Genomic DNA, 288,358 nt, shown 5'->3' with positions numbered 1-288,358 from the left:
CAGATAAGCCCAGCAAGCACTCTCTGTGTCTCTCTCCACTCACTGGACCAAGATGGCAGGTAGGTGGGCTGGCTGGCTAGCTGGCCAGCTGGCCAGCAGGCCAACCGGTTCAGTCCACTCCATACCACCACCACCCGTTGCTCTTCTCTCAGTGCTGCTGCAGTCTCTCTGATCCTTCTCTTCTGAGGCACATAATGGCTCTGTCTTTCTGCCTCCAAGTAGCCGCTTAAACACATTTTGAAAATCCCTCCTTTGGCCTCCCCTCTACCTGTTTCCTTTCCCTCCACTGCCAATGGGGGCATAGTTGCCCATACCAACACTTGATTTGGACAACAAGACAACCAAGAAGCAAAGAGATCTCAAGCCATTCCGAAGCCAGTGCCAGAAAACCAACCAGCAAGGGGGAAACACAAAATCAATATGGTGATTGCAGTGTGAATCACTCAAACCAATTCACATCAAATCAGGGATTATTTGATATGACCTCAAATCTGGGCATTCATTTTAAGGGTGATTTGATTTGAGGTTGGATCATCCCCAGTTCGATACAGATTGATTATGATGCTACTGAAGGCTTTGCAGATATTAACAATTTGTCAAGGTCCAAAATTAGCAGTTACGTAGAGTTGATTTGAGTCAAGCATGTGCTTAACCAAGTAAGTTCCTAATCTGTCAGAGGAGGAGTCAATACACCTTTGCTATTTGTTTGGATGTTCTGTGTCTTACTCTTAAAGGGTATGAATGTTTGGTCAGTTACACAACAGTGTATATAGGAAATTAACACAAAGACAACCATATTTGTTCTTTGGAATGTCTTGCTAGCAAGGCACTTTTGATGTTGAAGAGACATTTGGGAAATTCAACAGGAAAATTGCATGGAGGTTAAGGGTTAAGTGTGCCTCCTACTTTCATGCTGCAGTTCTGATCTGAATCAGGGCTTCATGTACACATTAGCAAAGTCAAGTCTCTAGTTAAACTCTGGTGCATTCAAAATTGCACAGCAGCCGGACAAAATTAGCAAAGACCTGTTTAAATTAATGGGACTTAAGTTAGTCATGATTAATTTGTTTCATTTATTTCAATGGTGCTTGATCATGACTAATTTAGTCTGGATCCTGCCCACCATGTGTGGGCAAGCTATTGCTGTATTCAGTTAGAGTTATTCTTGTTCAAACATATGTAAAAAAAAATGCACATGGCATTCTCACCCATACTTTTCAATGCTGGAAGCAAGGATGTTTGTTTTTTAAAGTTTTCTCTGGAAGACTTTCAGAAGAAAAGGGTCACCTCCATTTGTCAGATGGAGATATTTGGGAGGTGACAAAGATACTTGAGATACTTGTTCAAAATAATTCTGTGCTGGTTAATTACCCAAAATGTACTTGATCTCTTACCAATCTTCTGATCTATCCTGGTCAAATATGGTTTAACCACAGTGGTTTGACCAGGATTGCCTGGGAAATCTGCATTCTCACAACCAGCTCCATGGATAAGCAATCTTGGATAACTCTTTAACCAGGACCCTGTGATTGTTAAAGCACAGCCACAATCACATTGTTTAAGTAGTGCCCCCTCCCCCATTCTCCTACTGTGTGCATTTCTTTGTATCTACTTCATTGTGATCCCACCCTTGTTCTAAGTAGCTTAGGGGGCTGTACATAATTATGTAGTCTTTTATCCTCATCATCAATCTGTGAGGTAGTTTAGGCGGGGAGAGTGAGTGGCCCAAAGTCACTCAGCGTAAGTTTCATGGCAAAGATTTGAATTCAAGTCTCCCTGGCCCAAGTCCAACATTCTAATCACTATACCAGACTGGCTCAGGTGTATTTTACATCAGGTGTATGCTACTTTGGTTACTGTGGTTATGAAACAGGAATTGTATGTATCACTATTCTAGATTCATAGACTCTGAGTAATAGAATCCTAAAACCATAGAGTTGGATGGCCATCTAGTTCAACCCCCTGCCTGATACAGGAAATCCAAAGTTACAGCATTCCCAACAGATGGCTGTCCTCTGTTTGAAGACCTTTCATAGGAACATAGGACCATTTGTCCATCTAGCTCAGTATTGTCTACCCAGACTGGCAGTGGCTTCTCCAAGGTTGCAGGCAGACTCTCTCTCTCAGCCTTATCTTGGAGACGACAGGAAGGGAACTTGGAACCTAGATGCTCTTCCCAGAGTGGTTCCATCCCCTAAGGGGAATATCTTATAGTGCTCACACATCAAGTCTCCTGTTCATATGCAACCAGGGCAGACCCTGCTTAGCTAAGGAGACAAGTCATGCTTGCTACTACAAGATCAGTTCTCTTGGTCTTGAGGGAGAGTCCATCACCTCCCTGGATAATTGGTTTGTCAAATTACTCTTATCATTAAGAGGTCTCTCCTAATGTTCAACCAAAATCTTCCCTGCTGTAACAAGCCTAACTAGTTTTGGTGATTGTCTTATATTTAGCAGGGGGAAAACAACTGGCCCTATCCAGCCACAGCACAGCATCCCTCCAATGGCTGTTGCTGGTATCTACTTAAGGGGGGGGGAGATTGTAAGCCCTTTGGGGACAGGGAACCATCTTATTTCTTTTTCTATGTAAACTACTTTGAGAACTGTTGAAAAAGTTCAATACATATTCAGAGTCGTAGTTGAAGAAGAAGTCCTTGCCCTCCTCTATAAGATAGTCCTCAGATAGTTGAAAAGTGTTGTCTTTGACTTTGATCTTGTATGTCAACTAACAAAACAGTGAGAATAAATCCACGTGATGGTATTTAATATATCAGCACCAGTTGATGGCTTCACCAGATGTGCTTGTGTTGAACCTAGATTGGAAGTCCCCCAGTCTAGAAAAATCACAAGGGGCTTGCTCTAAGATGTGGAAATCAACTCTAAGATACACAGATTAATTAATTAATTAATTAATTAATTCAGTCTTTTTAAATGCAAAGGCTTAAGTCATTAAGGAGATAATTCAGTAACATATTGAACAGAGAAAACAAACATCTATTTAAAAACTCATCTCTTTGCACTTATAATATTCTTTTGGAGAGGTCCCAAGCACTTCTTAAGTATGCTGTCATTTAGTGTGCATCATCTATCCTAAATGGGGCCAGGATTCCATTACCTGGAGCCATATCCCTGTTACAAAGAAAACTAATCCTATCATTCTTTTGACCCCAGAGTGCTAGTTCCTGACAGTTTGGCCAACATACTCATGAAACCATCACCTCTCCTTTGCAGTGATAAGAATGCCTTGAGAGTGCCCTCTTTATAGCTTACTTACATTTATATACCGCTCTATAGCTGGAAGCTCTCTAAGCAGTTTACAATGATTTAGCATATTGCCCCCCAACATTCTGGGTACTCATTTTACTGACCTCGGAAGGCTGGAAGGCTGAGTCAACCTTGAGCCCCTGGTCAGGATCGAACTTGTAACCTTCTGGTTACAGGGCGGCAGCTTTACCACTGCGCCACCAGGGGCTCTATCAATTGTGTGCTGATGCAGGGTGCTAGGAGAGATATTCTTACGTCCAAACTGCATGAGATATTGAAAGAACCATTAGTTCTTCCGATGTGGTTTTTTAAAAAAGCCAACAGCAGCCAGATTGGCCACCTTGACGATCAGGGCCATGGTGGTGTGGGGTTTAGGGGTGCGTTAGTCCTACCTGCAGTGCCGGACCAGCTGCTATATATGTTTGAAAATGCTGTACAAAACGGAAGGGGATCACTATTATTCAGTGATGGTGCCGCTACTTTGCATGCAGAAGGTCTCAGACTGAATTCTAGACATTGCCAATTAGGATCCTGATCAGGAGGGTTAGGAAAGGCCTCTGCCAGAGAACCTTAAGCACCACCCACTACCAGTCAGAGCACATGGCAACAGTGTGCATGCATGGACCAGTGGCCCATCTCACTATAAGGCAGCTTCTTCAGATAGGTTCCCATGAGCCCTTCTGGCCAGGCCTAGCAGGAGAGAGTGCGCTAAAACGAACCGTGCTGCAGCACTCAAGCCAGCCTTGCTCTCAGGCTCGGCCTTCTGCTCTGAAACTCTCGTCGTCAGTAATCTCACAGCTGGTAAGGCGGGGTGGGTGGCGAAGGAGATGAATAGCAGCAGGCTCCTCTCTCTTATTGCTGCCGACGCGCTCCAGTTCGAGTCCTGATATTAAACACCGTTTGGGAGTGCAACCAGGGTCTCGCCTCGCTCTCTTCGAATCCAGCTAGAACGAACGTGAGCTCTTAAGTTTCCCTTGGCTCTGTGCAAGCCGCCGCCAAAGTCAAGCAGCCCCCAGAAGGCCCGCCCGGCTCAGGAGCAGCTGCGGCCCGAGGGCGCGGCCTTCCTCTCCTGGAGACGGCTGGTGCCGAGCCTGTCCCGTCGCGTCCGTCCGGTCCCCCGGCCTGGCGTCCCTCTCGAGCCACGAGGGCCGCCTGCGGCGGGCGGCGCGGGGCTGCGGCCCCCCGGCCGGGCTGCAGGGGGAGCAGCGGCGGCGGCGGCGCGGGGAAGATGGCGGCCGCAGCTCAGGCGCTGAGCTGCTCGGGGCTGCTGCTGGCCGCCGCCGCCCTCGCCCTGCTGACCGTGGCCATCGGCACCGATTCCTGGTACGAGACGGACGCGCGGCGGCACCGCGAGCGCTGCCGGGGCTTCGGCCACAAGCGCAACGCCAACAACGACCCGCCGGGCTCCATGTCGGCACCCAGCCCGCACCTGCCCCTCCGCGCCCGCCCGCCGCGGGCCCTGCTGCCCGGACAGACCCAGTCGCCCGCTGCGCTCCCCGCGGCTGCGGCTGCCGCCCTCGTCCTGGAATCGCACTGCGGCCGCCACTTCAACTCCACCGTGTCCGGCCTTTGGCGGCGCTGCCACCGCGCGGGCTTCGAGCCTGACAGCGAGGAGCTCATCCGGAAAGGTGCGCGGGGAGGGACGGAGGGAGCGGCTGCTCCTCATGCAGGGCAGAGCGGGCTGGGGACGGCGGGGAGTCGGGGGCTTGGGCGCGCTGTCCCTTCTGCGAGCCCTTTAGGGGCGCGTTGGGGATGCCGCTGTCCAAGGTGCTGAACGCGCAGAGCTCCCTTCCCCACCCCATTCGTGAAGAGAGAGGCCCCCAAGAAGCCCTTCTTCTGCTCCTCTCTAGCTGTTGAGCCTGCCTGCGCGGAGAGAACGATTCCCAGCCATTTATTTTAGGGTACAGTCTCATCGTCCGTCCTCCCCGTCCTCCTAACGAGGTGCAGCAGGTAACCAAGGGCCTTGAAGGCTCAACAGGAGCTGAAGCTAGAACGGACTTTTCATGCTTCGTTTTTCGCATCCTCTCCCAGGATCTCTCATTCCATATTTCTACAGCTTAGCCTTAGAACCCACAATGCCTTCTATATCTGGATTGCCCCAACTGTCCCTTGTGCACATTTCCATGAATAATTTAAGGATACGCTGGCAGCGATTTCTGTGATGACAGCAGTTGGAAAAAGTGCTGCCGTTAGTATGGAAATTACTGGTGATCAGTTCGGTAATCAGCGGATTGACATAGTATGATCTTGCATCATGCATATGGAAGATCACAATATGATCTTCCACAACATGATCTTCCACAACATGATCTTCCAAAATATTGCGTGCACAGTTCTTGAATCTAAAGGTCCTTTGTTAATAAAGCAGAATCTGTACATAGGAACACAGGAGGACGCTGCCTTATACTGAGCCAGACCATTGGTCTATCTAGTTCAGCGTTGTCTACACCAGGCCTGCACAATATAAGGCCTGGGGGCCTGATCTGGCCCTCGGGGACTATTTTACTGGCCCCCAGGTATCCCACAGCAACACAGGAGCTGGAAATGGCCTTATAGAACCATCTAATGCATGGCTTACAAAAATGTGTTCCATGGTGTACCCAGTGAGGCTTACTCCCATGTAACCATGCCTAGGATTGGAGCCTGAAAGTGATTTAGGGAGAGGAGAGGACTTGGCATTTGTTTGGGGCTGGCATGCATTCCAGGGGGGCCCACTGATTGAGCAGGTACAGGATCTATTTTCTGGCCACTATCCTTGGTTAAAATAAAACTAAGAGTTCCTTGACAGGGGAATAGATCCACAATTTTTAATTTTTTAAAAATGTAATAATGCACTTAAAATTGACCTCGGTCCCTACACGCCAAGTTGTGGGTGGTTCTGGCCCACCAGGGCATTTGAGTTGTGCAACCTTGGTCTACACTGACTGGCAGCAGCTCTCCAAAGTTTCAGGCAGCAGTCTGTCCCAGCCCTACTTCGAGATGGGAGGACAGCTGGTCTTGCATTAGCAAGCATGAATTATCTCCTTTGCTAAGCAGGGTATGTCCTGGTTTGCTTTTGAATGGGTGGCTATATGTGAGCACAGTTTGCTGTAAGATATTCCCCTTAGGGGAATGGGACAAAAGCTCAGTGGAAGAACATCTGCATGCTTGAATGCAGAAGGTTCCAGGTTCACTCCCTGGCATCTCTCCTCCCTGGGGAGGAGAGCTGGTCTTGTGGTAACACGCATGACTTGTCCTCTTTGTTAAGCAGGGTCTGCCCTGGTTGCATTTGAATGGGAGGCTACATGTGAGCACAGTGAGATATTCCCCTTAGGGGATGGAGCTGCTCTGGGAAGAACATCTGCATGCCTCCATGCAGAAGGTTCCAAGTTCCATCCCTGGCATCTCCAAGATAGGGCTGAGTGAAATTCCTGCTGGCAACCTTGGAGAAGCCGCTGCCAGTCTGTGTAGACAATACTGAGCGAGATGGACTAGTGGGTCTGACTCGGTATATGGCAACTTCCTATGTTCCTATCTCCAGATTGAGCTGGGAGAGAATCCTGCCTGAAACCTTGGAGAACCACTGCCACTCAGTGTAGACAATACTGAGCTGGATGGACCAATGTTCTGACATAAAGCAGTTTCCTATGTTCCTAAGTAACCTGGGACCTTCTGCATGCAAAGAAAATGCTCTCCCACTGAGCAATAGTCCATCCCGTGTCTTTCATCTGTTCACATGAGTGATGGGGACAATTTGTGTGGCCAGGGTGGTCTGCACTGTCTATACCTGTTGGTATGGGATTGTGCTGAAGGAAAGCTTCTCAATTGTTCAGTGATATGAGCTGCATTTTAAGAACAGAAACCAGTTGCCATGTCATTGGTGGCACATGGCACACCTGAGTGACAAACCTGATTGACAGTCAGGGTGGGGTGCCACTATTACCATCTGACTATTCCATATCTGGCTGCAGGTCACTGTCGCAATGGTACTTCTGATACTTATGCTAAACCTTTTTGGTGGCTGGTCTCTGGTGTGCCACCTTCTGGTGTGGCTAAGAAACAAAACTGATATTCTTGACATGTGCCCAGGAGATGGATATAGAAAGCAGCTGTTGGTGCTATCATTAAGCATCCATTGTCTTCATTATGCTACATCATAGACACACAAAGCTAAGGCTGGAAACGTAAAACATCTGTTTTGTAGTACTGGAAGCACATGCCTTTCCCTAAGGATTTCTGTAACGTGTAATGGATGTGGAAATTGTGACAAGGTAGAGTGGATCATAAACATGAATTACATAGTGTTCTACTGCAGGCATCTTAAGAAGTCCCAAGCTAGTTCCTTCAGTGTCAAGCACAGTCTTCCATCCAAGAGTGGTTAAGCCATGGAAATTAGCAGCAGAGATGGTGGAGTTCCAACAGGATACTTTTTAATAAAAAATATGGATTACAGAAATAGCTGCTTGGAATATATTATTCATAATGATCAAGGATGTAGAGATGTGTAGGTGATCATTTAAAGTTGAGTTTTAGCTTCAAACGTCTTTTGATCACCAACACACATATATTGTTCTCTCAACATGCTGCTGACCTTCCATTTCTAACTCTGTGTCATGTGTAAGAGATAGTTGTGGCTCCTGTTTACAGAATCCATTACAAAACAATTAGCTGCTTTCTGCACTTAATCCACTAGGATCCTTTTTCTGCATTTTTGTGTTTCCATGTGATTTTATTCCACTAAAAGGCAGCTTATTTATTTCATTTTATTAATTGGTATTCTAGTGCATCATGCTATTTTCTGTCTCTTTCCCTCCTCCCCTCTTGCCAAAAGCTTTCAGTTACCATTGACGTTGCCAGAGGGATTTAAAACAGATTCGCTTTCTTGCTCTCTAAGCATCACTTTTAAGAGTGTGTGCTCATTTTTGAGGTTTTGCCAACATTTAATTCCTGCCAGACAATAGTGTTGCAATTCATCACAGAGTTAGGTGTGCTTAGGTCCATAAAATGCAGCAGCCTTAAATGTGCTTCTGTTGGATTGTGGCCCACATCTCTACTTAGGTTCCTCTGTGCCACAGACTGGAAGGCAGGAAGGCAGGCAGGCAGGCAGGCAGGCAGGACAGGCCAATATGTCTTCAGAATCCCTTGTCCTAATATGTAGTCATGTAACTTTTGCCATAATTAAGAAGACAACTCATTCAAAGCAGAGGAGCTCCTGTGTATACCTTCTTGTGTTGTTATTAGAGTACTGTTCCCCAAACTTCTGATGGCTCATTTGTTTTCTGAATTAAATGTGAAGGCACACACAGAATGCCTTGCCAGAGAGGAGGCTACCCCTAGTTTAGATGGTATGTGTGAACAAGTCCCATTGACACATTATAAGGAATGTGAGCATGCATGGCCCACCCTGCCTCCCAGTATGCTGTACCACATATTCCTATTCACATGATGGGGAGCATCCAAACCATTCCTCGCATGTGATTTAATACTATACATGATTAAATACTACTTTACTATTTTAATGTAATTATGATAACTTTATGTTCTGTAGACAAATTGCCTTGTGCCAGTAGTTACAAACAGTGGCAACTGTGTTCACTGAGCTTTATGATGAAGACTGCTGCCCATTGGCAGTGCTTACACACACACAGAGGAGCATGGGTGGTGACCTAGCTGCCCGTGCTCTCTTGCGTGGTATGTCAGCCAGTGATTCAAGAGACCTCAACAATGAGATTATAACTTCATTCAAAATGTTCTTTGCAATTTCATCGAGCTATATTTTTTGAGGCAAGAGGCTCTCCAAGCTTTTTTTTTTTTTTGGTAAACTTCCCATAAATGGGAACAACGGTGATATACAAATTGTACATTACCGTTGATCCTATTTATGGGATACAGTGCTGCAATAAAAAGAGCACTTAGCATTTATATACCCCTTTCATGCTTTCCATACATTATCCTGTTGCAATCCTTACAGCAACCCATAAGGCAGATCACGATTGTTATCCCCATATCTCAAATGGAGGGCTGAGGTTGAGAGGCAGTGGTTTGCACAGGTGAGATCCAGGATGGCACAGGTGAGATCCAGTGACGTCTTGGTTCATGGCTCAGTCTCTTAACCACTGCAGTACACCAAATGTGGGAGGGGCTTAATATGGTTTAGCCAACAGTAAAAGGAAAACATCACCACTGAAGTGTATCCCATCACTTAATATGGTTTAGCCAACAATAAAAGGAGAATAACATCACTGAAGTCCAGCTTCAGATATGATGTCTCCATTTGGATGTTGCTTTTTGTCTCTTTCAGGAGTCATTCAGCGTTGCACAGCTGTGAAGTATCACTACACCTCATCTTCTCTGCCACGCAACTTGCCTGTTAATATTACCAACACAATCCGCCAAGATGAGTGGCACGCCCTCCGTAAGTATCTCAAGGGCTTGCTGAACATCCACGTATCTGGACTGCTAGAACAGAACTTCAGGAGAATCACTTGTACATTCTCTTCTGAAAAATTATTGATCTGGAAAGGGTCAGAGGCAAAGAGAAAATGCTAAAATAGAGCAACGGCCAATTCTGGAAAATCTGAGTTGATTATATAGAAGGAAAGCTGTGACATGGTTAATCATGTAAACATAGTCAGAAGAGGTCAAGGTCTATGCAGATCAGGGGTTAGAATAGGCCTCAAGACCACCACTCCAATAATATCTTGATCATGTTCTAGATTGCATGTACTGATGGGGAAAAGATGACTGCAGGGTAGATATAGTTAAACTGGGCAATGTATCAGGAAAATTATATCTACCTGCAATCCCCACCAATTCATGCCATCTAGAACATGATCAAGATATTATTGGAGTGGTGGTATGGCTTGGGGGCTATTCTGACCTCTGAGCTGCACCAGCATCATGGCCTGTGATAAATTCTTAGGCCTATGTAGTTTTATTTGGGATTTTCTGCCATTTGTGCTCAGCACATCTTACTTGGCTCAGCACTATCATCCAGCAGCTGACATCCCAGAAGGCATCTCTTCCTGGTCACTTAATATTCTTATATTTTGGTTACCAATTTCCTTTCTCTTTCACTGTCACAAACCCAGTTGAGCCCTACCAACTCATTAAGCTTTTGCACTCAACCCCCTTTCACCCTCTGCCATTTTCATTTTCTGTGCTACTTTCCTGAATTCTTGAAGGACATTTGTCAGAACCTAGCTTGCACCTATAACAGTGTTAACACCATAACAAGTTAACAAACTGTGTAGCCTCAGAGTAGATCATGTCTCTGGTCACAAAACAGCCTGATGGCCTGGACATTCAAAGAGATGCCCGTTCATGTGCTTTCGGCCAGAGCGTCATGAATAATAATAATTTTAAATATGGTGCAGTGTGAACATTTGCCAGTACCATCCAACACAGTAGATTTCTACAATCTGGCCCAGTTTTCTGAAGTGATGACTGGTTCAGTCATCAAAGGAGACTCGTATAGTGTAGTGCCCTGTCAGTGCCAAGAGCGGGGCACATGCACTCGTTCCATGCCTCTTCAAACTATGTAATTGCTCCTGCTGAGTTCAGAGAGGCTCTATCACTACTAACCATTGCATCATTGCTGTAGCAGTGAGCTTCCCATTATTCTCAGTGGGAGCAGGGCTGCTGAAGTCTCTGACACAGAAGTCACAGAGGCTCTCTAAGCTCGGTAGAATGCAGTTTGCACTCTCACAGAGCCAGTGTGTGCGCACCCCGCTCCTTCCCTGGGTGGCACTCTGTGACACTGTATGTAAGCTGATATGTTTAGGAAGTGCTGACTCAGTCTCTGCCTTCTTAAATGCTTCATAAGATCTCACAAGTTCAGAGCATTCCCATTCTCATCTGTGCAAATGCAAGGCTTTCCCTCTTCCTTCCTCGAGAGTCCCCAGATAACTCTTCATGGACTTTCTCTTTCTCTTCCTTTGTCCGTCTTCTACCAACACCCCGCCTTAGATCTGCGGAGAATGACAGCTGGCTTCATTGGTATGGCGGTTTCCATCATTCTGTTTGGATGGATCATTGGCATGCTGGGCTGCTGTAAAGAGCATGAGCTCATGCAGTATGTAGCTGGACTGCTCTTCCTTATGGGAGGTGAGAGTTCTTTTTCCGTTAGTCTGAGAGCTGTTTTCTGAGCAAATGCATTTGGTATTGTGCACATTTTGGTATCTGGTCACCGTAATAGGGACATTATAGAGCTGGAAAAGGTGCAGAAGAGAGCAGCCAAGTCTGGAGCACCTTCCTTATGAGGCAAGGCTACAGCATTTGGGGCTTTTTAGTTTGGAAAAGAGGAGACTACATGGAAACCTGATCAAAGTGTATAAAATTATGTATGGAAAAGAGGACAGAGAGAAATTTTTCTCCCTCTTTCACAACACCTCACAAAACTGGCCAGGAATTTTAGGACCAATAAAAGGAAGTACTTTTTCACGCCACACATAATTAATCAATGGAATTTTTTGCCTTGGGATGTGGTGAAGGCCACTTGCTTTAAAAGGGGCTAAGACACATGGATGGAGGACAGGTTATCAATGGCTATTAGTCTGGTGGCTATAGGCCACCTCCAGCCTCAGAGGCAAGATGCCTCTAAATATCAGTTGCAGGGGAGCCACAGCAGGAGAGGGCAAGCCTTCTCTCCCTGCCTGTGGGCTTCTCGGAGGCATCTGGTAGGCCACTGTATGAAACAGGATGCTGGACTAGATTGGCCTTCGGCCTGATCCAGTAGGGCTGTTCTTATGTTCTTACTATATATAATGAATCAAAGCCTGAGTGGCAGCACTGATCTCACAGGACAAGGAGCAGAGAACAGGTAATACTGCTATTTGGACCAACTAGAATTTGAAATGTTTAAGTAACAAAAAAGCTAGAAATCAATCTTGTGCTAGTTAGATCATGGTGTTTACCAGCTCTGCCATTCACCTCTGCTGTGCTTGCAGTTACCCAGATCAAAACAGCTTCACAGGGGATGTGAAGAGGGCAATGCAGAGGGTTCTGTTGCTAGAGGCAGGCCTTTTCTTCCCCTGTGGTAGTATCTGCATTACAGTATAACGGCTGTAGACGTCTTCGTTTCAAGTAGGGTTGCAACCAGCTCCTGTAGCTGTGTCTTCTTAAGCAACAGCTCGAAATGCAGGGATTAGCAGATGAAGCTTTTTTTTTACAGCACAGAGATAAAATCTATCACAAATCAAACAGCTGTTAAGGAAAAAGTGGCTGGGCAACTTTCCAAACAGGAGTAAAACTAACACATGCAAACTGCTCACACTCTGTCCTCCATGCAGTTCCCTACATGGATAGGCTCATGTGTAGAAACCTCAGTGTCATGAAAATTGTACATGAAGAAAACCCACAATCTTTCCTGTAATTGTAGAGATTGCAAACTTGGCTGTCATGATTGTAGGTGTCTGTTCTGGCTTTCACTGGGGTTTCTCCATATGGGAAGAATCATGTGGTGGTGGTGGTGGTGGTGGTGAATCCTAGGCTATTCAAATATGTGAATTGGCTCACAGGTGACAAACAGATCACGTGCGTCTCCCTGTAGAACAAAACCATCCAGGGCCAAAGCAATAATGAAGAAAGTTATTTTGGGAAATCTAAATCCTGTACTAATGTGGATTTGAGTATCTATGACTTCTCAGACCTTCCAGACAAAACAGCTCAAACTGTAATAGTTCTTGTTAACATAACTGGAGATTAATTTGAAAGCAAACTACGCTGCGTCAACAAAACTCACATTCAACATTATCTGTTCCTTAGGAATTGTACAGCTGGAGCTATAGTGTGGTAGTTAATTGATGAGGCAGGAGTAAAACTGATTCACCAATCATCTCTGTGTGGCCCCGGAGACAGAAGGTTAGGACCACCTCAGGATACCAGCTATGCTAGTGTCTTGTTCACCAAAAGAAGCAAGCTTGAGATTTCCAAAAGATCTGTGCCTTTGTAGATCCATGATGGCAGTAGTCCTTGTCTATCAAGGGGCATTTCAGTACCACAACTCCAGTAATTTGAGGGTAGTGTTTGATTATCATGTTCAAGCAGCCACCTGTGGCTTCTCATGAAAATATACCAATGGATGTAAACAACATAGTCTTGTTGTGTAAGATGTCATCTCTTTTCCCTTTGACACTTCTAGATGAGCAGCAGGTAATATACACTGTAGGTATGAAGGAATAAATGAACAAAGCCAGAAATATTGAGGCGTTTTGTATAACTTGGAAAGTTAAAGCTTTACTTTAAATGAAATCAGTTGAAGGAGGGGAAACAATAGGAGAAAGATTCCCAAACAGATTTTTCCTGTAGAGATCAAACAGCAAGAAAAGAGAAAAAACAAAACAAAAGCCCTATGAAAGCAGTGATCAGGTTGGACAGCAGCATGCCAAGGAAAGGTGAGGAAAAAAGGCTAATGGAACAGAAAGTAAGACTGAGTAAGATTTAAAAGTAGTGGGCAAACTGTGCCATTGAATTTCATTTCTGCATTTCCCATCTTCCAGAAAATATGCCCGGGAGAGGAGATACGTCTAACATGAGCCATTAGTCTCATTTACTCTTCTATTTTTTTCTTCTCCTCCTCTTCCCCAGGTACATGCTGCATCATCTCCCTTTGCACGTGTGTGGCTGGGATAAACTTTGAGCTCTCTCGTTACCCTCGCTATGTCTATGGGTTACCAGAGGACATCAGTCATGGCTATGGCTGGTCCATGTTCTGTGCTTGGGGAGGCCTGGGACTGACGCTTCTGGCAGGATTCTTATGCACATTGGCCCCCTCTCTCAACACTCCTCGGACTGTTGTACAGAAACCCAGACAGGAAAATGGTGCTGTGTGATGAGAAGAGCGCAAGAGACTCTAGTGAGGACAGTTGAGCTCCAGCAGTAGGTTACCACCAATGCAGCATGGGCATCTGAGGTTAATGAAGCAAGGTGGTTTCCACTGTGGAACAAACGAAGGGATTCAATTGCTTTGAGAAAGGGCAGGGGGAAATACCACCCTTTGATTCTTCAGCCTGCCTGTCTCCGATGAAACCAGCCAGGATTCATTCTTGTTCCTGGTTTCTTGAAAGGAAAGCTTTCTGTTAAATAGGGTGTGTTGCTGTAGGATCTGTGAACCATTAAGCGGAATCAAAAGCCACTGTGAATTCCCTTTGGTGTCCTGTGGCTGGGGGGCAGGTGTGTGTGTGTCTCTCTCTCTATCTTTCCAGGACCTCTTGAGTGCCAGGTCAAAGGTGAAGCTAAAGGGAAATCCATCCAGCCTCAGTATTGATTCTTCTCTGTGGCAGATACACTCTGCTGTTGCAGGCTTAACATTGCCTATAACAGTTAGTCAACTTTTGAGACCAGCTAGAGGTCTAGATATTAAGACAGGGAGGCTAGAAAATTCCTCTGGACCACACAGTATCTGAAACTTGTCAATTCTGAAAGCCAACTACATATAGCAGTAGCTCACAAAGTAATTTCGGGGATAATGTGTAGGAAACTAAGGGAAACTGCATTACAAAGTGGACTTCAGATGCATCAAGAATTCTCCCACAAGGGAGCAGGACGCAGCTAGGGATAGGAAGTTATCAAAACATTCAGTGACTCAAGCTTACAGATAGTGTGTGTGAGAGAGAATGAACCTAACCAGATTATTTGCTTATGACATGCCTGCTCTTCATGTGGAGATATGTTCATTTAAAAAATACCATCACACATTTCTAGCTGAGCACAGAAAGCAAGCTGCTGTCTAGGAATAATGTAGTCATAGCAACTGCTGTGATAGGAAAATGAGACTTGTAGCCTGTCTCAACTCCTTCCAGATTAAATGCAAAAAGTACAGATTTTCTCATTACTTGGAAAACGAGTATTCAAGATGAGCACAGAAACTACAAAACCCAACAGCCCCTTGGTGGCATTTTCTTATTACTAACAGAAAAGGAAGCTCTCCTTGTTGAAGGGGCTCAGTATGCAGATGAATAAGAGCAGGGGCCAACTCAGGAACATCATCAACAATGGTGCTGAGGAGGAGTGCTGGTCTTTCCTCACTGTACTCCTTTTATGCCTCCCTAAAAAGACTGCACAGAAGCCTTTTTTGGAGGGCTGTTTACATTGTATTTTTAAGTGGCATGTAATTAATTACTCAGTGCTAAAGTCAGTGTCAATGGAATGGAAAGTCAAAAGTCAATAGAATGTCAATGTCAATGGAAAGTGTGATTTTTAAATGGAAGATGTAAGTCTCAACAGGCATTAAAATTAAAGGCTTGGTTATAGAATGAGAGAGTGGAAGTTCTCTGCTACAGAGAGACAGAAGGCCAAGAACTCAATTAATGTCCTATGCTTGTGCAAGTCACAGATGACTCAGAAACCCTGTCCCTCAACCTTTGCAGAAATGAGTGAAATCTCCTATCATCCAGTCTCTGCTCATCATTTCTAACAGTCCCCTTCTCACCTCCCAAATAGAAAGTCTACTATGAATGTAGGGAAGTTTATCGCAAAGTGAAAGCCAGACTGGTACCAAAGATCAAAACAGGCTGATTGATCCAACCTTTCTTCCAGGGAGCAAGTTAGTTTGGTATATATGTCTCCAATACACACGTCTTCTAGAAGTAGCTTTAACATATACACAGCAAGAAACTACAGCACTATGGATAGTGGCCATTGCCTTCACAGCCTTCAACCCACACAAGCAGGGCATGAGGAGTTTGGGCTTCTTTTGCCAGCTTGGGACATTTAAAAGGAATTAACAGGTAGGACTCATATATGCATAAGGACACTGTCTGCAGAAGTTCTTTTTGTTCACCCTGGAGCCATGTAACAGCTGCCTTAGGCAAGGTGAACCCTTTATTATTATTTTTTCTTCCCATTCCATTAAGTAAAAGAAAGTAAGACAGTTCCATTTCAACTGTTTTGATCCTGGTCTCTCCACCAAGGCCTTAATACCCAGCTTTGATGCAATAATCAAGCATAATATTGTAGATTAGCTTTCTTCTTGGCTTGGACTTCCAAGATTCCTTCCATGTAGTCTTCATGAGTGAGCTCCGTGGCTCCATGCCTCAAGGCAATCATCCCCTGCCCCAATGAGAAAAAGCATAGATCAGGAAGCGTCCTAGCTGTGCATCACATAACTTGGCACAGTAAACCACCACTGTCATGCTGAAGGCGCTCTCCCCAATTCAATGTCTACTGATGAGGAGAGTTCCTTCAGTCTCCTCAGTGGCTACCAACAAGGAAGCAACTTGACGAAGCTTACTTACCGCTTCCACACACACAGCCTTGCACTGTGCACCATTGAAGTCATCTGTGCAACGAGCCAACTCTTCATAATTCACATCAGGGCTGCAGAGAGAGAAAATTATCTATAAATATATCTATATCTATATCGATATAGATATAGATATAGATGATATAAATATAATATATTAACCTTCTGCTTGTTAGTCAAGCATGTCCCCACTGCGCCACTGAAGGTGACACTTTCCAGTAAAGGGGGGGGGGAGAGAGAGAGAGAGAGAGAGATCTCCCTCTCTCTCTCTCTCTCCCCCCCTACTGGAAAGAATGTCACCTTCAGTGGCGCAGTGGGGACATGCTTGACTAACAAGCAGAAGGTTGCCGGTTCGAATATCTGCTGGTACTGTATCGGGCAACAGCAATATAGGAAGATGCTGAAAGGCATCATCTCATACTGGTAAACCCCTCCTGTATCTACCAAAGAAAACTGCAGGGCTCTGTGGGCGCCAGGAGTCGAAATCAACTTGACGGCACACTATACCTTTACTGGAAAGAACAGTAAATTAAGGACTTCCTGAGCCTGTGCACTCTGCAAGAGAGGCAAATAAATAAATCTGCATTAAGAGAAGGTGAATTCTGTAATCTAGCAAATAAGGCATACTTACTTTTCCTGTCTTATTTTGCATGATTCGTTTTACTTTGTTTAAGATGTTAAATAATTTTTTGTGGGTTTGCTTGTCCCAGGAAGAAAAGTTACGTAGGATACTAAAATCCTGCCTTTAAAGACTGAACATCTTTTTCAACCACTTGCTTTAAAAAAAAAGGGGGGGGGAGGGGGAGGAAAAACCAAGATTCTCTTGTAGCTTGATTCTGTACCACTACAACTGTATCTAGAGCCCACTGCAGTTGGGGCCTGGAGAACAAAGACTGCACCATGGTGGCCTGCACACAGATCCACACTCACTGCAAATGAACTGGACTTCCTTCCTTTCCCAATACCTGACATTCATCTTGCGTGAATGGATCTGCATAATCCTGGCTCTGGCCTCTTCATTGGGCATTGGGAACTCAATCTTGCGATCCAGCCGTCCTGAGCGGAGTAGAGCAGGGTCTAGGATATCCACACGGTTGGTTGCAGCAATCACCTGAGTAAGGGGGAGCACTTTGAAACGACGAGGCAAAGGATTCTGTACTCTGAGATGCAGCTGCATCTATTCAGACTTCCCTTATCAATGGGACCTCTCAAGTCATTCTGGAATACCTGCACCATTCCTTGTCATGCACTCCTAAACCAAGGGAAAAATTACCTTGACTTGTGTGTTGGGTTGGAATCCATCAAGCTGGTTCAGCAGTTCCAACATGGTCCTCTGTACTTCTCGATCACCAGCCTTCTCGCTGTCAAATCTGGAATCAAGGGAGAAGTCAGTTTTGATTCTTAATCCATCTTCTGCAGAAACTCTTTGCTATATAAATCCAATTGAAACATTTATTATTATTATTTATTTTAAGCATCTATATAGTGCCTCAATTCACGTCTCTAGGTGGTTTATATCTCAAAACAAAATAACTGTTGTAGCACTGTAGCCAATAGGAAAAGTCACTTTTCCATGGTCTGATTCCACATCAACTACTATGACTGCAAATATAAGGCAGCTGGAGGTAACCAAGATTTTAATACAGTCTGCTGAAGTGGTTCCATGCCATATAATGAACCTTCCCATGTAATGGGAAGACCCACTTTGTCCATCATATGTCCTTGAAGAGTCAGGGAAAATCCTATGAATGCTTAAGAATGAACCTCCCTGGAGAAACCCCTAAGTAAGCCACAACTTTATTTGGTAAGCACAAATGTAGCCCCAATCTTATAGAAGAGTCCCACCTTTTTGTGCCAATGGCATCCAGTTCGTCAATAAATATGATGGATGGTGCTTTCTCCTTGGCTAATGCAAAGGCGTCACGCACCAACTTGGCTCCATCTCCAATGAACATCTGCACCAGCTGTGGGCCAGCCAGTTTCAAGAATGTAGCCTGGGGGCAGACAGGGGGAAAAACAATATATGTGCAGGGCTGTGCATGTTCCGCACATGTGTGGTACTCCAAATCAAGCATACACGAGATTTTTTATCCAGTCTCAACTGTCATAAAGTACAATGGCTTAAAAGCCTGATCTTGGAAATAAAATTATGCAAATACAATATTAAATAAATGACCAGGATTTCTAGCATGGAGGACTCAGCTATGAAACAACTATGCCAACTCTTCCTCTCTCTCTTCCATGACAGAAGACAAAGGCATCTGGATATTTGGGAAACCAAACAGAAAAAACATGCCTTACCTTTGTCTGTGCAGCACATGCTCTGGCTAAGAGGGTCTTCCCTGTTCCTGGGGGTCCATACATGAGTACCCCTTTAGGAGGCTGGATACCCAGGTTTTCAAATTTCTCTTTATGATTCATTGGCAGGACAATGGCTTCTACTAGCTGCCAAGAGAAAAAGAGAGAAAATGAAGACCTCCTTGAAATGTCAACCTCTAATAAAAAGGACAGCAAAAAAGAGCAGGCTGTCACAAAGATGCACAGAGTGTAATATTTCTTGCAGACAGCAACCTTGGGTTCTCACCTCTTGGATCTGTTTATCCAGTCCTCCAATATCACTGTACTGTTCAGTAGGCCTCTCATCCACCTCCATGGCTTTCACCCGTGAGTCGTACTCTGTAGGCAAGGTCTCCAGAATCAGGTAAGAATCTTTGTTCACTCCCTGTAGATACAAAGCCAAAATTCAGCATTCTTTATTCTAGAAACTTATTTTTAATATCCAGGTTGCACTCTTCTTTTCAGACCCAATTCCACTATTCCACAAAACCTCTAAGAATGTATGAACTACACTGTGGGACCCATGGCACAGTATTAAAAAAAGAAGCTGTAGGGAGGGAAAAAGATACCAGCAGCTTGGAGAAATAAGGTAATTCACCTTAAAAGGTATTGTTTCAGGGCATTAGAAAATTTTGGGCAGGCATTGTTGCACTGGTATCATTTTGGATGTCAGAAACAAGAAATTACTCTTTCCTTAATTTAAAAAGGCAAACAGTTACAAAATGAAGAGACGAGACTTCTGTAATAGGGATATGCATGGAACTGGTCCGGAGGCCCTTTATGGGCCTCTGAACGGTTCAAAGAACCGGTGGTTCCGCCGGTCTAACGCTGGGGAGGGGGGTACTCTTTAAGCGCAGGGGACGGAGCACTGACCCCTCCTGCCGCTCCGTTATTTTCCAAAATCCATGGGGCAGCAGCATACCTCCCTGCTGCGCCTTCCCCGTTGTTGGCTGGAAACATGGAAGCATAGTCTGCGCGTGCACCTGCTGTTGCACCCAACCGCCACACACATCGCATGTGCACATCATGCAGGCAATGTGCGTGCGTGCGTGATGTGCGCGGTGGGCGCATGCGCAGACTATACTTCCGCATTTCCGGCCAACAACGGGAGAAGGGGTGGCAGGGAGGTACGCTGCCGCCCCATGGATATATATATATATTTTTTTTTCTCCTGGGTGTGCCATGGAAAATGCGTCCCAGCAGCCCAGCTGATTGGCTGGACTGTGGAGGGACCTGATTGGCTGGCACACCTAGGAGAAGGAGAATTGGCTAGCTGCGAGCCGTGGCCGCTGGTGGGCCCGGCCTGGTGATGGGGGGTGGTGGTTGAGGGCCTGGCCCGGCCGCGGCGAAGCAGTGGTGGGCCCAGCCGAGGTGGCTGGTGGGCCCCAATACCGAGGCAGAAGGTGGGGGTGGAGGAAGAGGTGGCTGGCCTGTGGCCGGCTGCAAAGACTGACAAGCGGCGGCAGCGGGCACGACAGGCTGCGGAGGCAGCACTTGGCGTGGCGGGCCCACCGGTGGAGGCGGCTCTCGGCCAGGCGGCGCCGGGACCGGCCGCCGAGGCCAGGAGGAGCCCATGGGAGACAGGGGTGGGAGGGATCCGGGTGGCAGGACTTTCCTGTTCGGCGCCCGGGAGGAGTAGAACTTTTAAAAATGAAGGGAGGGGGGAGGGCAGGAGAGATGAGCAGGGAGAGGGGAGAGAGGGCAAGAGAGAGTAGGGTGAGAGGGAGGGGAAGAGAGGCAAGAGTGTGGGGCAGAAGGGATGGAGGGAGAGTGGGGCAGAAGGGAGAAGGGAACAGCCAGCCCCAAAGAGCACACAGATGCTCTGTGCGGGTTGGCTAGTTCTGGAAAATAACAGAATGCCGGCGGGGGAAAAGCTGCGGGAGGGGTAAGCGTACCCTCCCTCGCCCTTAAAGAGCCAACCCTCCCCGGCGTCAGACTGCAGCTCCATGGTTCTGTGCACACCACTACACTGTGAAGGAACCAAATCTTAATCTTAGTTTGAAGCATGAACCAAGAAAAACAATTCCTTTATATCGCATGCAAAATTCAGAATTGGAGTAGTAAAGACATGCATCACAACATTCTTTAATGCAACATCAGCAATTTTTTGTGAAGTGATCTCAAGGTGTATGTAAATGTCTAAGAGGAAAGGTGCCATAGCTCAGAACATCCCAGGTTCAATCCCCAGGATCTCCAGTTAAAAGGATCATGATAGCAGGTGATGGGAAATACCTCTGCTGGGTCTTTCTCTGGAGAGCTGCTGCCAGTCATAGAGAACAGTGGGCTAAACAGACCAATGGTCTGGCTCAGTAAAGGTTCAAATATGTCAATCATACGTTCATATGTTCAAATATGTCAATCCGTTACCATGAACAAACTCTGGCTATCAGCATTCACACATGCTTCTGCTGCACTGCAGGGGAGATGTAAAACTTAACAAAAAGAGTTGATTAATAATGGATTAACATTACTTTAGATGGTAAATAAATCAAGATGCCAAGTGACTGCTCAGTTACTATGCAGTACACTTTTCATGGGAAATTGCTCTCTGAAGCATCTGCTGTAATTTTGTTTATTAGAAAACATAAAGTGAGGTAAAGTGTGCCATTGAATCGATGTTGACTCCTGCCGCCCACAGAGCCCTGTGGTTTTTCTTTGGTAGAATACAGGAAGGATTTACCATTGCCATCTCCCGTGCAGTATGAGATGATGCCTTTCAGCATCTTTCTATATCACTGCTGCCCGGTATAGGTGTTTCCCATAGTCTGGGAAACATACCAGTGGGGATTCGAACTGTCAACCTCTGGCTTACTATTCAAGTCATTTCCCCTCTGCGCCACTAGGTGGCTATTAGAAAACATATCAGGTAAAAATGTGTGGCTCCTCATACTGCTGCAAAATACAAATACATACCACTAGATCCCCAGGTTTTAGCTTCTCAGCATCAACTAACCCAATCACAGGTAGAAAGTAAGTCTGTTGGGGGGAAAAGAAAGAAAGATACAAAATGTATTTGGCTCAGATCCCATCAGAATTCTTCCAGTGTCTGGTTTTATGGTTTAAGCACACAATTTTCAGTCAAGGTGTGAGACATCCTGGGTTCAAACCCCAGACAAGGCCTCCTGAGAAGGACAGAGTGGCCATACCTTTAATGGTGTGAATTTAACTGAATCAGACAGAAGGCAAAGGGGCCACTGGTCTCTGACAGAGCACATGTTTGCATGCAGAAGGTCCCAGATTAAAACCCTGGCATCTCCACTTAAAAGGATTCTTCAAAGCACAACTTTGGAATGCTGCTGCCAGTTGGGATACAAACGACTGGACCATATTTTGCTCTATAGACCAGAGATCTGATTCAGTATAAGGTAGCTTCATAAAAATGACAGCACTTTCTTAATATGCTGCTCTTACCTGACGGGTAGAGGTTTTGATCACAGCACATTTGCCCTTTCTTTGAGAATCAAGGTCAATATTTGCTCCATCTTCTTCCTGGTCATTGGGGTCAACATCCAGCAGCTAGAGGTGCAAAGAGACTATCAGGAGTGCAGCCACATTGGTTAAACATCCCACAAACATATGATATTCTTGGCTCATAGTTATACACAGCAATGGGAGAAAACCCACTAAATATTCAAAGCACTATTAATGCAGAGTCCTTTCTGCTAGCCTCCCTTCTTAAAAGATCTTGGACCACCACTCACAAATAGGCATATTACCACTTGCAGGAGGAAGCAGAGATCTCATGGCGAGAAGTGGGTAGATAGATTAAGATATCTGTGGCACAGAAGCAGCCAGGTAATATTGTGCCAGGCATTAGAACCATAGGAGACAGCCAAAAAGTAACTTTCAACACAAGCTTAAATAAAAATATAGACAAATGATAAAACTACTATTTGGAGTTTTCACAAAACTAGTTATTCTGGAATCCCCCCCCCCCAATTAAAATAAGGCGAACAAGCCACTTGATTTAAAATTCAAACAAAACATGCAGACCGCAGTCTTTGCCAAGATATGTGGATTGCTGGTTGCAGTGGGTTCCCTTATGATTACCCCTGTTTTTAAGGCAAATTAAAGCACAGGGATAGAGAGAGAAAAGTCTTATGAAGAAATTATACTGCGTCACCAACAGCCAAGAAAGTGGCTTTGCAGTCATGAAAAGGTTATTAACTACAGTCTTTATAGCAAAAGGGGAAAGAAGCAATATCTTTTACTGGACCAGCTTGTTGACTATCTCACCTGTACCTACTCTCTCTTTGTCCTTTTGCATGGCCAACTTGACATTGTCACCCTAATCCAATAGTCAAACTCCACCTCCCAAAATACTGAAGGAACATCTCCCACACACTAAGGATAGATATTCAAGGTAATGACACTGATTTTACTATCAGCACAAGAAACTCACCTCTATTACATTGGAAACAAGGTATGGCAGAGTTTTATTCACTTTGATTTTCTCGCTGTTCTCTTTGATCTTATCTTTCATGGCTTGTAGCTCATGGGTTACTCTCAGCACCTCACTTTTCATGATCTGTAAAGAAGTTCACAGCATACATCTCAGGAAGAAATTGTTTTAAAAACTAAAAGCATGATAATATAAATGAGTCTATGTGGATCCAGATATGATCAACTAGTAGGAAAGGAAACAAATCGGTTGAGAAAACAGACCAGCAACATAATCGGGTTTAGATAAAGCCACAGGAAACAGGATATATAAGCTTTTGCTAGAAAGGCCTGAAGGGGGTGGAGGCACAATTAGAGAAACTGTATGCAGAGCCTAGGAAAAGGGTAAATGGGAAACTAGAGCCATCACACTCTGCTAAGCCAGCCTCACCTTGATCTCACTGTCCAGCAGACGTGTGCGCTGCACAATCTCTTCTGTGGACATCTTCAACACCTCCTCACCAATTCCATCCTATAGAGAAACACACAGTCACGGTAAGGGGCAACGAGATATCTGCCCAGGCCCTACACCATCCATGGCCCTTCTGCGCGATTCATGGGGCGGGCTGATAAGACAATTTCTACCAGTAACAACAACGAGGACCCAGGTATCCCGTCTCCCCACTGCCCCTCACTGTAACCACCAACCCACTCCTCGGTTTCCTTACCTCCGCCTCATCCCAGACCGACGCCATCTTTCCTCTGTAGATAAGGCAGGCTGAGTGTTCGCAGCTGCCGATTCACACGCTTGTGTGAAAACAGCGCCGGCGACGATTTTCGACGTCAGGGCATCGAAGACTTCTCCTTGACCTCAGTCACCAAGTCTTCCTTCCTTAACTCAGCGAGCAAAGCGGGACTGTCGAATCTGCCGAGTTAGTGGGAGTAGGCGGATTTTTCCCGAGTCATGTGACCGCTCATATTCGCTGCGTGATGGTCTTTCTCCGCTCTAAATATTAAGTGATAGTGTGACCCTCACCCTACCGCCATCTTAGTGTGGGGCAACGCCGAAATCTTCGGAGGGCTTGGAAACATAGAGAGAAAGGCTAGAGTAGCACATTTCCCCCTACCTTCCGGTTTAGCTTGGGAACTTCAGCTTACAGCAAAAAGAAGTAAATCGCGCGCGTTCTCTTGAGGGCGATGTTGATGACAGTTTAACTAGACATTTGCTTCAACCTGATGTATGTATTTGTGGGATATCTGTTGCTATTGCCTTTCTTTAAGACGACTGTGCAAAGATTTCAGGCAGGATTTATTTTAATGTGCAGCTGTACATATTATGGGGGCAGTATGAAAACATTATGTGCAGCAGGAACTAAGTTTTCGTGCGGTTGGGAATAGGAGGGTTTAATAAGGAGCAGAGTAGTAGAAAAAAACGAGAGAAAGTCTCAGTCCTCAGCCATAGTTCGGGAAGGAAGATAATCTCATCCATTCTTTGCACGGCACCTTCTTTTTCCTTCTCTTATTTTCCTGTCTTTCCCGACTCGCTCTCTTTAAGTTCTCTATTCAGTCTCATTTTCCCTTGCCTCTGTTACGTTTTTTTTCAAATAGAAAACTTTTGAGAGGTGCTCACAGATTGGGAAAGGAGAAGGGCTACAGTGACTCCTCGGGAAGTCGGGGGGAAGCTTAATAAACCCCAATTTCAGGTGATTTAATACCAAGATATTATTAATGAAGTGAGTTTACACGACATAATTGTGTAGCTGCACAGTAATTGTCTGCATCTTTTTAATGTTGTTGTTTTCACCTTGATAAAAACTGTAGTATTGCAGTGGAGCCCTCAGCCCTGTATCTGTGACATCATATTTCACCAATAAAGATGGAGTGGGTGATGGCTTTTAAAGCCTTTTTTTAGATATTTATTTTAAGCCCATATAAATCTTCATCCCCATTGGAGTACATGGAGATTATCAGAATACAGGATGACTGTAACCTCTACCTAGTTTTCAATATGGGGATGTTATATGGTTGAGTATCTGTGCTACCAACTAGGACATGCATTCTCTATCCATTATACAAACCAGTTGTTTTTACCCACCTTGCCCTAGCTACATGACAAATTGCTTATAATATGCAATCATTCTGTCTTAAACTGTTACTGTTTAAGTGTTTGGGACAACTTAATTTGATATTTACTGAATGAGTAAATTCAGTTATAGCTAGCAGCTTTGTACTTTTCAGAATTCACACACCTGATGCTCAATTCCCATTCATGTGTTGTATTTGCATCAGCTCAAATCTACTCAAGACAATGAGTATTTTCCTTTTAGTGGATTTTTTTTGTGCTAGAGACTGAAATAAAATACCAATATGTCTGTGTTTATCAAGCAATTAGTTAAGATGACTTATCATAAACAAGTGTTGTCACATAAGGATAGTTGCTTCCAAATTTTTCATTACAATTGCTAGGGGAAAGAAGATTTGCAGTTACTTTCCCCAGGTGTAATGTATGTCTAGGCATATTTACTTAGATTAACTGCAGTAAATTTACTGCATATGTACTGCAGTCTTTATGGAACATGGCATTTAAAGAGCTGTAAAGTCCTCGCCATGATGTAACTTCTGTGTTTACATGTAGTAACATGAAAAAGGCAGCCTTTTAAAATATTTAGGCAAGGATGTTTCTCATTTTGTGGTATCACATTCTAGGCTATAGGCTGTGTAGAATAAAGATTGACCTTTTCCTAATCCCCCTCTCCCTTTATCCCAATTTACTAATTGGAAAGAGCTGGTCTGAGATGTCAGCAAAAATCAGTAGCATTGCAAGGTCTTATGATTTTGTCTCTGGAAAACAACAAAACCTCCAACACCCTATCAAACATATTCCCCACCACTGTTTAGCATTGTTCACAATATTTGTTCCAGCCTCCTCGTATCTGTTCAAGTTAACTTGTCCAAATTGTAGCACACAGTTGTCTGATAACTGTTTCCTTTTTCCATTGTGCCCCCCCCCCGCCTTACAACATAAGTTAATTTGAAGACATTGATCTGTAGGTTGATACAACTTTGATTCCAGTATAAACAGTTTACAGAAAATATAAATATACTGCTGACAACACCACAATTTCAGATAGATCATTGCGTCTACCTGTGCAACATCACAATACATGGTAAAAGAAGAAACACAGAAAAACTTTTCCAAGGACTGCTCCCTCCTGAGACCTTTCATTTGGGATATATGCAACAACTGAATGTTCTGACAGAGTGGATCTCAGGCCATGGGGATTCCTTACTCTGGGAAGTGTCTCAACTGTGTGCACCTGTATATTAGGAGCACAGATAAGCACACAGAGGAGCACAGTGCAGGAGGACAGGTGAGGACATGACAGATCTGAACATTCGAGGGTGAGGAAGGCTTGACTCAGATAAGCTTGGTGAGTTTCTCAAGGACCCTATCTTATGTCATGTCAATTTCCCAGAGCACTGGCAGGGAACTACTGCTAGGTACCAAATGTTCGTCATGAAAGATGATGAATGTTAATTCACAATGAATGTAATTCACAATATTAAGAGGAAATATCTTCCAGCAATATCTAGGAAATGCTTGTCTCTCCAAACCTACAAGAAACCACTGCTTTGTCATCCAAAAAACAGCATTATATCATAATTTTGTTTTCTGTGAGGAATGAATAAACAAGTTGTGAGTGAGTGAATGTCAGAACTGGCCTTGGTGAAAGCGACAGAAAGCGACACAACATAAGAATGAGAAAACTGGGATTGTTAAGTGTCCTTGCTAAGTTACTCCTTGAAAGAACAGAGGTGACTGGTTTTGAGGAAGGAGCTGCCAGAGATCTCCAGGTTGATGTCCATAATTTAGATATGTGAAACAACAGAGGCAGAGATCTAGGTCCACATGTTGCATTTGTTCTGCAAGAGATCTTCCACCTATGCAGTGAGTTCCCTGTTTCCATACCGTGTGCCCCAGCGGTCTGCTTTTGGCTGTTTGGTGCCTATAAAGATGAACTCTCTTAAATCATGGATTCAACAGATCACACAAATCCTGGTTTTACTGAGGAGCGTCGGCAGTTGGGGCAACCACGTGTCCCATTGGTCTGAAGGCACCTGCAATGAAAAAGATATTGGTCACAACCTAAATAGGAGTCTAAGAAATGCATAAATTTAAATAGCTGGGCCTTGCACAAGGAGAACATCTGATAACTTATTGTCAATGCTTGTACTGATAGCCTTATTTCAGTGATAGCATAAAGAACATTCTTTATAATATCATTATAAAAAAGATATAAAATGAACATCAGAATGAATACACACTTGTGTAGAACTAATCCATCTGCCTAAGCAACAGAAGAATTATTGAGGAATTTGATTCCAAAAACAGAAAAAGTACTTTACCAGGAGGCTTTACACACAGGGCTTCTGCCTCAAATCTCCTTCAGAAGAGAGTGTGTGCATTCACACACCAGCCAAACTTACCTCGAAGTCCCTTCGAGATTTTTGGACCCACTCCACACACAAACTGGGCTTTTTGATGTGAATTCTAGCTTATCTCGACATATGTTCGGGTTTTTTAAATGCTGGTTTTAAGCTACTTTTTCTGAAAATGCTGGAGCAAATGGGGGAGGCTCTGACGTAGAATCATTAACATGATAAGATGCATGCTCTCTTCAGAAATGCAGATCTGTCTCTGCAGGAGCTCTCCCTGCCCCCCCCCCCACCATTGGCTATAAAGGGGTGGGCCTTCTCCATTGCTGCCTCAAGGCTTTGGAATGCACTCCCTGATGAAATAACAACCTCCCCATCTTTTAAAAAGGCTGTTAAGACACATTTGTTCATCCAGGCTTTTAATTAGATTTACATAATGTAACATTGTTTTTAAAATGTTAAATGGTTTTGTTTTAATATGTGTTGTTTTATTGTAAAATGCCCGGAGACATGAGTTTTGGGTGTAAACATATATGTTAATTAAATGATACAAATGCCTGCAGCAAACAGCAGCTTGAGGGGGGCAATTTAGAGAGATCAATGGCCGGCGGGGTGTGTGTGGAGGTTTTAACATCCTAGCCTCCCTGCATTTAGTAAATTTAACACCAAGGCTGTATTTAGTACATAAAAATAAAGTGTTGGGAGATCAAATCATGGATCTCCCAGAATAGGACGTAGCCTGATTCTGAAATAATTTGTACTTTTAATTTTAGAGAAAGAAGTGGTTGATAAAAAGTTGATTTTTTAAAAAGAAAAAAAAACCCTGCATGCATTCAAGAGCAAGTGTTTCCTAATGTTTTAAAAGTGCTGATGTTGTTTTGGATTTTGGCTGTGTGTGTGTCTGAAAAACCATGGAGTCAACCACTTATACCATGTGGTATGGCTCATTTTTGAGGTGTCGAACCTTGAAAGTAATGTTCAGGGTTTTGTCCGGAGCTGCCTGTTGGGAACACATCACCCCCATTTTGAAAGAGCTGCACTGGTTGCCGGTTTGTTTCTGGGTCCAATTCAAAGTACTGGTTTTGACCTTTAAAGCCCTAAACGGTTTGGGCCCGGGGTATTTGAGGGACCGCCTGCTCCCAAGGGTTGCTGCCTGCTTGACGAGGACATCTGAGGGGGCCCTGCTCCAGGTGCCGACAATGAGAGAAGCCCGGCTGTCGTGCACTCGGGACAGGGCCTTCTCTGTTGCTGCTCCTAGACTCTGGAATGCTCTCCCAGTGGCCATTTGTTCCTCGGACTCCATCACGGCTTTTAGAAAGCTTGTACAGACTTGGCTTTTTACCCAGGCTTTTACATAATCGTTTTTACTGCTGCTTCTGTGTGTTTTTATCTGTTGTATTGTTTTTATGCCTGTTTTTATGCCTGTTTTTATACTTTTTAGCTTGATGTTTTTATTGTCTTTTTATTGTATGTTTTAACTTTTGTAAACCGCCTTGGGGTTGTCTTTTAACAAAAGGCGGTATATAAATGCAAAAATAAATAAATAAAATAAAATTCATGCCCTCTCACATAAAAGACATTTCCCTTATCCATGGGCGTGTAAATAAGAGTCAGTTTTTTTGGTGAGAGAAGATGATCACACTCTGCATGTGTATAAAGTTGCTGTACAACTCCCAGTGATGGGGGTTGCAGCCCTTCCCCACAACTTAAAAAGTCACCAGCCATCACTGATACTGTTGAATACATGGAACTCTAGAACCTAGTGAATAGCTCCAGAACACCTAATGCTACAGCATTACTGAAGCAAAGCAGGTGTAAATCTGGACAGACACCTGGATAGGAGATCATTGGTAAGCCATGACACATGGGATCATCATGTTAAACATAAAATAGATAATTCAATCTTAAAAAAAAAAAAAAGAACATTTGGGACTGCAGCAGTTGCCTTCACTGGATGTGCTGCACACCCAGCTAGCCATGGTTTGCTACCCAGCATGGAAAGAAATGGCAAAATTCCCATTGGTTTTTATGGAGCTGGATTGCATCCCTATATGGATACTAATTCAATGCCAATGATGCAAAGTGTGTGAAAATTAAGTATGCCTAAAACAGATTTGAAAGTTTAAATAGCAAGTTGTTTATGCCTGTTAGATTCTGCAGGGTCAGATTATTCATAGCTTCTCCAACATACCACAATGTCAACATGAGCACAAATTCACTCTCTGCTACATGAAACTGACTGAGCATCACATCCAGAAATTAGTAGAATGACAGTGGTGCCAAGTATCAACTAGACTCCCTTTCCCAATAATGTGATGACCATACATAATACTGAAAAAGATGGCATGGATCATTTCCCTAGAAAACAAATTTAAGGTCGTATCAAGTTAAGAGCCATAGTAATTTAAGAACATTAGAACATAGAACATAAGAACAGCCCTGCTGGATTAGGCCCAAGGCCTATCTAATCGAGCATCCTGTTTCACAGAGTGGCCCACCAGATGCCACTGGGAAGCCCACAGGCAAGAGGTGAGGACAACTTTCATCCCTGCTTTATTTTGCTATCCATATTTTCCAAATAACTACAGGAGGTGCTTGGTTTTTCAATGAAGACATCTGAACAACTTCTTTGCTACAATGCATGTTTTATGAATGAAAACTTTGCTAAAATGTGTCTCTGCTGGCTACATCACCAACCTGTTGACAGATTGTGTTTCATTTCTTAATATTTGCTCTGCTATTTACCGCATGCTAAAGTTAATCTTGTCAGACAGTGGCTGCCAAGATCATAAGAACAGCCCTGCTGGATCAGGCCCAAGGCCCATCTAGTCCAGCATCCTGTTTCACACAGTGACCCAGCAGATGCCGCTGGAAGCCAACAGGCAGGAGTTGAGGGCCTGCTCTCTCTCCTGCTGTTACTCCCCTGCAACTCGTATTCATCATGGATCGCTCATCCATAAGTTCAGTTGCTATTTTTCTTTTTGATGCTGCATCGAGGCCCTCCTTAATTATAATCAATGCCCAAGCTGCTCTTTAACTATCATGGTTTTATTCCATGCTTCTGTAAAGCATAGTATATGTTCCACAAACTTGTTTCTCCTTAGTTCTGTGCACTTGCACATCCAATTCCCATCTCTTCACAATGCATATGTTATTAAATAACTATCAACAATTACCATTCCAAATTATCTGTGGGGCATTTCTGTGTGCAAAGGACCCTGCTTTGGACAGGAATTTAGAAAAGATTGCCTTTCTCTACCTTCTGGTTATATGAATATGGTACATTTATTTATTTCATTTTCAAATGATATTAAGCACAATTCATGATTTCTTCCATCTCCAATACTAATTTCACTAACAACAGTATTGATTTTGCCCCCACATTTAAAAAAAAATATGTTAACATTCATTTTTATCAAAAAGGTCAATAAACCTATTGCTCTCCTCAACAGGATTTTCATATACATTTATGAAATAATGAGCCTGTCCCTTTCATATTCTAAAATGGCAGGTTTTGCTCCCTCTTCCTCATCAGGAGTTCAAGGAAGGAGAGACTCCTTTGTTCTAAGGTTCTCATGGCAAACAGAAGAGAAACAGTGGGCAACCGCCCAGATGACTACTCAGAGAGGAAAGTTTGGGGCGGTGTACAAATCTGATAAATAAATTTAAAAAATAAAAATAAAACTGCCTAGCTTAATGTTCCATAAATAACATGTGGTAGAGCATCTGCTTTGCATGCAGAAGATCCGAGGTCCAATTCCTGGCACCTCCAGGTAAGGCTGGGAAAGTTTCCTGCCTGGAGAGCTGCTACCAGCCAGTGTAGACAATACTGAGCTAGATTGTCTGACTCGGTAGAAGGCAGCTTCTTCTGTAACTGAAGTTGTGAGTCTAGAGCTGCAGGTTAGGCCTGCAGGGTGGAAGGAACATATGGAATGGACCAAAACAGTCCCCAAATTAGGAAGGAGCTTCCCCCTATTCCCTTCCCTGCTTTACTCTCTTATAGTGAAGTTACAAAAGTTATAAAAGTTCCATATCTGGAGTGGGACTGCTTATGGAATTGTCGGCATCAGTTTTAGTGTTGGTGGTATTTTCCTGCAAATCTATATACTGTGGGAAACAGAATTGCCCATTACCAGTAGGAAATATCTCAAAATGGCATCCATGAAATGGCGCTGTGTGCATGAATTATAAAGTAATATGAAGAGTTCATTTTCCACCTTAACTTCTACTTAAATTATTTTTCTTTGAGGAAAACCCACTTAGGATGTTTGTTCTGAGCTTGCTAGTACCCCAATAATGCTGAAAGCATGAAAAAGCATTAAAGAAAGAAGGCAACCCATTAATACTCATCCTCATATCACAGAAACAATGTGGCCTGCACAAAGTAGGACCGGGGAGATCCGAGTTCAAATCCCAATTCAGCCATGAAACTCACTGGGTGACTCTGGGCCAGTCATGTAGCCTAACCTACCTCATAGGGTTGTGAGGGTAAACATAAGCATATACACCAATCTGGGCTCCTTGGAGGAACAGTGGAATTTAAATGTAGAAAGAAAGAAAGAAAGAAAGAAAGCTGAACTCATTTACAAGCCACATTGTTTCCAATCATGCCCCCTAAGTAAGCAGCACAAACAGGAGGTTACCTGAACTTCTGGCAGGCCACCATAGATGGTCAGCAGGCTGTGTTGTCTTGATGGGTTACAAGTTATGCAGGCCTACCTTATGTGTGTCCCATTGATTCAAACAGATCTTACTTTCAAGCAAGTGTGCTCATGATCAGTCTTATTTATGTGAGCTGAGTGCACAAGTAACTCAAGCACCTGCCAAGTTCTTTAGCCAATGAAATATTATGTAGAAGAGCCTAAAGACTGGGCTTAGAATTAATTTGAGATAACAGATAATGGCTGCTAGATGGAAAGTCTCAGGATAGTGGGTAAAAGGTTTCTGGAAATATTTCTAGAGGAAAGATGGCAGACAAGATTGTTTAAGTGATGAACGTTGTTACAGATCCTCCATAATGCCTTAGTTTTGTCTTATCTATGCCTGATTAATTTTCCCCACTTTGGGGTTTATGTTCCCTGTTTCTCCTTTCTAGGCTTCTTGATCTGTTCCCTTATAATCTGCATTCAGACCAACTCTGTTTGTTCCTTACTTTAAATGAAAGACATGGGAGCAGGGCAGTGCCTGAAGCTGGTGGTTCTGGTCTCCGATGGATTCTCCACACATACCACAGTACAGCTCCATTTCCTCAACACATTCATGAAACTTCACCACATGGTTGCGAAGCTCCCGCTGCTGTCCCTTGGTGCGATAGATCCCTTCACACAGGCAGTGAACCTTCAGTAGGCCAAGCTGTATGGAGAGAGGGATGATGGAGAAAGACTCAGATGTAAAAAATTAAACAGATGACTAGATGGAATCTCTCTGGAGCCCTGATCACCAAGACTTACAGTTCCAAAACATCTTGGGGCTATTCTCACGATCTGCAAAAATCAGACTAGGAGAGCATAGCCCAATTTTTGCAGATCGTAAGAACCACCGGCCTCGGCTGCGAGCCCGGTGGTTCTAGAGCGGGTAACCAGCTCAAGAACCCTTGCCCTAAAACCAGGTTTGCGGAGCGAGCATTCAGCAAACCTGGTTTTAATAATTGTGAGTAGCCGTGGCGTGGCTTCGCGCTGTGCCTCCTCATGAGGAGACCCCCGGAGGGGAGGTGAAAAGCCACCTCCCGGCTCCGGGAGTCTCGCCAGCATGCCCTGCACGCTCGTGCAGGGCATGCTGGAGCTTGTGGGGGCCGGTCGACCCCTGCTTCCCCCAGCCCCCGCCAGCTCCGTAACGGAGCCAGCAATCGTGTGCGTGGCCAATCCGGCTGCCCAGGGCTCCCTCCCCGCTCACCCTGCAAAACTGGGTCTCACGGATCGTGAGACCTGGCTCCCTATCTTTTTAAGCACTTGACCTCTTTATTTCCTCCTTTGTCTCTTCTTATGCTCCTCTCTACTCCCTCTAGTTAGACTCCTGTCACCAAGCCTTTAGCCACCTCTCTGCTGAAGTTGTCCTGAATAATTTCCACATCTACTGCATATTGCTTCCACCTGCTAACTAATACTTAAACTGAAAATTCAGGAGGGAAAAAACTTCTCAGATGTCTGAATTTTTAAAATGCAGGGAACTCTTATGAAGAATCAAATGAGCAGTTAAAATCCTTAGGTTGCTAATAAAAGCGATGTTCTGTAAAAAGAATAGGAAGGATAGGGGGACTTGCCTTGTTCCCTAGCCCTTCTGCCAGCTCATAGGCCTTTTCAATACTTTCCATTGCCTATGGAAAAGGAAATGTATTTCATATGCTAGCTCCACATATTACTTCAACAGAGATTTTATAAATACAACTGTATGATGATGTCCAACTCTTTCATCTTGCATGCCAAACATATATCAAGTCAAAAGATTGTGGCTTTAGCCTGAAATTTATTATGAATTTTCTTAAATTCAATTGCACAGATTTCTGTTTGAACTCCCATCTGTACTTGTGAGGAACAGCTCATTAAAAACAGCTCAGTATGGTGGCAGTGGGGGGGGGAGGGCTAATTTCATGCTAATGATTATTGGGAAAAAGATTTTAAAACAAAACTGCCAGCATGGTAATGCCTTTATATACATCTATAGTGTGGCTGCATTTTGAATATTGTATATAGCTCTGGTCACCCCCACCTGGAAAAGAATATTGTAAAGCTGGAGAATGTGCAGGAAAAGACAACCAAAGCAATCAAGGGCTTGGGGCATCTTCCCTACATGGAAAGGCTAAAGCATCTGGGGCATTTCATTTTAAAAGTCATGACCGGGAGGTGGGCAAGGGACATGTTAACAAAATGATCCATGTTGTTGAAGTGAAGAGATTTTAAAAAATAATAATTCTAGAACTCAGATCCATGACATTGATTGGCAGTAGATTGAGGACAAACAAAAGAAAGTGCTTCACACAACAGTTAATTTATGGAATTAACTGCTATAAGCTGTGCTTTAGAAGAGGATTAGACATTTCAGTAAGGTTAGGAATATCAACTGTTTTAGCCGTAATAGCTTAATAATAGCTATTCTTATACAGAGTTGGCCAATTGGCCCATCTAGCTCAGTATTGTCTACTCCAGGGTTTCTTAACCATGGGCCGCAGATGTTGTTGGACTACAACTCCCATCATCCCCAGACATGGCCTTTGTGGCTGAGGATGATGGGAGTTGTAGTCCAACATAATCTGGGGGCCCAAGGTAAAGAAACCCTGGTCTACTCCAAATGGCAGCAGCTCTCTAGGACTTTAGACAGGGGTCTTTGAGCCCTACCTGGAGATGCTAGGGATTGAAACTGAGACCTTCTGCATTCAAAGCAGATGCTCTGCCACTGAGCTATGGCCCCATCTCCACGTTCTGAGATACGATGCCTCTAAATTCCAGTTGCTTGTGGGGGTCATGGCCTCCAAACCCTTCTCATGGGCTTCTTGAAGCATATGGCAGGCGACAGTGGGAAGCAGGATGCTGGATCTTTAGTCTGATCCTGCAGGACTCTTTTGCTATCAGGCCTGCTACCATATGAAGGCTGCTGGAAACGGCATCTATTCCACGTGGCAAGCCATTTGTGCATAGTACATGTGTCAGCTCCCATCTTGAGATTTGTCTCCACAGTATTGAAGTGGGGGTGACCAGAGTCTCCACAGTATCAGAAATGCACGTGGTGAATATTAGCTGCCTTAGGCAACTAATGGGTAGCATCCACAGTTGTCCTTACTACCTATCTACACATGGGACAAGAAACAGGCTGTGTATTTTATGGAGACAGGTCAACAATGCTTCATCTGCTTTGCCCGGTGATCTGAGCCTAAGGACCTTGGTCAGCAGTGCACATTTGTCTACCAAGATATGTGGAACTGTAGAAAGAAAGAATTACCATGACAAACTAGCATCAAGAGTATTTATCAAACGACATTCCATATTCAGAAAATAATGTCACTAGAGGAGGAAATGAGAGTATTTGCCCCTCATAGCTCCACTTTAGATGCATTGGTGTCTCAAGGTGCTTTTATTTTCATGCATAAGCGGGGATTAAAACCAGACCAGACTACATCAACACTAGACTTTAAGGTTAGGTAGTCTTAAACTTAAAAAAGACCCAATAGCTTGGCTGTGGTAGTTTCTGTAGTACTGCATTGCTTAGGGGACATAACTGAAATGGAAGAATGAAACAGTGGGGAATCCAGTGTCATCTACTCAGCCTCACAGTTCAACCTATCACTGACCTTGTCTGGTTCCTTCTGAATCACCCAACACTTGGCCACACCCAACAGCACCTGAATCTGTCCCAGACGGTTTCCAATCTCTGTCATGATGCTCATTGAGGAATCATAGCGGGGGAAAGCTGTCTGTAGTATAAGAAAGGCCATTAATTGATCTCCAGATCTTACAAACCTATTTTGATACTTCCGCGCACTTCTTAACCCATTTCACAGAATGCTCCATACCTGTATATCTGCACGGCAGCGGTGGATATCAGCAAAGCAGAGCAGGCATTGTGCCTGTAAAGGACGATCTCCATGCTGAAGAGCAATTTTCATCGATTCCTAACAAGGAAGAACTCCAGTATCAGAACTATCCTGCCACACCCTACATTAGAGGGCCCCTTTCTTGGCCATTGTGGCTGGGAATGATGGAGCAGAAGTCCAACATTATCTGGGGACCCATGACCAGGAACCTCTGATGTTGGCTGTACTTAGATTCATGTGTCCTCTTGAAAACTATGTTGCCCATCCTCCCAGCTTCTACTGAAGTGAGCATTCCTGACTCCTGAATGACCTCATGGGCCCTTCAACCCAATGACCAACTATTAGTTATTTATATGAGCTAAAGAACGTGTGCTATTCTCTTGTCCTTCTCTAGCTGCTAAGCAAAGACACAACATCTCTTCCCTCAGCATGGCACCACCACCTTGTACCTCACAGCATTCCATAGCATCTTCCAGGCGTCCCAGCTTCCGATAGGCCACAGCCATGTAGTACTGGCTCATTGCACGATACTTCAGACTCCAGCCCTTTCCATAATCGTTCACCAGCTCAGCTGCTTTGCATGGGAAGAAGAGGGCTTTCTCATAGTCCTTGAAGAGACAAGCAGCAGAACCAGGGAGTTAGGGGTAAAGCAACAGGACTGCTTGTGGAGAAGCAAAAAGCCTGTCAAGATCATAATGAGCAAGTCTGCAACTGTCTCTGCAAGAGACTGGAGCTTGGGCTTTCCATTAGAAACCCCAGAGTGGCCCAGGTCATAAGGTGCACACTGCACAGATCACATGGTTTTGCAATGGACAGTGTATCCCCATAAACTAGATAGTGAAGCTTGACAGATCTTTAGCTAGCAATTACTAGTACCAGGGAATATATTCCACACCATCTGAACCCACCCCAATTTTATATAATTGTTCTCCTTCAAAGAACTTTTATGTTGATTGTGTGTAGATTTTGTGGGCACTAATCTGGAAAATGACTTTGGACTTTTCCTAAACAGTGTATACAACTGCCAATCTTGAGTGAAAAAGCATTAATAATACGTTTCTCCAAAATTACACATGGGGTGTGAGTGTGTCCATATGTTTGTCTGACTTGTGTTCTTTAAAAAAATAAATCCAAACATTAAAAACATGTGTCTCCAAAATACAGAAGTCAGAGTAGTAGAAAATGGAGATTCAGACTATTAGATGAGGTGATAGTTGCAGGGGTGTATCTAGGGGTAGGGCAGGCAGGGCACGTGCCCCGGGCGCCACTTGAAGGGGGGGCGCGCCATTTTGTAAAATTATTTTTTAAAAAAAAAATGGCTGCCAAAAACAAAATGGCCACTGTGCATGCTCAAATGGCCTCTATGAGGCTCTAGGTCATGCCAGGCTTTGCAGAGGCCATTTGAGCATGCGCGGTGGCCATTTTGTTTTCAGTGGCCTTTTTTTTAAAAAAAAGAGAGATTATTTTTAAAAACGGCCACTGCACATGCTCAAATGGTCCCTGCGAGGCCCTAGAGGCCAGTGGGGTGAGGGGGAATCTTTGCAACCCCCCCAGCCTTTAGGAAGCCCCCCAAAGGGGCTACAGGTAAAAATAATAATATAATATAAGACACTGTACACATATTCAGATTGGCACTATGTACAGAGAATCAGGGCTTGTGAATACTGAGCTGACACTTAAGAGCTAGGATTGTATTCATTTGCTCTTACTTTGCTTCTTGTGATACGTGAGTTAAATGTGATGTCTTGCTAATATGGCTATTAATGGTGAGTTTGTCTTTGAATCAGTGTGAAACCCTTAATATTAAGGCCCACTGGGAGTTTCTTGCTCTCTTTCTCTCATTTTAACTGTCTTTCTGAAAGACTAGAATATATTCCAAGCAGTGACACAGTTTACTCTGCATATCCTTTAATTATTTACAGAGTATCTGGGAAAAGTCAAATTCTCCATTGATTTTTAAAACTTATGTAATGGTGATGCTACAATGCATAGTAGAGAATTAGACAGGCACTTCTGTTTAGTTTTCCAAGTACATCTCCACATAGTATTTGGGTATTTCATGAGCCCCCACATACTGAAATTTGTAGTTTTCCAGCATTTTTTGGTCTGGCTAAGTCCACTGCTAAATATTTTTTAAAAGATTAAAAGATTAACGAGCCTGACTTGTATTTTTCAGCTGATATTATGGTAAAGTTATCTGAAAGATGGGTGTCAGATGCTTGGACAGGGGGGGTGCAATTTCAGTGTTTGCTCTAGGCACTATTTTCCCTAGATATGCCTCTGGATAGTTGCCATTAATACTTATAGATTAATACATTGTGAACACATTCATAATATCTGAACATTAACAGAAAGTTGTAACAAACAGCCCAATCTTTTATTTTTCTAATTCCAGTTCTTCTAATTGCAAACCACTAATGGAAGTCTCAAAGCTGTTCTCCCACACGGAGATAATACCCACAAAGCAACAATGTAATGTATGAAGCCACCCCAAGGATTCAACCCAATGGCTCTCCTTTCAGGAATGTCATTTCAGCACTCTTTAAGACCTGCAATCTAGACATGCAGTGTTCAGTCTCTGCTAAGAATTGCTTGGATCTGCACAGTCTGCACAGTTGACTTTTCACACTCATTGTGGAGGCATCCTGGAGGAAAAGGTACTTGTCTTTTCTTGCAATACTTTCCTCATCTCAGTGTGTGCTCACAACAAGACCAAACCAACAGCACTGGAAGCCACTGTCTGGAACAAACATTTAGGTCTTTGGCTCAAATTTCTTCCCCCTCCTCATGCCAGGGCTGCACAACTTCGGTTCTCCAGCTGTTGTCAGACTACAGCTCCTATCATCCCTACTGGCCACTGTGGCTGGGGATGATGGGTTGTAGTCTAACAACAGCTGGAAGACCAAAGTTGTGCAGCCCTGCCTCGTGCCTTCTAACGTATGAACCACAACCGCTCCCATTTCCACTTAAGCAGTGCCCACCTTGAGGTATGTGTAGAAATTTCCTAAGCTGCAACAGACACGGCACTCGAGCATCTTGTCATCGTTGTTGTGTGCGTAGCGCAGGGCTTTCTCAAAACACTCCAGAGCCTTCTGGAAGATGCTGAGACCAAGGTAGGCATTGCCCATGCTGAGGCTCACCTGGCCATTGAGCTGCAGGCTCACTGTGGTACCTTGCATGTTCAGGCAGGTCTTACAATAGGAGATGGTCTTTTGGAATTCACAGAGTTTCTCGTTGCTCCGTGCCAGATTCAGGTAGCTCTCGGTGAGGTAGTCGGGGTCCTCCAGCTCCCGGGCTGTGTCAATCTGCACAACTGCAAACTTTCAGTAGAGAACAAAATATTTAAGGATAATCATCTCTGTTGCTAGAAAGTGTATGGTGATGCATGGAGAGGGAAGCTAACCTTGTGCATGGCACATTACAGAGCTTGGAGTTAAGCATACAGAGATATCCTGCACTAGGTGTGTCTGATAAATAAACACCAAAAGAGAGGACTTAAACAAGCAGAGCAGAGAAACTTCTTGATGGAGAAGTTCAAATGGACTTCTCAAATATCTCAAATGGAGGAGGGACCTACCAAAATGGCCACAGGATGAAGACGACAAATGATGGAGAAACCACTAATCTCAATTCCTTACATGCTTACTATCATACATCCCAATTATTCCATTCAGACTGTTATAGGTTCCCTTTTATCCAAGGATCCCTCTCAGAGTTTCTGCTTGAGGGAACTTCAGAGAATACCACTGAATGTTTGTTGTCATTCTTTAATGGTAAAAAGACCAGTGCTGCTTATTGGTCTCTCCCAACACTATAGTCTTATTCACACATTATGTTAAACACATGTACTATCTGTGTACACAGGAACATAGGAAGCTGCCATATACTGAGTCAGACCATTGGTCTATCTAGCTCAGTATTGTCTTCACAGACTGGCATATGTACAGATGTGTGTGCACGTTCAGTTTATTCACAGATTATGTTAAATGCATATACAGTAGTATACTTCCTATCTGTACCCCTGCATTTGAGGGGGCTAATAGGGATATTACTCAAGATACTTCAATATACCAAAGAAGTGTGGTGAGATAGGAAGTGTACTGCTATAAGTGCATTCAGCATAACATGTGAATAACTGTACATGTATGTTGAACATAACCTGTGAATAGGGCTTTGGAACAGTGCTTAGATGATTGCAGATTCCCTACCAATGGACTCACCCCTTTATATTTCCAGGCTTCTCTGTTCCTAAAGAAAGAATTCAGTGATCTGATTCAATAGGATGACAGCAATCTTTGCATTCACTCACATCAACCCCTAAATGATTCGTTTGGGATAATTCTTCACTAGACCAAAAAGCCTTAATTAATGTAATTAAATAATTCTATATCCCTCCTGGCCAAATACAATCATAACCTTTGGGGCTCTCTGGCCTAGCCCCATGCTTTCCCTAGCAGTTTTTGGACTTGCAGCCCACCAAAAGCAGAGCCGGTAATTTGGGTGGCCACTTTGATGGCAGGACAACAGGGAAAGCTTGTAAGTGTTTGTTTACTTTTTGCAAGGGGTTAAGAATTCCCCTGTATAAGAAGCAAGGCATTATGAAAGGGTGGGTGTTGCTGCCTTGAGCTTTTAGTGGGTTAAAGGACCCAAACATGATCAAATAAACCACTAGAATGTGCTCTCTGTTTGATTCCCTTACTGTGGGCTACTTCACTTCCATGTATGAAACCTTGTCTTGCATAACGCAGCCCTGGTGGCGACTCATTTCGTCTATGATGTTTGTTCCTTTCCTAAACATCATCAGGAAAGGGATGAATTGGTGCTGCTCCTCGAGATCTCATACTGGACAAGCCACTCTACAATTCACATTGCTTGTCATCTTGGTCTCTTGCTGTGGTCTCTCCTTTAGTTTTAAACAGGTGCAACCATGTTTTGTTTTCCTTCCAGCCAAGTAGAATCAGATTCCAAGCTGGATTCAAGGCAAAGAATTAAAATACTGCCCTGACATGCAGAAGTTGCTTGGCCAGGCTCTCTGGTTATAAATGTCTTATTTCAGAAGGTTCTCCAAATTTAGTACAAGACTCTTTATTTAGAGTCTAAAGTATTCAAGACAAGATCTGTATCATTTACAGCATCTTGACGAAGCACACATTGTAGTTGAAGGAACTTTAGGCATATGAACTGTTTTAAGAAATTATCTTCCACATGTCTATTAATGTAAGAGTTAAAGTTATGTCCTCTCAAGCAGGGTGTCATTAGTCGTTCTAAGCTTTTAATACTGTTTAATCAAATACCTTTAAATAATGCCAACAGTTTAGTAAATTTGGTAGGTAATCTATATTTGCTTTGTGTTCCCCACCCTGCTTTCTGCTTGTGTAAAATTTATATATATGATTTGTATGGTTGGGACAGACCCATTTTCTGTCCTATAAAACAGAATAGGTAATGTCCCAAAACTGGACTTTGGAATGCGCTCCCTGTTGAAATAAGAGCCTCCCCATCTCTGGCAACTTTTACAAAGGCACTGAAGACACATTTATTCACCCAGGCTTTTAATTAGATGTATAGTTTGAAATTTTAATATTGGGTTTTAAATGATTTTAATTGTTAATTGATTTAATGTTTAAAATGATTTTAATTGTAAACTGCCCAGAGATGCAAGTTTTGGACAGAATAGAAATATTTTAAACAAACAAACAAACAGAACAGGTGTGAGAGATGCCTGTCCAATCTTTTCTTGAAAACCTCCAAAGGAGAGTTCCATTACTTACCTAGATGTCCTTTTCACTGCTGGACTTTTCTTATACACTTGTGTTAATCATTAAGACAGCCTAAACCTTCTTCCTTGTGATTAAAAACCACAAGGTTTCTTGTGTTAAGTCTGTTTCATATCTGGTATTACTAGTATTTGAATCTGCTCATATAAAAACGATTTACTGGGCAAGAACCATATTGCCCCACTACATACAAGCATGGGTTCACGTATAAAGCAGGCCTTAGTTTGGCTCCATTTCATTTATGAAAATATTTATCCCCCCCGCCCCCCAGTACTCTGCAGTTTACTCAATAAAACAATATATATAACACCACCACAAACATAAAAAGCAAAACAGCAATATAAAACAGGATCCTATGGAGGTTTTGGGGGAAAGGTTAAACATTTGTTAAAAATTGCCCACTTGCCCATTTCTTTTGTGGGACGAGTGGTAGGAAGCACCCATCATGCCCTAGCACACAACCCACTTCGGTGTCCCCAAGAGCTACCCATGGGAAACAATGATGTGTTTTGGGTTCCCCATTGTTTCCTATGGCTGCAACCAACTGCACTCACAGAATACACACAAGTATTGTATTGCAATTTGCAATGCATTTTGCAATGCTGCCTTGGAAAATACTGCAGAAGCACACAGTAAAAGGGAATATGTCCCTCCCAACACAGAACACACATTTTAAACACAGTCCAAAAATGGCCGAAAAGGAATCACTGACCCAGAATCCACTGCTAGCCACAGTACCTGCACTGCAGTAACATCATTGGCACAAGTTGCTCTCTCTCACACATTATGACTTACTTCAACACTGCAAAAGCTGCCACAGCAGCACCCTTAGCAGCAAGCATAGCCATAAGCTCAACTAGAGCAACTTCAGCCACATTTTAACCAAGTACAACAACTTGCAATGCAGACTGCAGAGCAGTGAGTGAAGCATGTTAGTCTCAAGGCCAGCCATGGAGCTCAACACAGCAATCACCCTCCTCCCACACACACAGCTGCCACCATTCACTTCTTGCCACAACACTATCTCACAAACAAACCAAACCCCAAGGAAGGAAGGCACCCAAGTGCTGCCTTTGAGATCTAGCAAAACCAGATAGTTATAGCATCAATTATTATACTTAATGCTGAGAAAACAAGAAAATCAAACCCTTCTACTATAAAGACTCTCTCTGCCTCCCAGTCCCTTTCAATACATTTTGAAACTCCCTCCTCTCTTCCCCCAGCCAATGGGGGCACAGTTGCCCATGACAACATTTGATTTGTAGAACAACCCAACTGAGAAATATGGAGATTGCAAACCAATTGGAAGCCAGTGCCAGCAGAGGCGTATCTAGGGAAAATAGCGCCTAGGGCAAGCACTAAAATGGCGCCCCATATCCAAACATCTGACACCCATCTTTCAGATAACTTGACCATAATATCAGCTGAAAAATACAAGTCAAGCTCCTTAATCTTTTAAAAAATATTTAGCAGTGGACATAGCCAGACCCAAAAATGCCAGAAAATGACAAATTTCAGTATGCTGGGGCTCATGAAATACCCAAATACTATGTGGAGGTGTACTTGGAAAACTAAACAGAAGTGCCTGTCTAATGCTCTACTATGCATTGCAGCATCACTATTACATCAGTTTTAAAAATCAATGGAGAATTTGACTTTTCCCAGATACTCTGTAAATAATTAAAGGATATGCAGAGTAAACTGTGTCACTGCTTGGAATATATTCTAGTCTTTCAGACAGACAGTTAAAATGAGAGAAAGAGAGCAAGGAACTCCCAGTGGGTCTTAATACTAAGGATTTCACAGTGATTCAAAGACAAACTCACCATTAATAGTCATATTATTAAGACATCACATTTAACTCACTTATCACAAGAAGCAAAGTAGAGCAAATGAATACAATCCTAGCTCATTAGCTTCAGCTCAGTGTTCACAAGCCCTGATTCTCTGTACATCGTGCCAAACTAAATATGTGTACAGTGACTTATATTATATTAATTTAATTTTTAAAAAATCTGTAGCCCCTTCAGGGGGCTTCCTAAAGGCTGTGGGGGGGGGGGTCTGCAAAAGTTCCCCCTCCCCCTGCTGGCCTCTATAGCCTCACAGGGACCATTTGAGCATGTGCAGTGGCCATTTTTAAAAATAAATTTTTAATGGCCGCTGAAAAAATGGCCACTGTGCATGCTCAAATGGCCTCTGTGAGCCTGGCATGGCCTAGGGCCTCACAGAGGCCATTAGAGCATGCATGGTGGCCATTTTGTTTTGGTGGCCATTTATTATTATTTTTTAATTTTTAAAAATGGTGCCCCCCCTTCAAGTGGCGCCCAGGACACGTGCCCTGCCTGCCCCACCCTAGATACGCCCCTGAGTGCCAAAAAACCAACCAGCAAGGGAAAAACAGGCCTCCAAAATGGTGTGCAAAATTTCAAAGTGTTTTGACTCGGAATGGGGTTGTTTTGTTCCAAGCTCGAAACAGGACCTTTATTTAAAGGGAGTTTTGTTTCAAGCTTAACACACTCAAAATGGCCCATTTCAAGTTGAAACATTTCAACGTTGAAACCTTCTGCACATCCCTAAGCAGATACAGGGATATCAGAGGCTGGGATATCTTAATTTATTCCCCAAACTGCACCACTTCAGATTGCAGGTGGTGAAATCACATTTGAGTCTTCAAATGTAAGGTCTCTGTGCACAAAAAACTAGCAAGACAGGAAGAACGTGAAGCAAGAACCTTTCTCCCTAGCATGCTAGTTTTCCACAGACAGGATGAGTGTTTTTTTTTTTTTTTAAACATGGGAGAGATTCAGTCATGGAGTGTTGCACCTGAATTGTGAGAAGACATCCTGTATGATGCAATATTCCTGAAGTGAAATGTGATACTTCTTTTCACAGGGTGACCAACAATTTCGCTTCTTTGCACCCGCACACCACAGCCACTCTCATCTTTTTGCACTTCCTCGGGAGGCTTATTTTCTAACACCAGCTCCTCCTTCCAACACTCATGCCTAATTTGCCTTCTCTCCTATCATATCACAATTAGCATGTCAGCTGCTTCACACTCTCTTAGTACATATCATTAAGGTGATCTACACTAAGTGCTAGATGAAGCCTTCAGGTAGGTATTAAGCCATTTTTTGTGTGATGAATGCGCAACCTACTGCCTTTAGCATGGACTACAGAATGTGCCTTATATCAGCAGAGAATTGCGCACCGAAAGCTGTCAAGGAATCAATAAACTGAAACTCTGTTTCAGGCCCGGATAGATTTTTCTTTAAGCCTGTACACATTTTTGCTCTGTCTAGCCTTCTGCTTTGCTCAAAGTTTTTGAAAGCTCAGGCCTTTTCAAGGCATATTAACCTTCTCTTCATATGCTGCATCAAAACTCAATCTTTTCACCTTCAGAGTTCCAAGTCGACCACCCACTGCTTCTCTCTCCACTCAATCCATGGCATGCCTTTCACATCCTCTACATCTTAGCATTTAGCTGCCACCTAATAGCACAGCAGGGAAGTAACTTCCCTAGGGAGCAAGAGGTTGCTGGTTTGCATCCCCGCCGGTATGTTTCTCAGACTAGAAACACCTGTATTGGGCAGCAGCAATACAGGAAGAGGCTGAAAAGCACCATCTCATACTGTGTGGGAGATGGCAATGGTAACCCCCTCCTGTATTCTACCAAAGAAAACCACAGGGCTCTGTGGACACCAGGAGTTGACACCAACGTGATGGCACAATTTCACTTTTCTTTACAGCTACTGTCCCTAGGACAGGAATGACTTCTCCAGTTATAGCAACCAGGCTCCTCAGCTCTTTTTTTGTAACCACATCACATAGGAAGCTTGTAGAGCCTCTTTTCTCAACAACACTCACTCACATATGGATAGAGTTTGATCAGAGGGAAAAACTGCACATTACATTAATCATGCCATTAGAGTCAATGTTCTTAATTTCCCCTTGCAATTGAAGCTGGAGGTGTGAGGCCTGTGCCAGAGCAGAACGTGCAGGAGGGAGGGGGATTGTAACCTACCACAGTCCCAATCTGAATCAGGCCCCTCTGTAACTATTTACCCCAGAGGAGAAACTCTTATTCTCTTGCTGTGCATAGGAGTGTGTGTGAGAAAGATGAATTGTGCCAACCCACCGTGCTCATCTGCAAGCTGGAATGCTCTTGGTCACTATGTGTGGATTTGAGAGATTACGCTCCTCTTCTTCCTATAAAGCGAGGTTTGTTCTTCTCACCTAAGCAGCATGTGCCTGTGAACTCTTTGGATGAAGGACTGCATCATTCAGATGCCTCAGACTAATGCACTTGGTCTGTGGAATATGTCACACCACCATCACCAACTTGAGGACCCAACATTAAATTCCTCTTTTTGGTATCTTGCTGTTCCTCATCAGCCTCTCTGTGAGTTTGTGTACATGCCTACTTAGTTATAAACTCTTTGAGCTTGGGTCATTCTTGATTCAGTTTAGGCTCTAGTAACTCCCGACTGGATATAGCTTAGGTATACAGGAAGTCAAGTCAGATCCTTGGCCCATCTAGTTCAGTATTGTACACTGACTGGCAGCAATTCTTCCTTTATTTCTATCTATGTAAACCGCTTTGGGAACTTTTGTTGAAAAGAGGTATATCAATATTCATCGCCATCCAGAATTTCAGGCAGGAGCCTTCCCAGCCCTACCTAGAGATGCCAGGGAATGAACCTGGGGCCTTCTGCATGCAAAGTAGACGCTGTACCAGAGCTATGGCCCCACCCCAGCTTAGGTCTCTGTGCACACTCAGCACAAACTCCTGCAATTGTTATTAGTTGCAAGAAATGATGTTCCCAAATAGTTTACTGAGAGGACCCACCAATGGAAACAGGCCTTTGCACAAGGCCCACCTGTCTATATCCAGCCTTTGATACACAAGTAGAACGTCCGCAACTACTTATGTTACATTGTTTCCAATACCCAGTGTTGCCTTGTTGGTGTTGTATAATGATGGTTAGAAGTCTGAGCTGTGAGCCTGGAAGTTCCATTTTATCTTAGTCATGAAATCCCTGAATGGGCTTTATCAAGCCACTACCTGTCAGTTTCAACCCAGCCCAGCATCACAATATGTGGATAATATACTTGCCTACAGGCTGTGGGAAGCATGGGTAATACAGTCTATGTAAAGTGCTTTGAATATTTAGGCAAAGTGCTAGTATTTACTTGTCATTACTGGCAATGGCAACCCTGGTGACTGTGTGGAAATCACAGCCTTTAGTGTAAAATTGGTAAGACTAGATGGGCTTGGGCCCAATCCATCAAGGCTGTTCATCTGTTATGTTCTTAAGAGTAATAAAGAGGAGTGTCTGGCTATTCGGACTTTATTCTATGGAGAATTCACATAAGCCCAGGATAGCTAAGCAGTTATAAATCCTTCACAGACAAGTAATGCACAGAACTGAATCATTTGCACAGTAACATTCTATGACTAGCATCATAACATTCTCAAGAGTCCAGCAGTCTAAAAACTAGAGACTAGGAGCAGAAATGTAGGATGGCAATTCACAAACGTAAGTAATTGGCACTAGTTAACGTAAACTACTTGTACAGATCTGAACAGCTGTTTGGTATACTCACAATTTGGCTGTTGCAATAAATGTCCCAAACCCCCTTTTCTACCCTTGCTCCCATCCCCTCTTTGTAGCATAGTGAGAGAAAACAACATGCACCAAGTCCAAGACCATTTTACCTTCAGCATATCTTTGTACCTGCCCATCTCTGAGTGAGCAGTGATGAGACACCCCAGAACTCGGAACCTGCCAGCAGCATCTGTGGTCTTTTCCAAAACTCTCAACCAGACGCGCAGGGCCTTTTCTGTCTGGTTGGACTGGTAAAGTTGGAGTCCTTTTTCTATCTGCTGCTTCGTCTGGTCCTGACCCATCTTTTTTTTGCTCAGGAGCTTCATATACCAATGCGCTAGGACAGATGATGCACACGGGGTAGGTGGGTCCAAAAAACACAATTAAGTCGGCGCTAAAACAGGAAGATGGATTGCATGGTTAGGAAGTTCAGTGCCATGGGAGCTTCAGACGATTCAGATTGAAGGAATGTCAGTAGGAGCCACTAAGATTTTAGGGGATCTTCTAGTCTAGCATCATGTGCGCTGCTATCCCCACCAGAGCTTTCTACAACCCACATCCAAACAAAGAGAAAAGTTCAGCAAGGAAAGCAAGAAAAATCCTAAGTGGCTGGAGTGAAATTCAATCGGAATGGCCACTCCTGTGCCCCTCCCCTCCATTGGTAACAGCTGTGCCTGCCAATCCTGGTCACATGACTTCACAGGAATGCCAGTCTTGGTAACTCCCAAGGTCAGAAAGCCAGCCCTTGTCCTTCCCTGTATACTGCACTTTTATAAATATAGCAGGGAAGGCATCATTTGTTGCTGCAGCACAGCACTATCAAGCCTTTCTTCTCATTTCCTTAGATCACTGACTATTTTAAGAGCACCAAGGGTAGGTGAATAGGCTCTGCCCACGAGATGTGTGACACAAGGCAGTGGCCCTGAGCAACACAGGAAACTGCCTGAGACAGAATCAGATCATTGGTCCATCTAGCTCAGTGTTGTCTACACGGACAGGAAGTGGCTCTCCAAAGTTTCAGGCAGGAGTCTTGCCCAGCCCTACCTGGAATTGCCAGAAATTGAGACCGGGACCTTCTGTATGCAAAGCAGATGCTCTGCTGCTGAACTACAGCCCCATCCACAAGCTCTGCACATCTTACAGGGCAAACCTTAGAAACCAGAGTATTCACTGCAGAAGGTTTTAACACCGAGGACCACTTCACATATTATGCATACAACTGGCAAATTATACATTCAGCAAGCTCACATTTTTAACTTTTAGGTACAGGCTTAAATTCTCTTAGGTTTTTAATCTAAAAACATAATAAAGACATTCACACAATCAAAAACTGTATTCTACCCAGGCTTGTGAGCTGTTTGTGCTCCCAAAATTTGGTTGTGTGGAAGCAAGGTAAGAGGAAAACCTGGGTAGAAGTGATTGTGTGTGGAAGCAAAGTAGGAAGAAGAGATACCCAGGTTTTCCTCCTCCCTTGCTTCCACACAACCAAATACTGGGAGCATAAATAGCTCTCAAGCCTGGGCAAAATAGAGTTTTTAATTGTGTGAATGACGTGTGTGTGTGTGTAGCAGCAGCTCTGAAACATTTAAGAGTAATATTTGGTCTGTATCAACACATATGCAGAAGTGAAACTTTTAGTCAGAGCACTTAACACCAATTCCCAGCCATATTTTGGTATACACAAGCCCATATGCATGTACAAAAACATTGCTAGAATTAGTGTTCAGTGTGTTGTTTGTGCCACATTAATTTTTGATAAATTTTGCAGATTCATCTGCAACAAAACCCAGAGAAAATTCCAGATAACGGCAATGGGTATCTCTACCCAGATATTTCCTCTTGCTTTCTGCTCATTGGATGATGCTTATATACTATATTAGTTCCCTGTTCTGCAGTACCTTGTTGAGAATGGGCTAATAAGCTCCTTAATATTTGGGTTACTGGGATATACTGAAGTGGGTTCAGACAATAATATTTTTGAAATACATCTCACTATAGCAAGAATAATCCCTTTGAGAGATCTGGTGAACACAGGCTTATTTTTATGACATAGTGTTTAGGGTGTTGGACTAGGGCTAAGGAGACTCGAGTTCAAAACTCCACTCAGCTATGAAAGCTCACTAAGTGATCTTGGGCCAATCATGATTTCTTAGCCTAACTTACCTCACACAATTGTGAAGCTAAGGAGTGATCCACCCATTCATGCCATCCTCATTTTCTTAGAGAAAGAATGGGATAAAAATGTAATAATATCTTATAAAAAAGAGAAATGAAAATGAGCCCATATCCTTATTTTCCAACAAGAATTTTGTGTGTGTTCTGATAAGGGTGCTTTCCCTCATCCTTTTCTGCCTGTGTAAATCCACCTGTCCCAGAACGCTGCTTTGGAAAACCACACTTCTGTGTTTCATGTGATGGGGAGAGGTTACCCCATCTTAATCTGGAGCCCCTCCAAACTAAGCAGAGAAGCAGAAACTGGATGCAGTATACACTAGGAACTGAACAATGAACAAGCCTGAAACTAGTATGAAGCCTTCAGAAAAGGAGGTAGGGATGGTTCTCTTGCTGCTATTTTTGTGAGCACAACCTTGGTATTCTTGCACTTGCACTCCAATTGCCAATTAGTGCCTTGAGTCAACTGAGTTGCCATACATTCAGGGATACAAAATTTTAGTGGCCTAATTATTATGTCTGTAACCTAAGACAAAAAAATTAATATGGTAATGTTTCCCTTTCTCTGCTGCAGAGTGAAAGTACAGAATTAACTACAATGGCTGAGGGGCAAAGGTGAGCTTTATCTGCAGGTGGCACTATGCACATGCAAAGCTCCTTACCTCAGGGTGTACAAGGAAAGGAGGAGCAAACTGCAACCATTGGGATAGTCCACACCTGTTGCTTGGAAAACAGAGAAGAACAAGACAGACTGCCCTAAAGACAGGGGAAAGAATAAAATGAGAGATCAAGGAAGCAACAGAATGGGAAAAGGGGAGGGAGTTAGGGCAAGCACTGTGATTATATTATGGATGAATATTGTGGGGAGGCTAATATGAGAAGCCTCCTAATACTTTTGATATAGTGTGTTTAACTTTCAAAAATTGTTATATGTTCTTTGTTGCGATTGCCCTCCCACAAAACCTGAAATAGAACACTATTATTTTCAGATATAGATGGAAGAGTGAGCCTTGCCTTGTCTAGGCTCTGCTTTGGGATTCTGGCTCTGTCTACTGGCCATTTCACTGGCAGAAAATGCAGCTCAGCTAGCTGGGTATTATTGTCCCTCAGGACCTCATAACTATGGTGTCCTTGATCATAAATGTTCTCCTCTCCCAGATTGATAGCATCTGATTTGAAGAGCTGGGATCATCTCATTTTTAGTTTGTGGGGTAAAATAAATATAATTAAATCTAGCATTATCCCTAGATTGATATATATTTTAAAAGACTCCCATTATATGTCCCCCAAACTTATTCTAAGATAATTGGGTTATTTAGAAATTTCTTTGGGGAATAGGCAAAAGGCCTAAAATTGCACTACAAAAAATCAACTACCCACTAAACACCCACTGGGCTTTAATTTGCCCAGTTTAAGGATGTATGATAATGCCTATTTGGTTGCTCAGTCAAGACATTGGGGTAGTGAGAATGCTGCTGGAGAACAATCCACCTGGACTAAAATTATTTCATTTTTATTATTTAATACATTTATATACCACCCCAAACCAAAGTCTCCAGGCAGTTCACAATCATAAAACAATACAAATAAATATTAAAATCAATTAAAACTCCAAAAAGCTGCTTGAAATGAGAACAGTTTACAATATTTAAAATTACAAAAGCTAAAAGGCCTGGTTGAAAAGATGAGTCTTCAAAGAGCTTTTAAAAACCACTAGAGATGGGGAGTCTTATGTCAGCAGGAAGCACATTCCAAAGTCTCAGAGCAACAACTGAGAAGGCATGTCCCTGAGTGGCCACCAAACGACTTGAAGGTAGCCACAGATGGGCCTCCCCCAGAGGCGTAACTAGGGAAAACAGCGCCCGGGGCAAGCACTGAAATCGCACCCCCACCGCCGCCCCCCCCCCCAACATACTACATTATACTTAGGTTTTTCCTCACAAGCGCCCGCCGCTGCCGCCAAGCCAGGCCACTGACTGGCCGCCAGGCGCCAGCAAAGCAATGGGGGGGGGGTGCAGGCGGCGCGGAAGGGACCACTCGTGGGGAAGGGGGCACTGACGCGCTCCCTTGACTGCTGCAGCGCTGCTGCACTGAGCAGGAAACATTTGTATTAACAAGAAATTAAACATTTTTTAAAAAATTGGTCATGGCGGCGCCCCCCACGTGGCCAGAAAAGATGGCGCCCGGGGCACGTGCCCCCCCTGCCCCCCCTATAGTTACGCCTCTGGCCTCCCCTGACGAATGCAGTGGACGATGAGGATCGTGCAGAAGAAGATGCTTTCTTAAATACCGTGGGCCTAAGCTGTTTAGGACTTTATAGGTTATAACCAGCACTTTGTATTTTGCCTGGAAATCTATTGGCAGCCAGTGTAATATACGAGTAATATGGTCTCTTCAAGATGACCCGGAGACCAACCTGGCTGCCATGTTCTGTATTAATTGTAGTTTCCGGACTACATACAAAGGCAGCCCCACATAGAGCGCATTACAGTAATCAAGTCTGGAGGTTACCAGCAAATGTACTACTGTTCTGAGGTCATCAATCTCAAGAAACAGATGCAGCTGGCATATCTACCAAAGCTGATAAGAAGCTCTTCTGGCCACTGCCTCAACCTGAGAAACCAGGGAGAGGCATGAATCCAGAAGCAGTCCCAGACCGTGTACCTGTTCCTTCTGAGCAAGTGTGACCTCATCTAGAACAGGCAGGTCAATATTGTTTCCTGATTAACGAGCCCACACAAGTACTTCCGTCTTGTCTGGATTCAGTCTCCGTTTGTTATCCCTCATCCAGGACATTACGAGCTCCAGGCAGGCATTCAGGGAGGATATGCCTTCTCCTGATGTGGTTGACATGGAGAAATAGATTTGGGTGTCATCAGCATACTGATAGCACCCAGCACCAAATCCCTGGATGATCTCTCCCAGCGGTTTCATATAGATGTTAAAAAGCATCGGAGACAATATGGAGCCATGAGGGACCCTATATAAAAGCTCAAGTTTTGAAGAGCAACAGTCTCCAAGTGACACCCTCTGGAATCTGCCCGAGAGATAGGAACAGAACCACTGCGAAGCAGTGCCTCCTACACCCAACTCCCTCAGACATTCCAGGATACTATGGTTGATAGTATCGAAAGACGCCAAGAGGTCCAAAAGGACCAACAGAGTCACACTTCCCCCGTCAAGTCCTAATTGGAGATAATCCATCAGGCCGACCAAGGCAGTCTCCACCCCGTAGCCTGCCCAAAAACCAGTTTGAAATGGGTCTAGATAGTCAGTTTCTTCCAAGACCGCCAGGAGCTGGGAAGCAACCACCTTCTCAATCACCTTACCCAAATGGGAGATTGGAGACAGGCCTGTAGTTATTAAACTCGGAGGGATCCAAGATAGGCTTCTTAAGAATAGGTCTAATTGCCTCCTTTAAACAAGGGGGCACCCTGCCCTCCCTCAGAGAGGCATTAATAATTACCACCAGGCCCTCCACAACAACCTCCCTGCCAGACAGTGTAAGCCACGTCGGGCAAGGATCAAGTAGACAGGTGGTAGGACACACCGTCCCAAGCAGCTTGTCCACATCATCAGGAGTCATTCAATTCATGTTACCACTATCAAGAAATGTAGCTTGGGCTCTAAATACTTGGGCAGCAACAAGCAAACTTGATCCTCCAGATACATTGTGGCTGAGGCCAGGGATAATGGGAGTTGTAGTCCAAAAACAGATGGGAGGGCTAAGCTTGCCCATCCCTGCTCTTTGTCAAATCCACCTGAAAGGCATTAATTAATGTTTTACTTAAGAGTAAAAATGAACTCTTTCTTAACACTCATGAAAATCTTACATTGTGGGGCAACCCCAGGATCAGGATTGCAGGTGGCACTCTTGAATGAATTATGGAATTTTTAGATTGTCCCAACTCCAATCTGCACCAGGTATCTTCAAATCTTTTTCAGACCTCAAAATGAATGTAGATTGCATCCAAGCACTGCATGGCAATACCTACAATTATAACACCACATTTGTGCTTGCTTTGGATATGATGGGCTTGGTGCATCTGAGATTCCAGACATTTTGAAGTTTTATTGAACTACCTTGGAGCTTCATAACTCCCATAAAATTTTATACAATATTAAACTATCTGTGCTGAAACCCTTGGAGACAAATGGAGATGATAAAGTAGAACACAGAACTTGATGTCACCTTAACTCCACATTAGTGGAAGGAATAATTGGCTTCCGTGCCCAAGTCCACACTTGATCTTAGATTTAGGCTGAAAGCAGATTGTTTTTTCGCTGTTAAGAGTACTGGACTGTTTGGTTTCAAATTACTGGTCTCAAACAGGATGAGAATTGTTGGGAATGTGTTCATGCTGAAACAAATCTGCTGCATCTTTTTTGGACATATTCAGTACTTCATACATTCCGTTCTGTAGTTGTAGTCAGGATCAACTTTATTCTCTCTGCTTAACTTTGAACCTGTAACCACACTGTTAAGACAAGATTCCTAGTACTTTGAATTTGTCAGAGGGGCACAAAGCTTGGCTAAGGAAAGGTTTATTGGTTGCCAAAAGGCTCATACTCCACACACTGGAACTCACCCACTATCCCTGATGTGGAAGCTTCGATGTCCAATAATGTTACATCTAGCAGCTAGGGAGCAAACAGCTTTTCTAAAATTATGAGCTAACAAGAAATTCTAAAAAATCTAGATCTTTTCATTAATTAAAGTTCCTACATTTAAATTTCATCTTGCATAAGGTACAGTAGCCACCACATAATATGAAAAAGGAAGCACTCCTCCCCCACCCTCATTTATCATATGTTTGTGTTTTGTTTTGGGGTGGGGAGGAGTTGGGGGAGAGTTGTAGGAGATTATGGGCAAAAGAACTGTTCTCTGTTTCTTTTTGTATATTGTTGGCAAGTATTATTTCCATACCACCAAGTCTGGTATCAAGTTTCTGCTTAAAGCACCAACTCCTTTTGAATATCAAATACTGACAGGCATGGAAAAGCACTAATAATATCAACATGACAAAGGAGAAAGTTGCATCTAAAGTGCTTCCAACTCTTGGCTGCTAGAAACCCTGGCTCCAAAACTTTATAGAATGTGTGCACCCCTGTATATTGTATGTATTTCTCATCCTACTTTTCAGTTGCAAAGGAGTAGCAAGGAGGCTTACAAACTATTCTAGAAGTCCTCTTCCTGGACACACCACTCCTGCTTATCTACCAAGTTCTGTCCATCTCATGAATCTGATACAAGTGATTCATCTTGATCTCTTGACTCTATTAAAGAACCCCACTGCAAACTAGCAACCTGTAATTTAAATATTTGCAATTAATGAGAGCAAGAGTGCAGGAACAAACAAGTGCACTGCAGAAAATATGCATAATTTGTTTTTGATTTGTCATAAGCTAGTGCTCCAGTTTTTATGTCAGCATGCACTCCTGTCCATGGACTTCCTTGTAGAATAAGAGTATTTATTATTTAAGCAACTTTTATTTTAGTAGTTGTCCCCTTGATAAGATCACTGAATAGCATGAAGGGAAATTCTGATATTTCCATAATGAGGACAATTGCTAGCAAGGGCACATTCCTCTTCCTGGACACTAATAATTTAAAGTGAGTCATCCCAGGATGCAAGGCAACGTAGCTACCTAGTAGGTGCAACTACTGTCACATTTTTAAAATGCTGCTACATTTTCAGTAGTGTCAATTTTTTACTCTTAAGACAATGTAGTTTATGGTTACCACATCCCCCTTTGTTTTCCTTCTGATTATTATCATTGTTATTTTATGTATTTCCTTTATCTGTAGTATTCTGTAAAGTTTTTAATTGCATTTACTGATCTCTGATAGTAATAAACTAAACGGAACTAAATGGGATTACCACATCCCCTTGGCTCCAAGTTCTTATAAAAAACCTAAGATGAAATTAAGATCAGGGCTTTTTTTTTTTTTTATCTGGCTCTGATGCTGACTTGATCTAAGCACCTTGTACTTTCCACATCTTATTCATATTGTATACTAGAACAATCTATCTGGAGAAAAAAGGGGGGAAAGAAAAGCAACAGGATCTCTCCAACCAAAAGTTGCATGATTTACTTTGTGATCTACGGGGGTACATGACTTATTTGTGGCTTGGTACGTTTTTTTAAACCTGTAGCTAAGACAAGAATAGGAGGCAATAGTAACCACACAGCACAGCCCTGTTTTATTACATAGGTCATGTCTTAGCATTCATCTTCCACAAACAGCACATGCTTACTTTGGTATTACACATATGATAGGAATAATGATGCTGAGTTCTCGTTCTCTCTCTCTCTCTCTCTCTCTCTCTCTCTCTCTCTCTCTCTCTCTCTCACACACACACACACACACACACACACAAAACAGCTGTTCTTTTACCTGCTCTGTTTTGTGCATCACGCATTAGGACGGGTAGGCATCTTTACCTCTTCAGTTGTTGTTGTTGAACTGCAACTCCCATCTTCCCCAGCCATGATACATTGTGGCTGTGAATGATGGGAGTTGTAGTTCAACAACATCTGGAGAGCCAAGGTTGCCTATGCTTGCAATAGGTGCTGCAGAACTCTGCTGTGTGCTTATCAGACTGCACTGGATGGAATGCAGGACTAAATACTTTAAGGCACAATCTCGCATTCACAATTATATAAACATTATTGAAAAACATTTCTAGAGCCTTTTAAAATGGTTGACCCAACACGAGAAATTAGTAATACTGTAATCAGAAGTACCTTTTAAAAAGAGAGACACTAGGACAAGAACATCTAAACTGTACTTTCTTACAAGGTTTTAATGCCCATGCCCCAGCTGGCTTCTACATGAACTTCTGCCTAATCCTTATTTTGCACAAGTCATCTTGTTTTAACCGAGTCCACTTTGCTTCATAATACAAAATAAACCTCTCACTGTACTGAAAGTCATTATTGTAAGACAGTGATAGTTCTAATGTTCATACTCAGAAAATTGAGAACTTTGGAATTATTTAAAGTGGAAGATGCAATAAACAGCACAATAATAATGTAGGTGGTCTAAAGACCTGGCATGTTCATTCCAAAAGAGTAATTCACCTGCAGGATCCAAATGGATTCAGAATTGACAACTAACAGGAGAAAGCACTCTGAAAACATCTGATCAGTGTATTGTGCTACTGAAAGAAAAATGCAGCATTAGGAATCCGGATAGAGATGAAAACCAAAGCAGCAAATATCATGGCACTTTTATTACAAGTGCATCCATTCTGAGAATGTGGTCATTGCTAGAGAAGGGTTGCATCTTCATTTGCATGAGTGAAAGGAAATTATGCAAGGGGTCTTCCCCACCCCACTCCACTGCCCTGCCCTGAAAAATTGCTCCTAAGGCCGAAGGGCCTTCTGAATAGCGCACAGGCAGTATAGTTCAGAATGGTGCACAGGCAGCTGGGTGGGGGGGACTGGCCAGAAAAAGGTGGAGCCACTTTGTGTGCTTTTCCTTCCACTTGTGCAAGTTGGAATCCAAGCCAGTGTAGTGCTGGAATAGCAAATAAACTCTTTTGCTACATTGTGTGCCGTTCTGGCTACCATCTCAAAAAGGGATACAGAGACAAGAAGGTGGCCCAGAAAACTAGTGATTGGAGGATGGAACAAATTTTCCTTTAAAAGGAAAGGCTTAAATAACTGGGACATTTTAGCCTAAGAAAAGAAAAATGATTGAGCATTACTGATATTGATGAGATCATGCACAGAAAATATCTTGAGAATTTTAAGATACTGAGTAGAACATTAATTTAAAGTAGAGATTTGGTCTGCTGAAAGAGATAACCAGGAATTTAAGTAGTGCTTCACGTGATGCAAGATTAATTTAGAGTTCATTACCACAGATGTTATGAGGCCTTCCATTATAAACTGCTTTTAAAATTTATCTAACTTATTTATTTATTTTTACATTTCTATCCCACTTTTCCTCCGAGAAGCTCGGATTACCAAAATACATGAACAAGGATGTCTGTGGCTACCAGCAAAGTTAACCAGACACACAGTGCCTGTATCAAGAAGATCCCAAAACTAAAGTGCACAGCAGGGATATCACCATTCTGTTTCACTTGTTTATGAACTTCCTTGTGGCATCCAAGCGCCCATAATCAAAACACAGAGCACCAACCATCAGTGGGACGAAAAACATGACAAGTCTTACATTTTTGTAATGAGTGTGAGAGTGTTTGTCACCCCCCAATATTCCTGTTATTCCAGTCAGCAGGGAGTCTCTCTTTGTACATAGAAAGTATCTCTCAAATCAACTATGATACAATTGCATGTGATGTACTAGTATTCTATGATAATCCCTGAAACCTTGGCCTGGTTAATTTACCTTTCAGAATGTGGAATAAAAGGTGAACTTCAAATACAGATGGAAAGAGCTGATGAAGGTTAATTTAAAGCAAATGAAGGAAAAATTAAAGATCCCAAGGACATCAATAAAAGCTATATCACAAATAATGGGCCACCCCTTTAACTAGGAAAATTTATTGTTTCTTTTGCTCCTAGTTGACAGAGCAGTTCCTTACCCTGAGTGTGTCCACCGAGCTGTGGAGGATTAAGAAACCACAAGAATGACACAAATTCTTCTCAAACAGTTTAATAGCAAATAAACAAAGGGAGGTACCACACTTGGCATATACAAAATGACTTCTTGTCGGTGTGTCTGTGCAATTAAAACAGCTTTAAGTTCCCCAGTGGGACAAAAAGAAACCACACAAAAGGAAGAAAATTCCTTAGTACATACTCGCTCGTTCCAAACTTGTAACAAAACTTTCATTTTTAAATCCACTACACAAACTCCGTGATCAGAAAAAGCAACATGTGCTTCTGCTTTTTTAAACCATTAAAGTAAAATCCATAATTTTCTACAGAGTACAACACAATTTCACACAAAAAAGACATTTTGTTTTGCAAATCAAACGAGAAAAAAGGAACAGCTCAAACAAGGTAAAGAAAAGCATTGCTACAACAGAATCACGACTGAGTTGATTAAATCCTGTTACTGCAGAACAGACTCTACATTTGGTCATAGTGGCAATTTGTTTTCTTGTCACATTTGTGAATCACTTTACATTGTTTTCTAGTAGAAAAGGCAAAAAACTGTACAAAACCCCTAGTGTTAAATACAATGTTTGTACCAATAAAAAAGCCCACAGGTTTGTTTCCAAAATGTAAATTTTCTTTTTTTTAAATTATTCACAAAAAGCAGCCAGAAATAAAAGGCAGCTGCTGCTTTACTGTCTCAAATCCATTAAAACCACCACAGAATAATTAAAACAACCAAAGTAAGAAAGGAAAGAAGAAAAAGGAACATCCAACGTTTGGCATTTTGGTTTTCTCCAGAGATTTTCTTTTCCACAGGATTCCCCAGAGTTCCTATTGGAACTGTATGCACATTGTAAAGAAATGTATTGGCAAAATTAATCAACACACTGCAGGGTCTTGGCCTCCCCTGCTATCAGACATCCCTGTGCATTGTGACTGTGAGTGAAGAGCAACCATCTCACAGCTGTATCCCCAGATAACGCAGCCATATCCCCTCTTCAGCAACTCTCACCCTCAAGAGGTGATGATTTCAAGATTGAGGGGAAAGCTACCTAGGTATATTTATCAAACAACCATGGAGAAGCATTATTACCCACCCTACAACGGGGCAGGATTTTTTCCCCCACCCCAAATAATGGAACTCACCCTCCAAATGGCCTAAAGTCAGGTCTCCCATATCCCCTTACTTTCTGAAGTTTTGCTTCACATTCCCTCCTCCTGCCAAAGCTCCTTCATCGCTTCCCAACCCCACTTTGCCCCTTGTGATTAGGCACCTACCACAGGACTTTCTTGTAGGTGCTGCAAAACCCAGTACTAAGTCCCAGCTTCTACAGTAGGTCGTACGTGCAGCAAGGCTGAAGCATGCTTCCCAGAGAAGGATAATCTGTCCTATTTCTTCATCAGGCCAGGGGTTGGGGGGAAAGAAAGAAACTGCATGACTCCTTACCCAATTTAAGAACAACAACAAAAAAAAACCAAAAACAAACTTTGTAAAGGAGATCCCCCAGCTAAGGCCCCTGAGAAAAGGAGCCGGGGTTGGTACCCTGTTCAGGTAACAGCTAGTAGGCTGTTATATTGTGCTTGTCACTTGGGGAAAGAGTCAGCAGTTGTGTGCCTAGGCTTACAGATTCCTTCTATGGGGTATGCAAAAACATGCTACTTCAAGTGTAAAGAATGGAGAGCAATCAAGCTTCCATCCACTGAGATTTGATGGTGTTAAACCTCAAAAAGCAAGTCACATATTAAACGAGAGGTACAAATTAAGGCTACCCCAAAAGAGCTTTTGCTCCAATGGATCTTAGAAGCAATATTACTGCAAACATCCCACATCTTCCATCCTACACCTTCTATCCCTGCCGCTGCCGCCACCACCACCGGAACAGTGCAATCAAGTCCCCTGAGACCTTTCCATAGCTGTGATGATAGAGCAAGGTGCAGATACTGTATAAAGCAGTCTAAATGCACAGGAGATGTCCTTACGTGACATATGACCACAAGTCTGGTATCCAAAAAGGATAGCTTTGAAGCCTGTTAAATTGCTCAGTTTTTGCACAAACTATAGAAAACAGAGGTGAAGGGTGTCTATATACGAGATTGTGAAGAACACAGCAGGAAACATGCAAAACGTTTACAAGGGCATTATTTGAGTTTTTAAAGAAAAAAGAAATCTCACATTTTGCTGAGGAGATTGTAGTTACAAAAAACTAAGCATGCTAGGGTTTAACAAAATACAACATCAACTTTGATTAAACTTTCACTGCAGACAAAGGCTGATAATCACACAGGAAGGAAAAAACAGTAAGTGCCAGGGCAAAAATGCAGCTACAATCAGGAGAAAGTGTAGTTCAAGTGTTTTCTGCTGAGGCTACTCAAGTCAAAGAATACATGCTGTCTCCTCAAGCACAGAAAGTAGATTCAGCAAAATGTGACCAGAAGCCTCCTGAAAGTTTTAAGTTGCATCATTTTACTTTTTCCTTCAGATTTGTTTCAAAACTAAGCACACAGAAAAAACTAAGCCTAGAAAGTGATTGGCTGTATGTTCACAGAAATACAAATACTCCACGAGGTATGCTAGCAAGGCTGCTCTGAAGACAGTTACAAAGAATCAGAATCACAAAATCAAGTGGTTATCTTACGAAGTTCTAGAAAAATAGAATTCTTTTATATTCAAATGCAAGTTTAAATATTCCCCTTCAGCAGTCTTTCTAGCAAAACCAATTTGGCAGCACAAAAAAAGAAAGAAAAAAGAAACAAACATAATAAAAATACACATCAGCATCAAAAGTCAACACAAGGTCAAAGGTGAGAGTTCAAGCATCAGAGAAGCTGAAGAGACAAGGATTTGGACGATGTACTTGAACGCCACATCGACATGCTTTAGGCACAACGATGAACAAACGGCAGGAATCTAGAAAAAAACAAACCAGAAAGAAGGAGACCCACTGAGTTACACAGAGCAGTACATCCAAACAGAGAGAGAGAGAGAGAGAGAAAGAAAGAACACAGGAATGGGCACTGTACAATGAGACCTCTTGGGGAGGGGAGTTGACAGGGAAGGGCAGCACATGCCAACAATGAACAAGTAGAAGTTGAAGTGCATAAAGAACACCAAATAAATGTCAAAACTGTCAGAAACCAAATGGAAGCAGAGGCTGGGGATTCCCTTTAGACACTGGGGACAGAACGGACTATGGCTTAGTGGCATACACAAACAGCTATGCATTCACCACAGTCCTGAGTCAGTATTCCTGCTAGCTCTGCTTGACGAGGACAACACAGTAAACCCTTCCTCTTCTCCTAGAACCTGACTCTAAAAAATGTGGTTCCAGGCAGATTAAGATCCTAAGAGGCAGAAGACATAGAAGGATTCACTGGGAGATTGACGGTTGAGATGCTTTCTTCTTTCCTATCACATGACATGCTTAGGCAGTAGTAGCCCAAAACATCCATCTGCTTTGTTTCAGCTATTCTTTAGAAAACAAGGATGCTGGTTGTTAGTTTTGGAACCAAGAAAAAGATCACATAGGTTACACAAGTGGAACTGAAACCTCTATAAAATAGGAAGGAATTAAGACTTGACTGCAAGTTACGACTTGCCCCAGCTAAGCCCTTTTTACTACGAGACCTGCAAAGAAACTCTCTTTTGCTACTTTTTCAATAAATAAATCTTGTTTCCTGACTTTGAGGAGGAGGAATTCTGGACTCTCAGAAGCTCTAGAGTCACTGTTACCAGTTTGAGTGGAGGGCATTTTGAGTGGACAGCATCGTGAGAGAGGTTTTTGGATCTGGCAGAATCTCTAATATGGGGTAGAACACAAGGGATGTAATTTTGTGAAGACAAATGCATTAAAATATTCAGAAAACATTTCTTTTCAAAGAGGATATACATGGAAAACGGACTGAGGCAGCATATGTTTATATGGGGAAAAAGAGCTCGTTAAGTCTGTCCTAATTTCCATGCCAATTATAGTCAAAGGACATATTACAATATCCTGAATTAAACATAGTTGCATTTTAGCTCACTGAACCAAAGCATCCTTCTATTTATATGTGTGAGCTCCCAATGGATACTAATCTACAATTTCTGTTTAAAAGTACTAAGCTATAATAGGGTAGTTAATTTTAGAATTATCTTGGTTGGAAAACACACACATTGCATTTAAGGAAGGAACATGGGGTTAACCAAAGTTAACTGTGCCAGGCTTCAAAAAGAAAAGCCTTCTTGAGATTTTTGTTCTTATGTAGTACAGTAAGTAGTGCCTAAAAAGTAGATATTCCGCCACATGCACACATTCAGAATAATTTGACACACACACTCGCTCACTCAAAAAGGTTACAGGGGAAATACAAATAATCATATGGCTAATTCAAGAGCAGTTATCCAGAGTTGATTATTTTTTTACTACAAAAATAAGGCTTTTTTGGGAAAACAAAACCTCATTATTTGCTTGATGAATGTAAAATCTGCCCCAAATACTATTTAGTTTAATATGCCTACATTTATTCATTCCAATTTCATGTCTACATTTACCAAACATGCTAATTATATTCCAAGAACATTCAGTCTAAAGTATATCTAAAATTATGTTCAAGGTTAAATACTGATCTATCAATTGATTGTATTTTTAACAAAATCAATGTGCTTTTCCAATTTGAGCTCTTTCACTGGCCAGACACACACCTGATCAGAATATGAGCAAACTAATATTCAGGGCTTTCTGCCAGAATTTGGAAAGGGAAAGTGGGGGAGGGTGGAAGATAAATGCAGGAAAAAACCCCAGCGCAGCAGATTGGACTCCAATCCAAGAGGCAATTTTTTCTGTGTAAGATTAACCTCTTTGCTGAGAGACACCCTAGTAGCCACACTTAATTTTATTATTCTTTTCTTCAAAGCACCCATGGACAGATCAGTAGAGCGAGTGAAACTAAGAAGACAGGCATATTTTGGTTCAAGTCTTCAAGCTTGAGTAATTTATGGCAGTACCATTGAAGGCACAAGAACTTTGCCAATATATTCCAAAAACCTAATTTTTGGACTTTTAACCTGGATAGATTTGCTTTGGTAACAGTGTTGTGTTGGATGCGGGCACCTGCATGAAACATGCTCCTTAGAAAATATTATAGAACAATCTATGCCCAAGTGGTATCTTAATTCAGCAAGAGGTTAATTTGCCTCACAGTGTTCATGAGGAGAGTGCACAGACAGGTTATGAAGATTATGAATGACCACTAAATAAAGTGACTGAAGACTGAATGGATTATTCATGGAAACATGGCTGAAAGTGAAACAGGGACTCAGAAGGCAGGGGACAGAGGTGGTACTGGGAGGAGTGACTATAGCGAAACTTTAGCACAGCTTTCCTCTTCCACTGGTTCACAGCATTAATTCTTTTCCTATTTAGCTGTTTATCCAGCTGCAAACAGGCCACTGAAAGTCAGTAGTTTTAATCATGCACTTTGTCGCATGTATGTGTAAAACAATCACATTCAGGATTATGCAAAACCCCGGTCTTTTCCAGTGAAATAATTTAGGTAATAAATATTCTCCACCCTGGAGCAGTATAAAACTTCTATAAAAATAGAAACAACATTCTTGGTTATATCAGGTTGCAACTGGAGCAGCTGCTCCCAACCATGACCTTTTTTTACTTCTTCTGAAAAGTATATTATTTATAAAAAAAATCCCATGACAACTCTGGAAGCCTCAACACTCCAACACTTTTTTTCTCAGAATATCAGGACACAATTATCCTAGTGCACAAAATTCAAAGATATACAAGTTCACCTAAGTGTATGCATATGCTTCTGAATAGACCCAAATAATCAACAGAAGGGTACCGTATGCCAGCATAAATGGGAATTTTGCCAGTCTGACCATTCAGCCTTTTTGTGTGCTTTATAATACTGAGGGTACTAATCCACCCACTGAGTATTGCATCAACAATACTTCCAAAATTCACCAGAAAAGATCGCTAGAACCTGAGATGAATGGCCTTAAAACAACTTCAACTGCTAAAGTTTAGGACACCAGGGGACCCAGTCCCTGATTATGCCCAATTCTCCTAGCGGGTTTTACAGTGCCTGGCACATTTTACAATAGCATTTCAGGCTTGATGAGCCTTGTGCCTCATTCCTGATGGAGTAAACAGGAAACCAAATGTCTGTATCTGCTTCCGCTTAACACCTGACTCCCAAGTACAATGTTTGTGGGTTGGTTGGTGTACAGTGAAAAAGCACGATCACCAAATGGGAACACAAGAAGAGTAAGTTGGGGAAGGAAAAGTAAACTGAATCTGTACATAACACTGTAAACTTCCCCACTGATAATGTGGCTTTTTGTGGCTCTAGGGATAGGTTCTACTGTGATTTCTTGCCATGGCTCAGGCCAGAATGTCAAAGTTCCCTTTAGTCCCATTTCATCAGTGTGAACAAAAATAATACTTTGGCAAATTAAAAAATGTGTGGGGAAAAGTAGGTGCGTATCAGAAAGGGGAGAATTTCAACTCTGAGTTAACAGGCACTGGACTGCAGACAATATATGGAAGTAAGGATTAAGATTCTGTAAAGATTCAGCACTTCCTGTGTAACCCTCTGTCATGCACTCAAAGGAAAACTGCAGTGTAGCAAGATGGTAATATATATGGGAAAATAAATTTATATAAGCAAACTAACTAATGATCTTTGGGACAGTAGGATTCTGGAGACTGCAGTTTTCACTTCTAGAAAGTGCTCAAGAAAGCATAATACCAAAAATCGGAGCAACTTCAGCTTATTCAAGAACTGTCAGTTTAGTACTTACAGTTTAAACTGTGTTTTGAGAGAACTAATTCTAGTAACATCTTGTATGTACAAGCTATAAAACTGGGGCAGAAGAAAGAAGTTTGCAGCAGATCATGAATTAAAACCAAGAGTTCTTGTCTTACAGTGTGTGCTTTTGCATTAATGTTTCAAGCCAAGTTTCCATTAATCAGGAAACCCTGAGAAATTGGCTGTATTTGATTTTTAGAAGACTGCTCTACTTGGATTTAAATGTTTGATCAAGAGACATCACTGGATGATTTTGTAAGCTGCCACCACACTCACTGCACTATACAAAAGTGCCACTGCATTATAATTACAGTACTGTAGTTTTCCTTTAAGACATGAATATTTTTGCCCAATTATTTTTCTCCTGCTCTAGAGACTCACTCAGTATATACTCATTCCTCATATAAGGCATTTACTAAATAAAGCTGGGAAAATGAGTTTGGCAAAGGCTTCTTGGGGTTCGTTCACTGCCCAGCTGCCAAATACTTTGGATACAGATTATCCCACTGCTTTTGATGATCATTTGGGGTCTGGCAATGGATCTGCTCCCCTTCTCCTCCTCCTGTATCAATTCCAAAAGTCATGCAGTATCAGTTTCAATTGTAGCTGCTATCTTCCCTTCCCCACAAGGCGGCTGGCATTGGTCCTTCTTAACACACAATGGTTACAAACACAGCAAACTTTTAAAAAATAATCAGCAATATGGCACCTAAACTCCAAAGTAAAACACTGGAAACAAAAGCACAAACTTGTCCTCCATCCGTAGAAGAATTCCCAGTAGAGGCTGCAGCCGAGTCTTCAGGGGAAGATGTGCCAGATAGAATGACATGAATCGGCTTCCACGACTGTAAAAATACAGCCTTAAAGTGTTTTTGAATCACCAAGCGCGCTCCTCCCCAACTTACCAGAAGATCCTTCTCACTCCAGTTCCAGAGGGGAGGGGCGCTCAGTATGGCTTGCTGTCATTCTTAGAGCGCTTGAGCTGTACTTTCAGTCGCTTCATGCCAATTTGAAATCCATTCATTGACTGGATGGCAGCCTGTGCCGAGACTGGATTGTCATAACTTACAAAACCTAGAAAAGGAAAACAGAGTAGGATCACATTAAAACCACTGAATGGGGGAGGGAGGAATAACTGATGCAGTATATTCAATTTTAGAACTTCAGCAAAGCTTGCTGAAGTCTGCAAACTGTTACTTTGCTCCAGGTAAAGCATGCAGGATGGTGAAGGATTTAAACACACATAAGCAAAGGTTCCCTATGAAATGACTCCCAAAAATACATCCTGATTTCGGCTGTGGTATATCCTATAACATAACTGGATACGAGTGCTCACTATGGTAAGATAATGAAGTGTAATCATCATCATCATCAGTTTTATTATGGCCATTGGCCAGCAAAAATAACAGCAATAAACATACTCAACACATCAATAAAACAATGCTAAAACACAATATGACAGATTACAATCAATAATAATAAATTATTTAAAAACAACAGACAGCTCTCGCAGTTAGGCACTTAATAGGGACCTCAACCTAATGGCAATATAGAAGAATTTAGCCACAACTGCTGTAGTCCCAGGGCTCAAATCCACGAGGCAGTAATAAGTATAAAAGAGATCACACCTTCCATAATGAAGTGTAAAATAAAATAGAGTCTCATTCTTTCTGCACCTGCAGTTATGCAAGCCTCTATCAGAAAGCATGAATATGCACATGTTCATTAGCTTTCGATTTATATTCAGTAGTAACAGTAATTGTAAAAAAAGTTAAAAAGCATTATAGCAGCCCTGCACAACATAAGGCCCAGGGGTCAGAACTGGCCCACAGGGACCTCCTCGTTGGCTCACAGGTAGCCAGCAACAGCAGGGGCCATGAAGACAGGTTGCTTACCTGTAACAGGTGATCTTGGGGTGATTATCCAACATGGGTAATGCACTGGCAGAGTAGCCCTGCAGAAAGATTTCACAGCTCCTCTAGGAGCTCTGAAGGTCCGCCCTTTGCATGCACTTGGTATCTTGGGCAGCAGAGCGCCTGTAGCTCAGTTCCTGGTCAAAGAAAGAGAGGTCTTTTCTTTGCTGAAAATATTGAAGGTAACTGACTAGACATAACATCCAAGCAGTGGGGAGGCTGGGTGCGTGTTGTGAATGATCCAGGATCACCCAAAGACCACCTGTTACAGGTAAGCAACCTGTTTATCTTTACAGTGATCTGGAATCATTACCAACATGGATGATTAACAAGCTCACCAAGGAGGTGGCTGAGTGCGACGATGTTATTAAATAACTTTCTTTAAAGTTGTCTATCTTAAATTAGCCTCAGATGCTGTCTGGATATCAGTGGCATAGTGCTTTATGAACAGTAGGTTAGAAGACCATATGGCTGCTTTACAAACGTCCATAATGCTAATTCCAGACATAAGTGCCGCAGAGGTAGCTATAGCCCTGGTTGAATGGGCTTTAATAGTTGGAGGTTTTGCTCCCGGAAGTTTTTAAACACAGGAAAGTGAGTTCTCTGAGCCAATGAGAAATCTTTGAATGGCTATAGTGTTGCCCCTGTTATGACTTTTGAAGGTGATGAATCTTTGTCATCCTTTGGTTCTGTCCATATAGAAAAGAAGGGCCCTATGGATATGCAGAGAGTGGAGGGATCATTCCAGAGCGGAGGTAGGATTCAAGAAAAACACAGGGGAGAATAATATCCTGGTTGATATGGAAGTCAAAAATTATTTTAGGGACAAAGGAGGGATCAATCCACATTACTACTTTGTCAGGAAAGTACTTAGTATAGGGGTAGGGTGGGGTGTCTAACCTTAATGCAGTAAATTCACTGACTCTCCTTGCAGATGTTTTAGGTTATAGCTACCTAAAAGGCCATTTTTAGTGTTAGCGATTTCAGCGAGGAAAAGGGCAAGGGGTTCAAATGGCACCTCTGTCAAAGAAGAAAGTATTAAGAAAGGTTCCAAGGTTCTATAGGTTTCTTCATTGGTGGAAACAAGTTGTTAATACCTCTTAGGAACCTCTTGGAGTCAGGGTGGGAGAAGAGTGTTTTAGCGCCCTAGCCTGAGTGAGTAGTTGAAAGAGCCACCATGTGGACTTTAATAGAAGAGTTAGAAAGTCCTAACTGCTTCAGGGAAGTAAGACTTCCCTGAGCTTGTCTTATAGAGTCCTGGGAAGGGTCAAAATTTTTGTTTTTAGCATACTGGGCTACTCGAGACACAGTCTACTACAAGTGAATTTGGAGAAGAATGCTTAAAGACAAAGGGACAAACCTCCTCTTGTGTCTCATAAAAATTCTCAAGATGCTTAGACGCTGAGCTTGAAGATGATGGTGCATCCCAGGTGGATGTGGAGGAATTGGCAAGAACTGGTAACATTGGTTATGCTGCCGGTTGCGCAGCAGAGCTAGATGACATCAAGTCATAAACCGGATCCTTGACTTCTGGGGCTGGGTATTTTAATTCTAAGCCCACGACTCTTGCCATTTCAGACACGTGAATATGGTATGACTTAGTTTGCTATGTTGGGGTGTTAGAAATTTAGTTTGGGACATTTTCCTCTGGTAAAGAGTCAGAAGGATTCTCAGTTTGGACAGAACCATCTTCTGAATCAGAACTTGGGGTGTACTCGTAATCTGATTTATCTTCCTCAGGTACCAAGGGCGGATTCTGATCCCTTAAAGAAAGAACAATCTGGACATTGGTTGAGTTTCCAACATCGGTCCCTGTTGGACCTTGTGTAGGCTCTAAGGGGGGTTGAGGTATGGGAGGGTGATTTGGTGGTAAGCCCCTTCTCAGTTAGCTTTGAGTTTTCAACTTCCAGTCTGAATTCATCATAGTCATATGGTAACAATGGAGATGACCCAAGGATCTCCAAATTAACCAAATCTGCGAAAATAGCCAGGATCCAGGACTCCTGGGGAGCTCCATATGTTTCCTAAAGGAGGAACTGCCAAGTATAGAATAGTGATCTCTCTCCTTCCAAGGGTAAGAAGGTATGTAGGATGAAGAAGAGGATGGTGTTACTCTATAGCAGGATATGCTGATGGGGTTTTTGGAATTAGCACTAGATCTGAGCCCAGGTGCTCATCAACATCCAAACCATGGAGAGGAAACCCTTTGAAGGTGAAACTAGACGGTATATTATTCATAGAACCCAGAATTGATTCTATATCATTTAATAGAGGAAGATCTCTGGACATCTAAAGTGTAGAAGGAAAGTTGATGCAGAAACTGGGAGTAAACGTAGCACTCTTTGCAGCCACAGTATGTGCTTCAGGTTGCATTGTGGAGGTGCTGACGATGTTAGGTATTGAAGTTGCCACTGTTGAAGGCTGTGTAGCAAGAGAATAGTCATCAATACCTGTGTCTATGTCGGCTAAGGTGTCTGTATCAGTGTCGATGTCAGTGTCAATGTGGGGTTGGGGTTGGAATCAAGCTTGAGAAGAGGCAGCACTAGATGAGACATAATGAATAATGGAAACAGAAGGGGTCCCAAACCTCCAAAGAGTTTTCCATGGATAAGGCGTCTGATGTCGGTGCTGAATTACGATCAAAGGGGGGAAGAGTTTGATGTCTGTCCCTTGCAACTTTTGATAATGAATGGCGGGTCGATGTTGATGTTGGATGATTTGCAGTCTCCAGTGTTGGGGTTGTCAATTTTGGGATCAAAGTTGAGGAGGAAGTCCTTTTGTATTCAGAAGCTGAGTGTAATGAGAGGTCTTCCTCATGATGTTTCTGCTTCTTATGATGCTTGTGATGTCCTTCCTTGGAGACATCACAGGGCATTTAAAAGACTTCCTTAGAGTGCTCCTAGGGGTGTGCACAAAACTGGTTGGTCCGGTTTTGCACCTGCTCAACCCCCACACCTCGTTCAGTGGTGGGGTTCAAATTATTATTATTATTATTTTAAAAAATCAATTTAACCCCTCAGGGGGCACTGCCATGGCCACAGATGGGTCTCCAGAGGTTCCCCCTCCCCTGCTGGCCTCCATTATCATCACCAGAAAATGCCCATTTCGGGTGGTTTTTGGCTTGTTTAGTGCCTGCCTTCCATCGCAGCAGCCATTTTGAAGGTCGCAACGCATATACAATGGGCCTCTGCGTGGCTGGACCACTGGGTCATCCGGCCACGCAGACAATATGATCTTCTCCCAAACAGAGCAAATACTGATCATGTTTGTCTGATAACGGTAGGGTTCCCTTGCAAGATGAACACTTTAAAAAGTTTTCCAAGTGTCCAAAACGATAGGAAAGAGAGTAGTCGAGGCCTTAGAATCTAAACCAATACTTTGAATTTCCACAGGAGCAGAGATGAAAACGAAGAGCAAAACTTAAAAGAGGAACACGCTGAGGCAGTTGAAAAGGAACTGAATTTCTGGTGCTCTGCTGCCCAAGATACCGAGTGCATTCTGCGCGTGAAGGGCATGGCTTCACTGCACCTAGAAGAGCTATGAAATCCTTCCGCAGGGCTACTGAGCAGATGCATTACCCATGTTGGGAATGATCCTGGATCACCATAAAGATCTTGACATTTGTATGGGGCTGGCAGAATCAGATGCCCCACTGAGCAGGCACAGGGCTTATTTTCTGGGCACTCTGTTGGTAAAAACTGTGGGCCCTGGGGTGGGGGAGAGAAAGACCCACAAATAACTAGTAATTGTTTTAATTAATACTTATTTTTATTTTACAATTAGTTTTACTGCAACAATTAGTGTACCAACAATTGATCTTGCGCCCCTCCCCCCGCAACACCAAGTCATGGTTGGTTCCAGTCCACTGAGCATTTGAGTTGTGCATCTCTGCATTACAGCAATACAATACAGAGTATTATAAGCAACCAAAATAGGTTTCAAGTTTGAACAAGTGTTTTACTCACTAAATTGCAGGAAAGGGAAGGGCTCTGCCAAGTTACTTCTTGCTAAATTTAAATTTCTATTCCCAGAATGGCAAAAAACATCACCACTAAATATGTGTGGCTGCAATCCTATACTCAGTTAAACACATAAGCTTCACAGATATAAATGGTAATCGTGTACATACAAATTGTGTTAGGACTGAAGCCACAGGAAGATTACAGAAACAAGAGCGCTAAGTAAACTGAATCAGCATATTATTTAAACTTTTTATGTTCCAAAGAAATCTGTACATGCACATATACAACATATACAACAGTGGTCAACTTTCACTTCTGGAAGCAGCCCCTCATGTCATATGGAGTACCATCCGGAAAGTGCTCTAAGCTTTGGGGTGGTGTAGGAGGGCAGCCACTCAACAGGGGAGCTGAAAAGCCCCTGGGAAAATACCATGTATAGCGCTTTGGATGGTAGCCATGGTTTTTATGGTTTAGCACTGTAGCTTTGTGTATTCCTCAAACCAATAGGTGGTATAGCGGTTTTATTAATATCATGAGTGTGGTTAAAAGACACAATATTACATATTTTATATTCAAAACAAATTCATATTCCAGTAACATGAACATATAGATAATTGAATGGAATGAGAGTATACACAAAGAGATTAAGTACTAAAGCTAAGGGATGGGAAAGGAAATTTAGAATCAACACATTTGCAAAAAAAAGCTCTTTTCAAAAAGACTGCTTTATCTTGCAGTCTTCCCATCATGGCAGGGAAAGATAGGCATTTTCTCCTTCAACCCTAGAAGAGACCTGCATAACTTGTGGTAACAAGTTATCCACTTAAATACATGTTAGTTGATTGTGTATGTTTTAGTTTATGAAATATGCATGAATTTGTACATGTGTAAAAACAACAGTTCTGAAGTAAGAAGCATACTTTTTAAGATGATGTCTGTATGTGTCCTAGCAGACATTACCTTAGAAGAGACACTCCTGCTGCATGAGAGAAAAGTGGGAATGCCTCTTAAGATGCAGCCTGTCATCTTCAGTTTTTAGAAACTGGTAGTATTAGGAATGTTTTACATCTACAATTCTGTTTCATGTGCTTAATTTGTTGAACAGACACACACAAAGAATTACAGTTATTCTTAAAACCCTGTGGAAGTTTCTCAGTCATTGTCATTTATGATCACTGTTACTGAAAGATGCATGTCTTTATATTTGATACTGAAAAACTTCCAACCCTGCAGACTGTGAAGAATGTGGGAGGCCACATTACACAACTTAGTGGACATTATGGTGGGACATAGATGTTCATAATAAATAAATGCACTAGGCTAGTCACAAATTGTGAAGGCCTGTCCTACAGTCAAGTAAATCTTTACAAATGACAGCAAACTAGTGTTTGTCAGTGGACTAGAAAAAAATGATGCACATTTTATTTTTTATGGTTCAAGGTTCCTAGCATGTTATAAAGAACTCTCAGTTTTAAAGGACTCTTGCTGTTTAGAGCTGAAAGATATTTTCATCATCTCATCCCCCACTCCCCCTGCCAAGACAGGGCTCTTCAGAACTAATCTACCCTAACCAACTTTCTGGGGTAAAGGAATTAAGAATATTTCCAGATATGGGATGAAAACAGCTACCCTCCCTCCACTATTTCAAGGGCCTCAATGTATTTTCTGAGATAAACCTCCCCCTCTCAAATGGTTTGATAAACAGATTGCTCACCTGTAACTTTTGATCTGGTAGTGATCTGTTGCAATCATAAGAGTGGGTTCTGCGCCTGTGCGGGTCCATTCGGGCAGAATTAACTAGCTCCTCGAAGTGCTTAACCCCGCCCCTTGGACGTGGTGCATTTCCTCAGTTTTGGCAGGCTAGTGTTTTCTCCTCAGTTCCTGGAAAACCGAGTGTCTTATGGAAGCAGTGTACATTTCTACAAGCTAAGTAGTGTCTTTTTATTCGGCAAATATACATATTGTCACTTCGCATACTGCAGTGGGGCCAGTGGAAGGGTCTTATGACTGCAACGGATCACTACCAGATCAAAAGTTACAGGTGAGCAGCCTGTTTATCTGGATCATGATCCATTGCACTTATGAGAGTGTGGACTAACGAGCTGTCAGTCTGGAGGCGGGTGCAGTATGCTAAGGTAAGACCCTTTTCAGCACCTCGCCCCCCGAAGTTGGCCTGAGCTGCAAAGTGAAGGTCCAAAGCGTAATGCTTGACAAAGGTATGCTCAGAAGACCAGGTTGCTGCAGCGCAGATCTCTCTGAGCATGATTCGTGACATGTGGGCAGCAGAAGTTGCATAAGCCCTAGTAGAATGGGCACTTATGGTTTTAGGAGGCTCCACTTTTTGGTGCTTGTAAGCAATAAATAACTCCATGATCCAGTGGGAGAGTCTCTATCTTGATATCTGGTAGTCTTTCGCGTTATCTTTTTGTCTTTCTCTAGCCTTTTTGTCTTTCTCTAGGGCTTGGTCAGTTTCAAGTAGAAGAGAGCACATATCACATCCAGGGAATGCAACAAGCGCTCAAGAGGTGTTGAGAGATTCCAGAAGAAGGTAGGTAAAATGATATCACTATTAATATGGAAATCAGTGATTACTTTAGGCCTGAATTTGGTGTCTAAGCGAAGCACCACTTTGTCTTCATGAAACTTAGCATAGGGGACATCTATTTGGAGAGCATTTAGCTTGCTGACACGGCGAGCTGACGTTATGGCTAATAAAAAGACAGTTTTCAACGTTACCAACTTAGGAGATGCTGTAGCAGGGCTTGAACAGAGGCTCCGTCAGGGCCGATAGGACGAGGGACAGGCTCCACTGATCAGTGGGCCACTGAATAGGCAGGTAAAGGTTATTTAACCCCTTAAGGAATCTTTTGAGTCTGGATGAAGGAGATGGTCTTCCCATCCCATCTGGGATGGTGAGCAGAAATAGCTGCCAGGTGAACCTTGAAGGAAACACTGGCCAGGTTACGGTGCTTCAGAGATCTGAGGTAAAGCAATACATCCTGTAAAGCAATACGCATCCCCTCTCGGCCGCAGCAGATGCCAGCACTCAAGCAGTACTGGGGGAACTTCTTGTTTGTCAGCATAGCAAATAGGTCGATTTGTGGTGTACTCCAGACCCGGAACAATGGATGGAAGTATTGGAGATTGACCTCCCATTCATGTTGCCACAGATAAAGTGAGGACCTGCTGAGATGGTCTGCCAAGATGTTGTCCACTCCTTTGATGTGAATCAGGCCTATTTGTCGTGCTATTGCCCAGTTCCAAATTTGCAGACTGAGCATGCAAAGGAAGCAGGAGACCATCCCTCCTTGAAGATTCATGTAAATGATCACAGTAGTATTGTCTAGGCTGACTTGGACGAGCTTGCCTGTTAGGGTCAGCTGGAAGGATTTGACAGCCTGAAACACTGCCAGGAGTTCCAAGAAGTTTATGTGCATCTGGCATTGCTTTGGTGACCACAGGCCTTGAGTTTGAAGATCCCTGCAATGGGCTCCCAGCCCCATAATGACGCATCCATCCTCAACCAAGCCAAAGGTTGGGGTACCCGGAAGGGAACTCTGGACAGCAGGTTGATCTGTTTTGTCCACCACTGTAGGGACACAAGGACTGGCAGTGGAATTTTTAAGTGCAGCTGCACATTGTCCACATTCGGACAAAGTACAAACATAACCAAAGTTGAAGACAACAGAGATGTAGTTTGGCAAAGTGCACAGTGGAGTTGCACAATGCCATCAGGCTCAGCAGTTTCTGAACTTCATGGGCTTTTTGTCTGGGTTGCATCACAAAGGAAGTCACTAGTGCCTAGATGCGTAGGAAATGTATCTCAGGTAGAAATGCACGTTGCAACTGTTCATCGAGGACCGCTCCTAGGTAGTCTATGAGTTTGACAGGTTCCAGTCTGGACTTTGTCCAGTTGACCTGAATGCCCAGATCCTCAGGTAAACAAAGGACTGTCAAGACTTGCAAAGTTAACTCTTCTTTTTGTCTTCCTGCCAGGAGCCAATTGTTGAGGTACGGAAAAATGGTTAGGCCCTGTGCCTGAAGGTGAGCCACAATGATGGTCATGCATTTCGTAAATACACGTTGTGCTATCGCCAGTCCAAATGGCAGGACATTATACCGGTAGGCATGGTGTCTCATTGTAAACCTTAGAAATTGTCTGTGGTTGGGTTGGATTCCGATGTGGAAGTAAGTGTCCGGGAGATCCAATGTTGCGAACCATTCCTCCCTGTGGAGAAGAGGAAGGATGCTCTGCAATGTTACCATGCGAAACTTACACATGTTCACATGACAGTTCAGCCAACGCAGGTCCATGATTGGTCTTAGTCTCCTGTCTCTTCATTTGGGGATCTGGAAGTAGCGGGAGTAAAACCCTCACAGCTGATTTGGCCACCGAACTGGCGATATCACCGCCTTGTCCAAGAGAGTCTGAACTTCCCCATCAGTAATGGGGATGCAGGCGTGTACTTGATCCCATTTAATGCCGGTAAGGTCTTGAATTCGATGGCATAGACCATTTGACTACGTGAAGGACCCAACGGTCTGATGTTATGTTGCTCCATGCGGCTAGGATGGTAGTTTGGAGAGAAGTCAATGGGGGTGATTCTTTCATGAGGTGAATCAGTGGACTGACCCTCTGATCAAAGATGCTGTTTGTTGGAGTCAGCAGGTTTAGGGTGCTGGCCCTGCAAGGCCCTAGACTTCTGGTTGAAAGGCTTCCTTCCAAAGCGTTGGTAAGGCTTGCGTAAGTCTCTCTTGTCCATCTGTTTATAAGAGTACTGCTGACGACCATATTGGTGGTACTTAGGAGTGTATGATTGGGCAGGTGACAAAAATTTTTTTGCCGTGGATTTTGGTTTCTTGATGGACTCTATCTTGAAATGCAAGAATGCAAGACAGGACGCTTAGGTACTGTGTCAGTCTCAAAAATTGGAAGAGTAAACTGCATCGATATTGAAGTCACAGAGGGAGCCGGAGGCGGCAATGGTATGACCTGTGTCGATATTGAGACTAACATCGCAGTCAGAGCAAGTAAATCTGGAGGAGTGACTTGCGTAGCTATTGGAACCACTGACGATGACAGTTGACGTCGAGCCTTCCAAAGCTTATAGTCCTGATGGAAGTCCAGGGGAATGTATATGCCTTTGTGCTGCATCTCCACAACCCTCTTCAGGAATCAAGCCTTGTGTGGAGACATAGTCTCTAGCTGTCCTCCAGATGTGTGGACTAGAAGGCTGCAGTGTCGAAAGCCGACTAGCCACAGAATGGATGGGCTGAAAAGTAGAATAAGTCGAAGTGCCCAGAGTTTTTGGTATTGAGAAAGTCATGCCCTCATCTTTGGCCTCGAGACCATGGCTCAAAAAGCTGTAGAAGATCGAGCTTGATGGTGTATTATAGCCAGAATCTAGCATGTTCAATAGTCACTGGGCATTGCTCAGTCCCAAACTGGCTTCCATGTCGTCATCTTCAATATCGATGCTAGAGGAAACTGGTGAGGGATGCAAAGCTTGTGGAGTCAGGTGAGCTACTGGTCAAGGCAACTGTATCGGTGTCATGGCTAGCAAGAGCACCAAGTAGAGGATGCAGTGGTCAGTACCACTCTTGATGCAGAGGTCGATGTTGATGTTCGGTGTTGAGCTGTTGGTGATGGACAATCCAGGACCTTGACTTCTGGGGTTGCAGGTCGAGGCATTGTCTGTGCCTATCGGAGTGTTGGAGATGGAGTGGCTCAGGATGTGGTGGAGGCCTCCTCAGTGGTAGACTGTGTGCTCTTATCCCGATGTTTATTGTGCGTTGGTGCCTCTCCGGGATCGGAGCCCCGATGCCGAGACTTATGCCTTTTACAATAGGATGAATCTTAGGTGGCTTTGGTGCTTTAAGAAGCTGCTGCGGAAGCTCGGGTTGAGGATTTAGACTGCGTGGCAGCAATAGTTGACTTTGGCTTCGGTATCACGCTCGATGTCGACTTCGACACCGTACTAGACGTTGAGGGCATGAGAACGGCGATCAGAAATCTTGTTATTGGGGTGCCAGGGTGGAGTGCTTTATCATAAAGGGATGCTCTTAGCCATAGCGCTCTATTTTTTCTTGTTTGCTGAGAGAAAGTTAAACAAATCTTACAGGTGAAGGTGTTGTGTTCTTCCCCCAAACACAGCAAACACAAATCATGATTGTCTGCTGATGCAAGTTTAGCATTGTAGCAAACATAGCATTTAAGTCTTTTTCTTATCCATAATGGGATTCAGAAATAAGCGGGGGGGAACTCAAGTACGAATGAAAGTCTGAGTCCAATCCAAGGTCGTAACCAAATTAGCCTCCCTTCCATTTCGACTAAGTTAAAGTATTTAAAGTAAGAATTGTCTGGTCCAGTCTGTCGTTACACGTAATCTAAACAATTTTTATTTCCCCCCTCGAAATTGTTCTGGTGCGAGGAGCTCACTGTCTGAGGTGCTGATACAATGGCGGTCAGAAAGGAACTGAGGAGAAAATGCCCAAACTGAAGAAATGCACCTTGTGCAAGGGGTGGGGCTAAGTGCTTCGAGGAGCTAGTCAATTCTACCCAAATGGTCCTGCACAGGTGCAGAGTCCACTCTTATGAGTGCAACGGATCACGATCCAGATATTTCTGTTCTCACCTACTTCTGCTAAATAAATAAATAAATAAATAAATAAATAAATAAATAAATAAATAAATAAATGGCTTGACCCAACGTACCAAAACACTTGCTCAGATTGGTCTGCTTGTCAATGAAAACCTTGGCAGAGACAACATTTCCAAATGGCATAAACATTTGCAGCAGGTCTTGGTCCCCAAACTCCTGGGGGAGGTGGTAGATGAACAGATTGGCTCCCTCTGGACCTTAAAAACATTAATTTAAAAATGAATTCAACAAAAGGACTACTTCCTGGGCCTTGACACTGAAGAAGCGATCCAAACCCATTCAGTTCCACCTAACTAGACTTTGTTATACAGGGTTAGGGTTATTAAGTCATTAAAACTCAGATGCTGCTTTGGTAGCAAAAACAAAAAGTCAGTCAGATTCATGGTAGAAAGTTGCCCCTAAGGGATATCAGAATGGGTTTTCTCAATCTATAATCAAATGTGGCTTTTCTTGGTTTCTCCCCCAGTGATTTTCCTTGACAATGTGTTTTATATTTCACAGTGAAATCAATACTGGTTCCCCTTGCCTGTTGCTGATGGGAGGCTACAGGATACAGAAATAAAAAGCTTAATCTCTTAAGAGGTAAGAAAAAGTCATACCCAAACACAATGATCAAGGGAATCCTGAAAGATGAAAGTGGATACAAAGACAGCTTCTGAGTTTCTTCACCTTTCCCACCCAAACCAATATTTCATTCATTTATTCATTCACCACCAAGCCTCAGCATTTTATACCAGTATGTGCACTCTCTACATTCTCAATAAATTCAGTACGTTTGATCTGGTGTAACAATGGCTAAGGGTGTTATCTATGAGTCAGGAAGTCCCCAGTTCAAATCCTATCTCAGCTTCAAACTTATTAGGTAGCCTTAGACAAGCCATTATTTGGAGTCACAGCTTCCCTCAACTCCAATGTGTAATGTGGAGATAATAATGCTGGCCTACCAGTTTTAAAAGACTGCTGTACAGATTAAGGTTAGTTTATGTCAAGTAGTCTGAACACTACACAGAAGTTAACTAATCTCCAAAATAAGGAGTCAGGAATTGTTATGGATGGAACAGAAGATAGAATACAAGTGATAAAATGAAATCTGTCCACTGAAAACACAAATGTAACTGGATGTTTGGGAATAGCTCAAGCCCAAGAGAAACTGTCTATGTGCAGTAGACATTTGATGGATAAGGCCAGAGAGGAAAAACATTTCACAGAATTTTTATCCATGGCTTCTATGATGCTAGCCCATTACAAAATGCTGCTCAAGAAAATGCATACAGCACAATGCCCCACTTGTTCGAGACCAGACTCTCCCACCTACCTTCTTTTTGACTTCCTGCTGCACCAATACTTTGCTGTGTTAACAGACTCTGGTTGTAGAGTGTGGGCAATGCAGCAGCGGCATATTGCTGGATCCCAGAGTAGGCCTGAGTTAGGGCCTCCATTGTGCTACCTGTGCCATTTGAGAGGCCACCACTGCCCAGTCCACCATTTAAGGCTGCCATTCCTTTGTAGAAAAACGGAATGCATATTAATAAATCATTGACTTGGCAACCATCTTTCAAAAGAATACTTTATGACTGAGTTACGAGACAACTCTGGAAAAACCTAAGGACAGCTTGTGCCAGCAGCCAGTCTTCTCTCTTCCCTTCATGCTGAACTCACCTGCTAGAGAGCCAACATTGAGGCCTGCAGTAGCCCCTGCCAGTGTTTGCAGTGCTCCAAGAGAAGCCATTGGGTTAACTGAGGAGCTGCTACTGGAACTGGGTGATGAACCTGCTATTAAAATGAGACAGTTAAACAACAGCAGCAGCTTCCAACACCATGGCGTATCTTACCATCTTCACTGAAATGCCCAGAAAACAGATGTCAAATTAGTGGTTTGATGATGTTGATGATAGTTTTAAGTATCAGAACAAAGTCAAAGCAACTGCCTTATTTTTTAGATTATGAACTTCTAAGAGCACTATGGACTTGCCTGTAAGATCCCACAATGTTCTGACTGCTAATTTAGTGACAATTCATTTTATCTGACTACATCAGTGCATCTTTGGGATGCCAATCTAAAAACAGTTCCACTTTTGTTGAGAAATAACACGATTCATACATTTTAGGAGATATACCATTCTCAGAATGAATAAAAGTTTTCCCCTCAGAAACTAAAGAGAACCATATGGACAAAATATATTCTGGAAATTGCAGCAATTCCCACACTATACCACGAAACTCTCACTGCAACAGCTAAAGCCACAGCCACAAATAAGGCGGGAAAGAAGGTCTTCATCTGACAGAACTCACAGTATCATTAGTGCCTCACACCTAGATATAGGAAACTGACTTGACAGTTTGTATCAAGTCACATTATTATTTGACACTGAGGTTCTTATGATCAGCAACTGAGCAATCAAAAAAGGATGAGATAAGACCAGTTCCTGGCTTTCATTCCCCTTGTCAAACATGAACAGGACCAAAACGCACCCCCACCCCACACAAATTGATCCCAAGGAGAGGATATGCAGCTTCTTGATTACTCCTATTTACACTCTATAAAATAAACACGTGATAAGCAGTAAGACTCTTGGTGGAGAGGTAAAATCTGCCTTGTCCCTGCATCGCCAAAAAACTGAGGTGACCGGGGCAAATTAAACTCCTAATATTTACCATTACTGTTAAGGATGCAAGTTTAGCATCCTAATAATCTCCTTGAACCCATTCCTTAATTTTCTTATCAATACATGGCTGCCGTTCACTTCTATGGAAGTAAAGCGTAGCACTGTACTTGGGGGACACTGATATAGTGGCAGGCAAACTCCACTGTACTTCTTATCCATCATATTTATTATTTATTTATTTATTTATTTACACAGTCAGACAGGTGTTATTGACTGGTTTGTTTTATCCAGACATTGAGTCCTTCCCCAGGACCTGGGATGGCTGAATTTTATTGTAGTATCATCATCATCATCATCATCCAGGTTAATGGATCTGGTCTTCATTGAAAGGAACCCACCAGGGAGGATGTGTATCTGTTCACAGAAAGCATAGATCTTCCTCAGGATCATAACAATATCTTTCCATGTCCCCAGCCACACAAATAAAACAGCTCATATTAAATGAGTCTGCTGGTTTCTGTTGTTCTGAAAAATCATAATGTTCACTAAACATGGTGTGGTGTAATGGTTAGAGTGCTGGACTAGGACCAGGGAGACCTGAGTTCAAATCCCCATTCAGCCATGATACTTGCTGGGTGACTCTGGGCCAGTCACTCCTCTCTCAGCCTGACCTACTTCACAGGGTTGTTTTGAAGAGAAACCTAAGTATGTAGTACACTGCTCTGGGCTCCTTGGAGGAAGAGCGGGATATAAAATGTAAAAATAAATAAACAAACAGATGGTTAATTATACTTTGAAACAAAGAACACCCTCTTGTGGAAGCTAAGTAACTTTCCTTTCTAGAAGCTGCTTCATATGTTATATGAGAAGCGCATGCACACACACACACACACACACACACACACACACACACATATATAAATAAAAATATTAAAGACTTGGTGTGTACACACCTGTACTCTACGTTGTGAGGTACATTACAGCTACATTACTTTATCCACACACTACAGAAAGATGCTTTGGGGACATAAGGCTAATCATAGTTTCTCACAGCATGTTTCTATGGTTTAATAAGTAGCAAATTCTACTGCCATGTGTAAAATGACCCAAGACATAAAACTCAGTACAGTATCCTATCAAGAAATGGCTCTCTTACCTGAACTTGTGAGCACACTTAGAGGGCTGTTGGAAGAATTGAGTGCAGAGGTACCACTTGGCGTACTCTGAGCTGCGCTGGCTGCAGCTGCTAATGTAGCTAGATTCTGTAATTGCATCGCATTCAACCCTGCAACACATTAATCAAAGCATAGTGTTTCTGTTCCTATACTATTATCTACTAAGCCGTTATTGGACCAAGCAGCCTCTGCCTTCAGCAGAATCACTCAGGAATTGCTTTGGGATATGGAATGAAACATGAGAGTTTTTGTTTCTTACCACCACAAACTTTTGATGCAAAAGGAAACACTTCCTGAAGTGTGCCACACTGCCTCCCTCTGGCAATGCTTCTGAAATGATTCCCAGTCTAGGCAACATCATATTAAATACCCAGCCCAAAATGGTGTTTGTGATTTCATAGTGACCAGCTCCCTGAAGTATTTAACTTAGCCCACATACTACAGAAAGATTATCTCTCTCACTCACTCCTCAAAGCTACAGCCAACAAAAATTGCAAATTATGAAAATCAGATTTCAAACCCTGGAGACTCCAAGAAGGAAAGCCCTACAGAATGCTCAGTCTGGAAAAAGCAGCAGTTGTGATACTCTCTGGACAACAATTCAATGCTGCCCATACAGTTGTATTTTCTTCCCTAATATGCTGAATTGAAATTGGCTGCTGGCCAGTCCCATTCCATTTCCTATCCAAATCAATGATGCATCATATTATGTGAATGGTACGACTACTTCTTCCTATGCTGTATCCCTGCTGCATCTGAGTGGGGGGAAGCAACAAAGCTAGTCTCTCTTCATCACTGTTTAGGCAACATGATGATCTCCACTAGCTGCAGCCCAAGAACAGGAACACATAATGAAAACTGGATACTTTGCAAAGATAGTGAGGTACAGCATCTAAAATAAGTACAAAACAGGTAAGCCTAAGAATGAGGAAAACCAGTTGGGAAACTACCTGGTTGCAACTACAGTATATTTCCTATCATTAGGAATTTAACCACTTACTGAAGAGGAAGGAATAGTACAAATTGGATTATCAAAATCCTAGTAAAAGTGCAGAAACACTGAAGAGCAGCAACATTTTTACCTCTAGACCTTTGTCTCTTGTAGGGAACCAGATAAATTTCCCTTGACATTAGTATGTCACAGCACACTCTTAATAGCTGCCTTTATCAATTTTCATGATCAATTCTGTTTTACATCAACACTGAGCCTATTTCCAGACTTCAAGGAGTGAGGGGGTGGGGGGGAAACTCACCTCCCATGGGGTGGAGGCTGCCCAGTGTGTTCAGATTTCCAGAGGAGGCGGCTGCTGTCTGCTGAAGGAGCTGTAAATAAAGCTAGACATTACACCAAAAACAGAACAAGAGTGAGAATGAGGGCTGGCTCCATTTCTGGGAGACGCTGCACCACACCACAGCCAGAGCGCCGTCACAAGTGGAATTCCCACTGTTCATGCATCACCAAGTCATGCTACACACAAAGCACTGGAATCCCCTAATACCTTGGTTAAAAAAAATGCTATTAAAGAGAAACGTCTGATTGCAACAAGAAGAGAAACGTTCTTCCACAAATCATGGCTAGCACTCTACTGCTTCTCTAACTGCAGACAAAATGCTCCACACCACAAGACAACACTAAATACACACCAGGAGGGGAGAGAAACAACCACAATCAGCACTTCCTTTCCTTATTTGTCACAAAAACCTCTACAAGGCTACTCCTTCAGTTTTCACTATACACTGTTAATTTCCTCCTCACCAGCCAAAGCATATGAATGCTGTTAAGTTTTAACAATTCAGACACACCTTTAGTCGTCTACACTCACCAACATGCCCAAGCAAGACTACAAGAGATCCAGAGTTCTACAAAAAAGCCTCAGCATGAGGATACTTGTATGCCAAACTGCCTTGGAAACAACTGTGCACAGAAACTACCAAAGAAACTCACTGCTAAGTACTGGGGTCCAAGTGTGTTCAGTCCAGCCAGGTTTCCCCAAACGGAGGCAGCACTGATTTGTTGCATCTGTTGCTGAAGCTGCTGTGCAATTCGTTTTTGTTCTTTGTCCTTCTGGGTATCTGCAAATTTCACTACGATGGGAGAAGAACATCCCTGCAATATCAATTCACACAGTTTACATTCTTATACATCACTCAATCACAGAAACTCTCATCCTTTACAGAAATACAGTTCTCTCAAAGCAACCTCCCAACCTCCAGAATTCTGCCTCAGTTGTTTTAATTATGTTTTGTACTTTATGCATAATTATCCACTTTTCCACAAAACTGGAGATGTGTCTGTGGTGCAGAGTGTTCATATCAAGGGATGACAACAAAACATCCAGAAAACTGCAGAGGTTGTAGACATCCGAAGTTGGGCTGCACAAAGAACCCTCTACTCTTTCCAACTGTACGGTCTGTGAATGCTCAGCATTCCACCAATTCCTCAAAATGATTGTTTCTTACCTCCATGGTCTGTGCTTGGTGCATTGCTTTGATTGCTGTTTGTGCCATAGCTCTTGTTGTAAAAGTTACAAAAGCACAACCTGGGGGGAAAACAGGATCAAAATTTATTTATCCAAGCAACAGAAGTTGAAAAAAGGTGAAAACAGACACTGTGATGATTCCAGAGATTTCCAACACCTCCCAGTGAGATGTCAGGTAAAGTGTGTGAGAGAGATGAAACTATCAGTTTGCAGTCCAACTCTTTGCTTACCTCGGCTTAAACCATCTGGACCCCGTAGAATTCTGCATTCTTCAATCTGCCCAAATGATGAAAACATCACTCTGATATCATTTTCATTGCACTTCTTGGAGATCATCCCAATGAATAGTTTCCTATCTTCCACTGCTAAGGGGGAAAACACACCAAAAAGCTTATATTTTAGTAAAGAAAAATAAAAACACATGTTGTGTTAATTTTATATGCTGTGTATCAGAACTTTTTCTGAAAGTCAAAAGTATTTGAACTTAAATATTTAACTGGAGAAAAAAAATCAATAATGCAAACTTAGTATGGTTTAAATGACACATTTTAAAAAATTCAAAGCTTTACTTAGAAATCACTTTTGTTGGAATGCCCCTAAATATTTTAAGATATGACTATTCAATAGCATTCTCTAACCATACTAATGCTGGTGTGACAAAACGTAGATCTCCATCTTAGCCCAACCACTTCTTATTTTTGTTATTGAGGGGGCAGGTCCATCAAGCTACAAGCCTAAGCCTTTTTCACAGTAGATAACAGTTCAAACTAGATTCAGCTTAGACATATTAGTTCAGCCCCATTAAGGAGGAGGGACCTCCATTTTGGAGGAAAAACCTCTATCCTGGATTGGCCAGTGTTATATCAGAGATTCACTGACTCTTTCTCATGGATCCCAGAGCTGTCAATCTCTGGAAGAGTGGGAAAGCCCACCCCCTTTTGTATCACTATAAAATCACTATAAGATAGGGGACAAGAAACACCACCCCCCATTTTGTCACCAGTACAGTCTTGAGTTGCCAGCAACTAGGCACCTTGTCACCAGCTGTCACTTGTGTCCAGAAGGAGAGAAGCTGTAGGGATTAATGCTTCCTCAGCCAAGGACCGATCTACTGCTAGTTTAAGCTAAAGCTCAGTGCTAGCTAGTCAGTTAATGTTTTTTGTATTTTCTTTTGAATTCCTGTGTGCCTATCTTTACTTCCAGATCCCCTATTTCCCATCAATTCCTTATTCTATGTGCAACCCTCGTTTCTAAATAAAGTTCATATTCTTAGAAGTGGCTTCAGTCTGATTTAACAGGTTCTGGAGGATTACTTGCAGAACTCTTCCCCATGTGCCTCGTAAAGTCATTCACTACTGTTGTGTGTTTCTGAATAATATACTGTTGTCTAGAACTGGGTTGTGGGGACTCTGGCTGTAGAGTGCCTGTAGGTCCCAAGCCAGACAGTTCCAGGTTGTTGAAGCCTTGTCTAAGTCTGGTCAGTGGCTTTAGATCAGTCTTCAACTGGTGGCAGTGTACCTCAAAGGAGCAGTGTTGCTCCTAGATTTTGAGGTCAGAGCAATCTCTCTACTGAGAATAGATCCCTGGAGAGTAACTAAGAAATCGAAATAATAATAATAATAATAATAATAATAATAATAATAATAATAATACTGCCCAATGGAAGCAACATCAAGAACCTGGAAGAGAAAGAACATTACAAATACTTGGGCATTCTCTAGGGTGATAACATCGCACACACTGAAGTTAAAAGAAAAATTGGAAGTGAATACATCAGGAGAGTCAGAAAAATCCTCAAGTCCAAACTCAATGGCAGGAACATCATACAAGCCATAAACACCTGGGCTATACCTGTTATTAGATACACTGCAGGAATAATAGACTGGACCCAGGCAGAGCTAGAGATGCTAGATCGTAAGACCAGGAAAATCATGACCATCAATCATGCTCTGCACCCCCGCAGTGATGTAGATAGGCTCTACCTCTCTCGCAGCTCAGGTGGAAGAGGAATGCTGCAAGTCCATCAAACAGTAGAGGAGGAGAAAAGAGGCCTTGAAGAATATATAAGGGACAGTGAAGAAGATGCGCTTCAAATGGTCAAGAACGCGAAACTATTCAACACCAATGAAACAAAACAGGCCTACAAGAAAGAACAACTCAAGAACCGAGCAGAAAAATGGAAAAATAAGCCACTGAATGGTCAGTATTTGCACAATATAAGTGGAAAATTAGACATCACCAAGACCTGGCAATGGCTTAAGAATGGCAACTTGAAGAAAGAAACAGAAGGTTTAATACTGGCTGCACAAGAACAGGCACTAAGAACAAATGCAGTAAGAGCAAAAGTAGAAAAATCCACAACAAACAGCAAGTGCCGCCTTTGTAAAGAAGCAGATGAAACAGTGGACCACCTGATCAGCTGTGGTAAGAAGATCGCACAGACTGACTACAAACAAAGGCATGACAAGGTAGCAGGGATGATACACTGGAACATCTGCAAAAAATACAAGCTACCTGTAGCCAAGAATTGGTGGGACCATCAAATTGAAAAAGTTGAAGAAAATGAAGATGTAAAAATATTATGGGACTTCCGACTACAAACAGACAAACATCTGCCACACAATACACCAGATATAACTGTAGTCGAGAAGAAAGAAAAACAAGTCAAAATAATCAACATAGCAATACCAGGGGATAGCAGAATAGAAGAAAAAGAAATAGAAAAAAATCACCAAATACAAAGATCTACAAATAGAAATTGAAAGGCTGTGGCAGAAGAAGACCAAAATAATCCCAGTGGTAATTGGAGGTAATTGGCGCCCTGAGTGCAGTTCCAAAAGACCTTGAAGAGCACCTCAACACCACAGGGGCCACAGAAATCACCATCAGCCAATTACAAAAAGCAGCTTTACTGGGAACAGCCTATATTCTGCGACGATATCTATAACCATTGACAATAAAATTCTGGCATCCCAGGTCCTTGGGAAGGACTCGATGTCTGGATAAAACAAACCAGTCAATAACACCTGTCTGACTGTGTAAACAAGAAATAATAATAATAATTCTGCGACGATATCTATAACAATTGACAATAAAATTCAGCCATCCCAGGTCCTTGGGAAGGACTCGATGTCTGGATAAAACAAACCAGTCAATAACACCTGTCTGACTGTGTAAACAAGAAATAATAATAATAATAATAATAACAACAACAACAACAACAACAACAACAACAACAACAACAACAACAACAACAACAACAACCACCACCACCACCACCACCACCACCACCATTTCATCACAGGTGGCATATCCAGAGAGTTTCAAATTAGATATCTATATATTTCCTAAGAATAAACCTCTTTTTCATGTTCCATCCATGCATTCTATATGTACACAGAGAGGAAGCAAGGTTGCACCTGCTGGCTCTCCCCACACACTCCATGCATTCAGCAGAGAGCAAGACCAGGCCCTATGCACCTACATGCATAGCGCTCATTCTCAACTTCTGTTAATGGACAGAAGTAAAGCAGGTGGAGACAGGTACAGCAACAATAGCAGCTACAATCACCCTCCCCCTTCATGTGCTAATTCAATTTAATTTCACACTGGTTGTCTGAAAAATGTTAAATTACAGCTTTGGAACGTCCCAAGTTGACTGATGTTGTAACCATTCATTAAGCCAGGGTTTCTTAACCTTGGGCCCCCAGATGTTGTTGGACTACAACTCCCATCACCCTCAGCCACAAAGGCCATGTCTGGGGATGATGGGAGTTGTAGTCCAACATCATCTGAGGGCCCAAGGTTAAGAAACGCTGCATTAAGCTATTAAGTTTGTGAAATAATGCATTTTTAGAAATGGAAAAATCTTCCACAGAGAAATATACTAGTGGAAAATTCTCCATCCCACATCATTGCCTGGGAAATGCACTTTGTTTACCGTTGTAGAATTTATACAGCTCTAGATTTACTCTCTCACTCTGCTCAATAGATCCTCTGAGATCCCTCTCTCAGAGGAGAGGGAGCAGTGCTTGAGGGAAAGTCTCTTCTACCTATGAAGTTTAAGATGGCAAACACTGTCCAACAGGAAACAGCAACGTGCTCAGTAGTTTGCTTATACTTTCGCAAACTGGCTACTTTTTCCTAAAACAAAATGAGGGGGCTTTGGACAGACTAATCTTCAAAACACACTTACCATTATTCTTTTCACTATCTGCTGGCTTCATTTGGATGGGATGGTGCATCTATAACCAAAACAGAGTGATTAAGACATCAGATGCAGATTGTATTTTAAGCAAATGATCTCCACTTACTCTTCCACAGAACCACCCTACATTTCAGAGTTGTTGCAGTCAGGCAACCAAAATAATCCCCCATCCCTCCTGCCACCCCAAGACGCCAATTCCAAGGAAAAAGAGAAAGCTGAGTTTGTGTCAGTAGATCAAAAGGATTCCACCCAGAGATGTGTGTTTTCCGGAAATTTTTGAATAGAAATTTTTTTATATGCATTTCCTCATTTGCATAAAAATTGCATATTTCTCTCATAAAATTTACTATGCAAATTTTCCTGATGCCCTAAATAGATTGATTCTATTTGGCATGTTATTTGACCTATATATTTAATAACTTCCCCACCACAATATCATCTTCCGGTTTACAAATCAATATAAAACATATATATTCTTTCACATGCTTCCTAGGAATAATCCCCTGAAAAACATTAATTACAACTTTGAAACGGCTAAGCTTGCCTAATGTTGTACATCGATTATCCATTCATTTCCAATTTTTAGAAATAAGACTTTCCACAGACAAAGTATGGGGAAAAATTTTAACCCCACATCTGATTCCACACACCCCCTCCCAATAATATGGTACCCAGGGTGTGAACATGCAAGACAAACTGAAAGACAGAAAAAATTCTCATTATTCATTCTTACCCCTGGGAGGATCTTCATGTTATGAAGAGCATTCTGTGCTTCTAGTGCAGCTTTACGGGTATAAAACGTAACAAAACAGCACCCTGTAATACAGTATACATAATATACATAATAGTTTCAAACTGAGGGCTTACAGGTTCTGTGATTCATAACCTATATGTTACGTGCTCCTGCTTTAATACAAAATACTTGATAGTAGGAATGTAAGTATAGTTTTAAAAAGAACCAATTTAAGCTATTAAAATAATACTCAACCATTTTATCATTAAGTTCACAACTTTGATTACAAAAGAAAAACATTGAAGGAAAAGGTAGGCTTCCATCTACTTTCCACCCGACTCCAGGAAGCGATGTCTCCTCCTCAGAGTGGGTCTCTGCCTGATTCTTCCCCTTCCCTGGCCAGTGCTACTGACAACAGGGATTTATGTTATGTTATGTTATGTTAGGCAGGGTTTGCCTGGGCACAAGCCAGGCCATGGTGAGGTAGTGGGGGCAGATAAACAAGCCTTCCAATGGGTGAGGCCTAATTTGACTTGCCCATGGCCATGGCAATGGGGAAGGACCACAACATTTTTGGATAACTCCTCTTACCCCCACTACCCACTAGTAAATGACAACATTAGTAAACACTTCTTATAATATTGATAGTAAGATGAATACTTACTGATTAACCATTTAATCAATATTAAATTGATCCCTACTTCACAACCCAAAGAGTATTAGGCTGAAAGTTGCCACTGACTGAACACTGAACCTTAAAGATAAAACTCCTACCAGAACAAAAGCCTTAGTGCCATATTATGACTGGATTACTTATATTGTACTCAATAATATGAATATAGCTTCACATCTGAAATATGAATATCTAAACAGTTAAGCCTACCTACATATGCAATAGAAAGAGGTGACAGTCTTCTCAGATGGGAGAATGAACACCAGCATAAAATACTCGCTACTTCCCCAATATGCTGCTCCCCACAACCCCATTAAAAAAAAACAACTTGCAAGGAGGTTTTTCATGTGGGAAGTATTCAACAGTGGCACTCCTCTATCCATACTATGAAGTGACACAGTACACTATAGTATCTCAAGTTTTATTATCTTGTTTGTATAGATTGGACTATAGTTGAATACTCATTTTAACCAACAAACAACTATTCTGCCATTGCAAATAATCTGCTCATCCAGATCATTCTTGGCTCAACAAATATTTTTAGTAACACTAGCAACATTAAGGGTAAGCTTTTTTCTACAGAGTTACCTCCTGTATAAATTAGCAATCAAAAACTGGATTGAATGAGAGGTCAGTAACATGCACATTCCATGGCAATTTCCAGCAACTCCCTGGAAGCCTTGTCTCACACAGAGTCGAATTCACACCAAAATAATGTAACATTACCAAAGTTATTTCAAAAATAAGGACCATTTCACATATGTTTTTTAAGCTGTACAGCTACACCTTTTTGTTAATTCAAAAACACCCATATACCTAGAAGTGTAATGTGTAAATGTGACGAATGTACGCTTTGATAAAACTCAAGGGGCCAGGTTGGCTTCAGCTCCTTGTTGAATGTTCATTCAATTGCAAACCCAGATTTGGTTCTGCATAATATGTGGATTGTCCCTAAAGGTCACCCAATGCTTTACCTTCATGCTTTGAACAACCTGTTGATTATATTCCAATTAAAGCAATAGGAAAGTCAACAAAACATTTCTCATGTCACACAGATGAAAACAGATAGAAGTTTATATTTGTGCAGAGACACACTTTTGCATACTACATGATGAATGCAGAATGTATCTTCATTCATCTTCATACTACGCGATGAAGATACATCCTGGAAACAAACTTTATAATTGAAAGCGAGGGCTCTCACCTTTGCTCTGAGGAGGGCTTTGGCTCCTGTCCCGCAAGACATTAATTTCATAGACAGCACCATACTGTTCAAATAGTTCTCGCAGGTCTTTCTCAGACCAACTCCGTGGGACCTGACCCACAAACATTTTGATGGCATCTATATCTGGTTGGTCAGGGTGATCCAGTGTGCCATTCATTTTCTTTGAGCTGCACAAGGCAATAAGAAACAATGGATACATTTTCCCCTTGGCCATGTTTCCAGTCAATCCATTCAATATATTAAAAGGATGCGAACACTCCAAACATTTTTGCAAAACCAATTATCTCAAGAAACCAAAGAGAACAAATTAGAACAGATTCTGCCCACTGAGCGCCAGAGGTATGGAAAAACGTTGTATCTAAATGCCCTCAAACTGGTGAGCTTCAGAGTTTTCTCTTCCAGAAAAGTTCCTGGATATGGAACATTCTAGTCTTGTGTAAGAGGAAAGAGAAACTGGTTTTGGCTATAGCTAAAGTTTGATACACACACAACATGTTGCTCTCCCAGTGAATGTCTGTTCTTTGACATTTGTAGCTGCTTTTTAAAAACAACTAGACCTTTTTATTTGTTCAGGCTTTTACCCCTTAAGGGCTGCCAGGTGTCTCAGCTCTCCTGCTTCTCTTTGTCTTTTTTATGGTGTTGGTTTTTTTGTTTTTTTAAAAATAATGTTTTATGGTTTTTACCGTTTAACTGATTTTAAGATTTCAAATGTGATTTTTATTGAGTTGTATTGTATTTTAAACTTCTGTATACCACCTTGGGATGACTTATGAAAAGTGGTATAAAAATTAAACAATAAAATCAATATGCTGAACTTAAGAGTAAGAAAAAGTGATCATATTTTTCATCTTCACTGCTTGAATTATGTATACTAATAGTGAACTCAGCTTGTTGAGAATATAGCCTACCAGACTGGAAGCAAAACATGGCCACCCAGAAGTCAGTTAGTGGTATTGACATACAAGGACACTTCTCTAGATAAGCAGAAGTACACACATTTGTAAATTAACAGAAGGGGAAAAACCAATAGCATAGCCTGAACATATTCTTTAGTCCCCAGGAACCATGGACAGTTGAGGGAAAGTTGGGAAAACAGCAGCAGAATACTTTTGTGGCGGGGGCGGGGGGGAGAGGGGCACCAACCTGCTTGAGCCTTCAATATTACTATTATTTATGTATTAAAAAAAATAAGAAGAGGTTCCTCATCCCCAAATGGCTCTCAGTCTAAAAAGGACACACTAAGTAGACAAAACCAACAACAGCCTCTGGAAGGATGCTGTGCTGGGTAGGAACAGGGCCAGTTCCTCTTCCCCAGTAAATATTAGGGAATAATTTGTGCCTGTTTGTCCAGTTAACAAAAGCAATAAGGGACAATAGTTTACAGCATCCTGGAAAAAGGTATTAAGGTTGGGAAAATGCAGCATTTTGTTCTAGTTCCCATTTCTGGTTCCCATTTGTAGTTATATATACTAGTAGTGAACTCAGGTGCATGAATGCATATCAGACTTCCTAGGAATGCAGAAGTAAATAACCTCTCCCCCAAACACCTGAGAACTGAGCATGCTTAGTAGGGATGTGCACGAATCAGTTTTTTCAATTTGATTTGTACCTGAATCAATCCAAATCCGAATTGATTCAGGGCAAAAAGGGGGTTCCAGGGCAAGAGTGTGGGGTGGGTGGTAGTGCCCAATGGGCCAAAAAAAATTGGTCAAAGGGGTGATTTTTTAACAAGTTTTGAAGTTTACACATCTTTAAGCTTTTCACCATAGGGAGTAATGGGGATTTCATTGGCCCCATAACTCCACATGGGGGGCACCAGGGTGGGCCAGAGCAGGTTGTGGTGTAGTGCTCATGGGGTGCCAACCACCCCCAAACAACAAACCCATAGGGTACTGGGTTTTGTTGTTTTCAATTTTTGATGCCTCAAAAGTCCGATGAGAATAAACACGCTCACTGTCTCCCAGTTGCCACAAAACATGGAAATCACTTTGGTTGCAGTTGAGGGCGAGGGAAGAGAACTGGCATGATCAAGACTTTCACAGTTTAGGAATTAGGGTTGGGGGATACCTTCCTAATTTCCACCCACTCCCACACCAAATCCAGAATACTATAAAAAAGCTTTAGCAAGCCCGCCTATCTACCAAGGAAGCATCACTACTGTTCTACCCACTCCCACACCAAATCCAGAATACCATAAAAAAGCTTAAGCAAGCCCGCCGATCTACCAAGGAAGCACCACTACTGTGCCTGCCTGCAGCTTTGTGAACAGCTGAGGAGCCAGGTGATTCTTGGCTCCTGCCCCTCTGAGCACCTCCCTGTTCCTCAGAGATGTTAAAGCAGCTCTTCAGGATTGCTTTAAGTTCTTGACAATGTCTCTTCCTGGATTCTGGATTAATGTGCCAGCTGAGTACAAAACATTAAGTGAGAAAGCTATGAAAATACTGACTCCCTTTGCAACATCCTACTTGTGTGAATCAGAGTTTTCAGCAATTGCTGCTATAATGACCAGATACTGCTCAAAAATAAACTTGGAGCTCAAAATTAGATTGGCAGTCTCAAATATAAAGCTCAAGTTTGAAAAACCAAACAGGAGCAAGCAAGCTCATCCTTCTTATTGAAAAGGCTTATTTCTACCCAATCAAGCAGCTTTTAATTGGGGTGTGTATGTGATGAGACTTTATATATTATTTTAGGGGGTAACCATATCAAAAGGTTTGAGAATCCCCTGAATTGGGGATTATACAATAAGGCACACATCCTCTGACCCCAGTCCCCACCACAAGCTTTTCCATACTTCACAGGAAGGTGAAAGTACAGATATGCCCCCACTTCCTGCACTGTACCATGCAAGTTTGGGGCTAGATCAACTTCTTGCTCACCCAGCTCCAAAACTCAGCAGTCAGCACTGTAAGGGCAATTATGCTATGGTGCTGGATAACTTATGTTCAGGGGTATGTGAGCAAAAATATATTTATCTAGCTAGCCCCACTATGGAGGAAAGTGAATTTCCCAATTATTCACCCCAAGCCCACTTCTCTCATGACTCCCTGAAAGTCTCCTAACCTGTTCCTATATAAATCATATCCATTTTAAACATCTACTTTACCTGTGACATTCTCATGTATTCTTTAAGAGTGAACACCACACAAAAAGATCAGAAAAACAGCACTTTATTTATTTAGCATATTTGTATACCGCCCAAAACGCAAGTCTCTGGACGGTTAACAACAAAAACTTGTTGAATCCCAGAAAGCAACTGGGTTTAAATACTGTAATTCTGCAGTAATATAATGGATATTCATTGGGAATTTAAACAGAGGCAATGCATTGTTCAGAATACAGGAATAAAATATTCATGCAGGCTTCCAGGGTCTCCCATGTTACTGAATTTGTACCAATGCACTGATTGCACCCAACCAGATATTGCTTCCAGCATAAATGTATTATGTTTTTGTAATTCAACTGGAAGTCTTGATTTGTATCAAAAGCTTTAAGCATTTGGATCACAGACCACAAATTGCCTGTCAATGCTTTCCCCTCAGCTCATAAAACAATGTCATAAGTCTCCCCAAAGCCTTCATTTTTCAGCCTACAGGAGGAGCATGGTAACAAGCTTTAGCCACCACCAACTGGAACACAAACACACACACACACACACACACACACGCCTTTTACTGATTCAGATAATCAGTCCATCAAGGTTAGTAAATCAGTCCACCCAGACTACCTGACTGGAGGTTGCTTTCTAGGATTTCAGACAAGAGCCTGAAGATGAAATATTTCCCAGCCCTACCCGAAGATGGCAGGAATTGAACCTGGGACCTTCTGCATACAAATTGTATGCTCTAGGACTGAGCTATGGCCCCTCTCCACATTTAATTATAATCTAGAAATAAAAGCTGAAGTAAGAAGTTACTGGAGACCAACAGCTGTCACACTCTCTCACAGGAAATGACAGCTTCAATGGTAAGGTTAGTTTTCATCTGTTTTCTTTGCTGTGTAGTTGTTTTCAAGGGACTGGTTGCACAGTGATTTTCAAACTCTAAAAATCCAGGAGAAGACATGAGTGAAAATGAATTTTTAAAGCAAGAATTGCCTCCAAGTAATAAGGCTGTGAGGCTTTCTAATGTGGAAAGTATTTAGTTTTCCTTTGAGAGTGCTGCTAACAAAAGTTATTGTAGCTCCAAGAAGTGCCATGGTTCTCAAATGAACCTATGCGACCACCATGTTGTCAAATATCAATTACTCACAAGGTCTTGTGTAAAAGGAACAAGTGACTCAGAATTAAGAGGTATGGAAGATCAAAGGGGACTGAATAAAATTTGATTGGTTCACCTTTTAGTGTACTCATTCATTAAGTTGTCATCTCAAAGTGATCAAATATGCTAAACCTGAATAATTAAACACAAAATAATTTTGGAAATGAACCTTAATTGAATTTGTTTCCCTCTCATTAACGCTTAAATGAAAGGAAGGCTCAGGCAGGAGTGGGTCTTATGTGAGGTGAAGCTGCCATCCACAGCAGCAGATTTTGGGAGCACTAGTGAGGCAAGATATCACCCACCACCTCATCTCCCTCCTCATGCCACCATGGGAATAGCGCCACGCTACTCAGCAACAAGCCACAATAAGATGGCCCTCTGTCTCTGCTCTCACTTTGCTAAACCAGCAAAGGAAGCAGTCCGGGCAAGTGCTGACATACAGCACCTCCATGGAGATGCTCTAGGCGAGTATTGTGCTTATATGGATCAAAATACTTCCTCCTCCTACTCCCTTTTCCTGGCTTTTCAAAAACCAGGGCAGGAGTGGAGGGGGGTGGGGTGGAGGAGAGCAAAGGCAGTTCTAGCTTGCACTGCTGCTGAATGAGGTAAGAGGAGAAGGGGGGACCCTATGGGCTACAAATGTGTGTAATACATGCCTGGCTAGAAGCCCAGCAGAGGAAAGGAAGAGACCATCTACCTCTCATTCAGTATATTCCAGGGTGAGAGCCTCAGTGTGTGTGTGCGTGTGCACATTGTTTGCTCCTTCTGCTGCTATCTGCCTGCTCTTTACTTCCCTGTGGGACTGTGGCCTGCTGAACATTTGTGGAGAGTGAGCGCAGGACTGGGTCAGTGACTCAGCAGTTTCTGGTACCACTTGCCCAGCTCTGGGCCTTTTATAGGAACATTGTCTGTGGCAGCAGGCCCACCACCGGCAGGGTCGCCCCTTGCGGGAGCCACTTTGGGGGATAATGAGGCTAAGGGCCAGGCTGCCTGGCCCTGGATTCTTCGTGGGTATAACAGTGGTAGGTATTTTAATCTGGCTTCTGTTTTAAATCCTGGGTGAGTTTAGCTTTAATGTGTCTGGGTTTGTCTGGAGATGGGGAGACAGGGGGCGTATTTGCAGATTATGGGGTGGCTATTCTGGTGGTGGTAGAGAACAGAAGACATAACCTTAGCAGGTCAGCAGGCCATTTCAGGGGAAGGGAATTCAGAAACCTAATCCCTGTTTCTCCTTCTGGCTGTCCTGTGAGCTCTTTGACCTTGCGGAGCAGTGCCAACCAACCACAGAATCTCACCTTGCTCCTTTGCAATGCCAGGTCATTCTAGAATAAACCTGAAGTCATCCATGATTTGATTCTGGATGAAGGGCCCGACCTGGTATCTATCACAGAGACTTAGTTGGGGGAGGCTGGTGGCCCAGTCTGGTCCTAGATTCTCCCTCCAGGGCACTCTGTTGAGGAGCAGGTGAGGAGACGAGGGTGGGGAGGTGGAGTGGCTGTAGTCTATAAGAACAACATCTCCCTTGCCAGGATCCCTGTCAAAGTATCTGATCATATTGAATGTGTGTACTTAAGTTTGGGGACCGAGGATAGACTGGGACTTGTGTTGGTGTACCAATCGCCCCGCTGCTCAACAGAGTCCCTAACTGAGCTGACGGACTTGGTCTCAGGCCTGGCATTGCAGTCTCCCAGGCTTGTGGTGGTAAGGGACTTCAATGTTCACTTTGGGACCAATTTGTCTAGGGTGGCTCAGGAGATCATAGCGGCCATGACTATGGGCTTATCCCAAATGGTCTTGGGGCCAATGCACGTTGCTGGTCACACGCTTGATCTGGTCTTTCACTCTGATCAGTGTGGTGTTCCTTGGGTGGGGACTCCTGTGATTTCCCCATTGTCATGGACGGACCACCATCTGGTTAAGATTGGAGTCACAATCATGTCTCACCTCTGCAGGGATGAGGGGCCCATTAGGATGATCCACCCAAGAGGGTTATTGGATCCAACAGGATTCCGAGAAGCCTGGGGGAATTTAGTGTTGGCTCTGCTGGTAACCCTTTTGACACCCTGGTGGAGAATTGGAACAGCCAACTCACCAGGGCAGTGGACACAATCGCTCCTAAGCATCCTCTCCGACCCGCTTTGAAACTGACCCCTTGGTATACGGAAGAACTATGGGGGCTGAAGCAGCAAGGTAGACTAGAACACAAGTGGAGAAAGACTTGACTAGAATCCTACAGATTATTACATAGAGCGCATTTGAAGATCTATGCTCAGGAGATATATGCGGCAAATAAGCTATTCATTTCTGCCCGTATCATGTCCGCAAGTTCTCGTCTGGTGGAGTAGTTCAGGGTTGTGAGGGGGCTAGTACATGCCCTTCCCCTTGAATCAATACTTGGAACCAACAATTACTTGCTGCAACATCTTTAATGAGTTTTTTGTGGACAAAATCACTCGTATTCGGGCCAACTTAAATTCAAACCACACAATTGTTAACAGTGTCTGATGCCGAGGTGTCCAACAGCTCCTCTTATGTGGTGACCTTGGATCAGTTTCAGTTTGTGCCTCCTGAGAATGTGGACAAGTTGCTTGGAATGGTGCAGCCTACTTCCTGCCCTTTTGCTCCTTGACCAACATGGTCTATACTATCAGGTTAGGAGGCTGTTGTAGAGGCCCTGGTAGAGATTATAAATGCTTCTCTGAAGGAGGGCACAATACCTCCTTGTCTCAAGGAGGCAATTGTTAGACCTCTTCTGAAGAAGCCTGCCTTGGATCCCACAGAGTTAAACAACTACAGGCCTGTTTCCAACCTTCTCTGGCTGGGCAAGGTGATTGAGGGGGTGGTGGCCTCCCAGCTCCAGACAGTCTTGGAGGAAACTGATTATCTAGACCCATTTCAAACTAACTTTCAGGTGGGCTATGGGGTGGAGACTGCTTTGGTCAACCTGATGGATGATCTCTAACTGGGAATTGACAGTAGGAGTGTGACTCTGTTGGTCCTTTTGGGCTTCTCGGCAGCCTTAGATACTATTGACCATAGTATCCTTCTGGAACGTCTGAGGAGATTAGAGGTCGGAGGCACTGCTTTGCAGTGGTTCTACTCCTAGCTCATGGGAAGGTTCCAGATGGTGTCTCTTGGAGACTGTTGTTTTTTAAAATTTGAAATTTCATATGGTATTCCTCAGGGCTCCATGTTGTCTCAGATGTGGTTTAACATCTACATGAAGACGCTGGGAGAGATCATCAGAAGATTTGGTGCAGGGTGTTATCAATATGCTGATGACACCCAGATCTATTTCTCCATGTCAACCTCATTGGAAGAAGGCATAACCTCCCTAAATGCCTGCCTGGATTTGGTGATGGGCTGAATGAGGGATAACAAACTGAGGCCGAATCTAGATAAGACAGAGGTACTTATCGTGTGGGGAGGCAATTTTGATCTGCCAGTTCTAGATGGGGTCACACTTCCCCAGAAGGAACAAGTACACTGTCTGGGGTTGCTTCTGGATTCGAACCTCTCTCTGGTGTCCCAGGTTGAAGCAGTGACCAGAGGTGCTTTCCATCACCTTTGGCAACTTTTGAAAAGGCAATGAAGACATATTTGTTCACCCAGGCTTTTAATTAGATTTACAATTTTAATATTTTTAATGTTGGGTTTTAAATTATTTTAACGTTAATGATTTTAATGTTTATATGATTTTGATTGTAAATCGCCCGGAAATGCAAGTTTTGGGCAGTACAGAAATATGTTAAATAGATAAAAATAAATAAGATGGGATGGGTGGGGGTGGAGTCAAGAGAGTGAAAGAGCAAGAGATAGTGGTGGGAGGATACTTTGGCCATGCTTCACACGTTGTGGAAGGAGGCAACATATTGCTCTCCTGCCTCTGAGGATAGGGCCACTACTGACTGCAAGCCTAAAATACTAGCTGATACATTTCAGCAAAGTCGTTTATGTTACATACCTCCCCCTGGTCACCCTTTTAAGATGCATTTCAAATTCCCACCTTTGAAGGAGGTCAGAACAACTACAGGGATGTAACAGATCTATTTCTGAAGTTGCCCTAAGGCTGTGAAACTAATTCCTCAGGGAAATGCACACTTTCCCTGAAAATCAACAGATTTTCAAGAAAAGGAATAGGCCCCTGGAATAGGGGTATTCCAGCAGACATTGAAGGCTAGGAGATTATTTTATTTCTGTTTCTGTCACTAGTTCATCTTACTGCTCTGGCCTTTGAGTGTCTGGTTTATTAAGAGTATGTGTTAATTTCAGTTTTTAATGTTGATATGTTTTTATGCTCCAAGCTGCACTGTATTTTTCAATAGGAAGATATTTTATCCCTTTGAATTACTCTGAAACAGAAAAGGTCAGGTGGGAGTAAATAACTTGCCTTCTTTCATAAAAATAATGGAGTGAGCTCTATAAGCATTAAAAGCAATATGAAGAACCTAAGTAACATATACCTGATACCTTACATGGCTATTCCTCTAAAATCAACAGGCCTTACTTTCGTAAAGTGGCTGCCATGCAGCGAGCACATACTGAAAATGTAAATAAGGCTGAATTCTAGAAAAGGTCATGAACAAGCATTTCTGCCTTCTAAAACTGGCAGTGGTAGTCAGTGGTCCTTACAGTTTGCTGGGTTACAGATTCATGCTCAGTGGCTTACATCCTAATTTACTCAATAGCAGAGTAGTTACTCTAAAATACTACTAAATTTCATTAGGACTTCTGCTAGTAAATTTAGTCAGGACGTCAGTCACCATGTTAGAGAGACTAGTGAACATGGTAATAAAGTGTGCTCTAGTCATTTTTTATTATTCATGTTTAATCCATTTCTCACACTTACATAAAATCAATTTATTTTAATGTGGTATTTTTAATACCTCAAAAATGAACTGTGTGTATGCAAATATCCAAACATATCTAATTTTGATCAGTAAATTTTGAGATACAGCGAGGGCAAAATATGTTTTTTAATTGTATAAATAGATCAAACATCATGTCAAATTAGATTTTTCTGATGCCCTAAATAATTTGTGTAGTGATTTTTTGAGATAAATTAATGCACATTTTATGCAAATGAGGGGGAATTTTGCAAACTATTTAGGGTTAATTCACATTTTTCTAGAAAACCTTCATCTCTTTTGTGATTGAACTACATTATGGTTTCTACACACACACACACACACACACACACACACACACACACACACCAGAAGTTTGCAAAACTGAATTTTTAACATATAGAAATGTGTCAGATGTCAGGCTATAAAACTGCACAAGGAATTTTTATAGCACTGCAGAGATGCGCCAGATATATTTAACCTACCTCAATGGGTTGTTGTGAGGATAAAAATAAACCATGATAACTGCTCTGGGCTTTTCTCAGAGGAAGAGCAGGACATAAGTGTAACGTAAATGTAAGTATATGGTAGCATTCAGTGACACTTGTGAAAGGACTTTTTGTGTTGCTCTGCAAAGTTGCACTACCATGAGCAGAAAAGAAACCACCTGATGCTCCCCATTTGCACATAGAAGCACTTAAGTAAGAAGTTGTACAAGGAGTTATCCATTTGCATATATACAGATGTATGCAAGCAGTTGTGTTAGCATAAGAATCAGTCTGGATCAGAGTTGAATTTCTTTGCACAATTTCCTTACATTAGTGCAAGACTAGCCTGGATGCAAACTACAGAGCAAAATTTCTATTTAGTTATAATCTTAAAGGCTATTTGAACTAAGAGTGTGTTTTTCACTTTAGAAAACTTAACATTTGCTTTGTAGCAAACTAAAATTAATCAAAATCATTTAAATAAAAATGTTCTGTTTAAATCAGCCCAATATGGAACATAATTCAACACTTGATTAAAAAACTTTGCCTATTGTGTCCAATTGAGCTATTGCCAATAACATATAAACTAAGCATTTTTCAAGCTGTCTTTCAGAATTCCTGTGGGGTCTTGTTTTCTATTCCTATTTTGCTTTTTCTCTTAATTGCAGCATATTAAGCAACTCCCCCTCATGCCACAAGCCACCTTCAAAAGAACAGATTCAAAGCAATCTACATCAATGCAGATGAAATATGAAAACAAAATACTTACATAGAGTTGGCATTCAAGGAGCAATGATCCACCATCATTTCTGGGAGGAAATCCAACTTAAAAGCAGCCATCACTTCTCTGCTTACCACAAACCACTAACGCTAGATCACTGTCCTGTCGAACCAATTGAACACCACCACTTAAGTTCTGCAGATCTTAACGCACTGATCCACACAATAAACACTCAAGCCACAAGAACACAACCTTGGGGAGACCAGGAGACACCACAAAAACAGGCTGGACTGGAAAAGGAACATGGGGACCAGGATTAAAGGGGGATGTGACCATGTGAAGAGAGACTCAGCTCAGTACACAATGAAAATGCTGATGCACTGGGCTTGTTTTGTGCAATTTTCCCTGGCGAAGCAGTACTGAGTGCACTGTCAGATAAACAGAGTGTCAGATCCATGAAGATAGTTGTGTGTGACAGAGCAGAAGGAACACAAACTAGCTTCATAGAGCATAACCAAGCTCGCTACTCTAACATTGTCAGCATCAGGCCTTAAATATTCCTTCACATAGAAGATCTGCAAATCAAGACATCATTATTCCAAGTCTGAGGCAAGCTAATTTAGTTTATGAGAAGGGGCAAGTTGCTTGAACTCTGGGTCAAAGTACACAGCTAGGCTTAACATGCTTGTTCTTTGGTTCTTGACAATACTTCACTTCAGCTTTGAGCACTGTATCAAAAAATTCATATCTATAAAGATACACATTCCAAATTAAAACCCATGTGAGCAAATTCACTTGCAAAAGGTCCCCTGTATATATTCAGAAATTCTTGTTCCAACAAGTTATTTCTCAGTATGCTACAAAATATGAGGAGCTCATCAACAGTAGCATTTTTCACAGATGCTCCTCTCCAACCCGAAACTCTCACCAAGTTAAATGCTCGCATCCTGATATTATGGTGAAACCCTTTCTTTCAAAAATTAAAAGCATTAAAACAAATTAATCATTTTATTGTTTTTATTCAATTGTTTCAGTTGCTTTTAGCGGTTTAATTTGATTTGGTTGTTTATTGTTTTAATCTTTATCTGTAAACTGCTATGAGAATCTATGAGTGGTGGTATAGAAATCTAGCAAACTGGAATCTTTCCACTTTCTTTAGCCCTGCTTCAGAATCACAATTACTCTGAAGAGCCCTCTTCTTCAGACTTCACAAATCTAACAAACAGAACTATTCTTAACAAATTGTTAGATAAATATATGTAAGTTAATCTTCCTCCATTCACTGGGTACCCAGATACTTAGCATCCTTTTCCATTACACAGCATCTGAACTGCCCGTTCCTCTGTATTCTGAAAACAGAGATCCACCACATGCTGCCAGGAAGCAGAAATATGGTGCAGAAGGTATCATAGGAAAAAATTGTTGGCAGGTGCTTTACATCTATCCACAACAGGCCTGCTCAACATTGGTCCTCTAACTGTTTTTGGACTATAACTCTCACAATTCCCACAGCCACAGTAGCCAGGGATTATGGGAGTTATAGGCCAACATCTGTAGGAGGGCCAAAGTTGAGCAGCCCTGATCTACAACCTTGCTATAACCCTCAATCAGTGACTTTATTCTATTATAACACAACCCAAAATGACTAAAAGGAATTAAAAACCCCTTCACTGGATCATTCATTTTTTTCATATCAAGTTTAAGCTCAACAGTATCTTCATAGCTACAGAAAATTGTTGCATATTCTCAAAGTCAGTTCCCATGCTTACTGAATGTACCAGTCCCCATTTAGTTCCAATTTATTTGTCTCCCTGTTAGCCTCTTCAGTTGGTTTGGCTTTCTGATCAAGCTATAGTATTTTGTTCCTTCTCCTACACTGGCACATAAGACAGTATCTTTAACTATTCAAATATCTTGAAAGAAACTTCCTCACACATTTCAAACTGACAAATACATAAAATTCAGTTTAATGTTATGTATTTGGCAGTGTGAAGTGTCATGACACCCAGTTAATAGCTACATAAGAACAGCCCTGCAAGATCAGACCAAGCATCCATCTAGTTTCCAGCATCGGTCAGATACTTTCTGGGATCTCAGCAACAGGACAGGAAGACAGCCTTTCCCTTATATCCCCCCAACCCCCAACAGGTATTCAGAGGAATACCATTTCTAAATGGAGATTCCATATAGCGATCATGGCCAATATCCACTCAATGAATTTGTATAATTCCCTTTTAAAGGCATTTAAGCTTGTGGCCATCACCACTTCTTGTGGCAGCAAATTTACTAGCGAAGTGCCTGCCAGAACAATGAATTGAATTTACTGTCCCAACAACAACAAATTCTGGAGATGAAGTATGCTTGCTTTATATTTTCCTTTCTAGGTCAAACAATACTTACCTGACTATAAGATGACAAATACAAACATACACAAACGTTTTTAGCTCCATGTGGAAGATGGGAACACTGAGAACCAAAGTTGAGTTTTCAAACAAGGTAACCACTTCTCAAGTAATAATGCATTTTTGTGGATTGTGTAAAAATGTTTTAAGCTTTCCAACAGGAGAAGAGATTTAATTTTTAGTATAAGTTGCAATACTTTTAATTTATCTCAAAAAGACAACCTTAAAAATCAACCACATGATAACCAAATTAAGAGCCACACCAGAAAGGAAGGCTACCATACTTGAGAAGTCGTACCATTTGTTTCAGCCACCATAAGTGGTACAGCAGGGAAATGCTTGACTAACAAGCAGAAGGTTGCCGGTCCGAATCCCCGCTGGTATGTTTCCCAACAGTTATATTAGGCAGCAGCGATACAGGAAGATGCTGAAATGCATCATCTCATACAGCACGGGGGATGGCAATGGTAAACTCCTCCTGTATTCTACCAAAAAAACCCACAGGGCTCTGTGGGCGCCAGGAGTCAAAATCGACTTGACGGCACACTTTACCTTACTATTTGTTTACAACCCATCATAGGAACATAGGAAGCTGCCATATACCGAAACGGACCATTGGTCTATCTAGTTCAGAATTGTCGACACAGACTGGCAGCGGCTTCTCCAAGGTTGCAGGCAGGAATCTCAGCCCTATCTTGGAGAAGCCAGAGAGGGAACCTGGAACCTTCTGCTCTCCCCAGAGCAGCTCCATCCCCTGAGGGGAATAACTTAGAGTGCTCACATGTGCTCTCCCATTCAAATGCAACCAGGGTGGACCCTACTAAGCTAGGGAGACAAGTCATGCTTGCTACCACAAGACCAGCTGCCCTCTCTATCATCTTTATGGGTTTTTTAAAAAAACACACCATAACACTCAATCTTTTGAGGTGTATAAGTTATTTGCTGGAGGATTACAAACTTAAGAGTTGATTAATATGTTATCCTCAAATGGAGAAAAGGGTAAAGTGTGCTGTCGAGTCGGTGTCGACACCTGGCAACCACAGAGCCCTGTGGTTGTCTTTGGTAGAATACAGGAGGAGTTTAACATTGCCATATGTTTACCATATGAGGTGATGACTTTCAGCATCTTCCTATATCGCTGCTGCCTGATAGAGGTGTTTCCCATAGTCTGGGAAACATACAAGCGGGGATTCGAACCAGCAACTTCTGGCTTGCTAATCAAGTCATTTCCTCGCTGAGCCATTAGGTGGCTCCAAATGGAGAAAGGGGAGTGTGAATTACAGGTTGTCAGTGGCAATCGCCTTCCCAGCACACATGGTTCCATATATCTGTGGTTGGGACATATAGACCCGACTCCGGTATCACATATCCACAGTTTTCATCACGTGGATCCATTCATATATGGTCATACTCTTCCTGCATGTGCTCATGGGTAGTGAGTAGAGTTTGTAGGAGAATGGAGGAGGGATTTGCTGTGCGTTTGTGTCTTTTGCTTTAAAAAAAAAAATTTCAAGAGCATTTGGCAGCCTTTGGTATCCTCAGGGAGCCACTGAGAACCTTTAAAAGCAATTGCTCTAGAGCTTTTGGAGCCTTTTTGTATGTTTCCGTCGAGCCTCTGTAAGCCTATGAGAGCCTTTTCTTTGCCATTCCTGTGGAGCTTCTTAGAGAAGCCTCTTGCAGCACTGTGCAGCCCTGGTAAAATCATCTATCTATCTCTCTATCTCTCTATCTATCTAATTTAATTCATTTCTATATTGCCCAAAATGCAAGTTCTCTGGGAGGTTTACAAAACAATAAAAACAGATGTCACTGGACACCTCCGATTCAGACACTGTAGTAATTATGGGGTCTAAATCCAAGCCGGCCCGAATATGAGAGATTTTATCCACAAAGAAATCATTAAACACATCACAGCAGGTAATAGATGGTTCCAAATTCTGATTCAATGGAGGATGGGCACTCACTAGCGCTCTCACAACCCTGGACAACTCCGCTGGAAGTGAACTTACAGATGCAATACGGGCTGAAAAGAACCGCTTCTTTGCCACCCATATTGCCAGAGCATAGATCTTCAAATGTGCTCTATGTTGTAATCTGTCAGATTCGAGTCGAGTCTTCCTCCACTTGTGCTCCAGTCATCTACCTTGCCGCTTTAGCCCCCATAGTTCTTCTGTATACCAAGGGGCCAATTTTAAAGCAGGTCGGATATATAAAATATAAAATTATATTTTTAAATTTAAAAATCAAAATAAAAGAATTAATTTTAATCTTGGTAATTAGTTGTAGTGCTTAGTTATACTGTATGACTGTTTAATTGCAATTAAAATTTTAATTATCCACTGAAATATTTTTATGTACAGTACCCATTAAAATAGATTTTAGCATCAATTGAAAATTGATTTTAATACTATACCCATCAAAAACTGATCTCAAGTACGTACTGTAGCCATCAAAAATTGATTTTAAGTATCCACTGAAAACTGATTTACCTGTATTGTATCCATTGAAAATTGATCTAAAGTACTGAACTCATCAAAAATTGATTTAAGCATGTATCTATTTAAAATTAATTTTAATTGCTGTATCACAATTCTTTCAATTAGTTTGCACAATAAATGTACTGCACCGTACATCACTGTACAAGTGTTTCCTTCCTCCACAGTCAAAATGAGCAAGTACACAGTGGAGAGCTCTGCTGAGGGGAGTAGGAAAAGGTTTTGCAAAATGTTGCCCTTGAGCGAGAAGGTCAAGCTGCTGGATATGTTGGCTTGGGGCACCCGTTGCACACCATTATGGCATCAATGAGTCAACTGTCCGTGCCATAAAGCAAAGTGAAGCCAGAATACATGCTTGCATGGTGTCCTGCATGTTACGGAGCTTGTAGGTGGCGTTCCATCCCCACATGGAACAGAAGGAAAATGCACTCAGTTTGTGGATTGAGGACCAAGCCCAGAGGAACATGCCACTGAGTGGATCTGTTATCTGTGAGAAAGCACTGTGGCTCTACAGGCAGTTTGCGCTGGGAGGCGGTCAAGTGGCGAGAACATCTGAAGGTGCTGAACGTGGCTTCCACGTGAGCAAGGGCTGGTTCAAAAGATTCAACCACTGTTACAGCCTCCATGTCAAGCTGGCAGGGCAAGCAGCAACAGTGGACCACAAGGTGGCACAAAGATTTACGCCTGAGTTCCAGCGACTGATTGAGTCCAGAGGCTACAGACCAGAGCAGGTCTTCCATGCTCATGATACAGGCCTGTTCTGGAAGCAAATGCCATCCCACTTCTTCATAAGCAAAGAAGAATGAACTGCTCTGGGTTTCAAGGCAGCCAAGGACTGTCTCACTTTGCTCATGTGCGGCAATGCTGCAGGGGACTGTGTGATTAAGCCCATGCTTCTGTACTGAGCACAGAACCCTTGTGCCCTGAAAGAATAAAAGCCAGCTTCCCATCTTCTGGAGAGCCAACAGGAAAGCAGCAGTTTTCTCTGACTGGGTGAGCAACCGCTTTCTGCATGAGATGCAGATATCTGGCCTTCAGAGTCCTCCTGGCATTCAGAGGTACTTGACAATGCCCCTGGCCATACTGAGACGCTGCAGTTTGCAGACCCAAACCTGAAGATCACCTTCTGCCACCCAACACCACCTCCTTGATCCAACTGATGGACCAAGTTCTGATCGTGACTTTCAAGTCCTATTACACTCACCACACTTTCAGGAGGATGCTGGATCTCGGAAACTGATCCCTCTCTGTCAATCAATGATTGCTGGAGGAGCTACAGCATCACAGACTGCAATGAGAACATTACGGTATCCCTTGCTGAGATAAAATCCCAGACATGGAAAGCAGTTTGGAAGTAGTTGTGGTCTGGGGCAGCCACCTCTTCATCTGATGCAGCCGTTCCCTCAGTAGCTGATGAGGTGGAGTGGATCACCAACCTTGCGCACACCATTGGTGGAGAAGGCCTGCAAGACATTCAGCCACATGAAGTGGAGGAACTCCTCCAATTCAATCAGGAGGAGTTCACAGAAGAAGACTTGGAAGACATCACCTAGGCAGTTCCTGAGAGTGAGGGGGAAGAGAAAAAAGAAGAAGAGAAACTCCCCAAGCCCCTCACCACAAAGGGGCTGTCTAAGGTTCTGCAGCTGGCAACTGCCTTGGCAGACAAAGCCTTTGAGATTGATTCCCGGATGGAGCACAACAAGAAGTTCAAAAGGCAGCTTGAGGCTGCTTTGCAACCCCACTACAAGGACATCAACCGGGCTCTACACAGCAAGGGGAAGCAGACGGCCATCACCATTCTGGAAAAGAATCATTGGTAGACTTACCGTGAAGGGTTCTTTTTCTGGTATGGGGAGGGCATCCACAATGTGACAGGTATTATGTTACATTCTGCATGCTTCAAGACAGGACCAATAGAATTCAAGCACGTCACCCATCTACTTGGCAACTCCCTCTCCAGCGCCAGTTCTGTTCTGTTGAGTGAAGCTGGACCATTGCCAAGAAAATTTTTTGCTCTAGATATTAATGCACAGTTCTGAATAATTAAAGTTATACTTGTCAGGAAAAGAGTAGAATCAGTGGAATACACAAAGTAGGAAAAAAGGCATAGGAAAAGTAAAACTATATTCCCTGGGAGTCGCCCCTCCACCCATGAATCGTCACAGACATCCGCGGGAGGGTCGGATGCCCTCCCCATACCAGAAAAAGAACCCTTCACGGTAAGTCTACCAGTGTTTCTTTTTCCAAGGTATGGGGAGGGCATCCACAACATGACAGGACGTACCCAAGCTATTCAGAAGGGAGGGTAGCGGATGTTTACACCACCTTTTGCAATACTGTCCTTCCGACTGTGGCCTGTGCGTCATAGAAGGATGGTATCTTGTAATGTTAAAAAAAGGGCGAAGCCGATGACCAAGTTGCCACCTTACATATTTCTTCTAAAGGAGCCCTGGCTGAGAAAGCTGCTGAAGCCGAAGCACTCCTGATGGAATGGGCTGTGATACCCTTAGGTGCCGGCATATCCAGAGCTTCATATGCCAATACAACTGTCGCTCTAATCCAGCGGCCCAATGCAACACTTGATGCCTTAGAGCCTAAAGAAGAAGGTTGAAAAGAAACAAAAAGAGAATCCGACTTCCTGAAGTCCTGTGTTCGTTTCAGACAGATTCTCAGAGCCCTCCTAACATCCAAGGAGTGCCAAGTCTGCTCTTTCGGATGTTTGGGTGATGGACAAAAGGATGGAAGAACAATGACCTAACTCCTATGGAACACTGAATTAATTTTTGGAACAAATGTGGGGTCTAATTTTAAGACTACCGCATCGTTTTGAAAAATACATAGTTCATCCCTTACTGACAAAGCTGCCAACTCCGAAGTTCATCTAGCAGACGTGATCGCTACTAAAAATAACACTTTGGAAGATAACAATTTTATCGAAACTGAGCGTAGGGGCTCAAAAGGCCCCTTGGTAAGTGCGTTCAAAACTTTATTAAGATCCCAAGTGGGAAACCTGTGAAGTGGTGGAGGGCCCAAGTTGGTCACTCCTCTAAGGAAACGCTGAATGTGAGGGTGAAGATTAGCAGACCCTTGACTCGCTAAGTCCAACACTGACGCCAAAGCAGATGTTTGTCGGCGCAACGTAGAGGGGCGTAACCCGTTCTCCACACCTGCCTGAAGAAAAGCTAGGACCTCGGAAATACTAGCTGAAAGAGGAGTTACACTGTTTTGCCTCCCCCAGGTACAAAAGGCCATCCAAGTTACCTGATAAATTCTTTTGGTAGATTCCCGTCTAGCCGCCAAGATTGTGTTTTGGACTGGACGGGAATAGCCCCTGGCCTCTAGCGCTTTCCGCTCAACCTCCACGCGTGAAGATGAAGCCACACTGGGTCCGGATGGCACATGGGACCCTGAACAAGGAGATCATCCCTCAGAAGGAGAGGCCACGGTGGTCGAACCGTCAGAGCTATCAGGTCCGAAAACCATGGCCTGCAAGGCCAAAAAGGAGCCACAAGAATTACCTCTGCTGCCTCGTACACCAACCTGCAAAGCACCGCCCCCAGAATAACCATCGGGGGAAACACAAACAGGAGACCTGATGGCCAGGGGGACACCAGGGCGTCTACCTGTTCCGCATTGTGACACTGATGTCTTGAGAGAAACCGGGGAACCTGATTGTTCCGTTGAGATGCAAAAAGATCCACCAGGGGAAGGCCCCATTAGTTGGAAGACGTCGGGATGTAACGACCATTCCGCTGGGTCCAGCCACTGGCGACTCAACCAGTCAGCTTGGACACTGGCTGTTCCGGACAGATGCTCCGCCGAAATAGACTTTAGATGTGATTCTGTCCACTGGAACAGAAGGTTTGATTCCTTCATCAGAGCCCGAGATCTCGTGCCTCCCTGATGGTTCACATGAGCCTTTGCAGTGAGATTGTCTGTCCTGACAACTACATGCTCCCCTGCCACAAGTCTTTGAAAACAAATGAGAGACAAGCAGACCACCTTGAGCTCTAGCTAGCTGATATTGAATCGTAGGTCTCTCTGATTCCATCTCCCTTGGGCGTGTTGAGACAGGCAATGCGCTCCCCACCCCGATAGGCTGGCGTCTGTGGTTACAACAATCTTTCGAGGTATCTCCAAAGGACGCCCTGCTCCCACTGCTGGGGACAGCCACCAACGTAAAGATGACTTGACCTTTGGGGGCAGTCTGACCAGCCTGTGGTTCCTTTCCATGATGTCCTGTTGGTAAGGGAGCAAAAACCACTGTACCGGTCTGGAGTACCACCTGGCCCAGGGTGTGCACTCCAAGCAGGCTATCATTAGGCCTAAAATTTGAGCCAGGGACATCACCGTCCCCTTCCTTCTGGATAGCCATGGTCTGATGGACTTTGCGATTTTCATCTGCCGCTCTGGTGGCAGGGATACAGTAGCCCTCTGTGTGTCGAATAACACCCCGAAATGTTGCAGGAGTTGAGATGGCGGTGGCTCTTGGCCTGACTGATGATGAACCCATGGCTTTCCATGATGTGAACTGTGCGACTCAGGTCCCTGGTCGCTTGCCTGTAATTGAGAGATCGAAGAAGCACGTCGTCTAAATATGGATAGGCATGAATGCCCCCTGACAAATGTGGGCAATCACCGCCACCATGAGTTTGGTGAAAACTCGAGGAGCTGATCTCAAGCCGAAAGGCAGGGCTCTGTACTGGTAACATTGTTGGTTGTAAGAGAAGTGTAGGTACCGACGAGAAGCTGGGTGAATCGGAACGTGAAGATAAGCCTCTGATAAGTCGATGGAGGCTAACCAATTTCCCAGGTGGATAGCAGCCTTGATGGTTCTTAGAGATTCCATCTGAAAGCTGCGTTTTTTCATGAACCGATTCAGCCGCTTCAGGTTCAGTACTGCCCGCCAGGAGCCATCCCTCTTTGGGACCAAAAAGAGCAAGGAAAAGACTCCGGTACCCATCTCTGTCAGTTGAATCGACTGTATAGCCTTGATATCCAGTAAATGTTGGACGGCTTGGTCCATAAGGATCCGCTTTGTTTGGACTTTGGATACTGGTATTTCGAAAAAGAAATCCGGAGGATGAGAAATCAGATCTATCTTGTACCCCTGTGACACTGTTTGCAATATCCACAGGTCTGAGGAACTTTCCCCCCATACCGAGGCAAACTCCTGTAGTCTGCCCCCCACAGGAATAGAGTCACTGCTTTCGGTTCCATCTGGAAGGCCTGTGAAGGATCCTGGTCTATTCTTGGAGCTGCCTCTGTTTTTGTTTCTCCAGGATTGACACCAAGGTTGTCTGAAGGAAGATCCGCACTGGTCTCTGTAGCCAACATTTGGGAATCGATTAAACACTCTGAAGGAACGAAAGGAACCCTGGTTAAAGCTGTTCCCTCGAAAAGGTCGTCTTATGTCCCCTCGACCCCCTGGCATGGCTTTTTTCTTACCACGGGTATCCACCATAATTTGTTCTAGTGATTTCCCAAAAAGCTTTCCTCCCCTGAACGGGGTGGCTGCCAAAGCCGACTTGGACTTAGAGTCCATCCTCCAATGTTTAAGCCATAGTCCCCTGCATACTGCCACCCCGGCTGCCATGGACCTTGACGCGTGCTGCATACAGTCAACGCTAGAATCTGCCATTAGAGCACATGCCCTCGCAATCTTGTTCAAACCTTGACGCAGCTTGACATTTTCTGGTGGAACCAACTTGGCCAGTTCCTTGGTCCACAATATGGATGCTCTGGCGAAGACTGAATTGGTTGTTGCTGCTCTAATCACAGTAGCGGAGGCCTCACGTGCCTTTCTCAGAAGGTGGTCAGCCTTTTTCTCCTCCGGTGCCTTCAGGAATTCATCACCTTCCTTGTTCAGCAGGGCACCGCTTACCAATTGCGCAACAGGCGCATCCACAACAGGCACAGCTAGGAGGAACATAATATCAGGTGGGAGTGAATAAAGTTTTTTAGGAAAAGATATGGCAGGCTTGTGTGCTACAGGCACACCCATCATCATCAGTTTTATTACGGCCATTGGCCAGCAAAAATAACAGCAATAAACATACTCAACACGTCAATAAAACAATGCTAAAACACAATATGACAGATTACAATCAGTAATAATAAATTATTTAAAAACAACAGACAACTCTCGCAGTTAGGCACTTAATAGGGACCTCAACCTAATGGTAATATAGAAAAATTTAGCCACAACTGCTGTAGTCCCAGGGCTTGAATCCGCGAGGCAGTAATAAGTATAAAAGAGATCACACCTTCCGGGAAACTTGAGTAACAGGGGGGAAATGAGTTCTTCTCTAGCATCCCGATACAAAGCGCAGTACAACAGCACATGGGAGACAGTTTCCAGAAGGCCAACGCGACAAGGGCAGAAAACCGCAACAGGATTATCTTTTGCAAACCTCTGTTCCAACAGATAAGAGGGCAACACATTAAACCGGGCCCGGGCAAATGCAACCCGAAATTTGGAAAAATGCAGCGGCGTTAAGTAACTAGCACCTCTATCTCCCCAGCATGGCTTCCGCAAAGGTAAATCTTGCCTCACCAACCTTTTGGACTTCTTTGAGAGTGTCAACAAGTATGTGGATCAAGGTGATCCAGTTGACATAGTCTACCTGGACTTCCAAAAAGCTTTTGACAAAGTTCCTCATCAAAGACTCCTGAGGAAACTTAGCTGTCATGGAATAAAGGGACAAGTACATGTGTGGATTGCTAACTGGTTGAAAGACAGAAAACAGAGGGTAAGAATAAATGGAGAGTTTTCACAATGGAGGGAAGTAAGAAGTAGGGTCCCCCAGGGATCTGTACTGGGACCGGTGCTTTTTAATTTATTCATAAATGATCTAGAAGCAGGGGTAAGCAGCGATGTGGCCAAATTTGCAGATGATACCAAACTCTTCCGGGTAGTGAAATCCAAAACGGATTGTGAGCAGCTCCAAAAGGATCTCTCCAAACTGGGGGAGTGGGCGACAAAATGGCAAATGCTGTTCAGTGTTAGCAAGTGTAAAGTGATGCACATTGGGACGAAAACCCCCAACATCAAGTATATGCTGATGGGATCTGAGCTGTCGGTGACGGACCAGGAAAGGGATCTTGGGGTTGTGGTTGACAGCTCGTTGAAAGTGTCTATTCAATGTGCAGCAGCTGTGAAAAAGGCAAATTCCATGCTAGGGATCATTAGGAAGGGGATTGAAAATAAAACGGCTAACATTATAATGCCCTTATAAAAAACTATGGTGCGACCACACTTGGAGTACTGCGTACAATTCTGGTCACCACATCTTAAAAAGGACATTGTTGAACTGGAGAAGGTACAGAAGAGGGCAACCAAGATGATCAGGGGCCTAGAGCACCTTTCTTACGAGGCAAGACTACAACACCTGGGGCTTTTTAGTTTAGAAAAAAGACGACTGCGAGGAGACATGATAGAGGTCTATAAAATCATGCATGGCGTGGAGAAAGTGGAGAGAGAGAGATTCTTTTCCCTCTCACACAACACTAGAACCAGGGGTCAATCCATGAAATTGATTGCCAGGAGGTCTAGGACCAACAAACGGAAGTACTTTTTCACATAACGCGTGATCCACTTGTGGAACTCTCTGCCACAGGATGTGGTGATGGCAAACAACCTGGATGGCTTTAAGAGGGGTTTGGATGACTTCATGGAGGAGAGGTCTATCAATGGCTACTAGTCAGAGGGCTGTGGGCCACCTCCAGCCTCAAGGGTGTGCCTCTGAGTACCAGTTGCAGGGGAGTAATGGCAGGAGAGAGGGCACGCCCTCAACTCCTGCCTGTGGCTTCCAGGGGTATCTGGTGGGCCACTGTGCGAAACAGGATGCTGGACTAGATGGGCCTTGAGCCTGATCCAGCAGGGCTGTTCTTATGTTCTTAAGGTGGCAAAATCCCAAAATGTAAAGGGGAGCAAGTCCTATTGGCCGAAGACGTAAGTTCCTGCCGTTCGATATCGTGCAACCGGAGAAATAATATTTCCTTCACCTTATATAATCCCAAGTGAGGAGTTCTGAAGGAGAAAGGCCCAGTTGGATAATTTTATTATTTACAAATGTTAGCCAAGGGTTAGGATAAGGATCCACCCATAAATGTTGGAAAAAAGAAAATTCCTGAATCTCAGAACAGAGTTTACTCCATCGAGAGAAAGTAAGCTCCCAGGCTTTACAGACAATAGAGAAAGACCCAGATCCCAAACACAGAGCAGAATAAGGCACACACCTTAGGCACTGCAAAAATTGCTCTTAGAAAAATAGACTGTACTCTCTCCAGTTCAGCTGTTACACCCTGGATCCATAACGGGACTCCAAAAAGCAGTTGGGCCACAATCTTAGCACGAAATACCTGGAGTGCCATAGGAACAAACTGGCCCCCTTTAGAGTAGTAAAATTGCAAAAAGGCACTGAGGGTATTGCGGGCTTTATGAACTGAAGACAGCGTATGGGTTTTCCAATTTAGATTATATTGAAATGATATGCCTAAATATTTATAGTTGTAAACCTGCTCAATGTGGTTCTGATTGGTTCTGAATGGGCACACCCCATTCAGCTAACATAACCTCCTTAAATAAAGATGGAAAGGGAACTGTGGCTGCTGACAGGGGTAGATGGGAATACTTCCTGAGATAACCCAGACACCTGAGGATTATCCACAGTAGTCGTCACATCCTTTAAGGCTCTCTTTACTTTGGTTAACAGGAGTTCAAATTCCGCAGATGGGAACAACCTGACCGTATTGGGTTTCTCAGGTAAATTTTGCTCATCTGAGAGTTCGCCCTCCTCTTTTTCTTCATCTGAGGAGGTAGAGTCAGAATGGTGGGGTCTATGCCCAGTGCCGGCAGGTAGAGGACCTGGCGCAGCCACTGGGGGCATGGACAGGGATTGCGTATCCCCCAATGGATTGTTACTAGGAACAGCCACAGGTACTGTTGTGTCTCCTTGTATAAGTACCCTTGGGCGCGGTAGTGTCTGCGCTGCATTATCTGAAGAGTAAGGTTCCATAGCCTCCCTCCTATGCTTATATCTTTTGCATGGTCTTTGGAACACAGCCCTCTCTCCCATAGGGACAGCCCTTCTTGCTGGGCTAGAATCAGGGGATGATGAGAAAGAAGGACGCCTGCGTCTGCATGTGGGAGGTCTTGGTAATACAGGAATGACTGGATTAACAGTCCTGTCAGCATTAGTGGGGGCAGACTGTACCCCAGACGATGTATAGGGCACCAAATTCACCTCAGCTGATGCAGGGGGTCCAAACAGGCTGAGACATTGTTTCTTAACAAAGTCCCCCAGCCAGCGTAATTCAGTAGGAGAGATATGTTCATTATTACGTCCTATAATAACATCCCCACTGTGAACATTACCCCCATTAGGAGCACACGTAAGAGATTCCAGGTTACCACCAACTCTTACTGTTTCTTGCGTCGTAGCCTGCTGCCTCACTGACAACACAGAGGCTTGATCTGTCGCTAGGGACTTCTCTGAAGCTGCAGGCGGGATCGCAATAGGGCTTAAAATGGCGGCCGCCATTTTGGCGGGAACGACCGTTGCTTCTAGAGCCGGTTGCTGTGCTTTGCCTGCCTGCATTTGCAGACGTTCACTGAGAGGAGCAGCCTTGGAAGCACGTTTCCTCTTTTTTCTTTTTGCCCCCTCCGTGTTTAAGTGCTTTGTCTTAGTAGCTTTGAAAACAGCAGGGGCTAGGAACATAGGAAACTGCCATATAATGAGTCAGACCACTGGTCTATCTAGCTCAGTATTGTCTTCACAGACTGGCAGCGGCTTCTCCAAGGTTGCAGGCAGGAATTTCTCTCAGCCCTATCTTGGAGAAGCCGGGGGGGGGAACTTGAAACCTTCTGCTCTTCCCAGAGCGGCTTCATCCCCTGAGGGGAATATCTTGCAGTGCTCACACATCAAGTCTCCCATTCATATGCAACCAGGGCAGATCCTGCTTAGCTATGGGGACAAGTCATGCTTGCTACCACAAGACCAGCTCTCCTCTCCTGTAGAAGGCTGTAGAAGCTGCTTGCAAAATAGCCTGAGGGACAAGGAAGCCGATGGCAGCACTTGGTCAGCCGAAGCTGCTCTATTCAGTGTGCCCAGTAGTAACGCAGAGCCACTTCCCGCCTGCGTGGAAATATGCGGTGATTCTTCTGAGAGAGGTCCCTCCGAAAGGGAGCCTCTAAGCATGTCGGCAGTGTGTGCCAATTCCATTGCCGAAAGGGGGGGGGGGCAACCGGCGAAAGAACTTAGAGCTCGACGATAGGGGGGGGGGAGGAGTGAAATCAGAGACAGATAGGAGAAAAGTGGTTAGCAGCGGGGTGCAAGACAAACCGGAACGATCAGCGACTCCCTTCCCCCCCTCGCACACAGTAGAAAGCAGAATCCGACAAGTATTGAGCTGAGAGGGCAAAAAACTGCACTGTCTACGAAGCAAGACAGGATAGAACTGGGGCTGGAGAGGGAGTTGCTAAGTAGATGGGCGACGTGCTTGAATTCTATTGGTCCTGTCTCGAAGCATGCAGAACGTAACATAAGACCCGTCATGTTGTGGATGCCCTCCCCATACCTTGGAAAAGGTAGCTACACCCACCACAGCAGCTGCTGAGTGGCCATCACCGGAGAGCAACACCTGCACTTTCCACAGCTTTGAGAAGGAAGAAGATGACGATGATGCCAGCAGCACGTCTGCCTCTGCAGGGCCTTTTGCTATGTGATCTCTGCTCCAAGCAGAAGACTTGAGATGGAGTGCTGCAAACTTTACCAGTGGCATGAAGGAACTCCACTGCTTTTTCAATTTCATTTTTGCCTCTTCAGGCTAGAGACTGGAGAGAGATATGGAGTCCTGCTAACTCCAGCTGTGTGTTGGGAGAAAGAAATTCCTGCGGGGTTTTTTTTTACTTGAACTGAAACCAATTCTGTGCTGCCTCTTTGGACAACCTACCAATCAGTCAAGCCAGGGGTTTGTGCTGCTAAGTGCTGGAATTCAACTGTGGGGTGGGGAAACTTCACTATTACACATTATTGGAGGAGCTGGGGACCTCTGCTGGAGCACCTGAGAATGGGAGAGCAGGAAAGCTGAAGTGGCCAAGGTACAGTGCTCTGTTCCATCCATATTTCTGTCTCCCCACCCCCGGTGTGTGTGTGAGAGAGCGAGGGGTGTGTGTGCTCTAGAACCTAACCCCCCTTCCCCCAATTCCAATAGATTCACGGTCTCGTTATTCTTAGTTTCGTTATCAGTGGGTGTAGGTTGTAACAGAACCACAGTGAATACCAAGGGCTACCTGTATTTGCACTTCTGCTGTAATATGTTAAATGAGAAGATTGCGGTTCTCACCAGTACATCCATAAATAAGGGGAGCAAATCTGACTTTTCATGCTGACCGCTCCCCTAACAGAGCAGCGGGAGACAATTTCCTGACATTTGCTCTTTACAGTGTACAGCTTTAACTTATTTATTTATTTGATTTCTATACCGCCCTTCCAAAAATGGCTCAGGGTGGCTTATACAGAAAAATAATAAATAAGCAAGATAAGATGGACCCCTGTCCCCAAAAGGCTCACAATCTAAAAAGAAACTGGAGGTACTGTGCTGCGGGTGGATAAGGCCAGTTACTTTCCCCCTGCTAAATAAAGAGAATCACCACGTTAAAATGTGCCTCTTTGCCAAGTTAGCATTGTAGCAATTTCCCCTCACGATATCTTCAAGCAGCCAAGTAGAAATTTTAGAAATTGATTTTTTTCCTGCAGAAATAACTATAGGAAATGTTTCAGTTTTGGGATATTTACCAAAACTGTGAAATTAACTAAAATTAATTTCAAGTGAAATTAACTGTCAGTAGGTTAAGGATGGGCAAAAAAAGTACTACTTGTTTCCACAATACATAACAAACCTATAGAATTCACTCAGATGTATTGTGGTAAATATCTCAAAACTGTAACATTTCCAATACTTATTATTTCTGCAGAAAAAAATCCATTTCTAAAATTTCAACTTGGCTACTTGAAGATAAAACGTGAGGGGAAACTGCTATAATGCAAGGCTGCTTTTGAAAAGTATCTGGAAGCTTCAGCTGGTTCGGAACAGAAAGATAAGATCTTAATAAAGAGTCATCATACAAAACATATTCTTCCAGTCTTAAGTTTGTCAAAGCTTTGTGTAAATACACAAAGCTGACCATACCGAGAAAGACCACTGGTCAAGCCAGCTCAGTATGGCTTACTCTGACTTGGCAGTGACTTTCCAGAATATCAGGCACAAAGTTCTTTCCTACAGTCTGCTCTACTCAGAGATGGTTTTTTCCTGGAAATTTTGAATGGGAAAAAAATATCTGGAAAACTCATGCAAGTTTCCCATTTGCGTTAATACTCCCCTCATTAATTTGCATTCCCCCCACTCAAAAAACAAACCCCAAACCCTAATACAAATTCCTCAATGTCCTAAATAGATTGTGATCTGATTTGGTATTATATTTGATCTATTTATACAGTTAAAAAAAACCACCACCACCCCCATAGTAATTTCCTCTTACCGTATCTCAAAAGGTTTTTAAGTAGCCAAGTAGAAATTTTAGAAATGGAAAATTTTCCACCCCAAAAATAAAGTATGGGAAATTTCCCATTATGGAAAATTTTCCACACCACATCTCTGGTTCTACCTGAACCAGCCTTTCACTGGATACTATGATTATCATTTATAAAGTGCCTAAGTTTGTTAGGCACTTAACAAAAATGAGAAATAATTGCTGCCCAGTTTGCAATCTAAAGAGAAAATAGGGCATATTAGGAAATGAGAAAATTGAAAATCAGAGTAAGTCAGGATCAGGACACAAAAATAAATGATTTCATTTAATTTGGATTTTAAAATGTTCTTAAAACAATCTGTAAAAAAATGAACCTAGGTCAAGTATATTATCATGAATACTAACACCATCTAATATATTCTATGAACATATTGTTAGCTGTATATGGAGATGAGAAATAACTGGCCCAATCAGTCCTATTCTGCAGGTAATATACATGCATGCACACAAAGTTATGCCCTTACCTCTCCCTCTTCTAAGTGCAGAGACTAAGGTGGTAAACCAGGCCTGCTCAACTTTGGTCCCTCAGCTGTTTTTGGACTATAGCCAGTATTCTCTATAATTTTTTTCACCTGTGTGCAGAATGAGTTTTGTTCTGGGCGGCAGTATCAAGGCAGTGTGTGCACACATGCATTCAGAGTGGGGCCTTCCTGACAAACTGAGCGGGACCTAAAATGAACTGAGCAGACATCAAAACCTGTGTGAGTGCACACACATGCGCACACCTTAGAGGGAATACTGACTACAACTCCCATAACGACAGGTTGCTTATCTGTAACTTGGGTTCTTTCCAGTGGTCATCTGTGCTCTTACACGAATGGGCTTTGCATCTGCGCAGAGACCACATCGGAGCTTCCAAGCTAGAGGTCTGCTTTTTGGCGGTAACCCCGCCCCCTCAGTATATAGGCGGCAGCGCAGGCTTCCCTCTCCAGTCTTCTGAGTCCGCAATCTGAAAGAGACTAGCAGAAAAGACATGAGAAGAGGGGAGGATGGGTGGGCGTGTAAGAGCACAGATGACCACTAGAAGGACCCAAGTTACAGGTAAGCAACCTGTCATTCTTCGACGTGGTCTCTGTGCTTTACACGAATGGGCACATAGCAAGCTGCACCTGTGCCATGCTCACCTGGAGGCAGGATCAGGCGAAGATAGATTGTAGCACCGCCCTGCCAAATGCCGTGTCTTTTCTGGCTTGGACGTCCAGGGCGTAATGGTGTATGAAGGAGTGCTTTGACGACCACGTAACCGCCTGGCAGATGACATCTAGGGAAATAGATCTGTCAAGGCAGCAGATGCCGCTACCGCTCTTGTTGAATGTGCTTTAAGAGAGAGCGGAAGAGGTTTCTTGGCGATCTGGTATGCCACGGAGATGGTGCGGACCACCCATTTGGATATGGTCTGTGTAGAGGCCTGTTTGCCCCTGTTAGGGCCAGAGTGGAGCACAAAGAGAGAATTGAAGGTTCACGGGGTAGAGGTGCGGTCGACGTAGAAGGCAAGCGCCCTTCGGACGTCTAGAGTGTGGCGGCGTTGTATGGCCGCAGTCATCCACTCGGCAAAGAATGCAGGTAAGAAGATAGGTTGGGAACGGTGAAACGATGTGACTACTTTTGGAAGAAAGGCAATGTCCGGCCGGAGGATGGCCTTTTCCTTGTGGAAGGTGAGATAAGGAGGGTCAACTCTAAGAGCCCTGAGTTCACTGACCCGTCTGGCTGAAGTGATAGCCGTGAGGAAGGACACCTTACAGGAAAGGAGATTGAGAGAAATCATGGCCATGGGTTCGAAGGGAGTGTTCATGAGCAAAGAGAAGACCAAAGTCAGGTACCAAGCCGGGGCCATGACTGGCGGGTCCAGATAAAGGTGAGTGAGCCCTTTAATGAAGCGCTTGGCAGTAGGGTGTTGGAACCACGAGGGTATGGAGGCAGGGGAGTTAGCCACTACGGCTGCCAGGTGGACCCGCAAGGACAGGATTTTAAGTCCAGCCTGCTTGAGGGATAGTAAGTAGGCACAAATATGTTCCACAGAAACAGAGTGCAGAGGAATTTCTCTGTCTTTTAGATAGGTTTGAAAACGGGTATACTTGTGGGAGTAAGAGGAGACCGTGGAGGGTTTGCGCGAGGCCTGGACTGTTCGTAGCAGGTCCGCCAGGAGGGCGGAACTATGTGCCAGGCTGTGAGGTGGAGACGCTGTAAGTCTAGATGGAGAAGGCGGCCGTTCTGCAGGGAGAGAAGCGGTGGTACTGGTGTTTGAATAGACGAAGGAGTTGAGGAAACCAGGGCCGCCTGTGCCACCACAGGGCGATGAGGATGCAATGCGGGCAGTCCTGAGAGATCTTCTGAAGGACTCGAGGAAGTAGAGGGATTGGAAAGAAGGCGTAGACGAAGCAGTTCATCCAAGGTAGGGCAAATGCGTCCCCCAGGGAATTGGGTCCGATCCCGGACCTGGAACAATACTGGTGGCATTGCGCATTCACCTCTGACGTGAAGAGGTCTATTCCTGGGAGGAACCAACAGCGGAAGAGGGAGCGGAGCGTGGGGGGATGTAGTTGCCATTCGTGAGATAAACGAATCCTGCTTAGCCTGTCCACTGTGACATTGTCTTGTCCTTGTATGTGGACCGCCAAGGGCATGATATCGTGGTGAATGCACCAAAGCCATAGGTCCATGGACAGGAACAGGAGGGGGGTGGAAGAGGTGCCGCCCTGTCTGTTTAGGTAAGCTTTGGCAGTAGTATTGTCCCTCTGAACAAGGACGTGGCAGCCTCGTATCAGGGGAAGGAAGGTTTTCAAGGCTTTGAATATGGCTAAGAGTTCGAGATAATTGATATGATGGGAGGCTTCAGCTGGGCTCCAGATGCCATGGATGTTGTGATTGTTGGCATGAGCACCCCAACCGTCCAAGGATGCATCCATGGTGAGTAGAAGGGCTGGACGGGGAGGGTGGAAGGGGGAGTCGACAGTGAGGTTGGTCATGTCCGTCCACCACAGAAGGGAGTGCAGAACTCGAGGCAGAAGTGTTAGTTTGGTGGTGAGGGAGTCCCTGTGAGGAGAGAACACAGAGAGAAACCAGTGCTGGAGAGCCGTGGCCCGTAGTCTGGCGTGAGGGAGGACATGGGTGGTGGTGGCCATATGTCCTAGCAGGCATTGCACTGTTTGTGCTGATTGGGTAGGGTGGCAGAGTAGATGGGTCGACAAGTCCAGGATGGCCTGGGTTCTGCGTTGAGGCAGGAAGATTTTGGATTGCACGGAGTCGAAGAGGATTCCCAGAAATTCTATGGTTTTGGAGAGTGTGAGCTTCGATTTGTCATAGTTCACCTGCAGGCCCAGATTGGAGAGGAGGGTGATGACCTTGTGGAGGTCTCTGAGAAGGGATTGTGGGTTGTGAGCCACCACGAACCAATCGTTGAAGTATGGAAAAATCTAAAAAATTTTTGTTGTAGGGCTGCCACCACCGGGGCTATGCATTTGGAACACCCGGGGCGCAGATGCCAGTACGAAAGGGAGGGCGTGGAATTGATAAGTGTTGTGTGCTATTTGAACGCGGAGGAAACGACGATGCTGAGGTCTGATAGTGATGTGGTAATATGCATTCTTGAGATTGATGGATACAAACCATTGGTTCTTTTGCAGAAGGGAGATGATGGTAGGAATCGTGACCATACGGAACCTGCGGTAGGTGATATAGGAGTTGAGTTCGCGGAGATCCAGAATGGGGCGAAGGGAGCCATCCGGCTTGGGAACAGTGAAGTATCAGGAGTGGAATCTCGGGGTTTGTGGATTGTGGACCAGTTCTATTGCAGAATTGGAGAGTAGAGAGTCGATCTCCTGCAGGAGAGCCGGGGTGGGTAGAGTGGATAACGGAGGGTTGCATGGAGGGATGGATGCAAACTCTATAGCATAACCCATCCTTACTATGGTCAAGGCCCAGGAGTCCATGGTGATATTCTCCCAAGCGGAGATGAAAGGGTAGACCCTGGTGCACCAGCGGGGCAGAGGGTGTAAGTCATTGTCCTTTAGCTGGGGGCTGAGACCCCTTGAATAGGTGCTGCATCTTGGATCCGGTGAAGTTGGATTGCTTTATGAAAGGTTGATATCTGTTGGAGCGAAAGGACTTGTCCTGGGGTTGATAGTATTGTTGTTTAGAGGAGTATGGCTGGCGTTGCCATTTTTGTGGTTTATAGTGGCGGGTTGTGGAGTGTTGAAGGCCCATGGAACGGGCTGTATTACGCAGTTTCTGTGCTTTCTGAAGAGTATCATCTGTTTTCTCTCCGAATAGGGAGGAGACATCGAAGGGTAGATCCTCAACTCTGGATCTGGCATCAGGCGTGAGACCAGAAGATCTGAGCCAGGCATGGCGGCAGAAGTTGCCATTACTTTGGCGGCCCCTTCCATGGAATGGCGAATTGCATGTAGTTCTTGTTTAGAGACCTGTGTGGCCTCCTGGAGGAAGACCTTGGCCAGGGCCTGTTGTTCTTCAGGAAGGTGATCCAAGAATGGAGCAACATGGTCCCAGAGAAAGGATTGATACTTGGCATAGTATGCCTGGTAATTTGTGATTCTAGTCAATAAAGAAGCAATTGAGTATAAACGTCTTCCAAACCCGTCCAGTTTCTTTCCCTCCTTGTCGGGTGGGTGGGGGGAGAGGAATAGCCCCTAAATTTAGAAAGGGAAGATTCGACTACAATCGAATCCATAGAAGGATGTTGCTTCAAGAAGGAATCATCCTGTTCCGTGGGGGCATGAACCTTGTAAAAGGAGTCAAGCCGTTTAGATGTCTGTGGGAGGGAAGAAGGCTTGATCCAACAGGTCTTGGCTACTTTAAGAATGGACAGGTTCAACAGTAACGATATCAATAAGTGGGTGTCCTCCTCGATTAATTGAAAGAGAGGATCAGGTTCAGATTTGTCGCCCTAGGCATGTTGGACTTCAAGGGAAGCTGCCATACGTGAGACAAAGTCTGTATAAACACGGAAGTCCTCCGATGGAAAGCTGGGCCTCGGGTTCAGCAATAAAGAGGAGGGGCGAAGAGCCTAGAGATATCCAATCGGACAGGGAGGATTCCGGGCCCTCTTTGTCCGACGAAGTTGAAGGGGTTAACCGAGGCGTTGGCCTGGAGTCGGGGGCAATAGTAACTGTGGCTGCCTGCACCAGCGAGTTTCTGGGTGGAACCCGTGGAGGTAGAAGATATGTGGTCTGGGGAGGAGGAGGCAAAGTTGCCGGTCCCGAAGGCAGGTTCGGGAGCGAAGCCGAGGCCGGGTAGGCTGGTATAGAAGAGCAAGGGGAGGCAGAACATCGAAGGGGAGGCTCTGCAGCCTTGGAGGCCTGATGGCGTTGGTGAACTTCCTGATGAGTGAAGAAGTAGTCAGCCTCTTCCTCAACTTGTCTGGCATAGCACTCGTCCAGAGCAGCTTCCAGATCCCGGTTGGCCCAGCGGCATGGTTGTTCGGGAGGGAGCTTCTCAGGCTGAGAGTCGTGGTCGGACTCGTACACGGGATCGTGTAGGCTGGATCCGTAAGCGACCTCGGTATCTAGGACAGTTTCAGTGTGTAGAGTTCGGGATCGACGTTCGGTATCGTGCGTCAACTTCTGCTTTTTTGTTGGAGGTTCAGAAGGAGCGCGACGGTCCTTCTTTTCTTTTTGGACAGTTGGATAGAACGCGGTTCAATTAACGGCGCCATCGAAATCGACACTGCCACCAAACTCCTCAGTATGGACGTCGAAGCCCGAGCTACGGGATCGACGGGCACATTCACCTCAGGGCTAGTTGCCGAGACTCCCGGAGGGGATGAAATGGGCTGTAAGCACCGGGCTGTAGGAGAGGTATTGGACGAAACCTGCATGGTGGACAGTTTGTCCGAGCCCGTAGGTTGGAACGACTGTTCCCAAAGCCAAGAACAAAGTTGAGAGGCCTGATTCTTGCGCACCTGTTTGGTAAAGGCCGCGCAGTGTAGGCAAGAGCCAACTTTATGGGACTTACCAAGGCAAAAAAGGCAGAGCTTATGGCGGTTGGTCAAAGGGATCTTGGATTTGCAGCGACCACACTGCTTAAATTTTGTAGTCTTTGCCATTGGCCGAGAGGGTAAACGGAGAGATGTGGAGGCAAAGGATCCGCAGGACGCCAGGCCCGAAGGCCACGACGAGGTGGAAAACGAAACTAAGAGTTATCCGAGGGGGGGGGAGGACCGGGGGTGAAATAAAAATGCTAAAGAAGTGAGGTACTGAACTAAAATGAGGAGAAAAAGAGGGAAGGAGAATGCAGTACTTGTGAAGCATCTAGCAAGGAAGAGCTCAACGATGTGTCTTCGATCGCGGACGAAGACTGGAGAGGGAAGCCTGCGCCGCCACCTATATACTGAGGGGGCGGGGATACCGCCAAAAAGCAGATCTATAGCTTGGAAGCTCCGATGTGGTCTCTGCGCAGGCACAAAGCCCATTCGTGTAAAGCACAGAGACCACGTCAAAGAAACCCCAGGAATAGTGGCCAATAGCTAGGGATTATGGGAGTTGTAGGCCAACATCAGCAGGAGGGCTGAAGTTGAGCAGGCATGTAACAGAGGATTTGGGGGGGAGTGTAGATCTTAGCAAGGGGGAGAATCCGGATATAAATGCAAGGGACAGGGGAAAGGAATCAAAAGTGAAAAAAGGGAGCAGAACATATTTATGCAGTTCTGACAAAAATTATTCTGGATGTAAAAGGGCTAAGGGCGGCTAGTTCAAGAAGTCCATGTTTGCTGATGGAATTTTAAAAGGAAGTCAACACCAGTGAGCTGGAGCCTGGAAGAAGTCACTTAAATGTTTGCATTTGGAGACCACTGAAGTGGAAATCCAGCTTTTAACAGCAGCAGCCTCTTCTGCAGGTGCAGATAATTTTTTATTCCTTTGGACTAATTCATGCTAAACTGAGAAATAATTTGCAAACTGAAAAAGGAAAGCAGAAAAAGCAGGAGAGTAGATTCACAGTTAGTACTGAAAATCTCATTTGCTACCAGAGAATCTATACTCAGAACACCTCAGAAACAACAGAACCCTGTACCCCATGGGTTAGAAACTCATGGGGGTGGCTGGCACCCTCTGTGCACTACACCGCCACTCGCTCTGGGCCACGCCAGCGCCCCCCAAGTGCAGTAATGGGGCTGCTGAAACCACCATTGTTCCTTATGGAGAAAAACCTTAAAGACGTGAAAACTTCTGAAATCACTTAAAAACCAGCCTTTTGCCCAATCTCTCTGCAATTTGGGTGGTAGCCTCTACCCATAAGGCACTACTGCCCCACCCTTCCACCCCAGATTCCACTTTATACCCCAAATCTGCCCCAAAGACACTATAACTTCAACAGTTACCACAAACCAGCCCTTTGCCCAATTCCTCTGCAATTTGGGTGGTAGTCTCCACCCATTAGGCACTACCACCCCACCCCACCCTTTTGACCCTGGGACCCTTTTTAAAAAAAATCCAAATCGATTCAGATTCGGATTAATTCAGATCTGAATCAAATTTTGGGTGATATGGATGGGTCAGATTCGGACCCAAAAACAAAATGGGGATGTTTTGATTCAGATTCGAATTGAAACACCAAAAATCCGAATTGCACACCCCATTAATTGTAATTTGCAATATTTTAAGTTTCTCATGCCCATTTCATTTTAATTTCAAAAATACTTTACATTTATAGTTAAAATAGTTAACAGCTTGTTTTGTAGCAGCTTTGTAAATAGCTTGTTTTGTTTTTAAAAAATGTTGTGAAAGAACACTAATCAGAATAAGCAAACTTCTTAATAAAATATTGCTTGGTGATAGTGATTCTCCTATCACATCATGACAAAAATGTCCTCCAAACATCCATGACTAATTGAACTGAAGCTGGTTCACCTCCTAATGCCTTCACAAGCAGTGTTCTCTCTAATTTTTAAACGTTGTGAGCAGAGAGAGGTTTGTCCTGGGCGGCAGCATTGAGGCAGTGTGTGCATATAATACTCACATGGCTATTTTTTCCTTTTTTGTGCCGAGCAAAGGGCACCGTGCAAATTTTTCACACACACCCCGGGGAGAGCCACCACTGCCTCCCATGCTCCTCCCCGCTGCCTCCAGCTCTAGTCTGAGAGGGCCTGGTCTGCCTCCAGCGCCGCTGGGGAGGGGAAGCCGCCACCACCTACCATCCTCCTACTCCTGCCCCAGCTCCAGTCTCTGTCTGGGCTACCGAGGGGCGGGGGGAGTGGCCGCCTCCCCCTCCCATCCTCATCTGGCTGCAGATCTCACGAGATCTGCAGCTGGAACTGGAGGAGGAAGAGGTGGCGGTGGTGGCAACCTGGCCAGGGAGGGGGGAAATGGGGTGACGGGTGCAGCAGAGACTGCACGCCCACCAGAATCTTCTGCGTGGGGGCCTGGGATTTGGTGCACATGCAAATGAAGTCCGATGTGAGCCACTGATGAAGTCTGGTGAGAGAAGACTTCATCTTCTCATCTTCTCATTTGGTGCACATGCAAATGAAGTCCGATGTGAGCCACTCATAAAGTCTGGTGAGAGAAGACTTCATCTTCTCACTATGGCCACTGGGCCTAGCAAGCTGGAGATGCTAGAACCTTCTGCATGTGCTCTCCTATTGAACTACAGACACTTCCCCCTACATTTAAAAATGTTTTCCTGGAATGAGCCCTAGAAGGATAAAGAAATCCTCCCTTCCATCCACAATCCAGACAAAGCCAAGAATCCCATTCCCAAATCCCATTAATTTAAATAGGAGAGTCAAGCACATACTAGGGCATAGTCTGAATGTAACAGCCACCTGGCTGAAATGAAACAAGTCTACATCTGGTCAGTGCCTGGATGAGAGATTGTCTAGGAACTCCACACATGCCATCTTGAGTTCCATCATAGAAGGAAGGTGGGATAAATAATTTAACCAAATGGGACCCAAAGGTGTTCCACTTTGGCCTAATTGCACATATATAGTTTTGAAATTAATCTGAGGTTATATTGCTTTACCTTATGCATCTTTTATATTTCTTAGCTGCTCTCTCTGCCAAAAGGCATTTGAGGCAGTATACACCACAACTTGATGTGCCTTACAGCAACTTAAATTTCATATAAAACTTTGAATATCAAATGCTAAACACACCAATACTATATTTCATTAGCAGCTGCCAACAATTCTGCATTTTTGGTAAAAAGCTTTCCACATTTGCAGAGATCTGAACATCTCTTTTTCAAGCCACCAGAAGCTGTTCAAACAAACATAGGGTCTCTATCCCTTATTAATGCCATGAAAAGTGCAGCATCTACACCGGGCCTGCTCAACTTTGGCCTCCCAGCTGTTTTTGGACAATTCCCATAATCCTCAGCCACAGTGGCCAATAGACAGTGATTATGCAAGTTGTAGGCCAACATTGGCACTACGCTCATGCAAAGGGTCCTTTCTCCCAAGGAACAGGACTCAGTGGCAGGAGGCCTTCTGATGAACATATCAAACTGCCTTATATGGTGTCAGATCATTAATCCACCTAGCTCAGATTTGTTTATTCTGAGAGACAGTGACTCTTCAGAAGTCTTTCCAAGTCATTTGGAGATGCCATGGATTGCACATGGAACCTTTCACAGACACAGTATGTGCTCTAGCATTGAGCTTTTGGCCATACAGTAATAATGACTACTCATTTGAGTAGGCTCAAGCAGTACTCACTTGTAAAATCAGAGAGGTAAGCAGGTGGGGGGCAGGGATGGCACAGCAGCAACTAGGACATAAGAAGCCAGCCAAACAATGGCATACATTTAGCAATCAAGACATTATAGTAAGTTGTGACTACAAAGGATTCAAGCAGAGTACCAGCAAGAAAGGTAGAGAAGGAATCCAGTCCCTTCTTTTAGCCAATATCTCCAAGCATGAGCCAGACATAAAGTAATGCTATAATGTCTAGTGTACTAATTTAACCAACATGAATCACCTCCAGATATCTGGGAGTCAGGACTATATACCTTAGAGACCGCCTTCTTCTGCATGATCTCCATTGCACATTAAGGTTATCTGAGGAGGTCCGTCTCCAGTTACTACCAGTACGTCTGGTGGCAACTCAGAGGCGAGCCTTCTCTGTAGCTGCTCCTGGACTGTAGAATGCACTCCTGGCGGAAATCTGTAATTTTGAACTCATTACTGGCTTTCAGGAGAGCCGTCAAAACCTATCTGTTTGGCCTGGCCTTCCAGGGTTTTAAAATTGTTGTAATGTTTTTAAGTTGTAACTTGGTTTTCCAGGGTTTTTAAACTGTTTTGAATGTTTTAACTGTTAATTTATTTTAATTGTTTTGTTATTAATTGTAAACCGCCATGTGCCATTTTTGGAAGGGGAGTATAGAAATCAGACAAACAAATACTGTATATCAAAACACAAAACATGATATTATCACAACACAGTGACAAAAACCAAACATATAAGTGCATAATGCAAAAATTTAGAGCTCAATGAACTAGGTGTACAAGGTTCTTTTTCTATGTGTTCTTTGGGTCAATATAAGCCAAGTGAGCACATTAATTGTAAAGAATCAACTGCCCAGTTACAAGGAGGTGAAGAGAATGATGGATGCAAAATTATAGCTGGTGGGCACTTTATACAGTATCTTTCAATATGGTTACATTCAGAATGAGAAAACTTAGTAAGTCCTTTGAAACTATTTCACAAAAGGGCTTAAATCATGGGAATGGAAAGAACACCAATATGGGCCTTTTAATGCTAACCTTCCTGTTTCTGATATTGTAGCCATTATATTTTCCCCACATCCAAAAGGTCTAAATTCACGCTGATGATTGCAAGCTGCACAGAAGCACTTAATAGGTTCCACTTTGCAGTGTGTTTAGAAGGTGGTTTCTTCTTCTCCAAAACCCAGCGCAAAAAGAAAAACTGAATGCTCCACCAAGTTCTCCACGCATGCCAGATAACTGAGAGGAGAGATGACAATGCTGGCTATAGACCGACTGACTATAAAGACTGACTACAAATCCAAATAATATGATAGCACGTAATGCCCTGACAAGTATCCCTCTTCCAATCAACATCAGAATCACAGAAGTCCCCAATAAAAAATATCTATCATCTTTTCAAAATTTAAATCTCTGATCTTCTGAGCAAATCCATCTACAAACCAATTACTTTATCAGCAAATTATAAGCTCATTGTCACTGCAATAGACTACAATTTACTCCTACTTTTCATTTGGATTGTGAGTCTCACCAAATATAGATAGATAGATAGATAGATAGATAGATAGATAGATAGATAGATAGATATAGACAGATAGGTGCAAACTCAGAGATTGAACATTCTGGTTGAAATGCAAGCAAATACAAGGCCAGACACTCTAAAAGCTAGCTAGTATACTGCCCCTGTACTATCACAGAAAGTATTAAGTATAACAGCTTCATCTGAATACACTCTGCTCCACTCTCTGAGGGAGAAGCAAAGAATTGTATAACTTTACCCATACAAGGTTGCTGAAAAGAACCAGGCTTAACTAGGGTCCTTATCTAGCATGAAGTCAGAGAGCACTACAGTGAATTTTAACAGTTATGAAAACTGTCTCAGGCAAAAAGACAAAATATATTGGCAAGTTCACATAACCAACAAAACTCAGATGTCAAACAGGTGCGAGCAATGCTTAACAGGGGAAGTAAGGATGTGCTGAAACATGATTCAGCATCTGAATCACGGACACATCCATTTAAAACGGAGGGTCCTTACTTCCTATGATAGCAAGCAAGGGGCAGAAAGACAGGAGTGGTGGAAAAGATTTAGAAAAGACTATTGGTGGGACTGAGAGAAGATAGATCCTTGATAATATAGCCTGGTCTCCAAGGATCCTGGACTTCTCAATTACACAAAATTATGTTATAGAAGTACTACCCAATATAGAAGCATGAGCAGTGGTAGAATGGAAAAGGTCTGAAAAACATTGTGTCCACCCCTAACAACATAAGTTCACCCAGATGTCTAGAGGAATGTAATAAAGGTATCTTCAAAATACATGTAATTTTCAATTAAATGAAATTACAGAGTTTCAATTCCAAAGCTACTGTAACAGCTCCAAGAAATATGAGGGACAAGCAACAGATTCCACAGGCTTTAGAGAGCCCCTGGTGGCGGCGTGGTAAAACTGCCGCCCTGTAACCAGAAGGTTACAAGTTCGATCCTGACCAGGGGCTCAAGGTTGACCCAGCCTTCCGAGGTCGGTAAAATGAGTACCCAGAATGTTGGGGGCAATATGCTAAAATCATTGTAAACCGCTTAGAGAGCTCCGGCTATAAAGCGTTATATAAATGTAAGTGCTATTGCTATTGCTATTTAAAGTTTGTCAGGGATGTTATGCACCCCAGAGTATCATATTTTACACAGGACAAAGATCCCTTCATGAAACACCAATCATCCTTCATCCAGAGGCATACAGATTGGATTACCTCTATCTCTGCATAAACATGATGCAGGACAGCAGACAAGAAACGAACAAACTCAACTACAGCACATGATTCAGTCTAGGCTACAAGGGGAAAGACTGACTCAAAATGAATAAAAATAATATGAAGGCCTACTTTCCAATATACTGTTGTAGAAGACAAAAATAAAACCTTGAAGGAAAAAAAATCTAATTTCTTAAAAGCATCAGACTGCTCCTTTACTAAAATACTAAAACAGTTCTAAGAAGAGTCTCAATATCATTCCTGTTCCATATTCTATGAATTTTGTAAAGCAGTAGCAGAGGGAGTATCTTCCCCATTGACTACACAACTGGCTATAAAATTGATAACTGAACCACTATTATTCCTACTTAGGTACTACCCATCAGTATTTCTGGCACTATCTGAAGGGAAAATATACAGCTGCAGTCTTTCAAACTCCTGGAAATGTAGAGCTGTTGAGATCATAAACATATCAACTGCTTCCTGTGAAATGCACAACAGGGGACACAGTGGTGAGCTTTCCATTTGTGAGCAAAGTGTATCCCTTCCCTTCTTTCAATATGGTCCCTTATACCAGAAAGTATATAGAACAATCAGTTCCTTTTTGGAGCTTTTAATGTTTCCATTGTTCATACATATGTTCAGTACTGTTTGAGACAGTTAACTGTATAGCCTTTGGAAGATATATTGTATGCTTTTTGCAGCAGAAATTCTATATAGATTAAAGGCTGAAAGCCTGAACACTTATTTGTACGTTCTAGCAATTTCAGCTAAATTTGATCACAACAATTCAGGAATTCATGCTATTTACAATAAAAAACATTTTAAAATGCACAAAGTAAACACACATCTCCCTATACAGTACATGCTGCTAAATACTGCTATTTCAAATGTGTCTTAATTTGCAGTTATTTATCATGTTTTGAGTATGTGCTCAAAACCTGCAGCTTCTTAGCAGTAAGTAAAGCATTGTTCTCCATTTGGTTGCACTTTATACAGGGACAAAAACAATTCAAAATTTAAACATGGTGCATTGGCTAGGATATTCAGGGATAGAGTTATTTAATAAAATGTGTATTTGCCTCAGGCAGCCCTGTTTCTGTTCTAAGCATGTTACTGCTTGTAAAAGGGATAAAGAGAAGCCCAGTAATCCTCCTCCTCCACAACTTCCATCACTAAGTCTGGTAGTTTTGCCAAGTGCCCACTGTCTGGCTCCTAAATTTTTGTCTGACTTCTAGATCCAAAGAAAATTTGTCAAGGCCTGTACTATATCACTTAGTCATGTCTCCTAAAAAGAACATTGTCAGCCAAGTGCTTTAGTGGAAAAGGGGAGGCGATGACACAATATAAAAAATGCACTATACTTCCTAGATGTAGAAGTTTGGCAGTGACTTGTGGACCACAGACTTGAAACTTATCGCATACAGCTTTAGTCATAGGTGCACAATTTTGGTTTGTCCTTGCCTTGTTACCAAGCCAAGATCACAGCTGTTTACCAAGCAAGGCCCCTCCATGTAGCAATAGCACTTAGCAATAGCAATAGCACTTACATTTATATACCGCTCTATAGCCAGAGCTCTCTAAGCGGTTTACAATGATTTAGCATATTGCCCCCAACATTCTGGGTACTCATTTTACCGACCTCGGAAGGATGGAAGGCTGAGTCAACCTTGAGCCCCTGGTCAGGATTGAACTTGTAACCTTCTGGTTACAGGGCGGCAGTTTTACCACTGCGCCACCAGGGGCTCTTGGATACACTTCCCATTCCTGCTAAGGAGGGCGGGGATGGTTTGTTAGTCCACCATTCAGTCCTGACACCCAGAGCAGCAGCTAAGCAACAGGGATGGGAGACACACAGAGGAATACTGGATTCACTACTGCTTGACCATGGCACTCCTTAGCACTATGGCTAAGTAACAGCCAAGCAAGTTTCCCTGCCTGTTATTGCTTTTATAGCAGCAACAGCAGACGGCGGGGGTGGGGCACTACTTTGCTCAGGTGCTCGGAAGCACTGTAACCAAGCAATGGTGAGCAGCCTCCAATGCTTCCTTTTTCTACTTTTGAGCAGGAAAGAAAGGTGTGGAGGGCTTGCTTATTTGGCCTTGCTTTGGCACTTTTGAGTGTCTCAGCAATGCAAAGCCAAAGAATCCCCAGCTATTCTCCCGAGTTGTCCAGACTATCCCAGCTTACTTTACCTGCTTAAATGCTGGAAGGAAGTCTGGGGCTCATCATACTTGCCATATGTTTTGCCATACCATGGCTTTAGTACAATATATATCTATTTTGTCAAACAAACCTAATCATCATATGCTTCACCTTCATGTAGTTAGGAAAGCACAGTGGAAGTAGTTATATTCCAAATGTGTGTCGTTATACTCTATAATAACTTCTATATGCAAATTTTATTTTAATAAATGTTTAATACTAAAGAGTATACAGTGATTCTGCTGGAGAATAATCTCTTTTTGTTATCTGTAAAGACCAATACAGTCACCCCTCACCAACCATGAGGGTTCTGTTCGAGGAAAACCTTGTAGTTGGCGAATTTGCAGTAGATGAGCCATTAGAATCAATGGCAAACAGGGGGTTAAGGGAATCGCAGCCACAAAAGGACCACAAAATAGAGTAAAATTAGAAAAAATATCCCCCCAAATTACCAGGAGTGAAGGAGACCCCCCAAAATGACCCCCAACCCCCCAAAATCACAACCCCCCAACTGAAAAAATCTTGCCAAACCACAGACACTCCGGTTGTGGTTGGTGAGAACATTCATAATTTCCTGCTTGCAGATACTCAAACCCGCGATTGGGACAACCACGGTTGGTGAGGAATGACTGTATCCTACTTCAGAAACTTGCTTTGGAAGCAGTTACAGACAACTCAGCGTAATCCTATATACAGTTACTAAATAGTATATTTAAAACTGGAATGCCATCTTTACTGTGATGCAGTGCCTGGGTTTAGATATTGCAGATCCAGGTTCAAACATCTGCTTCACCATTAAGATAACTAGATGGTCTTGGCCAGTAATTCTCTTTCAGACTAACGTACTCCAGAGGACAAAAATATTGCACTCTTCCCTATGCTTATGGGATAGAACAAAAATAAATCTGAATGTGTAATAAATTCCTTCTGAAGCCCTGTACACTTCACACATATACACCAGGAATGGCAAATGAGATGTGACACAAAAAAGCATTCTTTGCACTAACAAGGGAAAGGTTTATTCAGGCCAAATACACAGGATGCATTTTTAAATATGCAACCAAGTTTAGCCATTGTTCTCTCACATTACTGGAGACTTTTCCACTAAACGAGAAGAGATCTATGATCAAATACACATAAATATGTAAGACCAGAAATAAGACTGAAAAGGTTTGCAACAATTTTGTAGCAATTAAAAACATCTGAATATTAAATTACTAACAAAAATGTATATTTGGTGAAGACTGGGGCAATTATAGATTTATAAATTAAAATGCTATTTCTGAGAACTACAGGAAAAGTCATATCTACTTTATTTGTTTAACATATACATGAAACCTCTTGGAGAGGTCATCCATGGGTGTGGGCTGCAGCACTATCAATATGCTGATGACACCTAGCTCTACCTATCTTTTGTAAGCAGACACCAGGGAGGCAGTGGATGCTCTGAACTGGGGCTTGGAGGCTGTTCTGGACTGGATGGAGGCAAACAAGCTGAAGCTTAATCCAGGTAAGACAGAAATGCTCTGGGTTGTAAAACTGATCATGCAAGTAGTGAAATAAATCTGGTCTTGTACAGGGTCACACTCCCTCTGAAAAACAAAGTCTGCAGCTTAAGGGTGTTTCTGGACCCAACACTGTCCTTGGAGATGCAGGTGGCGGTGTGTGCAGAAGTGCTTTTCACCAGCTACAGCTGGTATGCCAGCTGCGACCCTATTTGGAGAAGTCAGTCACTCATGCTTTGGTAACATCCAGATTTTACTACTGTGATGCGCTCTACGTGGGGCTGTCCTTGAAGATGGTTTGGAAACTTCATCTGGTTCAGAATGCTGCTGCAAAGTTGTGCATGGGTGCAAGTTGCTTCATGAGTGTCACACCCTTCCTGAGGCAGCTTCATTGGTTACTGGTTCACTTCTGGGCTAGATTCAAGGTGCTGATCTTGACCTTTAAAGCTCTACATGGCTTGGGGCTGGGGTACCTGTCAGACTGCATTCATCCATAAGAACCTGCCAGGGTCCTCCACTTAGCATTTCAGGCCTTGCTCATGGCCCCACCAGTGAGATGGTCTCTAGTCCCCACCATCCAATGGTTGGCAGGGACTAGAGACAGTGCTTTCTGGTTGTGGCCCCTCAGCTTTTGAACTCCTTCCCTGAAGAGCTTCACCATGCTCCCATCCTCAGTGTTTTTAAAGAACAATTGAAAATATGTCTTTTTAAAGAGGCTTTTTAATGTTTCATCTCTGTCTATATCTGGTAGGTTCTTTATTTTTTATAGTTCTCAGTTTTTAGCTTTTAAAATAACTTAATTTGAAACTTTTTAAAAAATTATAATTTCAAAGATGGTTTTAGCTTGGTCTTTTAATTTTTTTATCTTAAAAGTGGTCTAGTAATTAACTAGCAAAATTTCTATAATTTTAGGGTGAAGGGAGGATCTATATATTTCAGAAGCCACTAAGAGACTGCATTCCCTTACCCACAGTATCACCATTAAGGGAAGCCAATCTGCACCACCTTGCAACGTGATTTCTGTGTACAAAAATTTCACTGTTTTCTACAAGAGTGAATGGCACTCTTATATATATGAAAGTAAAGGTGTGCTCAGAGACCCTGTTCAGGTGGGAATTAAACCTGCACCCAGAAATGCAAGCTTCTTCATAGAGCAAGATTTTTTTATGTTTTTAAAGATCTTGCAATGGTGCCAAGCCAATTTATTTCTCCTCTATCCCACTCACCACCTCTCCTCTCTAATTTGTGTTGTTTTCACCCCTCTGACTTTCACCCCACCACCCTATCTTCACGACATCATGGCAAGATGGGATTTGGGGTGGAAAAAAGAGGTTTGGTCCTTGTCTCATTCCCTCTAGTAGAAAGAATATGAGTAACTAAATGTGACAGAATTTTATATATAATAGAGTGAATGATTTTGTGATCTGCCAGCAATGTCTTCCTGTCTATACCATGAGAGCCAGCGTGGTGTAGTGGCTAGAGTGCTGGACTAGGACTGGGGAGACTCAAGTTCAAATCCCCATTCAGCCATGATACTTGCTGGGTGACTCTGGGCCAGTCACTTCTCTTTCAGCCTAACCTACTTCACAGGGTTGTTGTGAGGAGAAACTTAAGTATGTAGTACACCACTCTGGGCTCCTTGGAGGAAGAGCGGGATATAAAATGAAATAAATAAAGATAAACGGTTTTAGCAAGTTCCTATGACTAGCATGTAATACAGAAAAACAGCAATGATGGGGTGGGTGGGTGTGGGTTTAGAGATCAATATCTTAGAGTAAACTTGTTTACATAAGACAGCTATGCAGCAATTCCCCTATCAGAAACAATTGAGTTGTGTTCACTTCAAGCATTTCAACACTGTGCTATATCCAGATAATCTGAAGAATATACTCATTATGCAGTCTACACTTTGACACGACCTTATTTTCGTTGCCATTGCTTTTTATTATTTATTTATCATATTTCTATACCGCCCAAACTCACATCTCTGGGTGGTTTACAATAGAAAGGTTAAAACATTAGTTAAAACAGAATAAATGATAGAAAAGTAAAACATTAATTAAAACAAAACAAATGATAACAGAAAAGATTGACACAACAATTTAAAATTATAAAATATTTTAAAACCATGTTAAAACTATTAAAACACTATTTAATTAAAAGCCTGGGTGAACAGATGCATCTTTAAAGATTTTTTAAAAGTTGTCAGAGATGGGGAGGCTCTTATTTCAGCACGGAGCACATTCCAAAACTTCGGGGCAGCAGCAGAGAAGGACCGCCTCCGAGTGGCCATCAGACAAGCCAGTGGCAAATGCAGTCGGATCTCTCCTGATGATCACAATGGGCGGTGGGGTTCATAACGAAGATGTTCTCTCAAATATCCAGGGCCCAAGCCGTTTAGGGCTTTATAGGTTATAACCAGTACCTTGTATTTTGCCCAGAAACTTATCGGCAGCCAGTGTCGCTCTTTCAGTACAGGAGTAACATGATCTCTCCGACATGACCCAGAGACCAACCTGGCTGCCGCATTCTGGACCAACTGTAGTTTCCGGACTACATACAAAGGCAGCCCCATGTAGAGCGCATTGCAGTAATCCGGTCTGGAAGTTATCAGCATGTGTACCACTATCCTGAGATCGTTTATCTCAAGAAATGGACGTACCTGGCATATCAGCCGAAGCTGACAGAAGGCACTTCTGACCACTGCCTCAACCTGAGACTCCAGGGAACAGCTTGGATCCAGAAGTAGCCCCAGACTGCGTACATGTTCCTTCCGGGGAACTGTAACCCCATCCAGAACAGGCAGATCCAGCCTACCACCACCTCCAGGCAGGCATTTAGGGAGGTTATGCCCTCTTCCAATTATGCTGACATGGAGAAATAGATTTGGGTGTCATCAGCATACTGATAGCATCCTGCACCAAATCTCCTGATGGTCTCTCTCAGCGGTTTCATGTAGATGTTAAAAACCATTGAAGACAATAAAGAGCCCCGAGGGACACCATACAAAAGTTTTTGTAGAACAACAGTCTCCAAAGGACACCATCTTGAACCTACCTGAGAGGTAGGAGAGGAACCATGGTAAAGCAGTGCCTCCCACTTCCAACCTCCTCAGACACTCCAGAAGGATACTATGGTCGATCGTATTGAAAGCCACCGAAAGGTCCAAAAGGACCAACAGAGTCACACTTCCTCTGTCAAGTCCCAATTGGAGATCATCCATCAGGCCAACCAAGGCAGTCTCCACCCCATAGCCCGCCCGAAAGCCAGTTTGAAATGGGTCTAGATCACCAGTTTCCTCTAAGACTGTCTGGAGCTGGGAAGCCATGACCGTCTCAATTACCTTGCCCAGCCATGGAAGGTTGGAGACAGGCCTGTAGTTGCTCAACTCTGAGGGAACCAAGGTAGGCTTCTTCAGAAGTGGTCTAATAATTGCCTCCTTAAGACAATGAGGCATTTTGCCTTCCCTCAGAGATGCATTTATGATCTCTTCCAGGCTTTCTACAACAACCCCACTTCCAGATAGTGTAAGTCATGTTGGGCAAGGGTCAAGAGAACAGATGGTAGGCCGCACCATTCCAAGCAGCTCACCCACATTCTCAAGAGTGGCTTTTTACTTTAACCTTTTAATGTCTTTTTTCTCCTTCGGTTATACTTTGGTTCACTACCTTTTTCCTCATGCGTTTCGTTTCTAAGTTTACTATGCAATTTGTCTCTTCTCTGAAGTTGAAGTGGTGCTCAAACCACAACCTCCCATTAGTTGCAGCACTAGCTTGACAGAGCCAAACGGCCAGAAGAGAGCGAAGGGCTTCCATTAGAAACCAATGAGGTGCTTCACAGGAATCAGGGGATCGTAAATTAAACAGCACCACGTGGCCAGTCTTCTTAGGCAGGGATCCTCAACGTTGGGCCCCCAGATGTTCTTGGACTTCAACTCCCATAATCCCCAGCCAAAGGCCACTGGGCCTGGGGATTATGGGAGTTGAAGTCCAAGAACATCTGGGGGCCCAACGTTGAGGATCCCTGTTCTAAGGTATGCCGACCTTCTTTCTCCCACTTCAGGTCCATTAAACGGTCAGAAATATGCCCTCCACATTCTCCCCCCCCCCCCGCCTCCGCTCCACTTGGCATCACAAGGCACGGCACAAGGTCCACGTTGGGTTTCCTGGGGAGTGCAGTAAAGCGAAGCTCTCTAACAGAGCAGTCTCAAATGCTCAGCATCAAACGAACCATAAAGCGGCCTTCATCAGGAGACGAGCCCCGCCCCCTTGCCCTGGGGGAAAGACAACGTTAATTTACGCTGCCCCAAAACCCAGCGCCCAACACAGCGCTCCTGGAGAGGCGCTTTGCTTCTCCTGCCCCGCTCCCCACAGAGGCCCAAAGGGAGCTTCGAGACTAACAATTCTCGAGGAAGATGGGCAGGCGAGTCGCCAGGCAAACGATGCCTGCGGGCTCCTTACTCGCCTTCCTCTCCCCCGCTCCTCCTTGCGAAGAATCTACGAGGCAGCCACCACACCACCACTGCCGCCTGGGCGAACACGCACCCCTCGCCCTCAAACAGACTATGTATTGGCGCAGGCGCGAAGCCTTTCAGTGCCAGACAACGGGCGACTCGACTGAAGTGGAGAGAAAGCAATGGACAGCAGAGCTTCCTTAAGCCGCCGCCCACCCACCCCCCATTTGCAGCCACCAGGGAAGAGAAAAGGACGGAGTTTGGCTCCTAGCGAGGCCCAGTTAAAGCGAGAAGAGAGTCATCATCACGAGAAAGCCGCTCAGAGACATAAGCCACCAGCGGGTGGACGGAGCACACTCACCGTCAGCTGCGCGCTGTTCCCTCCCTGCCCTTCCCGGGCTCCTCCTGGCAGCCGCCGCCCTCGCCTGCCCCGGGGTATCCGCCCGCACCCTGCTCAGCTCCCTCCGCCTCAGGCCGGTTTCGCAAGATGGCGGCGCTTCCGGGAGAGACCATCACAAGCCAGGAGACAGGCGCACAAACAGAGGAAGGAAAGCGCGCGCACGCGCGAGATCGGAAGAACCCCCCCCCCCCGTGCTCGAATCCGAACGAACGCGCTCGTCGCCGTCGTCCCCTTCTCCGGCAGCAGTCGGACCAGCACGGCTCGCTTGCCAAAGACGAGCCCATTAGCCCAGCCCAGAGGAGTCCGGCCACCCCCCGCTCTCTTGCGCGGAATGAACTGCTCCAACGGCCCGCACCTGGCCTGAGCCATGAGACCCCGGGCGCCCTGAGCGCGGCAATGGTGGTGCTCCTCCCCACGCTGGGTCCCGTGGCGGCGCGACTGGTCTTCTACCCGACGCTCCTGTACACGCTGGTGCGGGAGCGGCTGCCCGGCTTGCAGCGGCCGTGGTTCAGTCGCATTGACCATGCTGTGATCCTGGGGGCCTTGCCGCTGCGGGGACGGTGTCGCCAGGTAATGCCAGAGCCGGCCGGCTCAGCGGGAATCGTGCTCCATGATGGGGCCAATGTACTGATGAGTGAGGGACGGCAGCTTTCTTTCGGATAGCTTGCTTGTCTGCTTCTCATATGCATCCCAGAAATTAAGTCGGTGAAGCGTTTATAGAGGTCGAGAGAAAAGCGATGGACAGTTTCCCCGGTTTAATTTCTGCCTGTCAGACTCCTGTTGAAGGGGGCAGTGAAAAAGCTAATAATCCTGGGGCGATCTTATAGTTATGGTGTTTTCCCTATTCAACCGATCCCTGGAAAAGGAGCGCTGCTGATGTGTATTATTTCAGTTAAGTATTTGCCCCTGTAGAAGTAAACTATTGCTGTGTCACTAATGGTACAATTTACAAGGAAACATGGCCAATACATGGTCTGAGCAGGAGCTCTAATGACTTTGGAAATGCTATGAAACTAATGCCGATGTTGAATAGATGTTTAATGCATATTTTAATAAAGATTTGAATGCTTAGAGCAACCTTGGAAATAAAAGATCAGGGAATGGTTGCCTGTCCCCACATTCCCTCTACTTCCCTTCTGCAAGCCTAATTTAAAAGAGATGGTTATGGTTGGTAGTTAAAGAGTGAGAGAACCTTGCTGTAAGCCATTGGGATGAGATATTAAAACATATATATTGACTGAGTTCTCTTCTTCCTTCAGCTGGTAGAGGACGAGAACGTGCGAGGGGTGCTCACCATGAATGAAGAGTATGAGACTCGTTTCCTGTGCTGGTCCCCTGAGGCGAGTCCCCCATCAATCTATGTTGCAGAGATGGAACTGAGAGTTATCTTTGAAGCTGAAGGGGATATATAAGCATAAATGCAGAACAGAGTCTGTTTGAGGAGGAAGGATATAATAGTCTAGCATCTCGGGCACTAGTTAGCACATTCTGTGCATGTCTACTAAGAAGTAGGGATGTGCCCAAACGGATTCAGTGCCTCCTTATGGAAGTACTGGCATTCAAACCAGTTCAGTAGGTAGGGATCGGTTCCTTTAAAAAGCAGGTAAGCAGGACCTTAGCTGCTCCTCCACCGCTTTTCCGGACGTGGCGCTTGCTGTTGAAAAGACTGAGCAGCACTGAAGCCACACACCTGAACAGCAAGCACCACACTTGGAAAGGCAGTGGCACGGCAGAGGAGCAGGTAAGGTCCTGCTTACCCGCAGTTTTTTCTTTTTTCTTTTTTAAAGGAACCAACCCCCATCCTGCACGAGCTGTTTGTGCACATCCCTACAAGAAGCAAGTCCCACTGCCTAGGTTATGTAAGATTGCAGTCTTAATTGCCAATTGTCCTTTCCCTTCCTGATAGTTACTCTCCTTGTACTACCACTTAATGCTGATCTTTGTCTCCAGCCTTACTTCCTTTGTGCTGTTTTCCTTAGACATCTCTTCAGCTTATATATAAAATTTAGATCTTTCCCACTGCATCTTCCCTGATCACTTCATCTTCATAAACAGATTCATTTTTCTTCCTCCAAAGCCTGATTACTGATTCTGTGCATTTTGGGGGTTAACTGCAGGAGTGGGAGGCGATGGGTGTAGAACAGCTGCGCCTTAGCACTGTGGACCTGACCGGAGTCCCTTCACTGGAAAACCTGCACAAAGGTGTCAAGTTTGTTCTGAAGCATCGTGACTGTGGAAACAGCGTTTATGTACATTGCAAAGCTGGCCGCTTCCGCAGTGCCACCATGGTTGCTGCATACTTAATTCAGGTAAACAAAGGCACAAATAGACAGAAAAAGTGGTGTTGGCAGGAGAGCTCACTGCTAGTAGCATGCTTACTTTTATAGATAAATATAATTGTAATGTTCATATTATCGTATGTTTAGAGCAATTCTGCAAATAAAGAAGTTCAGGGGATGGTTGGCTGCCTCCACATTCTCTCTGCCTCCCTTCTGCAAGTCCAGTTTACAGAAATGGTTATAGCTGAAGTTTAATTAGTGACAACTCTGCTATCAGTAGCTGCTTCTGATCAAGGACAATATGTGAAAATCTTCCTGAGAAAGCTATACTTCTCCCAACACTGGACATAAAGGAACAAAATCCTATTTTATAGGCTATGTTGAGGAGGCTATGAGCATTATTTTAGTAGTCATTGAGAGAGGAAATGATTAACTTTACCAGATGCTTTGTGATTGGGACAGACTTGAGTGGCACTTCTTCTTTGGTATTAAAGGTGACAGGCAAATGTGAATGAATTGAAAATCCCTGCACTTTTAAGCTTCTTGTAGGTTAGGAAGTGTGTAGAAAAGTCTCCCCTAATGCACTGGATGGGCTAACAGTGCATTTTTCTTTAGCAGCTTCTAATCTAACTCAAAGTTTTGAAACTTGGCCAGGGCCTGTATCCATTTGCCATCTTGTGATATTTGGATTGTGTCAGAACACATGGTCCAAACAGAATCCATTTTGCTTTGAGAAGTGAACGACAAGCAGTACAGAAGCCATCCTTCCCCTTGCAGGAGCAAAAGAAGAGCTATTCAATTAAACAGCTGTTGAGTACTCTGCTGGAATCAGATCTCAGATTTCAGTTGAAAGACTGTCACAGATGGCAAGGATCAATTGGGATTCACTTAAGTGAAAGGGTGTTATTGATGAATTTCCTTTTCCTGTTGTATTATTAAGCTCGTTAGTTCCTACCCCAGTAACTTGATCTTTCATGTATAGGGTTTTGTTTTTTTTAAAACTTTTGTAGCTGCACCAGTGGACCCCTCAAGAGGCAATCGAAGCTATTGTTAAGATCCGTCCTCATATCATCATCCGCCAAAAACAGGTACAGTTGCTTGAGGACTTTCACAGAAGTTTAAGTGTTGCAGTTCCTGTGGAGGCACAGCACAATCTGCCAGCTAGACAGCAAAAGCCACAAGAGACTCAGCAAGAACAAAAGCCGCTGGAGGCCAAGCAGGATGCCACACTGAAAACACCTGGCTCCTAATGTGTGGTTGTGTTGGAACAGACACCTTGGTCATCTTGGCCACCAATAAATAAGTTTTCCGCAACATTTGAACAAAGAAGTTATAATCACTGTAAGTGATAAGTGAGCATATTTTGCCTCTCCTGCTACCTGTATCTATTGTTGCTGTATCTTGCTCACTTTGCAGCAGATCTATGAACTACTCTTCAGTGCTCACTTCTCAGACAAGCAGTGATGAAGCCACAGTGTTGTCCTAGGAGAGGCCTTTATTTAAACTTGATCCAAAGGGCTCACAGCATCAACAAGTAGTTTTGATACTATTTCCCCTTTTTTGTACGTCACAGTAAGAGAATGAGTCCTCCAGTATCAGCACAGAAGACCCTACTGTGGGGCCAAGTCAACTGCAAGTAGATTTAAGTTCAGTACCTCTACCTAAGGAGTTGTCTCCTGCAGCTCTAATGAGGGAGGGAACCTTCACACTCATCTGATAGTTGCAACTCTGAGGAATATGTATATCAGGGCTGCACAACTTCAGTCCTCCAGCCGTTGCAGGACTACAACATGTATCATTCCCAGCCACAGAGGCCAGTTGTCAGGCATGATGAGAGTTGTAGTTTAATATCGGCAGAAAGGCTGAAGTTGTGCAGCCCTGGTTTATATCTTGATGGATAGCTGCATTTACTCTCAACCTGCAACATGAAAGCTCTAGGAGACTGTAGAAAGAATTCAGCTACTTTGTATAGGGTCTGCTGGTGGTATCTGATCTAGACCTAAAAAGCCTCTTAGCTGGAGAGCTTTGGGACACAAGAAGCTGACCAGCAGATGACCACAGTGATAGCAGTACTTCAGATAAGGATGGGGCCTGGGTGCCATTAATTGTTTATTAAGCAGGTGTGCAGTTAGGAGGCTACTGCTGCTTGTAAGCAGGAGCTAGAAGGGGGAACTTCCAAGTGCTGTGATCTGTCTTGAGGAAGCTGGAGCTTTGGGGTCTAGGTGAGTTGGAGTAAGGTAATGGAATGTCTCCATTGTCTGGCGCTGAGCTTTTCTTCTATCAGGCCAACACAAACTGCAGATTTGTAAGCAGCACTTTAAGGCCACTGGTGACAGTTACTACAGAAGTGGCTGGATTGAGTTTGAAGGTATTGGCATCTCCCTTTTTGTAGTGATCCCGGAAGATGTAGATGTTACCATTACAGCTGGCAATTTTCCAGAAGGATGGTACTGAACTCCAGGCATCTGGCAGACAGAGCCGGGTGAAGCTATCCAGCAGAGGGTTGTAGCACAGTAGCGAATTGCCCTCAGCTACTATGAACACCAGGTCCTTGTGCAAAGCTGCATGCATGCACCCTGCAAAGGGTAACACATAGGGCTTCACATGGCACTTCTCTGTGTTAGTGTCATAGCACTGGATCAGCCGAGAGGGCTTGGTAAAGAAGTCAGCGTCGTTCTCCTCTCCACCTAACAAATAAAGGACTCCATTGAAATTTACCCCTGTAGCCCCGCACACTGCTACTTCTAGCTGACCAGTTTCTGTCCATATGTTGTCTCTTACTCTGTAGTACAGGACTGCATTAGAGAGAATGTCCTGCAGGGTCTTTCCTCCCAGTGAGTAGATTGCATCCTTGCTGGGCACGGAAACAAGAGTATGCTGGAGCCTGTCACGAGGCAAGGCAGCACACCATTCCCAGTCTATCGTAGTGTTATTGCATTTCCACATGCGCCGTGGAATGGATCCTCCAACAACATACAGATCACTGCCATACTTGCAGGCTGCGGTGATTTGGTGGCACAAGCTGTTCTGACCACTGACAGTGATGGAGTCATCCTCGGCACAGTGCAGAGAGACAGCAAGAGAATGGGTACGTGATGACTCCTTTCCAATCAAGTAGATATGAACATTCTCGCCAATTTCCTAAGAGGGGGAAACAACACTCATCAGCCTTGCACAGGTCCTTGTGCAGAAATTCAGCAAAAAGGAGGTGTGCTGATCACAAGCGCAAAAGATGCTTAAAGTACTTTAGGTCTGAGACTTTACAGCTAGGTAAGCACATGCTTCTAACCGTCCTTCACGCTGTAGCTTACCATAAGATATTGGGACATTTGCCCTTTACCTGCTGGGACTAAAACCTTCAGTGCCACCTTTATTGCAGACCAAGCACTAATAAGATGAAAAACTTACCTAAACAGTTGGGGAACATAGTGGAAATAACAAGCTAGCAAGTTTAAATTGGCTTTCTAAATGAAGGTTTTTCACATCATGCTAATTCTTTTGATAAGGTGACTCCAACATCAAAGGCAGCCACACTTTCAACTTTTTTTTGTATGGGGCAATATAGAAATGTACTAAATAAAATCAACAAACTGTGGTAACAAGTCTACAATGATCACAGTTGGGGAGAGGTGGGAAAGACAGTGATGGAGTGGACTGTGCTTAATTATGTACCTTTAAACTTGATTGCAGGATCTCTGAAAAACCTGCACGTTCTTCTTTATTGAAGTTGATCCAGGTTTCAATGGCAGCTTTTGGATTCTGAGAACATGGCACCCCATCTGTATAGTTGCAGATAAAAATGGTAAAATATCTCATTTTCATGGCAGAAGCAGAGCAAGCACTCTCTCCAAATCTCCCCTCCCCCACCAATGCATACCAGGTTTACCTGGAGAAGCATCAGGATTGCAAGTTATAATTCCTATTTTATGGATTAACCCAGAAGCTGCAAGGATGTGACCTGCTGCAGACCACCCAATGAGTTCATGGCTTCTCTGGGAAATATGACCCAGAATTATTCACTAGACTAGCCCATACTCTCTCCTTGGAGTTAGAATTAAAGCAAATATCAGGTAGTATTTAATGTTACTTCAGTTATTCTTCAGAGAGGGGCTTCTAGTTCATTTTCTTGTCACATGGGAAATTGACATGGACAAATTTATAGTACTGCTGCTGTAAAAGATTTTAGTGTTTCTTGCAATCCATGAAATTCACCTATCATTGGTCACCAAAAACACCCTCAGATTTTTGGTTTTCCTTTTGGACAATAAGAATTCAAATAATAGATTTTTAAAAGAGTTCAATCATGACATGTTCCAAGCTGATGCAGGGTTCAAGGGTATTTGAAACATTTTTAAATGTTGGGTTTTTTCCTACAATCAGGTGAGTCCTATCAGTGCACATTCATTGCATGATATAATCAAACTGCTCATCTTCTGGGCCCACAGGACTTCAATACTTTGTTTCTGTGGAAGATCCCATTACTAGCAATAAGATCAGCGCTGCAGAAACCAGCAGAATTTAATAGGGATTTCAGATCAGAAAATAGGTCAGTAGGTTGAACCACTGACACTATCTTCAATAGTGTTTAAGACTCAGTATTTTAATTCTTGCCATAAAGCTTGCTTGTTTTGCATTGGGTTTGCCCTAATTTGGGGTGCTGATACCAACTGTAGCTTAAGAGAAATTCTGCATGTATTATATTACTATCACCCCCCTCCCCAATGTATTGGTACAATCCTTAGTACACTATGTAGGAAAAAACAAAGAACATAAAAATAAAATCACAAACTGATCATCACTCTGCTTGTTGTTGATTATTAAAATACATATTCTAGAAGTGTATTAAGACCAGCTGACCTAAAATTCAACTTACATCGCTAAATCTAAATTAATTTTGCAAGCAAGCTATTCAGGGGTGGCCATCCAGTTAAAAACATAAAAACAGCCCTGTTGGATCAGGCCCAAGGCCTGTCTAGTCCAGCATCCTGTTTCACACAGTGGCCCCCACCACATACCTCAGGGAAGTCCACAGGCAAGAGCTGAAGGCATGCCCTCTCTCCTGCTATTGCTCCCCTGCAACTGGTATTTAGAGGCAGCTTGCCTCTGAGGCTGGAGGTGGCTTACAGCCCTCAGATTGGTAGCCATTGACAGACCTGTCCCCCTAAACCCTTCTTAAAGCCATCCAGGCTGTTTGGTGTTACCACATCTTGTGGAAGAGAATTCCATAGGTTAATTATGCGTTGTGTGAAAAAGTTATTCCTTTTGGTCCTGAATGTTGTTGCAATCAGTTTCATGGGATGACCGCTGGTTCTAGCATTGTTATGTTTTTTTATACCATCTGATATGTACATCTCGATGGTGTACAATTTTAACACAATATAAAACAAAGTAAAACCAGTTAAAATGTAATAAAATACAATAAAAACAATTTCATAAAATAAAAACAAATTAAATAGTTTTCATTTCAGTTAAAAGCCCGAGAAAACACATGTGTCTTGAGGGTCTTCCGAAAAGCAAACAGAGATGGGGAAGTTCTTGTTTTGACAGGGAGCATATTCGAAAGCCCTGAGGCAGCCATAGAGAAGGCCCAGTCCCAAGTTGCCATCAAATGAGTCGGTGGCAACCGTAAACAGACCTCTCCAGAAGACTGTAATAAGCAACAGGGTTCATAACGAAGAAGGCACTCTCTTAAATACCCTGAGCCCAAGCCATAGGGCTTTATAGATAATAGCCAGCACTGTATTTCTCCTGGAAACATATTGGCAGCTAGTGCAGTTCTTTTAAAAGTGGTGTGTTATGGTCCCTTTATCCCCTTTATAGCTTCCTTGACTTTTCTTGTAAGCCATGCTGGCCTCCTCCCACACTTGGTGGCACATTTCCTCCTTTTTTGGTATACATTCTAACTGGGCTTCGCTTATTGTGGTATTAAATAAACTCCATGCATTCTGGAGCAAAGTGATTTTCCTTTTTTTTCCTTTTCAACAAACTCCTTATTTTAGAGAAAACAAGTTCTTCTGAAGTTCAAAGTGTCTGTACTAGGCTGCCTTGGCGCTTCTTTCGCATGTGTGCTGAATTTGATCACACTATGGTCACTGTTCCCTAAAGGTTCCATGACACTGACAGCTCTCACCAGGTCCTGTGCACCATTCAGGACTAAGTCCAAAGTCACCTTCTCCCTGGTTGGTTCCATGACCAGCTGTTCTAGGGCATAGTCATTCAGTGTGTGTAAAAATTTGGCCACTTTGCCATTACCTGAATGTGAATTTACCTAGACTGTGTGGGTAATTAAAGTCACCCATTATTACAGCTCTCTCCTTGACGCCTGCCTGATTTTATTTATTCATTCAATTTATATACTGCTCTTCCTAAGGTGGCCCAAGGTAGTTTACATTAAAATTAAAAAACATAACAAAATAAAACTTTTAAACTAGAGTAAAACTAGATATTAAAAGTCAGGCTAAAAAGATGGATCTTTAAGGCTCTCCTGAAGACCTCCAAGGAAGATAATCCTTTTATATCCATGGAGACTGTGTTCCACAATCCAGGGGCAATGACTGAGAAGGCCCAATCCCAGGATGCCACCAGATGAACTGGTGGCACCCAAAGATGGACCCCTCTTGATGATCTCTATGAGCGGTGGGGATCTTGTAGAGAAAGGTACTATCTCAGGTAATCTGGACCTAAGCTATTAACGATTTAAAGGTATTATAATCAGCGCTTTGTGCTTTGCCCAGAAACATATTGGCAACCAGTGCAACTGTTTAAGAACAGGCATAATGTGGTCTCTCTAGGTTACCTCAGAGACCAATCTGGCTGCTGCATTTTGAACTAACTGGTTTCCAAATTACGTACAAAGGCAGTCCTACTCGGAGTGCACTGCAGGAGTCCAACCTGGAAGTTACCAGCTGATGTACCACTCTTTTCAGATTGTCGTCCTCAAGGAAACAGAGGCACCAGGGTGAGACCCAGGTCCAAGAGCATTCCCAAGCTACAGACCTGTTCTTTCTGGGTGGGTGTAACCTCATCCAGAACAGGAAGTTCTATACTGTCTTGCAGATTACGACCCCCAACAATAAACACCTCCATCTTGCTTGGGTTTAGCTTCAGTTTATTCTCCCTCATCCAGCCCATTACTGCCAGTAGACAGACATTTAAGGAGGTAATGTCATTTCCTGATATTGATGACAAGGAGAAATAGATTTGGGTGTCATCAGCATATTGCTAACACCCAGCACCAAATGCCCTGGTGATCTCACCCAGCGGTTTCATGTAGATATTAAAAAGCATTGGTGACTCATATAGTAGCTCCAGTTTTAAAGAGCAACTGTCACCAAGCACCACCATCTGAAATCTACCCAAGACATAGGAGCAGAACCACTGTAAAACAGTGCCTCCTATCATCTCCCTCAGGTGATCCAGAAGAATAATGGTCGATGGCATCAAAAGACACTGAGAGATCCAAAAGAATCAGCAGAGTTATACTCCCTCTGTCAATTCCCTGGCAAAAGTCATGTCAGGCCAACCAAGGCCATCTCAACCCCATAGCCCGCCCTAAAGCCAGTCTGAAATGGGTCTAGATAATCAGTTTCCTTGGAGCTGGTCAGCCACCACACTCTCAATTACCTTACCCAACCATGGGAGGTTGGCAATTGGTCTATAATTATTCATCACCAAATCTAAACTACTCCCCCTGGCACCACCATCTCATCCACACATTGAGACCCCTCAGCTCTGCCTGTCTCGCTGGCCCTACGCATGGAACAGGTAGTATTTTTATATGTGTTTTAAATGTTTTCTGTTAACTGCCCAGAGATGAAAGTTTGGGCAGTATATACATTTGATAAATAAATAAATTTCTGAGAATGTTGCTTTGGGGGTCCTGGACTTCAATATGCTACCTAGCAGCATAGATTTGGTTTCCAGGACCTCCCAACTGTATTTCCCAACATCGTAGGTGCCGATGTGCACCATGACAGCTGGCTCCTTCCCAGCACTGCCTAACAACCTATCTAGACACTGTGGGATGTCCGCAACCTTTACACCAGGCAGGCAAGTCACTGTGTAGTCTACATGCAGGTCACAGGCCCATCTCTCTATATTCCAATGATTGAATCACCCACTACTAGGAGCCCCCTCCCCCCATCTGCGAGAGGACATGGGCTTATCATTCACAGAAGGGATCCCTTCTAAGGGAGTCTTTCTCTTTTCCTCAGAATGTCCTCCTCAAGACACCTTCATTCTCCCTGACAGCAGAGGAGCCATCAGCCTGGAAGTGGGATGCCTCCAACATGACCCTGAAGGTCTCTTCCACATACCTCTCTGAGTTTATCCAGATCAGCCACCTTGGCTTTGAGGGAAAAGAACATATTCCCTGCCCTGCATTCCTTGACTGGGGGGGGGGGTGTAATAAAGAAAAACTGCCACCTTGCCTAGTTTGCTACTTAAAAAGGCATACACCCATAGAAAAAGAGACATCCCTCCTACACTAAGAGCGATGGGTTCCAAGTCTGGCAAAGAGGAAGCAAAAGGCCCCCACATACTGTTGGTTTTTCAATGGAGGCTGCATGCAAAGCTCTTTTGTATCTTTTAAACTATGGTAGCTGAGTATAGGTGCCTCTAGTTTCTTTTCTGGAAGGCAATTTTAACTTATACAGGGATCAGGGGATTCATCTCCGTTAAATAAATATCTTCCTTTTCAACATTAATTCTACCAAAGTAGCTGTCAACATATTTAATATTTTTCCCATATTGCATTTCCTGACATAGAATTACAAGATGGCATAACAATATTCTAACATACAATTTCATTTTCCTCTTCACCACTAAAACTGCATAAAAGTTTAGTTTCCTACAGATTCTGTTGCAATACTGAAAGCAGAGAACAGAAAGTTATATATCCTTACTTTTAGAGTTGACTCTGACTGGTCAGTTAATTTGCCAAATACTGATTTAAAGGGAATTTCATAACATTTATTAGTAACAAAATGATTATGCTGGTTAACAGGTGTTAATTTCCAAAGCTGAGTTCAATTTCAAGTCTGAAACTTAAAGATAAGTTTTAATAGTAGATATTTTTGACAGCCTATAGCTACTGTCATATTTATAACTGCCATTCAGACTACCACTGTGCATGCGATAGGCAAGAGAGGGAATTTTCATCTATCTCCCTTTATCTCTGAAGCTCACTCTGCCTCCCAAAAATATGTCCCTCTGGGTTGTTGTGCAACCCTTCAGAGAGAAGAGGAGACTGGCAAAAATTGCCCCTTCCCCAGCATGTGTGTATTAGTCTGCATGTCAGCTTATAGCTCCAGATTTGAAAAATGAAATACTTTTAGAACTACAGTTCACAATTTCTCAGAGCAGGCTAAGAAAAAGGGAAAAGAGGTAAGTGTTAATTCCTTTTAAAAGCAAGCAGAAGAGATTCCTGGGAATATTCTTGCATGTTTCATCTAGTAATTTGTTGTTGCTGAATAGAACTCCTTGAAACTGCAACATGAAAAAAAATGGCAAGAGGGATGACACAGTAGTTATTGCTGTTTAAGGAAGAGATGGGAAATTTCAATACAAAGCCTCGAGAGAGAGAGGGCAATAAAGAGTGTGAGAATCTTGTTCCCCATAGTATAAAGGATTAGTGCCTTTACAAATGATTCCTTGGTCTTACATTTTGGATTTCTAGGGGAAATCAACTGAAGCTGCAGAGCAGAAGTTACCCTATAATAGCCCCTTGCTATCCTGGAGCTTACCTGATCTCCAGGTATGACTTAACAGCTTTACCTCCCAGGCATAAGTTACTGTTCTTCATAGCAAACCTTTTATTTGCTTAATGGCCACAAGTCAAGTTGTGGCTTTGACTTATTGGACCTGGGTCTGAACCAGCAGAAACCTCTGTGTATAGAGATCAGCTGAACCTGCTAGGTATATTAGCATCGGTTGCCCACAAATAATCTTTTATTCAGTTCGCCGCATCTGCCTTCAGATTACATGCTGCTAAGAAGGGGATTGCCAGCAGATCACCACTTGAGGAACAATACAAAAAAAGCTGGATGTCAGAGCAGAAAAATAACCTTCAGAATTAAGTTTCACTTTAATTCATGGATCTAACAATCCATTTTGAATTAACTGATTTCAACAGACATATACTATATTGGAACACTTGATTTTTTTTTTAGTAACGTATAGCAGTTTTCATTGTAAACAAAGTACAGATCTTAGAAATGCATGATCCAAAGGACCACTGCTATCTCTTATTTTGTGTGTGAAAATATATCACTTGGCTGAATGGAGCACACAAGTCTTTGTTCACCAGCTGAACTTTGTATCCAACTAGAAAAAGTACAAGTTCTGATAAGTACAGGTGAAACTCGAAAAATTAGAATATCGTGCAAAAGTTCATTAATTTCAGTAATGCAAATTAAAAGGTGAAACTGATATATGAGATAGATGCATTACATGCAAAGCGAGATAAGTCAAGCCTTAATTTGTTATAATTGTGATGATCATGGCGTACAGCTCATGAGAATCCCAAATCCACAATCCCAGAAAATTAGAATATTGTGAAAAGGTTCAACAGTCTAGGCTCCAGGTGTCCCACTCCAATCAGCTAATCAATCCATAACACCTGCAAAGGGTTCCTGAGCCTTTAAATGGTCTCTCAGTCTGGTTCATTAGGAATCACAATCATGGGAAAGACTGCTGACTTGACAGTTGTGCAGAAAACCATCATTGACACCCTCCATAAGGAGGGAAAGCCTCAAAAGGTAATTGCAAAAGAAGTTGGATGTTCCCAAAGTGCTGTATCAAAGCACATTAATAGAAAGTTATGTGGAAGGGAAAGTGTGGAAGAAAAAGGTGCACAAGCAGCAGGGATGACCGCAGCCTGGAGAGGATTGTCAGGAAAAGGCCATTCAAAAGTGTTGGGGACTTTCACAAGGAGTGGACTGAGGCTAGAGTTAGTGCATCAAGAGCCACCACACACAGACGGATCCTGGACATGGGCTTCAAATGTCGTATTCCTCTTGTCAAGCCGCTCCTGAACAACAAACAACGTCAGAAGCGTCTTACCTGGGCTCAAGAAAAAAAGAACTGGTCTGTTGCTCAGTGGTCCAAAGTCCTCTTTTCTGATGAGAGCAACTTTTGCATCTCATTTGGAAACCAAGGACCCAGAGTCTGGAGGAAGAATGGAGAGGCACACAACGCAAGATGCTTGAAGTCCAGTGTGAAGTTTCCACAGTCTGTGTTGATTTGGGGAGCCATGTCATCTGCTGGTGTTGGTCCACTGTGCTTCATTAAGTCCAGGGTCAACGCAGCCGTCTATCAGAAGATTTTGGAGCACTTCATGCTTCCTTCCGCAGACGAGCTGTATGAGGATGCTGATTTCATTTTCCAGCAGGACTTGGCACCTGCCCACACTGCCAAAAGTACCAAAACCTGGTTCAATGACCATGGGATTACTGTGCTTGATTGGCCAGCAAACTCGCCTGACCTGAACCCCATAGAGAATCTATGGGGCATTGCCAAGAGAAGGATGAGAGACATGAGACAAAACAATGCAGAAGAGCTGAAGGCCGCTATTGAAGCATCCTGGTCTTCCATAACACCTCAGCAGTGCCACAGGCTGATAGCATCCATGCCACACCGCATTGAGGCAGTAATTGCTGCAGAAGGGGCCCAAACCAAGTACTGAATACATATGCATGCTTATACTTTTCAGAGGGCCGATATTGTTCTATTTACAATCCTTGTCTTCTTGGTTCCATGTAATATTCTAATTTTCTGGGATTGTGGATTTGGGGTTCTCATGAGCTGTACGCCATGATAATCACAATTATAACAAATTAAGGCTTGACTTATCTCGCTTTGCATGTAATGCGTCTATCTCATATATCAGTTTCACCTTTTAATTTGCATTACTGAAATTAATGAACTTTTGCACGATATTCTAATTTTTCGAGTTTCACCTGTAGTTGCCCAGAGTGTCCAAAGTCGTCATCCTGTGCTTTGAAAACCTAAGGTGGTATAGTTTTCCACTGAAGCATGAAGGCTTTTGAGGGAAACAGCCATTTTATTCATGGCATTAGTTTCTAAACTTTGCTAGTTATCACTTCAAAAATCTTGCTCTATCTATACCTCATACCTGGCTCGTCTTTACTGTTTCTGAAGTACACAGATTATGAAAATAATTTCCACTATTTACTAATGTCTAGTTGTGGCATTTTTAAAAAATATATTGAAAATTTTGAATAAAGTATTTTAAAGGACCTCCACTTGGCCTCTCAGATGCCCACCCTGTCTAATGTTTCACAACTATAATATACGGCTGTTCTCGGTAACCATTCTACCTACCTGAGATAATATCTGTCAGGAGACGGAGAGGAAGGTGCAGAAACTCCTCTGTTTCCTGAAGTTGTGACAAATATGATTTGGCGCAATGCTTGGCAGCTGTGTAGAGCTCCACATCACTGTGCTGATCAGCCAACCACATAATTTGCAAACAGTTCCCCACTTGCACTGTTCGAGTCAAGAAACGAGAGCACTCCTCAAAGAGGGCAGTTAGTTGGTACATATCTGCCACCTCATAAGTCTCCTGCAAATCTTCTGCCCTCAGCTTCACAGTTCCATAATAAATATAATCCACCAGAAGCTGAAAGACACTCTCACTAACATCTTGTAGCTCAATCACCCGGTTATGTGCCTCCTTCAGATTAGAAGTGAACATAGAACGAAAGAAGCAACTCTGAGCCGAGAGGACTAGCCGATGCAGTTGGAATTCTTTGCCTTTTACAGAGATTGTAACATCTGCAAAGAGTTCATCTTCCAGGCACAGCTTCATAATTCCTTGGGCCACGCGGCCTGAGTGAGAACGGTCAGTGAAAGTGTAATTCACAAAGTAGTTCTCCTCGGTTGAGGAGTTTGCAGCTTCCTCTGCTGAGGAACCCCCAGTCTCCTCCAGTGAGTCCATATTGTTGCCTTGATCTGACCTCCAACAATCTGAAATGCAATGGACATGGAAGATTTACACAGATTTTTGCTATACTATGCTAAAACTATTTCAACAAACTTGGCAAAGAGCCACCTTTTAATGTGGTGATTCTCTTTATTAAGCGGGTGGAGAGTAACTGGCCCTATCCACCCCCAGCACAATACCTCCAGTGACTGTTGCTGGTGACTATTTTATGTTTCTTTTAGGTTGTGAGCCCTTTGGGGTCAGGGATCCATCTTTCTTTCTTTCATTCATTCATTTCTCTGTGTAAACCGCCCTGAGCCATTTTTGGAAGGGTGGTATAGAAATCAAATGAATAAAAATAATAAAAATAATATACAGTTAAACATGAAAAAGGCATACTCCAAGTCAGACATACACCTGTATCCTACTATTTAGAAACAGTAGTAATAACAATTACTTCAGGGTACTACTACTGTGCACCCAACAACATACCACTACCGTACATGGTACTTCATGGATAATGTAATATACTGCAACATCCTTATGTGACATCAGATCAGCTTTCAAATGCTGGTTGGCCACTGATTGCTAGACTCTGCACAGTTTGAAAAAAGTATTAGACATACATCCCAGTATAAGTCAATAGTTTGAAGAGACATTCTTAACAAAATGGTTTTGTATGTCTTATGGGTGGCTTTTAGTGTATTTTAAAAACCAGAATACCCAGTAAATATTTATAATATATTCATTTGTTGAATTCCCAATTAAAACACAATTCCAAAAGTTTGATGTCATTCACACAAGAGCATCCCCAAGAGTTGATTCACACACTGCAACCACAATCTAGTGCAAAGTTAAGGACACACAGAGCACAGTGCTTATGCATGTTTACTCAGAAGCAAGTCCCGTTGAGTATAATGAGGCTTATTCCCAAGCAAGTAGTACTGGACTGAAGCCTTGCGACTTTAATGGCTCTCGGAGCGCTCCGGTTCTGAAACTTTGCCTCTCTTTTTACCGCGAATATGAGGTGTACGCGCTACATACGAGCGAATGCCATGCGAGGAAGACAGCCACGCATTTTGGAAGACGTAAAAATGTATCTCCGCGTGTCTGGGAGCTTGCGATTGCTTGGGGCTGCCTGCCATGTAAACATACATCCTTAAAGACACTTATTTGCCTCTTGCAGGGCGTGAAATGGACCTCAAAGAGGAGGAATGACTGAGAGAAGGGTTACGGACATGGCCGAATCACGGGCAAACAGGCAAAACGACTGCATGGTTTACTAATAGTGACAACAACAACTGTCATATGAGTTGCCTGGGCGCAAGAATAATAAGAGGCCAGAGGCAGTATCCGCAAACACTCGGCAGCGGTCACCTGGCGCCGGTCTTCCCCATTTGAACGGCGGAACCAAAATCTACACGCCTTGACCCGTCTCTCAGCCTTCAAGCAAAGACAGCTCAGACCAGACAGTTTCAGCCAGACGCTGTTGAAACCGCCGGGCTTAAGCTAGCGCAGCACTGCCGAGCGAAGGCCCCGAGGACGGCTCTGAAGCAGCGCAGCCTGCCACCGGCGTCAGTCAGCGCTGCCCCTCCCACCGTTGGTGAAGGGCAACGAACCTTCCCGCCCCCGCAACGGGCAAGAGCCAGCCCGGGGAAAGGAAGCTCCCAGGCTTGGCGGGCGGCGGCGGCGGCAGCTCTTACTTGCGGCTCCTCCCTTCATCCCGCTAGCTCGGAATTTCACACCGGGAATGGCTTAGGGGAATGCGAGAAAGGGCTGCACTTCCCGACTCCGTTCGGTAAGCTCCCGGAAGCTGCCCCAGCTGACGATCACCCCATATGCGCGCGCTCCTCATTTCCGGATCATGTTAACACGCGCGCGGATTGGCTTCCGTGGTGGATGAGTGCGCGGCTGGCTCCGAAGATTCCGCTACGTCGGGCCAATGGGAGAAGGCTCAATGGCGCGCATGCGTCTTAGAGCCAGGTCGGTGTCCTTGAATTCAGGGGCTCTGGCACTGCGATCCTGAGTGAGGAGGAAGGATGTTGGTGGCTGCGTTGGGGCTGGCTCGGGCCGGCCTGAGAGGTGAGTGTGCAGACGGATTGTCTTTGTGGGAAGCGGTGGGCGAGGTTTGTCCGATCTCGTGGAGCTGTGTCTGTTGGCACCTCTGGTGGAGGTTGCTGGAGGTGGTTTCCAGAGGGCATACCATTTTGTTCCTCTAAGGGATCCCGGGAATTGTAGTATAGGTGAGGGACATCTGGTAAATTCCGTCACAAAACTACGTTTCCCAGGATTCTTTGAGGGAAGGTATGATAGTAAAAGTCGTTCAATCAACTCTTAGGTTTGTAGTAGGATGTACGCTCTTGGGAATTTCTATTTCCGTCTTTAGGATACTTTTCTTTTTCTTCATTTGATGAGTCTTCATTTGGTGAGCTTTTGCCAACCCCTGCTTTAGCAGCCACTTGCCTACCAAACGAACTGTGGATCGGTCTAAGTAAAGTGGTGCCGTCGATTCGGTGTCGACTCTTGGCGACCACAGAGCTCCGTATGAGATGATGCCTTTCAGCATCTTCCTACATCGCTGCTGCCCGATATAGGTGTCTTCCCATAGTCTGGGAAACATACTAGCAGGGATTCGAACAGGCAACCTCTGGCATGGTAGTCAAGCCATTTTCCCACTGCACTGTTAGGTGGCCCTGTGGACCAGTCTACTCACCTTAACTTTCTTTCACATCTAGTCCTCTTCCATTTCTTCCCCCGCCCCCAAACACAAACACACACCTGTTCTGTGTAATGGTTGAATATGCATGTCTTCTCTTTTCTTTTTTGAAAAGGGACTTTTAAAAAATAATGTAGGCTCCCAATCCTAAATAAAAGTATAGTCCAACCAGATACTGGTTCCTATATCAACACTTGCTTGACAGTCAAGTAAGTGACATCTTACGCAGAAGACGATATGACTGTAAAATGCAAACAATTAATATGCTTTTCCCTTTCTTTGTAGTTGCTGGGCATCCTGCAGCGCTGTTGCAAGCTCGGTTTGAAGGAACCTCTACTGCTGAGGCTCGACGTAAGTTGGACTTGATCAGTGTCTGACTACTTCCTTGTTAACAATACAGTTGTATTAGGACTGGACTGTGTTCCACTTAATCTAAGCTTTTGACGCTGTTAGTGGCCTGACTTTGATAGCAGAGAAGATGTGTAGATGTTTCATGCTGTTTAGTCATAGCTTACCAGAAGTGTTGAGGCACCTGTCTTTGAGATTGTTTTTAATATTTGCTTCGTTGACATTTACTCTTTACTAGACTTTATGTCTCTTGTGAGCTACGTAATATTCTACTGTAGATTCTGGATATTTATTTTTCCAGTAGTGATATTAGTGTGAGTTTAACTTACTCAAAAACTAATGAGCAGAAAATTAATGATAGGCAGGTATGTTCTGTTCAGTCGCATCTTCAGCTATATCTGATTTAACTTTTTAAAAGTTTTTAAATGTTTTGTACTGCATTTTATATATTATTTATTTAGCATATTTTTATACCACCCAAAATGTAAGTCTCTGGGTGGTTTACAACAAATTATACTGTAATTTGTTTTGTGTTGTATGTTTTAACTGGTTGTGTTTGGTAGTGTGAACTGCCCAGAGAATAATTGGTTACTGCGTGGCTAACAAAGTTATATTATTATTATTATTATTATTATTAATTGCTTTCTATATAGTTTAATCCAACTCTAAATACACTTGCTTAGAAGTTAATCCTGTTGAGGATGAAGATAGGTAAGCTCTTACTAGGTGGTACATTGCCATTATTGTGGTGGGTATTCAGTTTGCGCACAGATACTGTACTTGATAAAACTGTACTCATGCATGGGTAGGCAGATGTTACGAACAGTTGGCTCCCCAATGATGGGGATGGCTAGCCATGCTACATTCCCACTTGGTAAATGATCATCTGTCATTATTTTGTGTTCAGCTCTGTGTTGATTAGACTTGAGTATGTTTGGCAATCTCTGGATGCAGTTGGGTCTCCCTGCCCACCCCACCCACAGCTTCGGCTCTATTCCCATTTCCCTTGAAAGTGTGCTTCATGAAGGTATTGTCTTTGTAGCCATGTTGATTTGTGCTGAACTGTTTCCATGCCTGTAATGGCACGAGTCCCATGTTTGAAGAAAAAAAAATCACTGAGCTTCCTTTAGCGGTGATGTGATGCTGTTTTTTCCACGCACTGCTTATATCCCAGCACTGGGAACTTTCTTTTCAGCTACTGTTAGACCAAGGGATGAAGTGACACAGAAGCAGCTGAGTGCTTTTGGAGAGTATGTTGCTGAGATTTTACCCAAATACATTCAACAAGTCCAGGTAGGTTCTACCAACTGAATTGTTCTGTCTTAGAGATGTAAAGGGGAGTACCAATGTTCTTTTGGCTGTGCTGGATATGTAACTTCTAAGCTACCAGACAGTTCTCACTATACAGCCTAAGATTCAAGACCTTTTACTGTCTTGAACATGCTTATTTGGAAGAGTAGTTCTAATTATTTCAGTGGTGGCTTACTTCTTTGTAATTGCTTAGGACTGCAGCTTTTGATGCCGTTGATCTGTTCAGCATACATTATTACTCTTTCTCTTCCCTACCAGATAACATGTTTTAATGAGCTGGAAATCTTAATTCATCCAGATGGGATCATTCCAGTTTTGACCTTTCTAAAAGATCACACTAATGCCCAGTTCAAATCATTAGCTGATCTGACCGCAGTGGATGTTCCAACTCGACAGAATCGCTTTGAGGTAGGAGCTGCTCTTCAATCTTCCACAAAGAGGATTTTAAGATAGTTTTGGTGCAATCTTCAAGCCCCCTTATACAGCCAAGGAGTCTAACCAAACCCCAAAAGAGGCTTTTAAAGAACACGAACTGAACCTGAAAGTGGCAGCTGGTGTGGGCACCGCCCTCAGGGGGAGGGCACCTTTTAAGTGTAAATTAGTAGGTGCTTATCTCCCTTACCGCCCCAATGTTGTCTTCGTAACAGCGGCATGCTGCCCAGCACCTGCTGTGACAAAGGATTCACTCTGCGACTCTGCTGGCCTTGGCATATGCCTGAGGCCATTCTGCTGGCCATGCAAATGTCCTCCACCAGCTGAGTGGTGGAGCCAATCCTCTGCTGCAACGGGTGCTGGGTGGTGCATTGCTGCTAGGTTTTCGGGTGCAGCAGTATGGAAGGTAAGCACCTACTAATTTACACTTAAAGATGCCATCCGCCACCGCCCCCTGCCCTGCCTGCCAGCGGCGCCCGCACCAGCCATCACTGCCTGCTTAAGCCTAAAATCTAGCTGACTTGAATTATTGTTATTACATTTATATCCCACTCTTCCTCCAAGGAGCCCAGAGCGGTGTACTGCATACTTGAGTTTCTCTTTCACAACAACCCTGTGAAGTAGGTTAGGCTGAGAGAGAAGTGACTGGTCAGAGTCACCCAGCTAGAATTATGGCTGAATGGGGATTTGAACTCAGGTCTCCCTGGTCCTAGTCCAGCACTCTAACCTCTACACCACGCTGACTCCTTGGAATTGGAATTGAACCCTTGAACACATTGCCTCAGTAACTGGGCAATCGGCTTTTAGTTGTATGATTTAGCAATAGCAATAGCACTTACATTTATATACCGCTCTATAGCCAGAGCTCTCTAAGCGGTTTACAATGATTTAGCATATTGCCCCCAACATTCTGGGTACTCATTTTACCGACTTCGGAAGGATGGAAGGCTGAGTCAACCTTGAGCCCCTGGTCAGGATCGAACTTGTAACCTTCTGGTTACTGGGCGGCAGTTTTACCACTGCGCCACCAGGGGCTCAGGATTTAATGTTTTGTTTTCCTTTTTTCAGTCCTGTTGCATGTATTTATTTTTGCATTTTTAAAACTTCCACAAACAAGAGTTTAAAAACATAGGCTACCATTCATAGCAGCATTTGCAGAAGCAGTTTTCCTTGCTCCCTCCATCAGACAGCAGCCACCAGACCCCACCCAAAGCCTTTGCCAAGGGACCCTCAGCAACAATGTCAGTGGTAGCATGAGTGGCTGGGGGTGTGAGAGGAGGAATGTTTCACTTCCGGCTTTCTGGGAATTGCTCCCTGTTCCCATGCTTCATCGGATGCTCTTGCACAGGGTCCCTTAGCTACAGTTTCTTTGCGGGGCTTGGCAGTATCTGATTGTGGCATTTCAAATTCTTATCTAGCTCTTTTTCCCTCTTGCGTGCTTTCCCCCTGTATATGATACTTGGACACTTTGGCATCATCAGGATGCATTGCGTTCTTCAAGGCCTTATGGGTCTTTTTTCACTTTATAAAGTTACCCTTAGCTAAGGCAAAACAGTTGGTTTAGTGGATAGCACAACAAAGCATCTCCTTATAAAGAATGGTATAAGCCCTGGTACCCTTTCTCTTTTTTGGTGCATCATATGATTGCTTTCAAATATTCAGGCACTTTAAAGATGGAGTATGTCTGCATTTTACTGCCTTCCATTCTCTGTTATTCTCCATATACTTTTTTTTTTTTGCTAAGTTGATGATTGAGTTAGATTTCATAAATATTGGAACATCAGATGGGCTGGTTCAGATGTCATGTGGGCCCTCTGTTAAAGCTTGGCTCCATGTGACATCCCACATCGGGGGAGTGTGCACTTCCCACTCCAATACTGCTTTTGAGGGTCCATTTCTGATTTAGATTTAAATAAACCAAAATCAATTTTGAGGTTTGAATTAACAACTTGGTTTATGCTAACCTGCTTACTTGAAATAAACTGCTATCTGAAACTATGGATCCCCCTGCAATCTGGGCAGGAGAGCTGGTACTGAGCATGAATTGTCACCTTTGCTAAGCAAGGTCTACCTTGGTTTGCATCTGAATGGGTGACTAAGTGGCTATTCTCACGATCAACAAAAATCGGTCTAGGAGAGCCTAGTCTGATTTTTGTTGATCATGTAAACCACCGGGCTCGCAGGCGAGCTCAGTAGCTTACAAGCGGGTAACCCGCTCAAGTAGCCCTCCCTAAAGCCCGGGTTTGCGGAGTGAGCGCTCCGCAAACCCAGGCTTTCTGATCATGAGTAGCCGCGGCTACTCACAAGGAGACCCCCAGAGGGGAGGCGAAAACCCGGCTCTGGGGGTCTCACCAGCATCCCCTGCGTGCTCACGCAGGGCATGCTGGAGCTTGCGGGGGCCAATTGGCCCCTGCTCCCCCCAGCCCCTGCTGGCTCCATCACGGAGCCGGCAATCGTGTGGGTGGCCGATCCGGCCGCCTAGGGCTCCTGCCACGATTGTTTGCCCGCTCTCTCCGCAGTATCAGCAAAAGCGGGTCTCACTGATCGTGAGACCCGCCTCCTAATGTGAGAGCTGTAAGGTGAGAGTGGGGCTTAGAGAGTGGGGCTAAGGCTCAGTGGAAGAGCATCTGCTTGCATTCAGTAGGTCCTAGGTTCAGGCTGTGGTATCTGCAGGTCGGGCAGGGAGAGACTCTTGCCTGAACCCTTGGAGAGCCTCTGCCAGTCAGTGCTGACAATATTGTGCTAGATGGGCCAATGGTCTGGCTCGGTATAAGTTGGTTTCCAAAGTATGAAGTGAGTTACAGATAATTGTTTCTTTCAAGTAAGCAGGTTAGAAAAGGAAAAACAGGTCTGCTCAGACATCATGGTTTATTTTAACCTAAATCAAACGTAGATGCTTACATGAGCATTGGAGGTGGGAGCACATGCTCCCATGGCTTAGGAACATCCCAAGGAGCCAGGCTTTAACCAAGGTTCCATGTTATGTTTTTGAACTATTATTTAATAATAATTGTATTGATTGTTTAATATGTTCTAGATATTCCTAAGCCAAGGTGTGCAAGTTAAATGAGGCAGGAAGCAATATGTAGTTGTGTGATAGATAACAAATCCTGAATTTAAAAAAAATCTTACTTAAGAACAATATATTAGTGATTATTCAGAAAGTTATGTATCAAGAATATGTTTGGTTCTTGAACTGGTTTACCCCTGAAGAAGGGGTTCATATCTAGAATGTATCAGACATAACATAATCCACTGTCTTCTTGCACCTTTTGAGGAATCTCTACCCCCACCCTTTTGGGGGGGGCGGGGGGGTGTCTCTGCTTTTTAGTGCTGTTTCTCCACTTTTCTCCTTGGTTAAGCCAATAAGAAAAATTGAAGTTAGCAGGTTTTAAAGGTTATGTGTTTTAATGGGGCATGTCATTGGTAAGAAAGCAAGCCTCAGAATTAAAGTAATGACAGTGTTTTGAAATATTTGTTTCACTCTTAAATGTGTTTCCTACTGTACTTTTAAAAAGTGTCTGTACCATGATTGTATTGGATATCTTCTTAAAAAGTTCTTTCCCCACCCCCTTCCTCTCTCCAGTGTGAAAATCTGTCCCAGTACACATAATCGCTGCTGCTTATCTTTCTCAGATTATTTACAATCTCCTGTCCCTACGCTTCAACTCCCGGATTCGTGTGAAAACATACACTGATGAATTGACACCTCTTGATTCAGCAGTCCCAGTGCATCAAGCAGCAAATTGGTATGAAAGAGAGGTGAGCACAGGGATGTTGACATCTGGAAGGAGAGGACAGAGTTTGTTTCTCTTCTGATGAGAGAGTGAGTGAGAGAGAATATCATTGCATTTGAAATGAGTAAATCTCATGCTGCATTGATTATGATGAGCCAGGCAAAGTGTCTTGTGTGGGTCTGATTTACAGGGCTTGCCTCCTGCTCTGGGCTACAAGGACCAGACTTGTGGATGTTAAAACTGGTCAATGCTAATTATTCCACAATTCGTTTTAAACTGTGCAAATGTCCTTGGGCAGGATCCAGGCTAAGACGTGTTGGAGTGTAATGCTTCCATGTTGGCATGGGAAGTGGGGATAATTTTTCTGATCCTGCCCCCCGCTTTGCCTACCGAAAATATGTCTGCGGATTGAGGAACTGTCAGGGACATACTTTCAGTGGGCACAGAGGACTGCAGAGAGAAGGGGGATATTGGTGAAAATTGCCCCTCCCCCTGTGTGAGTGGAAGTGTTCTGCTCCTACTTATGTGCTCCTCATTGCCAAGAATACATCTGAGGAGTAATGGGGGAATTGCTTTCCCAGAACACTGCTTGTGTGATGTGGAAGGCAGTGCCTCTTCTCTTCCCTACCAAGCAGCCTTTCAAAACCACACTTGGGTGCCATTCATCTTCAAGTTTCTTTTTTTCTTTTTTTAAATTTAAACCTCTTTTTAACTGGGCCTTTTGATCTGTCTTGGTAGAAAATAAACTTTCAGGTGCTATAGAACACTCCATACATTACAATGGAAATGTTTCCAATTCTCTCCTTTTTAAGTATTATATATAATGTTTGACTTATATATAACATTTGAGTTTGGCCTGTTGCTGAGCAACCCCCTTTCAAGTGGAAAGTCTGCCGCCTTTTTTCTCTAATTTAATTTTAAAAAGAAAAAGGAGTGTAGAGAAGATAACTTCAGGCTGGGCATTTAGGTAAAATGGTCAGAGTACTCTCCTAACTCTCTAGCATTTGTGACTGTCCCATTTGTTGATTTGCTTCTGCTCATTCCTACTAACAACTTGTTAGGGAAGTCCTAGACCAGATCATCATAGAAATCAGCTCAAGTATTCAGGAAAGTATTTAAATTAACAATATACCTGTTTGATTCCATATACCTAGGTCTGGGACATGTTTGGAGTATTCTTTGCTAACCACCCTGATCTGAGGCGAATCCTCACAGACTATGGGTTTGAGGGCCATCCTTTCCGGAAGGACTTCCCCCTCTCTGGATACGTGGAGGTATGAACACGTAAAAGTTGGGAGTACTACAGAGTCCCCTTTATAGCTTTGTATATACAAACTTGACCGCCATAATATGATGGCTGGCTGTTCTGAAGAATCCATACATTAAACATACTTTTAATGCTTCATAGTAAAAACAATTTTTGACTTGTTTAGCTTAATTTGGTTAATTTTTAGTAGTCTGATCTTTACATTGTAGCTATTTTATAAATGTTGTGAGCTGCCCCGAGCAGTAAGTGTAATGGAGAGGAGGGGTATAAATATTTTAAATAAATAAAATAGTACAAAGTCTTGAGTGTTCTATACTTCTTGACTTCTGTATTGCACTTGTGGAAAGCTCTAGCTTAGCTTTTGTTTAATTTGTGAGTGATTTTATTTTGTGTTCACCAACACTGCATGTGTCTTTATTTCTTGCTGTTTTTATTATAGCTGCCTTAGATTTCTTTTGAAAGAGAAGTGGGGTATATCTTTGCTAACTGAACAAAGAGGCACCTTTCAATGTCTTCTGCTTGGCAGGGGGAGAGCAACCTATCCAACCCCAGCACAGTATCCCCAGTGCCTGTTTCTAATGTCTACCTTATGTTTCTTTTTAGATTGTGAGCCTTTTTGGGACAGTGAACCCTTCTATTTATTTATAATTTATTTTTCTATCTAAACTGCTTCAAGAACTTTTGTTTGTAATAGTAGAAATAGTTATTTAGGAACTTGAACAATGCACCCATCCCAAAATACAGAAGTAAAATATATACATATACCAACATAATCGTAGGCAGTCATTTGTGTTTAGCTATACTTGCCATCGAGACTAACTTTCCTTTTTTCCCCCCCAAATTGAATTTTTATTGATTTTAACAGTAATAATATTCATTCATAACAAACATAATAAACAGAAGTGGACTTCCCACGCATCTCTCTTCGTGAAACATCAGCTATAAAATCTACCCTTGCTATAATAATAATTCAAAACATAAATTTAAACCCTTACAAACACAAAGACTAACCTTCCATTAGCAGAAATTCCTTTCATGGACTGAAAGGGTTCTCTTGCACGAGTGTTCTGCACTGTGTTCTGTTCATTGATGTTTCCACTAGTGGACGGTTAGTGTGGATGTTACCCAGAGCTTATCCCTATATAATATTGTGAACCTTTCTTTTGATATTGTATAACTGTTTGTGCAAAAACCTGTCTGTTATATCCTTTGAGGGCTTTTTGTAATATTTGAGTTTTACAATGACTATAATTCTCCATATTAGCTTTAGTCAATCACACCTAGTTGGTGGACTAGGTTTTTTCTTTGAAGATAATAGAATTTCAGAGCTGGAAGGTACCTTGGAAGGCCTTCTAGTTCAACCCCCTGCTCAGTGCAAGAAGCTGTTGTCACATCCTTGAAAGTGGCTGCCCACCCCCCATGTGAAAACCTCTAGAAAAGGAGAGTCCACCAGTGCACGAGGCAGACTTTTCCGCTGTCGAACGGCTCTTACAGTTAGGAAGGCTTTTTTAAAATGTCGAGCATAAATCTGTTTCCTGTAATTTCACCCTACTGGTCCTAGTCCTGCTCTCAGGACCAACAGAGAACAAGTCTGCTCCTATGTGACAGCCCTTCAGATATTTGAAGACTGCTGTTGTATCTCCCCTTAGCCTTTTCTCCAGATGTGCTGTACACATCTTAGCAGCAAGCAAGATAGAGGTGCTTAATTCTGAGTCATCCCTTGCAACATGTGGTTGCCATCTCTGAAGGAGGACACTGTAGAACTAGAAAAGGTGCAGAAGTGGGCGACCAAGATGATCAGGGGCCTGGAGCACCTTCCTTATGAGGCAAGGCTACAACGCCTGGGGCTCTTTACTACTACTACTTCTACTACTTATATACTGCTTTTCAACAAATGTTTTTCCAAAGCGGTTTACATAGAAAAATAAATAAGATAACTCCCTGTCCCCAAAGGCTCATGATCTAAAAAGAAACATTTAGTTTGGAGAAGAGGTGACTATGGGGAGACATGATTGAGGCGTATAAAATTATGCATGGAGTAGAAAGAGTGGGCAGGGAGAAATTTCTCACCCTCTCTCACAACACTAGAACGAGAGGTCATCCCATAAAACAGAAGGTCAGGAAATTCAGGATTGACAAAAGGAAGTACTTTTTTCACACAGCACGTAATGAATCTATGGAATACTCTTCCAGGCCACTAGCTTGAATGGCTTTAAAAGGGAGTTAGACAAAGTCATGGAGGATGGGTCTATTGATGGCTACTATTGATGGCTGTAGGCCAACAATACTACTGGTGGCTATAGGCTGCCTCAGAGGCAAGATGCTGCTAAATACCAGTTGCAGGGGAGCAAGAGAGAAGGTAGGCAGGTGAGAGGGCATGCCCTCAACTCCTGACTGTAGGCTCCCAATGGCATCTGGTGGGCCACTGTGCGAAACAGGATGCTGGACTAGATGGGCCTTGGGCCTGATCCAGCAGGGCTGTTCTTATGTTCTTACCTCTTGCCTGTGGGCTTCTCTGAGGCATCTGGTGGGCCACTGTGTGAAACAGGATGCTGGGCTTGGGCCTGATCCAGCAGGCTATTCTTACATTCTTCAGTAGTAGAATGGATAAAGAGGTGGAGAAATATTCTTTTAAGTGGCAATAGGATTTCTTCTTTGGTGGTATTTTGCCAAAGGGGAAAAACTAGCATTGAGCAATACTAACCAACTTGCAGCACGGGTGAAATGGAAATTAATTTTAAAATTCCAGCTAGAGGGGCATGAGTAATTCCTTCTCCTCTTGTGATTCAACGTGTTATGTGTTTTTGTTTGATGTTTTAACGCTGTGTTGTGAGTTGCCCAGAGAACAATTTGTTATAGAGTGGCTAACAAAGTTTATTATTCTCATTAATTCCTTCTGCCTTCCTTCAGGTGAGGTATGATGACGAGGTGAAACGGGTAGTGGCAGAGCCTGTGGAGTTGTCTCAGGAATTCCGCAAATTTGATCTGAACAGTCCTTGGGAGACTTTCCCTGCCTATCGTCCAGCTCCAGAAACCTTGAAGATAGATGCAGGAGAGAAGAAAGGAGATGTGAAATAACAGCAGGAAGGAGAGGAGGCTGGGAACATTCTTGTGTCACTGACTTCCTGTTCAATCCCAGTATTTATAATAAATATAAATAAAACTTAAAGTGTGTTTGTCTGTGTGTGGGAGATTGGATTTGAAGCATGCATAAAGTGAATTTAGTCTCTAAGTGATGCTTTTTCAGCAGGAGATTCAAGCTGGTGATGTGTGTCAGGAAGGAACAGTAAAAAGATAACCAAGAAATGAGTTAAAATCATGTGAGAATGATGGACTCGGCTCCTGCTCAAGAGACAAAAGGTAGAGCGGGTATGAGAAGGAGATAGTCCCTGCTTTGTGACTATTAATGGCTCACAAGCACAGAGCTGTGGCTAGCTCCTCCCCTTCTGCAAGGCCCAGAGTTCATGCTGGCTTTTTAACTCCCTGGGTGATCGGTTCCACCCTAGAATTACAGAGTGCTCTGTACAATGTAGTGCAGTAATGGTAATAAGTTTATTGTGACCACTGGTCATAACATAGCATAACGTAAAAGAGAAACAAGAACTCAGCATACCATAAAGTTACTTCAACAGTCAAACTAAAACCAATGCTACAATTTAGGACAGAGCATGAGAGCTATAAATTTCTTTCCGAGTTTAAAAGAAAGTAAAGCAGAGGTGGCAACTTGACAACTGACGTATGGAAACAGCAGCAAGTGAGAAAGTTGTGGTTGGCTTTTAAAAGGGATTCCTAACTTCACTTTGAATCTGAATTGTTGAGTTGCATATCCATCTTCAAATATACTTGTCATGCCGCCACTGTTGGCGGGGAGAGAGAACGTTAGCCATCCCTTTTCTATATCTGTGTGCCAGTGAGAAATGCTGTAGGCCTCAAAGTAGATTTATTTTATGAGAATCTCCCCACCCTCAGCTCATTTGTGACTTTCACCATATGCTTATTTATGATCACACCAATGTGATCATAAGCACATGGCTTTATTACTCAATGATGAGTGGCCAAAACAAAGACCATGGCTGCTGTGAGTGGTGGAATAGGTCTTTCTAGTTACTCATCTCTTTATTAATAACATATAGTGAGCTACGCACGATACAGCAGTGAGACAGTCCTTGGCCAGTGGGTTCAGAAAGTAACACAGAAGCCAAGGTGTGATGAAAGGGAAAGTGAACTGGAGCTGAAGAGTGCTGCAAGCCATGGATTTAACTTGACCTTGGCTATTTTCTGGAAAGTGTTTCCTTTCTCCAGGATTTTAGCCTGGAGCAATGTCTGCAAACCAGATGTTTAAGTCTTGCTATTTTTATGAGCTTTGTTCAGTACCCTTAAGAGGCTTCTAAAGCTTCTTTTGGGATTACTATGAGGCAACAGGAGTTACTCCAAACTTCAGTACAGAGCTTTGAGTGACTTGAGTGGGACAGATGTGGAGTTAACCAGATGTGTGACTTGAGTGTAAAAGATATGAATGCTTTGAGTTTCTTGTCGGAGGGAGCGGGTGGGGGAATCCTCACAAACCTCTTTCCTTCTGGTAGATGATAGGGAGCATTTGCTGTCTCCTTTGGATGCTCCTTACAGTGAGCTTGCACCTGTGTTTGATTATATATATATATATATATATATATATATATATATATATATATATATATATATATATATATATATATCTTTTTTAACTCTTAATATAGTTGCTGGAAGCATATGATACGAGAGGGTCCATTGTGTCTTTTTCTGAAGAGGCGGCATTTGTATTAAAAGGATGGTGCACCCTTTTTACAAATCATCAAGATCATTAGAATGAAAATAGATGAGAAACTTCAGCCCCTGACCATCATGGAGCCAGGGCTATTTTGGCATCCCAGCAAATCTGTGTGGCCAAGCTCCAGTTTAGAGGCATCTCCAGAGTACCTCTGACTAGATAAATATATGCAGTGCATTAAGTCATGAGACTGTATGTATTCTCTTGCCTATTTCAAATGTTGGCACTGTATTTTTATCCAAAGAAAAAGCAAAGTAAGACACTGCTTCATTTTCATTGCCTCTGCAACTTTTGACATATATAATATAAAGTATAAATAAGTCTGAGAATGTGAAGAGCCCTGCAGAATATTCTGCAGAATATATTGTAGTTCTTAAAAATCACAGGAACATACTGTAAAACAGCCCTGTGGGATCAGGCCCAAGGCCTATCTAGTATCCTGAACCCCACAGTGACCCACCAGATGCCTCAGGAAAGCCCACAGGCAAGAGATGAAGGCATGCCTTCTCTCTGCTATTGCTCCCTGCAACTGGTATTTTGAGATATCCTGCCTCTGAGTCTGGAGGTAGCCTATAGCCATTGAGACCAGTAGCCATTGATAGACCTGTCCTTCATTAATTTATCTAGTTCAAAGTAAGGCAGCTATTGCTTGTGGAATTAGTGTGCAGAGAAGGACAGGAGTTTCCCAACAACAATTTGAGGTAGGGTTCTTCTTTTAATGTTGACGTAGCAACTCTAGTATTCCCCCCTCCCCCAACCCTAAATGCTTCATTGGCAGAGACATGCTTCCATCTAGTCTGAAATTGGCAGTTCTCTACCCTCTGCTACAGAAACCCTCCCTTTATTCTCTCTTAAGAGACATCTGTTGGTCTGTGTCCAACTTGCCATTCTTGGGCAACTTATTCAAGCATATAGTGATGACTCAGTTCCAGGGGTGCATAGGTGAAACTGATTATCTCAGTTTTTCAGTCTGGCTTCCAAACCTGGGTTTGGGACTGATGCTGCTTTGGTTGTTCTAGTGGGTGACCCATGCTGGGAACTGGACAGAGAACCAATTCTGTTGGTTCTGCAATACCATTAACCAGGACTCTCTATTCTTCTGGAGTGCCTGGTATGGATAGCTTTGTGGGAGACTGTTTTGCACTGGCTCTGATTGTTTCTGCGGGGCAGACTCCAGAAAGTGATGCTGGGGGAATTCCTTCCTCAATACCAAGGGCTTAAGCTTATGGAGAGTCCCACAAGACGCTATCTTGTTCCCTATGCTCTTTAACACTTACAAACTTCTGGGGAAGGATATCTTGGGTTTTGGTGTTGGGTGCTATCAGCACCCTGACAACACCCATAAGAACAGCCCTGCTGGATCAGGCCCAAGGCCCATCTAGTCCAGCATCCTGTTTTGCTCAGTGGCCCACCAGATGCCGCTGGAAGCCACAGGCAGGGCATGCCCTCTCTCCTGCTGTTACTCCCCCAAAAGTGTGCTGTTGAGCTGGTGTCAACTCCTCGCGCCCACAGAGCCCTGTGGTTTTCTTTGGTAGAATACAGGAGGGGATTACTATTGTCTCCTCCTGTGCAGTATGAGATGATGCCTTTCAGCATCTTCCTATATTGCTGCTGCCTGATAGAGGTGTTTCCCATAATCTGGAAAACATACCAGTGGGGATTCGAACCAGCAACCTCTTGCTTGCTTGGCAAGTCATTTCCCTGCTGTGCCATTAGGTGGCTTCAGGAGTTGAGGGCATGCCCTGTCTCCTGCTGTTACTCCCCTACAACTGGTACTCAGAGGCATCCTGCCTCTGAGGCTGGAGGTGGCCTCTAGCCCTCTAACTAGTAGCCAATGAGAGACCTCTCCTCCATGAAGTCATCCAAACGCCTCTTAAAGCCATCCAGATTGTTGGCTGTCTACATATTGTGGCAGAGAATTCCACAAGTTGATTATGCGTTGTGTGAAAAGGTACTTCTGTTTGTTGGTCCTAGATTTCCCAGCAATCAATTTCATGGGATGACCCCTGGTTCTAGTGTTATGTGAGAGGGAGAAGAATTTCTCTCTATCCACTTTCTCCACACCATGCATGATTTTATAGACCTCTATCATGTCTCCCGGCACTTGTCTTTTTTTTCTAAACTAAAAAGCCCCAGGTATTGTAGCCTTGCCTCATAAGAAAGGTGCTCCAGCTGTACTTATCGGTGGCATCCCCAGCTGGAGAAGTGTGAATCTTCTGAACCAGGGTTGAGTCAGTGAAGCGGTGGATGTGGACAAACAAATGGAAATTAAATCCAGATAAGACAACAGTTCTCTGCTGCTGCAGACTTAGAGACCTTTTGCTGACTTGAGCAGTATATCAGTTTGTTTTGATGGGGTTAAACTCCCCTCAGTACCAAGTTTGCAGTCTAGGGGACCTCCTTGATGTCCAGATGACTGCTGTAGCTCTGGTGCATCAGCTACACCCATTTCTAGTTTGCTCTGACCTGGTTATAGTCATCTCTGCTATTTATCTTGCAACTGGATTACTGTAACATGTTCTCTGTGGCACTGCCCTTGAAGACCTTTTGGCAGCTCCAGCTGCTACAGAATGCAGTTGCTTGGGTCTGGATGCAAGACACCATCAGCATAGGCACTGTTTCTGTTGCATTTACTGGTATGCTTCTGGGCAGATTCAGAGAGCTAGTCATTATCTTTGACACTTTAAATGGCAAAGACCAAGGTACTTGTGCCTTCCCTCTACACAAATCTGCCTACTCAATAAGACCTTTTAGAAAGGCCCTCCTGTGTCCAGCTGCCTTCAGAGACATGTTTGGTGAGGTGGGACAGAGTCTTCCCAGTGGTGACCTCCACCTTGTGGAACTCCCCGCCTTAAGAGGAGGTTCTGCTGCCCCCCCCCCACCAGTTTTTAGACCCAGGCCTAAAGTTGTCTTTCATGAACCCTCCTTAGATTACTGCAAATGTTGTTTTTCATCTGGCCTTTCATTTGCTTAAATTTTTTTCCCCATTGTTTATCTTATTCTTATAATGTGTTGATCCTGGTTACAGCCTTACTCCAGGAGAAAGCTGGGGTGTCAGTCTTTTAAAAGTAAATTAACAGTAAGTACTAGGGAGAAGCAAAAAAGGGAGACATTCTCCAACAAGGGTGTGGACAGGCTGCTATTGCCAGCTAACTCAGCTTGTTAGTCAAAGAGACTAACCACTGGGTCATAATGCACACCCTATTCTTCTGGATCTGCAGAGCATGGATTTTTCACAATCTTCTCTGGATGCATATGAAGGGGAGACTAGAAGTGTGAGCACTGTAAGATATTCCCCACAGGGGATGGAGCCACGCTGGGAAGGTTCCAAGTTCCCTCCCTGGCTTCTCCAAGATAGGGCTGAGAGAGATTCCTGCCTGCAACCTTGGAGAAGCTGCTGCCAGTCTGTGAAGACAATACTGAACTAGATAGACCAATGGTCTGACTCAGTATGTAGCAGCTTCCTATGTTCCTATCTGATTATACTAGGTTTTCAAATTGTGTCCAACTTTTAAATTTTCTTCTTCTTCCATGTGGAGGTTGCCAGCTGATGGAAAATGTTTTTTTAATTGATTTGCCAAATCACTGTATGCAGCAACCCTCTTAGATGGGGAAACTTAGGAACTGAAGTGACCTTTCTCTTCTGATCTTGTGTTCTGCTTGCTGTGGAGCCTGCATAGTCATGCCAGCTCCACCCTCCTGTGGCATTTTAAGAAATGCTCATGTATTTCTATGCTCAAAAACAAATGTTAGAGGGGAGAGAGAGTTATTCCAAATGAAGCAGGCTAAATCCTGTCCTCATTGTCTTTAGGTGGCCTCAACTGGCCTTTTTAAGGAGGACCAGTATATGCCTGTGCAAATTTGCAGTACAAATCCATGGCTATTGAGAGCACATTCCTCCTTTTAAAAAGAATAGAGCTAGTGACCTTTTGGACACATCTGTCTTGAAATGATGTGCCAAAAGCAAAATAAGGAACAGCTGGATACTCCCGAATCGGAAATAAAATGGGGCTTGTGTTGGCAGAGCACTTTAAGAATCTGAGCCGAAGCCTTTGACTTTTTCACAATTTGATGGATGGAAACTACCCTTTCGAAAAGGGATGTCAGTAGCAGCAGGGCTGGAATTGGAAAGAAGAATCCATTCCAGCTGTGGGCGGCTTTGGGGATTGAAAGGAGAGGGGGAAAGAAGCTAGAGCAAACAACATTCACTTGACCCAAGGTGCTTGTCTGCTGCTGAAGGGGTGAGGACTCTCTTCCTGGCATGGCCGGGATGCTCCAGCTGCAGTTTGGAACCTCTCTGTGGGCAGCTCTGGTTCTCTGTGTGCTTGCTGGGCCCTGGACACCGGCAGGTAGGAAGAACCTACACGGTTGCTTTACAGTGCATGGCACAGGCTTCCTGCTGTCAAGAATAGGCTAGGGTGGCTTGCTGAAGTTAGATATTTTGGGTCTGAATGCCAGTAAAGGGTGTCTTGTGCTGGGCTGCAATCAGAATGAAGGCTATTGGATGAAACACAAGAAAGGTTTCTGTGTCTTCAAAAACTGCCTCAATGGGGAAAGTTTGGCAAGGATAAAATAAGTCTATACAATTATCCTTATGTGCATTGCTTAAAGACAAGGTAGGCATGTGCCAAACAGACATCAGCAGCAACCCTAATGGAAAGCAAGGAATAATATTTCTCTTTGGGGCTGCCACCATATTTTTGAGAAAGAGGCTCTTTTAACAGCTGTGTGACAAAGTCAACAGGTGCAGCTTTCCCCTGCAGGGAGACCGAATGAAAGTTGCATCTGTGGCATTTCTACCTATTGTGCAGATGTTCACAACACAGAACTTCTAACAAGGAAGAGATGTTATGTTATCAGCCCTTGGAGAAGGATGGTTGCCATGGACAATTTCTCTCTCAAACACAGACAATCCCTAATGGCTTTTCACACATTCTTTTTCTATTTCCTCAGAAAAGTCATCGGTGATGTTGCTTTTTCCTCTGCTATAATATCGAGAATAAATACCCACATGTGTGGAACACTCCTGCACAGTTCTTTCTTCTCTGCTGGAATTGTCAGTGTGTTGGCAATATCTGGGGAGTTTCTAGCAGCCTTAGAACATCACTGGTGCAGTATATGTGAGAAACTTGGCAGAGAAAAGTGTTTTGTTATAGAAGCTTTTATTTCGGCAACAGTTCTCTTTATCTATACTACTTCTGGGTTTTTTTTGTCCCTCACCCCACTCTCTGTTCTGTTAACAGTGGATTAGTATTTTTGATCTTAAGTCATTTCAGAAACCCGTTCTCACATCTTTTACCAAATTTTAATTCAGTAGAGTTGTTTGCTGCCCCTGTAAGCAGTAGGGCATAGTTGGAATAAATTTGAGTTGACAGGATAAGAAATGTGAAGTACTGTAGGTATAATGCTGGCAAATCCTTGTTCAGAGTGGGGCCTCTCTGCCTTTTAAAGGTGGTATAGTCACTTTAAGTGGCATAGCAGGGAAATGCTTGATGAACAAGCTGAAGGTTGCCAGTTCGAATCCCCACTGATATGTTTCCCAGATTATGTCTTTTTCCAGATTATGGGAAACACCTATATCAGGCAGCATCTCATACTATGCAGGAGGTGGCAATGGTAAATCCCTCCTGTATTCTACCGAAAGAAAACCACAGAGCTCTGTGGGCTCCAGGAGTTGAAATCAACTTGACGGCACACTTTACCTTTGCTTTTATAATAGAGAGAAACTGTGAAATTGGGCTTTTGATGATAAATGTCTATCTACTGAAAGCTATCAGAGGGCACAGGGGCACTTTTCAATGTTCTATAGACAACCCTAATAACAGTTTTTAAAAGTGATGGAAGATGATGTGAACATGAAGCCTAATGAAAAAAATTTCAGAGCTCTGCTGCCTTCACCATCTATTGTAGGCCTGCCTGGACTACAAAACAAAGGAAAACAAATGCAGATCCAAGTACACAGACATCTGGCTTGGATTAAAAGAGCCTTCAATCTGGGTGGAAGCCTACTCTTTATTTTATTTTATTCCTAAGCAAAAGTGCATGATTTCATTCTTCATGTAACTGCCATGAGATTTTCTTTGATTCCCTGTGAGGAAATATGTTAGAATGGAAAACTGGAAGCTCTTTACAATAACAGCTACAAAAATAACAAGTTCTGTTTAACCTAGCAGGTGCCTGTAATATATTGGTTCCAAAGATGAAGCTCAGAAAATTCTTCTCTCCAGCAGCAGGCATGACCTCAGTGTTAGCTCTCAATTTTCTTCTTTGGGTTAAGCAGCGTAAATGTTCCTCTTAATCTCCCACCCCTCACAATGAAAACAATGTGGAGCAAGAGCTCTGCTTTGCTCTTTAACTTCCACAACACATAGAAGTATTTTGTGTTTATTTCAAGCAAGTCCTGGCTTGGGACTTTCTATTGAGCAGCCTTCTGTTCTGTTGAGAAAAGAAGGTAGGAGAAAGATTGTAATGGTACACAATATATTAGCATGAAGAGGAAACTCCTCTTGCAGAATTTGACCTGTGACTATGTCACACAGGGTCCCAGTAAGTGGGGAAGTTGGGAACAACTATATGGGAGCTAGGCAAAAAGAAAATGGCAACAAACCAATAAGCAGAGGAGTGGTGAAAAACACAAGCCCAAATGTTATTACTTATGCTTGTTCAAATAACATTGTTGATACAATCTAAGTAAATATGTTTGTACCAATGGTTGGCCAACTATTTTGCTACACAGTGTGCATTATGAATAATCGCTTTCTGTGAGAATTCCCACTGATGGATCAATTGGCAGGTAAATTTTCTTTGTTTTCAGAAAATTCCTACAATGCATTGAAGATGCAGGCAGATCATATGGTATCATTCTCATGATTCTGTATTTCATGGAACATGGCACATAGAATGAGTAGGGTTTCAAATCCCATGTTTTTAAGGTCAAGGAAACACATAGAAATGTTTGTAGTGTAAGATAAATTAGGTAGCACCCATGCTAGCCTTGTGTTAGTGTAAATGCTGTTGTGCTAGTATAAGGATGTAGCACATAGTTGTTGCAGGAAGAAATCCACCTCTTGACTAGCTTTTCTTTGCACATCTTTGCACACATCCATTTCTATGCATATTTGAGAATTGCTTTTAAAACACACATTTGGGTGGTTCCTCTTTTGCTAGCAGTAGCACAACTTCGTGAAGCATAAAACGTTCTTCTGTAAGTACTGCTATGGATGCCACCCATTGTAATTGGCAAATATGGGGAGTTGTGCTTTATGGTATCCTGGATTGCCTGAAGGAGTTGGGGATAGGAGAGACTGTTTTACAATGGTTCTGTTCCCATGTCTCAGGTAGATTTCAGGAGGTGGTGCTTGGTGACAGTTGCTCTTCAAAGTGGGAGCTACTATATTCTTTCGCTTTTTATACTTTTCCGTTTTTAGCTTTTAAAATAACCTTTAATTTGAACCTAATAATGATTGTGGTTTTTAATCTGACAACTTTTTTTCTTTAATCTAGGTATTTTTATTGTATCTTGTGTCTGTCTTACTGTTGTGAGCCGCCCCGAGCAGTAGTGCACTGGAGGGGTGGGGTATAAATATTTTAGTAGTAGTAGTAATAATAATAATAATAATAATAAATATACAGAAATAACAGAACAAAGGCTAGCAGACCAGAGAAGATACATAATATAAGAAATAAAGTATTCACAGGAGTTGAGCTGGAAGAACTGCAAAAAGCAACACAGGCTCAAGATATGGAAGAAGAATTACCACCAATTGAAGAAGTTGCTCAGGTGCAGGTGGAGGAGGTGTTGGAAATCGAGGATGCCACTGTTGCTGAACTGTTTCAAAATCAAAACCAGGCAACCGCCTCTTTGCCTTCACCTCAAAAACCCGAATGCTGTTTAACAGAAAAGCAACAAGAACTAAAGCAAATAATAACTGAGCACATGAACCAAACAACCACCAGGGTTCGACTTCCAGCTCTAAAAACAGTTGCCAAAAAACAACTCGCTCAGGCATTAAAAGATGTCAGTGCTGCACTTGCAGAAATAACAACCAATAATTTGCAAGAAACAAACCAACTAATGTACAGTGCAGCAACAATAATAACACAAGAGCTCGGATATAAGATCAGTGGACCTGTCAAAAAAGAAAGTAGTACATCACTTAAATGGAAGAGTAGATTAGAAAATAAAATCTCCAGGCTTAGATCAGATGCTAGTAAATTGAAAGATATGAAAGACAAGAAGCTGAAGAATGAAAACACCGAACAGTATCTGATCCAAAAATACCACCTAGATTCAAGGAAAATTAGAGAAGTCCTGGAAATAATAAAGCAGCAAATAAAAGCAGTGAAAGAAGATTAGCAGATATGAAGCCAGAATTACACAACACAGGCAGAATCTCCAATTCCAGTCGAATCAGAGACGTTTCTACCAAAGCATAGAAGGAGAAACTGCAAGAAACATAGAAACACCAAATAAAGAAGAAACAGTGCAATTCTGGGGGAAATTATGGGACAATCCAATAGATTATAATAAAAAAGCAGGCTGGATGAAAGAGGTCAAAAAATGAAACCAACAAATGCAAGATCTAATAATAACACCAGAATTAATAAGTGAAAGAGCAAAGAAAATTAAAAATTGGACTGCGCCAGGCGACGATGAACTGCATGGCTTTTGGCTTAAACACCTAACAAGCCTTCATAAACAACTATCAAAACAGTTCAATCACATTTTGTAAGGAGGTGATATTGAACAATGGCTAACAACTGGGAAAACTCATCTCATAATGAAAGACCCAGCAAAAGGTGCAGTTCCAAGTAATTATAGACCGATAACCTGCCTGCCAACCATATTCAAATTATTAATTGGAATAATAGCAGATGAAGTAATGCAGCACTTATTAACTAATAAGCAGCTTCCAGTTGAACAGAAAGGAAATTGCCCGAACACCAGAGGCACAAAAGACCAGCTGCTGATTGACAAAATGATTTTAGAAAACTGCAAGAGAAGAAAAACCAATCTAAGTGTTGCATGGATTGACTACAAGAAAGCCTTCGATTCATTGCCTCACACATGGATACTAAAATGTTTAGAAACAACTGGTGTCAGCAAAAACATTCAGATATTTATTTAAAAAGCAATGAGCATGTGGAGTACACAGTTAACAATCAATGGCGAGACACTTGGACAGGTTAGCATTAGAAGAGGCATTTTCCAAGGGGACTCACTATCCCCTCTGTTGTTTGTAATTGCCATGACCCCACTTTCACAAATACTAAACAAAACAGGCCTCGGATACCAAACATCTAAAACATCAAGTCAAATCAACCATCTGCTGTCTGAAGTTGTATGGAAAGTCCCAGTCAGAAATCAAATCACTGCTAAGCACTGTCCGTATATTCAGTAGCGATATAGCAATGGAGTTTGGACTAGACAAGTGTGCTGCATTAATAATGAAAAGAGGGAAAATAAGAAAAACAGAAGGAATAGAACTGCCCAATGGAAGCAAGATCAAGAACCTGGAAGAGAAAGAACATTTCAAATACTTGGGCATTCTCCAGGCTGATAACATCGCACACACTGAAGTTAAAAGAAAAATAGGAAGTGAATACATCAGGAGAGTTAGAAAAATCCTCAAGTCCAAACTCAATGGCGGGAACACCATACAAGCCATAAACACCTGGGCTATACCTGTTATCAGATACACTGCAGGAATAATAGACTGGACCCAGGCAGAGCTAGAGACGCTGGATCGTAAGACCAGGAAAATCATGACCATCAATTGTGCTCTGCACCCCCGCAGTGATGTAGATAGGCTATACTGTACCTCCCTCGCAGCTCAGGTGGAAGAGGAATGCTGCAAGTCCATCAAACAGTCAAGGAGGAGAAAAGAGGCCTTGAAGAATATATCAAGGACAGTGAAGAAGATGCACTTAAAATGGTCAATAATGCGAAACTATTCAACACCAATGAAAGAAAGCAGGCCTACAAGAACAAGTCAAGAACCGAGCAGAAAAATGGAAAAAGAAGCCCCTGCATGGTCAATATTTGCACAATATAAGTGGAAAATCAGACATCACCAAGACCTGGCAATGGCTTAAGAATGGTTACTTGAAGAAAGAAACAGAGGGTTTAATACTGGCTGCGCAAGAAGAGGCACTAAGAACAAATGCAATAAGAGCCAAAGTCGAAAAATCCACAACAAACAGCAAGTGCCGACTACAAACAGACAAACATCTGCCACACAATACACCAGATATAACTGTAGTTGAGTAGAAAGAAAAACAAGTTAAAATAATCGACATAGCAATACCAGGGGATAGCAGAATAGAAGAAAAAGAAATAGAAAAAATCACCAAATACAAAGATCTACAAATTGAAATTGAAAGGCTGTGGCAGAAAAAGACCAAAATAATCCCAGTGGTAATTGGCGCCCTGGGTGCAGTTCCAAAAGACCTTGAAGAGCATCTCAACACCATAGGGGCCACAGAAATCACCCTCAGCCAATTACAAAAAGCAGCTTTACTGGGAACAGCCTATATTCTGCGACGATATCTATAACAGCAACAACATTGACAATAAAATTCAGCCATCCTAGGTCCTTGGGAAGGACTCGATGTCTGGATAAAACAAACCAGTCAATAACACCTGTCTGACTGTGTAAATAAATAATAATAATAATAATATATATTCTTATCTGTTCAGTCGTGTCCGACTCTCAGTCACTCTATGGATCAATGCACTCCATGCCATCCATGGCATGTGTTTTTGGCATCCATGCCAATGCACTCCATGCCATGTGTATGTGTATGTACGTCTATAGTCCCTCAGGACTCCATTATGTCAAAAAGCATTGCTAACATCTACATGAAACCGCTGGGTGATGTCATCAGGGTATTTGGTGCTGGGTGTTGTCAATATGCTGATGACACCCAAATCTATTTCTTCTTGTCATCAATATCAGAAAATGGCATTAGCCCCTTAAATGCCTGCCTACAGGCAGTAATTAGCTGGATGAAGGATAATAAACTGAAGCTGAATCCAAGCAAGACAGCTCCTCATTGTTGGAGCTTGTAATCTGCAAGACTTTCTGTTCTGGATGAAGTTACATTCCCACAGAAAGAACAGGTTTGTAGCTTGGCAGTGCTCTTGGATCTGGGTCTCACCCTGGTGACTCAGGCTAAGACTGTTGTCAGGAGTGCTATTTGCCAGCTGTGACTGATTTGAGAACTCTGCTCGTTCCTTGAGGGGAATGACCTGAAAAGAGTGGTACGCCAGCAGGTAACCTCAAGGTTGGACTACTGTAATGTGCTTTATGTAGGGCTGCCTTTGAACATAGTTTGGAAACTTCTGTTAGTTCAAAATGCAGCAGCCAGATTGGTCTCTGGAGAGACCACATTATGCCTGTTCTTAATCAGTTGCCCTGGTTGCCGATATGTTTCTGGACAAAATTCAAAGTGCTGGTTATTACCTTTTAAAGCCCCGAATGGCTTAGGTCCAGATTACCTGAGAGAGTGCCTATCTTTTCAAGATCCCCACCGCTCGTTAATATCATCAGGAGGCGTCGATCTTTTGGTGCCACCAGTTCATCTGGTGGTGACTGGGATTGGGCCTTCTCAGTTGTCACTCCTGGGTTGTGGAATATGCTCCCCTTGTATATAAGAGGATTATTTTCCTTGGAGGCTTTCAGGAGAGCCTTTAGCCCAGCTTTTAATGATATATAGTTTTAATTTTAATCTGGTTTAAATGGTGTGGGTTTTAAAAAATGTTTTATTATGTGTCTGATTTTAATGTAGACTGTCTGAGCCACTTTAGGAATGGTAGCATACTGAATGAATTTTTACCTTTCATACATAACTGTAAAATACAGGTAAAAGTAAAGTGTGCCATCGAGTTGGTGTTGACTCCTGGCGACCACAGAACCCTGTGGTTGTCTTTGGTAGAATACAGGAGGGGTTTACCATTGCCATCTCTCGTGCAGTATGAGATAATGCCTTTCAGCATCTTTCTGTATCATTGCTGCAGTCTGGAAAACATACCAGTGGGGATTCAAACTGGCAACCTCTGGCTTGCTAGTCAAGTCATTTCCCGGCTGTGCTGTTAAGTGGCTTAAAATACAGATACGTGTGCATTAAAAAGACACTGAATTTTAGCAGAATTTTATATCCATCATTGGGAATCAGTTATTCTAGGGCCAAAACCCCTCTTGGTTTAAGGAAATAGCTGAGGCCATGTGCCCCAAAACATAGCAATTGTAAGTTAAAGTGTCTTTCTGTATCAAGGGCACAGCGAGGTGGCCCAGGGACAAGGTTTGAGGATGGGCCACCTGCCTTTGTGGCCCCCTCCCCTCCCCTGCTTCCTTGGCTCTCCTCCCAGTGCCTGCCTTCCAGCCTGCCTCTGTTGGAACTGCCTACCTGTTGGGATCAGGTTCTGTGCTTGGCACCAACCCTGTCCTGGCTCTGCCTATGTGGTCTGATGACATTGGCGTGACTGTGTGGTCTGATGACATTGGCGTGACTGTGTCACAAATTAGGCAGGGCATGGCATGGCATGGCATGGCAAAACCAGGTATCTGTTGTCTCAGGAGTGCTGCACAAAGATAGGCAATGGTGGGGGAGACATGGGTGGCCCTCAGCATTCAGCTGCTGGGGAACAGGTGCCCCCTTATTATATTTGGATGTCTGTTCTGATTTTCTGCATTATTAAATCAGTAAACATGTTCTATAGTCTCACACATTGTGCTTGATTGCAACTCGGCCTTTGTGTATCCACACTTTCTCTTGCTCTTTCAGCTCCAATCCTCTTCCTTTGCAAGTTGGGGGAACCTTGGGCAGATGTAGGCAGGAGCATGCCCTGTGCCAATACACACAGCAGCATATCTCACACAGCATGAAAGATAACTTTATGGAAAGAAGACTGTGACAATGAGAATGTTATAAATGATCTTCAGCTCTTCGATGCGACACTATAGTCCTCCTCTATATGGTGTTTGGGATTTCTTTACATTAATGGGAATCTTTAAAATTAACAAATTTAAAATCTGGCCTTACATAATTATGGGTGCTGAAGCTTAAGATATTTACCCAGAACAAATGATGGTGACAAACATTGACAAACTTCTTTCCTTTACATCTGGTCCTTTCTTTCCATGTATGCAGAGTGTTTAACCAAACATGGCTATTAAATGGAGACAAGCCTATGCTATGTCACCAGCTGTTCCACATCAACTGAATTTGGTTACATGGCCATTTCTGCATACGCGATGGCTGTGAAAGTGAGTCTGAAAGAAGACAAAAGAAGGTGAATTCTCTGAAGACTTTTGTATTATTATACACACTCCCCACGTACCTGAGCAGTAAGAAGTTTTAGGAGTGCAACAGTCAGAGGCGTATCTAGGGAAAATAGTGCCTAGGGCAAGCACTGAAATTGCGCCCCCTGTCCAAACATCTGACACCCATCTTTCAGATAACTTTACCATAATATCAGCTGAAAAATACAAGTCAAGCTCGTTAATCTTTTAATATTTCAAAAACTATTTAGCAGTAGATGTAGCCAGACCAAAAAATGTTGGAAAACTACAAATTTCAATATTCTGGGACTCATGAAATACCCAAATACTATATGGAGGTGTACTTGGAAAACTAAACAGAAGTGCCTGTCTAATTCTCTACTATGCATGTAGCATCACTATTACATAACCTGGATGGCTTTAAGAGGGGCTTGGATAACTTCATGGAACAGAAGTCCATCAATGGCTACTAGTCGGAGGGCTGTGGGCCACCTCCAGTCTCAAAGGCAGGATGGCTCTGAGAACCAGTTGCAGGGGAGTAATGGCAGGAGAGAGGGCATGTCCTCAACTCCTTCCTGTGGCTTCCAGCAGCATCTGGTGGGCCACTGTGAGAAACAGGATGCTGGACTAGATGGGCCTTGGGCATGATCCAGCAGGGCTGTTCTTATGTTCTTATAAGTTTTAAAAATAAATGGAGAGTTTAATTTTTCCCAGATACTCTGAAAATAATTAAAGGATATGCAGAGTAAACTGTGTCACTGCTTTTAATATATTCTAGTATTTCAGAAAGACAGTTAAAATGAGAGCAAGAAACTCCCACTGGGCCTTAATATTAAGGATTTCACACTGATTCAAAGACAAACTCACCATTAATGTTATTAAGACATTACATTTAACTTATTGCAAGAAGCAAAGTAAGAGCAAATGAATACAATCCTAGCTCATAAGCTTCAGCTCAATCTGAATATGTGTACAGTGACTTATATTATATTAAATTAACCTTTAGCCCCTTCGGGGGTCTTCCTAAAGGCCATGGGGTGGGGTTTTTTTTGCTAGGTTCCCCCTCCCCCCGCTGGCCTCTCAGGCCTTGCAGGGATCATTTGAGCATGTGTGGTGGCCATTTTTTTAAATATATATAGCCACTGCGCATGCCCAAATAGCCTCTGTGTGGCCTGGCATGGCCTAGGGCCTTACAGAGGCCATTTGAGCATGCATGGTGGCCATTTTGTCTTCAAGTGGCACCTGGGGCATGTGCCCTGCCTGCCCCACTCTAGATACGCCCCTGGAAAACAGTACTTGGATCCTGGCTCCTTTTGAGGAGAGATCACTGCAGGCTTACAGTAGCTTCATATTGTAGTTGGTTTGTTAATATTGGCAAACATAAAAGTTAAGCTTTAGCTGGAGTTGAAATAGCAAAGCACTCCTACAGAGGAGGAACATCCAGTGAGGCAAGGAAGGCCAGCAACATGCAAGGAGCAGAGTGTGCAAGTAGCAGCTTATTGGAGTCTATGTCAGACATGGAAGGGCAGGGGGAGGCATGTACCCCAGCAGGTACTAGTATTGCTGTAGGAACAGTGGGATGAAGGCCATTCTGAGGCTTAAGACACACCATCAGGCAAAAGGGGAAGGGTGGGGCCACCAGGGTTCATAAATATCGTGTGAACATGAGTGAGCCAGCATAGCATAGTGGTTAGAGTGTTGGACTAGGGTCAGGAAGACTTGAGTTCGAATCCCCATTCAACCAATGAAACTCACTGGGTGACTCTGGGCCAGTCATGTATCTCTCAGCCTAACCTACCTCACAGGGTTGTTATAGGATAAAAATAAGCTCCTCAGAGGAAGAGCAGGATATAAATGTAGCAAATAAATAAAGGTTTACCATGTCCTAGCACAGTGTGCCTTTCACATGTAGAGCTCAGAGGCAACCAGAATGCATGCAGCCATGGCATCTAATAGCAAATAAAAATGGTGTCTGGGTTTATGCGCATAATATGATCTTGAGGGACTGTATTACTCTAAATATTACAGAATAAGAAGTGTTATGCTTGTATTTATCTTTATCTCATGTTGACTTCTAGATAAAATCAGAACAATATTGAGAAATCAGCTAAAGTTAATATATGAAGAAGATGGTGTAGAGGATGTTGTTTCCTTACTAAAATTTCATAGCTGATTCTTTTTCTTTTAATTACTATTCTTTGCTATCACTATTGTTTTCCAGATGAACAAATTAACCTCAAGGATCCCACAGCCACAAAAGGGCTTGAGAATGCTGATATCATATTAGAGGTAATTTAAATGATACCTTGAGTGAAGGATAAGGGAATCCAGTACTGCCTTTTGGCATGCAGGTGCCTGCCCATTACTGAGTCCCTGTTCTTCCCTCACCCCAGCCCAGGAGTAGGCAACCTTTGGCACTCCAGCTGTTGTTGAACTACAACTGCCATCATCCCAGCCACAATAAATTGTAGCTGCTGGAATGCCAAAGGTTGCCTATCCCTGCCCTGGCCTGTTGTTTGCCACCTCCCCTGCCAACTTGTGTAGCACCAACTTGTGGGCATGAAGCTTCCGCAGCAAGGGTGTAGTGGATGGGGGAGGGCGTGCAGGCAGGGATGGAGTCATGGAGCACTGGTACTTTTCAGCTTCTCTGGATGATGGGGTGAGCATGGCCATGGGGGCTGTCATGGAGAATGCCTGGGCGCTTTCCAGACTAACCCTTAGCACAGTGTCACTACAGATCTGCAAAATGTGCTTCTGTATTTCCTGACACCACAGTCCCTGCACTGACAGCAAGGTGCCATTCACATTTCCGATGCCTTACTTCAGATTTTATCTTTGTTATTTAGTGCTACAAAGTTGCAAGTCTGTTGCAGAAAAATAGCTGTATTTTCCCATTGTAGGAGTTTGAGATTCTGGGGGTCGTTTTCAATACGATCGTGCCAAGCTGAAGCATTTTACCCCTGTTGTAGCGTGTAATCTGGAAAGCGCCCTGCACTTGTGAATTTGCAACTACGTCACTGTTCCCCAGCAAGTCATCTTGTTGGGACCATGAAAAGTGTAGCTGTCACTGCCTAGCAACAGTGGCATCACTTCTCCAGCCCTTGAGAATGTCAAAAATATCAGTGGGTTATGGATAAAGACAAGAGTCACGAGCCTCAGGGACTGGAATTTATTCCAACTTCAGTGCAAATTTCAAAGGGAGATGTGATATGGCCGTATGATACTGCAGTACATTATGTAAGTTCTTTGCGCCATCTGCTGACAATCCATGGAAAAACTGTGTCTTTTCAATGTTATTTTTAATTGTTAACTTGAAAAGGTAAGACTTTCTCAGCAAATGGTGCACTGCTAGGAACTTATGCAACGTACTTCAGTGTCATGTGAGCATCTTGTCATATCTCCCATCAGAATTTGTGCTAAAGTTGGAATAAATTGCCGTTTGGAAGACCCCTTGGAGAGGGAACAGTAAAGCCTCCTACAGCAGCTGCCCGCTTCTGCCAATGTCTGAGGCCAATATGCCAAGTGACCTTATAGGGTGGGGTGGCATGGCCTTTGGGATTGTTTGGTCTTGGATTTGTGAGGTCCTATACAAGTATTTTGTGTTTCTGGTCCTTTGTTTTTGACATGTCATTATGCCTTATTTTAGAAAAGCAGGAAGCAGTGGTTTTCAGGAGTTCAAATTATCTCACCTAAAGTTTCAGTTTCTGAGCTGAAGTGAAAGTGAACCTGAGATCCTTAGTACAATGGAGCTTCTTTAGACACTGTGCTTCTATTTGAAGAAGCTTTGCTTTACTAAAGAGCTCAGGTTTGCTCTCACCTCAGCTCAGGAACCGAAGCATTCGATGGGATAATTGGAATTACTGAAAAAGGCTGCTTTTCTAAAATGCATTCCACAAGATGGCACCCTTGGGCTATTTCTGCTCATCAGAATTAAATTCACCAGCTCTGCTGTACGGAGGAAGAGAAAGAATCTGAATCTTGAATTTGTACCGTGAGGCCTGAGAAGCTAACCGTGTGTGCTTGGGAGGGAATGCATTTGTTACTGGACTATCAATGTCTGTTACTGAACATTTGACTGCAGTAGGCTTCACCATTCAGATCTGAGACCCACCTTTAACCCTAACTGTCAGTGGGGACCTACTTTTAATTTGTGGATGGATGGATGGGAAGGAATGGTGTTGGTATCAGTGGTGCAACTCACTTCATATTGGGACATAATCTACCTTTGGGTCCCAGCCCACCAACTGAAGATGAGTGCTTAAAAGCAATGGTCTTCACTTAATACTAATGAGTTTAACGGCTCCTGATGCTAACGAAATAGAACATCTCTATTAAGAAGTTCTCCTTCTTTGACTTGTGGTGCTAACAATGGAAATGCAGGAAGCCACAAAAGTATTGTTCCTGCTTGCCTGTCAACAGCATTCTCTCTAAGATCCCCAGCTCCATCTGCAGTGCAGAGGTCAATCACAGGTTGGAAAGCTGCATCATCTGAGGTGCACCTAGTCCACGCAACATGCCTGCAGACTGCAGATTATGGGATTCCTGCACAGAAAAAGTTGGATGAGGGGTGTGGTGGTGGTATAGAATCACAGGGCTATAATGGATCCAAAGTTCACCAGCCCTTAGCCCAGGGTGTCAAACTGAAGCCCTCCAGCTAATGCTGGCCTCCAACTCCCATCATCCCTGGCTACTGGCCTCTGTGACTCGGGATGATGGGAGTTGTAGGCCAACAACAGCTGGAGGTCTGCAGCTGGACACTCCTGACTTAGCCCAAAGGCACTTCATGCATTAAGCATCTTTCACATTGCTTGCTAATGCTCTCAAACCAGTCTCAGCTGTGGATTGTAGCATGCTATGAACAGAAAGCAGGAGTGAATAAGGTGCCTTATGTAGGAGATGTCTGAATGGTTTTCGAAAGAGTTTAGTAACACAATCCAACTGATTCAAGCAATTGAGCCAAGCTGCGTGGTACAGCAAACAAACAAACAAACAAATCTGCTCCCTCCGCTGGCCATTAGCCTATCTGTCTTGAGTAAAAATGTCATCTCATCCCACCCCAAACATGCTGGTTACTTGGATCCTGAACTTGGAGCAAAGCTGTCTACTGACCCTCACATTTTCTGCTCATTTCTTCCAGTTACTTTGGGGAGGGATTGAACTTATGGCCAATGAGACCATCAGGATTGAGGATGAAGAGTTGGCCTCCCTGCGTCCTGCCAAACGGTTACTTCACATCTTGCAACATAAAATTCCAAAAAATCCAGCTGCCATTGAGGAGTACCTGGACCATCTCTCACAGTCTGACACACCTATAACTTCGGAGGAATTTGAGCAGCTTCTATTCATTACTGTCTATTCTGCTAACAAGATTCGCCTTATCCAAGGCCTGGAGAAAAACCTCTGGATCAACCTTTTCACCCAGCTGGTCTCTGAAATCATCCGTGAGCTTTGCAAACGATTTTGTCCATCAGAATCTATGGATTCTGTTCAGCTTCTGGCCTCCAGGCCCTGGCAGGAAATGCCTTTCTATATTACTGTACTGAAACAGATCTACCAATCCAGCACAGCCATGGCCCAAAGAGGCAGACAGTAAGGAGACTTTCATGCAAAGAGGGCATATTTTGGTCCTGCAGCACTAACATGTACACTTATTTACAATATGTACCTTTTAGGGTCACAAATCTCGGTAACATTATTCAGGACTGTGCACCCAAATGCTACTACCTTTGTGTTTTATTTTCCCTTGTGTATTGGGAACTCCTTAGTTTTTCTTTGGATTTAGATGACTAGCTCATTGTTCAAGGTTGAGCACCTCTGCCTCTACTTTCTCTGTAGGACATGCAGTTCAAAAGGTTCTTGACTTTTCTTATTCTAGAATTGGGAAGCATCATTTCAGTTAAGCCAGGCCTGGTGATGGGGCCATAGTTTAGTGGTAGGGCATAAGAATGTAAGAAAAGCCCTGCTGGATCAGGTCGAGGTCCATCCAGTCCAGCATCCTGCCTCTTGCAGCAGCCCACCAACAGCACACGGGAAGCCTGCTCATGGGGGAAAGAGGGCCTCTGCTTTGCATGCAGCAGGTCTTGGGTTCAGTTCCAGCCTCTCTAGTAGGGCTGGGGGGAACTCCTGCCTGAAGCCCTGGAGAGCCACTGCCAGCCAGAGCAGCCAATACTGAGCTACATGGGCCCTGATGTAGGGTCTTTCCAGATGGTGATGCATTCTTTTTTGCTCTCTCCTATGGGCTATGTCACTGTGGGTTCAGATTATGTGCAGCTCCTCCTGGATTTTCTTGGGCATAATTAGCCATCCAATTTGGGGAACAGGGGTATTTCTCCAATATACATTTTATCTATCATGAACACGCAGTGCAAAATATTGTGCAAGGAGGAAAAGGTGTGAATGGCTCTAGAGAAAACGGTGGAGGGATGGCTACCTGTGTGGGTGATGACATCTGAGAGGGTTGGCTCCCAAAGGTTCTCCCCCCATGCTCTCTCACTTCTGCACCTGAGCACAATTTTCTTCTGGTTCTTCTTCCCTTATGCAGTCCACACACATCCAGGCCTGTTGGTTGATGTTATAGTATTTTACCTCCTTTATTTTAAAAACATTTTCCTTGCTTTTCTTGCACAATAGTGCTCTTTTTAGCCTTTAGAAAAGGGCTGCTCAACTTTGGCTCTCCAGCAGTTTTTGGACTACAACTCCCAAAATCCCCAGCCTCAGTGGCCTATAGTCAAGGATTATGGGAGTTGTAGGTCAACATTTGCAGGAGGGCCAAAGTTGAGGAGCTCTGCTTTAGAGCAAACAGCTTCCTCCCCTTCCCCTACTTAGTTGCTTTCCTTTTCTTTTTGTTACATCCCTCCAAATTATTGTTGCTGCTGCTGTTGATACAATGGTGCAAAGAACTATGAGTTAAGCCCCAACATTTTAAAGTGTGGCTGAATCAAAGCTCTTTGAGATATCTGTCTGAAAATACTATGCTATAATGGCCTCACAAGGATCTACCATGCGTTCAGTTTTTGTCCCATTCTCACAATAAATAACCCAGCTACAAACATTTTTAGTGCTTTCTCATTCAAGCCTATGGCCAAAGCATCAGGGAAAGATGTAAGCACTACCAAATGTAGCAACCTCTGTGCCCTCTTCTTCAGGTAACAATATCTAACAATACACCCCCTGCTCCCCTAGTGGGTTCCCCCTACAAGCATTTAATTTAAAAATAATAATATGAACAGTATTTACACTATAGCACCTACTCTCCCCTCCCAGTAACCAAATGAGTGAAGATCAACAATTTAAGATTTTTAAAAAAGAACTGAAACTGTGGTCCGAGCAGTACAATTGATGTATGTTTAGTCAGAGGTAAATCCCATTAACTTCAGTGGGGCTTATTCCTAGGTAAGTGTGTATAAGATTGCAACCAAGTCATTACAGGGAGATTATTCTGCTGGATTTTCTGGAAACCATGTCCACAAAACAAAAAGACACTTGATTTCTTTCAATCCAAGCTGGGAGTTTTGAGAGAAGATTGTGGAAGAGGTGGGGAGTGTTGCAGACGTTCTATGAGCTGGAAGTGCAGCAAACCAGGAAAGCACTATTGCAAAGCATAATTTAAATAAAGAAGTAAAAATTTGTTGCTTTCTGTGCAGGCACACATTAAGCACCATAGTGGGTGGGGAAAGTGGGAGAGACAGTAGAAGAGACAGGAAGGACCCTAACCTGCAATGCCTGCCTTGGTGCAGGCTGAAAATAGTAAGGTGGACTAGTGTAAGAACTGCTCAGTGTAGATGCCCAAGAAGAATAATTTCCACAAGCAATTCTTGTGTGAGCCCACTGAACGTCCTGTAAATAATAATAATAATAATAATAATAATAATAATAATAATAATAATAAATAATTAATAAACAACCCTGTCTGGAAATACCCCTCAGTATAAGGCAACTTCCTATGGACCTATGACTTTATATGTGGCAGTCAATGACCATCAGATCCAGCACATTTGAAGGAAAAGGTGGGGAATTAGAAATTTTTTTATTCCACTACCTATCACTTTAACCACTGATTATCTCCTGGTCCTGAGCATACTAGCTTGCTTAGCTGCATATATTAGCAGGCAATGCTTTGCATGATAAAAAAATGTGGTAATCATGGTTGAATGCGATATCAAACCCCTTGCTGAGCTAAATTTCGAGTGTATCATAAGTATGTGCCTTTAGATGGGTGTTTGCATGGAAACAGTTAATGTAGTTTGTAAACAAACAAAGGGTATTGCATATATATATTAGCCAGAAACCTGCTGCAACAATAAAGGCAATGTTACATTTTAAAATGTGAATATATAAACTCTTAAAGAAATCTTTGTTTCTGCCCTTGTCATTTGTTTGTAACACAGAATGGGATTGCAGCAGGTGCTTCTGCCAGAATATCCAAATTTTATGACCAAAGAAATACAAAGTTGTGTCGGTTGGAATAAAATATGACAATTCATATAAATTTGCAGGAGACAGATGCCCCACTACCTAAACAGCAGAAGAATGCACACCACAGTGGAACTTGGCAAGATTACACCATGCAACAGGGTTATGATGAATCTCTGAAGTGTGCGTCTACACTTCTGGTGTTATGACACCGCAGTCCTTACACTGACAGCAGGGTGCCATTCATATTTCCAATGCCTTGTTTCGAATTTAATCACTGCAATACAGTGCTATGACGTTGTATATCCACCATAAAAATGTTGCTGGTTTTTTGGGTTGTTAGTTTTTGTGAGACTGCACCCCCTGCTGGGCGTTTTGCTATTTACGTTTTGAATGCGATTTACCTCAACGGAAGCATTTTGCCGCTGTTGAGTGGCTAACTGGAAAGCGCCCGAGTGTGGCTCTTTCATGTGCTGCTACTCTTTAAGTATGGCTCCAGGCAGCCACCAATGCACTGTCCAGGAACAGAAAATATCCACACCCAGCACCAAAGCCTATTAAAATGTTTCCAGATTATTTGCTCTGAAAGCACATAATAACCTAATGGTTGAAGATTACTTTCCCTTTCATCAATACATGTGATAGCCAAAAAAAGTGCTCATACTTTGCTCATGTGCATAGCACACCCATTCTGGCCAGAAGCTTTACTTGGTAGTTTAATTTACCAAAAATCAGTGGGTGCCAGTTTTAATTGCTGGGGTGAGTTAAGGCTATACTTGTTTGCCTTTGAAACTATTTTGGTTCCGGTGAATTACTGAAGTTGATAATGTGAAAACATTTAAAGGTGACCTATGAATGATAAGTTTACAAGCAAAAGCTGTCTTATAGTTTCTTTAATAGCTATACTGAAGTCTTGGCAATATACAATTTTTTTGAAACTGACCAGTGTTAATTTGTCGGAAGGCAGATGATTAACCAGTTAAGCATTCTTGGTGCACTGGCTGCCCTGAAACATACAGACTCCTTGAACTGGTATGTGAGGGAGTCTCACATCAAACATACAAGCGAATCTAGTACCTTTTGTCTCAGGGTTTTTATTGAGTTCATTGTTCAATTACATTTGTTCGTCTTTCAGGACATTGCTCTGCACATGCAGAGGATGTTATCAGCTCCCAAGTGCCTTGTTGAGAGGGCAGTCTTTTGCAAACTCTTCCAGCATTTCTGTAGCAATTCCTTTATTCACATCTCATTCCACTGCCCCTACTTCTACTCCCCAAACTACCTCATGCTTTATGCTTAAAATGAACATCAATAATGAACAAACACACATATCCTGCAAAGGTCATTCTACAGATGAATGGGAGAAACAACAATGGCTCTGCAGTCAGGACACAAGCGTGCAGCATAAGGAATGCACTGGACAAACAATAGCATGCTCTTAACACTGTCATGTAAAGGATGGTGTCCGTCCAGGACCTGCATCAGAGTCTGCTGCATCGTGGCTTCTCTTATGCTCTTTTCCACATTTATGTTTAGACCCTTGACCCTGGAGACATGTTGACATCTGGAGGTGGTTTTGGCTTAGTCTCAGGATAGACAAGGAAACCAGTGAAGGTGATGTACTTGCCATGGTTGCTGTAGGCACCATAGCCATCATGCTGGTGGCTGTAGAGCCAGATGGTGTCACCATACTGCAGTGGAAGCATGATGCTCTGGCTCTGCATCTCACGCCTTTTGGAATGGTTGTCATCATAGATCATAGCCTGAACCTCATTGTGGTTCTTCATCAGTTTCACTGACATGGTCTTGAAGGGCATCTTGCCAATGGTGAAGGAGAAGTAATAAGCGCCTGGAACACGACATGTGAAAATGCCACTTGAGAAATTGAAATCTTTTCCAATGTTCACAAACTCTGTGTCAAATGTGATTGGTTCGTGCTGGGTTTGCTTCTCATCTGATCCTAGGAGGCTTTCAGAACGTGCAGCAGAAAATGCTGAGCGAGGATCCTGTGATCTGCTTGACTGGTCAGAAAATAGATGTCTCTCTGACACTTCATTCTGGTGCACAGAAAGTTGCTGAATTACATGAGGGTGAGGCCCTGAAGCATCTCCTAGTTCCTGGGAGCTCACACTGTTTTGAAAATAGCCAGATGTATCTGGATAGATGAGATACCCATTGAAAGTTGTATAAGGGCCCACATTGCTGTAGAGGGCATACTTGGGATCTCCATGTAAACGTAGCCAGACTGTGTCACCATAGTCCAACTGCAACATGGCACTCTGGCTGGCCACCTTCCGCTCTTTACGGTGGTGTTCATCATATACAATCGCCTGTACTTCATTTTTGTTTCTCATCAGCATGACAGACAAGTTTTTCTTGGGGTACTTCCCAACGGTGAAGGAGAAGTAATAGGCTCCAGGGATACGGCATCGGAACAGCCCAGCTTTGGGGTCAAAGTCACCGCCAATGTTCACGTAGACCTTGTCAAAGGTGATCACCATTTCAGTACTTCCTTCCATACTGCTGGTTCTAGCAACAGAGAAAGCAGACCGGAACTCTGTTCCAGAATCAGCAGGGAACCCATATACAAGGGGGCAGGCTACTTGGCATAGGAAGCTAAACAAAAGCTGAGCTTTCAATTGAGTCACCATATCTGAAAAGAAAAGGAACAACATTTTAGCTGAAGTGTTTTCAGTGACCTCCAACTTGAGAGTAAGCCCAGAACTATAGCTTCTTATGCATAGTCTGTAAGATGTCCAGATCATAAGCAGAGAAGGAAGCATTTGTAATCCAAACATCAGAAATTTTCTGAAAACCTATGAAAGACCTTCTATTGCTGGAATAGTTGGTCCCATTTAAAATATTAGTACTGCAATTCTGTATACACTTACTTGTGAGTAGGCACCCTTGAACACAGAGGAATTCACTGCAGAGTAAATATGCACAAGATTGGGCTATAAGGATATGAATGTATGCAGGCTTCTTAGTCATGATATCTATTGATGTGAGAACAGCATGGCATGGAAAAACTTGGGTTCATTACAATTGGGCATGACCAATGTATATGTAGGCAAGGGGACAGCAGGGATAGGACAGGGGAGACTGTTGAGGTCAGATATGAATCCAAGCCCTAAATATGTATATGCAGATAAGCCTACATGGGCACAGCTTTTGTTACAACATTCTATAACTGTAGCAGCCGAAACTAGTATTTGTTTTCTCCACGTAACTTACCACTAAAATATCTTCTGCCTTCCCATTTCTTAATTTTTCAGTAAATCTAATCCTTGTGTGTTGTAGATTTCTAACAAGGACATGTTGCTGTTTGAAAATGTTTTGCCCATTGAGGTCTGGGAACTCTATGGGTGTCAGTGAAAGGCACCACAAGGTCACCAGCCAAAGGGCTTGAGACATGCCTTCTTTGTCATCCTGTCAGCAAGGCTGAAGTAGTCTGTACAGAGCTGCTGAGATGTAGTGTTGCTTCCTTGTAGGCATAAGAGAGATGACTTCATCACCAGCAGTGGCAGTAGGGTTGTCACAGAGGTGAAATTAGAAAAAAGCAAAGATGTAAAATGTCTGTAACCGAAGTCTGTAAGTCTGTAACCGAAGACTTACAGGCAGTAAAAATGAACCCTTGCATCAAAGGAGAGGACCCAAACTATGTGATAAAAATAGACTGTAGACTGTATGTAGACTACAGGGAACAACCATGGCCTGGCCCATGAGAAACGTGGACCAGACAGGATTGAAGACATTTTTTACCCTGGCCCAGCATTTATTATTCTAATGGCAAAAGGCCAAAACATGATCTATTGGTGCTTTCAGTCTGAAAACAAGTCTGGCAGTCACTGCATAGATGTGAAGCTCCTTTCACTGTCCTTTCTTTCTTGTGCTCATTAAAACATCACTCAGTCTGAGAGCTTGATGGTCAGGGTCTCCCGCTTGCCCTGTCTGTCACTCCAGAGTTGGCCTGCTGCCAGACAGCAGTCTGGATTTATAAGGCTGTTTTGTGGGAGCCAAATAGTTTCTAAAGCAGAATGCTGGTATTATTAAAAGAATGGGCTTAGGACTTGGGGGAAAATGAGAAACTTTGAAGGACAAGTGGAAGTGAAAAGTATGGCATACAGATGTTTATTTTAATTTAATTTTATTTTTACATTTATATCCCGCTCTTCCTCCAAGCAGCCCAGAACGGTGTACTACATATTTAAGTTTCTCCTCACAACAACCCTGTGAAGTAGGTTAGGCTGAGAGAGAAGAGACCCAGAGTCGCCCAGCAAGTATCATGGCTGAATGGGGATTTGAACTCGGGTCTCCCTGGCCCTAGTCCAGCATGTTGGGATCCTATTCTAGGAAAAGATGTTGAGAGGAAGAAAAGTAAGAATTTCAGCTCTGGCTCTCTTTACTTACAGGCCTGTGTCTCCGATGTCAACTCCTGCTTTGACAAATCTGGACTTCCGGATGGTTCAATCTTTTGCCTCAGTCAACAGTAACATGATCAGAAACAAAGGGAAATATTTGATCCCTTTTATCTGCCTGTGTATTTCCAGGCAGACATTTCAGGCAGACAACTTTCATGGAGGTTGTTTGTACGCTCAGTTCCCCAAAGCTAGTATGACTATGAGAAGATTCTCATGATCGGCGAAAAGCGGGCTAAGGGAGCCTAGCCCGCTTTTGGCCGATGGTGTGCTGCAACCCTGGCAGCAAACCTCTTAAAGTACCCCTCCCCTTAGCTGAGGTTAACAGAGCGAGCACTCTATTAACCTTGTCTTTTTGATCGTGTGTTGCTGCGGCGCAGCTCCGCACCTGGCAACACATGAGGAGACCCCCGCCGGGAGGCTGAAACAAGCCTCCTGACCCTGGGGGTCTCTCCAGGATGAGAGGAACTTCTGGATGATTCTGGATGATGGAACTTCTGCCCATGGATTCTGGATGATGGAACTTCTGGATGATTCTGGAACTTCCGGGGGCCGCATGGCCCCTGATCCCCGCAGCCCCCTGTGGCTCCATGATGGAGCTGGCAATAATGTGCCAGGGCTGCAGGGGATTGTCTGCGGAGAGAATGGGCTAAGCCCGCTCTCCCCGCAAACCTTCTTAAGGCGGGTCTCACTGATTGTGAGACTCACCTCTATATTATGTTGGGTCCAGAAAAATGGGAATGGAACTCCATTAAGGCAATGGGGCTTTTCTGCCCCACCTCTCGCTGGAGCCTTTTGAGCTCCCTGAAAAACCATTCTGAAGGCTGGGAGTCCCTCCTGAAAGGTGTGGGATATGGTGCAGGGGGGCTGCAGAGGGAGGAAGCATAGTTGGAAATCAAGGGAGGTACTTTGCACAAGTGGAAGTGCTTTCTGCTTGTGCAAGGAACCACTTGGATTCCACTGAAAATCTGCAAATGTGTCAGGACAAAGTCTATCTTCTTCATAATATATAAGGTGCTACTGAAATAAAAATTCCCCTTGCCTTGGGAATAACTGAAAAGTGGCTTATAATTCTTCTAAATAAATACATCACATGTCTACTTTAGAAAAACAAACCAACCATGTACTGTACCATGTCATAAGGGAACTATACAAACACAATTTCTTACATCTCTAGCCAGCAGTACTGTTCAGAAACTGGTATAAGTCTCAGGCTAAAGTCAGACAATAATGTCAAGAATGTTAACAGAGGTTTGAAAAAAGTTTTGCTTCCTATTCTGTGCATGCATATTTGACCAGCAATGACAGCAGAACAAAATAAATATGCATTTGGATTTTTTAAAAATTGCTAAAGCTGTCTACCAGAGGTAAAAATGAGATGAGTGTTCACATCATGAGCAGGAACCCTGCTTTCAAACCACCTTCAACTCTTTGAAAAGCAAAGCAAAGCAATTTGTCTCCAGCCTCAACGCACGGATCCTTAGTGCATTGGAATATTATGACCACAAGATTGCCTTGAAGCCCAGGAGGGATGCTGCATCTTTGTTTATATGCTGGAGGTGACAGGAAAGGACTGAGCTTGACAGCATTTGGTTAGCATTGTTCCAAAGCATGTCTTATTTTCCAGGCCAGATTCAGCATTTCTCAGAGAGGCAGCTGGTAGCTGCTGTGCAAAGGGGCCTGCAGGCTTAAAAACCTCTCCAGTGAATTCTGACCCTGTAGTCCTTCAAACAACAACTGCCTTGTTCCAGTTTGAAAGTTAATTGGAAGAAAGTCACTTTGGAAAAGGCTATATTAGCCATCTTGCAGCAGCTCTTGGCGGAAATGGCCATTTAGATTAATTTTAAACCTTAGTTCTTTCTGATACCCAGGAAGGATGTTATTTACATTTTCTCAGATTCCACACTGACTAATGTAGACTTCAAAAGGATTTGATCTTCTGTCTCAATCAATAGTAATATCACTGAAAATAAAAGGAAATATTCAGACTCTTACTTGCATCTTCCTCAATTACTTGTGTATTTTTAGTCAAACAACTGTCAAATTGTTTTGCACTCCTGCAGTTCATTAACTAGAGCTCCAGGACTGGTACTTCTAGCAGACTTATGCAGACCAATGTCCCATGGACTGTATAATTTGGCTGTTATGATAATGCCAGCTGGTCTTGGTAATTTAATTTATTACCAAAATTTATTATTTTGCATTGATATGCTGCCTTTTGTCTGCAGATCCCAAGGTAGTTTAAAGCATCAATAAAAACATTGTAAGAACATCTCTCTTCTTCTGCAAAGCTTGACTCCTCTTAAAATGTAAATCTATTTTCTCATCTTATTCTTTATTTTTTGTTCTTTGCTTGCCCTCTCACAGGTGGTCTCCTCCTAACAGGTATCCTTAGTGACAGCTCTGAGGGTAGATGGCAAATCCAGTTTAGGTCTATGAGCCACTGTTTCCATCATGATTTACCCTGCTTGCAGAAGTGAAATGTTAGTGATTTTTAAAAGAACATGATAAACTGTTTTTAACATTTTTATTTGAACTTTGGTTAGGGAAACACATTTACTTATTAGCAACTAGTAGATATAATCTGTTAGATGGCACTTCATCCATAAACAATACTGCCAATTTTGCTTGGGAAGCTGCAGTCAGATAGTGTCCTTTTCTTATTTATGGTGGGATTGCCTTAAAACACATATTTTCTGGACTGTTTTTGCAAAAATGTGGTCTTATTTTACACTGTCTGCTTGAAAAAGACAGTGTAAATGTGCATTTGGACATAGCCTGAAACCTCAGGTAGACGAGCCTGTGGTTAACCCACGAAGCTTGGAATCATCCCGCAGATGATGGTTCAACCATGGTTTTGCAGCCCCTGGCTTCTGGGCAGAGGGACGCCACCCTCTTCCTAGGCAGCCGAGGCTGCATCCCAGCAAGCAATGTCTTGCTTGTGTTGCCACGCTGTGTCCAAGGCATCAGCATGCTAGTGAAGCTGCAACCATTGGCCATACTGTTAGAGGGGGTGTGCCTAGTGTGATCATGCCTTTCGAACATAGCTTCTCCGCCTCCTGTGATGATTGATGCTATGTGGTGTCTGCACAGCTGCTCCACAAGTCAGGGGCGGTTCTGATGCAAATTAATAGGTGCTGGTACATCTAGGAACTGCTACCTGCCCGGAAAGGCGGGGCATGGTGAAGCCATGTGACCACCACCTTTGGCCAGGGAGAGTTACCTACATTTTATGCATCCTTATTGAAAGACAAGGGGGCAATTCTGCATGTGGTTTGCAATCACTGTATTTAAAGGGCTGCCATGTGGAATCCATCAGGTTAGCACCAATTCCAATGCTAACCCATAGCCACCATTGGTTGGTAGCCTGCAACTGGTGTGGACACTCCCTAGGGGGAATCCACTTGCTGCATTGTCATTAAACAGTCAGGAGAAAGTCTTGCCACTTCTGGCTGTGAGAACCCCTATGTTCCCCTTATGAAGGTCCTCTTTTAATCTCCCTGGGGGAAAACAGTCTTCCCCAGTTTGGGAGGAAGGGACTTGGGATCCCCCCCTCCCCTGGGAAGAGAGGATTGGGCCCCTCTCTTCCCACTTAACTGTGTAATGATAGGGAAGGCTTTTCTCCCACTTGTTGCTAGGTGTGCTCCTGATGAGTTTTGCTACAGGCTACAAGGGCATAGGGTGCTTGTGGTCACTGATAAAGGGGCATTTTTCCTCTGGGGGATCTAAAGCTACACCTTCCAAGCCCCCATACCTTCTTTCCCAAAGCTACACCTTCCAAGCCCCTATACCTTCTTTCCCAAAGAACTGTATACCATGCACTTCGGTGCTGGCATGGCAATACATGGCATGGCATGGCATGTGTAGAGGGCCCTTCTCCCACCTGGGGACCCATGAAGAGTGATTGTGGGTACAGAGGGCCACTGTCCTGACTTCAGGCCCATAAAGGCTGATGGGGGCTGTAGTCAGTCACCCACACACAACACACATGTGTTGGAAAAAAGGGAAGAAATCTTTCAGTGTGTACAAATGCTCCCAGTCTAGGACACGGGGTTTTGAAGGCAACATTGTGTTCTTCCCCATGCAGCGGCCTGCCTCTCTCTCTCTCCCCCACCCCCATTGGATAGAAGGAAAACACAGAGGTGTGCAATGTGAACCTGTACAAAAAGGAAACCCAAGAGCAGAGGGGAGGGGCTGCTTCACTCATGTTGCAAGTGTAATTCAAAGTGGCTCCACTCATCATATACCCCAAGAGCTGGAAGTTCTGTGTGGGAAAGCTCCAGGTGCTTTCCATGACAACCTCCATGGCTATGCATAGCCAGCGTGGTGTAGTGGTTAGAGTGCTGGACTAGGACTGGGGAGACCTGAGTTCAAATCCCCATTCAGCCATGATACTAGCTGGGTGACTCTGGGCCAGTCACTTCTCTCTCAGCCTAACCTACTTCACAGGGTTGTTGTGAGGAGAAACTTAAGTATGTAGTACATCGCTCTGGGCTCCTTGGAGGAAGAGTGGGATATAAATGTAAATATAATATAATATAATATAATATAATATAATATAATATAATATAATATAATATAATATAATATAATATAATATAATATATGATAATTAATATGCCCACCTCAACAGCCAGAGAAGCCGAGAAGTACCGGTGCTCTGCCCCTGCATGTCCTCTGCCCCTTCCACTACACTCCTGGCCTTGGCCACTTCCTGCACTGTGTGCTTGGAGCTCTGACCACCTCCTGGTACCACATACTCAGAGACAGCTTGGAAGACCCTCCTGTCTTCCGCCCACCTCTGATCTTGATTGTGGTCCAGTTCTCAGAGGAGGGAGCAGGTGACCTTGCAGCTCTCCACATTCTGGGAGACAAGGTCTCTTGCAAGCTGCAAGTAACCCACCCTTCTCCTCTTCCTCAGCGGTGTCACACACTCCACATTGGAGAGTGGCCTTCTGGGTGCAACCTCTTCTTCTGGTGGTGCAGGACAAGCAGTCCTCTTGACAAGAGGCACTACCCCAGCTACCATTGTTTTCAAAGTGGATTGTGATCAGCACATCAGGTGTTTGTGGAGGGATCCTGCTGTGGGGCAGATGGCTACTGAAAGTGGATCTTAAGGGGGCCATGAAAGTGCTCCCATCAACCACCTCTGTCTGCCTAATAGTCCAAAGGTGTCATCTGCTGTTGTGACAGGTGGATTTCTGTAGATGGTTTGTTTTGAATGGAATTGCCCCCTTGAGGGTCAATAACCCTGCAATAAAAGCTGTTCGTTCTCTCTCTCTCTCTCTCTCTCTCTCTGGTGGGGGCTATCCATTAGGTTTCCCTGACTACAGCCCCCATCAGCCAAAGTTTTAAAAACTTTGGCCAAGTATCATGGGATATGAACTTGAACAGGTTTATCCTGGAGAAATGTGTTTGGCCCCTACCCCAATTTTGCAGGTTTAGGGGACATGCACACTGTCTGGAACCCCTCAAAAGTTCTTCCGCTGCCCGTCCTGGAGCACACATCTGCAAGGGTGTGTGAGAGCAGTTTCTCCGCCTGTTGCATGTCCTGAGCCACCTCAGGGGACTGGCTCGTTGGGACTGTGGCACGCTTGTGAAGTCTAATTAACCTAATGATGGGAGGATGCGGGGGCAAGGGTGATAAAAACATGAGTGCTGTGGAATGCGCTCCATGATAGGTGTTGCCACGGCTCTTTACGTTTTTCCACAAAATGATGCAGTGATGGATTGCTGGGCACCTCTCCCACAGTCACCATATTGTTCTGACATTCCCCTCCTCCCAAGGAACAGAGGCTAAAGAATTGAGTTAGACAGAGGTGACAAGAGATGATGTTTTAAGCTGTCTAGGAAACTTAAAAATCACAAAATCACCAGGGCCAGATGGCATACACTCTAGAGTCCTTAAAGAACTCAAATGTGAAATTGCCAACCTCCTTGCAAACATATATAACTTATCCCTACCCTCAGGCTCTGTACCAAAGGATTAAAAGGTAGCCAATATAACACAAATTTTCAAAAAGGGATCCAGGGGGAATCTGGGAATTTACAGGCCAGTTAGCATAACGTCTGGTCTCTGCAAGTTGATTGAAAGCATTCTCAATCATAAAATTGTTCTTCTGCTGAGGGAGAACCAGCATGGTTCTGCAAAGGTAATACTTGCCTCAACAACCTTTTGGAGTTCTTTGAGAGTGTCAACAGGCGTGTGGATAAAGGTGATCCAGTTGACATAGTATACTTGGACTTCCAAAAAGCTTTCGACAAAGTTCCTCATCAAAGACTCTTGAGAACAATAATGGGATAAGGGGACAGGTTCATGGGTGGAGTGGTAACTGGTTGAACTTTGGCCAGGAAACAGAGCGTAGCTATGGATGGACTGTTCTCTAAATGGAGGGAAGTAAGAAGCAGAGTCCCCCAGGGATCTGTACTGGGACTAGTGCTTTTAAATGTATTCATAAATATTCTAGAAGTTAGGGTAAGCAGCGAGGTGGCCAAATTTACAGATGACACCAAACTATTTAGGGCAGTGAAATCCAAGAATGATTGTGAAGAGCTCCAAAAGGATCGCTCCAAAAGGATCTCTCCAAACTGGGGGAATGGGCAACAAAATGGCAAATGCGGTTCATTGTTAGCAAGTGTAGAGTCATGCACATTGGGGCCAAAAAACCCAACTTCACACATACACTGATGGGGTCTGAGCTGTCGTTGACTGACCAGGGAGTTATTCGCACATGGGTTCATGTTGTGGGGTAAATGTTGAGCGAAGCCACTTCGAAGTACACTTGCGACATTGAGGCAAGCAGCCCCTCCCCTCTGCTCTGGGGTTTGCTTTTGATGCAAGTTCACATGTTTTCCTTCATGTTTTCCTTCTAGCCAATGGTGGGCAGGGGGAGAGGGAGAGAGTACTGAAGAGCTACATCTGCATTTGAAAAGAGAGTATCCTTATCATGCTAATGATTCTATGTCAGTGCCTTTCCCTATTTACTCCAGCATTTTCAGAAAAAGCTAAAACCAGCATCTTAAAAAACCGGAAATACCTTGAGATAAGCTAGAATTTGCATGACAAAGCCTGACTTGTGTGTGGAGTGGGTCCAAGGATCTCAAAGGGACCTCAGGGTATGTTTGACTGGTGAGTGAATGCACACACTCTCTCCCGAAGGAGACCAGGAGAAGGATCTTGCAGTTGGGGTGGAAAACACATTGAAAGTGTTGACTCAATGTGCAGAAGCTATGAAAAAGGCCAATTCCATGCTTGCAATCATTAGGAAGTTTAAAATAAAAGTGCTCAGGCACGGAGCCAGCTGAACTGCGCCCTGGGTCTGGCCCTACCAGGCGGCCCCTCAAGTGATGCCCCGTGTGCATGATGTCAGCGCATGGGGTGTGGCTTAGGCTCTGGAAGAGCCCATAGAGAACTCACCACACCCACCCACTGCCTGGGCTCCGGCGAGCCCTGAGCCAGCTCTGCCCTTTCATTTCAGGCAGAGCTTGCACAGGCTCTCCAGAGCTCGAGGCCATGCCCCCTTTGCATGTGACATCACACACAAAGGTGGGGCGTGGCCTCAGCTCCAGAGAGCCTGAGCCAGCTCTGCGCTGTCATTTCAGGCAGTGCTTGCTGCCTGGAAGCAGCTCTTTCCCTTTCTCTCCGATGGAGGGAGAGAAAGGGAAATAGAGGCTTTCAGGCAGCAAACACTGCCTGAAATGACAGGGCAGAACTGGCTCGGGGTGGTGGGTGTGGGGGAGTTCCCTTGGGGCTCTTCTGGAGCCTGAGCCACACACCCCTGCGGGCTTTGACGGCCCTTCCCATTGGCAGCCTGGGTTCTTTGAACCTGTTCGCACAATGGTAGCTCCGCCCCGAAACTGCTAATAGCAGGGGGAGAGTAACTGGCCCTATCCACCCCAAGCACAGTACTTCCCGTGATTGTTGCTGGTGTCTATCTTTTTTTTTTAATGTGAGCCCTTTGGGGACATGGTTCCATCTTGTTTGTTTGTTTGTTTGTTATTTCTCTATGTAAACTGCCCTGAGCCATTTTTGGAAGGGCGGTATAGAAATCGAATAAATAAATAAATAAATAAATAAATAAAATTATAATGCCCTTATATAAAACTATGGTGCAGCCACATTTGGAGTACTGTGTACAGTTCTGGTTACTGTATCTTAAGAAGGACATTGTAGAACTGGAAAAAGTGCAGAAAAGGGCAGCCATGAGGGTTGGGGGCCTAGACCACCTTCCTTTGTGAGGCAAGGTTCCAATATCTGGGGCTTTTTAGTTTGGGGAAGGAACATTGCCTCTCATAATACTAGAACCAGGGGTCAACCCAGGAAACTGATTTCCAAGAAATGTAGGATCGACAAAAGGAAGTACATTTTCACACAACGCATAATCAACCTATGGAATTCTCTGCCACAAGATGTGGTGACAGCCAACAGCCTGGATGACTTTAAGAAGGGTTTAGATAAATTCATGGGGGACAGGTTTATCAATGGCTACTAGTCTGAGGGCTACAGGCCACTTCCAGCCACAAGATGCCTCTAAATACCAGTTGTAGGGGAGCAACAGCAGGAGAGAGGGCATGCCATCAGCTCTTGCCTGTGGGCTTTTCAGGGGCATCTGGTGGACCACTGTGTAAAACAGGATGCTGCACTAGATATGCCTTGGGCCCGATCCAGCAGGGCTTTTCTTATGTTCTTATGTTCTTAAGTGACAGTGGGAGAAGAAAGGAGATGGCAAAGGGTGGGTTGTCTGCTCTTAAAAGCAGCCATCGAGAAAGGCAGCTGCCCTAGAACTGATGCATTTCTGGGCTGCTCTGAACCGGCCTCTCTCTGGTAGCGGGATGAGCTTGCACATGAAACCCAACTTATGGCGGTGGCAGAATTTGGACAACATGATGCTGTCTTCTAACCTCAGGTTTCAGCAGCGAAACTCACTACAAACCTACAAATTCAGGTTTGTGAGTGAAAACGGACCCATGTGGGTGACAAAACTGCAGCCTCAAACATTTGAACGACGACAAACTCAAACCACTGCCACGTTTACCTTTGGTTTTGTGTTATGTCTGAAGGGGGCCTAAGCTTCTTTGAAATATAATTAGTACAGAAAAATGTTTGTCTATGCATAGTGAACTTCCTTTGGCCTGTTATTAGTGACCAGAGTTTTTCTGGTAAGTAAACTGAAGACTACTCTTCACAACTGGAGCAACGGATGGATAAATTGTGGGATAGAATAATTCTATTCCAAAATTAACCTGCTAGATCAGAGCAGCAAGAGGTCATGGTAATCCCAACTCCTCCTATGAATCCTAGTTTCCATTTTTTTGTCCTTTCTGAATGCACTACTAGTCCCCCTGCTCTGCGATTAATATAGCTTTCCAAATAACCAGTTTTGCTTTTATAATGATTTTTTTAAAGTTGTGATTTATTTGCACTGGTCAGAAATATTGATCAGAAATATTATAACAAATTGAGAGTATAGTGCATGTATTTAATGGCTATGATCCTGACCTTCTTGCTGAAATATATAAAACAAATGAACAAAAATCAATAAAAATATATGCAAGAAAAGCAAGCAACCATGGCTTTGTAAGAATGAGCCCTATTAGGAAGGCAGCACCTTCCCCAGGCAGTTTTCTAAACTGCCTAGAGAAAGAGCTTATTGGGCAGTATAAAAATGCAATAGAAAAGTAAGTAAAATCTCTAAAGAAGGTAAAGGGGAAAAAGGAACATGCCCCACATAAGCAACACAAGTTGTTTTAGATGGACATGTTGCACAGCAGCAACAGAAGCTGAAGGATGGTACGAATTGAGATACAATTCTGTGTATTTAACATGAATTAGATGCTTCACTATGAAGAGATCAAAGTGGTGGGGAAGAGACTGTTGACTGAGTAGGTCCTCCCCGCCGTGTCCCCAAGAGTGGATAGGTCAAGCGTTTGTAGGAACCCAAACACTGGCAAAAGAATCAGTGTCCCAACAGAACCAACATTATCATTTTGAAGAGTATCTATGATGGTCTCCCTGCTAACCAAGCAAAGAGGTACCTTTTGAAAGTGATGATTATCTTTTCTGAGCAGGGGGAGAACAACTGGCCCTATCTAAACCCAGAACGGCACCCCTCTACTAGCTACTGCTGGTGTCTATTTTATGTTTCTTTTTAGATTGTGAGCCCTTTGGGGACAGGGAGCCAACTTTACTTATTTATTTTTATTTCTCTTCGTAAACTGCTTTAGGAACTTTTGTTAAAAAGCAGTATATAAATATTGTTTATTGTAGTAATAGTCATAGGTCAGATACAGTTTGTTTGTCCCCGTTTAGGAGCTGTCTACTGGGTGTCGACTTCTGGCAGGTGCCACAAATCCTGGAACTGGTACTATTTTTTAATGAATAAGCACTTTCTAATGTACTTAGGTGGAGAACTTGAGGAAAGATATAAATTAGCTCATTAAATAAATTAGATGGCTATTTCTATATAACCGCTATTTATTAATGAATCCAACTTATCTGCTATCAATAGTTATCAGATGGCAATTTTTAAGTGGCTGAAGCAACTAGCAACTATCTAGTTCCCACACTGATTCATCTTATTGCCATTAAATTAATGACCTGGAAGTCAAGCCAAAATACTGTATTCACATATCGAGACAGTAGTTTCAGTCCCTCTCTCATATTAAACATTTCACCAGTTTCCTAGCTTGGGGAAAAGAAAATATCAATAGCCTCGTGCTGGCTAGAGAGGATTTTTCTGGCATCTAGCAAAATCAGTGCAGTAGATGAAGGAGTTTATTCTTGCACTGATATTCGTAGTGTTAAAACTGCAAGTGGTGTCCAATGAATCCAGCAGCAATGGAAAGGTGATCCCCCCCCCAATTATGTAGGCCAAGTCTTATCAGAACACACACATGCACACACACACTCTTCCAAATTTGGACACTGCAGGTGTTCCACAAGCAAAAGGCTTTCAATCTTCAGGCATATGGCTAATGGATTAGACCTATGAATGCAATGAGCATGACACACTTATTAACATGAAAATGCATGGCTGAAAAGAATGTCATAAATATTTCCCAGCGCCTTATGAGCTGCATTAGAAAATCCTGGTAATGTCTAGTTGGCTGCACTGTAACACATCACTTTCACTCTAATGTCCAAGGACTGTTGCAAGTGTCTCAATTATATGAATCATCAAAAGCCTTTGCAATGTGCAGTCTTCCTGCCCTGTGGTTAGCAGGGATGTGAAAAAGCTTTCGCTTTGATTTGCTCAGATATGGCATATGGCCTGTTCCATTCACTGGATGCAGATAAGTAGTATTAGATGATGACAAAATTATTTATTTGTTACATCACTGCATTTATTTAATACACCATTTATTTGTGATATCATTGCAGATTTTTAGTTTATTTGACTTTTTAAAAGAGCTGAATCTGTGTGAAACTAAGGAGTTGCTCATGGCAGATTTTCTCTGCCTATTTCCAAACTGCTAAATGTTTGACTACATCTTCCTCTGCTCTTCATGAAACTCCATGGGAGTAAAAAGTCTGAATAATGTTTCTTCTGTATGTGGACCCTGTTGCAGATGAAAGTGGTGGGATATTCACTTTGGGGTTAGAAGAATTTTTCCCTAGCTCAAAGTCAACAATACAGCGATAAGAGCTATAGGGCTACTTGCGGGGCACATGAATAGTAATATGCAGTATTTCTTAACAAGGGTATCTGTGGAAATAGCTTGTACAGTCATAACAGTACTGTATGTCATAATACTATTCTATCTATATCTATCTATTATCTATCTATATTCTGCTCATGATTTTGAGTTAGAGTGTGCTGTAACAATTTGTGTGCTGTACCAATGCACAGCTCACACGGGCTTTCAGTGTTAATATGACACAGCTGGATGAGCAAAGCCTCAATGAGAAGTCTTAAGTACTGGAGCCTAATTATTTATCTTCAGCTTGTGGTATTCATTCAATACAGATTCTTTCCAGCAGTTGCTCTGCAGCCTTCTGGTCCCAGAGAGATTCTCTCTTCACATTAGCAATTTTCTCCAGTGGTTTGCCTGGTGTAAAAACATGCTTCTATTCCTTCTGGTACCTGATGATCTTTATCTTCTCCCAGAGCTATTCTTTTATCTGACTGGAAAGGGCCAAGACCTAGGGAAGAAAAACCACCATCTCCCTTATGAGAATAGAAGGCAGGGGGGACATATTTGGTTTGCACTCAGCTTATTTTTATCTAACTGAAGACACTCAAATCTCCTTTGTTTTTAGACTGAATGTCTTCACATATGAATCCAAGCGCTTTCCAGAATAATTCCTTCCTTCCTTCCTATTTGTCTGTCTATCCAAATTTAACATATTAGGCAATTAAAAGCTCGATTCTTTGGCCTATCAGCAGCAGCAATATCCACAAGAACTGGGGTTAAAAACTGATGCCTAGAGAATATACTGAATTGAGGGCACCACCTGTTGTAATTCTACTGCTGAAGCTAAGATTTGGCTAGCATGGGAGACCACCTGAGAGCTATGCAGCTCTTTTTGAGCCCTTTGAAGGAAGAGTGCAATATGTGCAATGAGGGTGAGGATGATAATGATTAGAAAATTCATGGCCTGGCACTTGTTTCCTGAGCAGACCCTACAGAAGCATCAGCATAACTATTGGCACTTGCCAGTTACTGTAGGGCAGCTGTACTATGCAAGGGCACTTGTGTAATGATGGGAGGGTGTGGGGCTGTCACTGGCCTTCCCACATAGCATCTAGTGGGTGTAATCTTGCACATAGCTTTTCCAAAACTAAGTGTTTAGGGAGGGGAGCTGAAATATTGATAGATCACAGAACCAGTCTCTATGCACCACTTGGCCAGCACAGGGTATACATGTAATTTTAATGCCATTTGGCTGCAGCAGCTAAAGTCAGTGGCCAACATGACGCTCAGATTCCATCAATGGAGTGCTCCACTCTGGGGCTGCTATGGTCTCATATGCAGCCATAACCATGTTGAGAACCAGTGGATGCACAAGCAGTGCTATCTCATTGTGACGAATGGAATGCTGCACATAATATCTGCCAATATCTATAGCTTGGCTGCCTAGCCATATTATTCTCCTTAGTATTATAGAATGCAGATCCCCCCTGCCCCCCCGAATGCCCAAATCAGTGTGAGGATCACCTTCATTTTTACAGAAATATAGTGAATGTATAAGACAACACCTCTATTTAGACCAGCCAACGTTCAAAGTATTCAAAGCAAGCCTTTTGGGTTATTCAGAAGGCTCCATGCTGCCTAATTTCCCACTACTTTCCAAGTGTCTTGGAAGTATCTTAGGAGGAACCCCAATTAGCTCATACTAATAACTTAGGAATACTATACTACCAATATTTGCTCCTGGTTGTATTATACCCAAGGGCAACATAGAGCAGATTCAGATGTAACATTAAACCATGATTAAACAACAATTATGCATTATTAGCACAAACTTCAGGCTTGGGTGCTCCCTTAATGAATGACTTCTGTTTGAAGTTTAGAACAAACCTCAATGTGTTGTTGCTTTTGAACCCAGTAAATCCTGGTTTGCTCTAACCACAGTTTGTGGACAACCCAGGATATCAAACCAGATAACCTTTCAAGATCAGGCTTACTCTGGCTTCTCTGAGTCATCCAAGACACTGCATCTCTCAGAGGTAAATTTTAAAATGCTGAAAAACTGTTATCTGGGATATTTTATTTTTATTTTTAAAAGCATTACACCTTGCATTATGAAAATGACCTCCAAAGTTTCATGTTACCATGATGATATTTTCAATCACTGGCATCTATAATATGCTATAGACTGCCTAAAACAACAATTCCAAATAGAAAGTCCTCAGTTTATAGAGAGAATGATAATTCTGACACCTTCTGGTGATTTGCAGCTATTCCACTATTGATAACTGCAGCACATGTCAGTTGACCTGACAGTTCACTGATCTTCTTAGACCTAGCATGCAGCATAGGTTAGGCACATTATGCAGCTAATTGCCTTCATACTTTCCCAGATAGGAAATAAGGAATTCAGAGCACTCCACATTCCATACGCAGAAGACTTTAGAAGACTTTTACAAGTTTTGCTGACACTGACAAATATGCAGACACCCTTCTTTGGACACATTCCTTGCTCTTCAGGAAGTCAAAAACTAATCACATGCTCTCTAGAGAGAATTATTACCCCTTGGCAACTTATATGCATCACACAATCTCTCCCCCCCCCCACCCCACCACCACAGAAACTCCTGCTTCAGTTCATGTTACCAGTTTTTGTCAGTATTAATCCTCCATAGCTCCTCTTCTAGCTAGGGCAAATCCAATATGCCTTCCTATAGTTATTGTTCATAGCGCTCTAGCAATTAACACACTTTATCAGGGGCGTAACGAGGCTGGAGTGGGCCCAGAGACAAAATTTTAAAATGGGCCCCTCGCTGATACACACACACTCACATCACATTTGACTTGCCTTTGGGGGCCTCCTCGAGGCGTGGGGGCCCCCAGGCAGCCGCCTCCCCTTGCCTAATGGTAGTTACGCCCCTGCACTTTATAATACTTACCTGATTCATTCTGATAAAAAGCTTGTGAGTAGGTTACCATTATTCTTATGTTAATTATTCTTAATTATTAATTAATTATTCTTATGCCGTGCTAACTGGGCAAAGAGGCACCTTTTACCGTGGTGATTCTCTTTATTTAGCAGGGGGAGAGTAACTGGCCCTATCCACCCCAAGCACAGTACTTCCCGTGACTGTTGCTGGTGTCTATCTTATGTTTCTTTTTAGAATGTGAGCCCTTTGGGGACAGGGAGCCATCTTATTTGTTTTATTTCTCTTTGTAAACCGCCCTGAGCCATTTTTGGAAGGGTGGTATAGAAATCGAATTAATAATAATAATAATAATAATAATAATAATAATAATAATAATATGATAAATGAAAATGGAGAAAGTGACTTATCCAAGGTGATTTAATGGTTGAGGAGGGGTTTGAACCCAGGTCCTACAGATACAATTCCAATATGCTATTGCGGGACTCACTCACCACCCTACCAGAACTATTAAGATATATGGAGAGATCTTAAACCAGTTCACATTATTGTTAATGAGATAGGACAAGTGTCCTACCCAGCTCCAGGAGCTGAGCATGCTCCTGAATGGTCATGTGCTGGTGAAAACCTAGGTAGATGGAGGGGAAAGTGATTATCTGAGAGGTAGGAGCTGGGTAGGATTGCGTCATGACTCGAAGCCATGACCCTCCACCCATCCCGGAGTACTCCTCAGACAAGGAGGAAGTCAGGATGCAGGAACCCAGAATTCACAGCCAGGAACTAGGACTCCTCAGAAGAGGAGGAAGACGGGGCAGAGGGACCTGAGCCCTAGCCCTTTGGGCCAAGGCCTGAGACTCATACTGCATTACCTCTGATGAATCTGCCAGTGAGTGACACTAAAGACCTTCAAGTCTTGGCAGGATTAGAGACATAACTGAGATCCCTTTATGCCTTATCAGACCTGTCCCTCGGGGAGGAGTTACTTCCATCTAGACCAGGGGCTGTAGTATAAAGCCTTCAGTCAGCTTCAGGCCTTTAGTGTAGCAACATATAGAGATCCTTTGGATTGGTGACTTTCAGAGGTGTACCTAGGTAATGTTGGAGCTTGAACCTAAAGGCATTTTGGTCCCCACCCCCTGCTGCCACAAGATAAGCTGCAATTTTTAGAAGAAGTTCTGCATAAGACACTTCCCACTGTCCTGCACATACCACATTTTGCATGGACAGTCCTGCTTATCTCCCCTCCTCCTCCCTTGTCTGTCTGGTGTGCCAGTAGCAGGTCCTTGTTTCTCTGAGTAGTCACACTTCCTCACAACATCTACAATTAGGCAGAAGGGATTCCTGGTCATAGGGTCCATTGCTGCTCATTTTGGAAATGAAATACTGGAAGTTCTCTTCCCCTTTGCTCATCTCCTAAGATCCAACAAGAGCGGAGGTAGGCTGCAGCCTAATTAAAGTGCAGACTTGAGCCATGTACTGTCTTCTCACACATCCCACTGTCAAAATTCCACCCATCAAGAACAGTTTAGTTTAAAAGCACTAGTTCATACCTGAGAAACATAGAGACACCACTGGCCAGGATCCTTCTAACTGCTGTACAGTGGCAAATGAGGAGAAACTTAGATAACCAGAACAGGCTGTTTTTATTTTTGATAACTGCCAGTGCCAGTTATCACTGGCACTGATAAGGGGGGAGAAATGTTGCTGCTGCAGCAGCAGGAAGCAGCAATTTTTCTCCCATCCCTGTTCCCAGCCAGCCCTGCCTGGCCCCAGGAGGTTGTTCAGCCGACCTTCGTGCTGTGGCTGCTACGGCCGCCACATTTACTCCCCTCCCCACATCTCTTATGCTCCAGTCCAGTCCAGTCCAGTCCAGTCCAGACCAGTCCAGTCCGTGTTTCTTCATCCCCCTTCCCCGTACTGCTTAATGGCTGGCTGGAGCAGAAGCTGCTGTCTGCTTGGCAGCTTCTCTCGCCTGGCCCAGCCCCATTGCCGCCACATGCACCAACTCTGAGGACAGAGCCTGGCTGGCTGGTTGGAGAGAGGGAGGGATTGAGTGGCCCGGCTCTGCCTGTCACACAAGTCTCGCCGCTTGGCTCAGTCACCCGGCATGGTACAGCGGGCCAGTGGTAGCAATTTTTCCAAGCATTTAGCCCCGGGCCTGTGGGGGACTGGACTCTGGACCGAAAGTCTGATCCAAAGGGCACCACTGGTGACTTTAGCCTGTTGTATTCCCAGCTTCAACTGGTTTGACTTCTGCTTGTTTGACCATGCCTAGCCCTCTGTATCTGTTGATTACTGGTTTGACCTTGCTTCTGCCTTGACTACTGTGCCTGCTTGACTACTGGTTTAACCTTGTCTGCTTGACCATGTCTTTGCCTTGCCCTTTGCATACCTTGACTGCTGGTGAGAGAGCGCGGCCTGCTCGATGCTGCTCCTGCCCTGCCCTTGTACCAGCTGAGCTACACAGCTGTGTTCTTCTGAGTACTGTGTCTGTCCAGAGCAGATGACAGTATCCTATCCAGCACCTGAATGATGTAGGAGGAAAAGCCACCCTATCCAGCTCCCATCTCACAGGCTATCATTCTGCTGCCCCACTTCTCCTACCTAGGTTTTCACTAGCACAGGACCAAATTGGGAGCATGCACAGCTCCTGAAGCTGGGTAGGTAGGATGCTTGTTCTTCCCCATTCATGATCTTGTGAACTGGCTTCTTACCGAACTTGCATTGTATTTCTGATTTCTTTGCAATGGCAACAACAATCCTTTGTAACTGGGCTGTGGATTTGGCAATACTGAAGTAAATGGGGATAAGTGGGAAGTTACACATCTTTTGTATCTTGAAGGACTGATATCAATTTGCATGGGTTTTTACATGGCTGTAACTATCAGAATGAGCTCTGAAATTATGGAAACTTCAGTTTACCTTTTTCCTACACTATCAGTGCAGTTCCATTCCTATCACCTCACCTGTTTCTTCATCCACTCCTGACATGTCATCTTATGATGACAAAAGTACTTCTAGCATTTGCCAAATGTCTGATGGGGTGCAGGAGTGTGTGTCAGCATGGAGGTAATATAAACTTGGTTCTCTCCCCTCTCCTCCTTTAGCCTTTGCATTCAATTACCAGTGTCTAAATGAATATCTGCTGCTTAGCTCTATGATCAGTTCCTGCTCCTGGCTAGCTTATTCCTACTGGAAGCCTCAAGCCTTTGATCAGACGCAGCAAGAATTCCTCTCTTCTTCCATACTCTGATTAGAGCACGCAAGTCATTTACAAAGGATGGGTGGAAGACAGTAACTTTTGTGCATTTTTGAGTTACCAGAACTGGCACCAGAAAGAAGATGATGCAGTGCACAAATGGGTATGGGCAGCTATCAGCAGACAGCATGTGGCTGAATGTAAACACACAGTGTAAACATTTGTAACTGGCAATGCAAAGAGCAAACTACGGTAGCATTGCATATGTCCGGACAAATTACAGTGCTGGAACTGCAAGACAACAAGCTGTGGGCTTGTGCTGGTGCAAGGATTGACCCATAGTGTCAGTGAAACCACTGGTCCTGATGTGGCGGCTTCCCCACTGCCCCTAATATGGCTCAGTTGTGCTGCATAAGGGGCATTTGCACTATGAAGCCAAGGTGGGAATGGAGCAGGACAGGAATAAGAATAAGTTGGATCCCCTCTAGATCCCTATCACAGCATCTTTCAGATGGTAGCACAGTTGAGATAATTATGTTCTGGCTCCAGGTGAAAAGGTCATGCTGGAGGGAGGATTTTCCTGCTTCTTCCTTTTAATTGACAGGCTGCTGTAGCTATCATGGAATCATAGCATCAGACATTTAGGCAGTAATAAATAATATAAGAAAAAAGTAGACCTTCACCAGATTTCTAGGCAGCAGTCAGTTAGATGTGATCTCTGACAGCTGGACACTATCATGCTCCCATGGCTACTGTCCTATGTTTCTGCTGAGTCTCCTAATCTTCATCTCCCTTCATGGTTTTTCTACTTTGCATACATACTAACCTTGATGCTCTTCTGGCCACACACCTTTCCTCTCACAATTTGTTCACCATAACTCACCCCTTCTTTGGAAGCAAAATTTAAATGGGTCAGACACCAGAATTTAGGAAGCAGAGTAGATTTGCATCTATTTAATTCTAATTATTCAGATATCAAACCTGGATGCCAGGATTTTGTTTATGTGTATCTGTTTTGTGAACAAAGGGCATTGTATGCTGGACCAAGAGGCTGGATGAAGAAATGAAGAATGATTCTTGATTTAATGCCATTAAGTGCCAAGTTTAAAATTTCAGACAAACAAATGAATCAACATATATGAATTCTGATAATTTCTCAACTTGCCACTTGTGTATTTATTTTTAAATGGTTCAAAACCACGAAGCCAGAAAATACGACATTCTCGAAAAGCTGTGGATCTTTGTGTTTGGTATTTTATTTTACTCATTGCTTTTTGTTCACAACAAGCTATTAACGTTTACAAATGAGTCCTGAGACCCCCAAAGGTTGACAAATATGGATGTAGCTTTCCAATAGATCTGTATTGAAATGCTGAGATTTTTTCCAGAATTGAGATTGAAGCAGATTGGCTCAGAATAATTTCTGCTATTACTGGTTAATCTTTATTTCTCTGATAGCAAGTGCAGTATAGAAATAAAGACAGCTGAGTCTTAGTCGTGTGACTAGATGGGATCATATCCTCAAAAGCAGAGTCTTTCAAAACCTTGTTACACACCAGCTCCCCCGAGAAGGGAAGCTGCAGGAAATTACAGTGGTACCAAAATGAATAATTGAAGCAAAGCACATTCAATATGTGCATAAACACAGAGGCCAGAGTGCAGCCTCCTAACCAGCTGGCAGTGCAGAAACTCACAAAGAAAGTGCCAGATAGATATATTTCTCAGGAAAAGCTGACCCACTTTCCTAAGCACTTTGAGGAGGGCTGTGGAAGAGGTTACAGCAAGGACTGTGGCAACATAATATTGGAGATTTGGCCAGCATCTTAAATAAAAGACACCCCCTTTACAAAAAACATAAGGTGTGGGGGTGGTATATTCATCAATAATATTGCAAACAAAAAACAAAAAACAAAAACAGGTTCCAGAAACATCCCTTGTGTTTAACACTCCTATTCACCTGTTAGAAAATTGGCCCAGTGGAAGGCCATCAGATCTCAATTCTCAGAATGGAGATAATAGGAGATAATATAAATCTATGTATTTCCTTCAATCTTGTACTGCAAAACTGAGATTTCTCCCCGCTTCCAGGCATTTGTAGTATATAGTGGTGAACCACCACCAACATGGCTGGTTCCTGTCACAAATCCTAGTCCCACAACCAAAAGGGCACAGAATCTTAAGGTTCTGAGAAGCAGGTTTAGAGAACAAATCACATTCCATCCTAGTATTGTGGAGGACAGGTCGCACCTGGGATCTTGCCTTATCAGAAATCCCATAGTGCTAGGGGTGTTCTTAATGTTCAAAAGGCTGCTCTTTAGTTCCACGGAAAAGAATGGCTTTCTCTGATTTTCGCATCTCTACAGAAAGTGGGGGACACCTCCCACCCCTCTGTTCCCAGCCCTTTCAGCAACCACACTAAGACATCCCCTTTTATTTATTTTTTACATTTGGGTTTCGCAGTTGCCCAGGGCAAAGACGGTGGTGGGAGGGGGAGATTTCACACCTGGACAAGGGGCTACCTGAAGGGCCCCTGCAGTGGGCAGGAGATGCTGACCAAAATACCACAGCGCTGTGGTATGTTGATAATATCTACAGCCAGCGCTGCAATCTGCACCCCCGTTTCGGTTGCCAGGGTTCTGCAAGGGGGCCAAGCAGCCCGCAAGCGCCACCAATACCCCGTTCCAGAACAAAGCCTCATAAAGAGAAATCATGCATCAAAGGGGTGAACCCAGCCGGCCCCTGACTGACAGGACTTCCCAGGGATACCCCCCCCCCCTTTACCTCCACAGTGAGACACTCCCTCCTTCTGCAGGCATAACAACGCTCCTGACAACCCCTCACGCTTTACAACCCCCACATTCACCATTCAGCCCAGGAAGAGTCTACTGTATCCAAAGGGGGGGGGGAGGAAGAGGAGAGGAAGAATGAATAGGCGACCCAGGCTGCTCTCTCCCCCCGGTCTGGGGATGGGCATGGATGGAGGCTGCCCTGGGCCGGCGCTGCTGTGACGGACGGCGGGGGCTCTACCTGCTGCTGAAGCCGCCGTAGTCGGGCGCTGGAGGCGGCGGGAGGGAGCCGGCTGGCTGGACAGCTGCTGCCTCTGCCTGGAGTTCCTGCTGCCGCCGCGGCTTCTGCACTGACGACTTTGGAGGCGCCGCTGCCGCCTGTGAGGAGTGGGGGGCGGCGGGCGGGGGGAGAGCGGGCCAGGGGAGCGCAGACGCGCGCGGCTCCGGCGCAAAATCCGGGGCCGGAGGAGGAGCCAGAAGAGGAACCTACGAGGGGGCGGCTGGCTTTCAGCCTCGAGCGGCTGTTCTACTCGTCGGAGGTGATTCTGCCGGGCTGCTTTTTGCGACAGGACTGTGAACCCCCTCCTCCCTCCCCCGACAACTGCAGGAATTCAACAGGTGCGAGTTCCTCCAACCTGGGGAACGCAGCTCAGCTGCATTTGCTGGATTTCTTCCTGTCATCCAAAAAGCACAGGGTCTGTGCCCACCAGGAGAAGGGAGTGGCCCTTTCCCTCTCGCCCTTCTACGGTAGCCACAAAGTGGCTAGTCCTCATGAAAGGGAGAAGGGTGAAGCCCCTCCCATAATCCAAGGGATAGGAGTAGTAGGGGTGTGTATGGAACCATTCTGGGTTGTTCGGTTCAAATTCGAACTGAATTTGAACCAAACCACAGGTCCGCGAACCAGTTTGTTAGAAGGGACGGTGGTTCAGTTTGTTCATTCGAACTGTGTCAAACCAGTTTGGTCTGGTCCGACCCGGATCAAGATGCTTGTAAAGGTGATTACCCTTTATAAGCAAAGGAGATCCACCCCTAACACTAAAAAGTGATTGAAAGGGTGGGCAGGGTGGGCGGGCAAGAGGTCGCCTTACTCGTGGCGGTGGCAGCAGTAGCTACTCTAGGCTCTGCCAGTGATTCCGCCCCCCCCAGCAGCGCGGGCCAGTGTGGGGGCCGTAACCTGGTCTCCCGCTAGTGAGGCGGGGGAGTGCCGGTGGGGCCTAGAAGAGCTGCCGCCGCCATGCTGCCACAGCAGGTAAGATGACATCTTGTCCACCCCTCCGCCTGCCCTTCTAACCACTTTTTTGTGTTAGGGAGGGATCCCCTTTGCTTGTAAAGGGGAATCCTTACTGGATTCCCCTTTACAAGCATCTGGAACCGGTCTAACCGGACATGACTGGTTCTTTCTGCAACGGGCCCGGTTCGGTTTGAACTCAGACCGACCCCTTTCGGGGCGGGGGGGGGGGCAGTTTGGTTTGAGCTTGAACTGGTCAAACTGGGTGGGTTCGAATCAAACCGGGTTCAATTTGAACCAGTTCTGCACACCCTTAGATGGGAGGCTGAGCCTGGAGGGAGCAGCGGCTGCACTATTCAGGAAGGAGATGGTCTCTGTTTGAATTGCTGCTGGTTCATTGTCCCCTTGAGTGGCTACCTTTTCCTTTCTTTTCCTTTTTAATGCTTTATGGTGCCATTTTCAACTTATGTAAACAACTCATTTGTTTCTTTGGTCGAATATAAATTATTCAAAAATGACATATTGGTATCTGTGATATTGAACAGAATAGATTAATAAATTTACATACATACACACACCACCACCACTGAATAATATAAATACATCTTTATAAAAACCCTAAATGCATATACATAATATAAACAATTATTATAAATATTTACAAACATATACTTAAATACTAAATATAAATATAACATGATATAACCTCCTTCATAAAAACTATTTCCCCCTGATAGGTGCTTTGTGATTTAAGACTGGTAGCCATACATCTTCCAGTGCTGTGTCACCACCAGTATGGGGGCAACTGAATTTCTACCTGCTGTCAATTAAAGGTAGAGAGAGGGATGTGGGAAGTGGGCTGATGGTGGTGGGTGGTGGTGGCGGCAAAACTGCAGTGAAAGATGTGTGGAAAAAAGTCAGGGAGTCATTCAAGGGCGAAAGCAGCAAGCTTAATATGAAGCAGCCTTCAAGTGTGTTGAGGGTTCACTTCCTGACTGCTAATATTCGTCACAATCTTCACATTGTTCATCTCTGAAACAATCTTTGAGAGCTTGTGGGTCAACATGTGGGGTACAAAGGGAAACCAACCAACCAACCCTGCAAAATGTATTTCACTCAAACCTTAGTAACTCTTTACCTAGTTTTAGAGATACAAAATTGAGGCCAAGTCCATCCTAAGGGGCGCAGCGGGGAAATGCTTGACTAACAAGCAGAAAGTTGCCGGTTTGAATCCCCGCTGGTACTACATCAGGCAGCAGCGATATAGGAAGGTGCTGCATGGGAGAAGGCAATGGTAAACCCCTCCTGTATTCTAAAGAAAACCACAGGGTTCTGTGGGCGCCTGGAGTTAAAATCGAATTGACAGCACACTTTACCTTACCATGTCTGTGCAAAGGTTTTCCATGGGTCTTCATTGTAATGCAAAAGCAGCCGGAACTGGTTTGCAATAACCGGACAAAGAAGGGTAGATGAGGCCTCAGGCTTTGTGCATATATATACCATTTTGTGGCTTTGCTGCCTATGCACAAACCACTGTTTCCTACATTTGTCATGTGGATATAGGAGAAATCAGTGGGGCTGTGTACTAGTGTGGCATGGCTTGCAGGAGTACACCCAAGCCTTCTCTCTTTGGGAAAAGTGTCATGTGGAGTAGGCATCCAGAGATTCACTTGAAACTGGAATTCAAGCTCAGATTTCATTCAGATTATAGTGGATGTGTTTCCTAGAGTGAAATTGATCTCAGGATAGGGGCAAGAGATAGGCTCTGAGTATGAGGACAAATGCACAGATAGATTGCTGGATGCTGAACCAAAGGACAATGCTCTACTGATGTTGAGATTCTCTTTCATTTCTCTTTCTCTTTCAAAATATTCATATATATATATAGTGGAAGGGCTTCTTTACACCATATCACAAACAGGTTTGTCAATATGTGATTTTGATAGGTCTTAGGGTATTGTAATGTATAATTAAATTTGTTATATGGAGCTCCAGAGCCTCACATTTCAGAGTGCATTGACCATCCAGGAAAGATTTCTACTTCCTGATACTCTATGAAAATTAATTATTTCTCCAAGGCCTCTAGCATTGATCTCTGTGCTAAATCAAACTGTGGTTCCTAAAGGCTTTTCATCTTGATTCATGTACAGCAGTTTCCATTCATCTGTTCATATGTAATTCCTATTACAGGAGCTATGCTGAACATAGCATATAATGAATTAACATAAAGGTTTAGACAATAAAATAATCCATTCCAGCAGGTATCTGGTATCCCTGATTAACCAGATCTCTCAATTTTTGTATGTTTCATTTTCCAACTCAACAGATTTTTGTTCTATCTAGAAGGTAGAGCATGCTTTTACTATTACATTTTAAAATCAGTGTTCTCACTGATTACAGTGCTGTTCATGATCTGTGAAAGTACAGATTCACTGAAAGATCAAGGTGGAGCCACTCGGATAAACAAATTGACCAATTTTGGAAACCAAGGGTATGTCTGTACTTAGAACACTGAATTTATCCCAAGACTCATCCAACCCTTATTGTCTGCATCACACCCCATGTCCCACATCTGAGCACCCCATGTCCCACATTCTGTCTGCTTTGTACATTACCCTGTTAAATTGTTCATGGTGAAAAAAGAATGCTCTTGATACATTCCAAGCAAGAGTGTAAGATCTTCAGATCTCTGCACCAAGTTAGGTGTGATATAAGAAATCCATGATCAGTTTTCCTGACATCTTTTTATTTTCCAAACAGTCATAGAGATTATTTGGACTGGGGCCATGGTACAAGTGTGTGTGTGGTGGGGAGTGTTAACTTCTCCCCTTCTGCTGATGCAAATCCACCCCCACCCCACCAGCTGCTATTAGCAGCTCTGTGGAAAATGTGTCTGCACACTTGGTTAATAGTAGTATCTGGAGGATGATAATTTGCATTGGGAAACTGATGCAGTGTTTCCCATGTAGTGACATGCAAGGGTTTCAAACATGTTGAAATCCTTGCATGCCACTACAGATTTAAGCAATGAGGAAGTGGGGGCGGGGGGAGATCTTGTTCTTACCCTGGACAAATGGCACACCAGAGGCAGTACCTTTTTGCCATTCAAGCTTTCTGTCCTTTTCCTCATGAATGTGTCACAACTGCTCCTGCTGTCCATCCAGAATGCAGCTGAATTTTGCTTGCCCTTTGCCATGACATGACCTGTCCTGTGGGGACTACTTGAGCACCATTGTTTGAGCTTGCCTTTTTATTTTCTGGCTAAGAGTAGCTCTTCTGGTCAATTGAGCTGAGTGTGTTTGACAGGTTTACCTTCCATACAATATTGCTGGTGTTTCAGTGGTGCTGAAATCCAGTCTTCTCAGCTGTACTGAGCACTGCTTTAGCAGATAACCAAGAGGCATTAATGAAAGAAGTGCACACATTGGCTGACACCCAGACTCATTTTTTTCAACAATACTACCCAGGAGTTACTCTAAATAACTACCACATTTCAATAGTGCTTCCTCTACTAAATGTAGTCAAGACGTCAGGCATTGACAATAGTTCAGTTTAGGCATATATTAATTTTAAGATACATAACCAAAGTGTGTATTAATTACTAACTATACTATAATGCAATGTAAAAATGCAGTTAGGAATAACTGGGTTCTCAATTAGCCACATACATGACTACTATCAGTTAGTGCCTTGAATAGCACCAATTCTGATATAATGATGAAATGTAATAAAATATTTCCCCAACTGATTAATTTGTTTTTAGCCCACTCCATCCCAGAAACTCTGGGTGGAGAACAATATTTAAACACACTTTGATCGAGAGATTTAAAAATGCATGCAGGGGTGTAACGAGGCTGGAGTGGGCCCAGAGACAAAATTTTAAAATGGGCCCCTCGCTGATACACACACACTCACTTCACATGTGACTTGCCTCTGGGGGGCCCCTCGAGGCGTGGGGGCCCCCAGGCAGCCGCCTCCCCTAGCCGAATGGTAGTTACACCCCTGAATGCATGTAGTTAGGGGTGTGCACAAATGGTACGTGCAGAACCGGTTCACCTTGACCCAGGGCCAGTTTGAAGCTTTGGTCACAGACTGAACCGGCCCAGTTCAGGCAAACCGGTTCTGCATGGTAAGTGGTGGTCAGGCAGGGATGGTGAGAGATGTACAAATATATCCCCTGAACTGGCCCACAAATTGGGTTGGCCCAGTTTAATGGCCGAACCGGACCGGGTGCCGTTTGGCCACACCCAGAATCAGATTGGGCTGGGTCAGTTTGAATCTGGTTCAAATTTGAACCGAACCAGCCAAACTGGTTCCATGCACACCCCTACATGTAGTAGCTCTAGTGTGTTCAGCAAACTTCATTCTCCCCCAAACAACTGCTTCCTCTCCACCCCACCCCCATGGAAGGAGCTGATTTGTGTGCACATTCCTTGTTTCCTCCATTGATCTGTTTCCTCCGTTAAAATGAATGTAGCAACTTGTATCCTCCATTAAAATGACAATCTGTTTCCTCCATTAAAATGAATGTTGCAACTTGCATGTGCAAGAGCTCTAGATGTACTTGGAAGCATATGCAATGCATATGGGGCTCTGAATTGGAATGGTGGTATGAAGTAACCATTGTAATGAGACTAAAGCAGCATAGCAAGGAATAAATCCAATGTCCTCATTGGGGTCACCCTAGCCATCAAAAGTCAGTCACAATAAATTTCTGTAACATTTTAAAAAAGTGTACAGGTTCTCACAAGTGTTCTGTGGGAGGTTCATATTTCAAATATCCTTGATGTCCAGCTTTGACGTACAAATGGCATACAGGAATTTGCTCTTGCATAGATCAAACATAGGCATACAGCATGGGTGAAAAGATGGGCTTTTATGTCTGTTACGTGATGATAAGGGAAAGAATTGCAGGGTTTCAGCAAAGTATAGGATATTTGAGCCAGATGTTGCTAATTTATATTATTTGTAGTGTTTGGGGACACCTTATCTGTATTTTTAAACTATTTTCAGAAGCCTGGCTTAAGAGGTTTTCCCCACCTATGAATCAAACTTCATTTATGTTCTGCAGATATTTGCAGTTGTTAACTGGAAATGCTTATTATGATCACCTGTCACTTAACCAATCTACTTCCAATTATAACTGCACATTTAAATATTTACTATGTGCCCTATCAACATCAGTGAATGATGAAAAATAATACCATTCAGATGATGATTTGATAATATTGTTGGGGGCAAAATACAAACGAGTCAATCAATTGCTGCTCAAAACCAGAAAAACTCAAATGAAAGTGAAATCTCTTTGTTATTGTTTCCGTTTACAAATGTTTTGAAAATCACAACTGATATTAGGGCTGAATCCCTGAAGCAGTGCATAGTACTTATTGTGTAATTAATATTCAGCCTGGTCCTAGTACCTTAGCCTAGCCTCAATCATTTACCTTCTAAATATTTGCTGCAACTCTGGGTGGGCATTAGGTCTCTCTGCAATATTTTTGTAGTAGGTGAATGATGTCTTCTCTTGCTGAGGCACCATATGGGACTCCTTCACTCTCCCGAGATACTGTGCAGTGCATGTACAGAAATGTGTGTGATGTCACTAACACAGTATGTATTTATGAAGAGCCCATCCTCATTTTCTGTTTCTCCATCATCACCAGAAAGCCTGTGATGGGGTATATCTCTCCCATGTAAATTTGGGAGGGGTATTGTTTCTGTGTTACACTGAAGCAGCAGTTCATTTTTTCCTACCTATATGCACTCTCACTTTTATAGACATTATAGCAGAAAAGAGGAGTTAGTTTTGAGAAGAGAATAGAGTTCTATTTCGTTTCCTTTTCCTGGGAGATCCTCTGTTTGGATTAAAGACAAAATAAAGGTGTATCTGAGGAGAAGGAATGAGTTCGATGTAGATATGTCCTAAGGGATGCTGCACATGCTGTATACATGAAAATAATATTATGTAGCTCAAAATGAGGGAAGTCCTCACTAGTGTTCCCTGTAAGAGGGATTCCCAGATGTTGTTGACTACAACTCCCATAATCCCCAACCAAAGGCCTTTGCAGCTGGGGATTCTGGGAGTTGTAGTCAACAACATTCTGGGAATCCCTCTTACAGGGAACACTGGTCCTCACCATTGAATTCATAATTTTACAAGTTTTTCACTCTTTAATGCATATCTTTTCTAGGAATCTGCTCTCAGTTTTATTCATTTGGGAGTGTCAGAATGCCAAATATTTGCACATTTCTCATAACAAAGCTGATAATCACATCAACTGCAATTCTCTTCTTGCACATTATGATCATGCAGATTTATCTCTTTGCATTGAAAACCAGCACTACAGCTACATATCATTTCCCCCCTGAAGCAGAACCTTGCAATTTTGCAAAGTCACCCAACCATAACCTCAATCTTCTACAAAAGGCATTTTCAGTCAAGACATTGTACATTAAATATCTTCTTAACATTTTCAGAATGTCATTCTTTTGGTCATGCCATCTGTTCCTTCAAGCAGAATCATGTGGACTTCTAGTGGGACAAAGCAGATGTCATCCTTATAGACTTGGATGTCACGTTTTGCTCTATGTCACAAAATTTGGTTCTCTGTATCCAGCTGAGAAAAATGTCAATGGAAACAAAATCCAATTACATTTCAGCAGCTTTTAACTAGGGTTTGCTATTGCTAACAACTGATTTGTGAGCAATTTGGGCCTTCCAATTGGTACCTAAAAAGCAAAGGAAATTATTTATTATTTATTTATCATATTTTATACTGCCTGATATGTGTATCTCTAGGAGGTGTACACAATTTAAAACAAATATAAAACAGAGTAAAAACAATTAAAACAATTTCACAGAATAAAAATGTTAAACAGTTTCATAAGATAAAAACAGTTTTAAATTAATTCCCATTTAAAGCCTGAGAAAACAGGTGTGTCTTGAGGGACTTTTAAAAGCAATCACAGGGAGCATATTCCAAAGCCCCGGGGGAGCCACAGAGAAGGCCCGGTCCCAAGTCACCACCAAACGAGCCGGTGGCAACCATAACCAGACCTCTCCAGATGATCTTAATAGGCAACGGGGTCCATGACAAAGGAGGCACTCTCTTAAATACCCTGGGCTCAAGCTGTTTTGTTTTTTTTAAATTATCATACTTTTATACTGCCTGATATGTACATCTCTAGGCAGTGTACAAAATTTAAAATATTTAAAAGTCACAGATTAAAATACATGACACAATAAAAATAGAATAAAATAGTTATTAAAACAAGTTTTTAAAATTATTAAAGTTAATTCTAATTAAAAGACTTCAAAAACAGGAGAATATTGAGGTTCTTTCTGAAAACAAATGGAGAAGGAGATGCTTTTATTCCAGCAGGGATCATATTCCAAAGCCCTGGGGCAGCCACAGAGAAAGCCTGGTCCTGTCGCCAGCAGACAAGCTGGTGGCAACTGTAACCGGACCTCTCCAGAAGATCGTAACAGGCAGCAGGGTTCATGACAAAGGAAGGAGGTGCTCTCTTAAATAGTCTGGACCCAAGGCATTAAGGGCTTTATAGGTAGCAACCAGCACTTTGTATTTCATCCGGAAACATATTGGCAGCCAGTGTAGTTCTTTTATAAGTAAGTAAGTAAGTAAGTAAGTAAGTAAATAAATAAATAAATCCGGTGTTAAAAATGTTGTCTCAGAGACCAGTCTGGCTGTCGCATTCTGTACCAATTGTAGTTTCTGGACTACATAAAAGGCAGCCCCACATAGAGCGCATTACAGTAGTCAAGCCTGGAGGTTCCCAGCATATGTACCACTGTTTTAAGGCCATTCACTTCTAGAAATGGATGTAGCTGATGTATCAGCCAAAGCCAATAAAATCGCTCCTGGCCATCACCTCAACCTGAGAAACTGGGGAGAGATTTGGGTCCAGGAGTACTCCCAAGCTACATATCTGATCTTTCAGGAGTAGTGTAATCCCATCTAGAACAGGCAGATCTAAACCATCTCTTGGGTCTCAACCCCCACAGTCAGTACCTCCACCTTATTTGGATTCCACTTCAGTTTGTTATCTCTCATCCAGTCCATTACTGCCTCCAGGCAGGCATTTAGGGAAGATATGCCATTTCCTGGTGAGGTCAGTATGGAGAAGTAGATCTGAGTGTCATCGGCATATTGATAACACCCAGCACCAAACCTCCTGATGATCTCTCCCAGAAGTTTCATTTAGAAGTTAAAAAGCATTGGAGACAGTATGGAGCCTTGTGGGACTCCACACTTCATTTCTCGCTTAGCAGAACAACAGTCTCCCAGCGACACCATCTGGAATCTGCCAGAGAGGTAGGAGCGGGACCACTGTAAAACAGTGCCACCCAATCCCGCCTCCCTCAGGCGATCTAGAAGGATACCATGGTTGATGGTATTGAAAGCCCCAGAGAGATCCAAAAGGATCAGCAAGTCACACTCCCTCTGTCAATAGCCAGTTGGAGATTATCCATCAGGCCGACCAAAGCAGTCTCAGCCCTATAGCCCACATGAAAACCAGTTTGAAATGGGTCTGTTATGGCCTTCCTCCTACTCCTTTGACTCCTCCAGGGCCAATAGAAGGAATAATGGAGATACTTCTTCCCTGTCCATCCTTTAGTCAGTCAAGCTTATTTAGAGTTGTCCAGCACTACTCATGTATGTATATATGTACGTACGTACGTATGAAATGCCCAATGTTGTACTTTCTTTTTCTTGGAAAGACTGCACAGCCTTCACTAATTTGGCCAGATACCATACTCCAGCAAATGCTCTCCCACCTCACCCAGAAGTTCATGTCCTTCTGTTGTACTTGTACCATTGACATCTATTGATTGGTATCCAGGATAGCATTACTAGATATGTCACAAAATCCACCCATGCATACCTGTACCATATTTCATGGCCCACCAATTCTGAATTATTTTATTTTATTTTATTTTATTGTTATTTTACATTTTATATCCCGCTCTTCCTACAAGGAGCCCAGAACAGTGTACTACATACTCAGGTTTCTCCTCACATCAACCCTGTGAAGTAGGTTAGGCTGAGAGAGAAGTGACTGGCCCAGAGTCACCCAGAAAGTATCATGGCTGAATGGGGATTTGAACTCGGGTCTCCCTGGTCCTAGTCCAGCACTCTAACCACTACACCACACTGGCTACTTTTACTCACTGTTTTATTCCCTGCACCCAAACCTTTGGAGCTCTTATTCTTTTGTATGCTTCATTCAGAGGCACTCTAACCCCTGGACTTCCAGGCCAAAGTCCAGGGCCTCCACACCCTCTGAGGGCCCCCCAAATCCTCTTTAGTCTGTCCTGGGTGGTGTGGTCACTGCGCTGCCAGCTTGCACAGCACGGGGTGACCAAACGTGACTGTGACCTGTGCCGGGCATCGAGCATGACCTCTGCTTTAGAGACAGAGGGGGGAGTGGAGGAAAAAATATGTGGGGTGGGAATTTTTAGATTGTGTGTTGAAATGTTTCTACTAATATATATTTGAATAAATATACCTGTTTTACATTCTTACATTCTTGTGAGTGCAGTTGCTGTTTGTGCCCTCAAAAACCCATGTGTTAAAAATACTGCGTGTGTCACGGTGTGTGTGTGTGTGTGTGTGAGAGAGAGAGGGCGGGGGGAATGATGTTTAACTTGCAGCAGAGTGGGGCAGGGGAGAGCCTCCAAAGGCCCTTAGATCCAGGCTCCAAAATTACCTAGGTGCATCTCTGTGGTGCAGCGGGGAAATGGCTTGGCTACCAAGCCAGAGGTTGACAGTTTAAATCCCTGCTGGTGTGTTTCCCAGACTATGGGAAACACCTATATTGGGCAGCAGTGATATAGGAAGATGCTGAAAGGCATCATACTGCACGGGAGGAAGCAATGGTAAACCCCTTCTGTATTCTACCAAAGGCAACCACAGGGCTCTGTGGTCGCCAGGAATTGACACCAACTCAACGGCACACTTTACCTTTACCTCTGGCTTCAGTAGACACCTTCTACAAGAGTTTTTTTTTTTTTAAACCCATCCTTCTCCCCTGTCCCCTGCCAGTAAAGTTGGTCCTCTCTCTTTATATTTCTTAGGAGATGGATAGTGATTCTTGTGCACAGAGTTAGTACATCACTAGAAGAGAGAAGAATTACCCTCCACACGAAAAGGTATCTGGAAAGTCTTTTGGAAGGGGATTAATGTTGGTCAGAATGGTGCTGCTATTCTGTTTTTAGCTGACTGAAAAATAACTAGGATCTGTGTCCTAAATAAAGTTTTTAGCTGTTATACTTCACACAATCTGGAGTATGAAACATAAAGGAGTCTTCTGTCTCAATCATTGCTGTAGCTGAAGAACCACATCTTTATTTCTTGATGTTATCTGTATTACTTAAGGATATACACCATTCATATTGGTGTAATTCCAGTGTGGGAATATAACTATAGATGTATTCATTGACACATAATTTTTTAAGATTAACTTCCATTGCATTAATTCTATTGTAACTTCCACTGTGTTCATTCTCCATTAACCTATCACACTGATAATTCCCTTAATTCCTACATCTTTTCTTTATTAAGCTATATGCAAAATACTACTGTCCGGAGGACCACATTCATGAAGACATCACTTACCTCAAATCTAGGCATACCTCTGGCCTTCCTAGGGATTAATGAGTTGAACATTGAGCTTTGAATGCTGGCTGTTATCCCCTTGAGCTTATTCATGCCTCTATACTACTAATTTTCAGTTTCCAAGGACCACAATATTAGGCAGTCAAGGACAGGCACATGCAGTGGTGCACCTAGGCAATTTGGGCACCCAGACCACCCCTGCCGTGATGCCCCACCACGAGCCCCCCCCCCGCCACCACCGCCGTGAGCTCTCTCCTCCCCTCTGCTGCGATCTGCTGCGAAGCTGAACCACAACATTTCAAAGTATTCTAGCTGCCATGTGCTCAGCTGGGGGCTGAGTGTTGAGCCGAGCAGGCCTCCCCCCATGGCAGCGGTGGTGGTGGGAGGAGTGGGAGTGGTTGCTGAGCCTGCCTGCCTGGCCCAGTGGCCCTTGAGAACTGCGAGGCATTCCCGTGCGCCTGCGCAGTTTGAATCTATTCAAACTGTGCAGGTGCTCTGGAGCGCCTCACAGTTCTCATGGTGATCTGTATGGAGAGTTGGGCTCAGCAGCTACTCCCGCTCCACCCGCCACTGCTGCCATGTTGAGGGGAGGCCTGCTCGGCTCACCCCTCACCCCCACCCCCACCCCCCAGCTGCACACATGACATACTTTGAAAAATCGGAGGTTCCGCCTTGTGGCGGCAGGGGAAAGAGGGCTCGTGGTGGTGGTGGTGGTGGTGGGGCTCACAGAGGTGGCAGGAATCCCCCGGGCCTTTGGAGGCCATGGGCCAGGGTTCCAAGGTTTGGGGGTAAGAACGCCTCTGGGCACATGCCAGGACCTTCTGGCCTCTAATCATGAGGAGTCTTTCTCAGAGGAGGAAAGGAGAAGAGACCCTTTAAAAGGACCCTTTTAAAGGAGCTCCAACAACCTCCCCCACACCCATATCCAACAGACCCGGAGTATTAGAAGAAAAACATAGGCTGCATTCTCACAGTCACAAAGATCCTATTAAAAAATTAACCAGGATCCGTGAGCCCGCCTGTGTCACTGATTGTGAGAACACAGAATTTCAGAGCAATCTTGATTAAACCTCTCAGGTTAACCAGCTTTTCTTGAAGTTAGATAACTAGCATTCAGTCCTGGTTATCCATCCTGGTTAAATGCTGTTTAATTGGAGCAGTTTGACTAGGATTGTCCTGAAATTCTGCAGTCTCACGATCAGCTCTGTGGGGCTCACTGATCCTGATAACATTTTAATCAGGATAACTGTGATTATGAGGATGTTTTCATGATAATGGTAGACTTCGTTAAAAGAAACTAATGCATATATAACTTCTTACTCTATTTTAGACTGACATTATCATACAATTAGTTGCATGTAACTTTTAAAAACTATATTGCAAAATACTAGAAATCCATTACCCATTGCTAGTGCAGAGTTCATGGGAGAAAGCAAGAGGTCTTCTTCCTTAGGATAAGTAGCTTCATTGAAAATCTTAAAAGTGTTCTGTTTCCAAGGGCATTCCTTCCTCTCTGCTCTGGAATCAGCCCTTTCATGTTTAATCTTCTAGTAATCTGGGAATGTCAATATCATAAACCATTTCATGTTAGCCAATGTCAGTTATTTTCCAAGATTCAGTTAAAGCAGAGATTTTTAGTTCTAGCAATCCTGAGTCCTTCCTGGGAATTACTTGTGTTTATTATTATTTTTTAATACATTAAAGACTTGGGAAACAACACCTAGATATTGAACACTAGACTCTCCTTCCTTCCATTCTTGGAAGATCCCTATAGGACTTTTTAAAACAATAGGCTAGTGATTACCCTTACTGATTTATTTGGTGGTTCAGGAATAAGAAATTCAGACATATACAAACCCTTCTCTGAAAGCATTCTGTTTAACTGAATCACTTGTATTTCACTCCTGCTTATATCAAATGGTAAGTTGCAAGTGTTTTCCTAACAAAGGAAGATACACGAGTTTGCTTTTTCGATGGATCCTTTATATATCAGTTCTTTCACAAGCAAGCAACCCCTTTCAGTCTGCACTAGACTGAGGTTCTTTTGTCGCTGCTTGATTCAGCTCCGACCATAGATATTCAATTTATTACACTTATCTGGAGAATCATGGCTTTTTTTCCTTGCTCATGCAGGTATTGTATGGCATGCACTTTGAATTTCATTCAGTCAACTAAGAATCTGTCACCAGCTTTCACTTGTTTCACATGAAGTAGCTTCCTTACAATAAACAGAAGTTGGGCCAACTGTACCATTATTTGCAGCCCTTAAGGTACAACCAGATTTCAAGAGAGACAGATTTCCCTTGTAGACTGTAACTAGGTCACAAAAAAGAGCAGTAGGACAATGGGAGGGGGTAGAAACTGCTTGACAAAGAAGCAGTTGTGCTTGGCTTTAGATTAGGGGTGAGTCCGAACTGGTCCGGCGGCCATTCTAAGGAATGGCCGAACTGCCGGACCGGTTCGGCCCTTGCTGGTTCGGGTCCGGGTGGGGGGTATAACTTTAAGGGCGGGAGGGCTTTCTTACCCCTCCCGCCTCTTCACCCCCTCCAGCACCCGTATTTAACCAAATAACGGGGTGCTGGAAACCAGCCGCCGCCGCCGCCGCCGCCCCCCTCCAGCAGATTCACATAGAAAGGTGCCCATACCCCTGCCGCCGCCGCCGCCCGCCCGCCCTCCCAGCTGCCCGCCCGCCCGCCCAAGTCCTTACCCAAAGCTGCAGGGAGTAAACGAGAGGAGCTCCCGGACAGAGCTCCTCTCGTTAGAAAGGCCTGATGCAGAATGAAGGCGCTTTGCGCGCGCGCACATGCACGCGCCGCAAAGGACGCCGGAGGCCCGGTCTACCCGCCAGGAAAGGGCCGGGTAGACCGGGCCGCCGATCGCCGGAGGCCCGGTCTACCCAGCCCTTTCCTGGCGGGTAGACCGGGCCTCCGGCGTCCTTTGCGGCGCGCGCATGTGCGCGCGCGCAAAGCGCCTTCATTCTGCATCAGGCCTTTCTAACGAGAGGAGCTCTGTCCGGGAGCTCCTCTCGTTTACTCCCTGCAGCTTTGGGTAAGGACTTGGGCGGGCGGGCGGGCAGCTGGGAGGGAGGGCGGGCGGGCGACGGCGGCAGCAGGGGTGTGGGCACCTTTCTATGTGAATCTGCTGGGGGGGCGGCGGGGGCGGGGGCGGCTGGTTTCCAGCGCCCCGTTATTTGGTTAAATACGGGCGCTGGAGGGGGTGAAGAGGCGGGAGGGGTAAGAAAGCCCTCCTGCCCTAAAAGAAAGGGCCCCCCTTCGGTGCCGGTCCGGACTGGTCCGGACCGTGCACATCTCTACTTTAGATGTTCCAAAAACTTGGTTTCATTATCCAAATGAGTCCACATGTGGCATCCAAATGAGGAAAACTGAAGGTTTCTGACCGATAGCCTAGTGACATTGTTAAATACCTAAGAGATTCTGAGTTGTAGCAGCAAAGAAGAAGAGCAGGGCGCGATCCAATCAAAGTTAAGTCCTTCTGAGCCCCATTAATTTGAAGTTAAGTGTGGTAAAACCAATGGGACTTAAAGTGTGGATAGTGCACTTTATGTTTTCATTTGTAACAAATACCTTGATAAGAGATGTTATTGTCAGGCTTCAGCAAAGACCAAACTCCAGAACACTGGGTTCTGGGATGCAGCAGGGGAGCTGGTTATTAGTCCACAAGCAGGCAACTGGTTCAAAACAGGCAGGGGGAGAGTTCCAGAACAGCAAACAAGGACGGGAGGGGCTGGAGGCAGGTGCAAAACTGGAGCCAATCAGGGGTCAAGCTCCAGAGCATCAATAAAGAGCTTGAATGGCATCCTCACACCAGAGGCATTGCTCAATCTGAAGAGCAAGCTCCAAGGGTAGACCTTGATCAGGCTTGGTGGTCAGGGACTGTTCCTTAGGATCAGCTGACAAATCTCAGGCAGGCTGGGACTGCAGACTTGATGATGCCCTTGAACTACAGAGCTCAGTCTGTCAGAGCACTGGTAGCAGAGGAACCCTGACTGACTGCTGGGAGTCTTAGTTTTGAGGCACATATGCTTCCCATACCTTACCATGATATAATTAGGGGTGTGCATGGAACTGTCTGGCCTGGTTTGGTTCGAGGCTGGAGCAGCCTTGAACGGAACTGGGCCAGTTCGGTCTGGCCCCCAGCGAACCCCTCCAGTCCGGTCCCGGACCGGTCTGCAAACTTTTTAATTTTTTTTTTTAATTATAAGTAGGTACCTGTAGCCCCTTTGGGGGGCTTGTTGTAGCCGTGGGGTGGGGGGTGGGGTGGGCCCACGAGGGTTCCCTCTCCCCCCGCCGGCCTCCCTCATCACTGTCATGGCCAGGTCAATGTAGCCTTTTTGGCCCTTTCGGGCCTCCGTAAAGGTGAGAGGCTGCCAGTTTGGCTGCTGCTGTGCATGCGCAAATACCCTCTGTGAGGCTGTAGGCCATGCCCGGCCTTGCAGAGGGCATTTGCGCATGTGCGGTGGCAGCCAAAATGGCGGCCACTCACCTTTACGGAGGCGCGAAAGGGCCAAAAAGGCTACATTGACCCGGCTGTGGCGGTGATGAGGTAGGCTGGTGGGGGGAGAGGGAACCCTCGTGGACCCCCCCCCGTGGCTACAATAAGCCCCCCAAAGGGGCTGCAGGTACTTCTAATTTAATTTTTTTTAAAGAAAAAAAAGTTCGTGGACCTGCCGGACCGGACCGGCAGTTCGGTTCCTGTCCAGATGGAATGGGCGTGTGTGTGTTTCGGTTTGATCATGAACCCATGAACCCCCGGACCGAACCGTCGGACCGCGGACCACTAGACCGGTTCTGCTCATCCCTAGATATAATAATGTTGATGTGCCCTGGTGGCAGCCTTTTGGGATCAGGAAGGACTTGTCCCCCTTTATGAGTCTGGAGGGCTTCCGCTTTAGAGACATCAAAGATAACAATATTTGGAGATGGGGTGTTGGATAAATGCTAATGGTACAAGTTACAGTCTGGGTCCCAGGACACAGCCTGAGGGTGCATAATACAACCACCTTGATGAAGCTAAGCAGCTCTAAGTCTAGTCAGTGCTTGGATGGGAGGTTGTCTAAGACCCCCATGATGTATACCACCCAAACGGTGGTATAGAAATGTGAAAAATAAATGCACCTCCACCAGCACACTGTTTCTGGGTCAGTAATTCTATGAGGTAGAACAGTCTAGTGAGTAATGAGAGAATGACCAGTGGGCCACTAAAAAGCATGCAATAATTTTTATTCATTATTTTCATGAAATAATGAGAAAATTATGAGCTCAAAGCACCCGCCCACAGAAGATGTGGCTTAATGAGTCACTGTTGAGCTTTACTATTGTTTAGTATTGCTTAGTTCCCATCAGCCTTACTGGGGGAAGGTAATTTTACTGCATCTCCACATTGATTATGATTGTGATTCCATCACTCCTGATGCAGCAGAAAGGCTTGCCCTCACAGGACATTATGTATTTTTGGCTTCCAGATGAGTAGGCTCCTATCAGTTTGCTTGCAGGAACTGAAGGATCCTCCCCCCAATCTTAAAACGGGAGTTGTTGTTTCTTCTTCTTCTTCTTCTTCTTCTTCTTCTTCTTCTTCTTCTTCTTCTTCTTCTTCTTCTTTCGATTTCTATATCACCCTTCAAAAAATGGCTCAGGGTGGTTTAAACAGATAAATAATAAATAGATAAGATGGATCCCTGACCCCAAAGGACTCACAATCTAAAAAGAAATATAAGATAGACACCAGCAACAGTCACTGGAGGTACTGTGCTGGGGGTGGATAGGGCCAGTTACTCTCCACCTGCTTAATAAAGAGAATCACCATGTTAAAAGGTGCCTCTTTACCAAGTTAGCTGGGGCATATCAATTCATTGAGAGATTTCAAATATTAAAATCATGACAGTGAACAGCACCCAGATTAATGCTGCGCTTGCATAAAAGATGTCATATGCACAGTGATTTCCCCCAATCTCCCTTGCTGCCCCTAAATTCCCCTGCCCTAGAGGAGCATGGGGGACACCAGGGGGAAGTGGGGATTGGGGAAAAATTATTGGGCGTGTGAAATGTTCTTTGAAGTTTCAATGTTCTTTGAACTTAGGGGAAGAATATGGGATAAACATCCAACATCAGTACAGTTGTCCCTCGCCAACCGAAAGGGTTCTGTTCCTGGAAACCTTCATGGTTGGCGAATTTGCGGTAGACACTGGTTTCAATGGCAAACAGGGGGTTAGGGGAATCATGGTCATGAAGCGAATGAAAACAAGGTAAAAATTTGAAAGAATCACCCCCTGACCTCCCAAAATGTCCCCTGACCCCAGAAATGACCCTGACCACCCAGCACCCTCAGACCCCCCAATTGTTTCCTGACCCCCAGAAATGACCCTCTGACCCCCAAAATAACCCCCCAAATTGCCACAGACCTCAGAAATGACCCTCTAACCCTGGAAATGACCCCCTGATCCCCCAAATCACCCCAAAAACCCATTTTAAAAAATTGCCAAAACGTGGACATGCAGGTTGTGATTGGCCAGGGTGGTCACAATTTCCCAGTTGTGGATACTCAAATCCACAACTGGGAAACCATGATAGGCGAGGGATGACTGTAATCTATTCCATTACACTATTACAATTAGGTTTTCTTAGGGCTTTGCGAATTAACCTCATATTCAAGATCCCACAGTAATATATTTCATGTCTCAGATTTCTTCAGATGAATATGGCTTTGGGAAAACTTGTGTAATATGGGCAGATGTCCTCTGGTAAGTTATTTACATTAAATAATACTTCTCGAGATGCTATGGGTCTTAAACCTGCTCAAAGACACGATAATCTTCTCATTGTGGAGCTACGTGTAACAACCTGAACTCAAGATCTTTCACCGGGTTTTCAACTTGCACTTGTCACTCTGCATCCATTTCTACATTTGCACAGAGTGGATTTGGTTATACTTTGAGTGCACACACACACACATCAGTTTTTGAGTTGCCTTTCATGGCTCATTGGTTTCAATGCCTACTTGTCTTGTGCTTCAGTGATGGATATATGGGATTTTCCCAGCTCTCATAGCTCTGTGTTGTGTTTCTGTGAAAAGTCTGTTCAACTGCTTTCCTGAGCACTTTATGTTAGAAAGTTCATGAGGGGAGATTTCTTTATCTACCCCAGCAACACTGGATAGGGGTGTGTGGAACTGGTTTGAGTCAAACCCAGTTCGATTCAAACTGGGCTGGATTGACTTCAAACTGGACCGGTCCACCAAAAATGGGTGTCAGTCTGTTCGGACCAAACCGACCCCGGGTTCGAATGAAACCAGTTTGGAACTGGTTCGATTCGGTTCGAGTGGTATGCTTGTAAAGGAGAATCCAGTGAGGATTCCCCTTTACAAGCAAAAGGATGAACCCTACCTTTAAAAAACTTCTAATGGTGGTTGAGGGTGATGGTAAGAGGGCACCTTATCACTGGTGGCTCCACTCGCAGAAGCGTGGCCTGGTTCTGGCCTCCTCACAGGCACTCGCCTCCATTTTAAAGGTGCCAGGGATGTGCTATGGATCGTGCTTTGAATCGCGATTTGTGCACATCCCTTACATTGCAGCTTATGTGCACATACCTGTAACTTGCACATTTTTAAAAAAGATTTTGCACTACTACTTTCCCCCTCCCCACCAAGACAACAACGTGATTCTAAAAATAACAGCTGAGGATTGCTTGCATGCTTTTAGATAGTGCTAGGGATGTGCTAGGGATGTGTGAACCAGTTCCGCTTCAAATCCAATTTGACTCAAACTGGAGAAGTTCAAGTGGTTGGGTTTGAACAAGATTGGCCTCCCAAAGGGGGTGTCAAACTACTTTCAAAGTTTGAAACAGACTGGCCCCAGTTTGAGCCGGACCGGTTTGAATCAGTTCGGGGTTCTACTTGTAAAAGGGAATCTGGTAAGGATTCCCCTTTACGAGCAAAGAGGCAAGGGGCTTCCCTGAGGTTAAAAGAAAGAGATAGGAGAGCCAGCAGTGGTGGCGGCATACATGGGGATGGGGCTGGCAGTGGCTCCCCTCAGTGACCCCTGGTTTCCTCCTGGACAGCCTGGGCTGGCTGTGGCCTGGTTGGCACCTCTGAGCATGTGCAGAAGCACAAACTGGGTCTCAGAAGGCCCAGACTGGGATGCAGCCAGCCTGGGCTGTTCTGGGGGAGGCCGGCGGGGGTTGAAGGGAGCTGTTGCCCCTGCTGCTGTCTATTCTGCTTCCACTTGCTTGGGATAAGGTCCCCTGACCTCCCTATCTCTTTCTTGTAACCTTACGGAAGCCCCCTGCCCCTTTGCTCATAAAGGGAAATCCTTACTGGATTCCCCTTTATGAGCAGAACCCCGAATCACCCTGAATTGTTCTGTGAACCGGTTCAAACCAGTCAGGTGGTTGAACCAGACTGGGCCCAGTTCGACTGTGACAGGACCAGATCGGGCCGGTTTTAATTCAGTTCAAATTTGAACCGAACTGGCCTGACCGATTCTGTGCACATCCCTAGACTGTGTTGTTCCAGTGAGATGTTAAGAGATGTTTGTTTCTTTGAACTATTGTTTGTACTGCTGCTATTTATATTTAAGACATTGTTGATATTCCATATTGTGTATTATTGTGCTTTCATTATATTTACACAGCAGTTTTGAATGCATAGTATGCAGAAAAGCAGGCTATAAAATTAACTATTTGTATGCATTTGTGAATGCTGCTCATATGGGATGGGAAGCAAAAGAGCGTCATTTTAAAATTAAGTGTATATTTTAGCGGATGTTTATGTGTTTACAGTAGTGCTGATCTGAATGTTTAATTATTTGCCCTTTCAGTTAATTAAGCCTTTTGGGCTTCATATCCTGCTTGGGAGCACCCAAAGGCATTTGGATGGCTGCTAATGGAAACAGAAGACTGGAGTAGATGATCTGATTCATGAAGACAGTTCCTATGTTTTTAGTGTTTTATGTAGAAACATCCTTTAATTATTTCACTGCAAAGAAAGGTAACAAGGCTGTTTTTATTTATTTAGGAGATATTTATGTTACCTTCAATATATATTTTCAAGCCAAGGTATGCCCAAAAATTAAATCAACCAATCATAACATATAATGCAACAGTTCAGAACAAGACAATATCCCAGTAAAAACGTAATGAATAAATGGAGAAAACACATTTTAAAAATCGAGTTTATGAAACACATCAGAATAAAGAAAAGTTCTAACCTGCCTCTGAAAGAAGTAGTAGTGAACAACATGGGTGTCATATGGAAGGGCAATCCAGAGTTCTGAGGCTACAACAGAAAAGGTCCTGCACCTTGTGGTGGACCAATACTATCTTATTAATCTACCATTAATAAGACAGTATTTTCAGCAGGGCCCCATTGACAGATCTCAACAACTGAGTTGTGAGGGTTCCCATAGGTTGCCACATATAGCTGGTGTGAAAACAAACAACCCATGGACATATTATTTTTACCAGTTAGGTATTATACATGATAACACTAACCTCGCTAACTATAGATACGATGTCAATGCAGCTCTTTGCTATGCAGTGGCTGAAATGGTATGTGTGGCAGTGACACAAGGCACTTATCCATGAGTGTACCCTCACTTGTGCAGTGCAGTGCCCTCAGGCAATCTCAAATTCTGGACCATTAAAAAAACCTTCTTTTAAAAATAGGGATTGGAATTTGCCTGCATCTGGATGGGGCTGTGAATCTCCAGCATGGGATTCTGCAAGTGGGGATCAGGTGCCTTACTTCTTGCACCACCAAAGTAGCTCCCAGGTTGTACCTGTCCCAAACCACGCCCAGACAGGGATCTGGGAGGAAAACGGACCATGGACAGCTCCAAGGGGAAAGGGAAAAGGATCACAGATCTCTCAGCAGGAACGAGGAAGCTGAATGTATAGTAAAATAAGATGGATGTTGATCCAGCAACTTGGAGTAGACTGCTGGTTTTGATGACTGCTGCCCAGGTTAGAGTGGAGTGGCCCTGCACTTCCCTAAGGAAGGCTCCATTATTAAAGAGTCCTTGCCCAATTTACTTAGTGCTGGCCCTAGTAGTGCTGTGAGACCTCTGCTTGGGCTGACGGGTCCTTGGAGGACTCAGAGGATGAAGGCATGTCTTCAGGTTGTGTTGGGGTGCTGCCTCTGGTTTTCTGGTATGGGGGTGGGTGGGTGAGTCCTAACAGTGTGGGTCCTAGCAGTTGGGGGTCTGGATTGTAGGGTCTTCCCACCATGTCCTGTCTCCAGAATTGCCCTCCTTATCTCTGACACAGGGGGCGGGGGGTGAATTCAAAGTCATGACAAGTTGAGGGAATTGTCAGCCTGATCTCTGCTGCACTGCAGCACTGCTCTTATAAATATTGGAGCTGCTACTGCAACCTTTTAGCACAGCTGATCCAAGGAACTTTGCAGCATTACCATGAGACACCCTCCCCTAATGCTCAGCAGTTCTGCAAAGAAAGCTGTTTTGGTAAATGTTTATCTCTAAATCAGTGCCAGTCCATGGCGTTTTGCTGCCTTATGAAGTGTGAATCAAATGACATGCCTTCCTCCCTTTTCTCCCCCCCCATTATAATCACGTACCCTTCTTTTTTCTTCTCCTCCAAATATCTTTCCCTTCCTTCCTTTTCTGTTAGGAAGGGAAGGGAATCCTCTATAGGCCTTGCGGGGTGGGGGTGCGATGTTGAGTGGGCTGCCAGGCTGTCCCTGGGAACTGGCCTATACTCTGTGGTCTGCTTCATTTGGCTCATGATAGGGCTGCCCCTGATTGATCGTATAGGAAGTTCCAGTTTTAACATGAAGAGCTGAACAAATCACATGCAGTGGGATCAGATTGCAACTAGGACACCAGTTGAGCATTGCATATACTGAAATGTTAAAGAACTCAGAATAATTTAAACTATGGGGACATTGATGGAAATTTAATGTTTGTATGATTATTAGTGGGTTTTTAAATAGAAAACAAAGGGACTGCAACCAGTAAAACTGCACACGCGCACACACATATATCTGAGGGTTATGGGAGAAAGATGCTTATAAAACTCAGTGTGCAACCTATTTACTAAATGGCAGAGGGGTTCACTTCAAATGAGGGATGTTGTTGAAAGTTTTTGGTTTGAGAGATCTTATAAGCCAATCCATGTGCATTTAGAAAATATTTTAAAGGCTCTTCTAGATCCAAGCAGAGAAACATTTGTGATACACTTCCACCACCTACTGGCTATTTGGAGGAATGTTTTCGGAAAAGGTGAGTAATAAATTGATAGTGAAATACAAAACTGTCAGTCCAGTCAGTTGGAGATATGACTCTCCCCGCCCCCATTGTAGCTTACCTTCATTGGAGTTGGATCACATATTCAAAACTGCTTCCCACACAGATGGATTTAGATATCAATAAATATTGATCCTGGCTAAAAATCAAGTTCATTTCTTCCATTAGGGCTTCCGAGCTCAAATCTGGGAGCACAAGATCCCTGCGGAAAAAGCCCTGCCAGTTACATCACCAGGAAGTTCTGTATACCACAGTACTCTAGTTACAGTCCTAATATACCCTAGTTCTCACTTTCATTCTCTTGATTAGCTAACACTTCTTGCTTTCCCATTGGTACGTTTACAACAAGCTCCACCATAGCAGAATGTGTTTAAGTAAAGTAATGGATATCTGACTATTGCATTGTAATATGCAACATGCAAGCTGATTCTGGCCATACTGCTTCCATATTTTCTGCTGTTTTCCCTCCACCAGAACAGACTTTAGGCCTTTTTGTATATTCTGGGAAATAAAACTCTTACCCAGTTTCATCACCACCTGCAGGTCCTGCTTGGTCCTGGTTAGGGTGCCCAGCTTGCCTAGACTTCTGGCTTGTTGAGCCCTATCCTGCTCATTCACACACCTCCTTCTGTAATCCCTGGATAATGATCACAGAGTCCATCCACTCACTCACTCCACACAAACACCTGACATTGTGTCCCATGGGTATTTTAACTAACCCTCTAGGCTCCTTCCTTTTGCTTGTTTGGTCCTTCCTTGAGGCCTAGTATATTGGACCGCTTGTTCTTCTTTCCTTCCTACTGTTCCCAAAGATCAAAAGCGCCATGTGTCATGGCCCTGAAAAAGAAAATCCATTTGCTGCTGTCCCCCACAAAGCACCGATCATCACTGCCCACACTGGCAAATATCACTCCTCAGACATACGACAAATTTCAGCCAGTTTGGCTTGCACGGCTTCCCTCAAGTAATGGTAAGGCACTTGTTCCAGAAATTCAACTCCAGTCAGCAGAGATCATGGTGTGCTTTAAGGGTTTGTGAATATTGTACCTTTTGGGCAGAGTCAGTGGACTGGTTCAAATGTAACACCAAGCCATGGCTTATTTCAACTATTGTTTGTTTTAACAAGCCAGGGCTGGTGCCACATACATTCACCAGATCCTGGCTTGTTGTGTGTTCAGGTTTTGCCCCCTCTCCCTAATGCCTCTGAAGCCCAGATTTTACCATTGATGGTGACAACAAAAGGAAGCCAGTCATGAGCTTATTCAGAGATCTCCAGCTGCTCTTGGCACAGCCAAAATGCACAGTTTTGTATTTTGGCTGTGCCAAATAGTCTTGCTCCCATCTGTCCTCTCCCCATTCCACAGATGATCACCACCTACAGTTAAGCATTTCCTAAGCACTTCCCCAAGGAATAGATTTGCCAAAATTGAAGTTGCAATCAGGGGCAGAGCCACCATTGCGCAAACAGGTTCAAAGATCCTGGGCTGCCATGCTCAGGGGCTACAACTCGTGCCTCAGCCACACCCCCTGCGTCTGACATCAGACATAGGGGATGAGGTTTTGCTCACAAATGGGGCTGCGTGTCCCATTTCTGAGCAAATTCTGGCCAGCGCCACATTCACAGTGTGGCCGGGATTGCATCTTCCTAACCTTTAAAGCAGGGAAAGCCGCTCCCAGCCATGCTGTGAACATGGCGGTAGCCAGAAGTTTCTCACAAATGGGCGTGCTGCCCTGTTTGTGAATGAAACCACACCCCCTGCATCTGCTGTCACACTGCACCTGATGTCAGACATAGGGGGCATGGCTAGGGGTGGGCTGATTGTGGGCTGAACCGGGGCTGCCGCTGGCCTCCCTATGCCAATGGCTGCAACTCACTGGTTGCATTGTCACGATCACAAGGATCCTGATTACAAAGTGATTCAGGGTCAGTGAGCTCCATGAAACTGATTAAGCTTGTGCACATGACCATGAGAGAGTCAGGGAGGGAGGGCAGGGGGAGGGGAGACAGATATGCACCTATCTTCCCCCAGATGATGATGTCTTCTTCAGCACGCCATTGCACACCCACATTATTATTATTATTATTATTATTATTATTATTATTATTATTATTACATTTATATCCCGCTCTTCCTCCAAGGAGCCCAGAGCGGTGTACTACATACTTGAGTTTCTCTTTCACAACAACCCTGTGAAGTAGGTTAGGCTGAGAGAGAAGTGACTGGCCCAGGGTCACCCAGCTAGTTTTCATGGCTGAATGGGGATTTGAACTTGGGTCTCCCCGGTCCTAGTCCAGCACTCTAACCACTATACCACGCTGCTCGTTTCTCCAGCCTCCAGGAATCCCACAATGTACTGCATGGCGAGTGTACTGCATTGGGGGATCCCCCTGGGAGTCAGGTGCTCTAGGCGTCCGACTCTGTTTATACTCATGACCCCAAACCTGGGGCCCAGGGTGTGCTCATGCTCTTTAACTCAGGTTAAAGCCTGGGGTAAATTCCCAGGCTGGTGGGGAGTTAGTGCCAGGATCGCGTGTAAGCCCAGCACTTCACACGAGCAGTCAAACCCAGGCAGGGCTGCCCAAGTCTGGGTTTGGTTGCTTGTGTGCACAGCCTCATTGTGTGAATGCAGAATTTCAGGGCAATCCTGGTCAAACCATTCTGATTAGCCAGCATTTAACCAGGATTCAATCTTTTGATCTATTTGCATTTGTGTATTTTGCAAGACAAACAGAGGAATGAGTTTGTTGTTAGACAGACAAAGAGGAGGGCATGTTCAGTCCCAGCACAGAAAGAGATGCTAGAAGTCTAGCAGGGCTTCTTTCTTGTTTATCATGGAAACATTGGGTTGGATGGTACCTTTTGCCCTCAGAAGCAGAAGGCCTTGAGACTGTCTTGAGCAAGAGTTCTTTAAGCCAATCAATCTCCCACCCTTTTTGTTCAAGGCCTCCACCCCACCCATTCAGCACATTGTTCCATTACCTCCACCTATCTTCTAATCTGTTAACTCTTCAAGCTCATGCATTGTCTAACATGGGGGCAGCTTGGGTCCCGTCCCCCCCCCGCTTAGGATTTTTAAATTCAGATCCTTAGAACACTAACGTATCTGCGGGTCACCCCCTGAGTCCGCTGGTACCTCCCACTTTCCTGCAGGTGCTCCAGTTCTTTGTGCATAAGAGCCTCAAATTTCAGCACTTAAGGAAATATACAGATTATTTATTAAGAGTCTATGATAGTAGTCACTGTACAGAACTGCTAAAAAAAGACTAAGAACGTTGTCTTGCCTGAAGGCTTATGACTCTAGGCTTGATGTCTTTGTTTCTTTCTTATACAGGTGTTGAAGTGCAGAAAGGATTTACAGTGCATTTATAACTATCAGCTCACAGATAATGGTTATGAATTTTTATCTTTAGTTAGTTACGTTCTGCATCATTAATTAAAAAAACACAACCTGTTTGAGTGACCATAGACCCAGAGAGTTTTGTTTCTTTTCTTTTAGATCTTTCTGTGTGCTTTAACCTGGTCAATGGTTGTAACAGCCGAGAATGGAAGGGTGGGGGTGGTGAAAGGCTAAAAATATACAGTGAATTATGGAAAATTGCATCTCTTAAAAATTATCAACATCATTCAATTGCCATAGCAACTCCAATCAGTAAAGAGAGCTATTTTATTTTCTGGCTTTACTTGTGCTTAATTTTATCTAGAAGCACCACAATATGCATAAGTGAGTGTTAAATCTCTTCTTATACTGTGTTTTTATTCAGGGACCTAACAACCTAGGTCTTCTTCCACAAATAGGGTTAAACTCTCCAGGAAGACAATGACAGTGGATGAAATATTCAATGTAGTAACCTGACAGTAAATTAGAAAGAGACTGAATTCACACTCAAAACACAAAGCCAGTTATGGGTAGGCTGAGGCTAGGGTTAGGGTGAGCTGTTAGGGTGAGACTTCCCCTAAGGAAGTCTGGCGGTCAATAAATTTGCGAAAGAAAGAAAGGAAGCAAGCAAGCCAGACAACACCTGGGTGAGCATATGCACAGTCCACCTTGTGGGCCTGCAGTATAGAAAGGTGGGATATCAATCGATCAATCAATCAATCAACTAACCAACCAACCAACCAACCAACCAAAACACCCACTCGTCTTTCATGTGGGGGTTGTGTCCTTTGGCGAGGGATGGGCCTGAGCCTGTCAGCGGCCTGAGGGGAACGAGTAGCCATGGTGGCACCTATTGGCAAAAAGGAAGGGCTCAGTTAACCACTGCTGTTGTTTGGGGCTACCAAGGCCACTGGCAGAGGGAGACAGGTAGGCAAGGGAAGGGCCCAGGACTGTCTGTGGCCTGAGGGGAATGAGCGGCCATAGCAATGGCGTCAGCAAGGAAGGGTCCGGTCAACTGCTGCTGCTCCTGTGAGGAGGAGCAGGAGCGGAGCTTAGGTGGGGGTGGAGAGGTCTCTGGTGATAGGGGGCTGCAGCTTGGCCAATAGGCTCCAGCAATGCTGCAGCCATGACCAAGAGGGGTGAGGGATATGGAGTAAATGGATGGAAGAGTGACCAAGAGGGTGAGGGGGATAGAAGTAACCAGATGGAGGAGGGGGAGAAGGAGTGCAGCTCAGGTGAGGGTGGAAAGATCTCTGAGATGAGGGGGGCTGTGGCAGGGGCTGAGGGGAGCAATCAAGTACTAGTGTGCAGATGCTCTGCACAGGTTAAGCTAGTATATAATATTGTTTGTTTGTTCCAGAAATATTTGGAATTTTCTGCCATGAAACAAGCCACTTATAGGACTTTTAAAAATGGGTTTTTTAAAATTAAAAACATATATTTAAAACCAACAATTTGTCCAATCAACTTCAATTTAAATATACTTATTCCTCCCACCCTGTCCTATATCCCTGCTCAATACCAAAGCCCTATGCCAAGTCATTCCAGGTGATCAAAGGCTGGGACAGAAAGGGGGCTGTTTTACCCTTTTTTATGAAGACCAAGGATAGATTCTTCCATATGGGGGTGGAATGATGGTCTAAGTGGGGGCTTGAGTTCCAGACATTTTTGTAATATTCTGCCATGAAACAAGCCACTTACAGGACTTTCTTTGATAGTTTTTAATTTTTTTTAAAAAAACCAGCAAATTACCCAATCTGTTTCAAATTAAATATTCAGAGTATTTTCAATCTGCCCTACCTTCCCCACCCCATATCAAAGCCCTATGGCAAGCTGATCCCTAAATATCACATTCTACCTTCATTACTAAGCAGGCAAAGGCTGGGCTAGACAGAGGGTCTGCAGAGAGCTGTGGTGGGCAAGGACAGCCAGCTCTGACCACACTGCCTATCTCCTTCCTTCCTTCCTTCCTTCCTTCCTTCCTTCCTTCCTGGAAAGCTTCAGACTTCCTCTCTAGAAGCCCCCTGCCCACCCACCGAAGAGCTGAGAAGCGGAGAAGGAAGAGCTGTAGCAGCATGCAGGCTGCTTGGCTTGCCCGGCCGAGGAGCAGGAAGGTGAGCAGGAGAGAGGGCGAGCAGGTTAAGGGGGACTGATAGAGGGCCTTGGGTGCCCCCCGGACCCTTTGGGTCTGGGGGCAATTGTCCCCCCCATGTCCAATGTACCCTATGCCCCTGCCTTGGCCTGCCCTGGCTTTAGGAACATAGGAAGCTGGCATATATTGAGTCACACCATAGGTCCAGTATTGTCTTCACAGACTGGCAGTGGCTTTTCCAGGGTTGCAGGCAGGAGTCTCTCTCAGCCCTATCTTGGAGATGCCACAGAGGGAACTTGGAACCTAGATCCTCTTCCCAGAGCAGCTCCATCCCCTATGGGGAATATCTTACAGTGCTTACACATCAAGTGTCCCATTCATTTTCAACCAGGGCAGACCCTGCTTAGCTAAGAGGACAAGTCATACTTGCTGCCACATGACCAGCTCTCCTAACTTGGGCTGTGTGGGCTGGTCATTAACCAGGTTGAGAGGCACAGGCTGGTCATTTACTGAAGATCCCAACTCCACGAATGAGCAGTCTACAAGGTTCAATTTAAAGCCAGGGCAGCCCAAGAAGAAAGAGAGAGAAAGAAAGAGAGGCTGTTCTCACGTGCTGCCTAACTCAGGCTAGGGAAGCCCAGGCCAGGTTAGGCTGCACATGAGAACTGCTGCTATCGGGCTTGATCCCGGTGGGGCAGCAGCACTACCTAGCCCGGCTATTTAGCCCGGCTATTAGCTGAGGTTAAGGGAGTGAGTACTCCTTTAATTAATTATTATTATTATTATTAATTATTTTTTACATTTCATATCCTGCTCTTCCTCCAAGGAGCCCAGAGCAGTGTACTACATACTTGTGTTTCTCCTCACAACAACCCTGTGAAGTAGGTTAGTCTGAGAGAGAAGTGACTGGCCCAGAGTCACGCAGATAGTATCATGGCTGAATGGGGATTTGAACTTGGGTCTCCCCAGTCCTAGTCCAGCACTCTAACCACTACACCACACTGGCTCTCTTAATCCGGGCTACCTGCTTGTGTGTGAGTATGGGCTCCTTCTAGCCCAGCCACACACAGAGATGGGCATCTAGAGCGCCCACATCTTGGGGGAATCCCCCACTACATCACGCATGTTATGTATTGCATGGTGAGATTCCTGGAGGCCAGGATGCATTGTCCCAACTTCTGGAGCTGTGCACTATGCCATGCAGTGCTACTCAGCTGGGAGCGTGGTCTGCACTCCCAGAACGAGAAATCACTCATCTGGGGAGGAAGGTGAGTTTACCCAGCATTTGGTGCCCCATCTCAGGCAGCACAATACTTTGGGCCATCCCTGCCTATTTATAATTAATCTTTTACACAACTAGTATTTTACTAATTATTTGTTATGCTATATTGGTGCATACTATTCTTCAAAAGGAAATCTTATGTGATACTGAGCTACAGTGTAGAGAAATGTATGCTCACTATCTGCAGATTGCCAGAATCATTTTGAGAGTTTTTGAGCAGCTCTTGGCAGCTGCCCTTGACAACTTCCAAAACTGCATATTCAATTCTTGGAAATATAAAAATACACAACAGTTTTCAGGGATTGGTCCAGGAGCTGCTGAAAGGGAATGTGAAGGAATGTGCACACAATTTTCTCCTTAATTTCACCACTAATTTCCCCCTTAACTTTCAGCATGAGAGCAGCTTTTAGACTCAACCCATTGAGACTCATTAACTGGGCTTGAAGGAGATACTTTAGGCATGCACAAAGGCCTCATGCCCAGTCAGTGCAACTGTTAACTGTTTTGAACAGCAGGTTTGTCATGCTGCATTAGGAGGCAACTGTTTGAGAAACTCAAAAGCAAAGACTTCTTAGACTTGTGAAACTCCTCCTCCTCCTCTTTTAAAAAAAATTCCTACTAGACTACTACTACTACTGCTACTGGGAGATGTCCTGACTAAGGCTGCATGCACACAGAAGGAAGGAGTGTCCCTGCTTCCCAACTATCATAGCACTGGCGCTTGTGCACTGGAGGGGGGATTGTTAATTCCACAATCTCCCCTTCCCCAGAAGTGTCTTGCTCAGCCTGAGAAGTTGGCCCTGAGGGTTGTACAGCCTTCAGGACCTTCTTCCTGGCAATGCAGGACACTTCTGAGGGAAGGGGAGATCAGTGAAATTCGCCTCCTCAGTGATGATCGCCATAGCTGGGTTGATAGAAGCCTTCCACTGTATGGGCGTAAAATAAATGAGAATGCAGTTTCTTGCCTCAAAGGGTCTCACTGTTGTAGAAGAAATACAAGGGAGACAGGACACCAGCAGCAGTGATGGGGAGGCTTACTTGCTGGGCTGAAAAAGGACAGTGCTCTGTTCTGCTAAATACAGGAGAGCCACCACATTTAAAGATGACTCTTTGCCCAGTTAGAAGGCGCAAATGTGCAGTTCGTTGGATCCTGACCATGATCTACCAATTTTTGGACAAGTGCCCTGACTTCCTCAGTTATCTTTTGCATTCTTGCTTTTGTGTGAGTCCTGTTGAGAACTCTTACATTTTGGTTTAAAATGTGATAAAAAAAATTGAGGATCAAATTTTTCAAAAAATTGAGGATCAAATGAGGCAACATTTTCAACAACTCTCTTCCACACAGTATTCCACTGCAAAGTAACTGGGAGAAAACCACCTCATACAAGGGAGAAAATGGTTGTGTGAGCAGTATGTTTCATGCCAATAGCCTACATGATTAGATTTCTGAACTGCATTCCCTGGCATTTCCAAAAGATGGAGACAATGTACAACAAATTTGTCCCTGTTTACTTAGTGATAATACATGTATTGTCAAAATGTTCATAATGGTAATGTTGAAACTCTAAATTTGGTGATGACTGTGGAGTAAATGTCAGTTTCTAGGTCATGTTGATCCTTTCTTGCCCAGTTTCACCACAGGCAACTAGTAAACCTTTTGCTGAATTCCTGTGATTAGTTGTGATAAATTCATGATGATCTAGTAAGCCACTGAACATTCCCCAGAAATAGAATTGTACCTTTTATAAAATGGTTTAAGACCTTTCCTAAAGCACAGTTTCACTTTCTGGACAGCAACATAGGGGGCAGAAATAAAGATGAACCCCATAGACAGCACTTCGTGTTTTGCGATGTTAGTGTTCAAAATTGAGAGATACTTCAATAAGGTGAATGTTGAGAGGTTGTGGGAAGTAATGTCAAACCATTGTTACTTCAATATTTTCATAAGAACAGCCCTGTTGGATCAGGCCCAAGGCCTATCTAACTCAGCATCCTGTTTCACACAGTGGTCCACCAGATGCTTCTGAGAAGCCCACAGGCGAGGGCATGTCCTCTCTCCTGCTGTTGCTCACCTGCAACTGGTATTTAGAGGCATCTTGCCTCTGAGGCTGGAGGTGGCCATTAGACTAGTAGCCATTGATAGTCCTGTCCTTTATGAATTTTTCAAAGCCCCTTTCAAAACCATCCAAGCTAGTGGCAGGGAATTCCATTGGTTAATTATGTGTTGTGTGCAAAAGAGCTTCCTTTTGTCAGTCCTACATTTCCTGGCAATCAGTTTCATGAAATGGCCCCTGGTTCTAGTGATGTGAGAGTGGGAGAAAAATTCCAGTTAAGCATCTTTTAGTACAAGTAGTAAGAAAATAAAATGAATAGAAACTTAACTTTATTGCAAAAACTTCTGTTGAATGAATAATCTAGTAAGGGTCTTTTATCAAATGTATGGGTGTGTTTTTTTTAGAAGACAACAAAATATATTAGAAAAAATTTCACAAAAGAACAAAATTTTGGGCAATACATCTTTTCATTGGACATTGTCTCATGGTGGCTATGGGCTACCATAGCCTGGTAGCTATAGGCCACCTCCAGCCTCAAAGGCAAGATGCCTCTGAATACCAGCTGCAAGGGAGCAACAGCAGGAAAGAGGTGATGCCCTCACTAGGGTTGTGCACAAAACCACCTGGCCTGGTTTGGTTTTGGCCCCCTTCGAACCCCCTCCCCCCAGTTCAGTCTGGTCCGGGGGGCAGGATTCACAGAGCAATTAAAAAAAATTTTCTGGGCTGCCTTGCGCAAAGCCATCAGGAAAGCTCTGTTTCAAAACAAAAATTTAACTGCAGCACTGCAAGCTTGTGCAAGTGCTCCAGCAAAAAACAAAACAAAACAAAAAAACCCCAACCCCGAACAACAACAACAAAACAATGGTGGAGAGTCTGACGGTGGGAGAGTCGAGGCAGCTGTCCCCCTTGCTTTGTCCCTGAAAAGCGGTGAGCAAGGCAAGCCCAGGAAGAGCTTCTTGGAGCCCCCTTGCAACAAGCCACCACCACCACCTTCGCCTGCAATGAGCTCAGCAGAGCCACTGCCTGACCCTTTCCTGGAGCCCTGGGGAGGCAGAAGGGGGGGTAGTGCTCCAGAGGGCAGTGAGGAGGGGTGACCATCCGCCCACCTGCTGCTCCCACTTTGCACAATGAAAAATAAGAAAAAATTAAGAAATAAAAGAAATAAAAGAAATAAAAGATAAAATTAAAAGATAAAAATAAAATCGAAGCAGGAAGTGGCAATATGGACAGATCACCCCCCCACAACACACACACACACACTGAATGAGCTGTCCACACCATGGCACTCACACCGCGGAAACATCATTGCAACCCTCCTACAATGAAAAATCCTCCTACAATGAAAATATACTGCTACTTTCCCGCAACACATGCAATGTTGTACAACTGCAGCGCAGCAATAAAACCCAAACTAGGCATCAGAAATATGGACAGCACCTTACTGACAGTGATGTTGGAATACGGGCAGTATGGAAGTACACTTAGCGGACATGTTGCGAAACTGTTGCAGCGTGTAATCTGGAGACCACCAGGCAGTCAGTCAGAGAAATCTGTATACAAATTGGCAAACCTGAATTATAAATACTGCACACAAACAGGTGGCTGCTGCCACTTTCAATGTGGTTTGGATTTAAAGCAAGCAATTATTTACAGTATCATTTATTTATGTTAAAAGATGTTTACGTCTTCATCTTTCCTGCAGATTCAGGGTGGCTTACATAAAGCATTACAATCATTATACTTAATTCTCTTAGCCAGCCGCCAGCCATGCATGGGGATGTGGCAAGGCTATGCGTGCCGGCAAGGGGGGCACCTGATTGGCTGGGCACCGGTTGGCATCTTTGAAGCTAATGGCAGCGAGGAGAGGCAGGCAAGGCAGTAGTGGCCATGTTGGGGAGGAGGTGGCAGGAAGGCAGGCAACGCGGCGGGTGCGGCAGGGAGGTGGAGGCGGCGGTGGGAAGGCGGTGGGCCCAGCCACAGTGAGGAGAGGCAGGCGAGGTGGCTGCAGCGGGCCTGGCCACAGTGGGGAAGCGGCAGCAGTGAGGAGGTGGTGGTGGCCAGGAACTGTGGTGGGCAGGGAGAAGCGGGCCGGGTAGGGGGGGAGGCGGGAGGTAGCAGGATGGACTGGCCCTGGCCTGGGCGGTGCTGGAGGGGGTGAGTGAGGAACAGGCGATGGGGCGAAGCCCCCACGCCTGTTGCAGCCTGGGATGGGAGGGAAGCGGGTGGCGGGGCACAGCCCCGGTGCCTGTTGGAGGCCGGGGTGGGAGAGAAACGGGCAGCAGAGCTTCCATGTTCTCTACCCAGGAGCAGGAATGGCGGCAGAGGGGTCCTTTTTGGCTGGCCGCCACGGCTCTGTGCAGGTGGTGGTGGGGAGGGGGAGAAATGGAAGGGGGAGGGCAAGAGAGCATGGGGCTGGAAGAAGGGGGGGAGATAGGAGAGACTGGGCAGGAGAGAGAGGGAGGGCGAAACTGCCAGCCCAAAGGAGCGCACAGATGCTCTGTGCGGGGTCGGCTAGTAACAATTAAAACAACAATCAAAACCCAAACATCATCAAAACAAGCAAAAAAAATTACAACAGAGCAGAGTAAAAACCATACTAAAAATAGAAAACACAACACACAAAGTAGTGAGACAAGTGATTTCAAGTGGTGATTTTCACAATCTATTCCATTTGGCCAAGGCTGAGAATGTCATCAGTAAGTAGCCTTCATGGGATATGGACAAATGTGCCCATTAATGAACTCAAATGCCTGAAAGATAAACTAACCACCATTTTTAAAAACAAAATCATAATGCCTCTTCTGCAGCAAAATGTATCTCTAGACCCCAGAAGTGAAATAATAGTAGGCTTCACCAGATGGTTCTGAGCCTGTGATCGAACGGCTTATTCATGTCTAAGGGTAATGAAAGGAAGATTGTCTCCGGCACAGACATCCCGTTATTTTGAAACCATCATTAAAATGTCACAATTCCATGGCCCTCCTGTTCACCTCTGGGTTTTATCTTTCATCACAGCAGTGGGACTCTTTGCTTTTTAAAATCACATTAGAAGAGTTAAACAACACTTTTGCAGACAGATAACTGTTGCAGGAAGCCCTGTTCAGGTGTTACAAATGGGGTGTTATAAATGGATGCAGTAGGATGCTGTTACTCAGGACCAGTGCCCACAGTAGCATGCCAGCAAGCTTTTGCAAATCATCCCCTGATCTCCACTGATACAGCATTTGTCTGTAGAGACAGCTGCTGTACTTGGAAAGAGATCTTCCCCATGACTGAGAATGCGGGACATCCAGGATTCTCAATTACAGGAAGCACAACGTTTGTCTTTGCAGACAAGTGCTCTATCTGTGGAGAATAGGGGGCATAATTTAGGCGAGGAATAGGATGTGATTTAGGCAGCTTTTAAAATGATGCCTGGGGGACTGCCGACAGGAACTGGGTGGTATCTGGTTTGGCAAGCAAAATCCCCTAATGTGCGAGGGAGCAAACTTTTCAGATAAACCAGGAGACAGAGTAGAACCAGGAGTAGAGCAGATGGAAACACATGACAGCTGGTCAAAAAAGTCAAATGACAGAAAGGGAGATAGCACATGCCAGTGCCAGGTAAGAGATTCGGCGCATAGGTGTTTGTTTATATACCAATGCCAGAAGCCTCCAAGTCAAGATGGGCAAGCTGGAGTGCTTGGTTACTAATGAAAACATATATATAGTGGGCATAATAGAAACCTGATTGAAAGGTGAGAACCAGTGGGACACAGTTATTCCTGGATAAAGAAAGGACAGGGAGGGGTGGATTGTGGGGTAGAGTAGCACAGTATGTTAAAGAAGGGCTAGAATTCAACAAGCTAGAAAACCTAGGAGGACCGGAGTCCTCCACAGAATCAATATGGGTGGGAAACGTGTTACTAGGGATGTGCTATCGCCCTCTGGAACAAAATGCTGAGAGGGACCCGGAGTTGGATAAGCAAAGCAGAGAGGTGTCAAAGAGAGACAGAGCTGTAATAACGGGTGATTTCAATTACTCTCACATAGACTGGGCAAATTCATGTGCAGGTATTGACAGAGAGGCCAGATTTCTAGACATGCCTTAGAACAGATGGTCACAGAATCTATAAGAGAGAAGGCAACCTCGGACTTAATCCTGAGTGGTGCCCAGGACCTGGTGTGAGATGTCAGAGTTGTAGAACCATTGGGGAACAGTGACCATAGAGTGATCCAGTTCAGCTTATATACGAATGGAGCATTGCCAAGAAAGTGCAACAAAGATGTGCTGGACTTCAAAAAAGGAAACTTCTCAAAAATGAAGGGACTGGTAAAAAGGAAGCTGGAAGGAAAAGTCAGGAGGGTTAAATCATTCCAGAAAGCATGAGACGTATTTAAAACCACAATAATAGAAGATCAGTTGGAATGTATATTAAGCAGGAGGAAAGGTACCACCAAGTTCAGGAGGACACCAGCATGGCTAAAAGCAGATTAAGGGAAGCTATAAAAGGGAAGAAGACTTCCTTCAGAAAATAGAAGTCCTACCGAAATGAAGAGAACAGAAAGGAACAAACTCTGGCAAAAGAAAAGCAAAGAGTCAATAAGGGATGCAAAAAGAGAGTTTGAGGAGCATATAGCTAGAAGTATCAAGGGGAATAACAAAAACTTCTTTAAATAAATCAGAAGCAGAAAACCTGCAATCAGAAGTAGAAAACCTGCCAGGGAGGCGGTTGGACCCTTAGATTATGAGGGTGTGGAAGAGACTGTTAAGGAGGATCAGGAGATTGCAGAGAAGCTGAATGAGTTCTTTGCATTTGTCTTCACAGTGAAGGATACTGACCATATACGTGCACCAGAGCTAAGCTTCTTAGGTATGGAGGCTGAAGAACAGGGCCAATTTAAGGTAATGAGAGAGGATGTTCTAAACTATGTCTTAAAAAACTAAAAATTAACAAATTGCCAGGGCCAGATGGCATCCACCCAAGAGTTCTGAAGGAACTGAAATGTGAAATTGCTGATCTCCTAACAAAATATGTTACTTGTCCCTACAATCAGGCTCTGTACCAGAGGACTGGAAAATAATGAATGTAACTCTGATTTTCAAAAATGGATCCAGGGAGTATCTGGGAAACTACAGACTGGATAGCTTAACTTTGGTGCCAGGTAAATTGATGGAAACCATACTTAAGGTCAAAATTGTTAAACGTATCGAAGAATAGACTTTCCTGAAGGAGAACTAGTATGGCTTCTGCAAGGGCAAATCTTGCCTCTTTAAACTGTTGGAATTCTTTGAGAATGTCAATCGGCATGTGGATGAAGGTGATCTATTTGACATAGTATACTTGGACTTCCAAAGAGCTTTTGACAAAGTTCCTTACCAAAGGCCTTGAGAAAACTTAGCAGTCATGGGATAAGGGGACTGGTTCATTTGTGGATTGGTACTGATTGAAGGGCAGGAAACAGAGGATAGGAATAAATCGACAGTTTTCACAATGGGAAAGTAAGAAGTGGGTTCCCCCAGGGATCTGTACTGGGACCAGTGCTCTTTAACTTGTTCATAAATGTTTTAGAAGTTGGGATAAGCAGCGAAGTGGCCAAATCTGCAGATGACACCAAACTATTTAGGGTAGTGAAATTGTCATAAATTTGTCAGGCTAGCTAGATGGAGCGTAAAGCAGGCAGAGGCAGAAGTAGAATAGCAAAGTTTTATAGGAAGAAATTCTCCAAACCAGGTTCAGTCTGAGTCAAACCCAATCAATCCAACAGAGTCTAAAATTGAAGTCCATGGGCAAGATCAACACAGTCCAGGGTCCAAACACGGTCAAGTTAATACACGAACACAGCTGATTAGCTCACAGGAAATTGACGTTACTATCAGCAGGGTAGCTGTGGTGCAGTCATCTTAAATGTTGTTAATCAAGAGTTCCTGAGTCAGCAGCTTTGCCTGTTGTTCTACACATGCAGCTCCTTAACTCTTGCTGTCTCTTGGACCAGCGCCTCTCCACAGCTGAAACTGGTACTGCCTCCTCCACAAGAGCTGCCTCACCTGGCTCTAACTCATTTTCAACTCCCTGTGCGTCAGACCCACTCTCCTTTGCAACTTCTGGTCCTTGCCCTCCCTCCTCTGTTGTAACCTCCACCCCCTCCTTCAGTTCCTCCTCGGAGTCTTCCAGCATACCCATGACAGAAATCCAAAACAAATTGTGATCCTCCAAAAGGATGTCTCCAAATTGGGTAAGTGGGTGACAAAATGGCAGATGTGGTTTAATGTTCGCAAGTGTAAAGTGATGCATATTAGGGCAAAAAAACCCCAACTTCACATATACATTGATGGGGGCTGATCTGTCAGTGACTGACCAGGAGAGAGATCTTGGGGTCATGGTGGACAGTTAGTTGAAAGTGTCGACTTAGTGCGCAGCAGCTCTGAAAAAGACCAATTCCATGCTAGGGATCATTAGGAAGGAGATTGAAAATAAAAATGCTGATATTATAATGCCCTTATACAAATCGATGGTGCGGCCGCATTTGGAGTACTGTGTACAGTTCTGGTCACCATATATTAAGAACATTGTAGAACTACAAAAGGTGCATAAGAGGACAACCAACATGATCAGCAGCATAGAACATCTTCCTTATGAGGCAAGGCCACAGCATCTAGGGCTTTTTAGTTTGGCAAAGAGGCGACTACAGGGAGACCTGATATAGGTGCAGACAATTATGCATGGAGAAGAGAGAGTAGGCAGATATAAATTCCCCCCCCCCTCTCACAAGACTAGAACCAGGGGTCATCCCATTGTAATTAAGGCCTGAAATTTAGGGCCATCAAAAGAAAGTACTTTTTCATACAGTGCATAATTAATATATGGAATTCTCTGCCACAGGCTGTGGTGATGGCCACTAGCTTGGATGACTTTAAAAGGGGCTTGGACAAATTCATGGAGGACAATTCTATCAATGATTACTAGTCTGATGGCTGTAGGCCATTTCCAGCCTCAGAGGCACGATGACTCTCAATCAGAGGCATAACTAGGGAAAACGGCGCCTGGGGCAAGCACTGAAATTGCGCCCCCCGCTGCGCCCCCCCGTCGCCCCCCCAGCATACATCTGACTGACACACATTACAAGGCCATTTGTTTCTATTTTACGCCACTTTAAGTGTTATGAGAATCCTAGGAGTTGTAGTCTGGGGAGGGTGCTAAGCATTCTCTCTTTGAGATCCCTAGCCTCCTGACACAACTACTCAGATCATTTTCACAGATGGTCCTTCCCCCCCCCCCCCGCTTTCATTTCCCAGTTGGTGAAGAAATACTTTGGCTTGATTATAGATTCCATAGTGCATATATATTCTTCCTTCAGTCCCCCATCCTTTTTTTACCTTGCATAAACAACATTCACAAATCACACTTGTCCCAGTCTACATGAAGTGCTCAGATTACAACCTTCTTCCCCTTCCTCTAAACATTTTTACAGGTGACAGAAACAAGCATTTCTGGTGCTATTTTTGTGCACATATGGACGTTCTTTATGCAAAATCTTTATGCAATCTTAAAAAGAATCAGAAGATAGACACCAGCAACAGGCGCGGGAGGGGTGCTGTGCTGGGGATGGAGAGGTCCAGGTGCTCTCCTCCTGCTACAGAGAAGAGGAGCACCACTTTTAAAAAGGTGCCTCTTTGCTCAGTTTGCAGGGGGTGCCCAAACTGCCAGTTCTGAACTCCTGGAAGTTCCAGGTTGTTGACTGGAGCATGGCTGGCAAGTGAAGAGCAGCAGGGGGTCCACACGCTGGGGAGGAAGGGGGGGAAGCTTTTCGCTTCCCAAGCACTTTCTTAATTGCGTACAGCTGGTGCCCGAGTGTCCGTGCGCTGCGCCCCCCCTATTGTCAGGGAGACTTCCTAATGCACACATCTCAACACATGATGCAACCCAGAGAGAGATGCGGTCACACGCACGGACATCCAGGCACACTCACACATGCGCCACTTGCCCGCTAACCCCTGTGACACACGTGCACGCAGAGTTGGTGTCCTCTTGCACCGCCATTTCTGTGCACCCGCTCAGTTTGCAAGTTTGTAAGCGAGATCGGCCATCCTCAAAGAGGAAAGTGCGTCGTGGTGCTGTCACGTCCCAACCCAGAGAGACAGGCACCACATCACATCATCACAACTCGTTCTGCTGTTGACGGGAATCTCGACAAAGCTCTTCATGACACTGCTTGCCATCCTAACAAGCAGGAAACATCCGTGCAGGATGATGGGATCAGATCCCCACCCCCACCCCATCCCTCCATCCCCGCACATCCATACACTCGCGGCTGTTTCTCTGGCATCTTTCTTTCCCAGGCACCCCAAACCATGATGTGCACCCTAAGCCAGGAGGAGCCGGCATGCGAGGGGGAGGCTCAGTGTGGGGTTTTCCTGCCGTCCACGGCCACCCCAGCGTGCTGTCCGGTACAGCGAGAGCAGGACACGCTGCTGCTGCTGCTGCCGCTGCTGCCCATCCACACACCGTTTCGCGGCCACTCCTGTTTCCCTCGGGGAAAGTCGTGGCTGAAGGCTGTGGCGGGTGGCAGCAGCAGCAGCGTCGTCCCTCCGGAGCGAGCGACCCCCGAGCTGGGCTCCGGCACTCCACAAGCCTGCTCCAGTGCCCGGCCAGACCTCCCCCCGTGTGCGCACCCAGAGAGGGGCCCTCGTTGCTCCACTAGGGCTGGCCCAGGTAGCAGCAGGAGCGGTGGCTGGCTCCGGGGGTGCCCGGCCGCAGAGAGGCGCGCCGCTTCTGCCCCGCGCCTGGTATGCCCACTGCGGCTCTTCCTGGACCCTGCGCTTGGGCTGCAGCAGCCGCCCCGCCACCGCAAAAGTTCCCGGTCGTCGTGGCTCGCTCGCTCGCTCCGGCCCGGGCAGCTCCCGGCAGCGCTCCAAATGCGGCGTCCTGCTCCCGCTGAGGAGCCCCTGGCTGGCTCGCTCACTCACTCACCGCCACCGCCGCACGCCCCTCTCGCCACCTGCCCTTCCTTTCTCTTGTTGTCCGTCCGTGTGTGCCGCTGCCTGCGCCTGCAGCCCCAGCAACGCTCGGCTCTCCTCTCCACGCCACGTGCAGAAGGCGAGCTGAGCTGGGAGGAGGAGGATGGACACACGCATGCGCAGCGCGACGTGCGTGACTAGACCCTCCCTCTGGCCTGATAAGTTCCGTCATCATGGCAACAAGCAGCACTGTGAACTAGGCGCCCGCCGCAAGCCGAAGCCAGCCAGGCCAGCAGCAAAGCAATGGGGGGGGGGCCGCTGGCGCGGAAGGGACCGCTCATGGGGGAGGGGGCGCCGATGCGCTCCCTTGAGTGCTGTAATTTTTATTTTAAATTTTTTTTAAAAAAATTGGGGGGATCGGCGGGGCTCATGGCGGCGCCCCCCACGTGACCCTCAAAGATGGCACCCGGGCACGTGCCCCCCCTGCCCCCCCTATCGTTACGCCTCTGCTCTCAATACCAGTTGCAGGGGAGCAACAGCAGGAGAGAGGGCATGCACATTCCTCTTGCCTGTGGGCTCCCTAGAGGCATCTGGTGGGCCACTGCGTGAAAAAGAATGCTGGACTAGATAGGCCTTGGGCCTGCTCCAGCAGGGCTGTTTTTATGTTACGTGGTTGTTTTGAGTGAACACTTATTGGGATTTTCAGATACCCAGGTCAGCTTAGACAACTCAGCAGCTCTTCCTTCTACTCATATAGTAGGAAGAAATTGTTAAATTTGCCTGAAAGACAGTGTGATACTTTTAGAGCTGGCTGATGAATGTTTGCCTAATTATATGTTTGCTTTAAACTTATATTTGTAAATAAACACTTAAAAAAACACAAAAGGCACAATAAGGCTGCAATTCTGTTTTAGTGATAAGCCTCACTAAACTCAGCAAGACTTAATTCTGCATAAATATGCTTATAATTGAGCTATAAGGCTTGAGCACTCTCTCTGACCCTAAAATTAAGAGCTGTTCTGGAACCGATTTCCCAGCATAATTTGTAGTCTTACCTTTACTGCCAAACAAACATGCAGAGAATTTTATCTTTAGTGGTAAGTGCACCAAGTTGGTTTGCACCCCTTTGGGTGACTGAAAACAAGAACATCTAGTTTCTCTGGCAGAACTGGCCTGCTAATGAGGCCAGGGAGGGTGGCTGCTTTTTGTTGTCTTGCCTGGTTCACGGTTCCGCCAGACAACTGCACCTGGAGCTTCTTCACAGAGGGCTTTTAGCTCGTTTCTCCTTCAGAATGGAGGATGTGTGTTCACATATCGGCCAGATTTACCCCAAAGTCCCCGCGAGCTAAAAGGGAGCACTTCACACACGATTCGGGTTTTTCATCGTGTGTTAGAGTGTAGTATATCCGGGGTAGAAAAAGGCCATTGTTTTTTAGGCAATTCTGAACTCGCAGTATACTTGCAGTAAAGCCTGCTGTCTGAAAAGGCAGCAGGTGATCAGCACTACTACCTTTGTGCACCTGGTGATGAGCACTACCACCTGTGTCATCATCCTACTGTCCACCTGTCCTCCACCCTGACCCTGCCTTCTCCAAAGGCAGAAGCAAGGCAGGCAAACAAAGCAGCAAGAAGTGTCTTCAGACCACTTCCTGCCACTCTGTGTCACCTTTTGAAAAGGCAAGAAGAGATGAGGAGGAGCAGAATCAGTGGTGGCTGCCCTCAGTGCCACCACCATGTAAAGAAAGGGGAGCTGGGGGTGGGTCAAATCAGTCCTGGTGGGATGGAATTGGGTCGGTAGGGGGCAGAATCAGCACACGGAAGTGCACAGCATCCACAGGAAGAAATGGATGCATCTGCCATGGGGATGGGAGCTCACCATGCCACCTCAGGTGCCAAGGTGTTTGGTCCAGCCCTGTTCACTGAACTTTAATTCAATCCCACCTCTGCCTCCCTTTCATTATTCTACTCTCTGTGCTTCCAGTCTGTCCTGCAAGATGCTGATGCTTTGTAGAAGAGCATAGCGCAGTGGTTGTTAGCGTGGCTGGGAATGCTGGGAGTTGTAGTTCAGTAACATCTGGTGGACCCCATGTTAAGAACCACTGGCATAGTGGTTTGACAGGAGGCTTTGCCATCCCAACATACCCATGTGTTCCAGGCTATTATAAAATTCTTCCCCGAACTCTCTGTTGTTTGTATGAAAGTTGCCTTGATGTTACGGAAACAGTTGGATATAGGTCTGTGACGCTGAGTCGAGTTTGATCTAAAATTAATTATGTCAGGTGGTGCCTGGAGCTCTGTCTCTCTCAGGTCTGTTCATTGCTCACTGTATGTTGCTACAGGAAAAGCAACAGAGAGAGCTGTAGGTAGGAGGCGAAGATTACATTGGATTTCTCTCTCTTCTTTATTAGCTTAGTGCAGTTTTGCTCTCTCTGCCCTGCAGCTCTCCTTGACCTTTCTGAAACTCAACTGGCTCCAGCCTTGCAGATGGCAAATCTCCAGTCAAACTACATCTTCTGCATTCAGTTCTGATCATTTTCCTGGAAATGTGAAAACAACAAAGGGAAGCTTCATCATAAGAATGCAATGCATTCATCTGCAGAGTGAAAGGCAGCTGTGAATTCTACTACCTTTGAACATATTTCATTGTAAGAAATAAAGCTAAATTCATAAAGAGGAGGCCATGCAGGATTGTCTCAGCAGGCATAGTCAGGGGGCTTGTTGGTTTTTCTTAAGTACTTACAAACCCATCATGTGGTCTACTGTACAAGGCAAAAATATACAAGCTTGGATGGGGGCAAGGGCCATATACCGGTGCAGAATCACAAGCTGCGGAGTGGCACTGTTAAAGCACAACTTCCAAAAGAACCACCTCTTTTAAGAGATGCCTCTTTGTTCAGCTATCAGGGGAGGAGATACACGTTCACTTGGTTTTTACTGTGCAGTAGGGAGGGCCCGCCGGTTGGCCTTAATGCCTGAACTGGCTTCGCTTAGATTGCAAGTTTTGTGTGACTGAATGCTCATTCCTAATATATTCAAATTGCTGGTGCTCCAGAGCCATCTGTGGCTTGGGACTTAGGGGACCACCTGCTTCCACGTGGACTTGGCAGCTTCTTCCAAGGCCCTTCTCGGAATGCTCCCACTTCCAGAGCTTAGGTGATAGAAAGGGCCTATCTGGTTGTGGAACTCTGTGGCCTGCTCTTCCCAAGGGATTGACCGGGCATCTGCTTTGTTGCTTCTTCAGCACCACTTGAAGAACTGTTTGGATGTCCAGGCTTTACAGTTGCTTTGAACTATTCTGTTCTGTTTGTTCATTTTATCTCCATTGAATAGTGGATCGCCTACTGTCTTTCAGTTTTGCGTTTCCTTTTATTTTAAATTATTTTTAACTTTTGTTATTTGTGTAAGTGGAGGAATGGAAGTTTTGAACGGTAAATGTTCTAAACAAACAAACAAACAAACAAACAAACAAACAAACAAACAATGGTACCTCTGCACAAGGAAACTAGATGTCAAGAAGAATATCCCTAGCCTATCTTTCCCCTTCACTTGCTAGCTTTGGATGCGCACACATTTTTTTCCAATAGGAAAGCATCCCAATATGCAACCCCCCACACTGTGAAGCGGTACAGTACACAAACAGTTTTATCACCTCATCTGCTGTTTATGTGAATTACACTGAGATTTCTGAATTTAGGACAGAAGTGGCATTTCCTTTGAGATCATAGCCTTATTCAGACATTACGTTGCACCTGCATTCAGATATCTGTACACACACAGAGGTGCAGCTAGGTAATTTTGGACCCTGGACCTAATGAGCTTACAGGGACCCCCCCCCCGACTTGCAAAAAAAGCATCTTCTCCGTACATATGCGAATTTCACTACAAACCCACAAGCCTGGGCCAGAATCATTTGGCTGGGGGGTGGGGGAAGGACTACAGTCTGCACAACCTCAAAAGGATCCATACATCTTCTTGATCATTCACCACAAGCCAATAGATCTGGGCCAGAGTGCATGCCCCCCCACAGACTATGCAAGCCCCAATGGATTCACATACCTTCTTGACCATTCACAAACTAACTGGGATGCAACACATGTCCCTTGCTCCACAGTGCAAACACAAAACCAACTTGGACATATAGTGCATTTGTAAGGGAAACAAATTAAAATCATAATACATGCCCCTTGCTTCATGGTTCTCATACAGATCCTTTGGATCACAAACCAACCTGAGCATAATGCAGTTTTTAAAAAATGTTTATTTAAATGTAACAATTTATTTATTTATTCATCATATTTATATACCATCTGATGAATATCTCTAAGAGGTGTACAAAGCTTGAAAACACTGCAAACATAAAACAGAATAAAAACAATTAAAACTATTTCACAGAATAAAAATTGGATAGTTTAAAAAACAGTTTTAAATTAATTTAAGTTTAAAAGCCTGAGAAAACTGATGCGTCTTGAGGGTCTTAAAGCAATCAGAGATGGAGATGCTCTTATTGTGACAGGGAGCATATTCCCAAGCTCCCGGGCAGCCACATGGAAGGCCTGGTCCCAAGTAGCCACTAAATAAGCTGGTGGCAACCCTAACCAGACCTCCCCAGATGATCTTAATAGGTGGCAGGGTTCATGACAAAGAAGGTGCTCTCTTAAGTACCTTGGTCCCAAGCTGTTGAGGGCTTTATAGGTAATAACCAGCACTTAGTATTTCATGCTGAAACATATCAGCAGCTGGTGCAGTTCTTTTAAAACTGGGGTTATATGGTCCCTTCAGGTTGCCCCGGAGACCAGTATGCAGAGGCGTATCTAGCGAAAATAGTGCCTAGGGCAAGCACTGAAATTGCACCCCCTGTCCAAACATCTGACACCCATCTTTCAGATAACTTTACCATAATATCAGCTGAAAAATACAAGTCAAGCTCGTTAATTTTTTAATATCATCTTTTAAAATTTCAAAAACTATTTAGCAGTGGACGTACCCAGACCAAAAAATGCTGGAAACCGACAAATTTCAGTATGCTGGGGCTCATGAAATACCCAAATACTATGTGGAGGTGTACTTGGAAAACTAAACAGACGTGCCTGTCTAATTCTCTACTATGCATTGTAGCATCACGATTACATAAGTTTTAAAAATAAATGGAGAATTTGACTTTTCCCATATACTCTGAAAATAATCATAAAATAAGGATATGCAGAGTAAACTGTGTCACTGCTTGGAATATATTCTAGTATTCCAGAAAGACAGTTAAAATGAGAGAAAAAGAGCAAGAAACTCCCAGTGGGCCTTAATATTAAGGGCTTCACACTGATTCAAAGACAAACTCACCATTAATAGCCATATTCTTAAGACATCATATTTAACTCACTTATCACAAGAAGTAAAGTAAGAGCAAATGAATACAATCCTAGCTCATAAGCTTCAGCTCAGTATTCACAAGCCCTGATTCTCTGTACATAGTGCCAAACTGAATATGTGTACAGTGACATATTATATTAATTTTTTTTTACCTGCAGCCCCTTCAGGGGGGCTTCCTAAAGGCTGTGGGGGAGTCTTCAAAGGTCCCCCCTTCCCCTCACTGGCCTCTAGGGCTTCGCAGGGACCATTTGAACATGTGCAGTGGCCATTTTTCAAAATATTTTTTTTTTAAAAAAGGCTGCTGAAAACAAAATGGCCACCGGGAATGCTCAAATGGCCTCTATGAGGCCTGGAATGGCCTAGGGCCTCACAGAGGCCATTTGAGCATGTGTTGTGGCCATTTTGTTTTTGGTGGCCATTAAAAAAAATTAATTTTTTAAAATGGTGCCCCCCTTAAGGCAGCCAGGTCATGCAGAAGCCCATTGGACATGCATGGTGGCCTCCAAAATGGCCACCATGATGAGGGTGAGCCCGGAAAAGGCCAAAGGCTGGCCAAACAGGGTGATTTCACACATAATGGAGGCCAGTGGGGGGAGGGGGAACCTCCGGAGACCCCCCATGGCCTTGGAGAAGCCCCCTCCCTGAGGGGGTAAGTACAAAAATATTTTTGTTTGTGAACCCCCCCCCCCTGGACTGGACCGGACTGGGGGAAAGGTTTGAGGGGGTGCTGGACTGAACTGGCCTGGTCCAGTTCAGACCTGAACTGAACTAGGTCAGCTGGTTTTGTGCACACTCCTACTACATGCCTGATCTTTGGGGAGGTGGGTTACCCCATCCAGAACAGGCAGATCTAAAACATCTCTCAGGTCCCAACCCCCCACAGTCAGTACCTCTGTTTTATTTGTATTCAACATCAGTTTGTTATCCCTCATCCAGCCCATTACTGCCTCCAGGCAGGCATTTAGAGAAGTTATGCCATTTCCTGATCAGGTTGATATGAAGAAGGTGATTTGGGTGTCATCAGCATATTGAGAGCACCCTGTCCCAACCTCCTGATGATCTCTCCCAGTGGTTTCATGTAGATGTTAAAGCATTAGAGACAGCATGGAGTTGTGTGGAACTCCAAACTTTAGTCCTTGCTTTGGAATCTGGAAATCATCAGGAATCTACTAGACAGGTAGGAATGGAACCATTGTAAAACAATCCCACCTTCCTCAGGTGTCCCAGAAGGATACCATAGTCAATGGTATTGAAAGCCACCAAGAGATCCAAAAGGTTCAGCAGAGTCACACTCCCTCTGCCAGTAGCCAATTGGAGGTCATCCATCAAGCTGACCAAGGCAGTCTCAACCCCATAGTCTGCTTGAAAGCCAGTTTGAAATGGGTCTGGATACTCTGCATCATCCAAAAATGTCTGGAGCTGAGAGGCCACCATCCTTGCTCAACCATGGAAGATTGGAAACAATCTGTAATTAGTTCACTCTAAGGGATCCAATGCATATTTCTTCAAATAATAGCCTCCTTAAGTCAAGAAGACATCTTTCCCTCTCTCTGAAAAGCATTTATAATATTTAGCAGACCCTCTCTAATAATATGATTACTAGATGCAATAAGCCAGGTTGGGCACAGATCAAGAGAACAGGTTGTAGGGTGTACAGTCTGAAGCAGTTTGTCCACATCTTCAGGAGTCACAAACTGAAAGTGATCTAGACTCTAGTAATTGTGGAATCCAGTTCAACCCAAATATGAGAGATTTTAGCCACAAAAAAGCCATTGAAAATGTCACAGTGAGTGACTGATGGTTCCAAGTTCAAATTCAAGTGTCGAAGGGGGCACATTCTAGGCCTCTCACAACCCTAAACACCTCTGCTGCATATGAATTTGCAGAAGCAATGTGGGCAGAAACTAACCTCTTCTTTGCCGCCTGCACTGCCAGAGCATAGATCTTCAAGTGTGTGCTGTGATCTGTCAGATTTGTGCCAAGTCTTCTTCCACTTGCGCTCTAATCATCTACCTCGCTGCTTCTGCTCCTGTAATTCTTCTGAATATCATGGGGCTAATTTTGAAGCAGGTTGGAGAGGACGCTTTAGGAGTGATTGTGTCTACGACTATAGTGAGTTCCGTATTTTCACCAGAGCCAACTCTAAACCCTTCCAAGTCTTCTTGGAAGCCTATTGGATTCAATAACCTTCTTGCCATACCAACTGAATGGGCCCTTCAGCCCTGCAGAGGTGGGTTGTGGTTTCAAGTCCTATTGTAACCAGATGCTGGTCCATCAATGACAATGGTTGGATGATAGGAGTCGACACATATGGAACACTACCTTGATTGAGCATGTGACCAACATCAAGCATTGGTCCAGAGACCACTTGGGATAGGCCCATAGTTGTCATGGCTGCTATAAACTCCTGAGTCACTCCTGACAACCGGGTCCCAAAATGAATATTGAAGTCCCCCATCAAAAATAACCTGGGAAACTTCAATGCCAACTCCCACAACCAGATCCGTCAGCGCAGTTAGAGACTCTGTTGGGCAGTGGGGTGATTGGTACACTAACAGAGGTCCCAGTCTATCCTTGGTCCCTAGGCTTAGGTACACATATTCAATATAGGAAGGCCAATTCCCCGATAGAGATCCTGGTAAGGGAAATTGTATTATTATAGACCTGAGCCACATGACCTCCCCACCCATATCTTCTCACCTGCTCCACCACAGAGTATCCCAACATGAGAAGTGTTTTATGAAACGCTGTCTGTGCTCTGGGAAAAAGCCCAGCCAACCAGCATTTCAGTTAAACACTGACTGGGGAGGAATGGGAGAGGGTCCAAATGGACCCTTTCCCGAATATTGGTCCTACTCTTGCATCTGATGTAAGATACAAGGGAGTGGGACCAGTGCCGAGAATGCAGTACTCTGTGGATAGAGATAGGTCTTTCTGGCAGCTTTACTGCAGTAGGGGGGAAATAATTAAAAATCACAAGATTGACCAGTTTCCTTGAAATAAAAATACAGTCAGTCCTGCCATCTTGGATTGCATGTGTGCCCAATTTCAGAACTACAAGCCCAGCCATTCTGTATGTTGCGCCCCCCCCCCGCCTTTTTATGAAGGCAAAATCCAGATTCCTTTCTTCACATGGGGGTGGAATGATGGTCCAGGGCTGGGGCTGGGGGTTCCAGAAATTTTTGTAATTTCATGCCATGAAACAAGCCACATATAGAACTTTGGCTTTTTTTGGTACTTGGCGTGGCGGGCCTGGCTGCAAAGGCGGCACTCAGCCCAGCGGCGGGCCTGGCTGCAAAGGCGGCTCTCGGCCAGGTGGCGCCGGGACCGGCCACCGAGGCCAGGAGCCCGTGGGAGGCTGGGGTGGGAGGGAACCAGGTGGCGGGACTTTCTTGTTCGCCACCCGGGAGGAGGATCGGCGATGGTGGCGGCCTGGTAAGTAGAGCTTAAAAAAATGCAAGGGGCGGGGAGGGGGAGGGGGAGGGAGTGGGGCAGGGGGGAGGGGGAGGGCAAGAGAGTGTGGGGGAGGGGAGAGAGGGGGAGGGTAGGAGAGAGAAGCAGGGGGAGGGGAGGGAGGGCAGGAGAGACTGGGGCAGGAGGGTGAGAGGGAGGGGAGAGTGAGAGAGGGGGGTGGGAGGGGAAGAGAGGGCAAAAGAGATTGGGGCAGGAGGGAGGGGGCAAGAGTGTGGGGCAGAAGGGAGGGAGGGAGAGTGGGGCAGGAGGGAGAAGGGAACAGCCAGCCCCAAAGAGCGCACAGATGCTCTGTGCGGGTTGGCTAGTTTATTCATAAATGATCTAGAAGTAGAGGTAAGCAGCAAGGTGGCCAAATTTGCAGATGATACCAAGCTCTTTCTGGTAGTAAAATCCAAAATGGACTGTGAGGAGCTCCAAAAGGATCTCTTCAAACTGGGTGAGTGGACGACAAAATGGCAAATGTGTTTCAATGTTGGCAAGTGTAAAGTGATGCACATTGAGATGAAAAACCCCAACTTCAAGTATACGCTGATGGGATCTGAGCTGTCGGTGACTGACCAGGAGACGGATCTTGGGGTTGTGCAGCAGCTCAATGTGCAGCAGCTGTGAAAAAGGCCAATTCCATGCTAGGGATCATTAGGAAGGAGATTGAAAATAAAACTGCTAATATTATAATGCTCGTATAGCTATGGTGTGGCCACACTTGGAGTGCTGTGTACAATTCTGGTCACCACATCTAAAAAAGGACATTGTAGAACTGAAAAAGGTGCAGAAGAGGGCAACCAAGATGATCAGGGGCCTAGAGCACCTTTCTTATGAGGCAAGGCTACAACATTTGGGGCTATTTAGTTTAGACAAAAGACTACTGCGGGGAGACATGATAGAGGTCTATAAAATCATGCATGGAGTGGAGAAAGTGGATAGAGAGAAATTCTTCTCCCTCTCACATAACACTAGAACCAGGGGTCATCCCATGAAATGGATTGCCAGGAAATTTAGGACCAACAAACATAAGTATTTTTTCACACAACGCATAACCAGCTTGTGGAATTCTCTGCCTCGAGATGTTGTGACAGCCAACAACCTGGATGGCTTTAAGAAGAGTTTGGATAACTTCATGGAGGAGAGGTCTATCAATGGCTACTAGTTGGAGGGCTATAGGCTACCTCCAGCCTCAAGGGCAGGATGCCTTGGAGTACCAGTTGCGGGGGAGTAACAGCAGGAGAGAGGGCATGCCCTCAACTTCTGCCTGTGGTTTCCAGCGGCATCTGGTGGGTCACTGTGTGAAACAGGATGCTGGACTAGATGGGCCTTGGGCCTGACCCAGCAGGGCTGTTCTTATGTTCCTATTCAATTTCCCTCCCTGGCTTCTCCAAGATAGGGCTGAGAGAGACTCCTGCCCAGGGGCGTATCTAGGGGTAGGACAGGCAGGGCACGTGCCCTGGGCGCCACTTGAAGGGGGGCGCCATTTTGTAAAATTATTATTTTTTAATGGCTGCCAAAAACAAAATGGCCACCATGCATTCTCAAATGGCCTCTGTGAGGCCCTAGGTCATGCCAGGCCTTGCAGAGGCCATTTGAGCATGCACGGTGGCCATTTTGTTTTCAGTAGCCATTTAAAAAAAAGATTTTTAAAAATGGCCACTGCACATGCTCAAATGGGGAGGTGGAACCTTTGCAAAAAAAAAAACCCCAGCCTTTAGGAAGCCCCCCGAAGGGGCTACAGGTAATAATAATAATAATATATAATATAAGTCACTGTACACATATTCAGATTGGCACTATGTACAGAGAATCAGGGCTTGTGAATACTGAGCTGATGCTTATGAGCTAGGATTGTATTCATTTGCTCTTACTTTACTTCTTGTGATAAGTGAGTTAAATGTGATGTCTTGCTAATATGGCTATTAATGGTGAGTTTGTCTTTGAATCAGTGTGAAACCCTTAATATTAAGGCCCACTGGGAGTTTCTTGCTCTCTTTCTCTCATTTTAACTGTCTTTCTGAAAGACTAGAATATATTCCAAGCAGTGACACAGTTTACTCTGCATATCCTTTAATTATTTACAGAGTATCTGGGAAAAGTCAAATTCTCCATTTATTTTTAAAACTTATGTAATGGTGATGCTACAATGCATAGTAGAGAATTAGACAGGCACTTCTGTTTAGTTTTCCAAGTACACCTCCACATAGTATTTGGGTATTTCATGAGCCCCAGCATACTGAAATTTGTAGTTTTCCAACATTTTTGAAATATTAAAAGATTAACGAGCCTGACTTGTATTTTTCAGCTGATATTATGGTAAAGTTATCTGAAAGATGGGTGTCAGATGCTTGGACAGGGGGCGCAATTTCAGTGTTTGCCCTAGGCGCTATTTTCCCTAGATACGCCTCTGCTCCTGCCTGCAACCTTGGAGAAGTGCTGCCAGTCTGTGTAGACAATGCTAAGCTAGATGGACCAATGGTCTGACTCTGTATATGGCAGCTTCCTATGTTCCTAGTTACAGCTGTGTAGAATGTACACTCATGATTTTTGAACATAGTGTGGGAATAGAGTTCATGCATCTACTACAAAGTAGGTCACAATTTTTATTCCTGGCAGATACTCATGGTTAAGTGTGCTTACTAACATGATGAGGAAAGTTACTCAGAGTAGTCCCATGGAAAATAAAGGGAAAACTTAGACATTGCCTAACTTGCCCTTTTATTTTCAAGGGGCTGTTTTGAGTTTTCCTCATCATGTCAACCACTGTTCCCGACCACTGGATTTCCACACTGGGGAAGCTTCATCTGTTAAATTTCTACCTGGCATGCCACTGCTAAAGACACAGAAACTCTGCCAGGCAAAGAGAGGAAGCAAAGATACCCAGAGTGTATACAGCTACTTAAAAAGCTAGCCTGATCAAAAACTGAAATCCCCATAATGAAATTTCTCACAACAGGCAAACTTTTCCAATATTATAAGCAAAACAGCTCTGGTCTGAATCCTGTATCAAAGGAATAACCATGGGAGGAAAGCAAGTTAGTTAATGCTCATGGACAGTGAGGATTTTGCATGTTGCTTCAAACATTATCCCATACTCTGCAGAGCTCAGTTTGAGCTGTTTCCAACATGAATAACTTCTTTTTCTGATACAAACACTTTACATTTGCACTTTTACCAGCTTTATTAGTATGTCTCTAAGGCATCCTTCCTTTTAAATTCGCAGGCTGCTGCCTGGATACCCTGACCCTGGCGTCAGTCTGGAAGAGATGGAAATTGGAGGCCAGCTGGGCTCCATAATTAGGAATATGCTGATGCATAATTGGGTAGATGAGGATCTGAATGAGCTCAGCGTGACCAGAACTGAGGAGATGAGCCATAAGAAGATTAAGGACATAAATGTTTCCAATGAATACAGCATCAGGTTCAAGATCTCGGTGCATTTTCTTCATGCATCAGTTTGCCAGGGAAAAAGTGTGGTTTAACATGCGTTAGCTAATATCTAGTGAAATGCTTTTGCAGACTGGCTGATGTTTTAAACATTATCAGAAGAATGAGTTTATACTGTTATCAGATTCCAAGCTTATTAAAGCTTATCCAAGCTTAGTTTCTTTTCCTGTGAATTCTTGCAGATAGAAATGCCTTAAGATTTGCCACCTTTTTAAATGGGCAGAGCTTCTGCATCTTTAACGGATGAAGTGGCAGGCAAAATTGTGAGCTTCCCCCCATCACAGCATTTCCAAGTTGTGAAAAGTTTCACCTGTTGAATGCTGCTTGTCATGCACCACCTAAAGGCACAGCACCTCTGTTTGTAAAAAAGTAGCAACTCTGGCCTAGATCTCAGACAAAATATTCCATTGTGACTGAACTCAAGCACCCTTCTCAGATCATTCGTTATATTGCCTAGGTTTCTGTTTAGTGTTGCCAACTGCCTAGGAAAAAATGTTCGGGCCTGCTGCTGTGCCTTTAGCAGAGGCTTGATATGCATAATGCAGAAACCAGCAAGTTAAGCTTTTCACAACATGGAGCACTGGTTCTTTCATTGCTAGGGCACTTTTCCACTACTGAAGCATTGCTCTTCTGCAATCAAGCAGAAGTGGGATTATAATTTAATAGAGTTCACCCAGTGCTTACTATAGCACTACGTCTAACACACACACTTTGAACTTCAGAAGAGGAAACTTCTCTAAAATGAGAAATTTAGTGGGGGGGAAACTGAAAGGGAAAATCAGGAGAGTCACTTCACTCAATCCATGGAGTTTATTTAAAACCACATTAACAGAAGCCCAATTAGAATGTATTCCAAAAAGGAGGGAAGGTACCAGCAAGTTGGGGAGGATGCCAGCATGGCAAACAAGTCAAGTCAAGGAAGCTATGAAGGGAAAGAAGACTTGCTTCAGAAATTGGACAGCCTGCCAAAATGAAGAGAACAGAAAGGAAAGAAATGCAAGGAGACAATAAGGGATGCAAAAAGAGAGTTTGAGGAACATTTAGCTAAAAGCATCAAGGAGAATGACAAAATTTTCTTTAAATACATCAGAAGCAGGACCTGTCAGGGAGGTGGTTGGACTGTTAGATGATGAGGGAATGAAAGGAATTATTAAGGAGGAAATGGAGACTGCAGAGAAGCTAAATGAATTCTTTCCATCTGTCTACATGACAGAGGATACCGAGCATATACCTGTGCCTGAAACGAGCTTCTCAGGGACAGAGGTTAAAGAACTGAGTTAGAGGTGATGAGAGATTATGTTCTAAACTGCCTGGAAAACATAAAAATTAACAGATCACTAGGACCAGAAGGCATCCACCCGAGAGTCCTTAAAGAGCCCAAATGTGAAATTGCTGACCTCCTAGCAAAGATATGTAACTTATCCCTACAATTAGGATCTGTACCAGAGGACTGGAAAATAGCCAATATAACACTAATTTTTAAAAAGGGATCCAAGGGGGATCTGGGAAATTACAGGGGAGTTAGTTTAACATCTGTTCAGGGCAAATTGATGAAAAACATTCTCAAGCATAAAATTGTTAAGCATATAGAAGAACAGGCCCTGCTGAAGGAAAACCAGCATGGTTCTAGGGGCGTAACTACTATTAGGCAAGGGGAGGTGGCTGCCTGGTGGCCCCCATGCCTCAAGGGACCCCCCCAGAGGCAAGTCACATGAGGCAAGTCTCATGACCATATATTGTGAAACGTGTGTGTATCAGCGAGGGGCCCATTTTAAAATCGTGTCTCTGGGCCCACTCCAGCCTTGTTATGCCCCTGCATAGTTCTGCAAAGGTAAATCTTGCCTCACCAACCTTCTGGAGTTCTTTGAGAGTGTCAACAGATGTGTGGATAAAGATTATCTAGTTGGCATAGTATACTTGGATTTTCAAAAAGTTTTTGACAAAGTTCCTTATCAAAGTCTCTTGAGAAAACTTTGCAGTCATGGGATAAGGGGACAGGTTCATGTACGGATTGGTAACTGGTTGAAGGCCAGGAAACAGAGGATAGGTATAAAGGGACAGTTCTTTAAATGGAGGGAAGTAAGAAGTGGGGCTCCCAGGGATCTGTATTGGAATAAGTTCTCTTTAATTTATTCATAAATGATCTAGAAGTTGGGGTAAGCCACAAGGTGGCCAGATTTGCAGATGATACCAATTTGCAGATGATTCACTACCCTAAACTGTTTAGGGTAGTGAAATCCAAAACAGATTGTGAGTAGCTCCAAAAGGATCTCTCCAAATGGGGGAGTGGGCAAAAAAATGGCAGACACGGTTATATGTTAGCACGTGTAAAGTGATGCATATTGGGGCAAAAATACCCAGCTTCACATATACACAGATGGGATGTTGGTGACTGGTGAGGGATCTTGGGGTTGTGGTGGACAGCTCCTTGAAAGTGTTGACTCAGGTTGCAGCAGCTGTGAAAAAGGCCAATTCCATGCTTGCAATCATTAGGAAGGGGGTTGAAAATAAACTGCTAATATCATAATGCCTTATAAAAATCTATGGTGTGGCCACATTTGGAGTACTGTGTGCAGCTCTGATCACTGTATCTTAAGGAGGACATTGTAGAACTGGAAAAGGTGCAGAAGAGTGCAACCAAGATGATCAGGGGCATATGGTACCTTCCTTATGAGGCAAGGCTACAGCATCTGGTTTTTATTTTTATTTATTTATTTAACACATTTATATACCTCCCTAAACACAAGTCTTTGGGCGGTTTACAATAAAACAATAAAAACAGATAAAAAGATTAAAACATCACAACAATTATAACATTTAACACATTAAAACTATTAAAAACACAATTAAAACAATATCTAATTAAAACCTGGGTGAACAAATGCATCTTGACTGCCTTTTAAAAAGTTGTAAGCTATGGGGAGGCTCAATTGTTTGATTGTTTTAAATAGTTAATGTTGTTTTAAATTTTAAATAGTTGTAATGTTTTAACCTTTTTATTTGTTGTTTTTACTGCATTGTTGTAAACCACCCAGAGACTTGTGTTTTGGGTGGTATATAAATATGTTAAATAGAGAAATAAATCTGGGACTTTTCAGTTTTGAAAGAAGGCGACTACAGGGAGACATGATACAGGTGTATAAAAATATGCATGGAATAAAGAGAGTGGACAGAGAGAAATGTTTCTCCCTCTCTCACAAGACTAGAACCAGGGGTCATCCCATTAAAGTAAAGGGCTGAAATTTAGGGCCATCAAAAGGAAGTACTTTTTCACACAGTGCATAATTAATCTATGAAATTCTCTGCCACAGGATATGGTGATGGCCACTAGCTTGGATCGCTTTAAAAGGGGCTTAGGCAAATTCATGGAGGACAGGTCTATCAGTGGCTACCAGTCTGGTGGCTATAGGCCACTTCCAGCCTCAGAAGCAAGAAGCCTCTCAATACCAGTTGCAGGGGAGCAACAGCAGAGAGGTCTTGCCTTCATCTGCCTGTGGGCTTCTCAGAGGCATCTGGTGGGCCACTGTGTGAAACAGGATGCTGGATTAGATAGGCCTTGGGCCTGATCCAGCAGGGCTATTTTTAATGTACATTTGCAGTTACAGGCCTCACGCACACAGCAAAGTTAACTTCTAGCCCAAAAGTTAAAATATTTGCTGTTTGTTCGTTGCTTTTTATTACCACACTTGCACCTGTCTGCTTCTTTCCCTTCAAAATCTGGCCTACGGCTTGCATGTTTCACTGTGGTGAGGTGTGCAGGAGTAACTGTTGGGGCAGCAGCAAAAAGAGAAGCATTTGCTGCATCTGGAAGGAAGCAGAAGAGAGAGACTCCTCCCCTCTTTGCCATCTCTGCTATGTAGGTGCTGTGATCCCTTCTGCCTTGGGCAGTCACTATTAGCTGGTGCCACTGCTACTGTTATCACTGCCTTCTCCTTCATTCATCATGGTTCCCCAGTTGCATTATGTTTACCTTCCTCTCAAAGACACTTTGGAGCAGTGGTGGGTGGCAAGTGTGTGTATGTGCAGGGGGGCGGGCAGCAATATTTCTCCCCTCCCCATTAACCAAGTTTGCACAGCTAAAGTAATATCTGCCTGAATCCCAGAATCTCCACTTCTTCTGCCGTAGCCTGTTTCTTCTTTTGTGTAAGATGAAGCAGGATTCAGGTAGCCCCCAACTCTCCGCAAGGCACTGTGGGTTGCCATTACTCCCTGGAGTGTTGAAAGTACTTTCCGGGATAGAAAGAAACAAGATTTGTGCCAACCTTGCTAGTTTCCCTGCTAGGGTATTAGATGAATGGCGTAACATTATTTTTTAAAGTGCACTAGCACAACAGTGAAATAAACATAAATCAAGAATTACCAAGTAGAATGCTTGGCTTTTGGAAAGTAATGGGGGAAGGGGTGTTGCAGGATGTAATCCTGGTGAAGCAAGCAGGATAAGCAATGTCGAAAGGCAGCCAGCCACTCCTCTGCTAGGCACCTTAGTTGTTTTAAAAGAAAGGTGGGGTATAATTAGAAAACAAAGAAAAGCATGTAAAAAAACCAATGTAATTGTTTACATTGTGACTATCCAAGATTCTCTAGATCTGTGACTGTCATTATATGAAATGAAAGACCATTTCAAAGAAAAAAATCTACTGTAAGCAACCATAATCACTGGCTAATGTTTGCAGATCCAACTGTTGTTAAAGGGAGGGACAACCACAGGAGCTGGTTCAATATTTAGTCACCAAATTCCTTCTACATTAGGGGCTATAGCTTTAGCTTACTCTATTGTTCAAGCCATCAGATACCATGCTAATGAACTGCTGCTGACACATTTGTCCTTCAGTACTTGTGAAGCCTCTGGCAGGCTGGCAACTGATTCACTTTTTCAATATGAATGAATAGCAAGCTGACTCCAAGTCTTTAGTGCTGTTTCCCAGGATTCCAGAAATCTGAGAACGGTTCGGAATGTTCCAGGAGGTGAACAATCAGTGAGAAATAAGCCTCATTTGCACTTAATGTGGAACTGCGGATCCAATGGACTTGTGGTTCCACTCCTCCCCACCCCTACTCAACTCTCCTGTCCACATTCCAACAAAACGGAGAGCGGGCTCTCTGCAAACTGCAGAGAAGAAGGGGAACTGGCTGTACAGGGTTCCTTCTTGCTTGCAGGACAGCCCGCACAGCCAATCACGGCTATAGAGAGAGAGAGGAGCTTCTCCCTCAGTTCCTGTTAGAACGAATGCAGCCTCCAATGCTGCATTCACACGTCACGCTCTGGAACTCCAACCCCAGTTATGAGCAGTGAAACTCACTACAAACCAAGGGTTCAGATTGGAGTTTGCGGAGCACAACCTTGGATCGCTTTACAAATGAGACCGGAGTTGCATGCATTTGGATACAGCAGGCTGGCCCTGCAATTCTGGTTCTGTGTTACGTGTGAATGTGGCCATAGAGTTAATGAAGGACTAGGGGTGTGCAATTTGGATTTTCAGTGTTTCAATTTGGATCTGAATCAAAACACTCCCAATTCATTTTTGGGTCCGAATCTGACCCATCCAAATCAACTCTGATTCTATTCAGATCCGAATTAATCTGAATCTGAATCAATTTGGATCAATAAAATGGGTCCCGGGGTGAAAAGAGTGGGGTGGGGTGGTAGTGCCTAATGGGTGGAGGCTACCACCCAAATTGCAGAGGGATTGGGCAAAGGGCTGATTTTTGGTGAATTGTTGAAGTTTACGCATCTTTAAGGTTTCCCCCCATAAGGTATAATGGAGGTGTATTACTTCACGTCGGGGGGAAGCGGTGGCCTAGAGTGGTATGGGATTGGTGGTAGTGCCCAAGGGGGACAAGGAAGCTACCAGAATTTTTTCAAAGGATTTGGGCAGAGGGCTGGTTTTTGGTGATTTGTTGAAGTTTATGCGTCTTTAAGGTTTTCCCTCATAAGGTATAATGGAGGTTTCAGCAGCCCCATAACTGCACTTGGGGTGAGTGATGGGGTGGCCCAAAGTGAGTGGTAGTGTAGTGCACACAGGGTGCCAACCACCCCCATGGGTTTCTAACCCATGGGGTACAGGGTTCTGTTGTTTCTGAGGTGTTCTGAGTGTGGATTCTATGATAGCAAATGAGAGTGGATTCATGGTGTCTCATTGAAAATGAAAGATTCGTTTTGGCTCCAAAGCATTTCGAGAGGGCAAAAGGGTGATTCATTTTGGCAACAAATCACCTGAAATGCGCAGTTTGGGGTACAAATCGTTCTGTACCCAAAACGTTTTGCACATCCCTATGAAGGACCTGTTTCAACTTCTGTGATATTGAATCTATGTGTCAGATTGTGAAATCCTTGGAAGCTGGTGGCAAGGTTAGGGATTTTAAAAGCTAACCCTCAGTACATTTTGCAGGAGTGGCTTATGTGGACACAGTTGTCTTGTTTCTCAGGTATTTTTCAAAAGCTAGACTCTGCACATGTACAGGTGTTGGTAAATCACCCTTTCAACTCTGGAGAAAATGCAAGATGCTTGCTACCATGAGACAGAGTAAAATCCAGGCTTCCCTTTTACTGGGAGTGGAAGGATGGCTTGTAAATTGAGGAAACGGGGAAAAGCTGGGTTCCAAATATGTTTTACACTGGGGTGGGGTGGGAGTGGAGGAACTATAACAGATTGTTTGTAGTATTCCAGTTTAAAAATGTGAATTCTCAAAGAATTCCCATCGTAAGCTAGGTATATATGGTTTCTGTAGAAATGAAATAAAGTAACACTTCCTTTCATCTTTTTGATAGGTATCCACCGTGTCCAATATTTCACTGATGCCTGTGAGGTATAACAATACCTATGGGAAAGAGAACAAGGTCACGACAGAGAGAAAATGAGTTACAAGTCTATTTTGTTTTCTCTAATTTTTGCTGATGGTAATTTTTCCTGATGGTAGAATCCTGTGAACACTTTCTGCAGTTTTCCTCTATCTGTAGTAAGAAACAAGATATAGTAGTTGGTTTTTGTGATTGACACCAGTTTATTGCCAAAAAGGAACAAGGGAGGCTGGCATCACATGAATTAAAAATAAATACAGTAACAAGGTGATGACCCGCCCCCCCAGGAAATGAAAATGAACATTGAACAAGATTTCAACCTTTTATCACAATATTTTTCTTTTCAGAATCTGGATCATCTATGAATGAAATGGAGCATTGTACAGGAAAAACCCTGAGACAACAGCGTGTTTGTGTATTCCAAGAAATATATTTCTGCTTTTGTTTTTGTCTTGTTTACAGTTGTGGAATTTAAATCATTATTGCCTCATCTCATCAACACTCTGACCATTAGGTTTAGCATATTGTCTGCATCTGACAGCAGGATGTGATGTCGAAATTTAAGCCTGGCACACAGGCTCAGCGCTGACAGTTGTCACCAGCATAGAGTTTCATGGCAGGTATAGAAACAGTACAAATTTGAACTGTCCAAATCAGATTCTGATGTCTGATGAATCTAGGCCTGATGCCAAAGCAAATGTTGGCAACATCTGTTCAGGAAATACTCTTGGGATGGGAATTGGACCACATCTCTTTATCCTGCCAGAAAGGCATCATGTGGCTTTGGTGTAACTGACAATTAAACTGATACTGGCTTAGAACACCATATTTCCACCAAGTTCTTTACTTTGTTGTAAGCATCTTGAAATAGTGATAGGAAACCTATTTAGGTTAGTTGGTGTTTTGTGTTACCGATCTAAACACACATCATAAAACCTGTCTTAATTCCATTGCTCTCTGCCAGCCTGTCTTTGCAATGCAGTACTTCTTGTTGTAGTGCAGGCCTTTATGTTCTGTTATTTACTACTCTCCTGCTAGCTGGGCAAAGAGGCACCACTTATATCTACCAGGGTCAGCCTAGCATAGCCCATCCTCCCCCAGTGGCTGTTGCTGGGCACAGAAGGGGCAAAGTGCATTTATGGGTGGACAAGCTGTGTCCCACACATTAGATTTTTGAAACAGAAATGGGGCCCATGGTGGGGTGTTTGTCCCCCTGACCCCCTTCTGGAGCTGCCCTTGTGTGAGTGTGAAAAATTGGGATTTTTGAAAGAAAAGGAGGGTATCTGGGGGAAGATGTGGGCCAGCCAGAATGTCTTTGGAAGTTCTTAAGCAAGACATGAAGGTGATGCTGTCCCCTGTTGTTTGCTTGTCACATGATCTGATATTCAGAATATTCTGCCTTTCTGAGCGTAGAGGTTCCATTCAGCTATCCTGGGTGGAATTGTGGTGGAGCCTGCAGGAACTTCCAGCACATCCACTATTGGAAAGCAGCAGCTGCAGAAAATAAAGAAGTGGGGGAAAAGGACAGCATTGATACAGACCAGAGAGAGGGGGTCCCCAAACTGCTGAAAGGATTTTTAATATGAAATGCTCCAATAAAATTGTACACGCTTGACACATTTTGAATTAACATAAGAACAGCCTAAGGCATGTCTAGTCCAACATCCTGTTTCACACAGTGGCCCATCAGATACCTCTGAGAAGCCCATGGGCAAGTGGTGAGGGCATGCCCTCTCTCCTGCTGTTGCTCCCTTGCAACTGGTATTTAGAGGCATCTTGCCTCTGAGGCTGGAGGTAGCCCTCAGGCACGAGACTAGTTGCCATTGATAGACCTGTCCGTGAATTTGTCTAAGCCCCTTTTAAAGCCATCCAAGCTGGTGGCAGTCACCACATCCCATGGAGGAGAATTCCATAGAAATATAGTAGTAATTTAGTAGGCTCATCCTTGGAGCAAAGGTAGTAGTTTTAATGTAATAATTTCAAAGGTTGAGGGGGGAATGGTATTTCAGAGCTTTGACATATTCATTCATTCATTCATTCACTTATTGAATTTCTATACCGCTTAAGTAGATTTATGATAGAAGTAGTACTGATTTCAGAATTAGAAGTAATTTTTTTTCTCAGCTTTTGAGAATATTATTTTGAAACAGCTTACCTTTTGCCTCTGAGGAAGAGCATACTAGCCTGAAATGTGTCAGATGTGTATGATTTTATTGGAGCACTTTATATTACAAACCCTTTCAGCATTTTGGGGTCTCCCCTTTTTTCATCTGGAAAAGGGGGGAAAAACTGATCCTGAGTTCATGCACACTGCCATACATTGCAGCTTCCTGGAAGATCCTCATAAGTTAAGGCCAGGGAGCTTTCCAGATTACCCGCTCAACAGTGGTAAAATGCTTTGGCATTGTGCAGAGCACACTGAAACAGTAAATAAAGGCTGTTGCGCAAAGCCACCAGCAGGGGAAGCAGTCTTGTGGGTGGGGGGAACTCCACAATGGGGAAATACAGATATTTATTTGCGCTGCACATGCAACGTTGTAGTGTGGCAATACAATCTGAAGTAAGGCATCAGAAATGTGAATGGCACTTTCCTGTCAATGCAGGGACTGCAGTGTCACAACACAGGAAGTATGGAAGCACACTTTGCAGATCTGTAGTGACAATGTGGTAAGGGTTAATCTGGAAAGTGCCTAGATCACCTGGTAGTGGAGTGGAAGGCAAACTTTGTCCTTCCAGTGTATAGTGTTTTATCTCCCACCACCACCCACTGCCCCTGCCAAGAGTGAATGGATACCATTTGAGAGACAATAAAAATATCCATTTGGAGACACCATTGGAGTGGAGACTGAATCTGATTAGCTTCATCCTGGGTTCTGTTTCTTGACGAGAGCATGATGGACTGTTGGAAACTGACTGCTATATACATTTATAGAGATGATAAAATTAGCACGAAATACCCTTTACAAAACCAAGATTGTAATGTCCCACCACCAAAGGCCTGAGCTTTAATTGTTGTCCTTCACAATGGACTACTTGATTTGCAAGCAGTGTTACGATGCTCTGCTCTCCAGTTAAGCAGTTCACATGCAAAGGGCCAATTCCAGGCTTAATTGGTCATTTGCACTTGGAATTTCAAGACTTTGTGTGCAGTCACAATAATTACAAATACACATTAAGAACAAACATGCATGTTCCTGCTTGAATAGCTGGCCATTGAATTTTAAAAATGTACTCTGCAACAGTTTCAGTATCTAATTATGTTAGATGGCAACAAGATGAAATCATGGGCTCATATGGCTGTTTCATTTGGGGGGTAGGTTGAGGAGTTGGACAGTAGTGATGGTGCATTCTGATTTGTGAACAAGTAACCAGATTGTACCATAGGCTTGACCATCCTGAACAGTCTAATGATTCAGTTGTAAGCACTTCTGCTTGATTGTAAGTTTCATAGACATTAATGTGATTAAGGGTTGGGAGAGACAATCCCTGGAGAGCTATTACCAGCCAGTGTAGAGACAATGAACTAGATAGACCAAGGGTATGACTCAGTAGAAGGCAGCTTCATGTGTTCAGTTCACCATGCCTCTAGAACAGAGTTGGGCAAACTTGGTCCTCCAACTGTTGTTGAATTACAACAGCACAGAAGCACACCATCCCCAAATATTTTCTAGGAAGCTAAAATAAAAGGTCAGAACATGGCATAAGCCACTAGAGCAGGGTGGGGCAAACTTGGCCCTCCAGCTGTTGTTGACCTACAACTCCCGTCAATAAATTGTGGCTGGGAATGATAGGAATTGTCTGTGTCTGTTCCTATCAGATCCCTGCTTTGAAGACAAATCAAATCAAAATCTACCCGGGAGCACCCGTCACCCAGCAGTGCCATCCCTCCCACCACTCAGCACAGCAATCCTCTTATCTGTTGCAGCTTGAAGAGAAACAATGTTTATCAGAAATGATTTCAAGTTTCAGCTGGGAGGGGGAATTGAAAGGCCCATTGGATGTATTGAAAACTAATATGTGTGTGCGTGTGTGCACACCCACCTACTCTCACCCAGATTGACATGTGTTGTGTTGTTGTTTTCTTTTTTTCAACCCTCAGCATAACTTTGGCAATGTTATCAACACAGGTCAAAGTGTCAGCCTCCTCCTTTAAAAAAGAAAAAGAGAGAGAAAGGATTTGTGCCTTCGAAAAGAATGCTTAGTACAACGTATAGGCAATTTGTTTATAATGACAGTCATTGGGTAAAGGGTTATCCAGAGATAATGGTGATTCTTAGGAATAATCACATGTGGCCTGAAAGAGGGGAGTGAGTGAGTGAGTGTGTGGGCACATGCATGCATGCATTACTGCCCTTCCTAAACGGAGCCGCTGCTGAGTGCTACAGAACAGGGATTCTCACACTTGGGACCCCAGGTGTTGTTGGATTACAACTCCCATCATCCCCATCCACAATAGCGTTTGGCTATTAAGGCTGGGGATGATTTATTTATTTAATTAATTAATTCCTATACCACCCCATTTGACAGCTCTGGGTGGTTTACAAAACCAAACAAAATATAATCATTTAAAAATCAAACTTAAAACCATAATTAAAAAAAAAAAAAATCAAACACAGTTTAAAAAAACTGATTAAAAAACCCTGGAAGGCCAGACCAAAAAAAAAAAAAATGTTTTAAGGGCTCTCTTAAAGTCCAGTAATGTTTCTAAACCATTAATTTCTGCAGGGAGTGGATTCCACAACCCAGGATCAGCTACCAGGAGTGGCTGGTGAGGACAGCGCCAGGGGAGGGGGCAGCAGGCAGTGAGACGCACCTTTAAGGGATAATAAGCAGGTGCATACCGCATGTAAGCAGCACCTGCAAGCTGCCGGACTCCGCCCGCAATCCCACATGGGGTGGCAGCGCTATGCCTGGCAACTGGCATGGCTGCGGCATGGCCCTAGCTTCTGCCCATGCTGCTGCATGGAGCCTCTGCACATGCTCAGAGACCAGGGCCAATGTGAAGCCATGCCAGATGCTGGGCAGAGCGCTGCTGCCCCACGCGAGGTTGTGGGTGGAGTGTGGTAGCATGCAGGTGCTGCTTACACATTGGTAAGGTAAAGTGTGCTGACAAGTTGATTTCAACTCCTGGTGCCCACAAAGCTCTGTGGTTTTATTTGGTAGAATACAGGAGGGGTTTACCATTGCCTCCTCCCTCACAGTATGAGATGATGCCTTTCAGCATCTTCCTATATCGCTGCTGCCCGATATAGTACCAGTGGAGATTCGAACCGGCAGCCTTCTGCTTGTTAGTCAAGCATTTCCCTGCTGTGCCACTGCTTATTATTCTTTAAAGGCAGCTCTTGCTGCCCCCCTATCCCCGGCACTGCCATCACCAGCCACTCCTGTCAGCTACAGAGAAAGCCCACTCCCAAGTTGCCACCAGATGCTCCGGTGGCAGCTGGAGATGGACCTCTCCAGATGACCTCAACATGCGGTGGGGATCATACAGAAGAAGGCGTTCTCTAAGAGCCAGCGTGGTGTTGTGGTTAGAGTGCTGAATTAGGACTGGGGAGACCCAAGTTCAAATCCCCATTCAGCCAAATACTTGCTGGGCCAGTCACTTCTCTCTCAGCCTAACCTACTTCATAGGGTTGAAGTAGGAGGAGAAACTTCTCCTTCTTGAGGAGAAACTTAAGTATGTAGTACACCGCTTTGGGCTCCTTGGAGGAAGAGCGGGATATTAAAAAATGTAAAAAAATAAATAAAAAGTAAATAAAGTGATGAGAGTTGTAGTCCAACCACACCTGAACACCTCAACACAAGTTTGAGAATCGCTGCGGTACGGGCTACTGAGAGTATATCCCCAAGGGTAAAATGCAGTTGTGGGTGGCACACTTTATTTGGCCATATGGGAGAGCCCTCAGAATGTATATTACGGATGTATTTATTTCAAACTTGTGTGCCCCACCTTTTCAAATTTGCCCGACGTGGTTAACAACGCTATTTAAGTTATAGGCTCACGTCTGTTATTTACATATAACAAACTAACTTCTTCAAGCATTTTACAGCTGCTTCTTCCTGCTGTGTATGTAAGAATCAGAGATACCAGAGAGAAGTTTGGGCCCAGAGCCATACCAGCTTTGGGGGCTCGTAATCATCACATGAAGGAAGATTTTAAACAACACCTGCAAAGTGTTCAAAAATAACAGAATGTTCAAGTGTACATTTTATTTTATTTTATTGCTGGCACCTCTGTATGTTCATGAAGGGAAAACCTCATGTGTGCAACAACTTTCAGAGTTCTTTCCAGCAGAGGGCAATCGTGTCTTTTAAAAGCATGGGTAAACACAGTGCTGCCACAGGCGTCTCTGTTGCTTGAATCTCTCTTCAGCTCAATCATCCGTCTGGTTGAATAGTAGCAATAAGTAAAAGAGTTTGGTGTCAGCTACTCCTCATTATGTAGGGAACTGGTTTAGTGTTCTTCTCTTGCAAAACGATCATCTAAGAATATTGCCCCAAATTCTATCTGGGAGAATTGGCTAGATGCACAAGCGACTTCTGTAAAGGATGCTATATTGTTAGGGCTTTTTGTCCTTCTCTTTCCCGTTGTCACACATTGTTCCATTTTAACATTCCTCACGACTTGGTGACCTCCTACTTGATGAGAGACATATGCTGTGGATGGTTCCCAAGGCATGCAAACATAAGCACCCTGCTTGATCCGACCAAAAATTCATCTTCTTGTCCTGCATCCTGTTTCCTATAATAGCCAACTAGATGCCTCTAGGAAGCCTACAAGCAGGGGTGTAGCAAAGCTGAAGGGGGTCCTGGGACATGAAATGAAGATGAGCCCCTGCTCCCTGACCTTCTTCTCCCCCCTGCATCTTTGCTGCAGAAGAACTATGTGGACATGGTAAAAAATGAGACATTCTCGGCATGCTGTTTCTTTCGCTCCTATGCAAATAATATCACACACTCCCACACACTGATCAGGATCCAGCAGCTTGCCAATGAGTCAGGGAGGTGGGAGGGGAGAGCAAAGAGCGGGTTGTTTCCCAGCCAGTGTGGGGCCCTTCTCCCTCATTTGTTCCCCCTGTTCAATTATAGCGACACCCCTGCCGACAGGAAGGCAAGAGCCGGTCCCCTCCCACTGTTGCTTCCCAGCAACCACTATTCAGAGACATTCTGCCTCTGAGCCTCAAGGTAGCATATAGCCCTTGTGAACAGTAGCCACTGATGAACCCATTTATCCAATCCCCTTTTAAACCCATCTAGGCCCGTTGCCATGACCACATCTTGTGACAGTGAATTCCATAAATTAATTATAGAATCAGAAATCAATTATATACCTTAGAAATTAATCATAGGCATGTGAATAGACTTACTCATATTCTTATCACTGAAATTTTCAAGATGAGTGTGGGGAAATCCTGGAGTTCCCTTTGCTAAACAGAGCAGGGGTTCTGCAGTTAGATTAGAAGCGGTAGACATTAGACAGCCTTATCTGAAGGACAAATGCTCACTAGTAGAGATGTAAAACTCCCCTCCCCTCCCCCTTTCCCCCTCAACGGAAATTTTTGGGGAAATTGAAATATATGCAATATCTTTGTGTGTGTGTGTGCCCTTTACAGGTCTAAAGTCACATTTTTCACACTATTTATAGCCTGCTTTGCTCATGACATTTATCATGTTTGGTATATTACAGGGGTTCCCAACCCGTAGTCCTTCAGATGTTGCTGAACTACAACTCCCATCACCCCCAGCTATAACTTATTGTGGCTGGGGATGCTGGGAGTTGTGGTTCAGCAACATCTGGAGGACCACAGGTTGGGAACCACTGGTATATTGCATTTAGAAGTATAGTCTATTAAGGCATTTAGTCCAAATATTATCTATCTATCTATTAAAATTTTCTTATACACCACCTCCTTCAAAGACTCTAGGCGGAGAACAACAATACCAATAACTAATAATAATAATAATAATAATAATAATAATAATAATAATAATAATAATAATTGTAAACAAGAAATAATAATAATAGAAGGGCAAATGCCTGGCAAAACAGGTGGGTCTTGAGAAGGGCCTTAAAAGCTGCCAGGAAGGGGGCTGAACGAATTCGAGGGGCGGGGGGGAAGAGTGTTCCAAAGAAGAGGGGAGGCCATAGAGAAGGCCCTCCTACAGGCCCAGGTACCACACACTACACCAGGGCCCGGGACACTAAGGATGGCCAGCTGAGAAGACCTCACAGGTCGGGATACACCTGGCCGAGAGAGGCAATCCCGGAGATATACAGGTGCTAAGCTCATAAGGGTTTTATAGGTGAGAACCAGCACTTTGAATTGGACCTGGAAACGAACAGGCAACCAGTGCAGCGACTGTAAAAGTGCTGTAACACTATCAGATCCATGACACCCATGAGGAGGTGGGCCGCTGCATTATGGACTAGTTGAAACTTCCGAATTGTTTTCAAAGGCAACCCTAGGTAAAGCGCATTACAGTAATCCAAACGAGAGGTAACAAAGGCATGGGTTACTGTTGCCAGGGCCTGCCGGTCGAGAAAAGGCTGTGACTGGTGAACCAGCTGAAGCTGGGCAAAGGCACCCCTGGCCATGATCTCCACCTGCTGTTCAAGCAGGAGCCGCGAGTCCAAAGGGGCCCCCAGATCACGAACCATCTCTCTCAAGGGAAGTGCAACCCTGTCAAGAGATAAACTCACACACGGCAATTGGCCAGACTGCAGACTGAACAAGAGCAACTTGGTCTTGGAGGGATTGAGCCTGAGCTTGTTTTGGTCCATCCATGTCCTGACAGCCTCTAGGCACTGAGCCAGCACATGAACGGCATCACCTGTTTGGCCAGGGGTAGAGCTATAAAGCTGAGTATCATCAGCATATTGATGAAAACTGACCCCAAACTGATGGATGACCAAACCCAGTGGCTTCATGTAGATGTTAAAGAGAATGGGAGCGAGGACCGAGCCCTGTGGAACCCCAGAAGAAAGAGGCCAGGGCACAAAACACTCACCACCAATTGACACCGACTGTAATTGCCCAGTGAGATAGGATCGGAACCACTGAAGAACAGTGCCCCTAATGCCCAGCCCACTTAAGTGCTCCAGAAGGATAGCATGGTAAATTTACTTTTAAATGTTTTAAATTTTTTGTTACAAATGGACTACAATCTGCTGAATTCCAAGGAATCCAGCATCTCTGTAAGCCAATATCAACTTTTTGACTGCTTCTCATAAACTATAAAAAATGTTTCAAGAGAAACAGGCAAAAAGATAATGTTGAAAACAGAAAAAACAAAACTGGCTTACATACAGTGCAGCATCCCACCAATTGAAGAGTGGGGTGAGCACATTCATTCCATGCATCCCCAAACTTGGGAAGTGCAGAACGTTCCAAGCTGGAACATTCCTAGCGCGGGACAGGCCATTCCAAGTGTTCCGAGCTTGGAACAGAACAGGACCATTCCATTTAGAATATTCCAAATGTTCTTGCTTTTTAATTTTTTTTAAAAAAAATTAAGATAGTGAGGGCTGTGCTGAGGGGCAGCGAGGGGTACCTATAAAATTAAATTAATGGGAGCTCTTACAGCTACCTGCTTTTACATTAAATTAATCAAAACTCTCTCTTACCAGCGGTAATGCTGGCACTGCAAGTCACGGCAGTGCTCTGGCCACCACCAACATCCTTAACAGCTGCAGTGGCATGTCTCCAACCATAGCGCACGTCACCCGGCCTCTCTACATGCTCAGAGACCAGGTGGTGTGAGCTCTGGTTGGAGACGCACCACCGCAGCCACGCAGTGCTGGTTTTACTGCTGGTAAGAGAAAGCTGTGATTAATTTAATGTTAAAATGTACCTCCCACCACTCCCAGCACAGCCCTCACTATCTTATTTTTGGTTTTTTGGGCAGGAACACTTGGAATGTTCCAGATGGAACTGGGTCGCCCCTGGTGTTTCAGTTGGAATGTTAGGCTGTTTTGCATCCTGTTCCAAGTATTCTGAGTTTGGACACAGAACGCAAAACCCATTCCATGCACACCTCTACCCCAAATCACAGCCTCGCTTCTACCAAGATCTCAGAGGCTTCATCAATATTGTGTCATCACTGCAGTGATGAGTCTCCTGTTATTCCCAATGGGAAACTTGGCACTGCAGTGATGGATTTGATTTGATTTGATTCTTATGAGCCATAAACCCTGAGAACTGGGTATTTATTTCCTACATCAGTACAAGCAAGGATGTGGTTTGAGGATGCAAAAGAGTGTGCTGTATGTATCTAAGCTACTATCAAAGTTAGTTATTATGCTTTCTGGACTTAGTCTCCTCCAGTGTCAAGCAAATACAGAAAGCACTCATTTTTTAAAAGAAAGAAAAAAGGGGGTGGGAAGAGAAGACTTATTGAATACAATGTTGCCACATGAAAATTTGTCTAATCAAGTTTCATTTCCCAAGCTATCACTATGAGTAGCTTCTGCTTCTTCTGCTTCTTCATTTTTATCATCTTCATGACTTATGAAAACTGAATTGGTTGGATTGAGTCAGGTCTCTTTACTTTTTCACATATTTGTTTATTTCTTGACATGTTATATTTCCAAACATAGACCAGTTTCTTTCACATGCTGCAGAAGACAGAGGAATCTGAAGCAAGCAAGAAGCTTGTAAAGGCCAGATTTATAGGGATATACTTGAACACCGATTCTTAAATATTTTATTCATAATCCCAAAGGAACATATTTCATAATCCATTTCCCCCCAATTTTATTTGAAAAAACAAACAAACAGAAAAAAAAGTCCCCCCCCCGATTTTTTTTCAGCCCCCCTCCCCCTGGGGCTTCAAATCTCTACATACTAGTACTGATCTTTATTGTTGTTGTTGTTATAATTATTATAATTATTTTATTTTATTTATTTGATTACAAATAAAATAAGATGGCTCCCTGTCCCCAAAGGGCTAACAATCTAAAAAGAAACATTAGAAAGACACCAGCAACAGTCACTGGAAGTACTGTGCTGGGGACGGATAGGACCAGTTACTCTCCCCCTGCTAAATAAAGAGAATCAGCACATTAAAAGGTGCCTCATTACGAAGTTAGCAGGGGTAACTGCTATACGCAGTTTCTCTGCTATATGCAGCTGAAGTTTGCACTAGGTGATGGCGAGGCTCAACAGATGGTCAGTGACCTTCTTGAACCAAGTGAGCATCTAAAATCATGACCCCAAATCCCTCTACAATGTGCTGGGTTTCTATGGCAGACATGTAAGAATTCCTTGGCAGGTGAATCTATCAGGAAAGATTTTTCATAAAGACAGAAAGTTTGAAAGCCGCTATAGTAAATTCTGCATTGAGGGAACTAAAACCTTATATGATGAAAACTCAGTTTCTGCACTCAAGACTCCTGATCAAGTTCATAAAGTGTATGCAAACCTTATTCTGAAACTTATATCTGGAGTATTTCAGAATTTAGGATTTTTTTTTAACAGCGTGACAACATTAGATATGTACAGGGGAAATGGGAGTAGAAGAAAAATAAGCAGATAAAGTAGATTACAGGAGGCATAAGGGAAGGAACTATGCGAGTCGAAGGATTTAAACTGCTCCAGCCACTCATGGTCTGGTAACTTCTTGCTTAGATTACTGCAATGCATTATACTTGGGGCTGCCTTTGAAAATGGTCCAGAAACTGCAGCTGGTACAAAATAGGGCTGCAAGATTATTAACTGGGACTGGATGCTTTGAGCATCTTATGCCAATGCTTCGTCAGCTGCACTGCCTCCCAGTCTGCTTCCAGGCTCAATTCAAAGGGCTGCTTTTAACCTTTAAAACCCTAAATGGCTTGGGACCAGGTTACCTTGCCCCATATGTCTCGATTCAGACCTTAAGATCTTTTTTGGAGGCCCTGCTCCAAGTGCCCCTGTCAAATGTGGTTAAGCCAGTGGCTACTAGGGAGAGGGCCTTATCGGTGATTACACCCTGTTTATAGAACAGCCTCCCCATTGAGGTTTGCATGGCACTATCACTTTGTTCTTTTAGCCTGCTAAGTAAAGACTTTTTTGTTCATTTGGGCTATCAAAATTTTTTAATTTGATTTTTTAAAATAATTTTTTTTTAAAAAATTGTTTTATACTATATTGGGTGTGTGTGTGTGTGTGCGCGCGTGCATGCGCATGTATTGTAATCTGATGTATATATGTGTTTTTATTGGATGTTTTAATGTTGTAGTGTGAGCCACCCAGAGAACAAATTTGTTATGGGGCGGCTAACAAATAAGGTTTATTATTATTTAATTAAATAATTAAACAATTATTATTAAATATGTTCCAGCTACTTAAAATAGCAAGGAAACATCAGTCCATTTTAGACATTTGAA

At 43.9% G+C, this 288,358-nt stretch overlaps 9 protein-coding genes and 1 long non-coding RNA gene across 21 annotated transcripts; 5 read left to right on the top strand and 5 right to left on the bottom strand.

The window, feature by feature from the left end:
* Window positions 1–3,953: 3,953 nt before the first annotated feature.
* Window positions 3,954–15,500, top strand: LOC128329602 (transmembrane protein 178B-like). Its single transcript, XM_053261138.1, has 4 exons — window positions 3,954–4,892; window positions 9,545–9,658; window positions 11,212–11,349; window positions 13,831–15,500. The coding sequence occupies exons 1-4, from the start codon at window positions 4,493–4,495 to the stop codon at window positions 14,073–14,075; spliced, it is 897 nt and encodes a 298-aa protein (XP_053117113.1). The 5' UTR covers window positions 3,954–4,492; the 3' UTR covers window positions 14,076–15,500.
* A 510-nt stretch (window positions 15,501–16,010) lies between these two features.
* PSMC3 (proteasome 26S subunit, ATPase 3) lies at window positions 16,011–24,093 on the bottom strand. Its single transcript, XM_053260460.1, has 12 exons — window positions 23,932–24,093; window positions 23,655–23,735; window positions 23,226–23,351; window positions 22,235–22,339; window positions 21,737–21,799; window positions 19,071–19,208; window positions 18,788–18,931; window positions 18,332–18,480; window positions 17,760–17,856; window positions 17,452–17,597; window positions 16,479–16,560; window positions 16,011–16,293 (listed from the first exon to the last, which is right to left on the bottom strand). Exons 1-12 carry the CDS (start codon window positions 23,956–23,958, stop codon window positions 16,183–16,185), a joined length of 1,269 nt encoding a protein of 422 aa, XP_053116435.1. The 5' UTR covers window positions 23,959–24,093; the 3' UTR covers window positions 16,011–16,182.
* Window positions 24,094–26,249: 2,156 nt separating this feature from the next.
* RAPSN (receptor associated protein of the synapse) lies at window positions 26,250–48,214 on the bottom strand. The gene is made up of 8 exons (XM_053260593.1): window positions 47,661–48,214; window positions 39,146–39,484; window positions 36,614–36,772; window positions 36,144–36,242; window positions 35,922–36,044; window positions 33,900–33,953; window positions 32,793–32,992; window positions 26,250–27,322 (listed from the first exon to the last, which is right to left on the bottom strand). Exons 1-8 carry the CDS (start codon window positions 47,874–47,876, stop codon window positions 27,250–27,252), a joined length of 1,263 nt encoding a protein of 420 aa, XP_053116568.1. The 5' UTR covers window positions 47,877–48,214; the 3' UTR covers window positions 26,250–27,249.
* Window positions 48,215–58,335: 10,121 nt separating this feature from the next.
* Window positions 58,336–139,689, bottom strand: CELF1 (CUGBP Elav-like family member 1). 6 transcript variants are annotated; one of them, XM_053259899.1, is made up of 15 exons: window positions 139,507–139,689; window positions 101,109–101,222; window positions 90,722–90,909; window positions 88,845–88,927; window positions 88,100–88,148; window positions 84,135–84,269; window positions 83,885–83,964; window positions 83,370–83,531; window positions 82,678–82,759; window positions 81,406–81,534; window positions 79,303–79,416; window positions 78,959–79,144; window positions 77,697–77,840; window positions 66,012–66,180; window positions 58,336–61,207 (listed from the first exon to the last, which is right to left on the bottom strand). In XM_053259899.1, the coding sequence occupies exons 2-14, from the start codon at window positions 101,177–101,179 to the stop codon at window positions 66,053–66,055; spliced, it is 1,551 nt and encodes a 516-aa protein (XP_053115874.1). In that variant the 5' UTR covers window positions 101,180–101,222; window positions 139,507–139,689; the 3' UTR covers window positions 58,336–61,207; window positions 66,012–66,052. The 6 variants fall into 6 exon arrangements, with proteins under 6 accessions (XP_053115874.1, XP_053115967.1, XP_053116056.1 ...); XM_053259992.1 differs by having other exon boundaries at window positions 79,303–79,413; window positions 139,507–139,688; XM_053260081.1 differs by having other exon boundaries at window positions 82,678–82,747; window positions 139,507–139,687.
* PTPMT1 (protein tyrosine phosphatase mitochondrial 1) lies at window positions 139,518–146,622 on the top strand. Of its 2 annotated transcripts, XM_053260945.1 has the most exons (4): window positions 139,535–140,115; window positions 140,805–140,880; window positions 141,658–141,854; window positions 142,835–146,622. In XM_053260945.1, the coding sequence occupies exons 1-4, from the start codon at window positions 139,633–139,635 to the stop codon at window positions 143,072–143,074; spliced, it is 996 nt and encodes a 331-aa protein (XP_053116920.1). In that variant the 5' UTR covers window positions 139,535–139,632; the 3' UTR covers window positions 143,075–146,622. The 2 variants fall into 2 exon arrangements, with proteins under 2 accessions (XP_053117000.1, XP_053116920.1); XM_053261025.1 differs by lacking the exon at window positions 141,658–141,854 and having other exon boundaries at window positions 139,518–140,115; window positions 140,805–140,885.
* KBTBD4 (kelch repeat and BTB domain containing 4) lies at window positions 141,885–156,630 on the bottom strand. Of its 3 annotated transcripts, none has more exons than XM_053259604.1 (4): window positions 156,387–156,630; window positions 154,167–154,811; window positions 145,497–145,603; window positions 141,885–144,965 (listed from the first exon to the last, which is right to left on the bottom strand). In XM_053259604.1, the coding sequence occupies exons 1-4, from the start codon at window positions 156,487–156,489 to the stop codon at window positions 144,105–144,107; spliced, it is 1,716 nt and encodes a 571-aa protein (XP_053115579.1). In that variant the 5' UTR covers window positions 156,490–156,630; the 3' UTR covers window positions 141,885–144,104. The 3 variants fall into 3 exon arrangements, with proteins under 3 accessions (XP_053115579.1, XP_053115655.1, XP_053115735.1); XM_053259680.1 differs by having other exon boundaries at window positions 156,471–156,630; XM_053259760.1 differs by lacking the exon at window positions 156,387–156,630 and adding an exon at window positions 156,145–156,350.
* Window positions 156,631–156,663: 33 nt separating this feature from the next.
* NDUFS3 (NADH:ubiquinone oxidoreductase core subunit S3) lies at window positions 156,664–167,747 on the top strand. Its single transcript, XM_053261251.1, has 7 exons — window positions 156,664–156,849; window positions 157,769–157,834; window positions 159,027–159,124; window positions 159,401–159,550; window positions 163,211–163,336; window positions 164,466–164,585; window positions 167,489–167,747. The coding sequence occupies exons 1-7, from the start codon at window positions 156,807–156,809 to the stop codon at window positions 167,654–167,656; spliced, it is 771 nt and encodes a 256-aa protein (XP_053117226.1). The 5' UTR covers window positions 156,664–156,806; the 3' UTR covers window positions 167,657–167,747.
* Window positions 167,748–173,370: 5,623 nt separating this feature from the next.
* On the top strand, window positions 173,371–191,401 carry FAM180B (family with sequence similarity 180 member B). Its single transcript, XM_053285899.1, has 3 exons — window positions 173,371–173,734; window positions 184,890–184,957; window positions 187,806–191,401. The coding sequence occupies exons 1-3, from the start codon at window positions 173,647–173,649 to the stop codon at window positions 188,259–188,261; spliced, it is 612 nt and encodes a 203-aa protein (XP_053141874.1). The 5' UTR covers window positions 173,371–173,646; the 3' UTR covers window positions 188,262–191,401.
* Window positions 191,402–192,158: 757 nt separating this feature from the next.
* C1QTNF4 (C1q and TNF related 4) lies at window positions 192,159–216,544 on the bottom strand. Its single transcript, XM_053285898.1, has 2 exons — window positions 216,283–216,544; window positions 192,159–193,733 (listed from the first exon to the last, which is right to left on the bottom strand). The coding sequence occupies exon 2, from the start codon at window positions 193,729–193,731 to the stop codon at window positions 192,613–192,615; it is 1,119 nt and encodes a 372-aa protein (XP_053141873.1). The 5' UTR covers window positions 193,732–193,733; window positions 216,283–216,544; the 3' UTR covers window positions 192,159–192,612.
* LOC128340615 (uncharacterized) lies at window positions 216,484–239,119 on the top strand. Of its 4 annotated transcripts, none has more exons than XR_008313834.1 (4): window positions 216,484–216,659; window positions 227,366–227,440; window positions 234,605–234,663; window positions 236,737–237,076. It is a non-coding gene; the product is annotated as an uncharacterized LOC128340615 (long non-coding RNA). The 4 variants fall into 4 exon arrangements; XR_008313835.1 differs by lacking the exons at window positions 216,484–216,659; window positions 234,605–234,663 and adding exons at window positions 217,180–217,290; window positions 239,062–239,119 and having other exon boundaries at window positions 236,737–236,906; XR_008313833.1 differs by lacking the exon at window positions 216,484–216,659 and adding an exon at window positions 217,180–217,290.
* The last annotated feature ends 49,239 nt before the right edge of the window (window positions 239,120–288,358 follow it).

The sequence above is a fragment of the Hemicordylus capensis genome, chromosome 1, assembly GCF_027244095.1.
Source record: "Hemicordylus capensis ecotype Gifberg chromosome 1, rHemCap1.1.pri, whole genome shotgun sequence".
Lineage (NCBI taxonomy): Eukaryota > Metazoa > Chordata > Lepidosauria > Squamata > Cordylidae > Hemicordylus > Hemicordylus capensis.
The sequence above is the reverse complement of the archived record's forward strand: the minus strand, read 5'-3'. Positions and strand labels throughout refer to the sequence as shown.

Excerpts from the sequence above, each read along its gene's own strand:
- LOC128329602 (XM_053261138.1), top strand. The coding sequence starts at position 4,493 with ATGGCGGCCGCAGCTCAGGCGCTGAGCTGCTCGGGGCTGCTGCTGGCC. Across the intron at positions 4,893-9,544 it reads CGAGGAGCTCATCCGGAAAG|GAGTCATTCAGCGTTGCACA; the intron begins GTGCGCGGGGAG and ends TGTCTCTTTCAG. Across the intron at positions 11,350-13,830 it reads ACTGCTCTTCCTTATGGGAG|GTACATGCTGCATCATCTCC; the intron begins GTGAGAGTTCTT and ends CCTCTTCCCCAG.
- PSMC3 (XM_053260460.1), bottom strand. The coding sequence starts at position 23,958 with ATGGCGTCGGTCTGGGATGAGGCGGAG. Across the intron at positions 17,857-18,331 it reads GATGCCATTGGCACAAAAAG|ATTTGACAGCGAGAAGGCTG; the intron begins GTGGGACTCTTC and ends CCTTGATTCCAG. Across the intron at positions 16,294-16,478 it reads AGGCTGTGTGTGTGGAAGCG|GGGATGATTGCCTTGAGGCA; the intron begins GTAAGTAAGCTT and ends TCATTGGGGCAG.
- RAPSN (XM_053260593.1), bottom strand. The coding sequence starts at position 47,876 with ATGAAGCTCCTGAGCAAAAAAAAGATGGGTCAGGACCAGACGAAGCAG. Across the intron at positions 36,045-36,143 it reads GCTGCCGTGCAGATATACAG|ACAGCTTTCCCCCGCTATGA; the intron begins GTATGGAGCATT and ends CTTATACTACAG. Across the intron at positions 32,993-33,899 it reads CAGAAGGGCTAGGGAACAAG|CTTGGCCTACTGAAGGTTCA; the intron begins GCAAGTCCCCCT and ends CTCTCCATACAG.
- CELF1 (XM_053259899.1), bottom strand. The coding sequence starts at position 101,179 with ATGGCTGCTTTTAAGTTGGATTTCCTCCCAGAAATGATGGTGGATCAT. Across the intron at positions 84,270-88,099 it reads AGATAGTGAAAAGAATAATG|CAGTGGAAGATAGGAAACTA; the intron begins GTAAGTGTGTTT and ends TTTCCCCCTTAG. Across the intron at positions 83,965-84,134 it reads TCCAGATGGTTTAAGCCGAG|GTTGTGCTTTTGTAACTTTT; the intron begins GTAAGCAAAGAG and ends TTTTCCCCCCAG.
- PTPMT1 (XM_053260945.1), top strand. The coding sequence starts at position 139,633 with ATGGCGGCGCTTCCGGGAGAGACCATCACAAGCCAGGAGACAGGCGCA. Across the intron at positions 140,881-141,657 it reads TCGTTTCCTGTGCTGGTCCC|TGCAGGAGTGGGAGGCGATG; the intron begins CTGAGGCGAGTC and ends TTGGGGGTTAAC. Across the intron at positions 141,855-142,834 it reads TTGCTGCATACTTAATTCAG|CTGCACCAGTGGACCCCTCA; the intron begins GTAAACAAAGGC and ends AAACTTTTGTAG.
- KBTBD4 (XM_053259604.1), bottom strand. The coding sequence starts at position 156,489 with ATGAAGGGAGGAGCCGCAAGTAAGAGCTGCCGCCGCCGCCGCCCGCCA. Across the intron at positions 154,812-156,386 it reads CCCGTTGCGGGGGCGGGAAG|ATTGTTGGAGGTCAGATCAA; the intron begins GTTCGTTGCCCT and ends ATTGCATTTCAG. Across the intron at positions 144,966-145,496 it reads TCCTGCAATCAAGTTTAAAG|GAAATTGGCGAGAATGTTCA; the intron begins GTACATAATTAA and ends TCCCCCTCTTAG.
- NDUFS3 (XM_053261251.1), top strand. The coding sequence starts at position 156,807 with ATGTTGGTGGCTGCGTTGGGGCTGGCTCGGGCCGGCCTGAGAG. Across the intron at positions 156,850-157,768 it reads GGCTCGGGCCGGCCTGAGAG|TTGCTGGGCATCCTGCAGCG; the intron begins GTGAGTGTGCAG and ends CTTTCTTTGTAG. Across the intron at positions 163,337-164,465 it reads CAAATTGGTATGAAAGAGAG|GTCTGGGACATGTTTGGAGT; the intron begins GTGAGCACAGGG and ends CCATATACCTAG.
- FAM180B (XM_053285899.1), top strand. The coding sequence starts at position 173,647 with ATGGCCGGGATGCTCCAGCTGCAGTTTGGAACCTCTCTGTGGGCAGCT. Across the intron at positions 173,735-184,889 it reads TGGGCCCTGGACACCGGCAG|ATGAACAAATTAACCTCAAG; the intron begins GTAGGAAGAACC and ends ATTGTTTTCCAG. Across the intron at positions 184,958-187,805 it reads ATGCTGATATCATATTAGAG|TTACTTTGGGGAGGGATTGA; the intron begins GTAATTTAAATG and ends CATTTCTTCCAG.
- C1QTNF4 (XM_053285898.1), bottom strand. The coding sequence starts at position 193,731 with ATGGTGACTCAATTGAAAGCTCAGCTTTTGTTTAGCTTCCTATGCCAA.